Genomic DNA, 288,358 nt, shown 5'->3' with positions numbered 1-288,358 from the left:
GAGACGTCGAAGGCATGACTTAATTTACTAGGACGTAGTTTCCTGTTTGTAATATTGTATATAGTGACACTAAATCAGCTTCCGTGGGGCATTGTGCACATTAAATGAGTATACACATGTACAGACACTTATAGAAGGGGGATACACAGATTTCATACAGTGATATATATATAATATATGTAAACAGTCTCGGGAATGTAGTAATTGTTCCATAAATTTTAACCCTCATTATCCAAATATCTCATGATAATGAGCTTTCTCCTGGGTAACACCCAGAAACAGCTTATGGAACACATTAAAATTTCCTGAGGATCCCATATATTTGAAGGACAAGCCAGAACTTCCAGCTGTCAAATGGACACAGACTATTTTAATTTGAAAATTAAAAGGAAGTAGGCACTTAAAACTTGATGACATCTGAGTTACTCATTCTTTCTTGGCTAACAATACCGATTAATTTATTCCTCCCTTTATCCATCCATTTAACAGCTTCATTAAGCAGTTAGTATAGTACCTGGTGCACAACGATTGCTCAGTATATTAGTCCTTATCAAAAGATCATTTAATTATTACAAACTGTGCTAAGATTATTATGAAGGCCTTTTGCTAAGAGAGTAGGTGACAAGGTTTATATCAGACCTGATCAGGAATATCAAGAAAATGATATTTTTGCTAAGCTTTGAAGCATGGATACCAGTAAGCCAGTCAAAGTTTAGTGGGAAGAATATTCCAAGTAGAAATAAAGGTTATTCAAAGACCTGGATGTGGGAAATAAGGTACCCACAATAACCCATCTGGGGAAGTAGGGAAAGCAGATTGTAATTTTCATAGACTGAAAGGAAGAATCAGGTCATGTAAAGTCTTGTAGGTGTGAAGACTTAGGGATTTTTTGCCAAAGATCAGAAGAAAAAAAAATAAAGAGTGACATTGTCCGGTCTTTGTTTCTAAAAGATCCTTCTAGCTGCTGGGATAGTGATTTGGAGTGACATCTGAATTATAAATATTTAGATGTTAAATATTTTAAATATTTCTCATTCTACTTTTCTTAGCCTGACTTTCAAGAACTTATGTGATGCACTTCTAACTTGTTACCTTCAACAAATCCCCTAACCTATCTGGAATGCCTGTCCCCAAGCTTGATGTGTGTCTATCTGACCTGTGAATTGGAGCAATGCTCAGAGCCACCTTCTCAATTAGCTTCTTAACTACAAGTATTAGCATGCTCTGAGTTCTCAGAAAACAGGTTTTGTGACTTTCTTTAGGCATTGTTTATTTTTTACATATACATGTATCTATTCTTTTTTAAAATTCTTTTCCCATTTAGGTTATTAGAGAATACTGAGCACAGTTGATCCCTGTTGCTTATCTGTTTTAAATATAGCAATGTGTACATGTCAATCTCAACCCCCCCAATCTATCCCTCCCTCCCACTTTTCCTAGCTAGTAAGTTCATTCTTTAAGTCTGTGAGTTTGGTTCTGTTTTGTAAATAAGTTCATTTGTATCATTTTTTAAGACTGTGCACATAAGTGATATTATATGATATTTTTATTTCTCTGTCTGAGTTACTGGGATACCTAGGTGACTCAGTGGTAAAGAATCTGCCTGATGATGAAGGAGACACAGGAGATGTGGGTTATCCCTGGGTCGGGAAGATCCCCTGGAAGAGGGAATGGTAACCCACTCTGGTATTGTTGCCTGAAAAATCCCAAGGACAGAGAAACCTGGTGGGCTACAGTCAATGGGTCACAAAGAGTTGGATACGACTAAGCATGTCTGAGTTACTTCATTTATCATAAGCTCCAGGTCCATCCATGTTGGTGCAGTTCAATTCAGTTCAGTTCAGTCACTCAGTAACATCTGACTCTTTGTGATCCCACAGACTGCATCATGCCAGGCTCCCCTGTCCATCAGTAACTCCTGGAGCTTACTCAAACTCATGTCCATCAAGTCAGTGATGCCATCCAACCATCTCAACCTCTGTTGTCCCCTTCTCCTCAGGCCGTCAATCTTTCCCAGCATCAGGGTCTTTTCCAGTGAGTCAGTTCTTCACATCAGGTGGCCAAAGTATTGGAGTTTCAGCTTGAGCATCAGTCTTTCCAATGAATATTCAGGACTGATTTCCTTTAGGATTAACTAGTTTGATCTCCTTGCAGTCCAAAGGACTTTCAAGAGTCTTCTCCAACACCACAGTTCAAAAGCAGAAATTCCTTGGTGCCCAGGTTTTTTTGTGGTTCAACTCTTACATTCATATATGACTACTGGAAAAACTATAGCTTTGACTAGACAGACCTTTGTTGGCAAAGTAGTGGCTCTGCTTTTTAATATGCTGTCTAGGTTGGTCATAACTTTTCTTCCAAGGAGCAAGCGCCTTTTAATTTCATGGCTGCAGTCACCATCTGCAGTGATTTTGGAGCCCAGAAAAATAAAGTCTGACACTGTTTCTATTGTTTCCCATCTATTTGCCATGAAGTGATGGGACCAGATGCCATGATCTTAGTTTCCTGAATGTTGAGTTTTAAGTCAGCTTTTTCACTCTCCTTTTCCACTTTCATCAAGAGGCTCTTTAGTTCTTCAATTTCTGCCATAAGGGTGGTGTCATCTGCATATCTGAGGTTATTGATATTTCTCCCGGCAATATTGATTCCAGCTTGTGCTTCATTAAGCCCAGCATTTCTCATGATGTACTCTGAATATACGTTAAATAAGTAGGGTGACAATATACAGACTTGACGTACTCCTTTCCCGATTTGAAACCAGTCTGTTGTTCCATGTCCAGTTCTAACTGTTGCTTCTTGACCTGTATACAGATTTCTCAGGAAACAGGTCAGGTGGTCTGGTATTCCCAGCTCTTTCAGAATTTTTCACAGTTTGTTGTGACCCACACAGTCAAAGGCTTTGGCATAGTTAATAAAGCAAAAGTAGATGTTTTTCTGGAACTTTCTTGCTTTTTTGATGAGCCAATGGATGTTGGCAATTTGATCTCTGATTCCTCTGCCTTTTGTAAATCCAGCTTGAATATCTGGAAGTTCACAGTTTATGTACTGTTGAAGCCTGGTTTGGAGAATTTTGAGTATTTCTTTGCTAGTATATGAGATCCATGCAATTGTGCAATAGTTTGAACATTCTTTGGCATTGCCTTTTGGGGATTGGAATGAAAAGTGACCTTTTCCAATACTGTGGCCAATGGTGAGTTTTCCAAATTTGCTGGCATGTTGTGTTTAGCACTTTCACAGCATCATCTCTTAGGATTTGAAATAGCTCAACTGGAATTCCATCACCTCCACTAGATTTGTTAGTAGTAATGCTTCCTAAGGCCCACTCGACTTCACATTCTAGGATGTCTGGCTCTAGGTGAGTGATCACACTATCGTGGTTATCTGGGTCATGAAGATCTTTTTGTATAGCTCTTCTGTGTATTTTTGCCACCTCTTCTTAATATGGTCTGCTTGTGTTAGGTCCATACCATTTCTGTCTTTCATTGAGCCCATCTTTGCATAAAATGTTCCCTTGGTATCTCTCATTTTCTTGAAGAGATCTCTAGTCTTTGCCATTCTTTTGTTTTCCTCTATTTTTTTACATTGATCACTGAGGAAGGCTTTCTTATCTCTCCTTGCTCTTCTTTGGAACTCTGCATTCAAATGAGTATATCTTTTCTTTTCTCCTTTGCCTTTATCTTCTCTTCTTTTCTCAGCTATTTGTAAGGCCTCCTCAGACAACCATTTTGCCTTTTTGCAAGTGATATTATTTCATTCATTTTAATGGCTGAGTAATATTTTATTGTATATATGTACCACATTTTCTTTATTCATTTTTCTGTAGATGGACATTTAGGTTGCTTCTACATCTTGGATTTGTAAACAGTGCTGCAATGAATATTGAGGTGCATATATCCTTTTGAACTATGGCTTCTCTAGATATATGCCCAGGAAGGGGATTGCTGGATCATATGGTAGCTCTATATTCATTTATCAAGACACCTCCTTACGGTTCTCCCCATGAACAGCATGAAAATACAAAAAGATACGACACTGAAAGATGAACCCCCCGAGGTCAGTAGATGTCCAATATTCTACTGGATAAAAGCAGAGAAAGAGCTCCAGAAGAAATGAAGAGGCTGATCCAAGGCAGAAACAATGCCCAGTTGTGGAATTGTCTGGTAGTTAAAGTCCAATGCTGTAAAGAACAATATTGCATAGGAACCCCAAATGTTAGATCCATGAATTGAGGGATATAATTGGCAGTGATCAAACAGGAGATGGCAAGAGTGGACATTGATATTTTAGGAATCAGTGGACTAAAATGGACTGAAATGGGTGAATTTAATTCAGATGACAGTTGTATCTACTGCTGTGGACAAGAATCTCTTAGAAGAAAAAGAGTAGACCTCATAGTCAACAAAAGAGTTTGAAATGCAGTACTTGGGTGCAATCTCAAAAATGACAGATTGATCTCGGTTTGTTTCCAAGGCAAACCATTCAACATCACAGTAATCTAAGTATATTCCTCAACCACTGATGCCAAAGAAGATAAACTTAAATGGCTCTATGATGACCTACAAGATCTTCTAGGGCTAATTCCAAAAAAAAAAAAGATGTCCTTTCCATCATAGGGGACTAGAATGCAAAAGTAGGAAGTCAAGAGATACCTGGAATAACAGGCAAGTTTGGCCCTGAGAACAAAATGAAGCAGGGCAAAGGCTAAGAGTTTTGCCAAGAGAACGCACTGATCATAGCAAACACCCTCTTCCAACAACACAAGAGACGACTGTACACAGGGACATCACCAGATATCAATACTGAAATCAGATTGATTATATTCTTTGTAGCCAAAGATGGAGAAGCTCTATACAGTCAGTAAAAACAAGATGTGCAGCTGACTGTGGCTTAGATCATGAACTCCTTATTGCAAAATTCAGACGTAAATTGAAGAAACTAGGGAAAACCCCTAGACAATTTAGGTATGACCTAAATCAAGTCCCTTATGATTATACAGTGAAAGTGACATATAGATTGAAGGAATTATATTTGATAGAGTGCCTGAATAACTATAGACAGAGGTTTGTAACATTCTACAAGAGCTGGTGACCAAAACCATCCCCAAGAAAAAGAAATGAAACAAGGCAAAATGGTTGTCTGAGGAGGGCTTTCACACTGTGGTGCTGGTGAAGACTCCTGAGAGCCCCTGGGACAGGAAGGAGGTCAAACTAGTCAGACCTAAAGGAAATCAACCCTGAGTATTCACCGGAAGGACTGATATTGAAGCTGAAACTCCAATACTTTGGCCACCTGATGCAAAGAGCAAACTCACTGGGAAAGACCCTAATGTTGGGAAAGACTGAGGGCAGGAGAAGGGGCTGACAGGGGATGAGATGATTGGATGGCATCATAGACTCAATGGGCATGAGTTTGAGCAAGCTCCAGGAGACAGTGAAGGAGAGGGAAGCCTGGTATGCTACAGTCCATGGATCTCAAAGAGTCAGACACCTTGAGGGACAAAACAGCAACAAGAAAAACTGTTCTCCATAGTGGTTTTACCAATTAATATTCTGACCAACAGTGTAGGAGGGTTCCTTTATCTCCACACCCTCTCCAGAAATTATTGCTTGTAGACTTTTTGGTGATGTCCATTCTAACTGGTGTAAGGTGAAATCTGATTCTAGTTTTGATTTGCATTTCTCTAATAATTAGTGATGTTGGGCATCTTTGTTGAGGTCCTTTAATGGACCAGAACCTGATGGTCTGGAGTCGACTGATAAGAAAGTAAAGGAGAGAGAAAGAGGCTGATATACCTTGGTTTATGCAGAAAGCCAATAAAGTCCCTGGCACGGGGCTTGCTTTGTTCACGGAGGCCTCAGGCGCCCTCTCAATGGGGTGAAGTCACAGAGTACCTTCTCTAGAGGGTCTTAGAAGTCCGGGCAGGAAAGTGAACTGAGAGAGCCTCTGTGCTCCAAAGAAATAGCCTCAGAGAGAGAGGAGAGGAGAGAGAGAGAGAGAAAGCAAGACATGGGGACCAAAGCCCTGATGGAGCAAAGGTGTTTTATTCAACATTGTGTAGGTTTTTATACTGTCTTACAATATAGCTATTTTCAGCAGAGATAAAATCAAAACTTACAAGGAAACATGATGTCATCCATATGAAAGAGAGAGAGAGAGGGTTGTAAATAGTCACTACTTATCACCGTATAGAAAAACTAACAAAGGAAATGCCTGGATTCTTCAGCCCCTGGGAGAGGCTTGCCTCTCCTCTTAATTCCGGAATATTCAGGAATTAATAAGGAACAGAGGATTCCTGACAGATCCAAAACATCACACAGGAAGCCTTCTTTTAAATGCTTCCTGACAATTCCCCCTATTTTATTATATTTGCAAAAAAAAAAAAAAAGCCCTGACCAAATGAGTTTGGTTAGTATTAACCAACCTTACAGAAAGGCAATGGTAAACAACAAATATAATTATGAAGACAATCACCAAAGTTACAGTTCCAGACCCGATACTGTGGGTAATACTTTGAAACCATCATTGTGGGTCTAGCCCAGATAATTTGTTCAGCTAAAGTTTCCAGATTAGGGGAAGAGGGCAGGTTTTTGGAGGTTTTTTTAATTAACTTTCTTAGGGTAGTCCCTTTTTATTTTTTTGTTTTTTTAAATTAAATGTATTTATTTTAATTAGAGGCTAATTACTTTACAATATTGTGTTGGTTTTGCCATACATCAGCATGAATCTTCCATGGGTCTACATTTGTTCCCAATCCTGAACCCTCCTCCCACCTCCCTCCCCATACTATCCCTCTGGGTCATCCCAGTGCACCAGCCCCAAGCTTCCTGTATCCTGCATCGAACCTGGACTGGCAATTGTCCCTTTTTAAATGGTTCTTATCTCCACATATAAAGCATCCTTCATTTTCCTTTCTTAAGGCAGCAATCATTGTTTCAGCTAGCATTTTCATCTTTTGAGTTTCTGATCCTAGATTGCGACAAGCCTTCAAATAATCAATAATAGTCCCTGTCTCAAAATTGGAGCTATAGCTTTTTGACATTCCTGATTTGCATTTTCATAAGCAAGTAATTTCTCTTTGCCTTTTTGCTTCTTCTCCAATTACAGTACATGAAATAGCAGTTTGTAATCTACCTAAAAAATCAGCATATGTTACATTGCTGCTAAGTTGCTTCAGTCGTGTCCAACTCTGTGCGACCCCATAGACGGCAGCCCACCAGGCTCCCCCGTCCCTGGGATTCTCTAGGCAAGAACACTGGAGTGGGTTGTCATTGTCTTCTCCAATGCATGGAAGTGAAAAGTGAAAGTGAAGTCGCTCAGCCGTGTCTGACTCTTAGCGACCCCATGGACTGCAGCCTACCAGGCTCTGCCATCCATGGGATTTTCCAGGCAAGAGTGCTGGAGTGGGGTGCCACTGCCTTCTCCATATGTTACATTGGGCCCTTGTAATATTTTAATATAGCTACATGTAGGCTCCCCTTGAGTAATTTGATCCCAAGCTTCAAGGGCCACTGTTTTTAATTGTTCATGAAACAAGGGAGGGCACTGTATCTGAGCTTCTATAGCATCAAATTGTTCTTTTCCAATTAGCATTTCAAAAGTGATTTGATCTTGGGTCGTGCCAGTTTGAGCATTTCTGTCAGTATGTTCTCTGACTGTATCATGAAACCACATCATCCACTGAAGATATTCTCCTGGATTAAAGAGAGCTTTTATTAAAGTTCCCCAATCATGGGGAATAAAAATTTAAATAGAGGATGTTATAGAATTTAGAAGTACTTTAGTAAAAGGTGAATGTAGCCTATACATAGTTATAGCTTTTTTAATTTGTTGCATGTGATAGAAGTTAATACCCTCATATTGAAGCAGTATGTTCCCTTGAATGTCAGGATTTCTTAAAACTGGAAAGGCAGAGAAACCATCAGGTTCAGAGACCTCTGATTGCAAAGCCAGCAATTCAGAAAGCCTCTGTTGTGAAGGAGAGTGAGTAGGTAAATTATTGTTATTCAGAAAGGTGTTGTTGGTTTTAATATCAAAAGGTGTCTTAGGGGAGTAGTTGCCAGAATCATTCGGTTCTAGCAAGGGAGAGACGTTGGGATTTGTGTCCGCTGGCAGGGGAGGAGCGCTTGGAATAACCAGGGAAGGGCTTGTAGGAAAATTCTGAAATATTTTATGTTGTTCTAATTGGGCCTTTGATAAGGTATCATCATCTAATTCATATTCATGTAATAAGAGTTCTGCCTGTTGCTGAGTATTAGGAGGGTTAGAATTACCTTGTAATTGCAAAATCATGGCTTCAATACGAGCCCACAGGGGCCAAAAATCTATCGGGATATTTTTTCCCTGTCTGGTGGCATGTTCAACATTCTCTATGGGCCGGTGCCAAATTTATAAATCAAAACTACCTTCTTCAGGGAACCAAGGGTTGCATTCAACAACTGTCTGAAGGCAAGCCTCTATTCACCGAGGTGAAACTGAAAATCCCTGAACTTTATATAAGTGCTGAAGTAAAGTAGAAAGTGATGGGGCTTTCCAGCCATTTGACCCATGTCTTAGTAATTACTGGCCTCAATAGGCCCTCGAGGTCACTCCTTCTGATCTACTAATTGTACCAGGTCCCTGTTCAGGCGCCACTTTTTGAGGTCCTTTAATGGACCAGAACCTGGTGGTCTGGAGTTGACTGATAGGAAAGTGAAGGAGAGAGAAGGAGGCTGATATTTCTTGGTTTATGCAGAAAGCCAATAAAGTCCCTGACACTGGGCTTACACTGTTCACGGAGGCCTCAGGAGCCCTCTCGATGGGATGAAGGCACAGAATACCTTCTCTAGAGGGTCTTAGAAGCCTGGGCAGGAAAGTGAACTGAGAGAGCCTCTGTGCTCCAAAGAAATAGCCTGAGAGAGAGAGAGGGAGGGAGAGAAAGAGAGAGAGAGAGAGAGAGAGAGAGCAAGACACGGGGACCAAAGCTCTGATGGAGCAAAGACGTTTTATTCAACATTGTGTAGGTATTTATACTGTCTTACAAGATAGCTATTTTCAGCAGAGATAAAATCAAAACTTAGAAGGAAACATGAGATCATCCATATGAAAGAGAGAGAGAGGGTTGTAAATAGTCACTTTTACCATATGGTTCATAAAAAGGAAGACGGTACTTATCACCATATAGAAAAACTAACAAAGGAAATGCCTGGATTCCTCAGCCCCCAGGAGAGGCTTGCCTCTCCTTTGAATTCTGGAATATTCAGGATTTAATAAGGAACAGAGAATTCCTGACAGATCCAAAACAGCACACAGGAAGCCTCCTGTTAAATGCTTCCTGACACATTTTTTCACGTGCCTCTTAGCCATCTGTGTGTTTTCTTTGGAGAAATGTTTATTTAGCTCTCTGGCCCAATTTTTGCTTATGCTGTATTTTTTTTTTTAACCACCTGGACTGTTTTAAATTTTGGTGATTAATCCCTTCTTTTCACATCATTTGCAAATTTCTTTCTTAAAAAGCATTCTAGATTTAAAATCCATTCTTAACTCTTTCACTGGACTGTCAGTTGCTTGAAGGCTATCACTAATGTTCTCTGTCAACTTCCTGAATATGCTACATGCACAGTACAATTGTGTCAGCAAATAAGTCAGTAAATCTCAGTGCCCTCTATTACTGATCATTATTTTAAGTAAGGCTAAGTTTTATTACTTTCAATGTAAAATAATTTGTAATATTCTGAGGCTTTGTGAATAAAAGAACAATTCTTTCCTTTTTAAAAAATTCAAATTTTTATAAAATTTTAAATGTTACTTTCCATTTACAGTTATTACAAAATATTGAATATATTCCCCATATTGTATGATACATCCTTGAGCCTATCTTAAATTTTTTTTCTTAGAGATTGTTTTGTTTTTGCTTGAATGGGACCAATTTATATTCAGAGGTCTATCCATGTGCTTGACTGCACAGGACAAGAGAGTTTTTCCAATCTCTTCCACATATACACAGGTATAATATTTAATATATGAATATATATAATGAATATAATATTCATTGGAACGACTGATGTTGAAGGTGAAATTTCAATACTTTGGCCACCTGAAGTGAAGAGCTGACTCATTTGAAAAGACCCTGATGCTGGAAAGATTGAAGGCGGGAGGAGAAGGGAACCATGGAGGATCAAATGGTTAGATGGCATCACTGACTCAATGCGCATGAGCTTGAGTAAACTCCAGGAGTTGGCGATGGACGGGAGGCCTGGTGTGCTGGAGTCCATGGGGTCGCAAAGAGTAGGACACTATTGTGTGACTGCACTGCACTGAACTGAATCTTTAAAGGTGGCATAAGAATGGAATAGTGTAATGTGTAATTATCTATCCTAGGTTCAAGTTCCAGATAACTACCTATTACGTATGCATTAACTTTTATCAAGTCTTTAGTAAACCACGTCTATAATTCTACAAGAATATAGGTTAGTAAACCAGGTCCATAATTCTATAAGACAGACATTTTTGATATTCATGAGGTTATATGCTGTGTGTCCAAACTCATCCTTCTGTCACACATACATCATCAACATCATCATCATTCATCATCTTTTTCCATAATCCACAGCTCAAGTGAGAGATATTCCCATGCTCAAAACTGTGTAATCCTTTTTGAGTTTATTGTTTTCTTCTGGAGACTACATATTAAAAGATGAAGGAAAGGACGTCAGGATATCCCTCTGGAAGCCTGCACCTGAGTAGTACATTTCCAACTATAAATGTACGATGCCATGAAGAATTTTTCTATTGAATTTTCTTTAAGATTTTTATGACATGAACCATTTATAAAATCTTAATGAATTTGTTACACTGTTGTTTTGATTTGGGGTTTTGGATGTGCTGCATGTAGAATCTTATCTTCTCAATCAGGGATCAAACCTACACCCCCTGCATTGGAATGCAAAGCCTTAATTTCTGGACCACCAGGGAAGTCCTTAGGAAGAATTTTTAAACAACTACTATTTTGCCATACCTCCTTAATAGAAACTGATGGAGAGGGGAGTTAGAAAAGATTATGTGTAACTCTTGTTATCCAGCTGGTTAGTATTTAGTCTTCTTAAGATGTATCGATATCAATAATTTTAATCTGTAATTTATGAAACACAGCTGGGACTTTTGTTGTTCATTTTGTCATCTCTTCCCATGCCCTTTAGAGATGATAGTGTATAAGTTCTCACTCCTAAGTTTGGTCCAGCAGATGGAAATTTTGCGATAGTTTCTCCATGAGATTGCCATAACAAAACATGCATTGAGTTCTCTAAACCAATTTATCAAAGATTTAAAAAAATAACTATCCAAATTTATCAACAAAAATGAAAGTCAGATATAGCATGTCACTTTAACTAGGACTAGCAATTCACAACTGATGTTTCTCTGATATGCCAAAACCATTTTAGCATCTTTGTTGTTGTTCAGTTGCTAAGTACTGTTCAACTTTTGTGACCCCATGAACTGCAATGCAACAGCCTTCCCTGTCCTTCACTATCTCCCAGAGTTTGCTAAATTCATGTACATTGAGTCAGTGATGCTATCTAACCATCTCATCCTCTGCTTCCCTCTTCTCCTTTTGCCCTCAATCTTTCCCAGCATAAGGGTCTTTTCTAATAAGTCCACTCTTTGCATCAGGTGGCTAAAAGTACTGGCGCTTCAGCTTCAGCATCAGTCCTTCCAATGAATATTCAGGGTTGATTTCCTTTAGGATTGACTGATTTGATCTCCTTGGTGTCCAAAGGACTCTCAAGAATCTTCTTAAGCACCACAATTCAAAAGCATCAATTCTTCAGCACTCAGCCTTTTTTATGGTCCAATTCTCGCATCCATGCATGACTACTGGAAAAACGATAGCTCTGTCTATATGGACCTTTGCCAGCAAAGTGATGTCTCTGGTTTTTAATATGCTGTCTAGGTTTATCATAGGTTTTCTTCCAAGGAGGAAATATCTTTTAATTTCATGGCTGCAGTCAACATCCAAGAAAATAAAATCTGTCACCGCTTATATTTTCCTCTTTCTATTTTCCATGATGTGATGAGACTGGTTGTCATGATCTTAGTTTTTTGAATGTTGAGTTTTAAGGCAGCTTTTTCACTCCTCTTTCACTTTCAAGAGGCTCTTTAGTTCCTCTTCACTTTCTGCATTAGAGTGGTATCATCTGCATATCTGAGGTTGTTGATATTTCTCCCAGCCATCTTGATTCCAGTTTGTGCTTCATCCAGCCCAGCATTTCACATGATTAAATAAGCAAGGTGACCATATACAGCCTTGATGTACTCCTTTCCCAATTTGGAATCAGTCCATTGTTCCATGTCTGGTACTAACTATTGGATCTTGGCCCACATACAGGTTGCTCAGGAGACAAGTAAGGTTGTCTGGTACTCCCATCTCTTTAAGAATTTTCCACAGTTTGTTGTGATCCACACAGTCAAAGTCCTTAGATTAGTCAGTGAAGCAGAAGTAGATATTTTTCTGGAATTCCCTGGCTTTCTCTATGATGTAATGAATGTTAGCAATTTGATCTTAGGGTCCTCTGCCTTTTCTAAATTCAGCTTGTACATCTGGAAATTTTCAATTCACATACCACTGAAGCCTATCTTGAAGGATATGGGACATAACCTTACCAGCATGTGAAGTGAGTGCATTGGTAGTTTGAACATTCTTTGGCACTGCGCTTCTTTGGGATTTGAATGAAAAAACTGACCTTTTCCAGTCCTGTGGCCACTGCTGAGTTTTCCAAATTTGCTGACATATTGAGTGCAGCACATTAACAACACCATCTTTTAGGATTTGAAATAGCTCAGCTGGAATTCCATCACCTCCACTAGCTTTGTTGGTAGGAATGCTTCCTAAGACCCACTTGACTTCACACTCCTGGATGTCTGGCTGTAGGTGAGTGACAACACCACAGTGGTTATCCCAGTCATTAAGAACTTTTCTGTATTGTTCCTCTGCATATTTTTGCCACCTCTTCTTACTCTCTTTTGCTTCTGTTAGTTCCATACCATTTCTGTCCTTTACTGTGCCCATCCTTGCAAGAAATGTTCCCTTGATATCTCCAACTTTATGAAGTGATTTTTAGTTTTTTCCCATACTATTGTTTTCTTCTATTTCTCTGCATTGTTCACATAGGAAGGCTTTCTTATCTGTCCTTGCTATTCTCTGGAACTCTTCTTTCAGTTGGGTATATCTTTCCCTCTCTTCCTTGCTTGTCAGTTCTCTTCATTCCTCAGGTATGTGTAAAGCCTTCTCAAAAAACCACTTTGCATTATTTCATTTATTTTTCTTTTCCGTGGTTTTGTCACTGCCTCCTGTAAAATGTTACAAACCTTTGTCCATAGTTCTTTAGATAATCTGTCTACCAGATCTAATCCCTTGAATCTATTCATTACCTCCACTGTATAATCATAAGGGATTTGATTCAGGTCAACCCTGAATGGCCTAGAGCATCTTACACAGATCATAAATAACTTGATGAGTAATATGATATAAAAAGGAAACATAGGGATCATTACTTGGCTGAAAAATTAGCTTCAAGGATAATGTGTCCCAATTTGAAATGAGAATTACTTATTTTCCTCTAAGGTAATATCTGGAGCCTGATTTTATATTTGAATATATAACTCAAAATGACAGCAACAGTTTTCAACCTCTTCTACTGTATGTGAGTTTCATATAGTTGTATAAGATTTAGTAAAATCTACGTGTCATATCTAATAGCATTTTTCAAAATGCCTAAATATTTTTCTGATTCAAGTGTAACTCATTTTCAGTGTTGGGGAATCTATCTACATTCTGTTCATATAATTTGTAGAGGACTCCCCCTCTTCATCCAAGCTGCAATATGTTTAAAAACAAAAAGCATGCCTGGACATCATGTGTTTTACCATCTAATAGACAGTGGATAATTAGACATGAAACATATGATCATAACATCAATAGGACCAGAAATGTAATGTGAGGGAAACAGGTGGTTTTAGGAGATTTTAGCTTAATGTAAAGAGGTTTTCTTCAATTTTAATTTCCCAGATTCTGTTGGGAGAGAGAAGCAGTGAAGGTTTATGATTAGAGGCTCTGCCATATGTAGAATAGGTTACTGGAGAGTTTGGGCAGAGTCATGACTGAGAGCAATGATATAGGATGCCATTTCAAGAACCTACTGGGGGAAAAAGAAAGTAGATCCAACTGCTTGAATATGGCAAGATGAAGTAGGAGGTTCTTAGACATACAAGCAGAAGAAATGCAATAGTCTTACTGGAGACCTTTCAGAATTTCAGCAAATATTGGTATAAACATCTTTTTTTTTTTTTGCCAGTTTACATGGTATTGATTCATATTGACTTATTTAGTGTTCTCAACAACCCCAAGTACTATTATTATAATGATTATATGGGTGGAGAGACCGAGGTGCAGAAAACAGTGTAAGATCATAGCAGGGCTGAAATTCGAACCCAAGCTTATTTTATTCTAATGCTTTCCAGTGCATCATACTGTCTCTCAACACCTATGGTATGTTATTTTGAATATTTTAATAACTATTAATGGTCATGTTTCTTGGTTAAAGGTAATCTGTGATTTGAAAATCAGTTCTAAAAAATAGGATAGATGACAATACAGCTTTTGTTAAACAATAAGAACAAAACAAAGCAAGGTGTCATCAGTAGGTATTAAATACATGTGCATCAAAATATATTTTTTTTTTCAGATTCTTTTCCATTACAGGTTATTGCAAGATATTGAACATCGGACAATAAGGACCTAATGTATACTACAGGAAGCTGTAATGAGGTCTGTAATTTCAGAAGTTAAAACACTTTTGAGCAGAGAATGTGCTTGCACTCTGAAAGTAGACATGTATTAGGACAAGTTTGCTAAAAGAGAAGAACCTGACTCTTTTGCATCCCTTAGTGGTTCCTCAAAGTTTCAAATATAACACATAGGACACTGCACTTTATTCTGTGTTTACACATCTACTTCATTTCAATAGAGCCAAAGTTCTTTGAAAATAGGGACTCTTTTGGATTGCACACCTCACAGAATGTCTGTAACTTCAGAAGAAATAAACAGGTTAAGCAGGTTAGGATTAAACTTGATTCCAAATAGTTTATTCTTTCTAATGTTTGTGAAATTATTTCCATTTGTCCTCATTAAACTTTTGGTTCTTTGGAGATAAAAGCCACAGGTAGTAGACACTAGTTTTAGGTTTTCTAGGTGAATGTTTGTCTTTGTTCCCCACCCTATCCTTAATCTAGAAAATTCACAACATTAAAATGGCTTTCCAAATGTTCTTTGATCTCTGAGAACAATGTGGTTTTATAAAAAAAAAAATACTCTGCATGTGTGCCATGTGGACTCCCCACAGCTGCCTGAGCAGTTGATATAGTCTCACTTTTGTGCCTTAAGTATGGAATAACAGTTCAGTTCAGTTTAGCCACTCAGTCGTGTCCAACTCTTTGTGACCCCATAGACTGCAGCACACCAGGCTTTCCTGTCCATCACCAACTTCCACAGCCTACACAAACTCACGTAGATCAAGTCCGTAATGCCATCCAAGCATCTCATCTTCTTTTGTCCCCTTCTCCTCCTGCCTTCAATCTTTCCCAGCATAAGGGTCTTTTCAAATGAGTCAGTTCTTCGCATCAGATGGCCAAAATATTGGAGTTTCAGCTTCAGCATCAGCCCTTCCAATGAATATTCAGGACTGATTTCCTTTAGGATGGACTGGTTGGATCTCCTTGCAGTCCAAGGGACTCTCAAGAGTTTTCTCCAACATCACAGTTCAAAAGCATCAATTCTTCAGTGCTCAGTTTTCTTTATAGTCCAACTGTCACATCCACACATGATTACTGGAGAAACCATACCTTTGACTAGTCAGACCTGTGTTGGCAAAGTAATGTCTCTGCTTTTTTGCCGGGGTCCAGCCCTGGCTGATCCAGGGAGTTCGAAGGGGAGACGGCATTGGCGAATTCACTGGATACACTGGCTTTAATTAAATATTAATTAGAGATATAAACAGTAATAGAATAAGGATAGCTCAGTAGGAAAATTCAGTGGAGAAAAGAGGCTGAGTAGCTTGGTTTATGAGGGAAACCAATAAAACTTCAAGACAAGAAGCTTGCACCACTTACGTAGGCTGCAGGCGTCCTTCCATTCTCCCGAAGGAGAGGAGACCCTGAGGCCTCCCCGGTCAGATCTTAGAAGCCTAGGCAAAGTTAGTAAGCATGGCGGGCTCCACGCTCCAGATGGAAACTCAGCCAGAGTTTGAGAGAGAGAATGACATAGGGAGACCAGTATTTCGAGGAACTGATCCCAATTCTTTATTTTCCAGGGTCTCTTTTTATACACTGAGGTGTTATACAAAAGTCACGTGGGGACAGCAGTCCTGACTTTTATTAAAGTCAGGTGCTTCATACAAATGTATACAGAGGTCTTAGGGGTGTTACATCATCTTCTGGCCAGGGGGCCTGCTGACAATTTATGACCCTCTCCTTGTGACAGCAGTCAGTCAACCAGAACACTTATTTCTCCAAGGGTGATTATTCTTAAAACAGATGCCACCTTCCGAAGGTACCAGATAAAGTTACATTCCTATAGGTTGAGGGTGTAGTGGGTTTTAATTAAGGAAAGAATTTGCTTAGCCTAAGGTCCAACATGATTAATATCAAAGGTTAATACTTATTTCTTCTATATATTCATTAATGTGTATAAGGGCAGGGGATGTGGAGACTTAGCAGTAAACATTGGCTCAACAAATGAAAAACCCTTCACCAATACAATTTCTAATCAGCCCACTATACTATACTAATAGTTTTCTAACTTCTCTAAAGAACCTGTTTTTAGAAGGTTTAAAGCATCTCATGCCTCTCACGGTTGGGAGGCTGTGAGCAATCACATGTGGCCGGACAAGCCTGTCAGGCAGGCTAGAGAACCTTCAGAGGAGTTTGTAGGTTGAAACATTCCTATCACACCCAGGAATTATTATTAACTGGAGCTGTTAAGTTAACTCTTTTTCCGAAAGAGGTGGTGGGGGACAGCCCCCTGTAAAGTCAGAGGTGTAGGTGAGAGCACAAAGTAGTAAAGTAGGCAGACTCTGGTTTTGGGGGTAGATGCTCGAGAATTTCCAGGGGGACTCCTGAGGCTCGATCCCACCTTTGCGTATGTCGAGCCTCCTTCCTCATGACCTTTGCCATGGGCAGAGGTCCTCATGCCAGCTCCCAGCACTTTTTAATATGCTGTCTTGGTTGATCATAGTTTTTCTTCCAAATAACAAGCCTTCATTAAATTATAGGCCTACAACTTAAAACATGCAACATATTTTTCAATGGTTTCATTTGTGCCACTTGTTTCCCACATGACAATCGCTAATTGAGAAAGTCGAGCAGAATTGAGCCCTGAATTTGATAATTTGGGTCAAATACAGTGTTTTTCTTTACGTTGTTTTATTTATTTTAGTGCTGAAACAAGCATCTTATGGTTTCTAAAGCCTATCCCCAAAGGAATAATTGTTTGGGGGCAGTCATGAATATAGTAAACAAAGCACACTGCTTCTTTTCCACTTCACATTTGTCTCTGATGGTGACACCATATGATTTTTGTTCACAAGCATCTCCCTCTTCGACATGATTAAATAATTCATTACTTAGATAAGTGGTACAACAGACTGACAAAACATTTATTCTGTTAAAGTATAAAAACACACTTAGAAAAATAATACTTAGTTCCAAATGATGTATCACACTTAATATATTTTCCTTGAACTATTATTTACTAGTTTTCACTAAAAGTAGTTATTTGTGAGTTCTCCACAAATGTTAGACATGTATGGTTTAGTTTGGCTAGCAAAATGGATGAAGAGAAGTCAGGTGTTGTATGACCAGGCCACCCAACATGGCTATTGTCTTGCTGTCTGTTCATCACCCTGCTCCACCAGTGCCTGCTTCACCTACATCTACTCACATGACTGACTTTCCTACCTACTTGCCCCCACCTCAGGTGGTGATTGTTCTTATCAAAGGGGAGGTGAGGTACGTGCCCCTCTGCTGTTTTCCCTGTTTGCCAATGAGCCAATCTGAGGTCATTTCCCTTTATAACTGATTATCCCCCCTTTCCTACCCCCTCCCCAGCAGACTGCCACTATGTTCTGCCCCCCATCCATTGCACACAGGGCGGAGGTACTCTGGGAACCTTGCTTCAAACCTTTAAGATCCCCCACCTATTAACACTGATGTCTCTCTCTTGCTCACTCTGGGCTCTTTCTTAGGTTTTGAAGCTGGGAAAGTACAGGGCCTGTAGGCCTGTGGGTTGCAACCCAACAGGTACCTCTTCAGAAGTGATTATTATGTATTTGCAATCCTGTGAGAACATTTAGCAAACTGAGGCTTGTGATGGTCAATAACACTAATCAATCACTCAGTCACACTTAGGTGACTGCTAATTAGTTACAACAGATAAGCAGGCATAAGCACAAAGAGTAGACTCACTTGATTAGCTACAAAGGGGAAACAAAAACAGAAGAAAAACTTCTGAATTCATAGTCCAGACTGATATTGATTAACCACAGAGTAGGAAAAAAGGCTTTCAAAACATAATTGTGAGTACAGATGTGTCTAAGTACATGAGACTGTAGATCCAATATTTAACTAGGATTACACCTGTCCCTGTGCTCTCTCCAAAGATAGCTTTTTTGGATGCCTGGGGAACCTCCATGGGAAAGAGGAACATGATAATCTTTCTGATATTTGCAAGAGGAATGCTTTTTTAAATTATTCAAAATTAAGATAATTTTGGATTTTCTTTTTTTTTTTCCTCTCCCTATGGTTTCTGCATGAAGTAGGTTTAATGTAATATCTCATCATCTTTTCACTTTTTATATCATTCTTGGATTTAAATTTCTGACTAGAAAACAAGCCAAGTCTATTTTCTTTTCTCTGTGCAGTGCTTTGTCTTATATTCTGAGAGAGATGTCAACAAACTATGACCACAGGCCAAACCTGGCCCTGTGGATTTTTTTTTAAATAAAATTTTATTGGAACCAAGTCAGGCCCATTCACTTGTGTATTGTCTATAGCTGCTTTCTTGCTACACCAGCACAGTGGATAAGCTGAGTCAGAGACCACAGGGCCCACAAAGCTGGCAGTATTTAGTGTATGACCCAACTGAAAATAATTGTCAATTTCCTGTTCTAAGAGCAAACAGATAAGCTTAGCTACCAAGAATGAGATTTTTTTTTTCTTTGTAAAGATACCTAAAGTAATCTTTAGTTATTGAAAAGGAAAAATGGTTTAGAAATCAAATCCAATTAACATTTTAGGGCACTGTAACCGGTCATTTTCTCATTTCACTCCTCATAATAACCCTATGTAGTGGGTGTGACTAATTCTTTTATACAAAATTGGAAACTGAAACTCAAAGATCTGAAGGTATTCATTTGCCCAAAGTTGCACAGTTATGCCGTGAATAAGGCTGATATTTGAAACAAGACCTGTCTTACATAAAGTGTAGTGCTATTTAAACCACATTTGAAAATCTAGGAATATAGATGATGAGCAATGGGGTGAATATGAAGCCAAATTTCCTGATTTCTTTAGCTGGAAGGATTTTCTATTTTCTTATTACTCATCAAGAACAAGTAGAAAAGAATGACTGTGTAAGCCCCTGTCAGGAAGGGAGAAAAAAGCAGAGTTGTTGTTAAAGAAGATTTATGGTATCTGATTTATGAATGAAACCTGTAAATGTTGCAATAGGAATAACATGATGGGAACGTTGATCATGAATTCATTAGGAAACCTGTGAAGGAAGGGGTTCCAAAGAGTCTTGATTCCAGGACTGATGCAGGAAAGGGATCAAAGCAAAGAATTTTTGGAAACTCACCTTGGTGAACGTGTAGAGCTCTCACATTCAAGATCAGAGCATGTGGGGGACACTGCTGCAGGAGCTGCTTCTTAGAAATTCCCTAGTGGTCTAGTGATTAGGACCCCACACACTCACTGCCAAGGGCCCGGCTTATGTCTGGCTGAGAAACTAAGATCCCGCAAGCAACACGGCGTGGCCAAAAAAAAAAAAAAAAGAGTGGCTTGTCATTAAGGATGATATCATGTTACTTGTCATCGGTTCAGTCAAGTTACACTAGGTTGCTGCTGCTGCTGCTGCTGCTAAGTCGCTTCAGTCGTGTCCGACTCGGTGCGACCCCATGGACTGCAGCCTACCAGGCTTCTCCGTCCATGGGATTCTCCAGGCAAGAACACTGGAGTGGGTTGCCATTTCCTTCTCCAATGCATGAAAGTGGAAAGTGAAAGTGAAGTCGCTCAGTCGTGTCCAACTCTTAGTGACCCCATGGACTGCAGCCTACCAGGCTCCTCCATCCATGGGATTTTCCAGGCACCAGTACTGGAGTGGGGTGTCATTGCCTTCTCCTACACTAGGTTAGCTCTCCAAATTCCAAGGCTATTTAGGGCTAAAGTGGAGACAGGTGATTCCACTATGCAGCTGATTGAGATCCAGTCTCAAGTAGAAAGCATCATTCTCACGCTTGCATCAGTGATTTTGTACAGGCTGTCTTGAATGCACTCTCCTCTTCCTCAGTCTGTCAAAACCCTCTTATCCTCCAAGACCAAGATCAAATGTTGTCCCTGACCTTTCTAGTAGAGTGGATATATTATACATCAGAGTATGTATGGCCTTTTATCTTATTTTATACAACTGTTGCTCACCCCAGACTGCACTATGAGGGTGGGAACTGATTCTTATTAATCTCTTTTATTTTTTAATGTTAGATTCTAGGATAATGTTATGCTTATAGTAAACATTTTATAAATATTTTTAATGAGTTAATACTTTTGAAATAGAATTACTGTATATGTTTAGGCAGATTAAATATAAAATTCTTTATTAAATTGGAACTTTAGAGTCCCTTGGACTTCAAGGAGATCCAACCAGTCCATCCTAAGTAAATCGGTCCTGAATATTCATTGGAAGAACTGATGCTGAATGTGAAACTCCAATACTTTGGCCACCTGATGTGAAGAACTGACCCATTTGAAAAGACGCTGATGCTGGGAAAGATTGAAGGCAGGAGGAGAAGGGGATGACAGAGGATGAAATGGTTGGATGGCATCACCGACTTGATGGACATGAGTTTGAGCAAAACCCGGGAGTTGGTGATGGACAGGGAAGCCTGGCATGCTGCAGTCCATGGGGTTACAAATAGTCAGACATGCCTGGGTGACTGACTGACTGAATACTTTGAATACCTTTCCCATTCAAATCATGTGAATTTCAGGGGTCCCCCATGCCTAACCCCTCCACATGTGTACAGTGCATAAAGCTTTCTGAAGCTATTAGTTGCTCAGCTGTGTCCAACTCTTTGCGACCCCATGAATTGTAGCCTGTGCAAAAATATTGGAGTGGGTTGCCATTTTCTTCTCCGGGGAATCTTCCCAACCCAGGAATCAAACCTGAGCCTCCTGCATTGTAGGCAGATGTTTTAACATTTGAGCCACCAGGGCCAGAACTATTTGGCCAGGATCAGTTGAGGTTAACTTTTCCTTATATCTTAACACAGTGCCTGAAAAATACTTCAGGTTAAATAAATATTTCATAAGATGTTCTATGGCATCACTGACTCGATGGACGTGAGTTAGAGTAAGCTCCAGGAGTTGATGACGGACAGGAAAGCCTGGCATGCTGCAGTCCATGGGGTAGCAAAGAGTTGGACATGACTGAGCAACTAAACTGAAGATATTCATTGAATAAATGAATAAACAGAAGTAATTTTAAGATAAAAGGCACATACCACTGTCTTTGATGATACATAAAAGCAGAGTTAGGAACCCAAAGAGTGGTTCTTTACTAATCCTCAACATTCGTGAGCAGACTATCTGAAAGGGTGTGGATACAGAGCAGGTTGCTAATCAAAAATCTGGAAGAAGCCAAGTGAAAATAGGTTGCAAAGGTAAATGTTTCTGTCTGGCACAGATGCTAGTAAGGCAGGCAGTGACTATTTGGAGAGTTACTTGACACATTAAGCTTGCATCTCTGGAAAGTGTCTGAGAAATATTTGATTAAAGTTCTAGGAATCATTTTCAATTGAATAAAGTATAACTTAAATTTCCTCATGAATTCTGCTGCCCAGTAATGCCATGATGGCAGTTACTGCTCAGGTAGAATCTATTGGGTCTTACTGGAAAGAAGACAAAGGCATATCTCCTCAGACACTGTTCCAAGAGTAAGAAAGATGTCAACAACATTTATGGAAAATTTGTGTGAGACTCCTTCACCATCAGCCTCATTCAGATAAGGCCATTGATTCTCTATACCTGAAAACATAACCTTTGCACAGTGTCTGAATTAGATTTGAACAGGGCTTATTAAATTGTCACTATACCTGGGATGGGAGTGGTGGTGAATCATTCTGTCCAGTATAAACTGACTACATGGTGGGTCTATAAGCCTGGTTTTAAACCAGAGTTTTGTAGCAGAATGATCTGGAGAACTTTTAAATCAAAACTTATTCTAAAATCTCTCATCTTTAACCACTCCCCCACCATCATCTGCCAAGGGGAAATTCTGATTCACCCTGTTGAAGATGGAAGTGAAATTTTAAAATGGAAACTTTTAAATGCTCCTCAGGCAATTAAGGTGCACTTTCTTTGTCCCTCTATTCCTTGAGAACAATTTGCACAGTATGAGGATTCATTCCTACAGGGCTCCCATAATCTCATCTGTGTCACTCACACCCATACTATTACTCTCATAAGCAGTTTTGTATGGTAGGAAAAAGTATGATCTCCATATTTGAATCCAGGTTGAGGAATCTATTTGTTGAATGACCTTGGGAAATATCTCTCTAATCTTCAATTTCTTCATTTCTCAAATGGAAATAATAACACCAATGTCATAAGCTTAACAGGATGATGCCCAGGAGAGTGTGTATCAGCAAGAATTTAGTTGGGAAAATCACAAGGAAAAGAATGGCTTTTCTTTCTCTTAGTTTAAATCTTACACAAAATCCTCCCATTAGTAGATTCTAAATTAGAACCCTTGTAATAAGAGGATCTGAGAAATGTGTTTTCTAGACTTCCTGCCTCAAAGGTACAGGGAAGAGCATGGAAATGAGTGAAAATAGTATTGAGATGCCAAACATCAATCTAGTATAAAACTCAATAAACTGTGAATAGAAATGATCATTTATACTTATTGGTCTGCCTGTGGATTAGCACTGGGTCCTGTTACTGTACCCGGGATCCAGACCTATTTGACTGAGGTGTGATCACTTCTCAATAGCCTAGGATAGGAGAAAGAACACCAACTATGGAGGCAAATATAATGGGGTTGGAACCCTTACTCCAGCACATGCCAGCTGGATGTCCCTGAACAAGACTGGATTTTTGGTGATTTCTCTAGGACCCAGGATTTTAGCTGAGCCTCTCTCTTTCTCTTGACCACTGTCAGACTTCCTTCTACTATTATCTTCCTGTACTTTCTCCAGCAAATCCCATTCAAGTACAATATCTATAATTTCTTTTTTTAGATTTCATCAAGTGAGGCTCTTGGAGAAACAAACAAACAAAAAAAGATAGAGTGGGAATGAGATATCAGTTGCATCACACAAAATTTATGCAACTTTTAAAGTTTTACTTAATCTTGTACTTCTGTTTCATTATTGGTAAAATGGCCCCAAAAGAAGTTTATTCAAACAATTATGGTATGCTTCATTCACTCTTGTCACTTTGCTAGGGCTATAATTCCCTGCACTATACAGTATATCCTTGTTGTTTATTTATAGTTTGCATCTGTTAATCCTGTACCCCTAATTTGTTTCTCCCACCTTCCTTCTTTCTTTTGGTAATCATAAGTTTGTTTTCCATATCTGTGAGTCTGTTTCTGTTCTATATACACATTCCTGGGTAGCAAAGATCTGCTGGAGAAGGGATAGGCTACCCATTCCAGTATTCTTGGGCTTCCCTTGTACCTCAACTGGTAAAGAATCCATCTGCAATGGAGGAGACCTGGGTTCGATCCCTGAGTTGGGAAGATCCCCTAGAGAAGGGAATGGCTACCCACTCCAGAATTCTGGCCTGGATAATTCCATGGACTCTATAGTCCATGGGATCACAAAGAGTTGGACATGACTTTCACTTTCACTTTTCATAAGTGATATCATACAGTATTTCTCTTTCTCTAATATCACTAACCATAATATTCTCTAGGTCCATCCACATTCCTGCAAATGGCAGTATTTCGTTTTTCATGGCAAAAAAATATTCCATTATATATTTGTGTGTGTCAGTTCAGTTCAGTTCAGTTCAGTCATTCAGTTGTGTCTGACTCTTTGAGACCCCATGAACCTTAGCACGCCAGGCTTTCCTGTCCATCACCAATTCCCGGAGTCCACCCAAACCCATATCCATTGTGTCGGTGATTCCATCCAACCATCTCATCCTCCGTCGTCCCCTTCTCCTCCTGCCCTCAATCTTTCCCAGCATCATGGTCTTTTCAAATGAGTCAGCTCTCTGCATCAGGTGGCCAAAGTATTGGAGTTTCAGCTTCAACATCAGTCCTTCCAATGAACACCCAGGACTGACCTCCTTTAGGATGGACTAGTTGGATCTCCTTGCAGTCCTAGGGACTCTCAAGAGTCCTCTCCAACACCACAGTTCAAAAGCATCAATTCTTCTGCGTTCAGCTTTCTTTATAGTCCAACTCTCACATCCATATATGACTACTGGAAAAACCATAGCTTTGACTAGATGGACCTTTGTTGGCAAAGTAATGTCTCTGCTTTTTAATATGCTGTCTAGGTTGGTCATAACTTTCCTTCCATGGAGCAAGTGTCTTTTAATTTCATGGCTGCAGTCAACATATGCAGTGATTTTGGAGCCCAGAAAAATAAAGTCAGCCACTGTTTCCACTGTTTCCCCATCTATTTGCCATGAAGTGATGGGACTGTATCCATGATCTTAGTTTTCTGAATGTCGAGTTTTAAGCCAACTTTTTTGGTCTCCTCTTTCACTTTCATCAAGAGGCTGTTTAGTTCTTCTTCACTTTCTGCCATAAGGGTGGTATCATCTGCATATCTGAGGTTATTGATATTTCTCTTGGCAATCTTGATTCTAGCCTGTGCTTCCTCTAGCCCAGTGCTTCTCATGATGTACTCTGCATATAAGTTAAATAAGCAGGGTGACAATATACAGCCTTGATGTACTCCTTTTCCTATTTGGAACCAGTCTGTTTTTCCATGTCCAGTTCTAACTGTTGCTTCCTGACCTGTATACAGGTTTCTCTAGAGAATGCATTTGTGTGTATATATAAATATATGTGTACATAATGTATTCACACATGTATATAATATATATACACATACAGACACACACACACAAACACACACACACACATATATATACACACATATCACACATTCTCTTAATCCAATCATTTGTTATTGGGCACTTGGATTGCTTCTGTGTCTTGAAGATTGTAGACAGTGCTGCTATGAAAATTGGGGTGCATGCATTTTTTTGAATTACCGTTTTTAATTTTTCCAGGTATACACCTAAGAACAGAATTGCTGGATCATATGGCAGTCTTATTTTTACTTTTTCAAGGAATTTCCATACTGTTTTTCATAGTAGCTGCGCCAATATGCATTCCCATCAATGGTGTATAAGGGCTCCCTTTTCTCCACACTCTTTCCAACATTTGTTATTTATAGACTTTTTGATGATAGCCATTACAACTGATGTGAGGTGATATCTCATTATAGTGTTGATTTGTACTTCTCTAATAGTGGTGTTGAACATCATTTTTCATGTGCCTGTTAGCTATCTGTATGTATTCTTGAGAAAAATATCAGAGGTATTCTGCCCATTTTCAAATTGGGTTGTTTGTTGATATTGAATTATATGAGCTGTTTGTACATTTTTAATATTAACCCTTTGTCCATTACATCATTTGCACATATTTTCTCCCAGTCAGTAGGTTGTCTTTTTGCTTAGTCAGTAGTTTCCTTTGCTGTGCAGAAGATTTTAAGTTCAATTAGGCCCCATTTGTTTATTTTTCTTTTGTTACTTTTGCCTTAGGAGACCGATCCAAAAAAATATTGGTATTATTTATGTCCAGGTGTGTTCTGCCTATACTCTGTTCAAGGAGTCATGGTCATTTATCTTAAAGATGACTACTCTAAGTTTCTTCCCACTCTATATGTATATGCCCTTCCTCCATCAATAAATGGAGTTCTTCTGTCCAATTTCTTGAATTTGGATTAGCCTGGGTTACTTTGACCAATAGAATATGGCAGAAGTGATGCTCTGTAATTTCTGAGGCTAAATCATAAGTAGCCATGCAGCTACTTCATGTTTTGTTTTGTTTTTCTTTGAACACTCCATTTAGGAAAATCCAATAGCCATGCAAGAAGTCTGATATCTCTGAGACAATTGTACTGCAAAGAAGGCCATGCTAGCCACATGGGCTGCATTATGAAGAAAGAGATTCCAACTAGCCTCCAGCTGTTCCAATTCTCTCAGTCTAGGCACCAAATGTAAAAATGATGAAGCAACTTTTATGAGACACCTCATTGAGAACGACTTAGTTGATTGCATTAAATCGTAGAACTATCAGCAATAAGAATTGATTTTGCATTATGCCGTAGATTTATAAGATAGTTTGTTATGCAATGATAGGTAAATGGAAACAAACTTTTCTTTCCAAGACACATAATTACCCCTAACATACTGATTTAGGAATGATTCAAGTATATCATATACTCTTTTAGGAAGTATTTTCCCCTTCCGATGAAAGTAAAAGATATTATATTGGAGGAGTGAAGTATATTAGTTTATATAATAAGTATATAGAATGTGTTTGTTTAATGGTGATGGCAAATTATAATTATGCAATTACACATGCTCAGAAATATTTTGTTTGATTAGTTCAAACAGAATGTATCAAATTGGTGGATTTAGGAAAATTGGCCTTGATCAGGTAGATAAAAGAAAATACATCCAAGATGAAGAATAGTAAAGTGAGGAAAAAGTCTGTTAACATTTCCAAAGGGAATCCAAGAACTAAAATTTTACTGAATAGAGCAGAAGACCTAGATAATAATAAACTTTCCTCCATACACAGCTGTTTTTGAAACCCCCCTCATAATAATGTTATTGTAATTAGGGGGTAAAAACACATAAATGAAGTAATTAGTAATCCTCGACAGAAGTATATGTGATTTTGTAAACACTAGCTTTCACAGAATATTACATGAATTGTGAGAGGATTAGAAGAGAACATAGAACTCAAAATCATACATAGGTATCTTGGATGGCAAATAAAGTGATACAATAAGCCGATGACCTCCAGATTCTTTTCACTTTAAATGTGGTCCCTGGACCACCATCATCTGAAAGCTTGTTAGAAATACAGAATCTTGGGTCCCACTCCAGACATATTGACTCAGAAGCTGCATGTAACAACCCTAGGTCATTCTTATGACACTAGTACTTGAGAAGCACTTACCTACAGCATTTTAGTATGATATCTACCCACCGTTTTTATTTTCCTACCTCTGTGGTCACAAGAAGTATAAATAAATGAGGTATGCATGGATTCAAGGTGCCCTACCATCTTGTCTGTTGTCATTACTGAATGGGAGGCATTTTGGACTAGGAGCTAACAGAACTCACTCTTGGTTGTTTTTGTGAGTTGGCTTAGGTTTCAAGCTATTGTGGCAGATTGCTATTTGTGTTGGTTTCCTTGACTCTTCCTGCTGACACAAAGTATAGTTGTCCCCGTCCCCAACCCACCCATGTTTATCTGTGGTTTTGCTTCCTTTGGTTTCAGTTACCTGTGTTCAACAATGGTCCAAAAATATTAAATAGATTGCAGAAATAAACCATTCAAAGTTTTAAACTGCATGGTGTTCTGAGTCGGGTGATGAGATTTCATGCCTTCCTGCACTATCCCACCTGGGATGTGAGTTGAATCAACCCTTTGCCCAGTGGATCCCACCACGTAGTCACTCAGTAGCTGACTCAGGTATCAGATCAACTGCCAAAGTATCACAGGCTTATGTCCAACTAACCCTTATTTTACTTAGTAATAGTTCCAAAACACAAGAGTAGTACAGCTGACAATTTGGATATGCCAAAGAGAAGCCATAAAGTGCTTCCTTTAAGTGAAAAGGTAAAGTTCTTAACTTGATGAACAAAGAAAAAATTGCATCCTAAAGTTACTAACATCTACAGTAAGAATGAATCTTTTATTTGTACATTTGTGAAGTAAGAAAAAGAAAAATAAATTTGTGCTAGTTTTTGCTGTTGCACCTCAAACTGCAAAGGGCTAAATTCTTAGTTAAGGTAGAAAAGGCATAAAATTTGTACAATAAGATATTCTGAAGACTTCCCTGGGGTACATGGGTTAAAAGTTTGCTTTCCAATGCAGAGGACACGGATTCAATCCCTGGCTGGGGAACAAGGATCCCACATGTTGCAGGGCAACTAAGCCCACATGTCGAAACTAGAGAGCCTGCATCCTGCAACAACTGAGTCTGAGTGCTCAGGAGTCCACATGCCACAACTAGAGAAGGAGCCAGTATACGGCAATACATGTTATGTGAATGTGGTCTGTATCTCTCAAATTGTCTTATAAAAATATTTAATAAATAAACACTGAATTGCAGAATACTCAAAAAAATTCTATTTTGTTATTAGTTATTACCAGTAATCTCTTACAATGCTTAATTTATACATTAAGCTTTATCATAGGTATACTTGTATAGCCCAAAACAGTATATTTAAGGTTTGATACTATCTGCAGCTTCAGATATCCAATGGGGGGCTTTGGAATGTATCTCCTATGGATAAGGGGATACTAGTACATTCAGTTCAGTTCAGCCACTTAGTCGTGTCCAACTCTTTGGGACCCCATGAACCACAGCATGCCAGACCTCCCTGTCAACAACTTCCAGAGTTTACCCAAACTCATGTCCATTGAGTCGGTGATGCCATCTAACCATCTCATCCTCTGTCGTCCCCTTCTCCTCCTGCCTTCAGTCTTTCCCAACATCAGGGTCTTTTCAAATGAGTCAGCTCTTCGCATCAGGTGGCCAAAATATTGGAGTTTCAGCTTCAGCATCAGCCCTTTCAATGAACACCCAGGACTGATTTCCATTAGGATGGACTGGTTGGATCTCCTTGCAGTCCAAGGGACTCTCAAGAGTCTTCTTCAACATCACAGTTCAAAAGCATCAATTCTTTGGTGCTCAGCTTTCTTTACAGTCCAACACTCACATCCATACATGACTATTGGAAAAACCATAGCCTTCACTAGACAGACCTTTGTTGGCAAAGTAATGTCTCTGCTTTTGAATATGCTGTCTAGGTTGGTCATAACTTTCCTTCCAAGGAGTAAACGTCTTTTAATTTCATGGCTGCAATCACCATCTGCAGTGATTTTGTAGTGCAGAAAAATAAAGTCAGCCACTTTTTTCACTGTTTCGCCATCTATTTGCCATGAAGTTATGGAACCGGATCACTTCATGGATTGGATGCCATGATCTTAGTTTTCTGAATGTTGAGCTTTAAGCCAGCTTTTTCACTGTGCTCTTTCACTTTCATCAAGAGGCTCTTTAGTTCTTCACATTCTGCCATATGGGTGGTGTCATCTGCATATCTGAGGTTATTGATATTTCTCTTGGCAATCTTGATTTTAGCTTGTACTTTTTCCAGCCCAGCATTTCTCATGATGTAGTCTGCATATAAGTTAAATAAGCAAGGTGACAATATACAGCCTTGACATACTCCTTTTCCTATTTGGAACGAGTCTGTTGTTCCATGTCCAGTTCTAACTTTTGCTTCCTGACCTGCATACAGATTTCTCAAGAGGCAGGTCAGGTGGTGTGGTATTTCCATCTCTTTCAGAATTTTCCACAGTTTATTGTGATCCACACAGTCAAAGGCTTTGGCATAGTCCATAAAGCAGAAATAGATGTTTTTCTGGAACTCTCTTGGTTTTTTGATGATCCAGTGAATGTTGGCAATTTGATCTCTGGTTCCTCTGCCTTTTCTAAAACCAGCTTGAACATCTCGAAGTTCACTGTTTACATATTGCTGAATCCTGGCTTGGAGATTTTTGAGCATTACTTTAGTAGTGTGTGAGATGAGTGCAATTGTGCAGTAGTTTGAGCATTCTTTAGCATTGGCTTTCTTTGGGCTTGGAATGAAAACGGACCTTTTCCAGTCCTGTGGTCACTGCTGAGTTTTCCAAATTTGCTGGCATATTGAGTGCAGCACTTTCACAGCATCATCTTTGAGGCTTTAAAATAGCTCAACTGGCATTCCATCACCTCCACTAGCTTTGTTCATAATGATACTTTCTATGGCCCACTTGACTTCACATTCCAGGATTTCTAGCTCTAAGTGAATGATCACACCATCGTGATTATCTGGATCATGAAGATCTTTCTTGTATAGTTCTTCTGTGTATTCTTGCCACCTCTTCTTAATACCTTCTGCTTCTGTCATGGTTATACATTTCTGTCCTTTACTTAGCCCATCTTTGCATGAAATATTCCCTTGGTATCTCTAAATTTCTTGAAGAGATCTCTAGTCTTTCCCATTCTTTTGTTTTCCTCTATTCCTTTCATTGATTGCTGAGGAAGGCTTTCTTATCTCTCCTTGCTATTCTTTGGAACTCTCCATTCAAATGGGTATATCTTTCTGTTTTCTCCTTTGCTTTTCGCTTCTCTTCTTTTCACAGCTATTTGTAAGACCACCTCAGACAGACATTTTGCTTTTTTGCCTTTCTTTTTCTTGGGGATGGTCTTGATCCCTGTCTCCTGTACAATGTCACGAGCCTGTATCCACAGTTCATCAGGCACTCTATCAGATCTAGTCCCTTAAATCTATTTCTCACTTCTACTGTATAATCATAGGATTTGATTTAGGTCATACCTGAATGGTCTAGTGGTTTTCCCTAGTTTCTTCAATTTAAGTCTGAATTTGGCAATAAGGATTTCATGATCTGAGCCACAGTCAGTTCCTGGTCTTGTTTTTGCTGACTGTATAAAGCTTCTCCATCTTCGGCTACAAAGAATATAATCAATCTAATTTTGGTATTGACCATCTGGTGATGTCCCTTTGTAGAGTCTTCTCTTGTGTTGTTGGAAGAGGGTGTTTGCTGTGACCAGTGTGTTCTCTTGGCAAATCTCTATTAGCCTTTTCCCTGCTTCATTCTATACTCCAAGGCCAAATTTGCTGTTACTCCAGGTATTTCTTGACTTCCTACTTTTGCATTCTAGTCTTAATATCGCACAAAGGGAGAAAAGGGAAGGGTCTACATCCATGTTACATCCATGTCTTCCTGCTGAGTGTAGATCACTTCCCAGTGTCCTTCCAAGTAAACTACCAGAAACAAAACAGGGATGACAATAATGAGCAGGCACCCCATGGTAATCAGATCAACAGATGCTGCCTTATGTACCAAGGTCTTGGACAGTGGTTCTTCAGTCATTATTGTTAAATTGCTCTGTTGTATCTGACTCTTTTCGACCCCATGGACTACAACATGCCGGTCTTCCCTGTCCTTCACCATCTCCTGGAGTTTGCTCAAATTCATGTCCATTGATCAGTGATGCCATCCAACCATCTCATCCTCTGTTGCCCCCTTCTTCTCCTAGGATTCCACAAAATGAAATCAACATATGCCTCACTAAGAAGCTAATTGACTTGTATAAATGGATCTTGTCAACAGAGACCAGACTTGAGCCACCACAACAGAGGGATGCGAACTCTGGCTTAGCTTTCAAATCTGAGCTATTATGTAAATCCAGAGTCTCACAAATGAAAAAGTAACCTGGCATTACTAAGGAAAGACACAAGTACATTGTGAGTTTTCTCCTCATTGTCTTCCACAAAGAATGCTTATAGGTATTTATTGGGACAACAGTACACTGGGAAAAGGTGACAATCAGAAATTTCAGGCATAACTGAACATTTAGTTTTTTGGAAGCCAACATAATTATAACACATTTGTAACTGAAATTTATAAGGGTCAGGTGATAAATATAAATCTGGCCAACATCTATATCATGGTAAGTCCAATTAGACTCTGAATGCTCTGTCTATGTGTGTGTACATGTGTACATGTATACATGTCTGTATGCAAGTGCCCTCTGCCTTTATTAAACTTCACATTTGGGGTTCTAGCTTCCTTAACTGTTATTCTATATTTGATCTGTTTTGACATGATTATCACACTGCTTTATCCACTCTAATGTATTCCAGCTGAGCTATTTCAAGTCTTAGAAGATGATGCTCTTAAAGTGCTTCACTCAATATGCCAGCAAATTTGGAAAACTCAGCAGTGGCCATACAACTGGAAAAGGTCAGTTTTCACTCCAGTCCCAAAGAATGCTCAAACTACTGTGCAATTGCAATCATCTCACACTCTAGCAAAGCAGTGCTCAAAATTCTCAAGCCAGGCTTCAACAGTGCATGAACCAAGAACTTCCAGATGTTCAGGTTGGGTTTAGAAAAGGCAGAGGAACCAGAGGTCAAATTCCCAACATCCATTGGATCATAGAAAAAGCAGGAGAGTTCCAAACAAACATCTATCTCTGCTTTATTGACTACTTGAAAGGTTTTGACTGTGTGGATCACAACAAACTGTGGAAAATTCTTAAACAGATGGGAATACCAGAACTCCTTACCTCCCTTCTGAGAAAAGTGTATGCAGGTCAAGGAGCAAAAGTTCGAAGCTGACATGGAACAACAAACTGGTTCCAAATTTGGTAAGGAGTGTGTCCAGGCTGTATATTGTCACCCTGCTTACTTAACTTATATGCAGAGTATATGATGTGAAAAGCCTGGCTGGATGAAACACAAGTTGGAATCAAGATTTCCAGGAGAAATATCAGTAACCTCAGTAGGCAGATGACACTACCCTTAGTGAAAGTGAAAGAAGTAATGAAGAGCTTCTTGATGAAAGTGAAAGAGGAGAGTGAAAAAGCTAGTTTAAAACTCATGATTCAAAAATCAAAGATCGTGGCATCTGGTCCTTCACTTCATGGCAAATAGATGGGGAAACAATGGAAGCAGTGAGAGACTTTATTTTTTTGGGCTCTCAAATCACTGCAAATGGTGACTGCAGCCATGAAACTAAAAGACACTTGCTCCTTGGTAGAAAAGCTATGACCAACCTAGACAGAATATTAAAAAGCAGAGACATTACTTTGCCGGCAAAGGTCTATCTAGTCAAAACCATGTTTTTTGCAGTAGTCATGTAGGCATGCAAGAGTTGGACCATAAAGAAAGCTGAGCACCAAGGAATTAATGCTTTTGAACTGTGGTGTTGGAGAAGACTCTTGAGAGTCCCTTGGATGGCAAGGAGATCCAACCAGTCCATCCTGGTTGGAAATCAGTCCTAAATATTCATTGGAAGGACTGACGCTGAAACTGAAACTCCAATATTTTGGCCACCTGATACGAAGAACTGACTCATTTGAAAAGACCCTGATGCTGGGAAAGATTGAAGGCAGGAGGGGAAGGGGACAACAGAGGATGAGATGGTTTAATGGCATCACTGACTCAATGGACATGCGTTTGAGCAACCTCCAGGAAGTGATGGATAAGGAAGCCTGATGTGCTGGAGTCCATGGGGGTCACAAAGAGTTTGATATGATTGAGTGAAAACTTAACTGATGCACTCTAACTTAATAATTTTAATACCTACTATGCTTAGCCCTTTATATTCAGTTTTGTTCTCCATCTCCACCTCAGTTGCATGTTCACATTTTAATTTTTCCAAAATCAGTTGCAGTTTTTTTAAAAAAAGTCAGATTGTAATTTTGATTAGGTTGAAACTAAATTTATGGCTTAATTTAATAATATTGGCAGTTTTATAATATGGAGTCTTCCTAACAAAATATAAGGTTTTTCTTTCCATTTATTTATCTATAATTTGTGTCCCTCAGAGTTTCAAATTTTTCTTTAAATAAGTTCTGCATATTTCTTGTAAAGTTAATTTCTGGTTATTTTGTTCTCTTACTACTATTGTAAATGTTATTTCTTTGATTTTCTGAAATTTGAATATGACATGACTAGTTGTATTTTTGTTTGTTTATTTGTTCTTCTTGATTGATGTTCTCCAAGCTTCCTGGATCTATGGTTTGTTGTCTGTATTATTTTTGCAAAGTTTTCTTCCAGATTTAATTCAAGTATTTTATTTGTACTGTTCTCTTTTTATTCTCATTCTGATTTTCCATTTATTCATGTTGTACACCTTTTGGAATTTTCTTACAATTCTTCAGTGTTTCAGTTTTTTTTTTAATTCTTTATTTCTTCTCTTAATTTCTTGTTTGTAAGTTTCTACTGACCTATCTTTAAACTCACAGATTCTTTCTTTGGACATGTCAAATCTATTGATGAGCCCTTTAGAGGCATTTCTTATTCTTGTTACAGTGTTTTGATTTCTAGCATTTCCTTTTGATTCTTAGAGTTTCCATTTCTCTGCCTCCATCGCCCATCTGTTCTTGTATGTTGTCCCATTTTTCCATTACAGACCTTTGTGTATTAATCATAGTTACTTAAAATTCCCCATCTGATAATAACAAAATCTGTGCCATATCTTGCTCTGGTAATTTTGTTTGCTCAGACTGCATTTTTATTATTATTTTTTCCTTTTGGCATGCATTTCAATTTTTGTTTAAACATCCCATCTGATATACTGGGTTATAGGGGCTGAAGCAAGTAGGTCTTCTGTGTGAGGTTTTATGTTTATCTGGCTAAAAGTTCAACTTGTGTTTAATATTTGCAGTAGATGTAAGGGATAGGGCCTTCAATTTCCCCTAACATAGTCTTTTTTTCTCCCCTCTTGATGTTGGATTTCCCTGACTATTCCTCTGCAGAGAGTGTGTGTCCTGCAGCTCTTTCAGTTACAATCCACAGCTATTACACTGGAGCCCTGATGATGAGGTGGTAAGACGTCAGGGAGAGGGGCATTCCATAATCTGATTATATCTCAACCAATTGGCCAGCCTGTCTCTGGGTGGTGACCTTCACAAGAATTGCTTCAGGCATACAGATTTTTTTCTCTTCATGTCTTCTCCAAACCCTGGCTTCAGCATTTCCAGTTTATTTCCTTGAAACCCTGACCCTTCTTGACTAAATTTTTTCCTCCCTTAGCTGAGGTAGGGATATTGGAAGGGGCTGAAGTGGGGAGAATTATCTTCTGCCTCTAGGATAAAGCTCTGGCAAAGTGACTTTTCCTAGAAAGTTATTTTTTTAATGGAAAAGATTATGGACATATTTCATAATGACTATTCTTCTTCTCACCAAGACAGAGCCAAGAGAAGATCTTTCTCAGATCCTCATCTTGAGAATTTGGTAGAATTTCTGTGGTGAAAGCCCATATAAAGATAAGAGAACCCCCTAAGCTTTTGACCCCTAGGAATTTCTCACTCCTATTTTAGTCCATACTCAGTTTATAGCAATTTATCAAAGGAACCATTTAAAGGTTCCTACAGCTTTTGGATTTCAGAAGCTGTTTCTCCATGGAACTAAATCTTGGGTCCTGTCTCTCTCTAGATGTTCTTTGTCTTTCTGGGTATTGCAGTAACATATCTTAAGAACACAGTTCTCTGAAAGCCATTGAGTTCATCTTACATATATTTTATTTTCATCTTACATATATTTTATTACAATATATTGTGTACTTCCAGATGCACAAGCTGGATTTAGAAAAGGCAGAGGAATGAGAGATCAAATTGCCAACATCTGCTGGATCATCAGAAAAGCAAGAGAGTTTCAAAAAAAAAAAAAAAAAAACACCTACTTTTGCTTTATTGACTATGCCAAAGCCTTTGACTGTGTGAATCACAACAGACTGTGGAAAATTCTTCAAGAGATGGGAATAGCAGACCACCTGACCTTCCTCCTGAGAAATCTGTATGCAGGTCAAGAGGCAACAGTTAGAACTGGATATGGGAAAACAGACTGATTTTGAATCGGGAAAGGAGTACATTAAGGTTGTATATTGTCACCCTGCTTATTTAACTTCTAGGCAGAGTGCATCATGAGAAATGCCAGGCTGGATGGAGCACAAATTGGAATCAAGATTGCTGGGAGAAATATCAATAACCTCAGATACGCAGGTGATATCACCCTTATGGCAGAAAGTGAAGAGGAACTGAATAGCTTCTTGATGAAAGTGAAAGAGGAGAGTGAAAAAGCTGTCTTAAAACTCAGCATTCAGAAAACTAGGATCATGGCATCCTGTCCCATTACTTCATGGCAAATAGATGGGGAAACAATGGAAACAGTGAGAGACTTTATTTTCTTGGCTCCCAAATCACTGCAGATGGTTACTGCAGCCATGAAATTAAAAGTAGCTTGCTCTGTGGAAGAAAAGTTATGACCAACCTAGACAGCATATTAAAAAGCAGAGACATTACTTTACCAACAAAGGTCCATCTAGTCAAAGTTATTATTTTTCAAGTGGTCATGTATGGATGTGAGAGTTGGACTACAAAGAAAGCTGAGCAACAAAGAATTGATGCTTTTGAATTGTGGTGTTGGAGAAGACTCTTGAGAGTCCCTTGGACTGCAAGGAGATCAAACCAGTCAATCCTGTAGGAAATCAACCCTAAATATTCATTGGAAGGACTGGTGCTGAAGCTGAAACTCCAATACTTTGGCCATCTGATGCGAAGAACTGACTCCATTGGAAAAGACCTTGATGCTGGGAAAGATTGAAGGCAGGAGGGGAAGGGGATGACAGAGAATGAAATGGTTGGATGGGATCACCGACTCGATGGACATGAGTTTGAGTGAGCTCTGGGCGTTGGTGATGGACCAGGAAGGCTGGCATGCTGCAGTCCATGGGGTCACAAAGAGTCAGACATGACTGAGTGACTGAACTAAACTGATTGTATCTTATATGCATTGAATGCATTGAATTTTATCTTATATGTATTTTATAACAATAAAAGCATTACAAAGTTATTATATATGCAACAAGGCAAGAAAATGTGACCATTATCATGGTGGTTGGGATAGCAATCAATTGAAACTTTCCCTGGGGTAGCTTAGAGTTGAATTATAAGATGGAGACTTTAAAATACCTATTATAAATATGTTTAAGTGCTTAAAGGAAAAGATGGGTATAATGAGAGAAGTGCATGTGCAATATCAGCAGAAGAGTGAGAACTATAAAAAAAGAATAAATGAACATTCAAGAACTTAAAAGAAGAATATTTGAAATAAAAATAGAACACTGGATTTATTCAGATTAATAGAAGAATGGAGATGGCAGAAGAAAAGATAAATGGAAAGGAAGATGAATCAATAAATAGATTTTTTTTTAAATCTAAAGAAGAGAGAAATAATTGCAAAATAAAACAAAGAGACCCTCAGTGATTTGTGAGATAATGTCATCTAACATACACATACGTGCACACACACACACATATACACACAATATTTTGCATGCATATACTTCTTCCAATGGAGAAGAGAGAATAGTGAGAAAAAGAAATGGTTAAAGAGAAAATAATGACTAAAAATTTCCCATATTGGTTGGAAAACATCAAACTACATTGTTAAACTGTATAGCATGAATTGTAATTAGAACATTTTCAGAATAGTCAGAGAAAAATTGGAAATTGTATACAGGGGAACAATGATATGAATATCAACAGATTTCACATCATAAATAATGGAAGCCTTAAGACAAACTGATAGAGAAGCCTTCCGTTGTAGCAACGAAAAATGTCTCTAGAGATTGTCACATGTCCCCTCAGGGACAAAGTCACCACCCAATTGAAAATCACCACATTAAATGTTGATGCTATAATATGAAAAGGTTTAAAATCATTCATCCAAACTTTTATCTTAAGAAGTTAGAAAAAGAAAAGCAAATCAAAGCAAAATATATAAAAGGAATTAAATTATTAAGCATAAATAAATGAAATAGAAAACCAAAATCAGTAAAATTAATGCACATTGGTTCTTTGAAAAAGTTAACCAAGAAGTTAATTTCCTAGCAATATTGACCAACAACAGTAAAAACAAACACAGATTAAAAATACCAGGAATGAAGGAAGGAAGTTTGCTGTGAGCCCTATACTGATTAAAATGATGATAAAGAGATTTATGCACAACTTCGGGCTTCCCTGGTGGCTCCGATGGTAAAGCATCTGCCCGCAATGTGGAAGACCTGGGTTCAATCCCTGGGTTGGGAAGATACCCTGGAGAAGGAAATGGCAACCCACTCCAGTACTCTTGCCTAGAAAATCCCATGGACAGAGGACCCTGGTAGGCCACAGTCCATGGGGTTGCAAAGAGTCTGACACAACTGAGCGACTTCACTTTCTTTTTTCATGCACAACTTTACACTAATAAACGTAGTAAGTTAGATGAAATGCAGATAGTCGTTGGGAAACACAATTTACCAAAACTGACTCAAGATGAAAGAGAAAATTCAAATAACATGAATTCATAATTAAAAACCTTCTCAGAAAAACAAACTCCATGTCCAGATAGTTTTAACAGTGAATACTATGAAACATATAATGTAGAAACAACATCAGTCTTACACAACATTTTTGTGAGGATAGAATAAGTAAAACATCTCAACTTGTTTTCTGACAACATAATCTTGAAATCCAAAACTGATAGATTTGTCATGAAACGAAACAAAACAAACAAAAACATCTCTCCTGAACATAGTGCAAGAATCCTAAATATAATACTATCTAATGCTTCATGTCTAAGTGGAATTAGTCCCAGGAATACAGTTTCAATTCAACATAGGAAGAGCAGTCATTGTTACTCCATACACTAAAAGAAGAAAAATCATATTGTTATCTCAAAAGATGGAGGAAAAAAAAAAAAAAATTGAAAAATTCAACAGCAATCTGTGAGAAAAATACTCAACAAACAATGAATATAAAGGGACTTCTTTCCCCTCATTAAAGGCACTTATGAAATTTCTAGCACTAACTAACTTCATACTTAATGAGTACTAGTAAACACATTTCCCTTGAGATCAAGGACAAGACAAAAGTGCATGCTCTCGCCACTTTTGTTCAATATTATTTTAGATATTCTAGCCAATGCAGTATAGCTAGAAACAAAATGTTAAAGATGATAAATTGAAGAGAAGTAAAATTATCTTTATTTTCAAATTTATTGATTGCATGGAAAACCCTAAGAGATTTACAAAAAAATTAAAGCTAGCAATTAAATATATTGCATTTTCAGGATATGAGGTCAATATAAAAATTTCATATATTTTTATTCCAGTGAGGATGAGATGGTTGGATGGCATCACTGACTCAGTGGACAAATTTGAGCAAACTGCAGGAGATAGTGAAGGACAGGGAAGCCTGGAGTGCTGCACTCCATGGGGTCACAGAGTTGGACACAACTGAGTGACTGAAAAACAACAACAAATTCTAACAGAAGATAATTAAAAACTAAAATAACTAGCACTTTTAATAGTATCAAATAATAAAAAGTAAGGTATTTAGAACTAGATCTAGAAGAAGGCACCCAAAACCTTTATGTTGAAAACTGCAAAACATTGCTGAGAAAAAGAAGAATCAAATAAATGGAGAGGCAAATCCTGTACAAGATTTGGAAGATTAAATGTGAGTAAGATGCCTGTTGGAGAAGGCAATGGCACCCCACTCCAGTACTCTTCCTGGAAAATCCCATGAATGGAGGAGCCTGGTGGGCTACAGTCCATGGGGTCACTGAGAGTCAGACACGACTGAGCGACTTCACTTTCACTTTTCACTCTTATGCATTGGAGAAGGAAATGGCAACCCACTCCAGTGTTCTTGCCTTGAGAATCCCAGGGACAGGGGAGCCTGGTGGGCTGCCATCTATGGGGTCGCACAGAGTCGGACACGACTGAAGCGACTTAGCAGCAGCAGCAGCAGCAGCAGCAAGATGCCTGTTATTGTCAAGTTAATCTATATATCTCTCACTATCTTAATCAAAATCCCAGCATGGTTTTTGGTACAAATCGGAAAACTGATTTTAACTGTGTATGGAAATGTAGTGGATCTTGAGTAATGAAAGCAAGTTTTAAAAGATAATTTGAAAATTCACACTCTCTGGTTTCAATACTTACCATAAAGCTATAACAATTAAGACAGGATCACATTGTCCTAAGGATATAGATATAAAACAAGATTAAAGGAACAGTATAGAGTACAGAAATACACTCATATACATGGTGAATTGATTTTGTTAAAATTTTCTAGGCAATTTGGCTAGAACTGTAAAGTATTTTCAACAAATGGTGCTAGAAAATCTAGATATTCATGCAAGGAAGAAAAAAATTTTCAATATTACCTATCATCCTAGACAAAAGTCTTCCCAGGTGGAACAGTGGTAAAGAATTCGTCTACATTGCAGGATATGTGGGTTTGATCCCTGGGTCAGAAAGATACCCTGGAGTAGGATACAGCAACTCACTTCAATATTCTTGCCTGGAGAATCCCACGGACAGAGGAGCCTGGTGGGCTACAGTAGTCCATGGGCTTGCAAAGAGTCAGACATGATGGAGAAACTGAGCACAAGCATTACACAAAAATTAATTTGTGATTAACCATGGACCCAATTATACAAGCTAAAACCATACTTTGTAAAGAAAATGTAGTAAATCATCTTTACAAGTTAAGCAAAGATTTCTTAGGAGAAACACTTTGTATAAAATAAAAAGTAATAATAAAATGAACTATATTAAATCAAGAACTTTTCTTTATCAAATGTCATAATTAAGAAAATTAAGAGATAATCCATGGAGTATGTCAAGATATTGCTTGGGCTTCCCAGGTAGTCCTAGTGGTAAAAAGTCCACTTGCCAATGCAGGAGACGTAAGAGACAGGTTCATTCCCTGGATAGGGAAGATCCCCCGGAAAAGGAAATGGCAAGGCATTCCAGTATTATTGCCTAGAGAATCCCATGGTCAGAGGAGCCTGGTGGGCCACAGTTCATGGGGTCACAAAGAGTCAGGCATGACTGAGCATCTGAGCACGTAACTAATAGAATATTCACAATAATAATACATAAAGTATTCCTCCATTAAATAAGAAAATCCAGACAACTTTTCAACAAAATATATGAATATACCCTTCACCAAAAAAAGACATAAATTGGCAATAAGTTCATGAAAAGTTGCTCAAGTCATCAGGGAATGCAAATTCAAAACATAATGAGATACCACTTCACACCCACTGGAATAGCTAAAATTAAAAAGACTGACAACTCTGAATGTTGGCAAGGATGAGAAGCATCCACCTCTTTAATACACTGATGATGGGAATGCAGAATGTTGTCCTCATTGGGGGAAACAATTTAGCGTTTTCTTATAAAGTTAAGGGCTTCTTCTCTAATGGCTCAGATGGTAAAGAATCTGCCTGCAATGCAGGAGACTTGGGTTCAATTCCTTGGTCAGGAAGACCCCTGAAGAAGGGAATGGGAATCCACTCCAGTATTCTTGCCTAGAGAATTCCATGGACAGAGGTATTCTTACTTGGAGAATTCCATGGGAAGAAGCTGCAGTCCGTGGAGTCACAAAGAGTCAGACATGACTGAGAGACTAACACTGACACTATAAATTTAAAGGGCTTCTCAGGTGGTGCTAAATATGTACTTTATACATGATCCTGAAAATCATCATGATAGTAGCTCTCCTAGAAAAATAAAAGTTATCTGCCCACAAAGAGACTCTTAGAAGTATGATTTGTAGAAGCCTTATTCATCATGCTTGAAAAGTGAAAAAAAAGTCCATCCATAGGAAAATGGATAAATAACTTGTATATTTGTAAAATGAAATGATATAGAAAGAGTTAACTATTGATATGTACAGATGTGTTAATGAACTGAAAATATCTTGTTAGGTAGAGAAGCTGACAATAGAATATATATATATATATATATATATATATATAAATTTATACATTTTATGGACTTCAAGAACAGAGGATTCTAATCTATAATTATAGAAATCAGAACAGAGATTATTTATAGAGGTAGGAATTGGCTACAATGAGGCATTGGGTAATTTTCTAGGTTGATGAAACTATTTCATAAGTGAATTCATATTAGGTTACATGGATGTACTAAGGGTATGCTGGCATCAGCTCTTAACACCTTGAGAAAGCCAATAGTGCACATCTTTTTCCAAATCTGCTTTCAAGGTTATCACATCAGTAGGTTGAAGTAGGCCATTGCTGGGAGTGTTTTCATCCTAGAAATCAGCAAAAGTTGCATATCATGGCTTTGCTATTCAGACAGCTGTGTTTTTCAGCACATCACTGAATTCTATAAAGTTGCAAGCTGTTTATCAAACTGTTCACTTAAGATTTATGATATTGAACATATAGGGACTCTTCACCAACTGAAACATTTCAATATGTCCTAAATTATTTCCACCCTAGAAGGACAAATGATATCTCTGCCCTCAGTTCTTACATATAGTTTATCTTGAGCCAAACATCAAGTTTGTATTCAAACCAGGATTGTGCTTTGTTCAAGGAAAAGAAGTGTAAGACCATATTTTTAAGTTATTTTTTCCACTCCACATACATAGATGTATGTGTCCTGGAGTTTCTGACTCTTTCCTGTTAATCAGGATGTTGACTAAACTCCTTTCTCCTTCAATTATCTTTATTCTTTTCCTTCATATATTCAAAATAAATAAGTGTTTCATCTCAAAACCTATAAGCAAACACTTTCTTTGGAACATATTAAATCACTGTAAGGGGTGAATGTGTCTGTGTGCTTGTATGTGTATGTTCTTTTTTTAATTGCACAAAGAAGGATGATTAGGAAACATTTAACCAAAGTAGTGTTGCTATTTATACACCCACACTTTAAGCAAATAACAAGCATAGCTTTGTTTGTTGATTTTTTTTAAGTCAGATCCCCTATTTTCCAAAGAAGAATTAAAGCCTTTTAAAAATAGTGCCTCTAATTGTACATGAGCCTGGAAAATGCTCGTATGATTTTATTGCTTTGCTAAAATTATGCTTAAAATTAGTTTGAACAGAACATTCTCTGCAAGTGAATTCTTTTACTGTTAACTTCAAGTTCAAAATAAGACAGACTGAAACAAGGAGACCTATGGTCCACAAATGAGATGCTTTCAGAAAATAACTATAGATTGAAATGTGCCAAGATATGTTCTCAGCCTTAATAAAAATAAAAGCATTGGGAAAATATTAAGATTGATAATGGTATTAGAAAAGAATTTCATCTTTTTATTTCAGATGAAGTGAAAGTGTTAGTCACTCAGTCATGTCTGACTCTTTGCAACCCTACAGACTATAAGCCGCCAGGCTCCTCTGTCCATGGGATTCTCCAGGCCAGAATACTGGAGTGAGTAGCCATGCCCTTTCCAGGGGGCTCTTCCTGACCCAGGGATCAAATACGGGTCTACCACATAGCAGGCAGGTTCTTTACCATCTGAGCCACCAAGGAAGCCCCTTACTTCAGGTGAACAGGGTTAATTTACTCCTTTGAATCAGATGATACACATAAATTGTATAGAGATCATTTGCTTCTGTTTCATCCTACAGATGATGCATGTTTGAGACTAATGCCTGTAAGGAATGCTGTTTGAGAACCGGAATTGGTAGACAACGTTACCTTTTGTGACTTTGTACAGGAAAAATCAGTAGAGCCCTCTCGTTAAAGATGTTTTCTTCTAGGGATGCAGTAACTATGGACTCAGTATATAACTTAATGTTTCAGTTCAGTTGCTCAGTCGTGTCTGACTCTTTGTGACCCCATGGACTGCAGCACGCCTAGATTGCCTGTCCATCATCAACTCCTGGATCCTGCTCAAACTCATGTCCATTGAATTGGTGATGCCATCCAACCATCTCATCCTCTGTTGTCCCCTTCTCCTGCCTTCAGTCTTTCCCAGCATCAGGGTCTTTTCAAATGAGTCAGTTCTTCACATCAAGTGGTCAAAGTATTGGAGTTTCAGCATCAGTCCTTCCAATGAGTATTCCGGACTGATCTCCTTTAGGATGGACTGTTTGGATCTCCTTGCTGTCCAAGGGACTCTCAAGAGTCTTCTCCAACACCACAGTTTAAAAGTATCAATTCTTTGGTGCTCAGCTTTCTTTATAGGCCAACTCTCACATCCATACATGACCACTGGAAAAAACCATAGCTTTGACTAGACGGACTTTGTTAACAAAGTAATGTCTCTGCTTTCTAATATGCTGTCTAGGTTGGTCATAACTTTTCTTCCAAGGAGTAAGTCTTTTAATTTAATGGCTGCAGTCACCATCTGGATGATGTAATTGGGAGTTTATAGGACCTCAGCTGGAATCTATGCTCAGTCAGTTTCAAGTTCTATGACATTATTCCAGTCAATGAAGTTCTCTGAGCCTCTGTTAGTCCTGGCACATAATAAGTGATATATAAGTATTTTATAGCTTATTATTGTTTTAATTAAACCCACTAAGTTATTAACATTCACACTAGTATAGTGGCTTCTTCAGCTTTTCCTTAGTGAACAGAATAGGGTCTGAGGTATTTTCAGTGCTCAATAAATGTCGTGTACTCACATACTATAGACTGTGCTTCATTTAGGTTTTGAAATGGCTTTATATTATAGACAATTTTAAACATAAAACTGTAAAAGGAAGAGTACAGTGACTTTGTGTGTGTTGCTGCTGCTACTCTATGTGTGCTTAGTCATCTCTGACTCTTTGGGACCCCATGGACTGTAGCCCATCAGGCTCCTCTGTCCAAGGGATTCTCCAGGCAAGAATACTGGACTGGGTTACCATTTCCTTCTCCAGGGATGGAACCTGCTTCTGTTGCGTCTCCTGCATTGGCAGGTGGATTCTTTACCACTGTGCCACCTGGGAAGCCCCATGTATCAAAAACCCAGCTTTACAATTCTCAACTCACAGTCAGTTTTGTTTCACCAATATCCCTTCCCATCCCATCTTTCTTGAAGCAAATTGAGTTCATTTTGAATCCAATCTGTCATGGACTCCATTGCCTTTCCCCTGCTGGCATGCTCAGGAATACAATGACATTTGAAAAGGTGCATAAACAAAACAAAAAGGTGAACTGATATCTACTGCTATGATCACAGAAAGTGTTTCCCAAGCTTAAGAGAAAATATGGATTTTCTGCTGCTGTTTTTGTCCCTTAAGGCAGATATTCAAGGCTCAATCAGGAAACAAGGGACAGCTGGTTAGAGTTTCGAGTCTTTCTGAAAATGACAGATACAGTACAGTGATTGGTTTTTCTCCCTTGGATTGAAAGGAACTAGCTGCTTTTCTTGTACAAGCACATAGAGAATATGGAATTTGCCCAGCAGTCAAAGGGCTAAATTAATTTATAGGCATTTATAGCAGATAAAGTAGCTATTTACCATACAGCTGTGAGCCAAGAGAAAGGTTAAGGCTGTTCTAGTTGGAACCAGTCATTTAATATAAAATCAATAAAAACATCTCAAATTATCCTTGATGATTATTACCCACCAAGTCCCCTCTTTCTCATGAAATTCAAGTTGCTGTTGTTTATGTGGCTCTATCACTTCTAGCACTGAGGAACAGATTTCATTACTTATATGTAAGAAAGGTGGAGCACAGCAGAAGTCCCAGTAGCAATATTATCCTAATCACAAGCAATATTCTGACTGCTCCATATTTCCTTGCAGAGAGGCAGGCAGCAATGGCAGTAGCAACTATGTAATGGTTTAGGGAGAAATTTGACAATATTTTATTTATCTAATAGCATGTTTTCTTAAAGGTTATTTGAACTTGCCTTGTGTGATACAAGGAAAGGGCAGAGTAATTTTTGTTGTGACAGGATTCATTGATTTGGGGTGGCTATATTGATTTCACGTGCATCTCAGATTATTACAAATAGAAACCTTGCAAGCATATCTTGGTTGTATTGGCAGGCTGTCTAATACGCCAAAGGTATCTCTGAGCAACACAGAAAACAAGCTTATTTTATAACTGAGAAAGATGTTAAAGTGTCTACCTAGTATTCATTCTTTTACACATTGATATCCATATTACTATTCATTTTATCATTCAATTATTTATCCAATACATAGTTATTACCGATTTATGCTATACTTAGTCTTTTGGTAGGCTGTGGGAATGTACATGAATCAAGCACAGTTTCTTCCCTTAACATCACACAGTCTGCTCAAAGAGGCAGATATCTATACAGAAAGCAGTCATAGTCTGACAAATAGAGGACCAAATGAACCTTACATTGAGCTAATTTGGAAATAATTGTATGGTGTCTAATTATTAGTAGAATATTTAATATCCACATTGATTGATTTTGAGAAGAATTGCCTCATAGAATAAGAAAAATTGAAGATTTTGTTCATTAATTCTTGACATTTAACAAAACGTTTTCAGATTGGAGTCTCACAGTAAGCCTATAAAATAAACCTTAGTATACAGATCTCTATTTCTCTGCTGCCTTTTCCAAACAAAACAAAAACAAAAACTCATTTGGTTATCTACATCCACTGATTTCCACTTCACTTTTTTTTTTCTTGATATCATTTCAATCAGGATTTCACCAACACTACTCTGCAAAATATGCTGTTATCATGCCACTGACAACTTCTTTGTCATCCAATACAATGTTCAATTCTTAGTCTTCATCTCACTTTCTCCTCCTTGTTACACTTTCTTTATTTAGCTCTCAGGAACCATTCTTGTGGTCCTCTTCTTACCTTGCTGGTGGTGCCTTCTGTTTCCTTGGCTGGCTTCCCTTCTTTTCTCCAACCTCCTCATAGTGGAGCCTCAGTGTTCAGTCATCAGATTATTTATCTTTTTTATTAACCTTTGATCCCTTCATGACCTAATCCAATTCTATTACTTTAAATGTCATGTATATACTGCTGACAATTCCCTAATAGATATCTATAATAGAGACCTCTCCATTGAAATCCAAATTCATATATTTAACTGTCTACTTGATACTCAATTTAAACTTCTAGTAAATACTTGAAAGTTAACATTATAAGGCAAGAAATCTTAATTTCCAATTCCCCAAGGTATGCAATAACCTTTGTGACCCTCATATTCATAAACGGCAACTTTATTCTTTTGCTTACTCTAGTCAATAACTACAGTTATATTTGACTCTTCACTTTCACATAAAACTCATATTTCATCAATCAGCATGTTAGTTTGGCTCTTCATTCAACTTACATATTTATTGAGTGCTTACTAACTGTCAAGTGCTGTTTGACTCACTGGGGATAAGGCAGTTCCAAAAAGGACAAATTTCTCAACTCTCATGGAGTTCACATTCTAGTGGGTAGCTTACAACTGAGTGTCTCTAACTTCAAAATATATTCAGAAACTGAGTATATATATTCTCACCACTTCTACCACTACCTCCTTAGTGTGATTCACTATCAGTTTTTACTGTAATGACTCTCTACCTGATTTGCCTGCTTCTGCTCTTGACCTTCTACCATCTATTCTCAACAAAGCAGTCAGAATGATTCTATAAAAATGCCAGTCAGATAATTTCATTTCTACATTCAAAATAAAAAGCATTCTTAGGGCCTACTGTATAGCACATGGAACTCTGCTCAGTGTTATGTGGCAACCTGGATGGAAGGGGAGTTTGGGGAAGAATGGATACATGAATTAATACATGTATGGCTGAGTCTCTTCCCTGTTCACCTGAAACTATCATAACACTATTAACCTGTTATGTGTGAACATCTGTTCAGTCGCTTCAGTCATGTCAGACTCTGTGGCCTTATGGACTATAACCCACAAGACTCTTCTGTCCACAGGATTATCCAGGCAAGAATACTGGAGTGAGTTGCCATGCCCTCCTCCATGGGATCCTCCTGACCCAGGGATCAAACCTGAGTCTCCTGCCTCTCCTGCATTTCAGCTGGATTCTTTACCTGAGCTAGTGGTAAAGAATGGGCTGAGCCACTGGGGAAGCCCGTTCATTGGTTATACTGCTGCTGCTGCTAAGTCGCTTCAGTCGTGTCCGACTCTGTGTAACCCCATAGACGGCAGCCCACTAGGCTCCTCTGTCCCTGGGATTCTCCAGGCAAGAATACTGGAGTGGATTGCCATTTCCTTCTCCAATGCATGAAAGTGAAAAGTGAAAGTGAAGTCACTCAGTCGTGTCCGACTCCTAGCGACCTCATGGACTGCAGCCTACCAGGCTCCTCCATCCATGGGATTTTCCAGGCAAGAGTACTGGAGTGGGGTGCCATTGGTTATACTACAAAGCAAAATAAAAAGCTTAAACATTAATAATAAAAATATTCTTCCTCCAGATATTCACATGGCTCACCCCTTCACTTCCTTTTATTTTTCCTGCTCAAATGCCATCTTATTGGAAATGTCTACCTTGACTACACTATAAAAGGAACATATGGTTGTATATATACACACATACACACAGACATCAATTACTCATTGTCCCTTTACCTTGTTTTAATTTACCTATCACAGAGCCGTTTATTTAGTTGTCAAGGTTTTTCTTCCCTTCCTGGAATGTAAGCTTCGTGAAAGTAGGGACCTTTTCTGTTTTGTTTAATCAAGTGTCTACCCTCAAGGAGAAATCCATCTAGTGGAAGAGCTAGTCATATATTTTGTAACACAAGGCAGAGTCAAATTATAGAAGCAAGAATTTTTCATTCTGACTAAGAGGCTCAGTGAAAATGTCATTCACTTACTAGGTGGCATTACATCTTGACTTTGAAGGATACTAATCATTTTGATAGCTGGAGAATGATGGCAGAAGTGGCTGAGGTCAAAGAAATAACAATAGGGTAAGAGAGTATAAGAATTCATTAACACACTGTGCATTCAAGGCTGGTGGATTGGAGAGTCATAAATAAATTTGGAAGAACTTAGGGAAAACAATGCTGAAAGTATAGATGATGTGATAATTAGGAAACACTTTGTGTGATTTTATAAAAATTTGGACATTATTTTGTAGGACACAGAAATCTATTACTGGGCTTTACAGGAAGGGGATAGGCATGGTCTCATTTGTATAATAGGAAGGTTAATCTAACAATAAGACCAAATCTGGATTAAAGAAGCAAGATGCACATATTGAAACTTTGAAATAGTCTAGATGGAAAAAATGAGGATTTCAATTTCTCTGCTCACTGCCAGTGTGACCTTTGCATACAGGTCTTTCTGAACTCAGATGGGGGATGAGGGTTCAGCTTTGTATTTGCATGCTTTACTCCTATTTTGCAATTTTGGGTGGAAAGCAGGTAAAGGGGAGAAAGATGTATTTGGCTTAGAAGAGAGTATATATAATGAAATAATTTAAAAATCCATATGCCAGTGTCAAATACAAATCTAAAACAAAGGAATGATTAGGTAAACTATAGTCACTCCATTTATGGAATTTTATGCAAGTACTAGAAAAAAGATTATGAAGAATTTTTATAGATTGCCAAAATCTGCTGGATCATGGAAAAAGCAAGAGAGTTCCATAAAAACATCTATTTCTGTTTTATTGACTATGCCAAAGCCTTTTACTGTGTGGATCACAATAAACTGTGGAAAATTCTGAAAGAGATGGGCATACCAGACCACCTGACCTGCCTCTTGAGAAACCTGTATGCAGGTCAGGAAGCAACAGTTAGAACTGGACATGAAACAACAGACTGGTTCCAAATGGGAAAAGGAGTATGTCAAGGCTGTATACTGTCACCTTGCTTATTTAACTTATATGCAGAGTGCTATGCTAAGTCGCTTCAGTTGTGTCCGACTCTGTGCGACCCCATAGACGGCAGCCCACCAGGCTCCCCCATCCCTGGGATTCTCCAGGCAAGAACACCGGAATGGATTGCCATTTCCCTCTCCAATGCATGAAAGTGAAAAGTGAAAGTGAAGTCACTCAGTCGTGTCTGACTCTCCGCAACCCCATGGACTGCAGCCAACCAGGCTCCTCCGTCCATGGGACTCTCCAAGCAAGAGTACTGGAGTGGGGTGCCATTGCCCTCTCCAGAGTACATCATGAGAAATGCTGGGCTGGAAGAAGCACAAGCTGGAATCAAGACTGCTGGGAGAAATATCAATAACCTCAGATATGTAGATGACACCACCTTTATGGCAGAAAGCAAAGAAGAACTGAAGAGTCTCTTGATCAAAGTGGAAAAGGAGAGTGAAAAAGCTGGCTTAAAGCTCAACATTCAGAAAAATAAGATACTGGCATCTGGTCCCATCACTTCATGGCAAATAGATGGGAAACAGTGGAAACAGTGTCAGACTATTTTTATGGGCTCCAAAATCACTGCAGATGTTGACTGCAGCCATGAAGTTAAAAGACAGTTACTCCTTGCAAGGCAAGTTATGACCAACATACACAGCATATTAAAAAGCAGAGACACTACTTTGCCAACAAAGGTCTGTCTGGTCAAAGCTATGGTTTTCCCAGTGGTCATGTATGTATGTGAGAGTTGGCCTGTAAAGAAAGCTGAACACCAAAGAATTGATGCTTTTGAACTGTGGTGTTGGAAAAGACTCTTGAGAGTCTCTTGGACTGCAAGGCGATCCAACCAGTCCATTCTGAAGGAGATCAGTCCTGGATGTTCATTGGAAGGACTGATGTTGAAGCTGAAACTTCAATATTTTGGCCACCTGATGCCAAGAGCTGACTCATTTGAAAAGACCGTAATGCTGGGAAAGATTGAGGGCAGGAGAAGGGAACGATGGAGGATGAGATGGTTGGATGACATCACCGACACAATGGACATGGGTTTGGGTGGACTCTGGGAGTTGGTGATGGACAGGGAGGCCTGGCATGCTGTGGTTCATGGGGTTGCCAAGAGTCAGATACGACTGAGAGACTGAACTGAACTGAAAACATGAATTAACTAAACCATTCATTCAACAAATATATACTTAGATGCTACTATGTCTCTGGCACTATTGCATATACTGGGGCTGTACTAATGATTAAAACAAAGTCCCTGCTTTTAAGTAACTCACTTCCAGGGGGTAGAAAGCTTATGTTTTGACTCTCCGTGAGAAATACAGAATGCAAACTTGCAAATGCACTTTCTTAAGATAAACTAGGATAGATATAGACTATGTATAGGAAAGACTCAGAGAAATTGTACTAAAATGTTTAAAATAGTAAGTACTTTCTGCATAGCAGAATTATAAATGATTTTAAAATTATTCTTATGTAAACATTTCTAAATTTTCAACAAATGTTGCTTTTATTGACAGGGCATTAGATTTTAATAATTGTGTAACAAACTGTCCCCGAATCAGTGGCTTAAATACATACATTTGTTATATCACAATTTGTGAGGATCAGGAGTTCAGGTCTGGCATAGCTAGCTCTTCTGCTCAGAGTCTTGCAAGGTTGAAATCAATGTGTCAGATGGACTGTGTTCTTATCTAGGGGCTCAAACACTAAAAAACCTGTTTTTTAGGTCATTTACATTGTTGGAAGAATTAATTTCCTTACATTTGTAATACAGGGTGCCCTTCTTCTTATGTACTGTTGGAGGAAGGCCCCTTAACAATTAGAGGCCACTTTCAGCTCCTAGAGGGCTTCCCTGATTGCTCACTTGATAAAGAATCTGCCTGCAGGAGACCATGGTTCGATTCCTGGGCTGGGAAGATCCCCTGGAGAAGGAGATGGCTTCCCACTCCAGTGTTCTGGCTTAGAGAATTCCATGGACTGTATAGTCCACGGGGTTGCAAAGAGTTGGACACAACGGAGTGACTTTCACTTTCAGCTCCTAGAAGCTGCTTGCAATGTTTGGAAGTTTTCTACTGTCCTTTCTGCATTGGCTTCCCCAAACTGGTCACTTAGTACAGCTAACCAGCAAGCAGGAATCTCTATGGCAAATATTACACAATGGAACCATCATGGGAGAGACCATCTATCATGTTTTCCATATTCTGTTGTTTAAAAGCAGATGACAGATCTTGCCCACAAAGCAGAAGGTATTACATAGGATCAGTGATTATTAGTGGCCATATAATATTTTTTGCCAAAATCAGAAATATTAAGTATTTAAGAAAATTGGATGGCAATTAGAAAATAAGTTTTGTTATTTAGCTTTTTGTATTTTTGCTTAGGTAATCAAAAACTCCAAATCTTAAGGTTTTAAGGAAAGGAATTATTTCTCCTCCTCTTTACATGTTGGGTACAGGTGAAGCTGATTGTTTCATATCTTCCTTTATTCCAGGATCCAGGCTGTAAGAAGCAGGCAGCAACTGAAATATGCCATTCTCCTGCCAAAGGATAAACAAGAGAGCTGTCAGAAACTCAATATGCCTGTTAAAACTTCCGGTCTGAAGTGGCACACATCGTCTTGGCTCACATTTCATTGGCCAAAGCAAGTTTTATGACCAAGTTTGATGGCAAGGGAATGGGAAAGTATACTCCTGCCACAGGTGGACAGTGCCAGTCCTGTGACAAAATGTAAGATGTATAATTGGAAATATCTACTATACTTATTATCTATCTGTTTAAAAAGGGTTATCATTGAATGAATAAAATCAGAATCATAACTTTCCAATAATACAATAAAGTGTAAACACACAAAAAAATAGTCCAACATATAAAATCAATTGTTGATTCAAAAAGCTGAAAGTACTTTGAAGCCTTATTTCATTAAGTAAGAATACCTGGTTCCCCTTTTTCATGAGTAAAACTCAATGTCTTCCTTGATGCCTGAGTTTGCTCTAATGTTACTTTGAGGGATAAATAGTGAAATATTCACTTCATAATAAAGTTTGCAATGATATTCTATGAATTTAATCTGTAGGAAAGATATTCCACACTATTTATTGTTTTTCAAAAGAAGGAAAGAAATGGGAAGCAACATGTGTCTACACAATGGAGTGCCAATTGAATAAACAGTAAGAGTTTTATTGTGTCAGAGACATCATCTAAATTGACTTAGAGAAACCCTTTACAAATGCCCCATTGGGTTTTAGTTCAATCAAGTAAGATAATATTGAGCTTTCCTCATGTGCCCAGGAATGTGCTTAGCATGTGATATAGGTAGGGGTAGGGGATGGAGGTTAAAGTTCCTGCTTACAGGTCATAAGTGGCCTTGTGGTAGAGAGAGGGGAATTGGAATGGTAGTTGATCTAAGGATTTGTATGTTATAAGTCAGAGCTGGCCATTGGGATGACACAAGAGACTCCTGTATTAGACCAGAACTTCCTCAACTTTAATGTATGGATAAACTACCTGAGATCTTGCTCAAATGCAGATTTGATTTGGTAGAACCAGGATAGGGCCTGCTACACGACATTTTTAACAAGCTTCCAGATCATACCAATGTTGCTTGTTCAAAGATTAGACTTTGGGAAAGTTTTAGATAGACCCTTGTCCTCTGCTCACTAGGAGACTGGATTAACGGAAAAGGAGAACAAAGGCACCTATAAACCCAAATTCACAGTCTTTCATCTTTTAGGTGGTCTTTGTAACTTGTGATCATTACTTATCCATTTTGAGAAAACATGTAAATGTTGCTATCAACTACTCCTTAAGTAAGTCTTTCCTAAAGTATGGTTTTGGCCCTGGCTGAGTACTAAATGAGATTAGAAATCTGCAAATACCATGATTCTGCAAGTTTTCTGTTTTAAAAATGGATAAGAAAAGAGATGTTGGAAACTACCAAAGAAAACCAAGTTGAAATAGAAGCAAGGCCAAACAGTCATGACCTGAAAGGGGCAGAGCTCTGTACTGAAGTGGAAAAGCTGTTGTGGAGTGAGGCAAAGACAAATTGAGAAGGAAGTGGGTTAATTAAGGAGATGGGCACAAAGAATCCAAATGTATTCTCATGGTAGTTCTATACTTTTCCTTCAGTCCTTAGAAATGTTCATCATTTTTTGTATTCTTTATATTTTTGTCCTTGCGAATAACAGTACCCTTACATTAAGACTGACTTTCTAAAATGCCCTGACCTCTAGAATTGTTCTCTAAAAGATAATGAAAGTCTAATAGAACATTGTGACAATCATCTAGTGATATATTTGTTTTATAGATGAGGAAACTGAGGCCCATTGGAGAGGCTGGGACCCAGTCATCTGACTCTTTGTTCAGTGCACGTGGCCCAGCACTAATAGAAATGCGTAACTGTTGACCCTAAGGTCCCTGTGATGCTTAGTTTAACTTGTCTATAGAAGTTATAATATTTATAAAAACGCATTAAATATCACGAGACATTTTACTTAAATGCATATTTGTCAGCTCTGAAAATGAAAAATAGTTTGCTGTGACAAGCTAATATGAAAGCTATCATCTTAATATATTCAGTTTGACACATTTCCATAAAAGCAAGCTGTCCATAACTGCAGATTTATTGCTCATGTTTCAATGTTGTGTGTCACTGAAATCTGCAGTTTCAAACTCAAAAATAGGAAAGAAACTGATCATTATTATGTAATGATAATCCAGATTAACTTGGAAATTTTCTTCAGGGACAGGAGGAGAAGGAGGAGATGACTGTATGCTAATTCCAAAACAGCATGTGCCTGTGTTACCAGTGATGTATTGCTTGCTTGCCAAAGGCTCCAGAAAAAGTAGTTCTCCTTACAGCTCAATTGAAAATAATGTATATGTATTTGCAATGAGAATATTCCAAGCTCATAACTTTTTAACTGTGTGCGAAAGGAAGTGTTTTAGTGAATGTCTATACATAATTATGTATCTATGTGCATACATTTTTTTCTTTGCTTTGCCTTTTAAAAATAGAATAAGGAGTATAATCTATCAGACTTGTTATAGAATATATACCTAAGAAAAATTAAGTACTCTTTTCTGGGCATTTATAATAATTGCTCTGATTTTGAATAATCAAATTTTTATAAAGTGAAGTTGTTGTTTGAGGTAATTTTCTGGTTAATTCAGATCAGTTAAAAATAGCATTTGAAGCAAAAGAAAAGTAAGACTGGGATCAAAATTCCTATGATGGCTTCTCTACATTGATTAAAATCATGAAAGTTGTTTAACTTATTTCATACTTGTTTTTAAGTACGGACTGTATTTGCAGCCATCGGTACCACTGTGCTGTTTTGAAGGCTGGTAAGACTATCAGAGTTCTCAACTCTGTATCCTGTGCTGAAGCATCAAAGACTGTTTATGGGATCTGTGAGCAAACTCTGCTGGGGACAGTTTAGTTCAGAGGTTCTCAGTGGAGGAGGGAGTGCTTTGACAAATACTTGAGACCTAATTTTTTGGTTTTCTTCAAAGTAGTGAGTGTGCTACTAACCTTTTACTAGGCAGTAACCATAAGAAAATATTGACTTCAAATATCCTACTGCACCTTATAATTTCCTCCTAATTATCTGAACCTAGAAGCTAACTCGATTTTTCTTCTAAACACTAAGTATTTTTGCACGGATTTAATATATGTGTGCTGAAATTTCCAGGAATGTAACTAGTGTATAAATCAAGGAAAGATAATAGTTTGCTAAAAGTTTTGTGTGTTCTTTAAGAAAATGATGTCCCTGATAACAGTACTGTTCATGGTATTAAGTTAGACTCTCCAGGCCAGAATTAAGTTAGACTCTCCAGAATACTGAAGTAGGTAACTGTTCCCTTCTTCAGGGGAGCTGACCAACCCAAGGATTGAACCCAGTTCTCCTGCATTGCAGGTGGATTCTTTACCAGCTGAGCCACCAGGGAAACCCAAGAATACTGGAGTGGGTAGCCTATATCGCTTCTCCAGGGGATCTTCCTGACCCAGGAATCAACCTGGGGTCTCCTGTATTACAGGCAGATTCTTTACCAGCTGAGCTACCAGGAAAGCCCTTAAATTATTACACAGTCCAATACAACTGCATATGTGCCTGAATGCAAGTCACTCAGTTGTGTCCAATTCTATGCAACACCATGGACTGTAGCCTGCCAGGCTCCTCTGTCCATGGGATTCTCTAGGCAGGAACACTGAAGTGGGTTGCCATGCCCTCCTTGTGGGGATCTTCCTGACCCAGGGATCAAACCTGAGTCTCCTGCAGTGCAGGTGGATTCTTTACTGCTGAGCCACCGGGGAAGCCCAATACAACTGCATTAGTCTGCATTTTAAGCTATCACTTTGTCAGTGTTTCTAGATGTGTGTGCAAATTTACAACCATTTCATCTTCATTGATTTTCTCTACTATAGCTGTGTATAAGCACATGTATGAAAGTATAGATATGTGTTTTAAAATATTTTATTTTCATTTTATCTTACAGTTAGAATAATATGTTACATTAATGTTTATGAAATAATTTATAAATTCAACCAATATTAGTTGAATGGCCACTTTATGCCAGACATTGTCCTACACAGTGGGATATACAATTAAAACCAAAGGTCAGTTTTCATTCCAATCCAAAAGACGAGCAATGCCAAAGAATGATCAAACTACTACACAATTGCACTAATTTTTCATGCTAGTAAAGTAATGCTCAATATCCTTCAAGCTAGTCTTCAAAGTACGTGAACTGAGAAGTTCCAGATCCAAGCTGGATTTAGAAAAGGTAGAGGAACCAGAGATCAACTTTCTAAAATTCGCTGGATCATAGAAAAAGCTAGGGAATTCCAGAAAAATATCTACTTCTGCTTCATTGACTACGCTAAAGCCTTGACTGTGTAGATCACAGCAAACTGTGCAAAATTTGTTAAGAGATGGGAATACCAGATCACTTTACCTGCCTCCTGAGAAACCTGCATGCAGGTCAAGAAGCAAGTATGAAATGAGTCCCAAAGTAATTAGTGGATACAAATAACCGGGATTAGTATTTTGAATATCAGAAGAATTTTTTTTGGCTGGTTGCACACACAAAATTTAAAGAGCTTGTGTCATGTTTTTGACAGTAAAGATTGTATGCTACACTTAAGTAATCGTCTCTGAAGAGATTCTATCATTGTTCCTTCAATTTGCAACTGTATAACCAAAAATAACAGACTTCTTTTTTTCCCAAAATGCATTTTGATCAAATCAATAAAACCCAAAGGAAAAGAGTAGAATGTTGAATAGTTTATAATAATCATGAAGCTGTCTGTCCATTCATCCTCCTCTTTAAATTAATGGGAGATATTTTGTAGGAACAGAAACAGTTGCCTGTTCCCTCCAGCAGTTTTGTATGGCTGACAAGCAAATATCAAGACCATCATCATAGCCAGAGTGACAATTTAAAATCCAGCTCACCCTTCTGAGAGACATACATGTTGTACTGAACCAAACCAATTTAGGAGAAAACAACAGAGCTATTGTGCTATGAGTATGGAAACAGGTGGACAAAAGGTAAGACTTAATGTATAAGTCAAATTACTGGTACCCATGGTGGCATTTAATGAGACCCCAGTGGTATCGAAGTGTTGGCTTGCAACACTATGCTCTCTTCTGTTGAAGGGGCTGATCACTGAAACTACTGGTTGCAATGCCTCATTTCCTCATTAACTATTTCAGATGGCCTTCGGTAATTTATTTAAATTCTTTGAGTCTCAGTTTCTTTATCTGTAAAATGGGGATCATGATTCATCCAGAGCATAAATCAGGAGTTTTTGAAACAACTGGATGAGATGATATCAGGAAGTACTTTAAAAGCTTTGCATTGCTTCATAATTAAGAAGCATTAAATTTATATGAGATTATTCATTCTTAAACATAGGACAGGTAGGACAGTGTTTGTACTGGGTACATTTATTGTCTTGGAGATATCTTTATCATGACTTGGTTATCAGTTGTCAACATTTATATACATGACACCAAGCTTATTGTACTCTTTCCCAGGTGTCTAGCCAATGGCTTTTCATAGAATACTGTCTTTGCCATCATGTACTCCTCCCTCTGTCAAAACTACTAAAATAACCAAACTGTGACACAGGAATTATTGTCATATTTTTGCTATCAGAATAGTTGTTTATTTGACAGGAAATAATGTGAAAAAATCTTAATATTCAGATGGAATTTTATATATCTGCCCCAGGACCCCAATATTGCAGTAAATGGCAGTCAATATACCACAGCTAACAGAGTCAGTGCCTCAAGAGTCAGGTTTCTCAGTTGTCAGATTTACTCTCCATCATTCCAGGATGTCTCTGCTCTCAAGGGCTGTCTTCAACTTTGTACTTGGTACTCTGGCATGTTGTAAGTGCTGTTCACATCTCAGTCTTACATGGGAGAGAAAAAGAGAGTCCCTGCTACCATTCTTCTCACCACTGTGTATTATTGTCTTCCCCTTCTCTTTACTACTTTTCATTAGATGCTGTGATAGGTCCTTCTGGCCTTCCTTGGCAGTGTATATTCCCAATGAATATGTTAACTCCTCTGTTTACTCAAAACCCAACTTGTTTAGTTAACCAATTGTGAATTTGCTTCATTTTGACCACTTATCTTCGAGTTATATACAATTCCACTTGCAGTCACATGCATATTGTAAGCTGTATGGATGGGTACTAAACCAGATAGTTTTCCATTAGTTATTAAGGCTAGCTTTAGAACATGAAACTATCTCAAATCCAGCAAAGAACAGATTTTTGCCTATGGGGCCTGTTAAAATTAACCTTCTTCTGCCATTCAAATGAGGAGAAGCACAGCTATCATTTAATTGGACCAGATGTTCTGAAGCGGCAATAAAGGTTCTAGCTAAACAGAGTGATTTAGATGACAAAAGAAATTTGAGTGTCTCCACTGCAAGCTCAATTAAAAGATGCTAAGTTTCTATTTGAAAAGAGTTTGTCAGCTACACAAAAGGATGATTGCAATTGCTATGACAAATCAAAAGACACTTTTGGCCAGACTTAGATGTGCACGGTACACAGATATATGCTTGTCTGTGTTAGTCTGTAGAGAAACCTCAAACTGTAGGTCATACAAATGACACGGTAAGACTTCAGAGCTTTTCCTGAGCTCATGACTGTGCTCAAAACAGAGAAAGCTTCCTTATTCTCTGGAATACTTTTATTACCCACCTCAGTCAACATGTCACATGATGGATACTATGCATTTTGAAAAGCTTGAGTACAGCAAATAGTCTTGAGGTTGAAATGAAGGCTCTTAGGCTGGCCCCTTTGATCTGAGCCTCACCAAGATAGATAGCGTGAGCTTAGGCTTGGTGAATCGCTGACAACTATTGATTGTCCATTTGAGAGAAGCACAATTAGTGCAATTTGTCAAGCCATGTGTAATCTAAAGTGGAAATCCTAAATAGGAGATGAGGGAGGGGGGAAGGAAGCTAAAGTGAGCCCATTTCCTATTATTTTTTTTTAACTTTAAGTCTAGAAAACACAGGCTTTACAAGGAAAAAACACTCTGTCATCAGTTTCCATCACCAGCTGCAATTATATGGAATGGTGGCTGATCTAGGCAATTTCAGATGTAGTTTATGTTTGTGTTTACCTAGGTTCAGAGTCTCTGCAGTATCTATGCCCATTGTGCTTGAGTGCTGCCTGTGTTTTGCTAATGTGGACTAGACAGTATACTTTTTTTATTAATCTTACTAATCAGATATTTTTAAACAAGTTATTAATACAATCTTCACATGTGAGGATATATAACTGTATTTTCTACATGTAGATTTAGTCAGAAAAGTAATTAGCAACTTGTTACAAATAGATATTCAACATGTAATTCTATTAATAATATGGGCATGTATGTCATTTCTTTATATCAAAAGAATTTGGGATTCAAGTGTAGAAATACAAATATTATCTCCTGAAAGGCACTCATACCATAATTAACTGACAAAATATAAATGGCTTGTGTTTCAAATATTTGTTTATGACCCATCACAGCTAACCTTTGAACAACACTTTAGAAAATGTATTTGCAGAGCACTTTAGAAAGCAGTGGTGCACTTGTAGTCTTATTTTCCACTTATAGGACCTCTCTGAATGATAAATGGTGGATATCATCATACTCATTACAAAAAGGCTCTGCATATCTGACGTCCTGCTTTATTTTTCTATCCCATATTATTTCTGTGAATTCAGATACAATAGAATTGGTATTATAAATTATGATTGGAAACCCAAGGCTATAAAAATTTAGAATCCAAAATTTTTGACAAATTACACATGTACTGACATAAAAAGCAACTGTTTAAAGCTGCCTAACACTTTAGCTATACTATTATTGACTCCTCTGTGGCATTGATTAATGAAGTACGTCATCACATTCCCCAAATAGCCATCATAAATAGTTTGAGTCACAATTCTGACATTGGCAATATGAGCAGTAGCCAGCTTCCAAAATGTCAGCTGCCATTTGGTATAATTTTACCAACCCTATTCATTTCATGTTTCTGAAAGTGGCTGGATTACCCTTCTTCCATGACCACATCCTCTCTTCCTCTCGTCCATCTCTTACCAGGCTCTGATAAACTAGTTCTTGTCGCTTTTCCTTTCCTGTTTACAGGTGCTAAGGTCTTCTTGCTTTTGCTAGTCCCTGAGTACTTCCACATTCATTGTCACTTCCTTTAACCCTGACCTCAACTCTGAATAGTCCATGATTAAATTATCTTTGAATCACAGTTGAGTCCACCTTATGTTTCTCACTGATACTCTGACTAATGTTGTTCCAGGCCATTTATTTAAGCTTCTCTTATACCCCATGGTAAGATTCCATGTTTTTAGATAAAAGATTACATGCTTTATTTTAGATTAAATTTTATGTATTTTTATAATATTGTCTTAATTAATGGAATATTTTTTTTTATTTTGTAACTGGTTATACTGATTTATAGTCCTGAATAGATATAATGACATTGAGAAATGTTCACAATATAATGCAAAGCTGGATAAAAGAGAATTAAAAACTATGTAAACATATATAATATAAAATATCATCCCAAGATTTGGGGTGGTTTTTAAATAGAAGTAACTATTATCTAAAAATTGACCATTGAAGACAGCTATAACTCAAATTTGTAGAAAAATATGCAGGGCATATAATGGCCTATATGTGGAAAATTGTTAAGTTGGAACTTCTACTTTCCTGGCCATACCCAACCACTATAATGTTGACACTAAATCAAGTGAGAGATAGACTCATAAATACCTTGATATCCTACATTTTTTGTCAGTTCTTCCCCTTGGCTAAACACAATCAGAAGCCAGAGGGTAAGGCTGCCCAGCTCATAGTCTCCTGGCAGAAAGCACTATGGAAATGGATAGAGTATGGGATGGGATGTAGCACAAACAAGGGTGAAACAAGACAGATTTAATAATTTTTTAAAAGATCCAATTCTCTACCAATTTAAGTTAGAAATTTAACACTATCCTAATCAAACTCCCAATGGGAAAAAAATTGAGGGAGGGAAGACCTTAACAAAAATGTTTTCTACTAAGGAATGGGAATATTCAAGAAAACACCAAGGGTACAAAAAATAAACAGTAATGACAGGGGAATTTTCTCTCTTACCCAATAAAATATGTTAGAGAGTAGGCTTGTTCGAATGCCTAATGAAACAATAGAAAATTCGCTTATGTATTCTGTTTTATTCAATTAATAATAATGAATGCTTATCCTTTGTCACCACAGAGACAAGTGCTCAGTATGCAATTGGTAACAAAAAGGGCAGGGTCCCTGCCCTCATGGTGTATTCAACCTCACGATTCAAGACAATATTAACCCAAGAGAAGAAATGCAAACTGAAGAAACACTTTGAAGCTGACAGATTACAGAGAATGATAAATTCCAGAAATGGAGGGTCCATGAAAGCATATTCACTTGTAGATCTTTACACGCTGGCCACAGAACAAATTCTCATTGTATAATATAATCTTTTATTTTAAAATATGCATCTCATTTGGCCCAGGAAATACTCTTCTGATAGTGAATATGTATCAGTTAGGGTACATTGATGAAAACAGAGACAGGGGATTCATTAAAAGCATTTTGGATAGCTGAGAAGATAAATGGGAAAATGAGACAATCTAAGAACTTGCAACAGCAAGAAGCTGCTACCAGCCCTAGGACTGGAGGGACACAGGGCAGAAGTGGTGTTGGTACAGCTCAGGCTGCTGATGGGAACTGCAGTCATAAAGGGAGAGATTGTGCAAGCTGGAGCTGGAAAAGTGGAAATGAACTACTCTGCCAGAGAGACCACCTGAAGCAGGCAGAGAGAGGAAGAAATGCCCTGAATTCTCCCCTCTTTCTAGCTTTCATGTTCTTCTAGTGTCACTCATTAGCTAAAACATACTGGAAGGTAGTTGGCAATGGAACCTGGAAAATGCAGTTTTCATGGATTAGCCTCCTCTTCATTCGCCCATCTCCCCATCCTGTACTGGGCACCATACAGAACTGATGGGACAAGAGGAGAAAAGGATATGAGAGCAAACAAATAAGCGACTAGCAGTACCCCTTATGGAGGTAATTGAAGAACATTGTAAACATGTAAAATTAGAAAACTTGTAGCTTTTTTTTAAAATAATGGGGATGAAATGATGCTATAAAATAATATTTTATCTTATTTTAAATGGCTAGAAAAGTATATATAGTAGAAAGGATATGGTTGTTGTTCAGTTGCTAAGTCATGTCCGAATATTTGCCACACCATGGACTGCAACATGCCAGGCTTCCCTGTCCTTCACTATTTCCCAGAGCTTGCTCAGACTCATGTCTATTGAGTCGGTGATGCCACCCAACCATCTTATCATCTGTCACCCCTTTCTCCTCCTGCCCTCAGTCTTTCCCAAGATCAGGAAAGGTGATCCTGAGTCAGCTCTTTGCATCAAGTGGCCAAAGTATTGGGGTTTCAGCTTTAGCATCAGTCCTCCCAATGAATATTCAGAGTTGATTTCCTTTAGAATTGGCTAGTTTGGTGTCCTTGCTGTCCAAGGAACTCTTAAGAGTCTTCTCCAATACCACAGTTTGAAAGCATCAGTTCTTTGGTGCTCAGCCTTCTTTATGGTCCAACTAGCAGATCCTTACATGACTACTGGAAAAATCATAGCTTTGACTATTGACCTTTGTAGGCAAAGTGATGTCTCTGTTTCTCATTACAAATCTAGACATTGTATTAAAAAGAAAGTAAATAAAATCTGTCACTGATTCCACTTTTTCCCCCATCTATTTGCCATGAAGTGATGGGACCAGATGCCATGATCTTAGTTTTTTGAATGTTGAGTTTTAAGCCAGCTTTTTCACTTACCTCTTTCATACTCCTCAGGAGTCTCTTTGCTTTCTGCCATTAGAGTGATGTGCTGTGTGCTAAATCACTTCAGTTGTGTCTGACTTTTTGTGACCCCATGGACTGTAACTTGGCATGCTTCTCTGTCTGTGGGATTCTCCAGGCAAGAATACTGGAGTGGGTTGCCATTTCCTTCTCCAGGGGATCTTCCTGACCCAGGGATTCAACCCACAACTCTATGTCTCCTGCATTGTCAGGTGGGTTCTTTCCCACTAGCACCACCTGGGAAGTCCCATTAGAATGGTATTGTCTGCATATCTGAGGCTGTTGATATTTCCCCTGGCAAACTTGATTCCAGCTTGTGATTCATCCAGTCCAGCATTTCACATGATATACTCTGAAAAGAAGTTAAATAAACAGGGTGAAAATATACAGTCCTGTTATACTCCATTCCCAATTTAGAAACTGTTCTTTGTTCTATGTCCAGTTCTAAGTGCTTCTTGATCTGCATACAGGTTTCTTAGGAGACAGATGATCTGGTTTTCCCATCTCTTTAAGAATTTTCCATGGTTTATTGTGATCCACACAGTCAAAGGCTTTAACAGAAGTAGATATTTTTTCTGGAATTCCCTTGCTTTTTCTATGATCTAATGGATGTTGGCAATTTGATCTCTAGTTCCTCTGTCCTTTCTAAACCCAGGTTATACATCTGGAAGTTCTTGGTTCACATACTATTGAAGCCTGGCTTTAAGGATTTTGAGCATTACCTTGCTAGCATGCGAAATGAAAGCAATTGTCCAGTAGTTTGAGCATTCTTTGGCATTGCCTGTGTTTGGGATGGGAATAAAAACTTACACTTTCTAGTCCTGTGGCCACTGTTGAGTTTTCCAAATTTGTTGGCATACTGAGTGCAGCACTTTCATAGCATCATCTCTTAGGATTTGAAATAGCTCAGCTACAATTCCATCACCTCCACTAGCTTTGTTCGTAGTGATTCTTCCTAAGGCCCACTTGACTTTACACTCCAGAATGTCTGGTTCTAGGTGAGTGACCACACCATCATGGTTATCTGCGTTATTAAGACCTTTTCTTGTATAGTTCTTCTGTGTATTCTTGTCACCTCTTCTTCACCTCTTATGCTTCTGTTAGGTCCTTGATGTTTCTGTCCTTCATTGTGCCTATTTTTGCATGAAATGTTCCCTTGGTATCTCCAAAGGAAAGAAAGGATACACCTTTATTTAATGTTATATAATAATATTTAAATATCATCATCACTGTTACTGTCTTCATCAAGTGGAAAAAATGAAGAAATTAGGATGTATTGTCACCAGATTAACATAAACTGTTGCTCGGTGGAATCTGTGTGACTTTCATTTTCTTCTGTGCACTTTTATATGAAAGTGTTAGTCGCTCAGTCATGTCGGACTCTTTGTGACCCCATGGACTATAGCCCACCAGGCTCCTCTGTCCATGGGATTCTCCAGGCAAGAATACTGGATTGGGCTGCCATTCCCTTCTCCAGAGGATCTTTCCAACCCAGGGATCGAACCCAGGTCTCCCACATTGCAGGCAGATTCTTTACCATTTGAGCCCAATATATAGCCTCCAAATGATTTTCAAAAGAATATGTAGTGACTTTACTATGAGGTAAAAAATCTCTTCTTTGTCTTATAAAACATTTTATTAGCTTTATATTATTCATTTTGATATGTATTTAATTATTTAATTGCTCACTTTTTGTTGGACTTTTCAGCTGATTCCAACACTCTTCTTTTATAAACAATTTTCTTTTACAAAGAGAGGTTAAAGTTACATGAAGGCTTGCGGGTAAATTTCTGTCCCCAGCATCTTCCTAATTAAAGGAGTCCTCATAGAATTTATGAGCTATATTTTCTTCTTATATGACAACACAATCTCATACAATAGTTCTCAACTTTATTTGATTCACCTTGGCACTTTTTAAAAGTACCATTCCTAGGACACACTGCAAACCAATTGAATCATAATCTCCAGGGACTGAATCTGCAAATCAGTATATTTTCAAGATTACCTAGATAACATCAATATGTAGTTGGGATGAGAATCCCCACTTCAGGTTTCAACTAGAACAGAACTGAATGTCTTCTAAACTGCAGGTAAATAGAAGTGCTGAAAGGAACTTGATGCCCCAACAATGGATGTCATTAGCCAAGTTAAGTAGAAGACATGCATTGAAGCAATGGCAATTATCTATTCATAAAGCAGAACAGAGATTTGAAGAAGTACCTACATGTATCAGAGTAGGTTAAAGATACATATTTTTAAACAATTATGGAAGGTCCAAGAAGACCCATGTGTCAGAAAAATCTTGAATTATACATGATTAAGTACTGATTTAATAAGTCCTTCTCCTCTAAACTAAAGAAGAAAAAAAAAAATGACCCATGATTTTTGGTCCAAAGAGTTTATTTGAGTAAAAGCTCAACTGTTTTCAGGTTTTTCAGAGCTTATTTCATTAGTAGTTAACTTATGAATTCCTGCTTGTTAGATTACTCAGACAGTCAAATAACTAAAAAATATTGAATCTTTGGGAAACAAAAAACTTTGCATTCTACTTAGATGTAAATGTTCTAATTACTATGAGAAGCATTTTATAGTCCCCAAAGTGTTTTGAATTGGTCTAACCTTGTATATCCGCCTCCTGGGATCTTTAAATATAGGTAGCTGATATTTGATGGTTATTTGCTTCACAGACAGTTTGAACAATTTCTGAGAATGAATTTGTAATTCCATTAATTTAAATTTACACAATGGATTCCTTTTTTATGAAAAAAATCATAATTTTTTTGTTTTTTAAAACATCATAAATACAAAATAAAAATAGTGGATCCCAGATCACTCTCTGGGATGTGTACATTTAGGTAAGTTATTTAAACCCTGAGCTTAGCTTTCTCATTTGTGAAATGGAGATGATATTAGTATCAGGCTCTTGGGTAGTCAAGTTAAGAATCCACCTTGCAATGCAAGGGACATAGATTTGATCCCTGGTCAGAGAACTAAGATCTCCATGTCCCATGGAGCTACTGAGCCCCAGTGCCAAAACTTGAGAGTCCATGCACCACAGTGAAAAGATTCCATGTGCCTCAACATTCAAAAACTAAGATCATGGCATCTGGTCACATCACTTCAAGGCAAAAAGATGGGGAAAAGTGGAAACAGTGTCAAATTTTATTTTCTTGTGCTCCAAAATCTCTGTGGCTAGTGACTGATCAGTGAAGTTCAGTTCAATGGCTCAGTTGTGTCTGACTGTGATACAACTGGACTGACACTCCTTGGACTGCAGCACACTAGGCTGCCCTGTCCATCACCAATTCCCAGGAGCTTGCTCAGACTCATACCAATTGAGTCAGTGATGTCATCCAGCCATCTCATCCTCTGTCATCCCCTTCTCCTCCTGCCTTCAACTTTTCCCAAATCAGGGTCGATCCCAATAAGTCAGTTCTTTGTATCAGGTGGCCAAAGTATTGGAGCTTCAGCTTCAGCATCAGTCCTTCCAATGAATATTCAGGACTGATTTCCTTTAGAATTGACTGGTTGGATCTCCTTGTAGTCCAAGGGACTCTCAAGAGTCTTCTCCAATACCACAGTTCTAAAGCATCAGTTCTTTGATGCTCAGCTTTCTTTATAGTCCAACTATCACATCCATACATGACTACTGGAAAAAAGCATAGCTTTGACTAGACAGAACTTTGTTGGCAAAGTAATGTCTCTGCTTTTTAATATGCTGTCTATGCTGGTCATAGCTTTTCTTTCAAGGAGCAAGCATCTTTTAATTTCATGGCTGCAATCACCATCTGCAGTGATTTGAGAGCCCAAGAAAATAAAGTCTCTCACTGTTTCCATTGTTTCCTCATCTATTTGCCATGAAGTGATGGGACTAGATGCCATGGTCTTAGTTTTTTGAATGTTGAGTTTTAAGTCAGCTTTTTCACTCTCCTCTTTCACTTTCATCAAGAGGCTCTTTAGCTCCTCTTCACTTTCTGCCATGAGGGTGGTGTCACCTGTGTATCTGAAGTCATTGATATTTCTCTTGAAAATCTTAATTCCAGCTTGTGCGTCATCCAGCCTGGCATTTCACATGATGTAATCTGCATACAAGTTAAATAAGCAGCAGGATATTATACAGTCTTGGCATATTCCTTTCCCAATTTGGAACCAGTCTGTTGTTCCATGCCCAGTTCTAACTGTTGTTTCCTGACCTGCGTACAGATTTCTCAGGAGACAGGTCAGGTGGTCTGGTATTCCCATCTCTTGAAGAATTTTCCACAGTTTGTTATGATCTACACAAAGGCTTTGACATAGTCACTAAAGCAGATGTATATTTTTTTAGAACTTTCTTGTTTTATCTATGATCCAATGGATGTTGGCAATTTGATCTCTGGTTTCTCGGCCTTTTCTAAATCCAGCTTAAACATCTGGAAGTTCAGAGTTCACGTACTGTTGAAGCCTGGCTTGGAGAATTTTGAGCATTAATTTGCTAGCATGTGAGATGAGTTGCAATTGTGTGGTAGTTTGAACATTCTTTGGCATTGCCCTTTGGGACTGAAATGAAAACTAACCCTCTCCAGTCCTGTGGCCACTGCTGAGTTTTCCAAATTTGCTGACATATTGATTTCAGCACTTTCACAGCATCATCTCTTAAGATTTGAAATAGCTCAGCTGGAATTCCACATTACTTCCTCTAGTTTTGTTTGTAGTGATGCTTCCTAAGGCCCACTTGACTTCACATTCCAGGATGTCTGGCTCTAGGTAAGTGATCACACCGTCGTGGTTATCTGGGTCATGAAGATCTTTTTTGTACAGTTCTGTGTATTCTGGCCACCTCTTGTTAATATCTTCTGCTTCTGTTAGGTCCATACCATTTCTGTCCTTTATCGAGCCCATCTTTGCATGTAATGTTCCCTTGGTATCTCTAATTTTCTTGAAGAGATCTCTAGTCTTTCCCATTCTTTTGTTATCCTCTATTTCTTTGCATTGATCACTGAGGTAGGTTTTCTTATGCTATTCTTTGGAACACTCCATTCAAATGGGTATATCTTTCTTTTTCTCCTTTGCCTTTAGCTTCTCTTCTTTTCTCAGCTATTTGTAAGGCCTATTCACACAACCATTTTGCCTTTTTGCATTTCTTTTTTTGGGGGATGGTCTTGATCACTGCCTCCTGTACAATATCAAGAACCTCTGTCCATTGTTCTTCAGGCACTCTATCAGATCTAATCCCTTGAATTCATTTGTCACTTTCACTGTATACTCATAAAGGATTTGATTTAGGTCATATCTGAATGGTCTAGTGGTTTTCCCTACTTTCTTCAGTTAAAGTCTGAATTTGGCAATAAGGAGTTCATGATCTGAGCCATAGTCAGCTCCTGGTCTTGTTTTTGCTGACTGTAGGGAACTTCTTTTTTCTTTGGCTGCAAAGAATATAATCACGCTGATTTTGGTATTGACTACGTGGTGATGCCTATGTGTAGTGTCATATCTTGTGTTGTTGGATGAGAGTGTTTGCCGTGACCAGTGCATTCTCTTGGCAAAACTCTATTAGCCTTTGCCCTGCTTCATTTTGTACTCTGAGGCCAAATTTGCCTATTACTCCAGGTATCTCTTGACTTCCTACTTTTGCATTCCAGTCCCTTATGATGAAAAGGATATCTTTTTGGGGATGTTAATTCTAGAAGGTCTTGTTGGTCTTCATAGAACTATTCAACTTCAGCTTCAGCATTACTGGTTGGAGCATAGACTTGGATTACTGTGGTATTGAATGGTTTGCCTTGGAAATGACAGAGATCATTCTGTCGTTTTTGAGATTGCATCCAAGTGCTGCATTTCAGAATCTCTTGTTGCCTATGTGAGCTATTGCATTTCTTCTAAGGGATTCTTGCCCACAGTAGTGGATATAATGATCATCTGAATTAAGTTCATCCATTCCAGTCCATTTCAGTTCACTGATTCCTAATATGTTGATGTTCACTCTTGCCATCTCCTATCTGACTACTTCTAACTTACCTCAATTCATGGACCTAACATTTCAGGTTCCTTTGCAATATTGTTCTTTACAGCATCACACTTTACTTCCATAACCAGTCATGTCCACAACTGGGCATTGTTTTTGCTTAGGATCCATCTCTTCATTATTTCTGCAGTTATTTCTCCACTTTTCTCCAGTAGCATATTGGCTAGTGACTGTAGCCATGAAATTAAAAGATGCTTGCTCCTTAGAAGAAAAGTTATGACAAACTTAAAAAACGTATTAAAAAGCAGAGACATGACTTTGCTGACAAGATCCACATAGTCGAAGCTGTGGTTTTTCCAGTAGTCATGCATGAATTTGAGAGTTGGACCATAAAGAAGGCTGAGCACTGAAGAACTGATGCTTTCAAACTGTGGTGTTGGAGAAGATTCTTGAGAGTTCTTTAAACAGCAAGGACATCAAACCAGTGTATCCTAAAGGAAATCAACCCTGAATATTCATTGGAAGGACTGATGCTGAAGCTGAATTTTCAATACTTTGGCCAACTGATGCAAACAGCTGACTCATTGGGGAAAAAAAAAAAAACCTGATGCTGGCAAAGACTGAGGGCAGGAGGAGAAGTGGGCAACTGTGAATGAAGTGGTTGGATAGTATCACCAACTCATGTCAATGGACATGAGTTTGAGCAAACTCCAGAAAGTAGTGAAGGTCAGGGAAGCTCAGCATGCTGACGTTTATGGGGTTGCAAAGAGGTGGATACAACTTAGTGACTGAACAACAACAACAAAGTCTATGTGGGCCTCGAGATTCTGTATCTCTAACAAATTCTCAGGTTTGAGAAAAGATGAACTAAAATTATTATTGATTCATTTTTTTTCTCTTCTCTTAAATTCAAACTTGATCCAAGAGGGCATTGTATAATCTGTGTTGCTACACTCTACAAAAAATATAACAGTATATGGAACTAATGTTTCCTTGAAAGCATTTTTCTTTTATTCAAAAGAGTGTTAGTGAGCACCTAATCTGTAGTGTGGGCTTCTCCAGTGGCTCAGCAGTAAAGAATCCACTTGCAATTTAGGAGACACAGTAAACATGGGTTTGATCCCTGGGTCAGGAAGATCCCCTAGAGGAAAAAATGGCAACCCACTCCAATATTCTTGCTGGGAAAATCCCATGAACAGAGTGGCCTGGCAGGCTACAGTTCATAGGTCATAAAGAGTCAGACACAACTGAGCGACTGAACATACAACACACAAATCTGCAGTACATGGTGCTATAGAGGATTTTGAGGTACATAAGACCCAATGCTTGTCCTCAAGGTGGCCCTGTGGCTTCATACAGGAGGAAAAGTCCACTTCTGGGATGGGCTAGGAATGAGTTATGGCTTAAGAAGTGGTGGGTGTGGAAGCTTCAGTACATCTGTAGATGTGTTCCAGAAGTAGTTATATTGATGAGGTTCTGTTAATTGTCAACCAATTCTAATAACTTTGGGCACATATAAGTAACTTCTGAAATTTTAAATATTATTTTTTAATATGATTTTGTATAGTAATAGAACATCTGGGATTCTTTTCTAATTTATTTTTTATCTGAGCTATTATTAATTACAATGATGCTTGAGGCCTGAGGAGATAATTAACAATCTTTGTAAGTGGGGAAAAGCATTCTGTGTGCTGGAATTTCTGCCAGTTCATTTGGCAGAAGTGGAACTAATCCAAACATGGGGAATCCAATAACTAATGCATAAGCAAGTTAATGACTTTAGCAAGGATTCTTTTTTGGCTGTCTTTTAGATATTTGTAACTAGGGTCCATGGACCCATGGGGGTTGTATATATGAGCCTTAAGGTCCTGACTCCCATGAAACTGTATGCAAAAATGCTTGGGTACAATATTGCTTTGTTGTTGTTGCTTTAGAAGGTCTAGTGGTTTTATTAGATTCTCAAAGGAGTTAACCACTCTCCTATGGAGATACCAGGAAAGAAACAAAATAATTGTAGCCCAAAAACTCTGAATTAACTTTTGTTCTTGTATCATACCTATGGCACATCCCACCTAGGATTTTTCCTCTTATATCTTCACCATATGTCATGAGGAGCCTTGTTCCTTACTATTTTCATGGAAAGAAGGGGTAGAGGAATATTCGCAAATAGAAACCATCCCCAGAAGGCAACCCAGATCTTTTTCACCATCTGCATCCTCATCTGGATTAGTTGCTTGTTGATCTCATATGTTCACTTAATCACTATTCATTTGACTGTCATTTAATATAGATAAATATTAACCACAGCAGCCAGAAAACTCCCTGGTCAAAGTAGATGCAGATTTGTGGTTTTGAATGAATATTCCTGGAACAAATATCTATGTGTTCTGTTTCCCTCCTCCCTTCTATCTATCTAAATTGTACCATCTGACAAGACCCAACTCAAATCCCTCTTCCCCAATGAAATCTTCCTCAATAGTTACACCCAGAGCTCTTTTGTACTCTTTCTGATAGTACAGCATTTTTGGGGACTGTATAAGCCATTTTGTTACTCTTTTATACAAGGAGAATGAATGGCTGATATGTACATACTGTGATTCAAGCACAGTGACCTGAACAGAGCAGGCTCTTAAAAATCATTGTTGAATAAATTAAGGAAATGGTCTCAGTTTGTCAACATTATTCTCCATATTTGAGAAATAAAAACCCTGCCATTCTCATTTTGGTTCCTTCATAGCATTTATCAGTAGTTCTAAGCACATTGATGTCCCACAAATTCATGGAAGTAAAACAGAAAGCAAAGAAACTGGAGTGTGGCACAGAATTTGTGAACTCTAGGGAGAATGAGTCAGCAGCTGACATTGTCAATTTCTTCTGTATCCATTGCAGTCCGATAGCTTCTACATTATGGATTCATTCAACAGTTTGAGTGGATAAGAAGCATTTGAATTTTCAGCTTTGCTGCTAGGAGTCATATGGACAGCTTTAATCTCCAAAGAATGTGTTTATGGACATGATATATGTTAAATGTTGAAGATATTTGCTCTCTGAAATCTCATTAATTCAGAAGCATGTAGTTATCATCCACCATTGAAGATGCAGATTCACAGTAAATGACTTAACAGTTGAAGCACAGCAAATACTTTCACCTGCTTTATCTCATTGATCTTTATAAGAGCCCGATGAGACATATGAGTTGCTCAAGGTCATTCAAGGACTTCATGACCTTTCCACTAAACTAGGCTACCATTCGATTCATATATCCTGGCCTATTATATACGAAGTTCAAAAGGAAACTTCTCTTCTGAAAAATCACTGTTCCTTGGCAGCTATATGATATAACTCTACTACCTTAAAACAACAGAGTGAAGATAAAGCACAGACAAAATTAGATTTGACAACCTAAAGGAGCACCCTTCTTTGTTATTTGAAAATAGCATTATTCAAGCATCATCATTCAACAGTCTTGAGTTTCAGCAAGAAAGGGGCATGTTTATTTGACATTTGAAGGAGAGTTGAAACCACCAAATTACACAGTAGAAGGCAACATGGAATTTCACTTAGATTAGTTTTGTTTCCTGCTGGTCCTTGATTTGAAAGGCCTAAGATCTAGTTGCTACTGCTGCTGCTAAGTCTCTTCAGTCATGTCCGACTCTGTGCAACCCCATAGACGGCAGCCCACCAGTCTCCCACATCCCTGGGATTCTCCAGGCAAGAACACTGGAGTGGGTTGCCATTTCCTTCTCCAATGCATGAAAGTGAAAAAATAAAGTGAAGTTGCTCAGTAGTGTCCGACTTCTAGCAACCCCATGGACTGCAGCTCACCAGGCCCCTCCGTCCATGGGATTTTCCTGGCAAGAGTACTGGAGTGGGTTACCATTGCCTTCTCCGAAGATCTAGTAGACAGTACCTTATATATTCTGTTTAATTCTTAGAAACAAAAGCTGTCCAACAGTTCAAATTTATTACATTTAATTAACTGTTTATTATACTTTTCCTTATTTTTTGATACTTCTCATTTTACATAGGCTTGCAAAAGAATTTTCTAGTAAATCCCTTGGCTTGGATGATTTAATGTCTTCTGCCTGAAGATAGCTTATTTGAGTCTTCACTTCAATTCAGTCACTCAGTCGTGTCCGACTCTTTGCAAACCCATGAATTACAGCACTCCAGGCCTCCCTGTCCATCACCAACTCCCGGAGTTCACTCAGACTCATGTCCATCGGGTCGGTGATGCCATCCAGCCATCTCATCCTCTGTCGTCCCCTTCTCCTCCTGCCCCCAATCCCTCCCAGTATCAGAGTCTTTTCCAATGAGTCAACTCTTCACATCAGGTGGCCAAAGTACTGGAGTTTCAGCTTTAGCATCAGTCTTTCCAAAGAACACCCAGGACTGATCTCCTTTAGAATGGACTGGTTGGATCTCCTGGCAGTCCAAGGGATTCTCAAGAGTCTTATCCAACACCAGAGTTCAAAAGCATCAATTCTTCAGTGCTCAGCTTTCTTCACAGTCCAACTCTCACATCCATACATGACCACAGGAAAAACCATAGCCTTGACTAGACAGACCTTTGTTGGCAAAGTAATGTCTCTGCTTTTTAATATGCTATCTAGGTTGGTCATAACTTTCCTTCCAAGGAGTCAGCGTCTTTTAATTTCATGGCTGCAGTCACCATCTGCAGTGATCTTGGAGCCCCCAAAAATAAAGTCTGACACTGTTTCCACTGTTTCCCCATCTATTTCCCATGAAGTGATGGGACCAGATGCCATGATCTTTGTTTTCTGAATGTTGAGCTTTAAGCCAACTTTTTCACTCTCCTCTTTCACCTTCATCAAGAGGCTTTTTAGTTCCTCTTAACTTTCTGCCATAAGGGTGGTGTCATCTGCATATTTGAGGTTATTGATATTTCTCCCGGCAATCTTGATTCCAGCTTGTGCTTCATCCAGCCCAGCGTTTCTCATGATGTACTCTGCATATAAGTTAAATAAGCAGGGTGACAATGTACAGCCTTGACGTACTCCTTTTCCTGTTTGGAACCAGTCTGTTGTTCCATGTCCAGTTCTGACTGTTGCTTCCTGACCTGCATATAGGTTTCTCAAGAAGTAGGTCAGGTGCTCTGGTATGCCCATCTCTTGAAGAATCTTCCACAGTTTATTGTGATCCATGCAGTCAAAGGCTTTGGCTTCGTCAATAAAGCAGAAATAGATGTTTTTCTGGAACTCTCTTGCTTTTTTGATGATCCAGCAGATGTTGGCAATTTGATCTCTGGTTCCTCTGCCTTTTCTAAAACCAGCTTGCACATCTGGAAGTTCATGGTCACATATAGCTGGAGCCTGGCTTGGAGAATTTTGAGCATTACTTTAGTAGTGTGTGAAATGAGAGCAATTGTGCGGTACTTTGAGCATTCTTTGGCATTGTCTTTCTTTGGGATTGGAATGAAAACTGACCTTTTCCAGTCCTGTGGCCACTGCTGAGTTTTCCAAATTTTGCTGGCATATTGAGTGCAGCACTTTCACAGCATCATCTTCCAGGATTTGGAATAGCTCAACTGGAATTCCATCACCTTCCCTTGCTTTGTTCATAGTGATGCTTTCTAAGGCCCACTTGACTTCACATTCCAGAATATTTGAGCCTAAGAGCTCCCAGTGCTTATAGTCTCCTCTGAAGTATAAGATTTTCCTAAAGCTCATGAAGAAAGGAAAAACATAACTTTCATAATCCTATCCTTTTTGTACCTGTTATTTCTGCCAGGAATGTCTTTTCTTTTTACCTAATAATGTCTAAATTATCCTCATGACCCATGCTAGGACCTCAATGAAGTTCCTTGATTCCTGCAAGTAAAACGATCCTTTTCCTGCTCTATGTTCCCATATTGTATTCATTTCTTTATCCTATACTTGCTGAATTCTATTGTGGACAAAAAATGTCACCTGCCATATCAGTAAACAGAAGATGTTGCAGCCAGCAAACCATCAGCCTCTACATCTGCCCCCACCCCCGTGATGCACCCTGAGGGGATTAAGGATGGAGAAAAATGGATACTGGCACTATATTGTTAAGGTGCATATTGAAGGAAGGATTTCAGTGAGCCCAGACACTTGCATCCTCCCATACACAGAAAAGTGGTAAATTCATTAACTTGAGATGTCTGCTTTTTCTTTAATTAACAATAATCTTTTGATGTTTCTACTACTCAATTTTTTTTAGTTTGTTTTGTTTTGTTTTTTGCAGAAACTCCTGGCTCCTCTCTTACCTCTTTGGAACAGACCCTCTGAGCTACCTGAGAGGCTATCTTCTGGGCTTAAGTTCTCAGGAAGTCTGCCAAATAAGGCATAATTGTCAAACTTTATGTTACACATTTTTTTTGTTTTTTGTCCCCAGTGGACACGATCAAAAGTCAATGTTTACTTCTCTGTTACCCCATATTGACCATGAACAACTTGAGGTCAGGGCCCATTTCTGACTTCTTTCTGTTCAACGTATCATCCCTCCTTTCCTCACCCCCGTATAGCATGTAACTATAACCATAGACTTTCAAATATCACGTAAAAGACCTTACGGAAGTTAATCAATGAAACAACAAGTGTTATCCCAATTTATACTGTTAAGGAGGAAGAAATTTTCCTGTATTCTTCTAGGTTCTTCTGGCTGATTTAAGAATGAAATTGACAAGGAACAGACTAACAAGAAAAAAATCAAACAAAGTTAAGAATATGTATACATGAGAGAGACCCAGGAGAACTGAGTAGCTTGCCAAAATGGCTGAAACCCTCACTTTAAACACTATCTTCAGCTAAAGACACAGGAGCATGTTGGGGGTAGTGGTCTGGGTCTTCAAAGCTGAAGAAGGCAATTGATATGGAGATGGAAGAGCAAACATTTGGTAAACAAATATTAGCTGGGCCAGGCAGAGGCAATGGAACACAGAGTAGGTCCTGGTCCTCCCACCACAGCTGGCCTGTGGTGTGCAGATATTTATGGTGATAGCTTTTCCTTTTTGGGGCCTTCATTATTTTCATTCAAAGTATATGTGTACATGTGCTCAGTCTAGTCTGACTCTTTGCAACTCCTTGGACTGTAGCCCACCAGGCTCCTCTCTCCATAAAATTCTTCAGGCAAGAATATTGGAGCAGGTTGCCATTCCCTTCTCCAGGGGATCTCCCTGATCCAGGGATCAAACCTGCATCTCCTACATTGGCAGGTGGGTTCTTTACCACACAGCCACCTGAGATGACCCTGCCTAAAATAATCCACATGGCAAAGAGGTATTAATATTTAGCAGTGGCAAGTTCTGCTCCTACAATTCTCTGAGAAACTGAAAGGTACAAGGAGGCTCATAAAACTTGTCTAAGATCATGCAACTACATAGTTGAGAAGTCTGGATTTTATGGTGGATTCATGTTAATATATGGAAAAACCAATACAATGTTGTACAGTAAAAATAAATAAATAAAATAAAAAAGAAAGAAAAAATTAAAAAAAATAAAATTGAATACTTTTTTTTTTCTGAAATAAGATTAACTTAGCAATAAAGTTAATCATTTTAACATCAAAATTTCAGAGAAATTTAGTTCATTTTCAATCTTGTGCAACCTTCACATCTATCTAGTTTCAAAACATTTTCATCACCACAAAATGAATGCCCATTCCCCTTTCCCACCACTGGCAACAATTAATCTGCTTTCTGTCTCTTGTTGTTGTTCAGTCACTCAGTCATGTCCAACAATTTGCCACTCCATGGACTGCAACATGCCAGAATTCCCTGTCCTTCAACATCCTTCTTGCCCAAAATCATGTTCATTGAGTCAGTAATGCCATCCAACCATCTCTTCCTCTGTTTCCCCCTTCTCCTCCTGCTTTCAGTCTTCCCCACCATCAGGGTCTTTTTCAATGAATCGGCTCTTCCCATCAGGTGGCCAAAATATAGGAGCTTCAACTTCAGCATCAGTCCTTCCAATGAATATTCAGGGTTTTTATTTCCTTTAGGATCGACTGGTTTGATCTCCTTGCAGTCCAAGGGACTCTCAAAAGTCTTCTCCAACACCACAGTTCAAAAGCATCAGTTCTTCAGTGCTCAACTTTATTTATGGTCCAACTCTCACATCCATACATGACTAATGGAGAAACCATAGCTTTGACTATGTGGACCTTTGTTGGCAAAGTGATGACTCTGCTTTTTATTATGCTGTCTAGGTTTGTCATAGCTTTTCTTCCAAGGAGCAAGAGTCTTTTAGTTTCATGTCTGAAGTCACAGTCCACAGTGATTTTGGAGCCCAAGAAAATAAGGTCTGTCTGTTTTCATTGTTTCCCCATCTATTTGCCATGAAGTGATGGGACCAGATGCCATGATCTTAGTTTTTTGATTATTGAGTTTTAAGCCAGCTTTTTCAATCTCGTCTTTCATCCTCATCACTAGGCTCTTTAGTTACTCTTTGCTTTCTGCCATAAAGGTGGTGTCATCTGCATATCTGAGGTTATTAATATTTCTGCCAGCAACTTTTATTCCAGCTTGTGCTTTATCTATCATGGCATTTCCCGTGATGTACTCTGAATATAAGTTAAATAAGTAAAAACTTACTCCTTCCCCAGTTTCAACAATTCTATCTCTAGTGATGTGCCTATTCTGGACATTCATATAAATGGAAACATGCAAGCTATGACCTTTTGTATCTGAAAAGCCTGGCTCTTATTTCAATTCTCCCTAAATTTAGAGTCCATTCCCTTACTTACTACATTTTGTTTGTTTGTTTTACACGATTGTGTTAGCACCAGTTTGTATGCCTGAGGCACAGTGAGGCCGACAAATCAAAATGTTGCCGTTTGGAGCTGAAAAAAAGGTTTATTGCAGGGCCATGCACCAAGATGTGTGGCTCATGCCCTAAAATCCCAAGCTCCCTGAAGATTTTCAGCAAAACATTTTTAAAAGCCAGGTTGGGGGTGGGGAGTGTCACACAGTCTGTGATCAGCTTATGCACAATTCTCTGACTGGCTAATGATGAGAGTACAGAGTGGTGTCACAGAGGTTCTCCAGGAGGCCTGGGGCTGTATGCTTATGGCTATCAAGTAGATAACATCTTTACTATTTTGATCCTGGGTTTTCACACCTGTAAAACAACTCAGGAAATGTGCATCACTGCATCAGATACTATTACTTTCAGTTCAATTTCAGCTCAGTTGTGTCCAACTTTTTGCAACCCCATGGACTGCAGCACACCAGGCTCCCTGTCCATCACCAACTCCCGGAGCCTACTCAAACTCGTGTCCATCACATTGGTGATCCTATCCAGAGATATAAAGGAAGGCATGTCCCAAGATTGCCCCATAGGGTCCTGCTGGGTTACAATAGATGCCCACTGTATATTGGATAGATGAATAAATAAATGAAGGCTTATAGAGAGGACACTGATCAGGCAACTTATTTTCTACAGAACCCAGTTATTTATGATTTGATTTACCTTCATAAAAGGTCCTTTGAAAGTGTAGTCACTCAGTCCTGAATCTTTGCAGTCCCAGGCACTCTAGCCCATCAGGCTTCTCTGTCCATGGGATTCTGTAGGCAAGAATACTGGAGTGGGTTGCCATTCCCTTCTCCAGGGGATCTTCCCCACCAAGGGACTGGGTGAAGCTCGGAGTGAAGCTTGACAGCTGCATTGTATGTGAGTGGATTGTCATGAATTTGGTTGCCGGGACTAGAGGCTCGGCTTCTGCAGGGGAAATGAATAAGGTTTTTCCTCAGTAACTACTTTTCTCCAACATGTGAACTATTGCTTTTGGATAGAAACTGGGCTGAGGAAACTGGTTTCTAAGGGATGCCAAGATTTGAGTAGTGCCTCCTTGCTTGAAGGCAGTCTGATTTGTTAGTGGAGGTGTTAAGAGTTTTTTTTTTTTTTTTTTTTTGGATTCCCAATGTGGGAGGTGACTTTTGATACTACTTGAAAAGTAATTAAAAAAAAAAAAGAAAGAAAAGTAATTAAGTGCATGACATTTAATCTTTAATAACCAAACTGTCTAGTTATAACTAAGGAAATTCTAAATATTTCTTACTTTTTGATGTTTCTGTCCAAATGCACATTATTTTTATATTTCCTGTATGCTGTGTGTCTCAGGAAGGTTTCTTAATGATGTCTTCATTTTTATTGGAAATTTAATTATACCTTCACAGATATGACAACAAAAAATTAGTACACAACTCTTAGACCATCTGCTCTTTGGGGCACTATTTCAAATCTGGCATTTCTTGTTTTGTGATACCAAGGGAAATTCAGTTTTAGTAACATTTATTTCCAGGAAAAAAAGGAAATAAAACCCAGAGTCATAATTTTAAATGGTTTTCTACTGTTTATATAGGGATTTGGGGAAAGGACAATTATCATCACAGTTTTAGGCATGGCTAGTTGTTTGTATATGACTATCTATAGTACTGTATATATAGGAAGGTCTTCCATTTCACTTAAATTCATATTTTTATTTAGAGATAATTGTAAATTCAGGTGCAATCAGAAGAAATAATACAGAGAAACCCAGTCTACTTTTCACATAATTCCCCCCAATGTCTTGCAAAGCTATCATACAATATCCCAACAAGAACACAGGCATTTACCCAGTCAAAATACAGAACAATTCCATCACCACAGGGATCCCTTGTGTTACCCATCTATAACCACACTCACCTTCACTCAATCTCCATCCCTAATCTCTAGCAACCGTTAATCTGTTCTCTCTTATAATTCTGGAATTTCATCTTTGGTATATAAATGCAATCATATAGTATGCAACCTTTAGAAGTTGGCTTTTTTTTTACTGATTATAATTCTTCAGAGATTCATCCAAGTTGTCATGTATGGCATTATCTTTTAATTGGAAACCAAATCACAGATATTTTATAGGCAAAATGAGATAATTGAAAATGTTCAGATCTCAATATTGTTGTTTTTGAGAGTTTCTTCACTATAAACCAATTTTTAAAAGGGAAATTAATCATATTCATTATGAACATGTGTCTACTCCTTGTTTCCATTCTATTTCTCTGTGACACTTATTCCAGCAACATAAACTCTTCAAGGGCAGTGACCATGCTGTGCTTACCCATCAGTATTGATTTTCTGTTGTGGATTGCACTTACCACAAAATCAAGAAACTACAAAGATAACCTGAGGGTTTGAAAAGTGGCAAGTTGTGTTTACTGTCCTGGTTGACACTCAGAGAAATCTGTAAAGGGTCATTTATCATGTGTAGTTTTCCACTGAGACTATAAAAAATAAATCTAAAGGTCTTAGTGTGATATATGAATTAAATAAAGCAGGAGATAAAAATGTAAGTTCCATTCCTTTACTATTTTTAAGTCAATCAAAAAGTTTTGTTGAGATTTTGTGGATAAACCAAATGTGATGCAGAGCTTTCACATTCAGCAAATCCAGTAGTTATTTCCTCTGTTTCTGCTGTTTTCTCAGCTCTGTTTAATAAAGGCACTATATGCCTTGATTATCAATGTAACTGGTTGAAAATTTAAGTTTCCTTTCTAAAATACTATAGTGTGGTGTGGAAGTCACTCAGTCATGTCCAACTCTTTGAGACCTCATGGGCTGTAGCCTGCCAAGCTCCTCTGCCTATGGAATTTCCCAGGCAAGAACACTGGAGTGGGTTGCCATTCTTTTCTCCAGGGGATCTTCCCTACCCAGGGATCAAAGCCAGGTCTCCTGCATTGAAGGCAGTTTCCTTACCATCTGAGCCACCACGGAAGCCTCCTAGAATACTATGTAAAAAGAAATACTTTTATAGAATTAAAATGGCTTTTGTATGTTGAAGGTTAGTTTTTCAGGCTGAACTGTTCACACATACATTGCACCATAGTGTAGTGGAAAGAATGTGATCTGAGATCAGAAAGACCTGGATTTGAGACCCGTATCTTATAGTTTGTTAACAGTCTCACATGGGCAAGATTCTCCAAACCTCAGTTCTACACATAAAATATAGGATATTATTAATATTTATCCTATTCTAGCATTATCCCCATTTCTCTGATTCTTTTTGCAACAACATTTCTTGAAAGAGTTGCCTAGAATTTTTCTTCACTTTCTTATATCTGTTTATCAGCCACTCTGGAAGGTTTCCATATCTGCCATTCTGGTGAGATTTATCTTATCAGGATTATTAGTGATCTCAAAGTTTCAGTTTGGTAGTTGTAGCTGGTCTAGAGGACCAGTAGTGCCATGTCTAAAAAAGGTCTATTTACTTGATAAACTGTGCGGCATCTTGGCAAAGAACTCTTCCATTGGAAGGAGAGCTGTGCGTTGCAAATGCTGTCCAATATTAGCTTGGGAGAGGAAAGGAGAAAATGAAGGAAAGACTGTAAGAACATAATAATGTCTATGACTCAGACTGTTCTCAAACCCAGGTCTGAAAGACCTGAGTCCTGGGGTCTAAAAACATCATAATATGTGATTGAAAAAAATAGAAATATAAAAACTGTATCAATCAAGACTTTGTAGGATATAAAGAGCAGAGATCTCTAGTGTTTGGTATTCTGTGTATGTACTGAAATAAAGCACCTAAGTGCTAGGATGCAGTACTTAGAGGGACAAGATGGGGCACCTTCCTCATTTGGGGTGACTTTGTAGCACAGTGTTGCAGATACTGGAGCACAGAGCAGATACATCGCTGTGAGTCAGAACCATTTGGAGTGCAAACAGGCCATCACTCTTTAGTGCTTGGAAATAAATTTTGTAACCTCAAGGCAGTCTTGATGTTTGTGACATAGTGGTATTATTGTGGTCATTTATGTTATAGGTGAACCTATAGCAGCTGGAGCAGGAAAAGACAGGAAAAAAAAAAAAAAAATGGCAGGTGCTACATTGTAGCCAAGAGGGCTAATTGACAAGAGCACAGGAAATGCATACTTTGACATTGCCTAGAGCTCTCTCTAAGGAATTTGAGAAGGAACAAAGATAGCTTTGCTTTCTATTTAATTGAAAATGAAATCTACACTCCTTCTCTAACTTCCCAGGATCTGCAAAACCTCACCTGTACAGCCCTTACTTCTGTAAGTGCATCTCGTACAACCTTCTTTGTCCCTTGAACATTCCATTCACATTGTCCTTCTTTACATTTCTTGAACACTTTAAGCTTGTTTATACCCTGTGGCCTTAAACTCTCAATTTATGTTTCCGGAATGCTCTTCTGACTGTCCTCTTGACATTTATGTCTCATATCAAATGTCATGTCTACAGAAAGGCCTAAACTAGACACCCTATCTAAAGTCCCTCCCTTCTTACTCTCTCACTCTGAAGTTAAACTCTGTTATATTTCCAGGTTTTGTTTTACTACATAAACATTTTTTAAATGTACCTGCTTTCTTCCCCACAATTGCAAGCTTAATGAGGGCAGGGTTCTCACCTAATCTGTTCAAGAGAGAACACCCAGCACTTAGAACAGTGTTTGACAAGGAGCAGGCATTCAGGGAATGCTTAATAAATGATACTTATAACTAATAGTCATTTTTTAAATATATATTGTATGTCAAATGTGTTTGACATATCAAACTATGTATGATCTGATTACATAGTATAAATATTTAATTATAGATGATCATTTTATGGGTTGTGCTGATAATAATTGTAATTGTTTAATAATTAATTTTTAATGAATGGGGTCAATATTAATGGAATACTATGAATATCATGAATCTCAACATTATGTGCATGCTTTTGATGTCATAGTAACAAAGCACTGCTATCTGGCTTCTGTGTAGCTTTCTGGCCAGACTGAATAATGAGCTCCGCCTTGTGTCTTTCCCATAGGCTGTCCCTCTTCATAGAACACTCTTGCTTCCCTATTCCCATGCCTCCTCTGACTGACTAATTTTAACCAGCTTTCAGCTGAGAGATCACATTTTTTAGGAGACCTGGGTCATACATGCAGAGATAGATTCCCTGCATCCATGTCATACAAATACAGAGCTGACTTGAATATCCAGTCTTCTCAGTGATCCTGCCTAGGGTAAGGTCACTTTTGCATTGCTGTATCTATCCACTCAATGTGTAAAAGGGCAATGTTCTCTTTGCTTCTGACCTGGTTAGCTTTCAGAGTACCACGTGAGCTCCTCTTCTTGTGAGACATTTTAGAATCATTTTTCAGATGTGAGACAAAAAGGACTTTCCCCAAACACAAAAATGACAGATATCAATGCCGTTAATGGCATTACTTTCTCTCTGATGTCGCTGATGTCTTTCATCACTTGTGTTTATGTCTGCACCCTCTTTGTATTGCCAACAGTACTCTTACTGATCAATAGAGATGGCTGTCTCTCCTTTGAATGGAAAAAGGAGAGGTTGTTTATTTACCCTCTAGAGGGATCCCTGTCTTCTTTGGAGGTTGTGCTTCCAGGGGACCCATCTGGAAATTTGAAACAAACATTTTCATGTTTCATTTCTTGGTTTCCTTTCTGTGGGGAAAAGGGGGATCAAAAGGACACTCTGCCCCAGGGACTGCAGCTGTGGCTTAGGGTTCGGTGAAGCAGCTACCTTTTAACTCTTTTCTCCCCCAAGCATTATGATTGCACATGAACCTGTCTACTTTATAATTCTTGGAGCTTGACAGATTTAGTATAATAGCCTTTGATACAGTAAGACCCTGATATGCAATTGAGAGTTGATTGGCCATGAACTGAATTATTCACTGAGCCTGATGACCTACCTTGTAACGCTTCCTTGAAGGGCATCCTTATCTTTGTAGACTCTAAAATCTTTGAACAGTTTCTGGACACTCATCCAGATGATGTTCTTGATAATGATAATGATAGCATAAAGGACTATGCTGATAATGAACATTTCTACTCACTTGGATTCAAGCTTCAGGAGAGCAAGGATTTTTGAGGCTTGGGTTAATTATATACCCCAAATGCCTAAAACAGTGTCCAGTACATGGCAAAAAATCAGAAAATATTTTTGAATGAATGAACGTGCATGTACTACATACCATAACCTGTGCTGAACATCTTAAAAACATTTCCTTTTTAAATCTGCTTAAGAACTTCATGAAGTGCTATTTATGACCTCACTTTACAGATAAGGAAACTAAAGCTTAGACGTGTTAAAGATTGCTTTTCCAAGAACTTAGAGCTAGTAAGTAATGAAAATGCAATTCAAACCCGAGCAATAGAACTTCACACCTCATATCCTTAACCTCTATATTCTATTTGCAGATTGATTGATATATTTTGCATCAATAAAATGCAAATTAAATGGGTAATTCATAAGTAAAGCATTTTGGTTTTAATATAAAATGCTAATGTGTGAATATGTATTCTGCAAACCAGGAAAGGTGAGTAACCTTTGGGACAAATGTAGGGAAAATGCTAGAATCTGTTTTCAGGTTAAATTGGCTGCCTCTAAAGAGAATAAAATATCTTCCTCAAGATATTAAAATTCTCTCCGAATGTTGTGTGTACACATTTTCTATGGAAGCAGTTTGAACTGTGTTTCTAGAGCCTAACTAAAATGAACAGATTGCATTAATAATTAGTTTAGAGTATAAGAGTGCTTAAGGGGCTCTCCTATAGCTAAATACCTATATGTGTTGCAGTTTTGCAGTTAAATATTGCTCACTATGTATGTTTTCCTATACCCTAGACTTTCAGTTATTATGTTTAATCTGTGAATCTTTTAGCTAAATGCTTTAAGTGGAATCTTTACTCTTGAGAAAGGCTCTGTGGTATACTGTTTGAATACATAGATTTGGGGACCAGAATTTGAATTTTGTTTCTGCACCTTACTAGTTGACCTGGGTGAGTCACTGGAGTGGGAAAAACAATAGTATCTACTTGTTAGAGTTATAAGATTAAAATTAAGCAAATAATATGAATCACTTGAAATAGATTTTGATATGTAGTGAGAGTTCAAGAAATTATCCATGTAACTTTTTCTCAACAAATTCCTGTGGAAGACTAATATTTCATACACCATACATTCACATTCATTCTGTTGGACTTAGATCATAAAAGTAAATCAGTAACAACCAAATAGAAAGTGCATTAGCTGAAAGAACAAGATTCAAGTCTTGGCTCCATATCTTTAGATCTCTGTGATCTCATACCTTTGCAAGCTGGGCATGCTTTTCTTAGCAATTACATTTTCCCTGCTATAGGACACATGACCTGTTTGGACATATGCTTTCATTTTTAAGGTCTTCACTTTGTAGGGGAGGAAAAGTTTCTCCTCTACCCTTTTAAGGTCTCTGACTGGACCTAAGAATTAAGCTGACATAAGACAGATAAATAGGAGAAAAGCATAACAAGTTTTAATTATTTTTTTATGTATTTATGGGAGTCTATCTTGAGAAATTTATATGCAGGTCAGGAAGCAACAGTTAGAACTGGACATGGAACAACAGACTGGTTCCAAATAGGAAGAGGAGTACGTCAAGGCTGTATATTGTCACCCTGCTTATTTAACTGATATGCAGAGTACATCATGAGAAACGCTGGGCTGGAAGAAGCACAAGCTGGAATCAAGATTGCCAGGAGAAATATCAAAAACCTCAGATATGCAAATGACAACACCCTTATGGCAAAAAGTAAAGAGGAACTAAAAAGCCTCTTGATGAAAGTGAAAGAGGAGAGTGAAAAAGTTGGCTTAAGGCTCAACATCCAGAAAACGAAGATCAATGCATCTGGTCCCATCACTTCATGGGAAATAGATGGGGAAACAGTGGAAACAGTGTCAGACTTTATTTTTGGGGGCTCCAAGATCACTGCAGATGGTGACTGCAGCCATGAAATTTAAAGACGCTTACTCCTTGGAAGAAAAGTTATGACCAACCTAGATAGCATATTCAAAAGCAGAGACAATACTTTGCCAACAAAGGTCCATCTAGTTAAGGCTATGGTTTTTCCAGTGGTCATGAGAGTTGGACTGTGAAGAAAGCTGAGCACCGAAGAATCGATGCTTTTGAACTGTGGTGTTGGAGAAGACTCTTGAGAGTCCCTTGGACTGCAAGGAGATCCAACCAGTCCATTCTGAAGGAGATCAGCCCTGGGATTTCTTTGGAAGGAATGATGCTAAAGCTGAAACTCCAGGACTTTGGCCACCTCATGCGAAGAGTTGACTCATTGGAAAAGACTCTGATGCTGGGAGGGATTGGGGGCAGGAAGAGAAGGGGACGACAGAGGATGAGATGGCTGGATGGCATCACTGACTCGATGGACGTGAGTCTGAGTGAACTCCAGGAGTTAATGATGGACAGGGAGGCCTGGCATACTGCGATTCATGGGGTCGCAAAGAGTCGGACATGACTGAGTGACTGAACTGAATTGAAAGTAGAGAAATGAAGACCTGAAGAAGCAGTTAGTGTTGAATGCTATATACTGAGCTGGAAAAGGAGAGTAAATTGTGAAAACCTGACAAGGCAAAATGCCTAGGCTAGGGTAGTTGATTTGGTAGAAAAGTAACTAGGAAGATAAAGGTTAGTTCAACAAGGTATGTCAGAGCAGATTTTTTTTTTTAACCTCAACTTCTGATCCGTGGTAATAAAAATATTACATTCTTTCTGTTATAGGTAGGACTTCTTTCACATGGGAGTTTCATCCCCTGCTTTTAAGTAGAAAAGTAAATTCAGAGTATTCTTTTTGCATGTGCTGCTTTTCAAGGGCTTTTAACTCAAAACAGTAAATATACCAAGTGGCATATTTTGGGGTGATATGTTCTGAAGTCTTTTAAAATGTTTCGTTATTCTGAATAACCCATGGAGGAGATAAACATTCTAGGGAACTTGAATCCCACATTCTTGGTGAAAGTGTCTGAAGATGCCTTGCTGAGGCAGAGTACGTTTATTGTAAGAAACATCTTTCAAGAGACTTGTATAAACAAGTACTGGACCATTATGTACCATTATACTTATCTATCTTCTCTCCCAAGATTTTGAGTTGAGTCAGGACAAAATATGTATTTCAGAAGTAGTACTTATTAATGAACTGATAAATCTTACAGAATATCAACTCTATGCTCAACTATTGATTATGGCAAATGAGGTAATTAATTGGCAAAATAAAGGAGCTACATACAGAACACATGTCAAGATATATGATCTTAAAATCATTGCTGCCCAATACACACCAGAAAATTGGTTGAGAGGAGCAGGAGTTAATGAGAACTGTTTTGAGGATATATATTCCCTCTATGGCCCAAGATATACTAAAGAAGGTGCTGTAATTAAATTAAACCAGCGAGGAGCTAATTACCCGGCTCATTTTGTCAGAGCACACCACAGATCTATTTTCACTGAACCTCCCATTGGGGATTTCATTTTATAGGAGGGGCCCCAAAGAAGCAGCCCTTGGAAATTCATGTTTCATGTATTGTGAAGTCGTTTGTTAACTTGCAATGTACGTCCCCATAGGAACTTGGAGTTGCCAGAAAATTTTTATGGTGTTTATGGTGGAAGACTTGAGAGAAATTTTTATCTGATCTCAGTGTCAAATACAGTTGTGGTTCTGAAACAATTGATCTGGGTACTATAAACTTCACTGGCTGAATATTCCTTTTTTACAATGACTTACAGAGAGCTTAGAGTGAAGGTGATGACCTACATAACACAAAATAAGGTCCATTATAACATGCACTTCTTATTATGAACTTTAATCTATTTTACATCTTGATTCTGCATACTCTCTCTTCCTTCATTCATGCTTTTAATCTAGGCACTCTTGTTATATTTTATTTTTTCTTCCTGGCTTAAATTATTTCCCATTTAAGGTGAGATATAGGTAAATGCATGCCTATATTTTAGCCTTGAACAAAACAGTTAACTCAGAGAGAGTTTATCATAATAGCATGAATCAGAAATATCTGAATTCTGAGCCTGGCTCTTCTACTTACCAGCTGTGTGATCTCTCTGGTTAGTTACTCAACCTCTCTCTGTCTCAGCTTTTACATTTTTATTTATTTAGTTTTTACTTTACAATATTGTATTGGTTTTGCCATACATCAACATGAATCCGCCATGGGTGTACACGTGTTCGCCATCCTGAACCCCCCTCCCACCTCCCTCCCCATACCATCCCTCTGGGTCATCCCAGTGTACCAGCCCCAAGCTTCCTGTATCCTGCATCAAACCTGGACTGGCGATTTATTTCTTATATGATATTATACATGTTTAAAAGCCATTCTCCCAAATCATCCTATACATTGAGGAAACCAGAATTGAAAGAGACACGTGTACCTCAATGTTCATCACAGCACTGTATATAATAGCCAGGATATGGAAGCAACCTAGATGTCCATCTAGCAGATGAATGGATAAGAAATCTGTGGTACATATACACAATGGAGTATTACTCAGCCATTAAAAAGAATACGTTTGAATCAGTTCTAATGAGATGGATGAAACTGGAGCGTATTATACAGAGTGAAGTACACCAGAAAGAAAAACACCAATACAGTATACTAAGCTTTTACACTTTAAATGGAAATGATAACTGTAGCTACTCCATGAGGTTATTGTGAGGAACAAATTAATTAATACATATAAAGTGCTTAACACAGTGCCTTATACATAGTAAGTGCTCAATGAAAAGTACTATTATGATCTAAGTACTTTTTCTCATCAGTAAAGTGGTGATAATACCTATTCAATTTTCAGAGTTGTTTTGAATAGTCAATGAGTTAATGTGAATACACTTTTAGAATCTTGACAACTGTACAGCACTCTCCTTATGGTTTATACATGCATATATGTGTGTTATATATGCATGTATGCATGCACACAAGTATGCACATATACACACATGTACATATGCACAAACACTATACATGTGCGTATATATGTAGACATTTTGGCCAAAAAGTTCGTCTGGGGTTCCATAACATCTTAATGGAAAATTCGAAAGAACTTTTTGGCCAATATACACATAGGTAGTGTTTGTAGCTGCAAACTTCATGAAAGTAGAAACCTTGTCTGACTTTTTCAAGGGAATACACCCAGCCCCTAGCACCTAGAACAGTGTTTGGGATAGAGTAGGCAGGCACTCAATAAATATTTAATGAATAATGAATGATCACTGGTCCCCAAATCCAGAGTTTATGATTCTGTAGGTTCCTGATGGTGTTACTGCTTTAAGAGCTAGTGGTTTAGAGGAAACAGTAGAGTTTTTGGAAAGAGACACATCTGGATGCAAATTTGGACTCTGTTGCTTGTCTTTACAAGTTATCTATCCTCTCTGAGATTCAGTTTACACATTTGCAAAATTAAAATGATAGTGATATCTAATTCAAAGGATTCCTGCGAGGTTTGAGTGAGATGGAATATACAAAGTCCCTCATCTAGTGCCTGGGACATATAGAGTACAGTTCAGTTCAGTTCAGTCGCTCAGTCATGTCCAACTATTTGCGACCCCATGAACCTCAGCACGTCAGGCCTCCCTGTCCATCACCAATTGCCGGAGTCCATCCAAACCCATGTCCATTGAGTCAGTGATGCCATCCAACCATCTCATCCTCTATTGTCCCTTTCTCCTCCTGCCCTCAATCTGTCCCAGAATCAGGGTCTTTTCAAAGGAGGCAGCTCTTCGCATCAGGTGGCAAAAGCACTGGAGATTCATCTGCAACATCAGTCCTTCCAATGAACACCCAGGACTGATCTGCTTTAGGATGGACATATAGAGTTTCTGCTAAGCTGCTTCAGTCGTGTCCGACTCTGTGTGACCCCATAGACGGCAGCCCACCAGGCTTCCCCGTCCCTGGGATTCTCCAGGCAAGAACACTGGAGTGGGTTGCCATTTCCTTCTTCAATGCATGAAAGTGAAAAGAGGAAGTGAAGTCGTTCAGTCGTGTCCAACTCTTCGCAACCCCATGGACTGCAGCCCACCAGGCTCCTCCGTCCATGGGATTTTCCAGGCAAGAGTACTGGAGTGGGGTGCCATTGCCTTCTCCACATATAGAGTTGGTGCTCAGTAAATATCAGTTTGGGGCATAGACTTGGATTAGTGTGATATTGAATGGTTTGCCTTGGAAACGAACAGAGATCATTCTGTCATTTTTGAGATTGCATCCAAGTACTGCATTTCGGACTCTTTTGTTGACCATGATGGCTACTCCATTTCTACTGAGGGATTCCTGTCTGCAGTAGTAGATAAAATGGTCATCTGAGTTAAATTTACCCATTTCAGTTCGCTGATTCCTAGAATGTCGACATTCACTCTTGCCATCTCTTGTTTGACCACTTCCAGTTTGCCTTGATTCATGGACCTGACATTCCAGGTTCCTATGCAGTATTGGTCTTTACAGCATCGGACCTTGCTTCTATCACCAGTCACATTCACAGCTGGGTATTCTTTGTGCTTTGGCTCAATCCATTCATTCTTTCTGGAGTTATTTCTCCACTGATCTCCAGTAGCATATTGGGCACCTACTGACCTGGGGAGTTTCTCTTTCAGTATCCTATCATTTTGCCTCTTCATACTGTTCATGGGGTTCTCAAGTCAAGAATACTGAAGTGGTTTGCCATTCCCTTCTCCAGTGGAACACATTATGTCAGATCTCTCCACCATGACCCGCCCATCTTGGGTTGCCCCACGGGCATGGCTTAGTTTCACTGAGTTAGACAAGGCTGTGGTCCTAGTGTGATTAGACTGACTAGTTTTCTGTGAGTATGGTTTCAGTGTGTCTGCCCTCTGATGCCCTCTTGCAACACCTACCGTCTTACTTCGGTTTCTCTTACCTTGGGCATGGGGTATCTCTTTATGGCTGCTCCAGCAAAGAGCAGCCATTGCTACTTACTTTGGACGAGGGGTATCTCCTCACCTTTTAGAACAAGACCTTTTAGAACTAACACCCCAAAAAAGATGTCCTTTTCATTATAGGGGACTGGAATGCAAAAGTAGGAAGTCAAGAAACACCTAGAGTAACACGCAAATTTGGCCTTGGAATACAGAAAGAAGCAGGCAAAGACTAATAGAGTTTTGCCAAGAAAATGCACTGGTCATAGCAAACACCCTCTTCCAACAACACAAGAGAAGACTCTACACATGGACATCACCAGATGGTCAACACCAAAATCAGACTGATTATATTCTTTGCAGCCAAAGATGGAGAGGCTCTATACAGTCAGCAAAAACAAGACCAGGAGCTGACTGAGGTTCAGACCATGAACTCCTTATTGCCAAATTCAGACTTAAATTGAAGAAAGTAGGGAAAACCACTAGACCATACAGGTATAACCTAAATCAAATCCCTTATGATTATATAGTGGAAGTGAGAAAAAGATTTAAGGGCCTAGATCTGATAGATAGAGTGCCTGATGAACTATGGACTGAGGTTCATGACATTGTACAGGAGACAGGGATCAAGACCATCCCCATGGAAAAGAAATGCAAAAAAGCAAAATGGCTGTCTGAGGAGGCTTTACAAATAGCTGTGAAAAGAAGAGAAGTGAAAATCAAAGGAGAAAAGGAAAGATATAAGCATCTGAATGCAGAGTTCCAAAGAATAGCAAAAAGAGATAAGAAAGCCTTCTTCAGCGATCAATGCAAAGAAATAGAGGAAAACAACAGAATGGGAAAGACTAGATATCTCTTCAAGAAAATCAGAGAAACCAAAGGAACATTTCATGCAAAGATGGGCTTGATAAAGGACAGAAATGGTATGGACCTAACAGAAGCAGATGATATTAAGAAGAGATGGCAAGAATACACAGAAGAACTGTACAAAAAAGATCCTCATGACCCAGATAATCACGATGGTGTGATCACTGACCTAGAGCCAGACATCCTGGAATGTGAAGTCAAGTGGGCCTTAGAAAGCATCACTACAAACAAAGCTAGTGGAGGTGATGGAATTTTAGTGGAGCTATTCCAAATCCTGAAAGATGATGCTGTGAAAGTGCTGCACTCAATATGCCAGCAAATTTGGAAAACTCAGCAGTGGCCACAGGACTGGAAAAGGTCAGTTTTCATGCCAATCCCAAAGAAAGACAATGCCAAAGAATGCTCAAACTACTGCACAATTGCACTCATCTCACATGCTAGTAAAGTAATGCTCAAAATTCTCAAAGCCAGGCTCCAGCTATATGTGAACCGTGAACTTCCTGATGTTCAAGCTGGTTTTAGAAAAGGCAGAGGAACCAAAGATTAAATTGCCAACATCCTCTGGATCATCGAAAAAGCAAGACAGTTCCAGAAAAATCATCTATTTCTGCTTTATTGACTATGCCAAAGCCTTTGTCTGTGTGCATCACAATAAACTGTGGAAAATTCTGAAAGAGATGGGGATACCAGACCATCTGATCTGCCTCTTGAGAAATTTGTGTGAAGGTCAGGAAGCAACAGTTTGAACTGGACATGAAACAACAGACTGGTTCCAAATAGGAAAAGGAGTTCGTCAAGGCTGTATATTGTCACCCTGTTTATTTAACTTATATGCAGATTACATCATGAGAAACACTGGACTGGAAGAAACACAAGCTGTAATCAAGATTGCCGGGAGAAATGTCAATAACCTCAGATGTCCTCATGACACCACCCTTATGGCAGAAAGTGAAGAGGAACTAAAAAGCCTCTGGATGAAAGTGAAAGTGGAGAGTGAAAAAGTTGGCTTAAAGCTCAACATTCAGAAAACGAAGATCATGGCATCTGGTCCCATCACTTCATGGGAAATAGATGGGGAAACAGTGGAAACAGTGTCAGACTTTATTTTTCTGGGCTCCAAAATCACTGCAGATGTTGACTGCAGCCATGAAATTAAAAGACGCTGACTCCTTGGAAGGAAAGTTATGACCAACCTAGATAGCATATTCAAAAGCAAAGACATTACTTTGCCAACAAAGGTTCGTCTAGTCAAGGCTATGGTTTTTCCTGTGGTCATGTATGGATGTGAGAGTTGGACTGTGAAGAAGGCTGAGCACTGAAGAACTGATGCTTTTGAACTGTGGTGTTGGAGAAGACTCTTGAGAGTCCCTTGGACTGCAAGGAGATCCAACCAGTCCATTCTGAAGGAGATCAGCCCTGGGATTTCTTTGGAAGGAATGATGCTAAAGCTGAAACTCCAGTACTTTGGCCACCTCATGCGAAGAGTTGACTCATTGGAAAAGACTCTGATGCTGGGAGGGATTGGGGGCAAGAGGAGAAGGGGACGACAGAGGATGAGATGGCTCTTTGGCATCACTGACTCCATGGACGTGAGTCTGAATGAACTCCGGGAGTTGGTGATGGACAGGGAGGCCTGGCGTGCTGAGATTCATGGGGTCGCAAAGAGTCGGACATGACTGAGCAACTGATCTGATCTGAAATATTAGTTTATTCTTATTTTATTTAATAGATGATAATTTTCCCTTTTTATCTTCTTTTGTGTGTTAAAAATATGCCAGGTGGGTTTTTCTCTATAAGCGGGTTAATTGATTTGAGGGTAGAGTGAAAGTAATTGTACTGAAGTTTTCATTAAGCAGTGTTTGTTCACATTTAATGTCTGAGAGTAGATTGCAAATGTATGTGAATAGGTTTTGATAGATAAGAATAAAATATCTTAAAAATACCTCTAGAGAGCTCTTCCAGATGTTGTCTAAGTAATGGCAAAGTGGGGTTACATTAACCACAGTATCCTCAAGCTGTTTATAGATTGAATTGGTGGATTAACTGTGATGGAGTCAGGAGCTCTGTGTCACCTTGGTGAAAGATTTTTAGATTCACTTAAAATACTTTTAAAATTGAAACTGGGTGATTTTCTATTCATAAACTATCTAAGATTTCTGCCTCATGGGAACAAATCTGTGATGGAATTTGGGCTCCAGAATTTCTCCATAGTGTCAGATGAGCCAGTTTCTAGCTGAAACTGCATTCTTGCTGAACTTTCCTTCCTGTTTATAATTCTGCTTCCCTCAAATCCCTTCTTGTGAGAACACCTCAGCCCACAGTAAGTCAGCTAAGCAAGAACAGCCATCTCAAACTCTGCTTCTTGGAAACTTGACTACATACAAAGCTTAAAACAAAATTTGACAGTATCATTTAAAATTTTTTAAATACATTGACAAAAGTTGTATATATTTAAAGTGTACAACATAGTGTTTTAATATAAGTGTACCATGGGTAATAATTATTACTATCAAGGTAATGAACATATCCATCACCTCACATAGTTAGCATCCAGTGTGTGTGTGTTGAGAACACTTAAGGTCTACTCTTTTAGCAAATTTCAAGTATACAGTACATAATTATTAACTACAGTTACCAGGGTTTCCCAGGTGGCTCAGTGGTAAAGAATCCACTTGCCAATGCAGGTGATGCAGGTTTGATTCCTGGGTGAGAAAGATCCCCTGGAGTAGGAAGCATCAACCCACTCCAGTATTCTTGCCTGGTAAACCCGCAGACAAGGGGAGCCTGGTGGGCTACAGTCCATGAAGTCACAAAAGTCAGACAGGACTTCACAAGTAAACAACAACTATAGTTACCATGTTGTGTATTAGATCTCTGCTGCTGCTGCTGCTAAGTCGCTTCAGTCGTGTCTGACTCTGTGCGACCCCACAGGTGGCAGCCCACCAGGCTCCACCGTCCCTGGGATTCTCCAGGCAAGAACACTGGAGTGGGTTGCCATTTCCTTCTCCAATGCATTAAAGTGAAAGTGAAGTCACTCAGTAAGTGTCCGACTCTTCGTGACCCCATGGACTACAGCCTACCAGGCTCCTCCGTCCATGGGATTTTCCAGGCAAGAGTACTGGAGTGGGTTGCCATTGCCTTCTCCGATTAGATCTTTAGAATTTATTTATTTATTTTCTAACTAAAATTTTCTACCCTGTAACCACCATCTCCCCATTTCTTCCACCCCGCCCCCTAGTAACTGGCAACCAGCATTCTACTGTTTTTCTAAATTTGATTTTCTTAAATTTCACATATAAGTAATACCATGAAATAGTTCTCTTTCTGTGTGTCTGGCATACATACGTAGGTAAAGAAATTGTAAATATTGATCTTTCTATCTATATATTTATCTAGATCTGTGTGTGTATATATATAAAATACTATCTTTATCCATTATCTGTCCACTGACACTTAGATTGTTTCCATATCTTGGCTATTGTAACTAACATTGCAATGAATATGGGACTGCAAATATCTTGAGATACAGATTCCACTTCTTTTGGGTGTGTTCTAATAAGTGATATTTCTAGATCATACCCTAGTTCTATTCTTAAATTTTTAAAGAACCTCAATACTGTTTTCCATAGTGGCTGTACCGATTTACATTCCAACCAACAGTGCACAGCAGTTCCCTTTTATCCACATCCTCCCAACACTTGTTATCTCTTGTCATTTTGATAACAGCCATTCTAAAAGATGTGAGATGATATCCCATTGTGGTTTGATTTGCATTTCCCTGATGATCAGTGATATGGAGCACCTTTTCATATGCGTTTTGGCCATTTGTTGATCTCTCTTAGGTAAATGTCTATGCTCTTTCTTTGCTCATTTTATAATTTTGTTTTTTTGTTATTGAGTTGTATGAGTTCCTTACATATTTTGAATAGTAACTCTTTATCAGGTAGATAGTTTGCTGCCATGCTTGTGGTGGCAGTGGCACTGGTGTTTGGGGTGTAGGCATTCATAGTCCCAGGTGAGCCAAGATCTTGGGGCCAGGACTACATGGAACTACCTCAGCACCTGGGGCCTGGGGGACTGGTGCCCCTGTTCTGGCAGTGGCACCAATGTCTGAAGTGTGGGCATGTGCAGATCAGTCATGGAGCCAGGGCCTGAGTAACTCAGGCCCCATGGAAGGTAAGACACAGCAGTAGCACAGAACTAGGGCTGCCAAGTTGCAGCAGTGTCTGAGGCCCTACGGTCAGAGTGGTGAAATTGTCCCAGGAAGAGTATCAAGTGCATCTCAGGCCTCAGGGGTGGAACACAGTCAATAGCAGTTCAGGTCTGGGAAATGGCAAGGCACCCTGGTTACTAGTTCTCAAGAGAGTTGTGTGCAGAAGCAACTCAGTTGCAGCTTTTATACCAAACATTTCTGACATTTGCAAATGGTCTTGGCCATCATTACCAGATTTCTAGGCTGTTATGTTTTGTGGGCTAGTTTTACTTTGGATAACACCCAACTACTTAGAGCCAAATATGGAGAATATGATGTGCATGAAAACTGAGAGTTACTCTTGCTCTAGTGTTAGTAGGAAAATACATTGTCTATGTCTGATTTGGGGAATGGATTTTAAACTGGGAATTGTAGCTTACTCACTGATACTTAAATGCCAGAAATCTGATATATGTTGAAAACCAAGTTCTATTGATTGCTAACATTTCATGTCTCTGCTGTTTCATGATTATTAACTTGCCAGTTCTAAAAGTATGTTCTAAATGGTTATAAAATGATATTAGCCTAGTAGGACATTAAAGTTGCATTTCCTTCCATATTAGGGGGGAATGCATTATGTAGAAAGATGAATGAGAGCCCATTTCTTTACCTATCGATAGAGAAGCTTGTCACTTTGCTTTACACACTTCCAAAGTTCTTCCAATCCTTAAATTTCAAAACATTCCCAAAATAAGAAATTACCATGTTTAAAGACTGTTGATCATTTTTAAATAAATTTCAATTTTTGACAACAGACAAGAAACACTATTTTTTAAAATTAATTTACTTATTTTAGTTGGAGGCTAATTACTTTACAATATTGTGGTGGTTTTTGCCATACATTGACATGAATCAGTCATGGGTTTACCTGTGTCCCCCCATCCCAAAACCCCCTCCCACCTCCTTCCCCGTCGCATCCTTCTGGGTTGTCCCAGTGCACTGGCTTTGAGCGCCCTCTTTCATGCATTGAACCTGGACTGGTCATCTAGCTTACACATGGTAATATACATGTTTCAATACTATTCTCTCAAATCATCCCACCTTCGGCTTTTCCCACAGAGTCCAAAAGTCTATTCTATACATCTGTCTCTTTTGCTGTCTTGCGTGTAGGGTCATTGTTACCATCTTTCTAAATTCCATATATATGCATTAATATATTCTGTTGGTGTTTTTCAAGAAGCACTATTTTTAACATGTTTAAAGGTACTTTAAATTTTTTCACGCTGTACTTGTATTTGTATAATTCTTTAAATTGTTGCTAATATATGATGATCACTTGAGTACACATGTGGTACAAAAATTTCCTAGTCAACAAACCATCATCTTCTTTAGAAATACCACCTGATTCAGTGGAATGGGTCCCCATCCACCAGGTCTGCAGCAAAAGACCCTAACCTCCAGCCATTGCTGCTTATACCAGGAAGAGCCATCTGACTGGTGGACCATCTGAGCCAGCTGGACTAGTCAGATTAAACTAATTTTGAAATTTGATAGAGAAATTCTAATTTGGTCTGGTCTAAAATGGGAAAGATTGAGGGCAGGAGGAGAAGGGGACGACAGAGGATGAGATGATTGGATGGCATCACCGACTCGATGGACATGGGTTTGGGTGAACTCTGGGAGTTGGTGATGGACAGGGAGGCCTGGAGTGCTGCAATTCATGGGGTCGCAAATAGTCAGACACTACTGAGCGACTGAACTGAACTGAACTGAATAAGAGAAAGGTTTGTAAACAACTTGACACTCTGCAATGACCATCTCTGCCACGCAGACCAAGTCCCAGTTCTCCCCAGGTCCTCACTGCATTTTGCTAATAGTTTCCATGAAATTGTTCTAATTCCGTATGAACCAGAATACAGCTGTTCTTAATTTTTTTTGTCTTTGGGAGGATGAAAAAGAGGATCGTAAGTACATAGACTTGTAGTTGAGAGTAAAAATTTGAACTGCACACATCAGCGCATCCTAATCTTGAAAAATGAGAAGTGACTAATGTTCCATTTATATTAGAGTGTTCCCCTCACATTTTCCTTTATTTAATTGCTTTGGAATTTGCTTTTTGGAACCTAAAATTTATAGTTAATATTCAATGGTTCTTGGAATGAAAATTTATTTCAACAACAAAAAGTTGCAGCCAGTGTAGTAAAAACTACAAAATATATTAATATTTTCTTTTTAGTTCACCAACTTTTTTATTTTTTACCTCCCTATTGAAGTATAATTGACATTTAACATTGATTAATAATTTTAAAAAGCACAAAACATCAATTGAAGCAGAGCATCAATATCAACACATTATATAGCATTCCTGATCATTAACCAAACTATCTTTTTGCTTGACCATTACTGATAGAGGAGGGATTGCTTACGAGGCAGCCTATTCTATTTTCAGACAGCTCTAATTGGCAGCAGGTTCTTTGACATTTCCTCTTGCTGAATTTTGCTTTGATGTCTGGAACAACACCTTTTCAGCCTGTTCTGCTCTCAAGATCTAATAGAATTAATATACTTATTGTTGTCTTAAACACTTTTTCAGATATTAGAAGCCAACTGTGGGTACCTGCCAAGTCTTTCCTCTTCTGGTCTGTACATCCCATCTTACTACCACTACTACTCACAGCAGAGCATTTCTGGACTTTTCACTCTCCTCTGTGTATAGCCTTCTATCTATACTTACATATCCGTAAATGTGGTTTTGCTTTAATTTTTTTACCAGTTTTTGGAGGAATTCTGAAACAAAGTGAAAATCCTACACACGTTTACAAGTTAATATATAATATCTCAGCTTTATCTTTTAATAACGGTGTTACTTTGAGATGGAAAAGTCAGTACATTTTTCAAATGATTAACGGAAATGTATAAGATTTTGCTAAATTCTCTAGTAGCTTTTTTTTTTTTTTTTTTGGGCTTCTTTCCCTTTTTTAAAATTTTATTTTATTTTTTAACTTTACAATATTGTATTGGTTTTGCCATATATCAACATGAATCCGCCACAGGTATACACTTGTTCCCCATCCTGAACCCCCCTCCCTCCTCCCTCTCCATACCATCCCTCTGGGTCGCCCCAGTGCACCAGCCCCAAGCATCCAGTATCGTGCATTGAACCTGGACTGGCTACTCATTTCATATATGATATTATACATGTTTCAATGCCATTCTCCCAAATCATCCCACCCTCTCCCTCTGCCACAGAGTCCAAAAGACTGTTCTATACATCACTGTCTCTTTTGCTGTCTCATATACAGGATTATTGTTACCATCTTTCTAAATTCCATATATATGGTTAGTATACTGTACTGGTGTTTTTCTTTCTGGCTTACTTCACTCTGTATAATAGGCTCCAGGTTCATCCACCTCATTAGAACTGATTCAAATGTATTCTTTTTAATGGCTGAGTAATACTCCATTGTGTATATGTACCACAGCTTTCTTATCCATTCATCTGCTGACGGGCATCTAGGTTGCCTCCATGTCCTGGCTATTATAAAGAGCGCTGCGATGAACATTGGGGTACATGTGTCTCTTTCAATTCTGGTTTCCTCAGTGTGTATGCCCAGCAGTGGGATTGCTGGATCATAAGGCAGTTCTATTTCCAGTTTTTTAAGGAATCTCCACACTGTTCTCCATAGTGGCTGTACTAGTTTGCATTCCCACCAACAGTGTAAGAGGGTTCCCTTTTCGCCACACCCTCTCCAGCATTTATTGCTTGTAGACATTTGGATCACAGCCATTCTGACTGGCGTGAAATGGTACCTCATAGTGGTTTTGATTTGCATTTCTCTGATAATGAATGATGTTGAGCATCTTTTTATGTGTTTGTTAGCCATCTGTATGTCTTCTTTGGAGAAATGTCTATTTAGTTCTTTGGCCCATTTTTTGATTGGGTCATTTATTTTTCTGGAATTGAGCTGTAGGAGTTGCGTGTATATTTTTGAGATTAGTTGTTTGTCAGTTGCTTCATTTGCTATTATTTTCTCCCATTCTGAAGGCTGTCTTTTCACCTTGCTTATAGTTTCCTTTGTTGTGCAGAAGCTTTTAAGTTTAATTAGGTCCCATTTGTTTATTTTTGCTTTCTACTATTTATCTTAAATCCACACCACAAATATGTATCTCCATTTTCCTACACATTTCAAAATGCATTCAATCACTGCACTCATTTCAAACACAAAAATTGATAAGTCTCTAAATTGACTAGAGCTATTTGAAAATATGATCCTTCATGTTTACTCTCCTGACAAGGATAAATAATATACTGGATCATCTCTTTATTAGAAGACAAGAACATCTAGATGACATTTCAGTTCCCCTTAAATTATTTCCCTAACCACAGGTATTCATTAAGAAGAATGGTCAGGATGAGGTAGTTTGTGTAGCTTGTTTTTTCCTCCAAAGGGGAGATGAACAAATCAATATATCTATGTGACGGACTGTTGTCTTAACAATTGCCTTTAAAAAAAAAATGAATGATGCCATTGTCAGTTCTCATACTAAAACATCCAAGGACTTTTATTTATAGAAACCACACTATTTTTAATGAGGTCATGTCGTAAAATAATGCTCTTCAATTCAAAGAGCAATTATATTGTCACGTAACACTTTTGATCCTAGAGAACTAAATAAAGGGTCCATTGTTAACTCTCTTTCAAAACAAGGAGGTGAAAAACTTTTAAAGATGTGGCACTTTTTCCATTTATTTATTTTTGTTACAAATATTATTTTTCTCTTTGTCAGCCTACATGGTGAACACTTTGAAGATAGGTTAGACATTGTTTCTCTTTCTAGTAACTGGCACTGTCCATGGTACAGGACAAGTACACAGTCAATATTCTCTGACAGGTACATGGACAAATAAGTACTAGGTTGTTGTCTTTGATGGTAAGAGTAGATAATGCCCTGGATGTTATAGAGGTTGGTGGATGTGAGACTGAGAGTTAAGGTGCCACACAGAAACATTTCCTGTGAGAGTCAATCCAATGCCTGGCATCTGTTAAAAACAAATGCTGTGGAAGTTGTCACCAGTAAAAGTTTACTGGGGTTATTAAAAAGTCTGCTAAAAACAAGTGTTTGCTGTCCTTAAAAGAATAAAAATCAGAAGGGTAGAACCAGCACAGAGCAAAAAGACCATAATGGGTGGGGAGAGTATACTCCCCACCCATATAGACAAAAGTATAGACAAAAGTCATAGATTCTAATATTTGCTAAACAGTAAACTGTGGAAAATTCTGAAAGAGATGGGAATACCAGACCACCTGACCTGCCTCTTGAGAAACCTATATGCAGGTCAAGAAACAACAGTTGGAACTGGACATGGAACAACAGACTGGTTCCAAATAGGAAAAGGTGTATGTCAAGGCTGTATATTGTCACCTTGCTTATTTAACTTCTATGCAGAGTACATCACAAGAAATGCTGGACTGGAAGAAGCACAAGCTAGAATCAAGATTGTCGGGAGAAATATCAATAACCTCAGATATGCAGATGACACCACCCTTATGGCAGAAAGTGAAGAGGAACTAAAAAGCCTCTTGATGAAAGTGAAAGAAGAGAGTGAAAAAGTTGACTTAAGGCTCAACATTCAGAAAACTAAGATCCTGGCATCTGGTCCCATCACTTCATGGCAAATAGATGGGGAAACAGTAAAAACAGTGTCAGATTATTTTTCTGGGCTCCAAAGTCACTGCAGATGATTACAGCCATGAAATTAAGACACTTACTCCTTGGAAGGAAAATTATGACCAACCTAGATGGCATATTCAAAAGCAGAGACATTACTTTGCCAACAAAGGTCCGTCTAGTCAAGGCTATGGTTTTTCCAGTGGTCATGTATGGATGTGAGAGTTGGACTGTGAAGAAAGCTGAGCACCGAAGAATTGATGCTTTTGAACTGTGGCGTTGGAGAAGACTCTTGAGAGTCCCTTGGACCACAAGGAGATCCAACCAGTCCATTCTAAAGGAGATCAGTCCTGGGTGTTCTTTGGAAGGACTGATGCTAAAGCTGAAACTCCAGTACTTTGGCCACCTCATGCAAAGAGTTGACTCATTGGAAAAGACTCTGATGCTGGTAGGGATAGGGATTGGGGGCAGGAGGAGAAGGGGATGACAGAGGATTAGATGGCTGGGTAGTATCACTGACTCTATGGACGTGAGTTTGAGTGAACTCCAGGAGTTGGTGATGGACAGGGAGGCCTGGCATGCTGCAATTCATGGAGTTGCAAAGAGTTGGACACGACTGAGCGACTGAACTGTACTGAACTGAAATCTTGTCCACATGATGCAATCGTTGCTCAGTTAAATCAATTCTAGAAAATATTTTGAGCTTTAGTTCAAATAGAACATAAAACATAAGGAAAAATTCTAATCAAATCCACAGGGGAAGAAATGTAAAGTCTGGGAATTAAAAAGTCCTAATTTTGATCCTGTATCTTGTATTGTATAATTGCTGAAGTATTACTTTTCCTACCATTGGCCTTTGTTTCCTCATCTCTAATGGAGTAAATGGGATTAGTTGATTTTCAGACACCTTGCTGGGTCAGAAATGCTCTGATTTTATATTGACAATTGGCTGGACATGGTTAACTAATCAATTAAATTGTTCCTGAATGAAGGTGCAGCCTAAGAGAGAGAGAGCCACCCGAGAAGCCCAAAGAGAAAGGGCAGGACAGCTGAGAATCCAGTACTAAAGAAAACACAAAATATGACCCTGCATTTCATTAAGAAACATTCTAAGAGAGTAAAAAATGTCCTAATGTGAGTAGACTTAAGATGAAGTTTGGGGCTTACTTATAGCTCAGTTGGTAAAGAATCCACCTGCAATGCAGGTGACCCCAGTTTGACTCCTGGGTCTGGAAGATGTGCTGGAGAAGAGTTAGGCTACCCACTCCCGTATTCTTGGGCTTCCTTGGTGGCTCAGCTGGTAAAGAATCTGCCTGCAATGCGGGTGACCTGGGTTCGATCCCTGGGTCCAGAAGATCCCCCGGAAAAGGGAAAGGCCACCCGCTCCAGTATTCTGGCCTAGAGAATTCCATGGACTGTATAGTCCATGAGGTCGCAAAGAGTCGGACACCATTGAGTGACTTTCACTTTCAAGATGAAGCTTGCATGCCTCCACACTTTCTCCCTGTCTATATACATGGTTCAATATCATTTTCCAAAGAGCAGTGAAAGTTGGATATGGCTCTGGACTTTTTAAAATTTATTTTAATTAATTTATTTACTTGGCTACACTGAATCTTAGTTTTGGTACTCGGGATCTTTAGTTGCAGCAGGCAAGCTTCTAGTTGTGGCCTGTGGGATCTAATTCCCCAACCAGGGATCAAACGGGCCCCCTGCAATGGGAACACAGAGTCTTAGCCACTGGACCACCAGGGAAGTCCTAGATTTTTATTTGATATATTGAACAATTGAAAAATATAATAGTAACTTCTGATTTCCTATATTAGAGATTAATAAAAAGAATTGAAATTAAACAAAAAACAAACACATTTTTATTTTATAACTATTCTAAATAAATTTATATATTTTCTGCTATTCTGAATTGAGTTTTATTTTTTATTTTCTATTAATTTGATTTTTTTTCAGTTTTGTAAATATGGCCTCTAATAAAGTTGATATTTAGCATAAGCTATTAACCTTTCCCTTCCAAATATTTTAACTAATCATGATTGTTCAGTAGCAATTAACTGTTCTTTCCTATTGAATGGATTGATCTAAGTCGTGATTGTAGATAAAGCTTCCAGTAGATTTCTAGTCAAGTCAAAACTTTCCTGTGCTACATTTTATTTAACATAGCTACTAGGATTTTAAGAGAGATTTTTGTTAACCATTGCAGGTCTAGTTATACCCACTAAAGTATCTTAATTAATCATGCAATTAGAGAATAAATAAGCACTGTGTTCTACCTTCAGAAGATGAAATTATTCAGGGAATCTTGAAGTTATTTCAGAAAAGGTAACATAGAGGACTTGTAGGTGAAAATAGTTAAATGATACTGCCTCACAGAAACTTCCTCATTAAAAAACAAAGTAATAAAAATAATTATTATAAATACCTGTGGAAAAACATTGTCAACTGAACACAGAATGTCTACAACCTTAGCCATAAATTTTAAAAACCATTTGCCAAATAAAGAAACTGAAGATTTATAGTTCAATGTGGGAGGGCATAGCTTCCAACATGCCATCACTCACCACTCCTGATTTCTTGATTAGTTGGCAACGTTCTAAAACTTCTCTTCAACGTTTCAAAACTTGGAGGAAAGATTACTGGTAAGATATCCTTATCAATTCACTTCATTGACTAGGATATATTGAGAATAGCTTCTGGAAAGAAACAGGCAAATGTGAAAAGAGAACAACAGCAGACTGATAGGAAAACAAATCTCGGGAAGTGTGGCTTGAACTGAACATATGATTGGAACACCAACTAGCTCTCTGTGAGAATACAATACACCTCACAATGATGTAGAACAAATTCTGTACTAAATGTTGTTGCTTAATTGCTAAGTCATGTTTCACTCTTTTGTCACCTCATGGACTATAGCCTGACAGGCTCCTCTGTCCATGGGATTTCCCAGGCAAGAATCCTGGAGTGGGTTGCCATTTCCTTCTCCAGGTGATCTTCCCAACCCAGGGATTGAACCCGTGTCTCCTGCATTGGCAGGCAGATTCTTTATCACTGAGCCACCAGGGAATATTACACAACAAAAATTGAAAGGAGTGAAAAGCCCAGGGATCACATGAAGGAGCATAGTAATTTTGATTCAGCTGTGTTTCTAACTCTCCTCATGGTCTCATTGTATAGAAAGATAGGTAAAACACCAAAATTCATCCCTCAAACTGGAACTTAAATAGACAATGCAAGCCCAGAAACTGCAGGAAAGCAATCAAAAAGTCTAACCTTAATACTACATGAGAATCAAGCTACAATCCTATATGGAACCACCTATCAATAAACAAGGTGAAAAGAAATCACAGGGCAGCTGTGTCAAGAACCATACTAGGAATTCCTCAAAAAAAGTGGACCTAGCATGTGGAAAACAACCTTCACTCTACATGCAAACAGTGTAAGGGATGGGAGAAAATTTCCCACAAGCATTTCACATTTTAGAACAATTTAATAAGAACATGGATTCAGTAAGAGAACAGTTCAAATATTAGATCAGAGTAGACATGGGTGAAGTAACAGTACTGTCATAGAAGAAAAGCTTGAGATAACTTAGTGACTGCAGATGACAAAGACAAAGTGATCAGACTGCTAAGAAAGGAGCCAGTGGATGTGGAGGGCAGAGAAAATATATCAAAATTATATAGAAATATACTACAAAGAGTTAAATATGAGAGAAAATAGCCAGTTTAACAGAATAAAAAAGGGAGTTCAGAAACTGACCCAAATACAAATGAGGATTGCTGATATTATAAACATAAATGGGAGAAGGAATAATTACATAATAAACGGCTTTGGATTCAATGACTAGCTGTTTGCAAAAAATGCAAATGTGGATCTCTGTTTCACTCTTTATTTCTAATACGTTCTAGATGATGAAAACCTTTAAAAAGTGAAACCAAAAAACATTTGTCTAGAGATCATTAAGTCATAACTGTTCTTATAAATGAACAGCAAACTGGAAATTAAAATTAAGGGGGAAAAGACACATACTTCAAAGAAAGTTATCTGAAATAAGAAAATCATTCATTCAACAAGCATTCAATAAATACGTATTGGTTATCTACAATATGCCAGACCTTATTTTAGAGGCTGAGGAATCAAATTTATGACTAGGTCAACACCTACTGACCTGGGGAGTTCCTCTTTCAGTGTCATATCTTTTTGTCTTTTGATACTGTACATGAGGTTTTCAAGGCAAGAATACTGAAGTGGTTTGCCTTTCCCTTTTCCAGTGGACCATGCTTTTCTAGAACTCTCTACCATAATCTGTCTGTCTTGAGTGGCTCTAAACAGCATGGTTCATAGTTTCATTGAGTAACACAAGGCTGTAATTCATGTGATCATTTTGGTTAGTTTTTTATTATTGTGGTTTTCATTCGGTCTGTCCTCTGATGGATGAGGACAAGAGGTTTGTGCAAACTTTATAATGGTGAAGTAGAGAGACATGCTCTCTTCTCCTGTAAGGGTTTAGGAGTCTCCAGCAGAGGCATGGGTTAACAGTGTATATGCCACTGGTAGCAGCAGTCCTGGAAGGCATAGTGTGCTGGCATAAGTCCAATATGCTACTGGAGAAGAGCAGAGAAATAGCTCCAGAAAGGATGAAGAAGCTGAGTCAAAGCAAAAATGACACCCAGCCGTGGATGTGTCTGGTGTTGAAAATAACTCTAGTGTTGTAAAGAACAATACTGCATTGCATAGGAACCTGGAATGTTAGATCTAAAAATCAAGGTAAATTGGAAGTGGTAAAACAGGAAACAGCAAAAGTGAACATTGACTCTTTTGAAAACAATGAACTAAAATGGACCAGAATGGGCAAATTTAATTCAAATGACAATTGTATCTACTACTGAGGGCAAGAATTCCTTAGAAGAAATGGAGTACCTCTCATAGTCAACAAAAGTCTGAAATGCAGTACTTGGATGCAATCTCAAAAATGATGGAATCATCTCAGTTCATTTCTAAGGCAAACCATTCAGCATCACAGTAATCCAAGTCTGTATTCCAACCAAATAAGATGAACAGTTCTATAAAGACTTATAAGACCTTCGAGAACTAGAATAAAAAAAAAAATGTTCTTGTCATCATAGGAGGCTGGAATGCAAAAGTAGGAAGTCAAGAGATACCTGGAGTAATGGGCAAGTTTGGTCTTGGAAAACAAAAAGAAGCAGGGCAAAGGCTAACATAATTTTACCAAGAGAATGCACTGGTCATAGCAAATACCCTCTTCCAATCACACAAAAGATGACTCACATAACCAGATGGTCAATAATAATATCAGATTGATTATATTTTTTACAATCAAAGATGGAAGAAGCTCTATATAGTCAGCAAAAACAAGACCAGGCTATTGCAAAATTCTGACTTAAATTGAAGAAAGTAGGGAAAACCACTAGACCATTCAGTATGACCTAAATCAAATCCCTTTTGATTATACAGTGGAAGTAACAAATAAATTCAAAGGATTAAATCTGATAGAGTGCCTGAAGAACTATGGATGGAGGTTTGTAACACTGTACAGGAGGCAGTGACCAAAACCATCACCAAGAAAAAGAAATGGAACAAGGCAAAATGGTTGTCTGAGGAGGCCTTACAAATAGCTGAGAAAAGAAGACAAGTGAAAGGCAAAGAAGAAAAGGAAAAATATACTCATCTGAATATAGAGGTCCAAAGAATAGCAAGGAGAGATAAGAAAGCCTTCATAAGTGTACAATGCAAAGAATTATAGGAAAACAATAGAATAGGGAAAGCTAGAGATTTCCTCAAGAAAATTGGAGATAACAAGGGAACATTTCATGCCAAGATGAGCAAAAGAAAGGAAAGAAATGGTATGGACCTAACAGAAGCAAAGGAGATTAAGAAGAGGTGGCATGAATACATATAAGGACTGTACAAAAAAGTTCTTAATGACCTGGATAAGCACGATGTTGTGATCACTCACCTAGAGCCAGACATTTTGGACTGTGAGGTCAAGAGGCCTTAGCAAGCATTACTATGAACAGAGCTAGTGGAGGTGATAAAATTCCAAATGAGCTTTTTCAAATCCTAAAAGATGATGCTGTTAAAGTGCTGGATTCAATATGGCAGCAAACTTGGAAAAGTCAGCAGTGGACACAGGACTGGAAAAGGTTAGTTTTCATTCCAATCCCAAAGAAAGGCAATGCCAAAATATGTTTAAACTATCTCACAATGTGCTCATTTCAAATGTTAGCAAAGTAATGGGAAAATCCTTCAAGCTAGACATTAACAGTACATGAACTGAGAACAACCAGATATACAAGCTGGATTTTGAAAAGGCAGCAGAACCAGAGATCAAATTGCCAACATCCATTGAATCATAGAATAACAAATAGAATTACAGAAAAAAAAAAAAAATCTACCACTCATTCATTGACTTTGCTAAAGCATTTGACAGTGTGAATCACAACAAACTGTGGAAAATTCTTAAAGAGGTGTGAATGCCAGACTGCCTTACCTGCCTCTTGAGAAACCTATATGCAGGTCAAGAAACAACAGTTAGAACGTGGGCATAGAATAATGGACTGGTTCCAAATTGGGAAAGGAGTATGTCAACGTTGTATACTGTCACCCTACTTATTTAACTTATATGTAGAGTACATCATGTGAAATGCCAAGCTGTATGAAGCACAAGCTGGAATCAAGATTGCTGGGAGAAATATCAACAACCTCAGATATGCAGATAACACCACCCTAATGGCAGTAAGGGAAGAGGCACTAAAAACCTCTTCATGAAAGTGAAAGAGGAGAGTAAAATAACTCGCTTAAAACTGAACATTCAGAAAACTAAGATCATGGCATTTGGTCCTATCACTTCATGGCAAATAGAAAGGGAAACAATGGAAACAGTGACAAACTATTTTCTTGGGCTCCAAAATCACTGTGGACAGTGACTACAGCCACAAAATTAAAAGATACTTGCTTCTTGGAAGAAAAGCTATGGCAAACCTTGACAGCATATTAAAAAGTAGAGACATCACTTTGCTGACAAAGATCCATATAGTCAAAGCTATGGTTTTTGCAGTAGTCATGTATGAATGTGAGAGCTGGACCAGGAAGAAGACTGAGCACCAAAGAATTGATGCTCTCGAACTGTGGTGTTGGAGAAGACTCTTGAGAGTCCCTTGGACTGCAAGGAGATCAAACCAGTCAATCTTAAAGGAAAATAATCCTGAATATTGGAAGGACTGGTGCTGAAGGTGATGCTCTAAAACTTTGGCCACCTGATGTGAAGAGCCAACTCATTGGAAAAGACCTTGATGCTGGGAAAGACTGAAGGCAAAAGGAGAAGAAGGCAGCAGGGGATGAGGTGGTTGGATGGCATCACCAACTCAATGGACATGAGTTTGAGCAAGCTTTGGGAGATGATGGTGGACTGGAGAAGCCTGGCATGCTGTAGTCCATGGGACTGCAAAGAGTGGGACTCGACTGAGTGAGCAAACAAAAAAGATCAATATCTTTGGATTCAGGAAGCTTACTTTCTCTCTTGTAAGCAAACACACAAAAAATATAATTTCAGATTTTTAGCCTGAACCATGGACTGTTGCATACAATTTTCATACAGGATGTTTGAAGATTTAGCTTAGTTCAGTTATTGAATTTCTAGAATGAAAAAAGTACTTTTCTAAGTATCTAGGCTAGAAAAGCAAATAACCTATGAGACAAATGCATCTGTGTTTTCCAAAATCATTTTAAAGACAAATGGTCTTGAAAATATACCTCTAAATTCCAAAAGGAAAGGAGATGTAATTCAAGAATATTATTTATATATCCAAAAATATATCATTCAAATAGAAGATAAGTAGGCAGATGTTCTTAAAACTTGAAAGAACTCGCAGAATACAGGATCCAAACCCTTCTTTAAAACAAGCAAGCAAACAAAAACTCTGTTTCACAATGAAATCTGTGGCTAATTAAGAGATAATTCAAAATAAAGACCTTAGAAACAGAAAAGCTATGTGGTGTATGGAGGGTGATGGCACAGGTCAGTTAGATTTGAATCCACTGAAGCATAGAACTAATAATAGAGGAAAATGTGGAAATTATAGTTATGAAACAAGATGTATATGTTAGAAACCTTGACATTATAAAATTAGTGACCTAATTCACAATAATTGGGAGCTGCAGATCTAGGGAAGATGGGGAAAATGTGATAGAGCTAATGCCCTCATCTTTCACAGTGAGCAATCAGTTAATACTGTTCAAAAAGGAAATATTTAATTAAAGCTAATAATGACTTCAATTTCTTCATATTGTTATGATCTACCTTATTACTGTTGGAGGGATATTTTGAGAAATACTATCTATTATCGTAAAGAAGCATGTATCTGAAGTGAAACATTTACTTTCTTCAGTTTATGTTTCTTTTCTTAAATTCAAGAAAAATTATACTTATAAACTAAAACAAAATTTAATTTTATATATACTGTAAAATTTTCTTAGTCCTTGTATTGATATTTCTATCTATATACAGATCCATGGAAAGACATTTGGATAATGTGTTCCTAATTGCTGATGCTAATCACTTTGTTTGGTGAGATTTGGAGGAATTTAATTGTTTGCTAGTAAATAAAAGAATCTGTGCTTTTCATTCTTGATGATGCTACTCTGTTGTTTTTACAGAAACACTAAAGTGATTTTTCTTAAAAACAGTAGTGTGAAATAAGCATAGGTAGAGTCTTCTAGTTGAAGGGCATTGAATGGAAATCGAGAGACCCAGTTCAAGTTTCAGATCTTTCTCTACTGAACGGTGTGGCCTTATACGATGCAACTGAACTCAATATAGTTTTCACATTAGTAAAGTGGTTCATTCTAGCTCTAAGATTACTATAACTTCATAGAATTCACCACTAAATTTTTAGCCTGAGTATTCCCAGAAAAAAAATAAAAAAAGGGGGAGTAAAACAAGACAAAATTTTTATGCAGGCTGCTTATTTGGGGATCTGATCCCAGGGAACAAGAATGGGGATTCAGTGAGGGTGAATTGGGAAAGGAGGGAAAGTAGTACAGGCATATGCCATTGAGCTAGTTGTGGTTGTTGGCAATTGGAGCTTCATCCTACCAGGATCTTCCAAGTTGCTGTGCAGAACATGTCTCAGAATTTTTCACCCATAATGCAGAAAAAAGAATATTGATTCAACATCAGTTTCTGCACTGGGCAGGTGTTAATTCACAGCTAAGATTGGAATATAGCACACTACTATATATAAAATAAGTAAGCAACAAGAATCTATTGTATAGCATAGGAAAATATATTCAATATCTTGTGATAACCTATATTGAAAAAGAATCTAATATGTGTGTGTGTGTGTGTGTGTGTGTGTATGTATAACTGAGTCACTTTGCTGTCCACTCAAAACTAACACAGCACTGAGATTAACTCTACTTATTTTTTTTAATTGGTGTATAAAATTCAGGTTTGTGTATACTTAGTCACTTAACTTATGTCTGACTCTTTGTGACCCTATGGACCCACCAGGCTCCCCTGTCCATGGACAGGAATACTGGCAAGAATACAAATACAAGGCAAGAATACAAATACAAGGCAAGAATACTGACATGGGTTGCCATTCCCTTCTCCAGGGGATCTTCCCAACCCTGGGATAGAATCTGAGTCTTCTGTGTCTCCTGAATTGACAGGCAGATTCTTTACCATTGAGCCACTGAGAAAGCCAGACAATGCAGGATATCAAGTTAAATTTGAATTTCAGGTAAAGAACATTGTTTTTAGTATAAATGTGTCCTAAATATTGCATGGAGCCTATGCTAAGTAACTTCAGTCATGTCTGACTCTTTGTGACACTATGGACTGTATCCCACCAGGCTCCTCTGTCCATGGGGATTCTCCAGGCAAGAATACTGGAGTGGGTTGCCATGCCGTCCTCCAGGGTATCTTCCCAACATAGGAATGATGGATCAAACCTAGGTCTCCGGTATTGCAGGCAGAGTCTTTACCATCTGAGCCACTGGGGAAATCATATGGAGCATCAGTTCAGTTCAGTGGCTCAGTCCTGTCTGACTCTTTGTGACCCCATGAATCGCAGGAGGCCAGGCCTCCCTGTCCATCACCAACTCCCGGAGTTTATCCAAACTCATGTCCATCGAGTCCGTGATGCCATCCAGCCATCTCATCCTCTGTCATCCCCTTTTCCTCCTGCCCCCATTCCCTCCCAGCATTAGGGTCTTTTCCAATGAGTCAACTCTTCACATGAGGTGGCCAAAGTATTGGGAGTTTCAGCTTCAGCATCAGTCCTTCCAATGAACACCCAGAACTGATCTCCTTTAGGATGGACTGGTTGGATCTCCTTTCAGTCCAAGGGACTCTCAAGAGTCTTTTTCAACACCACAGTTCAAAAGCATCAATTCTTCAGCACTCAGCTTTCTTCACAGTCCAACTCTCACATCCATACATGATCACCGGAAAAACCATAGCCTTGACTAGATGGACCTTTGTTGGCAAAGTCATGTCTCTGCTTTTGAATATGCTATCTAGGTTGGTCATAACTTTCCTTCCAAGGAGTAAGTGTCTTTTAATTTCATGGCTGCAATCACCATCTGCAGTGATTTTGGAGCCCCCCAAAATAAAGTCTGACACCGTTTCCACTGTTTCCCCATCTATTTGCCATGAAGTGATGGGACCAGATGCCATGATCTTAGTTTTCTGAATGTTGAGCTTTAAGCCAACTTTTTCACTCTCCTCTTTCACTTTCATCAAGAGTCTTTTTAGTTCCTCTTCACTTTCTGCCATAAGGGTGGTGTCATCTGTATATCTGAGGTTATTGAAATTTCTCCCAGCAATTTTGATTCCAGCTTGTGCTTCTTCCAGCTCAGTGTTTCTCATGATGTACTTATACTAAATATTTATTCCTGGTTTATCTGAAATTCAAATTCACCTGGGCCTCATATAGTTTTATTTGTGAAATCTAGCAATTCCACCCATGAGATGTGAACACTCTCACATTTCTAATTGTGCATGTGTGACTGCAGATGTCTTATATTACAGCATCAGAGAAGCCCCACTACAGAAAGCAAGAAGTAAACAGTACATATTCAGGTGCTGCTGAGGTAAGATGTAGTCAGTTTATATATGTGTGTGTGTGTGTGTGTGTGTACTTGTACAAATTGATTCCCTCAGAAACCTTGTGGGGGGAGGGTGGCAGTGCATCAAGAAGTGACACAGGACACAAAGACATATTGTGAAGATTAGACAAAATAGTCAATATGAATATATTCTGTAATCTACATCATGGAATAAAATATGAGGTTATATCATCATCACATTCTTTATCATCATCAATGCCTTGTAAAATCTGATTGTCTTGTTTAGTTAGGTTGCTCAGTCCTGTCTGACTTTTTGCAACACCATGGACTGCAGCACATCAGCCTTCCCTGTCCATCATCAACTCCCGGAGTTTACCCAAACTCATACCCATTGAGTTGGTGATGCCATCCAACCATCTCATTCTCTATCACCCCTTTCTCCTCTGGCCTTCAATCTGTCCCAGCATCAGGGTCTTTTCAAATGAGTCAGCTCTTCACATCAGGTGGCCAAAGTATTGGAGTTTCAGCTTCAGCATCAGTCCTTCCAATGAATATTCAGGACTGATTTTTTTTATAATTAACTGGTTGGATCTCCTTGCAGTCCAAGGGACTCTCAAGAGTCTTCTCCAAGACCACAGTTCAAAAGCATCAATTCTTTGGTGCTCAGCTTTCTTTATAGTCCAACTCTCACATCCATACATGACTACTGGAAAAACCATACCTTTGACTAGACATACTCTGCTTTTTAATATGTTGTCTAGGTTGGTCATAACTTTCCTTCCAAGGAGTAAGTGTTTTTTAATTTCATGGCTGCAGTCACCATCTACAGTGATTTAGGATGAGCAAAGTTCCATCTAGTCAAAGGTATGGTTTTTCCAGTAGCCATGTATGGATGTGAGAGTTGGACTATAAAGAAAGCTGAGCACTGAAGAATTGATGCTTTTGTACTGTGGTATTGGAGAAGACTCTTGAGAGTCCCTTGGACTGCAAGGAGATCCAACCAGTCCATCCTAAAGGAGATTAGTTCTCAGTGTTCAATTGTTAGGGATCAGATTACTCAAATTGCAGGTTGTCTCTAGATAATCACTGGTTAATTATATTAATAAAGATTAAGAATCAGTTCAGTTAAGTCGCTCAGTCATGTCCAACTCTTTGCAATCCCATGGACTGCAGCACACCAGGCCTACCTGTCCATCACAGGCTCCCAGAGATTGCTCAAACCCATGTCCATCGAGTCAATAATACCATCCATCTATCTCATCCTCTGTCATCCCCTTCTCCTCCAGCCTTCAATCTTTCCCAGCATCAGGGCCTTTTCCAATGAGTCAGCTCTTCACATCAGGTGGCCAAAGTATTGGAGTTTCAGCTTCAGCATCAGTCCTTCCAATGAACACCCAGGACTGATCTCCTTTATAATTAACTGGCTGGATCTCCTTGCAGTCCATGGGACTCTCAAGAGTCTTCTCCAAGACCACAGTTCAAAAGCATCAATTCTTTGGTGCTCAGCTTTCTTTATTGTCCAACTCTCACATCCATACATGACTACTGGAAAAATCATACCTTTGACTAGACAGACCTTTGTCAGCAAAGTAATGTCTCTGCTTTTGAATATGTTGTCTAGGTTGGTCATAGCTTTTCTTCCAAGGAGCGAACGCCTTTTAATTTCATGGGTGCAGTCACCATCTGCAGTGATTTTGGAGCCCAAGAAAATAAAGTCTGTCACAGTTTCCATTGTTTCCCAACCTATTTGCCCTGAAGTGATAGGACCAAGTGCTATGATCTTAGTTTTTTTAATGTGGAGTTCTAAGCCAACTTTTTCACTCTCCTTTTTCACTTTCTTTAGTTCTTCTCTTTCTGCCATGAGGGTGGTATCATCTGCCTATCTGAGGTTATTGATATCTCTCCTGGAAATCTTGATTCCATCTTGTGTTTCATCCAGCCTGGCATTTCACATGATGTACTCTGCATAGAAGTTAAATAAGCATGGTGACAGTATCCAGCCTTAACATACTCCTTTCCCAATTTGGAACCATTCCTTTGTTCCATGTATGGTTCTAACTGTTGCTTCTTGACCTGCATCCAGATTTCTCAGAAGACAGATAAGGTAGTCTGGTATTCCCATCTCTTGAATAATTTCACTAGTTTACTAGTTTAATACTAGTTTTACTAGTTTACTAGTTTAATTGTAAAAGTTTCACTAGTTTACATCTATACCAAAAGTCTTTGGAATTGTGCTTGTATAATCCCATCAATGAAAATCATGTTTTAAAAAGTCAGGAACTTTAGAATAAAACCAGTCTTTTACACAAGACTAAGGCATTACACAAGGCATTTCACTTATTCTAAAAACATTTCCAAGGGTTATCATTGTAATCATCTTAGCTCTGGCTTTCAGGCCCAGATCTGCTAGTGAACCTGTGAAATTCTGTTTAGCATATCTGAACAATCACAGCAAATGCTATCCTAAAGATATTCCCTGATAGGAAAAGAAGATGTTCTCTGTGGTCTTTCCCTTGTTCTATCACCTTAACCTGATGCACCTGAGTAGGGAGACCGCTAGAGCTGTGCTGGGAATTTCCATACCATGAAAAGTTTGAAAAATATTAATTTGTTGATCTTAGAAACATCGACTGACTTTTCATCTTGTTTACAGTTTCCTTTTCAAAAGTTTTTAAGTTTAATTAGGTCTCATTTTTTAATTTTTCTTTTTCTTTTCATTACTCAAGGAGGTGGGTTAAAAAAGACCTTCCTGTGATTCATGTCAATGAATGTTCTGCCTATGTTTTCCTCTAAGAGCTTTTTCTGGCCTTACATTTCAGTCTTTAATCCAGTCTGAGTTTATTTTTCTGTATAGTGTTAGGAGATGTTCTAGTTTCATTCTTTTACACATAGCTGTCCAGTTTTCCAAGCACCACTTACTGAAGAGATTGTCTTTTCTCCATTGTACATTCTTGCCTCCTTTGTTATAGATTAGGTTCCCATAGGTGCAGAGGTTTCTATCCTGGTCTGTTTACCTATATTTCTGTTTTTGTGCTAGTACCACATTGTCTTTGTAGTATAGTCTGAAGTCAGGAAAGTTGATTCCTCCAGCTCCATTTTTCTTCCTCAAGATTGCTTTGATTCTTCGGGGTCTTTTGCATTTCTGTACAAATTGTGAATCTTTCTGTTCCAGTTCATTGCTAACTTGACAGAGACCGCACTGATTCTATAGATTGCTTTGGGTAGTATAGTCATTTTCACAGTATTGATTCTTCCAGTCCAAGAACTTGATATGTATCTCTATCAGTTTGTGCTCTTTTTTTTAATTAGTATCCTTTAATTTTGTGAGTACAGGTCTTTTGTCTTCATAGGTAGGTTTATTCCTAGGTATTTTGTTCTTTTTGTTGCATTGATAATGGAATTGTTTCCTTAATTTCTCTTTGAACTTATTTGCAAAGCAGAAATATAGACACAGACGTAGAGAGCAAATTTATGAATACAAAGAAGGAAAGCAAGTGTGGGATGAACTAGAAGATTGAGATTGACATATATACACTACTATTTATAAAATAAATAACTAATGAAAACTTGGGCTTCCCTTGTGGCTCAGCTGATGTAGAATCTGCCTGCAATGCTGGAGACCTGGGTTTGATCCCTTGCTTGGGAAGATCTGCAGGAGAAGGGAAAGACTACCCACCCCAGTATTCTGGCCTAAAGAATTCCATGGACTGTATAGTCCATGGGGTTGCAAAGAGTTGGACATGACTGAGTGACTTTCACTTTCAATTTCAATGAAAACTTACTGTATAGTACTGAGAACTCTACTCAATGCTCTGTGGTGACCTAGGTACAAGTCAATATGCTTAATTGCTCAGTCATGTCTGACTCTTTGCAACCACAGTACTTTGGACTGTAGCCCACCAGACTCCTCTGTCCATGGGGTTTTTCACGCAGGAATACTGGAGTGGGTTGCCGTTTCCTTCTCCAGGGGATCTTCCCATCTCAGGGATCAAACCCACGGCTCCTGTGTTTCCTGCATTGTAGGTAGATTTTTTTTTACTGCTGAGCCATCCGGGAAGCCCCTGTGGTGACCTAAATGGGAAGAAAATCTAAAAAAGAGTGATTATATGTATATGTATAACTGATTCACTTTGCTGTACAGCAGAAACTAACACTACATTGCAAAGCAACTATGGTCTAATAAAAATTAATTTAAAAATTTAAAGATGAAAAAAGATAAAGAAACATTGACTGAACATCTACTCTGTAATAGGAGATAGAGATACATAAATAGGTTACAGTTGCCACACATAGTTATCCTTAAGGAACTCATGGCCCAGTGAAGAGCACAACCATGCAAATGGGTCATAGGAAGTAGCTAAGGGAATGCGTGTGTGCTAAGTTGCTTCAGTCATGTCCAAATCTGTGTGACCCTATGGACTGTAGATGGACTGTAGCCCACCTCTGCCCATGGGATTCTCCAAGCAAGAATACTGGAGTCAGTTGCCATGCCTTCCTCCAGGGGATCTTCCTGAACCCAGGAATCGAACCCATCAATTCTTTGCATCTCCTACATTGGCAGGTATGTTCTTTACCAGTAGTGCCATCTGGGAAGCCTGGCTAAGAGAACCTGTACTTAAATGATCTGGTGGTGCCAGGAGAGGAGTTGAGGAGACTCATTCCTGGCATTCAATTCCCATGTTGCTCGTTTGTGTCTAAACTCCCTTTACATGGAAAATCAGGCATTTACTGTAACCAGCAGTTTATTTGGAATTTTTTCTAGCCTGGCTTATCTTCCTTTTTCAAGTATATCAAATCATAAATGAACCCACCATGACAAGTTTGTCTTCCCCAAAAGCCACTGACAAGAGGGTCACCACCCTAGTCTGTGCCAAACTACCCATTTATTGTTAAGCGTTGCCATTAATATTGTACATCATCTACCCTAATGAAAAATTCATGCCAGGATTTAGTGTTCATTGTAAAGGTAAGGAGTTTATTCCACTGGGAACTAATCAGTGTGCTTTAGTTATATCATATCGATAACATCAATAAATTCAGCATTCATACTGGCCAAAGAGAAAGTTCTATATTTATGTGTTTTCATTTTGCTTTTAGTTTTCAGAAGCAACAAATATACAGGCAGACTGTATATTTTATTTTACTTGTTGTATTGTACTTCAATGAAATGAAGTTTGTATTTTGTTTTATTGTACTTCACTTTATCATACTTGGCAGATTTTGTGGTTTTTACAAATTGAAAATTTGTGGCAACTTCTTGTGGAATAGTCTATTGGTGACATTTTTCCAACAGCAATTGCTCTCTTCATGTTTCTGTGTCACATTTTGTTAATTCTTGCAATATTTCAAGCTTTTTCATTGCTATAATACTTGTTATGGTAATCTGTGATCAGTGATCTTTGATGTTACCATTGTGATTGTATTTTGTTTTGTAGTTTTTAACTAAGCTATGTGCATTGTTATTTTAGACATAATTCTATTTTGCAATTAATAAACTATAGTGTAATACAAACAGAGCTTTTATATGCACTGGGAAACCAAAAAATTCAAATGACTCACTTTGTTGCAATATTCACTGTATTGTCATTGTTTGAAACTGATCCTGAGATATAACCAAGGTCTGCCTGTACAGTATTAAATAATTTGAGCACTCAGTTAACCTTTCAATCATTCATTTATCAAATATGTACTGAATGACTACTGTGTGCCAGGCAGTGTTTTAGTCACTAGGGAGGCTTTATTAAACAAGATAGATAAGGGCCTTGTTTTCCTGAAGTTTAAATTCCATTTGGAGATATATATGACCTGTGGTGTTGGAGAAGACTTGAGAGTCCCTTGGACTGCAAGGAGATCCAACCTGTCCATTCTGAAGGAGATCAGCCCTGGGATTTCTTTGGAGGGAATGATGCTAAAGCTGAAACTCCAGTACTTTGGCCACCTCATGCAAAGAGTTGACTCATTGGAAAAGACTCTGATGCTGGGAGGGATTGGGGGCAGGAGGAGAAGGGGACGACAGAGGATGAGATGGCTGGATGGCATCACCGACTCGATGGAGGTGAGTTTGAGTGAACTCTAGGAGTTTGTGATGGACAGGGAGGCCTGGCGTGCTGCGATTCATGGGGTCGCAAAGAGTTGGACATGACTGAGCGACTGAACTGAACTGAACTGATGACCAGGAAACTGATAAACTGACTATACAGAGAGACAATTGCCAAATTATATGCAAAAGAAGAATTTTGACCGATATCATGCAACAACTTCTGTAGGACACTAGTTCCTTTCCTATAATAAACACCCCAGGAAGCCAGCTTGCTATGTAAGTCTGACTAGGGGTAAGTCAGGCTGCTATCTCTGGTAACTGGCCCAAAATGTCCAAGACTTGACAAATTAACTGATAACTTTCCTATTTTGTCCCTACTTCCAACTTAGGACCAACCAGAGAAAACCAAATAAAAACCCATCATCAATCATATCATCATCAATCATCATGATGCCCAGATTCAAGTTATCATCCAGCAACTTTCCCATGCTAACAGCTTCCAATCAGGTCATACCAGAAGCCAGTTATTTTTTCCACTACAAAGCTTTCCCACTCCTATCTCTGTCTTTCAGTCTCTGACAAAACATGAGTGATGGTGACTGACTCCCTTGCTTAGAGTAAGTTCTGAATAAATAGCCTCTGCTTTTCTCATTTGGGTGGTCTTCATCTATTTCCATGAAACAAATAAGTGAGCAATATGGTTTCTAACAATAATAACTGCTTTGGAGAAAACACATTTAGATGATATCACAGAAGGTAATGGAATGGGGACAGGAGATAACTTAGAATGAATGGTATAGAATGGTTCATTAAGGTAGAGTTTGAGCTGATTGGGGCTTCCCAGTGGCTTAGCAGTAAAAATTTCACCTGCAATGCAGGAGCCTCAGGAGATGTGGGTTCAATCCCTAGGTCAGGAAGATCCCCTGGAGGAGGGCATGGCAACCCACTCCAGTATTCTTGCCTGGAGAATCCCATGGAGAGAGAAGCCTGGCAGGCTATAGTCTATAGGGTTGCAAAGAGTCGGACATGACTGAAGCAACTTAGCAAACATGCATACACGTTGAGCTTATCTGAATGACAGTCATGAAAGAACTTTGAAAAGATCTTGTTCAGAGACAGCCTGGTACTGGTAACAGCATGTTCAAAGGCAGGAGCAAGTTGGCAGGTTTAAGAAAACAAAAGAAAGCCAGTGTTACTATAACTTGGTTAACGAGGAGAGTAGTTGCAGGTAAGGCCAGATGTACATAGGAACCAGGCCCTGGAGGGCCTTGTTTGTCCCTTAATGACTGTGTTTTATTGTGAGAACCATGGAAAATCATGCAAGGATTATATTCATAAGATTATGAAAACATTTAAACTGTATGTAGGGACAAGATTAGGATCAGGGAAATCATTTGAGAGGATTTTGTAATAATTCAGGAGGGAGATGAAGATGCTAGCTCAGACAAGTGTGCTAGAACTGGACATGAAGGGAAAATGGTAGGCTTTAGGACTTACTGTGGAGGAAAAGCTGACAGACATGAATAGCTGACAAGTTGGATGTGCTAGGTGAGAGACGTGAGAAAAGACAGTTCTAGCTTTTTTGATGCATTTTGTTTGTTCGGCTTGATCCACCAGATGGATGATGATATCGTTTATAGAGATACATAAGACTGGGTCTAAAGTAGGTTTTAGCAATAGAGAGAAGAGTGGCAGGATTAGAAGTTATTTTGGTCATATTAAGTTTAAGACGACTTTAGATATCCAAGTATAGAGAATGTTCAATACAATAGTTTAGAACTCAGTAATGTCTCAAGGTTGAAAAAGGTGGGTTCTGCCATCTAGTGGCTGTGTGACTTTGGGCAAGTTATTTCACCTCTCTGAGCCTCTGTGTACTTTTTAGCAAAAAGGGGATGATGAGACCATCAGTTTATTGGGAGATCGTGGGGTTACCTCATAAGTTTCACAATTATTTTCTTCAGTTTAGTTTATAAATTACTAGAAACATTAGTCCCTTGGACTGCAAGGAGATCCAACCAGTCCATCCTAAAGGAAATCAGTCCTGGGTGTTCATTGGAAGGACTGATATTGAAGCTGAAACTCCAATACTTTGGCCACCTGATGTGAAGAGCTGACTCATTTGAAAATACCCTGATGTTGGGAAAGATTGAAGGCAGGAGGAGAGGGGAATGACAGAGGATGAGATGGTTAGATGGCATCACCAACTCAATGGACATGAGTTTGCATAAACTCCAGGAGTTGGTGATGGACAGGGAGGCCTGGTGTGCTGCAGTTCATGGGGTCTCAAAGAGTCAGACATGACTGAGAGACTGAACTGAACTGAGAAACATTTACTGGACTTTCTCCATATGTTACTGTAATTCCTAGTTTTTAATGATACTGTGAGATTTCATCTTTCATCTATGTCTTTTTTTGTGAGATATTAGAAAAGTTGCATCAAAGGCTGCTGAACAGTTACCATTTTATACCTGAATCCTTCAATATTTCTTTCTAAATCAGGAAAATATCAACCTCTCTCCAAGGGCAGGGTTGCTCTAGGTAAACTGATCAATCAGGTAGCAGAACTGATCTAAGATTTCTTACTAACCCTGACAATTTTATGGTGAGACCTATATCATTTTGACCCTTTAACTCTAAGTTTATGAATTCTGGTATCACTTGAGACCATCAAGGTCCAGAGACGTTCAAGGGTAAAATGCTTATCAAATGTCAGGAGATATGTTATTTAGATAACTGTGCTAAAGCTGGTGTATCAAAAGATTGTCATGGAGTACCAAAAGATTGATTTCCCTAGGGACTAGTTGAAAGAAGACAAGAAATTTTGCAGACAATTTGTGCCAAATTGGGAAGATTTGCTATAGTTATTTCCTTTTGAATATAGTAAAATTCTTATTAAAATATTCCCATTAATATTAATAGAGTATAACAAGACCTAGGGGCTTCCCTGGTGGCTCAGCAGTAAAGAATCGCCTGCCAATACAGGTAGACCTAAAAGACAAGGTTTTGATCCCTGGGCTGGGAAGATCTCCTGGAGAAGGGAATGGCTACCCACTCTAGTATTCTTGCCTGGAGAATCCCATGCACAGAGGAGCCTGATGGGCCACAGTCCATAGGGTTGCAAAGAGTCGGACACAACTGAAGCAACTTAGTACGCACACATGCACTACATTGGTATTGGTCATACATAACTGCCAGCCTCCTTTCTTTTTCTCCCGTACCTCCCTATTCCAGCCAGTCACCATCCTTACTAACGCTTTCTAAGTTCATTTTAGGTCTTGACCACTGTCAACTGAAAAAAAGAGCACAACCTAAAAGTTGAAAACTGCTCCAAAGAGGTAAGGTAAGGGAGGAATCAGGATACAGAGGAATTTTCCCACAAAGCCAGATAGTCAGACCAACATAAGATTACTGTTAATTAAAGAAAACCAGACATCTTAAGTCAATGAATTTAGCACTTGGGCTCATTAAAGTCATTCCTTGGATGTGCACCTTAGCTATCTGGGGCCAATATCCTGTCCTTTCCCATCCTGAGTCCTTCAGTATGCTTTCTCCCTGGGGGTGGCTTCAGTGATAAGACTCAGCCCATTTGTCTCCTTCCTGAGTTCCCTCAGGGCTCACCATAAGGGTGGGGATAGTGACTACAGTTTGATGGCCATAGCATTCCTTTTTGCTCACATGGCAGGTGAGGTTTTTCATCTACATCAGATTTACACACTAAGATCATGGCATCTGGTGCCATCATTTCATGGCAAATAGGTGGGGAGACAATGGAAACAGTGACAGACTTTATTTTCTTGGGCTCCAAAATCACTGCAGATGGTGACAACAGCTATGAAATTAAAAGACACTTACTCCTTGGAAGAAAAGCTTTGATCAACCTAGACAGCATATTAAAAAGCCGAGACATTGCTTTGCCAACAAAGGTCCATCTAGTCAAAGCTATGGTTTTTGCAGTAGTTATATGGATGTGAGAGTTGGACTGTAAAGAAAGCTGAGCACCGAAGAATTGATGCTTTTGAACTCTGGTGTTGGAGGAGACTCCTGAGAGTCCCTTGGACTGCAAGGAGATCCAGTCAGTCCATTCTAAAGGAAATCAGTCCAGAATCTTCATTGGAAGGCCTGATGCTGAAGCTGAACTCCAATACTTTGGCCACCTGATGTGAAGAACTGATTCATTTGAAAAGACCTTGATACTGGGAAAGATTGAAGGTGGGAGGAGAAGGGGACGATGGAGGATGAGATGGTTGGATGACATCACCGACTCAACAGACATGAGTTTGAGTAAATTCTGGGAGTTGGTGATGGACAGGGAGGCCTGGCATGCTGCAGTCCATGGGGTGGCAAAGAGTCAGACATGACTGAGCGACTGAACTGAACTGAGATTTACACACAGTTTACAACATATTTACAAACAGTGGAAGAGAAAACAGGGATTGTTCAATTTCCTGGACTCTTTTTCAAATAAAGAAATTGGTATTCACCAGTGTTGTAAAGATTCAGGATCTGAATCCTAATTTTCTGATTTCAAATGCAATGTCCTTTCCAATATGACATCTCACCTTCAAGAAGTTTACAAATTATAGCCTTTCTCATTCATTTAAAAGATTGTATTTGCTTTTGTTGTCTTACTTGGGAAACTACCCTTCATACAGAATGTTCTTTCCATGGTAGTTTACATTTTGCATCCCCCAAAACCTATTCCATAAACCTACTTTGAGAGAACAGTGGAATGCTATCTGTACGATGAAGCAGCATCTGTCTCATACATACATATGTACGCATGCTTGGGCACATATATGTGCAAAGGTTTTAACCCTTCGGCTTTGTAGATGGCAGTCACTATTCTAAAAAAAATGGATTGTTTTCTATTTAATTCATTTTCAAAGCATAAATTTGAGAAATAAGAATCATGAAATTAAGAGGAATAAAGAATAAGGTTTGCAGCTGGCCTATATGTATATTTTTCTTTCTGCAAAACTGTTCCCTATTCTCCATGCCAGTGAAGTCAGTGTAATGTTCATTGCTTCAGGTATTTTGATCAAGATCCTCCTCTGTTGCAAACAGCTCAAGATTATTTGTTTGTAATTCTCCTTTTAAATGAATGTGATTCTATTCACACGGTTGCTTTGATCATTTCCTAAAGGTTTTTTATATGTTTCCAGCTGAGGCCCTTTCACTGAAGGGATGGAGGCCTCACTGAATGTCTTCTGGATATTTTACCTCTGCCCTGACAAGCTGTCAGTTCTTATGTTGATATCTCTATTTTATATCTTTCTGTTACCCCAAGAAATCTTGACACATTTTAATTTCCTCTTATGAAAGATTTTAAGACAGAGGTGTGGCAGATGTCACTTTAGACTTCAAGGTGGAAAAAATAAAGTTGTTTAGAAAACAGTAACTGAATTTTGGTATTGTGTCAATGACCTTAAAGTAAATGAAAAGTATGAAAGAATTTCTCCACGAAGGCAGTGAAAGAAATCTCAGCAGGGTAGTGGTCACAATTATGGGTTTTAAGATTCAACAATGAACTTTTGTATCTACACCTTTTTTTATGCTTTCATGCTTCTCTGTGTGCATTTGTATGTGATCAGTCATGTCTGATTCTTTGAGACCCCATGGACTATAGCCCACCAGACTCCTCTGTCCATGGGATTTCCCAGGCAAGAATACTGGGGTACATTGTTATTTCCTCTTCCAGAGGATTTTCCTGACCCAGGGAATGAACCCACATTTCTTGTGTCTCTTAGATTGGCAGGCAGATTCTTTAACAATAGCACCACCTCAGGCTTCTCTACCCCTCCTTAAACTGAGACTAGCCCCTATCATGACAGTTAGCACTTAGTAATGTAGTTTCATCTTTGCTTAATTGTTTGAAATTGTGACTAACAGACCCTTAGTTTGACTATAAATTGTTTTTCATGCTTTCCCCTTTTGTGTATTATGAAATATTTCAAACATATTAAACACAGTAATGGCTTCCTAGGTAGCACTAGTGGTAAAGAATCCACCTGCCAAGCAGGAGACTCAGGTTTGATCCCAGTGTATTCCTGAGTTGAACTAATACCATCATTTAAAGGGAACAAATTAGATCTACATCTATTTATTTGGGTAAATCTAGAAAAAAGTATTGACTGTGGAGGGGACTGCAGTAGGATATGTACAATGTGAAAGAATGTGTATAAATTTTGAAAATACATTGTATATTGTTTGTGTGTGTCTGTGTTAGTCACTCAGTTGTGTCCAAATTTTTGTGGCCCCATGGGCTGTAGCCAGCCAGGCCCCTCTGTCCATGGGAGTCTCCAGGCAAGAATACTGGAGTGGGTTTCCATTCCTTTCTCCAGGGGATCTTCCTAACCCAGGGATCAAATCTGGGTCTCCCACATAACAGGCAGATTCTTTACCATGAGCCACCAGGGAAGCCCTGTATGTTGTTTATGAGCAAATAAATATTTGGAAAAATTGGAAAATTATTTATGCTGAGAAGTACACATCAGCTTCTGAACAGTATTTACCTCTAATAAGAGAAGAAAGATACTTGGATAGGAAAGGCATACAGGGGAGACATCAAGTGCTTTGCCAATATTTTGTTATTTTAAGAAAGATTTGGAGCAGATATGGTTTGATGTTACACTGTCTAAAATCTAGGTCTTTATATTTATACTTCTTAAGCAATATAGCATAGAGGTTAAAATCATGGGCTTTGGGACTAGACTGTCAAGAGATTGAATCTGACAGTGGCACCACTTATTATCTGTGTGGTCTTGGGCATATTATTTACTTCCTTATGCCTACTTGTCTCATCTGAACATAGACCTTGTAAGTTTGTTCTGAGAGTTAGACATATGGGTGTAAAATACTAAGAACCTTGCCCAACACAGAGTAAGTAATATATAAATATTGGCTATTATTACTGTGTTTGGCCTGGTGTACTGCTGTCCATGGGCTTGCAAAGAGTTAGACATGACTGAACAACTGAACTGTCTGTGTCTGGTGCTGGTACTCTGTCTAGCTATACCCACGTTGCTTTTGACTTTTCTCTCTTGAAATGAATTACAACAAAAAACCAACTGCATGTCTCCTTGGTCATATATGCAACAATTTGTGCATGTTTTTCTACAGTGGAATTGCTGAGTCATATTCTATGCTAGAAACTGAAAATTATTTTCAAAGGTGATTAAACCAACTTATAGTAATGCTGGCACTCAAAGAAAGTTATTAATCCTCCACAAAATTGGGCATAATTTTTTAATAGCAAATTGTATTTGCCAATTCTCTTCCCAGATAGCCCAGTGGTAAAGAATCCACTTGCCAATGCAGGAGAGGCAAGAGACATGGATTTAATCCCAGAGTCAGGGAGATTCCTCTGGAAGAGGAAATGGCAACCCAATCCAGTATTCTTGCCTGGAAAATCCCATGGACAGAGGAGCTTGGCAGGCTACAGTCTGTGTGTTCCCAAAGTGTCAGACAAGACTGAGAGACTGAGCACACACACACGTGCATGTGTGCACTCTCGCACACACTTGTTTACACATAGGCATTAGAATCCTAACCCTGGCACCTAATACTTAGAGCTTGCATTTGGGACAGAAACTGCTGTGAACATAGCGTCTTTTCCTTAGTGCATACCACCATGGCTTTAATCTCTCTTTGATGTGCAATTTTTACTTGCATTTTGTCAAAATGATCATTCTTCTCCTTTATAGTTTGTATTTTTTGTATCTTATCTAATAAATCATTCTTTATCTTGATGTCCTAGGGATATCATAATATATTCTCTTCTAAGAGTTTCAAAGATTTTTCTTTTCTCTTTACTTCCTTAACACATGTGGAATTTGATTCTTATGTATAGTGTGAATTTAATTTTGTATTTTTCTCATTTGAATAATCAATTTTCCCAGTGAGATTTTTGATGCCCATTTTTTCCCTACTGGTGTTTAATGTGACCCTTCTCTTAAATCAAGCGTTAATATACGTATTCCTAGGACTTCATATCGGAGAAGGCAACGGCACCCCACTCCAGTACTCTTGCCTGGAAAATCCCATGGAAGGAAGAGCCTGGTAGGCTGCAGTCCATGGGGTCGCTTAGAGTTGGACACCACTGAGTGACTTCACTTTCACTTTTCACTTTCATGCTTGGAGAAGGAAATGGCAACCCACTCCAGTGTTTTTGCCTGGAGAATCCCAGGGACAAGGGAGCTTGGTGGGCTGCCATCTATGGGGTTGCACAGAGTCGGACACGGCTGAAGCAACGCAGCAGCAGCAGCAGGACTTCATTTTTTTTTTTTCATTTGTTCATTCACCAAATATAAAAGAAAAACAAAACTACTATATGACAGGACAATTCTTATTTGGGATATGGCACTGAACAAAATAGGCAAAAATCTTTATCTTCTTATAGCTTAAATTCATGGACTGAGAGTGGGACAAGCTATACATATTATATAAGAAAAAAGTATATCACATAGTGTATATTTATTTTTTCAGTCCGTTTTTGTATTTTTAGATACTTTACTTTCCCATATGAATTTTATAAAGAGTTACTTAGTTTCTACAAAATATCTGCTAGAATTTTTATTGTAAATCTATATTGAAATCTATAGGCATTGTAACAATTTAGGAGAATTGACATCCTAACAAAATTGAGTCATGATACAATATCTGAGATAAAGTAGGCAATATATATGTATTATACATATAATATAATTATACTTATAAATACTAGAAATGCATCAGATAATATTGTGATAGCTTAAAAACATGAGAGATTTTGACCCTTTGCTTTTCCAATCAATACATTTCTAATATACAATTAATAAATTCTTATCAAAGAATGTTCAGCTTGAAGTATATAGTACTGAATTTTTGAAACCTCTTGGAGACATGTATAATAATTTAACTATTTTAAAAAGTTATATTTAACCAATCAAAATCTTTTTTATTTTGATGATCATCTGACTATAGTTTATTTGTCAAGTCTAAACTTTTGCCTTAATTTTTGCTGCTCTTTGCCACATTTTAAGAAACAACTTCTACAAACCTTCTTGAAGTTATAACATGAAAAAACTAATTAAAATGCAATAGTAAATTTTTCCAGACTGCATTTTTCTTACCATTTATGGAACATACCATGCACATACACATCAAAAATCCATATTATGAGAAAACATGCATTTGCTGTAGTGATTACTTTTTCAAAAGACAGTTTCTGGCAGCTGCGGGCACTCACACTTTTTACAACATCTTCACAGCAATTTTCCTCTTGTCAGAAATACAAAACTTGTCTGAAAAAAAATGAGATTGGTTATTCAAAGAGCCTACAAGAAATTATGCATATAAAAGACTGTTTCCCCTCAAAGTAGTGTTAATTGTAAAGGCAAGTTTTATTTATTTTCAAGCTTTGTCTTAAAAGCCAATCATGTACCTAACAGAAAACAGCCCATGTTATTCTTTCATTCAACATATTTTAACTCAGTTTTACTAGCACTGTGCTAAATGCCAGGGGTATCTTGGTATATAAATCACAATCCATCCCTGCTTTCATGAGACTTAGCGCAGTCTAGGAGTGGGAGTCAGATGAGTAAGTAATAAGAGATGAGTCAACCTGATAAGTGATTCAATATAGGAAGCACTGGAAACCAGTGAAGGAGAGAGAAGAGAAAAACCATCTCAAATTTAAGGAATCAGGGCAGATTTCCTATAGAAGATGACAACTGATCTGAGATCTGAACAGTGAGAAGGTGTTATAAGCCAAAGAATATTAGAAACAGGAAGTGAAAATGTTTCAGGCATAGTGAAGAGCATGTTCAATGTCACAGAAGTGTAGAACATCAAACAGGCTTGGAGAAATGCAAATAGCACTCTGTAGAAGAGGTGTGTATATTGTGATTGAAATATGATGGAGCATGAAGCTGAAAAATGTCAGTGTCCAAATCATGGCTGATTCCTTATACCACATGAAGGAGTTTGGGGGTTTTGTATAGATAATAGGAAGTTCTATGATTTTTAGAAGAAAGTGTATTGTTGAGAATCATACTTTAGACAGATCATGTCAGAAGCTTTATAAGGCGGATAGATTGTAGTGGGACATGAATGGCATCACTTTTTTTAAGGGCTGAATAGAAATTATAAGGGCTGAATAGAAAAAAAAATGTTAAGAGTGGAGAACATAAGATATATTCAAGATATATTCAGTTAAAGTAATATTATTATATACGTGTGTGTGTGTGTATGTATATGTATGTATAGAAAATGAAAGTGAAAGTTGCTGAGTCATGTCCGACTCTTTGGGACCCCATGGATTGTATGGTTCATGGAATTCTCCAGGCCAGCATACTGGAGTAGGTAGCCTTTCCCTTCTCCAGGGTATCTTCCCAACCCAGGGATGGAACTCAGGTCTCCCACATTGCAGGCAGAATCTTTACCAGCTGAGCCACAAGGGAAGCCCAAGAATACTGGAGTGGGTAGCCTATCCCTTCTCCAGAGGATCTTCCTGACCCAGGAATGAAACCAGGGTCTGCTACATTGTAGGTGGATTCTTTACCAACTGAGCTATCAGGGATATGTATACACACACAAATCATGTTGGAAGTGAGAAGAAAAGAGTATCTACCAGGTTCTTTACATGGGTTACTGGATACATAACCTTGCCACTCATCAATTTTAAGAACACAGGAACAGAATTATATTTATGATAAAGAGATGATGAGCTAGGTTTTAGTCACTTTGAGCTTAAGGTATGCCTTAGACACTCATATGGAGAAGGCGATGGCCTCCCACTCCAGTACTCTTGCCTGGAAAACCCCATAGACAGAGGAGCCTGGTAGGCTGGAGTTCATGCGGTTGCAAAGAATTGGATACGACTGAATGACTTCACTTTCACTTTTCACTTTCATTCATTGGAGAAGGAAATGGCAACCCATTCCAATATCCTTGCCTGGAGAATCCCATGGACAGAGGAGCCTGGCAGCCTACAGTCCATGGGGTCACAAGAATAGCACATGATTTAACAACTAAACCACCACCACTGAAAATTATTTTCTAAAAGGTACAAGTTTATATTCCCAAGATTATCATTTGAAACATTTTCTAACATGTTTCAAAAATTACTGAAGTCCAGTTTTAAAGTTAGCTGAGTGTGAAAGTTTCTCATTTTATATTTTACTTTACATTTACCTAATTATTAGAAGATGGATAATCTTTTGTGTATTAAATGATTTATATTTTCCTCCTGTTTATATATGTTGTAAGTCTATGTTGTTTGTCCCTTTTACAATTCATATGTAATTTTTATGTGTTTCAAATGCTAATAATTTTGTTATATATATTACAAATATCTTTTCCAAGTCTGTGGTCACATTGTTTGTAATGTATTTTGACAGGAATGGTCTTGTTTGAGAACTTGTTTATTGTTTCAAGTACATAAACATGTACTACATGTTTCCTTTATTAAAAAAAAATTTACTACTTTCTTATGTAGCCTTTCATTTCCCTAGAATATATTCTTTTCATAAGGAGTGGTATTCTTTTTTCTTTTTAAAAAATTAATTAATTTATTTTAATTGGAGGCTAATTACTTTACAATATTATAGTGGTTTTTGTCATACATTAACATGAATTAGCTATGGGTGTACATGTGTTCCCCATCCTGAATCCCCCTCCCACCTCCCTTCCCATCCCATCCCTCAGGGTCATCCCAGTGCTCCGGCCCTGAGCACCCTGTCTCATGCATCAGACCTGGACTGACGATCTATTTCACAGATGGTAATATACATGTTTCAATGCTATTCTCTCAAATCATACCACCTTTGCCTTCTCCCACAGAGTCCAAGAGTCTGTTCTTTACATCTGTGTCTCTTTTGCTATCTTGCATATAGGGTAATCAGTACCATCTTTCTAAGTTTCATATATATGTGTTAATATACTCTATTGGTGTTTTTTCCTTCTGATTTACTTCACTCTGTATAATAGGCTCTGGTTTCATCCACCTCATTAGAACTGATTCAAATGCATTCTTTTTAATGGCTGAGTAATATTCTATTATGTATATGTACCAGAGCTTTCCCATCCATTCATCTGCCAATGGACATCTAGGGTGCTTCCATGTCCTAGCTATTGTAAAGACTGCTGCGATGAACATTGGGGTACATGTGTCTCTTTCAATTCTGGCTTTCTAGGTGTGTATGCCCAGCAGTGGGATTGCTGGGTCATATGGCAGTTCTATTTCCAGTTTTTTAAGGAATCTCCACACTGTTCTCCACAGTGGCTGTACTAGTTTGCATCCCCACCAACAATGTAAAAGGGTTCCCTTTTCTCCTCACACTCTCCAGATTTTATTGTTCGTAGATTTTTTGATAGCAGCCATTCTGACTGGCATGAGATGGAACCTCATTGTGGTTTTGATTTGCATTTCTCTGGTAATGAGTGATGTTGAGCATGTTTTGATGTGCTTGTTAGCCATCTGTATATCTTCTTTGGAGAAATGTCTGTTTAGTTCTTTAGACCCATTTTTTGATTGGGTCGTTTATTTTTCTGGAATTGAGCTGCATGAGCTGCTTGTATATTTCTCAGATTAATTCTTTGTCACTTGCTTCGTTTGCTATTATTTTCTCCCATTCTGAAGGCTGTCTTTTCACCTTGCTTATAGTTTCCTTCGTTGTGCAAAGGATTTTAAGCTTAATTATGTCCCATTTGTTTATTTTTGCTTTTACTTCCATTACTCTGGGAGGTGGGTCATAGAGGATCCTGCTGTGATTTATGTCAGAGAGTGTTTCGCCTACGTTTTCCTCTAGGAGTTTTATATTTTCTGGCCTTACATTTATATCTTAATCCATTTTGAGTTTATTTTTTGTATGGTGTTAGAAAGTGTTCTAGTTTCATTCTTTTACAAGTGGTTGACCAGTTTTCCCAGCACCACTTGATAAAGAGATTGCTTTTTCTCCACTGTACATTCTTGCCTCCTTTGTCTAAAATAAGGTGTCCATAAGGGCATGGATTTATCTCTGGGAATAAGAATGCAAGGGATTTCTGTGTGTTGATTTTATATCCTGCAACATTACTATATTCATTAATTAGATCTAGTAATTTTCTGGTGGAGTCTTTAGGGTTTTCTATGTAGAGGATCATGTCATCTGCAAGCAGTGAGAGTTTTACTTCTTCTTTTCCACCCTGGATTCCTTTTATTCCTTTTTCTTCTCAGACTGCTGTGGCTAAAACTTCCAAAACTATGTTGAACAGTAGTGGTGAGAGTGGGCATCCTTGTCTTGTTCCCAACTTTAGGGGAAATGCTTTCAATTTTTCACCATTGAGGATAATGTTTGCTGTGGGTTTGTCATATATAGCTTTTATTATGTTGAGGTATGTTCCTTCTATGCCAGCTTTCTGGAGGGTTTTTTTTTTTAATCATAAATTGATGTTGAATTTTGTCAAAGGCTTTCTCTGCATCAATTGAGATAATCATATGGTTTTTATCTTTCAATTTGTTAATTGATTGATTTGTAGATATTGAGGAATCATTGCATCCCTGGGATAAAGCCCACTTGGTCATGATGTATGATCTTTTTAATATGTTGTTGGATTTTGTTAGCTAGAATTTTGTTAAGGATTTTTGCATCTATGTTCATAAGTGATATTGGCCTGTAGTTTTCTTTTTTTGTGACATCTTTACCTGGTATTAGGGTGATGATGGCCTCATAGAATGAGTTTGGCAGTTAACCTTCCTCTGCAATTTTCTGGAAGAGTTTAAGTAGGATAGGTGTTAGCACTTCTCTATTTTTTTTGGTAGAATTTACCTGTGAAGCCATCTGGTCCTGGGCTTTTGTTTATTGGAAAGCTTTTTATTACAGTTTTGATTTCCATGCTTGTGATGGGTCTGTTAAGATTTTCTATTTCTTCCTGTTCGGTTTTGGAAGGTTATACTTTTCAAATAATTCATCTATTTCTTCCAAGTTGTCCATTTTATTGGCATATAGTTGCTGATAGTAGTCTCTTATGATCCTTTGTATTTCTGTGTTGTCTGTTGTAATTTCTCCGTTTTCATTTCTAATTTTGTTGATTCGATTCTTCCTTTTTTTCCTTCATGAGTCTGGTTAATGGTTTGTCTATTTTATTTATCTTCTCAAAGAACCAGCTTTTAGCTTTGTTGATTTTTGCCATAGTCTCCTTTGTCTTTCATATATTTCTGCCCTAATTTTATTATTTCTTTCCTTCTACTAACCCTGGGTTTCTTCATTTCTTCTTTTTCTAGTTGCTTTAGGTGTACAGTTATGTTATTTCTTTGATTTTTCTCTTGTTTCTTGAGGTAAGCTTGTCTTTCCATGAAACTTCCCCTTAGCACTGCTTTTACTGAATCCCATAGGTTTTGGGTTGTCGTGTTTTCATTGTCATTCGTTTCTCTGCATATTTTTATTTCTTTCTTGATTTCTTCTGTGATTTGTTGGTTATTCAGAAGCGTGTTGTTTAGTCTCCATATGTTTATATTTTTAATATTTTGTTTTTCCTGTAGTTGACATCTCATCTTACTGCATTGTGATCAGAAAAGATGCTTGAAGTGATTTCAATTTTTTTGAATTTACCAAGGCTAGATTTGTGGCCCAGGATGTGATCTATCCTGGAGAAGGTTCCATGTGCACTTGAGAAAAAGGTGAAATTCATTGTTTTGGGGTGAAATGTCCTATAGATATCAATTAGGTCTAACTGGTCCATTGCATCATTTAAAGTTTGTGTTTCCTTGAAAATTTTCTGTTTAGTTGGTCTATCCATAGGTGTGAGTGGGGTATTAAAGTCTCCCACTATTATTGTGTTACAATTAATTTCCCCATTCATACTTGTTAGCATTTGCCTTACATATTGTGGTGCTCCTATGCTGGGTGCATATATATTTATAATTGTTATATCTTTTTCTTGCATTGATTTTTTTATCATTCTGTAGTGTCCTTCTTTGTCTCTTTTCATAGCCTTTATTTTAAAGTCTATTTTATCTGATATGAGTATTGCTACTCCTGCTTTCTTTTAGTCTCCATTTGTGTGAAATATCTTTTTCCAGCCCTTCACTTTCAGTCTGTATGGGTCCCTTGTTTTGAGGTGGGTCTCTTGTAGACATCATATATAGGGGTCTTGTTTTTGTATCCATTCAGATAGTCTTTGTCTTTTGGTTGGGGCTTTCAACCCATCTACATTTAAGGTAATTATTGATAAGTATGATCCCATTGCCATTTACTTTGCTGTTTTGGGTTAGAGTTTATAAACCTTTTCTGTGTTTCCCGTTTAGAGAAGTTCCTTTAGCATTTGTTGAAGAGCTAGTTTGGGTGCTGAAGTCTCTCAGCTTTGTCTTGTCTGTAAAGCTTTTGATTTCTCCTTCATACTTGAATGAGATCCTTACTGTGTATAGTAATCTAGTTTGTAGGCTTTTCTCTTTCATCACTTTAAGTATGTCCTGCAATTCCCTTCTAGCTTGAAGAGTTTCTGTTGAAAGATCAGCTGTTATCCTTATGGGGATCCCCCTGTGGGTTATTTGTTGTTTTTCCCTTTCTGCTTTTAATATTTGCTCTTTGTGTTTGATCTTTTTAATTTGTTTAATATGTGTCTTGTGTTGTTTTGCCTTGGGTTTATCCTGTTTGGGATTTTCTGGATTTCTTGACTTGGGTGGCTATTTCCTTCCCCATTTTAGGGAAATTTTCAACTATTATCTCCTCAAGTATTTTCTCATGGCCTTTCTTTTTGTCTTCTTCTTCTGGTCCTCCTGTGATTTGAATGCTGGGGAGTTTAACTTTGTGCCAGAGGTCTCTGAGCTTTCCTCATTTTTTTTAAAATTCCTTTTTTCTTTTTTTCCTCTCTGCTTCATTTATTTCCACCATTCTATCTTCCACCTCACTTATCCTATCTTCTGCCTCAGGTATTATACTGTTGGTTCCCTACAAAGTGCTTCTGATCTCAGTTATTGCATTATTTAATATTTTTTGACTGTTTTTTTTTTACTTCTTCTATGTCCTTGTTAAAGATTTCTTGCATCTTCTCATTCCTTGTCTCCAGTCTATTTATCTCTCAGTTCAGTTCAGTTCAGTTGCTCAGTCGTGTCCGACTCTTTGTGACCCCATGAATTGTAGCATGCCAAGCCTCCCTGTCCATCACCAACTCCTGGAGTTCACTCAAACTCACGTCCATCGAGTGGATGATGCCATCCAGCCATCTCATCCTCTGTCATCCCCTTTTCCTCATGCCCCCAATGCCTCCCAGCATCAGAGTCTTTTCCAGTGAGTCAACTCTTCACATGAGGTGGCCAAAGTATTGGAGTTTCAGCCTTAGCATCATTCCTTCCAAAGAACACCCAGAGCTGATCTCCTTTAGAATGGACCAGTTGGATGTCCTTGCAGTCCAAGGGACTCTCAGTAGTCTTCTCCAACAGGACTGGAAAAGGTCAGTCTTCATTCCAATCTCAAAGAAAGGCAATGCCAAAGAATGTTTATTCTTACAGTAGCCTCAAGACTTCTCCATCCACACCACACTGATGAGAAAACATCTAGGTTAACAGAGAAAAGATTCTCCACAGTGAGGGACACCCAGAGAGATTCACAGAGTTACATGGAGAAGAGGAGAGGAAGGAGGGAAACAGGTGACCAGGAGGAGAAGAGGCGGAATCAAAAGGGGCAAGAGCAATCTAGCCAGTAATCAATTCCCAATGTGCTCTCCACAGTTTGGAATACCCAGAGAGGTTCACGGAGTTACATAGAGAAGAAACTTGGGTGGGCATGACTTTTGTACCCTTCTCATATCCGAGCAGCTTGGGCGACCAGATGCTTGGTGAGTGCACTGTCCCCGGTGGTCTGTGTGTCTTAATCACCTTCCTGGTCCCAGCCACTAGGTTTCCTGAGTGTGCTGTGAAAGCACCGTCTCAGGTGTGCCATTTGTCTCCTCTGGGGAGCTGATCTTTGGCTGGGACCCTCCTGGTGGATGTCAACCATCCAGGATCCCAGGAAGACTTGGTTAGCAACTGGGAGCCTGCTCACAATTTGGTGGAGGATGCAGTCTCTGGGGTGGAGATTGCCCCTTGCCTTCCAGCTCTGGCTGTTGCCTGCCTCCAGCGGTGGCCAGGGGGTGGGGTGAGGGTGTGGGCTGGTCCGCTGCTGTCTAGCTCTTCTCTGGTATTCACTCAATCCTTTGTTCTGTGAGTAGGCCAGTCTGTGCCTTAGGTTAGAGCTATCAATGGGAAAGTTCTCTCTCTCTCTCTCTCTCTCTCTCTCTCTCTTTTTTCTCTCTCTGGCTATCCTAAGTTTGGGTTGCTATATCGTGTTTATTCCCTCAGATTGTCCTCAGGGCATTCAGTCCAAGTCCTTCTTTTTTTTTCCTCCTGATTATGTTGCCTTCTGAGATTCCAAAACTCCCCACAGACCCCCCAGTGAGAGGGTTTCCTGGTGTTTGGAATCTTCTCCTCCTTCATGACTCCCTGCTCAGGATGGGTCTCCATCCCTGACTCTTTAGTCTCTATTTTGGTCTTTTATGTTTTGTCCTACCTCCTTTCAAAGAGAATAGGCTGCCTTTCTGGGTGGCTGGTGTTTTCCGACGGTGTTCAGAAGTTGTTTTGTGGAAGTTGCTCAGCATTCAAATGATCTTTTGATGAATTGGTGGGGGAGAAAGTGGTGTCTCTGTCCTATTCTTCTGCCATCTTAGGATTGTCTCCACTATTCTTTTTTCAATGTGGAAATTTAATTTTTTTTCCCAACAAGTTTACATATATGTCTGAATCTGACTCTGGTATTTCTACTGTGTTCTGTTTATGTTTTGTCTATCTTTGCTTTGGTTTCACATTGTCTAATTAATGTATGATTAGTCTGCATATATAGTGGGACAAGTCATCTGTTTTTCCTTTCCCATCTCAGAAATGTCTTTGATGACCTTTATATTATGTGTGACATATGTCGTTCATTCCTAAAACTCACAGGTTATTTCCCAGGTTTTTCATCGATAAGTTAAATAATCCATTTAATAGATAAAATGGCACTTTTCAAAGGAATATCAGGTTCAGAAAGGCAAACCTTGCTCACTTGAGATTGATAATGACAGGTAATATCAAGGAGACACTTACTAGGTTCCAGACACTTTGATAAAATCCTTATATACACTAAATCCTTTAACCCACATAATAATCCTGTTTGATGTTATTCTACTTTACAGATTTTTTGAGTCAATTCTAGTCATTTCTGGTCAGTGATACAGCTGTTTATCTGATACATTTTACAGCCTTTAAAGTTATTGTACATACATTACTGCATTTGTAAAATCCCAGCAGATCGTGAGCTGCCCAACTGCTGGTTTTTCATTGTTAGTCTGGAGGTCTTTGTCCCCACTTAGAAAAAACCTTCTCTTTCATCTTTGCCACCTGGTGCCAATTACATTTCCTCAAACCATGTCATTTGTCACTGAAAAGCATAATTACGAATCTACTATGGGTAGTTCAGCATATGGGATAGGTTTACAGCCTCAGAAGAACACTACTTTCAGAAAGTATGACCTCTTCATTTTGATGGAGATGAAGCAGTTTACTCCACTGTATCAGTTTATTCCACAGGACTGGAAAAGGTCAGTTTTCATTCCAATCACTAAGAAAGGCAATACCAAAAAATGCTCAAACTACTGCACAATTGCACTCATCTCACATGCTAGCAAAGGAATGCTCAAAATTCTCCAAGCCAGGCTTCAACAAAATGTGAACAATGAACTTCCAGATGTTCAAGCTGGTTTTAGAAAAGGCAGAGGAACCAGAGACCAAATAGACAACACCCACTGGATCATCAAAAAAGCAAGAGAGTTCCAGAAAAACATCTATTTCTGCTTTACTATGCCAAAGCCTTTGACTGTGTGGATCACAATAAACTGTGGAAAATTCTGAAAGAGATGGAAATACCAGACCATCTGACCTGCCTCTTGAGAAATCTGTATGCAGGCCAGGAAGCAACAGTTAGAACTGGACATGGAACAACAGACTGGTTCCAAATAGGTAAAAAAAAAAAAAGGCTGTATATTGTCACCCTGCTTATTTAACTTATATGCAGAGTACATCATGAGAAACGCTGGGCTGGATGAAGCATAAGCCAGAATCAAGATTGCTGGGAGAAATATCAATAACCTCAGATATGCAGATGACACCACATTTATGGCAGAAATTGAAGAAGAACTAAAAAGCCTCTTGATGAAAGTCAAAGAGGAGAGTGAAAAATTTGGCTTAAAGCCTAACACTCTGAAAACAAAGATCATGGCATCTGGTCTCATTGGTTTGGTTCAGTCGCTCAGTCATGGCCGACTCTTTGTGACCCCATGAATCGCACGCAGCACGCCACGCCTCCCTGTCCATCACAAACTCCCGGAGTTCACCCAAACTCACGTCCACCGAGTCAGTGATGCCATCCAGCCATCTCATCCTCTGTCGTCCCCTTCTCCTCCTGCCCCCATTCCCTCCCAGCATCAGAGTCTTTTCCAATGACTCAGCTCTTCGCATGAAGTGGCCAAAGTACTGGAGTTTCAGCTTTAGCATCATTCCTTCCAAAGAAATCCCAGGCCTGATCTCCTTCAAAAAGGACTGGTTGGATTTCCCTGCAGTCCAAGGGACTCTCAAGAGTCTTCTCCAAAACCACAGTTCAAAAACATCAATTCTTTGGCACTCAGCTTTCTTCACAGTCCAACTCTCACATCTATACATGACCACTGGGAAAAAAATAGCCTTGACTAGACAGACCTTTGTTGGCAAAGTAATGTCTCTGCTTTTCAATATGCTATCTAGGTTGGTCATAACTTTCCTTCCAAGGAGTAAGCGTCTTTTAATTTCATGGCTGCAGTCACCATCTGCAGTGATTTTGGAGCCCCAAAACATAAAGTCTGACACTGTTTCCATTGTTTCCCCATCTATTTCCCATGAAGTGATGGCACCAGATACCATGATCTTCGTTTTCTGAATGTTGAGCTTTAAGCCAACTTTTTCACTCTCCACTTTCACTTTCATCAAGAGGTTTTTTAGTTCTTCTTCACTTTCTGCCATAAGGGTGGGGTCATCTGCATATCTGAGGTTATTGATATTTCTCCTGGCAATCTTGATTCCAGCTTGTGCTTCTTCAGAGAAACAGTGGAAACAGTGTCAGACTTTATGTTTTGGGGCTCCAAAATCACTGCAGATGGGGATTGCAGACATGAAATTAAAAGACACTTACTCCTTGGAAGGAAAGTTATGACCAAACTAGACAACATATTAAAAAGCAGAGACATGACTTTTCCAGCAAAGGTCCAGCTAGTCAAAGCTATTGTTTTTCCAGTAATCATGTATGGATCTAAGAGTTGGACTATAAAGTAAGCTGAGCACCAAAGAACTGTTGCTTTTGAGCTGTGGTGTTGGAGAAGACTCTTGAGAGTCCCTTGGACTACAAGGGGATCCAACCACTCCATCCTAAAGGAAATAATCCTGAATATTCATTGGAAGGACTGATATTGAAGCTGAAACTCCAATACTTTGACCACCTGATGCAAAGAGCTGACTCATTTGAGAAGACACTGATGCTGGGAAAGATTGGGGGCAGGAGGAGAAGGGGGTGACAGAGGGTGAGATGGTTGGATGGCATCACCGACTCAATGGACATGAGTTTGGGTAAACTCCAGGAGTTGGTGATAGACAGGGAGGCCTGGCGTGCTGCAGTCCATGGGATCACAAAGAGTCGGACATGACTGAGCAACTGAACTGAACTGAACTGAACTGTTTCCATTGTAGGCAGACCAGATAGAATCTACAATAGTGATCAAATTTCATTGGCAAATGCATATAAGCATAAACATATACTACCCAGTACATCTCTTTCTGAACAACATCTCTTTCCTTGGCAGTGGTTGTAACCAAAAGCATTTGGAGCATATTGTGTATTTTTTCTTTAATTTCCATTCATATTGCATTTTCCCTGAAAATATAGAAGAATTTGTGATATTGCTCTGAGTTATTTTGTGTGCTTAGTTGCTCAGTTGCTTCTGACTCTCTATGACTCCATGGGCTGTAGCCCTCCAGTTTCCTTTGCCCATGGAGATTTCCAGGCAAGAATACTGCAGTGGGTTTCCATGCTCTCCTCCAAGGGATCTTCCCAACCCAGGGATTGAGCCCAGGTCTTCCACATTGAAGACAGATTCTTTACCATTTGAGCCACCAGGGAAGCCCTTATTTTGAGGTCTAATGACTCTTTGCAACCCCATGGACTGTCACACACCAGGCTTCCCTGTCCTTCACTATCTCCCAGAGTTTGCTCAAAGTCATGTCCATTGAATCAGTGATGCCATCCAACCATTCGGGTATATAGCCAATTAACAAACAATATTGTGATATTTTCAGGTGAACAGCAAAGTGATTCAGCCATACATACACGTGGACCCATTATCCCCAAGACTCCCCTCCCATCCAGGCTGCCACATAATGTTGAGCAGAGTTCTCTGTGTTATATATACAGTAGGTCCTTATTGGTTATACATTTTAAATATAGCAGTGTTGTACCTACATTTCTATTGAAACAATGTAATGTCTAAATTTTGAAAAATAGTCAAAGAATTTTTTCTAAATATCAAATGCCTAAGCCGACAGATATATCAGATTAAATTCACATTCTTGGCAATTGCCAATATATCCTCTATTCCGTGAATCTTCCATGAGACTAAGACTATAACCTTTGGCAAAGCAGGTCTTAATAAGTTTTGCTTTTACTTATTTTCATTGTTATCATTTTATCCTCCTCCACTATAATAAGTGCTTAATGGATGATTTTGATTGGTCTCTTAAAACCTTAGTTTGTTATTGGCAATTTATTTTCAGTATCTGAAAGACTAAGAGTAAGAAAGGGATCAGCACTGACAAAGACAAATCCTCTGTGATAGACACTTTATACATATACACGTACCCTTCACAGCAGTCTAGTTAGGTGGTTTTTACAAAAGGTTAGGTATTTTCCTCAGAGAAGGCATTGGCACCCCACTCCAGTACTCTTGCCTGGAAAATCCCATGGATGGAGGAGCCTGGTAGGCTGCAGTCCATGGGATCGCTAAAAGTCGGACACGACTGAGCGACTTCACTTTCACTTTTCACTTCCATGCATTGGAGAAGGAAATGGCAACCCACTCCAGTGTTCTTGCCTGGAGAATCCCAGGGACGGGGGAGCCTGGTGGGCTGCCGTCTATGGGGTCGCACAGAGTCGGATATGACTGAAGCAACGCAGCAGCAGCAGCAGGTATTTTCCTATTATAGCAGGATTGAAGCAAAAATTAGTTATTTTCCTGTTATAGAAGGACTGAAGCAAAAACAAGAAAATCTTCTTAATTAATGTGAGAAAGAGTTTCCTAAGATTGAATATGGGGACAGTGTGTGTGTATGTTGGGGGGGGGGTGTATGGGTGCACACCTGCATTTATATGAATCTGTATGCTGCATTCAATTGGGTTTTTAATCACTGGCCTCAGTCTGATAGGTCTCAAATATTGCAGATTGTATGATGTACAAAGCATGGGAAAGTCATGTTTAAAGGTATTAGGGAACTCTAGAGGCAAGAACCAGATGTACCACTATTGTGATTGACTATGTTGTTGTTGTTCAGTTGCTAAGTTGTGTCTGAGTCTTTGCAACTACATGGACTGCAACATGTGAGCCCCCTCTGTCCTCCACTATTTCCCGGAGTTTGCTCAGATTCATGTCCGTTAAGTTGGTGATGCTATGTAATCATCTCATCCTTTGCTGCCCTCTTGTCCTCCTGCCTTCAATCTTGCCCTACATCAGGATCTTTTCCAATGACTTGGCTCTTCACATCAGGTGGCCAAAGTATTGGAGTTTCAGCTTCAGCATCAGTCTTTCTAATGAATATTCAGGGTTGATTTCCTTTAGGGTTGACTAGTTAGATCTCCTTGGTGTCAAAGGGGCATGAGTCTTCTCCAGCACCACAATTCAAAGGCATCAATTCCTAGGGGCTCAGCCTTCTTTATGATCCAGCTCTCACGTCCATCCATGACTACTGGGAAAACCATAGCTTTGACTAGATGGACCTTTGTCAGCAAAGTGATGTCTTTGCTTTTTAATATGCTGTCTAATTTTATCATAGCTTTCCTTCCAAGAATCAAGCATCTTTTAATTTCATGGCTGCATCTGCAGTGATTTTGGAGCCCATGAAAATAATATCTGTGACTGCTTATCTATCATCAATTGTCCAAAAACAGCATCCTATGGTAAACATGTGGAAAATCTGAGGACACCATGAACTTATTACTCTGCAGTTGGTGTCACTCAAGCACTACATTCTTGCTCATCTAATTTTATTCATTTTAATTTTTTCTTCTACCCAGCTGTACCTATGGCCCTAGATACCAGTTATTAGTACTACTGCACTAGTGATCAATCTGGTGAGCTGTTTTTCAACTGATCACAAGAAGCCACCAACCAAATATTTCCTAACTTTTCCCTAGATGAACAGATCACCTTGTATCAGTGTCCCCAACTATCAAAAATGCTACATATAACCTTCAATGTTGAAAGTTTCACTTCAGTTTTTATGATGCTGGATTTTCTAGAGTAGTTGGTAGATCTCAGCTGAAACATATAACACCACTCAAATCTATTTCTTCAACTTAAATTGACCTCAGGTGAGAGCATTTTATGGATGCAAAAAGAGACTTGGTATCAGTTTAGTGTCCAGCAACATGATATTATAAATAATTCAGGGCCTTTCCTTAGTCTATCTTTTTAACCTCATCTCTTCTGCTCTTAGCCAAGCAGGTCATATTCAACCTGGCTGGAATTAGGCTGTGTGAGTGCACTGCTCACCCAGGGCTCCTAATTAGAAATCTCCAGAACAAGGGTTTTCCATAGGTAAAAGAAGGCCAAAGAGGATAGAGATCAAAGTAGGAGGTGAGTGCTGAAAGAGAAAAGACTAACAGATAGAATCTAAGGACTTGAGGCTGAGAAAGTGATGAGGGTGAGGTATAGTCTAGGTCATATGGGTCTTGAACAAATGCTGAGAGCTAGACATGAAACTCCACATCCCTGCAACGCAGGCCTCACCAAACTGTATTCAATTCCTGCAAGTAATTATACATTTTGATTCTTAAGATCATACACCTCAGTCTATATGGAGTTCCCTTTCTCATTTCTTTTTTATAATTTGAGAACACTTTCATCCTTCAGAGTCCAACTCAAATACTATCTGCTCACCAAAGATTTCCCTGATGTTGCCATGTAGTTATTCATTGTCTGCTTTGTGTTCTCTGAGAGTTTCCATTTAAAGCTATTTTAACTAAACTGTCAGCTGACTCTATGTTGAGAGCAACTCCAGACATGCCTAGGACCATATGCACCACTTAAATGAGCTATCCTGAATCCAGACTTAGGGTCTTCCTTTAAGTTTTACCTTCTACCACTTCCCTAAAACCAAGCTGTAGCCTCTTTCATTCCTATCTCCCAGCCTTAGTGACCTGCTTGGTTTCTAGTTTTAAGTCTCCATCCTCCTATTTCCATATAGAGATTTGGTAGTCCTCTGCCATGCTGTTTACTTTGACTTGACCTAGAAACACAATGGGATGAAATTCTTCCTAAGCTCCACATCCCACAGTAGTAGAGAAAAGTCGTTATACTTTTTTTCAGGCTTAAGCTCCTAGAATCCAGTGAGCTGAGTCTCATGGGTTGTCCATGAATAAGAAAGGGAGATTAGACATATCATATACTAATTCTCCATAAATATTCACAGGCTGAGTGGAAAATGAATTAAGTTCCAGTTAATTTTTTCTCAAAATCTTCCTCTTTCATAAACATCACAAATGAAAATAATAATAAATTAATACATGTTATAAGATATATTAAGCTAATATATGTGACCATAATCAAATGAATTTTGAACTGTTGTTAAAAACTAAACAAAAATGCAAAGATCTAAATATATGTATATTTAAGTGCATTTTTATTCTAAAACTGCAGCTATAATTGAGTGGCCTTTTGATTTAGCAGCCACAATAGAACAGCTGGTCAGTTGGAGTATTTTCCTGAAGAGTTGTGATCTGAAAAAACCTAAAGAATGACTAAGTGAAGCAGGTGTAATATGTTTTATGAATTTTTATTCTACTCATTAAATATTCATGGAGTCAAAGTCAACATGCCAGCCAAAGTCCTTATTTGTTTCTTTTACATGGCCTCTTCTAACTGTGGGATAGTTTCACTACCTTGGAAACAAATTGCTCTCCTTCTCTGACAAACCCTAAGAGAATTCAGCAAGTGTAAAATACACCTAATACTTTGACAAGAAGGTGTGATGCCTCTCTTGATTAACAAGGTTAAGAAGGTTATGAGTTTATAGACCTTTGCTCAAGAAAAAAAGCAAAAACAAAAACAACTGCAAAATCTTTCTCCATTATACTGTGACTAGACCAGCGAGGAGATGCAGATCCAGCTTCCCAGCAATTAGAAGTCACACTAAAGCAACACCATATAAAGCACATATGAAAATATCACCCTACCTAATTCAGCTATTGAATTAGTAAGAGAAGAAATTACTTTTCATAAATGTTGATTGCTGAAATTGCTATATGACTTTCTGGGAAAAGGCAAGTTGTAATTTTCTGTTGCTTAGAAGACTCAAAAGTATATTTTTCCAAGGTCATTTGACATTGTCATTGTATTAATATGTTTCTTCCCCTCAGCAAAGTGAATAAATCAAATATATACTTTTAGATCCATAGCTACTTTAAAACAAAACAAACAAACAAAAAATACTGCTCTGATTCTGGTCTTTAGATTCTCTTCACTCTTTTCATTTTGCAATGCTTTGACAAACCAACAACTGTGCTGTCAAGTTTAGAATTTAAATAGACTTTCATAAAAAGCTTTCACGAACACCAGCTGTAATGTCAGCAACCAACTCCATCTTTATTTTCTGTCTTCGAACAGAAAGCAGACTCAAGATGGCTCTTGCCAGCCACAGCTTGGGAGGCAGGCTGTAAGGGTGGTTCTTGCCATCTGTGAGAAGCCAAACAGAATCACAGGACAAAATGCGTGGTGGACAAAGTGTCTACATTCCTGTGAAGTTGGATTGATACTACTTCTGGAAAGATAATTTTATTGTTTTTAAATTATCCTTGTTATATAATGCAACTTAAGCTAGATATGACACAAAATTCTGCCAGAGCACAAATGTATATTGCCAATAAGGCCTTACTGATATATCACTTTTTGGAATTTGGAACATTTGTGGAAATTCCAAAAGATAGTGCTACTTCATAGGCCTGGATAAGGCAGAAAAGAAGACAGGAAGCTGAGAAAAGATTGTGAGAGTGACAAGTCAACAATCCTTTGCTGGGTGAAGTTTGCCAGAGGAATGGATACAAAAAGACAAGACTGAAGACAGAATTAAGGGAGGGAAGGAGCTACAACATGGAGAGGAAAGTCAGATTTGGCAGGAGAGGCAAAAGGGTTTTGGAACTATGTAAATAGTTTAAAACATACAGTCAGAGCTGATGGAGAAACTCATCTAGGAGAAAAGAAGAAATGAACAAACTTATGGCACCTCACTCCAGTACTCTTGTCTGGCAAATCCCATGGGCAGAGGAGCCTGGTAGGCTGCAGTCCATGGGGTCGCTAAGAGTCGGACACGACTGAGCGACTTCACTTTCACTTTTCACTTCCATGCATTGGAGAAGGAAATGGCAACCCACTCCAGTGTTCTTGCCTGGAGAATCCCAGGGACAGGGGAACCTGGTGGGCTGCCGTCTATGGAGTCGCGCAGAGTCAGACACGACTGAAGTGACTTAGCAGCAGCAGCAGCATACTTTGTGAGAAGTAAACAAATACTGTGAAATAAAGCATTGAGCAAAATGAAAATGATATAGACTTTTGTACTGAGGGAAGAGAGAGACCAGAAAACATTTAAATGTGTGGAGCATCACCATTTATAGCTATAGAAATATTTTTTAATTGGTGCATTGTACATAACTCTTTGTAAGAATAAAGAAACTGTTTTATTCTCTTAAGATTGTATTTCTGTGTTATTGATTTGAGATTTCTGATTTTTTTCTTATTTTGTTTGTGTCCTATCTTTTTAATGAACTTGGCTAAAAGCTTGTCAATTTTGTTTATCTTTTCAAAAAACAACAACATGTTCCACATGCACTTGAAAAGAATGCATATTCTGTTGTTTTGGGATGGAATGTCCTGTAGATATCGAGTCTAACTTAACTAATATGTCATTTAAGGTCACTGTTTCATTATTGCTTTTCTGTCAGGATGATCTGTTCGTTGATGTAAGTGGAATGTTAAAGTCCACAATTTTATTTTATTATTGTCAATTTCTCCCTTTATGTCTGTTAATATTTGCTTTATATATTTAGGTGTTCCTGTATTAGGTACATGTATATTTATAAATGTTATATATTGTTCTTGTATTGATCCTTTTATCTTTATATAATGTTTCTTTGTCTTTTTTACAGTCTTTGTTTTAAAGTTTCCTTTGTCTGACATGAGTATTACTATCCCAGCTTTCTTTTTGTTTCCATTTACATGGAATATCTTTTTCATCCCCTCACTTTTGGTCTGTGTGTGTTTTTAGCTCTGATGTAAGTCTCTTTATGTGCTGTCCTAAGTCATGGTAAGTCGCTTCAATCCTGTCCAACTCTTTGTGACCCCATGGAGCCTAGCCTGCCAGGCTCTTCTGTCCAGGGGATTCTCCAACAAGACTACTAGAGTGGGTTGTCATTTCCTACTCCAGGGGATCTTCCCAACTCAGGGATTGAACCCAAGTCTCTTACATCTCCTGCATTGGCAGGCTGGTTCTTTACCACCTGGGAAGCATTATAGACAGTGTATGAGACAGTCTTGTTTTTTTAATCCAGTCAGCCACCCTATGTCTTTTGATTTCAGCATTTAGCCCATTAACATTTAAAGTGATTATTAATGGGTATTTACTTATTGACATTTTGCTATTTGTTTCCTGGTTGTTTGTGTAGTTATCTCTGTTTTCTTCTTTTATTCTCTTCCCTTGTGATCTGGTGATTTTCTTTAGTGGTATGCATGTGTTCTTTTCTCTCTAGTTTAAATATTTTAGGTTTTTCAATTGTGGTTACCATGGAGTTTATATATGTTGCTGCTGCTGCTGCTGCTGCTAAGTTGCTTCAGTCATGTCCGACTCTATGCAACCCCATAGATGGCAGCCCATCAGGTTCCACCGGCCCCGGGATTCTCCAGGCAAGAACACTGGAGCAGGCTGCCATTTCCTTCTCCAATGCATGCAAGTGAAAGGTGAAAGTGAAGTTACTCAGGCAAGAGTACTGGAGTGGGGTGCCATGTTACCCTATAACTATTGCTTTAAACTGGTAGTCATTTAAGTTCAAACATATTTTAAGAGTATTTTACTCCCCTACCACATTTTATGTTTTTGATATAACATTTTACATCTTCATGTTTATCCTTTCACTGTTTATCATAGTTATAGTTGATTTTACAATTTTTTCCCTTTTAACCTTCATACTAGCTTTGTTGAGTGGCTGAACCATAGCCTTTACTAAATATTTGCCTTTACTGGTGGACTTCCAATTCCTATAATTTCTTGTTTCTTGTTGTTTTTTTTTTTTCACTTAAAGTAGCCCCTTAAACATCTCTTGTAAAGTTCATTTAGTATTGATATTGTCTCATTCAATTCTAAATGTAAACTATGAGAGGTAGAGTATCCTAAGTTGTAGGATTTTTCCCTTTCAACACTTTAAATATACAATGTCATTCTTTTCTGGCCTGCAATGTTTCTGCTAAAAATTGGCTGATAGCCTTATGAGGAAGGGTTTTATGTGACTCTGTTTTTCTCTTGTTGCTTTTAAATTTCACTCTTTAACTTTTGCCATTTTAGTTATGATGTTGGTGTTGATCTTTGAGTTCATCTTGTTTGGTACTATCTATAGTTTCCCTGGTGGCTCAGCAGTAAAAATCCACCTGCAATGCAGGAGAACACAGTTTTGATCACTGAGTTGGGAAGATCCACTGGAGAAGGAAATGGCAACCCACTGCAGTATTCTTGCTTAGGAAATCCCATGGACAGAGGAGCCTGGAGGGCTACAGTCCATGGGGGTGCAAAAGAGTTAGTCATGACTTAGCTACTAAACCACAACACCAACAACATGTTTCTTGTACCTTGATATCTGTTTCCTTTTTCAGATTCAGAGAGCTTCCCTTGTAGCTCATCTGCTAAAGAACCCACCTGCAATGAAGGGTTGGGAAGATCCGCTAGAGAAGGGATAGGCTGCCCAGTCCAGTATTCTTGGGCTTCCCTTGTGGCTCAGCTGGTAAAGAATCCACCTGCATCATGGGAGACCTGGGTTTAATCCCTGAGTTGGAAAGATCCCCTGGAGAAAGGAACAGCTACCAACTCCAGTATTCTGGCCTGAAGAATTCCATAGACTATATAGTCCATGGGGTTGTAAAGAGTCAGACACAACCGAGCAACTTTCACTTTCAGATTCAGAAAGTTTTTAACCATAATTTTATCAAACATATGTTTTAACCCTTTTCTCTTCCCTCTCATACTTCTGGACACCTATAATGCAAATGTTAGTACACTTGATGTTGTCACAGGTTCCTCATTATTTAATTTCTTTTTCTTTTTGCTGTTCATATTCAGTGATTTCCATTATTGTATATTCCAGATTGCTTAGGCATTCTTCTGTATCACCTAATCTTCTGTTAATTCCTTCTAGTGTATTTTTCATTTCAGTTATTTTATTCTTCAACTCTGACATATTTTTAATATTTTCTAATTTTTTGTTAAAATTCTCATTGTGTTCATATTTTTCTCAATCAGCATTTTATTATATTACTTTGAACTCTTTATAAGAAACGTTATCTCCATTTCATTAGGGTGTTTTCCAATTTTTTATTGTTCTTTCATTTGAAATATATTCCTATGTTTCCTTATTTTGTTTAACTTACTCTGCCTCTGTGAAATTAGGTAAAATAGTTCCCTATCCCCATTTTGAAGGCATTTCTTTGTGTGTGAGTGTCCCTATGCAGGCTGCATGTACTTGGAAGCTTTGGTGGGAGAGCTGGATCTGAAGTGAACAAAAGCAGTGTCTTTCCCCAGAATATGATGATAGCAACAGCCTTGGTATAAGGTAGTGCTGGAGTTGGAAGGACTAGAGCTACAATCAAGTGTGAGCTGGAGCTTCTTTTATGCTCTGCGGTATTCACGACCCTATCAGGGTTAGGGTCGAGGCCTTAGGGGCTGGAGCAGGAGTCCTGAGGGAATTGGGTTTCTCCCACATGTGATGACAGACTCCCCATTGTTTGGGGCTTGGCCAAGGCATGAGGATTTGTCTGGACTTCTAGGCTGGTTTCACTTTTTCCCTGGTATGTACCTTGGTTAGGGGCTGGGTTGGACCTGAGAAGTTATAGCCACACTACTGAGCTGGTTTTACTTCCTCCCAAGTGTGTGCACAGACATGTGTCTTCAATTGTCTCCACTCTGAAGCTGATTTCATTCCCTCTGAAATGTGTGTACCTACCCTGGAAATGGTTGCCTCCACATTGGTCAGAGGCAGGACTGGGACCAAGAGGGACTCCATTTCCTCTAAGTATGCACACTTTCATTGGCAATGGCAGCCTCTGCCTTAGTTGGGGGCAGCACCAGAGCTACAGGTGGTAGAGCAGAAGCCTGGGGGAGATTCTGTGACAGTCCTAGCAAGCTGCCCAGAGCAGCAGGAAATTCTCAATCTGCTGCCTTCACACTGTGACTGGGAGTAAGCAAGTCTGTGTGTGTGCTCTTCAGGATGGAGGCTCAGTTTCTTAACAACGTTCTGGTAAGCCCCACTGTTTTTCAAACCAACTGAAGGGGCTCATCTTACCTGTGTTAAATTGCAAGGCTGCAGTCCCTAATATGTGATTCAAACCCCTTACTCCTCACAGACGATCCCAAACACTGTGATATCCCTTCATTGTCTGTGTACCCCACTAGGGGTACAGGACCTAACTAGATTGCTTCTCCTCCCTTCCTGCCAGACTATGAGTGAATCTTTCTTTATAGTTTTCTTATAGGAGTTGAATCAAATCTCTTACAATTGTACAGTAGAAGTGACAAATAGATTCAAGGGATTAGATCTGATAGGGTGCTTAAAGAATGATGGATGGAGGTTTGTAACATTGTACAGGGGGCAGTGATCAGAACCATCCTCAAAAAGAGATGCAACAAGACAAAATGGTTGTCTAAGGAGGCCTTACAAATAGCTGAGAAAAGAAGAGCAGTGAAAGGCAAAGAAGAAAAGGAAAGATAAACCCATCTGAATGTATAATTCCAAAGAATAGCAAGGAGAGATAAGAAAGCCTTTCTAAGTGAATAATGAAAAGAGAATGGGAAAGACTAGAGATGTCTTCAAGAAAATTAAAGATACCAAGGGGACATTTCATGCAAAGATGGGCACCATAAAGGACAGAAATTATATGCACCTAACAAAAGTAGAAGATATTAAGAAAAGGGGGCAAGAATGCACAAAAGAACTGAACAAAAAAGATCGTCATGACCCAGATAACCATGATGGTGTGATCACTCACCTAGAGACAGATATTCCTGGAATGCAAAGTCAAGTGGGCCTTAGGAAGCATCGCTATGAACACAGCTAGTGGAGGTGATGGAATTCCAGGTGAGCTATTTCGAGTCCTAAAAGATGATGCTGTTAAAGTGCTGCACTCAATATGCCAGCAAATTTGGAAAACTCAGCAGTGGCCACAGGACTGGAAAAGGTCAGTTTTCATTCCAGTCCCAAAGAAAGGCAATGCCAAAGAATGTTCCAACTACCACAGAATTGTGATCATTTCACAGGCTATCAAGGTAATGCTCAAAATCCTTCAAGCTAGAGTTCAATAGTATGTAAACTGAGAACTTGCAGATGCTCAAGTTGGGTTTAGAAAAGGCAGAGGAACCAGAGATCAAATGCCAACACCTGCTGGATCACAGAAAAAGCAAGAGAATTCTAGAAAAACATCTACTTCTGCTTCATTGACTACATGAAATCCTTTACTGGATCACAACAAGTTGTGGAAAATTATTAAAGACATGCAAATACCAGACCACTTTATCTGCCAACAGGTCAAGAATCATCAGTTAGAACCAGACATGGAACAATGAACTGGTTCAAATTTGGAAAAGGAGTACATGAAGGCTGTATATCGTCACCTTGCTCATTTAACTTATATGCAGTGTACATCATGCAAAATGCCGGTGTGGATAAAGCACAAGCTATAATTAAGATTGCCAGGAGAAATATCAAAAACCTCAGATATGCAGATGACACCACCTTTATGGCAGAAAGTGAAAAGAAACTAAAGAGCCTCTTGATGAAAGTGGAAGAGGAGAGTGAAAAAGCTGGCTTAAAGCTCAACATTCAAAAAACAAAGGTCATGGCATCCAGTCCCATCACTTCATGAAAATAGATAGGGAAACAGTGGAAACAGTGACAGACTTTCTTTTCTTTGGCTCCAAAATCACTGCAGATGGTGACTGCAGCCATGAAATTAAAAGACGCTTGCTCCTTGGAAGAAAAGCTATGATCAACCTAGACAGTGTATTAAAAAGCAGAGAAATTACTTTACTTACAAAGGTCCATCTTGTTAAAGCTATGGTTTTTCCAGTAGTCATGGATGGATGTGAGAGTTGGACCATAAAGAAGGCTCAGCTCCAAAGATTGATGCTTTTGAACTGTGGTGTTGGAGAAGACTCTTGAGAGTCCCTTGGTCATCAAGGAGATCAAACCATTCAGTCCTAAAGGAAACTAACTCTGAATATCTTTGGAAGGACTGATGCTCAAGCTGAAGCTCCAATACTTAGGCCACCTGATGCAAACAGCCAACTCATTGGAAAAAACCCTGATGCTGGGAAAGATTGAAGGCAGGAGGAGAAGGAGACTACAGAGGACAAGATGGCTGGATGGCATCACCGACTCAATGGACATGAGTTTGAGCAAACTCTAAGAGATAGTGAAGGACAGGGAAGCCTGATGTGCTGCAGTCCATGGCATTACTAAGAGTCAGACGCTACTGAGTGACTGAACAACAACAACAACATAGAGGAGTTGTCTTTGTAGTCTTCAGGTTGATTTCAGCAAGAATTGTTCTATATGTAGTTGTAGTTGTGACGTTTTCATGAAGGTGGGGGATCTTAGAGTCCTCCTACCTTCCATCTTAATCATACCTCTTAGAGAGTTGAAAATTGTACCAGTGGCTCACATTTGTGGCATGCATGATGGTAATTTTTTAAAAAAACAATGTTGGATTAGAAGGTAAGGTAAGGATGAAAATTCTACCTCTCTCTATACCATGAATCCTATTCCCATGCAGATGTTATACTATAAGTGTAAAATATAGCATGCTCTATATTGACATGGATTTACTGAGGGATATGTACATTAGAAAGTGGTCTTTTTGTGAAGTTAATGGCAGTCATTTTTGTAGAGAGAAGACCTTGTATTTAAGGAAGTTTCATGATTCAAGGGTATGTTATAAGTGAATCAAAGAGACAGGAGCTAAAAATAAAGCATTTCATTTGATTATTCAGTAACAAGTTTATCTTGACATCTTCATTGTGAATTTGGCCTTTCAATTTAATCTTTTATTTTTTCTTTCTAGCTGCCAATATCTGCTGAAAGGGGCATAGCAATAATCATCAAGCTTGAATTAAAATGTGGGACTGAATGCACAGGGAACTTTGCATTTTAAAGCCATCCCAGTTTTCCCTAAATAATACAGCCAAAAAGGTCTGAAGGGTTTGTTGAAAAATCTGTTCAGGAATTGGTTTATAGGCATTATCTTACTTTAGCTGTGTGCATCTGTATTCATTGATAGGATTCCCGAGTGTTGCTAGGATAAAACTGGAAGAATAACATTACCTTTATAGTGATACCCTAGTGTATCATGTACTTTTTAAGTTATAATGAACCAAGAACTATGCTTGGTCTCAATGATATGGAAAACCCAGAGCTTTTTTAGTTTGCACATGCAAGAAAATTATTTCCTTTTAAAGCTGACAATACTCATTAAAATGCCTTTGCATTCAAAGTGAGATCTTCTAATGCACAATGCATCTTCTAACTATATATAAATTTTCATTATAATAGAGACTTGCAGACACAAAAGTAAATAAATACATAAAATGTTTTTATCCAACTAATATTTAATTTGACTTCACTATTTGAGGGTCCATTGTGGGACCGCAAGAAAGTAAATCTTCATGAAGATTATAATCTAATTGGAGAGATCTACTTCCTACTAAAGCAAAGCTAACTATTAGTATAATTATAAATTCTCAGGGGGAAATGGGCAGTTCAGATGAGAAGCATTGCTAGGGTTCACAGGAAGGACAATTCTCTAACAAGAGGTGTAGTAGTTAAAAAGAATGAAGAATTTTGAGTCTAGAGATCTGGAGTTAAGTTAGGACTCTATTACTTCAAAATCTGAATAGATGGCCTGATGTCCCTGAACCTAGGTGCCTAGGGTTGTTGGTCTTTGGGGTTCCCACTCCAGTATTCTTACCTGGAGAATTCCATGGACAGAGGGGTTGCAAGAGTTGAAGACAACTGAGTGACTAACACAATGCTACTGTAATAGACAGTATTCAGATTCTTTTACTTTTTCAGATATCACTAAGTAACAGCTATGTGCATGGCAGAATTTATTTAAACTTGGGACAGTAAAAAGAATGTAAGTGCCAGAGGAAAATGATATAATATATGCAATTTTAAATTAGCATCTTCTACTCATAGAAGTCTTCTGATCATTTCCTTCAATGGAGAATTTCCAAAGGTTCTTTGTATTTATTTTTAGAATACAGCCTCTGATCATATTACCAGCCTTTCCTCTATCTTATCCTCAACCTTTTCCTTCCCTCCCCTACATGGTTTCCCATTCCCAAAGTCTTCTTCATTCCTATCTTAGGCAAAGCAATTTAGTTCTAATTTTGACTCATCCTTAGATCAGTAAACATTTAGACAGAGCATTGAAAGGCCTCCTACCTACTCACACTTAGAGATGGCAAATTCTTGTGTAATTCTGCCATACAGATTTCTAATTAAAACTCCATCCTGGAACACTCACCAAATGTGCAAAATGGTGTTGCCCATGTCCCATCCTACCTATCTGTATTGCTTTGTTGTGAGTGTCAGAAGTTAGATCTCAAAATTTCCTTGTCTAGTCAATTTGAATACTGAATGTAGTATATATTTAGAGTACATTTACCAAATATTTATACCTTTCTGAAGTAATGCATTTAATTCTCACAACAATCCTATAAGACAGGATCCTCAGTTAGTCACATATTACTAATAAAGAAATTAAGGATCAGAGTAGTTGTCATCTGTTTCAGTGTCACACAATGGGCAGGTAGCAGGGCCAGAATTCAAAATTAGGTGTGTCTGAGTGCAAAGCCCGTTCTCATTATTCAATTCTACCTCTCACTGGATGGGCTGCAAGAGGCTACATATAGAAGATGACATTTGAGCTGGGTTTTGAATAATAATGAGCAAGATTCATGCAGGTGGATTCTTTACTGTCTGAGCCACCAAGGAAGCCCAAGATTTCAGTAGATGGAGACATGCATACAAAGATGGAAGCTCAGAGAGAATATTCCAAATTGAGAGGACCACAGGAAAAAAAGTATCTTCAGGACTTGATGCATCATATAAGTTTGTGGTAACACTTTCAGGAAATTAGTTAGCAACAAGATATTTTTCAGTCATGAACCTAAGATTATTGGCAAACTATATTTAACTAGCCCCTGTCAATCCCAGGCTACACTTCAGATATTGTCATACCAAATAACTTCAAGATAGCATATGAGGTTTATAGCTATTTCTTTCTTCATAAAAGATAACACTTTGAGTCATGAAGTGAAATTTAAAAGTAGGATCAGGTAAAATCAGAGAAATCTAGAGAACACTAAAATTTAAAAAAAATTGAATTTTACCTTTTACAATAGAGAACAGGCTAAGAATGCTAACACTTTTCATGAACATCAACAAATTTCCTTATATTAATGTAAACGTGTGTTTTATATGAGATTTCTTTTTTCACATCATCATCAACTCCAAGTTCTAATTAGCTGTCATTGTTGGTGGAAATGTATTGACTTGTTGAACAAAATTGATAGAACTCAAACATTTTATTAATGACTGTGGATTATCATTATAAACTTCTATCACTTTTCTAGGTTATTATAAAATGATGCTTTATCTCTGCACTAAGTAGCCTCAGAAAATATTTTCACTTCTTTTGCATGACATATTTATGGTTTTCCTGTATTATTAATTCTAGTCAGACTGTCAGAATCCTCTTTTTTAAACCCCCTTCTACTTTCGATCTGCTGCAACTTATTAGAGCTTATTATAATTCTGTCTAAAGTTAAACTACCTCTGAGTGAGAGGCTGGAATGTTCCCTCATGAATAAACTTGTGATATCTATTTTGGCTGCTGAAGACGTTTGTTTATGTTTTAATTTTTATATATTTTGTGATTACATAAGGAAGCTATGGACATGAGAGTTGGGTAAGGAATGATGGATATAGACATTTAAAAGTAGAATCATTAAAGGTACATTTTAGAAGAGCTAAAGCAGAGAATCCTTTCAAAGCACAGAAAATGAAGAGAATTCATATTTTATTTATGTGTGTTCCATATTAAATCAACTTTGAAGAATCATAAAGTTACATTTTAAAATTGTAAATTTTAAAAGTTTAAAAAGCATAAAATAAATATGTAAAATACATTGTATGAAAATAGGAAAACATTTCATCATGTTTCTGAGGTAGTCTAGAACAGTCACTCAAATCTCTATGCTTTAGTTTCCACATCTGTAAAATGTAGATAATTTAATACCACCTTACACTTAGGGTTGTTAAGAAGATAAAATGAGTTAACATGCATAAAAAAGAAGTAGAATATCATTTGGTCTATAATAAATGCAATTTAAACGAGTCTTTTTTTTATCACTTGTCAGCCTTTTGGCTAAGATCACTTGTAAACTAGTCATTTTATTAACACAAGGATTGTTTTACATTTTCCTTTGTTTTTATTTTTAATGTTCAAAAGACTCCATTCTATCTATTATGAATACTGAATGTAGTATATACTTAGAGTACTTTTACCAAATATTTGTACATTTGAAGTAATGTCATTAAATCTCACAACAATCCTATAAGGTAGAATCTTCAATTAGTCACATATTACCAATAAGGAAATTGAGGATCAGAGTAGTTGTCATTTGTTTAAGTGTCACACAATGGATAGGTAGCAGAGTCAGAATTCAATACAATTACAGAATTGTAAAACACTGTAAGATGTGTAAGACTTTGCCTTTCTTATTTGATTCAGTGCCTAGGATTATTGCTGAATGACGGGATGGGTCATGGTGGAGAAATTATGACTTTAGATGTATTATAGGCAATGTTGCTATAGATTGTGGACTGAAATTATGTCTGTTTTATCAAAGACTTAAATGTCAGTGTTGGCAAGGCTAGATTAAATTATGATGAGTTTTGTGATAAATACCTTGTTCTTTAGAAGACTATTCCTCAGTACTTAACTTAACATGATGATGTGCTAATGCCAAGAATGATGAGCTAGCAGCCATGTTACAATTAGATTGTTCATTTTATCATTAGAAAAATGTAATAAATAGATGGCAATACAAATATATCATCTAGGTGCTTTTTTGACTTATACTATACAGAGAAGTGAAAAGCAAAGGAGAAAAGGAAAGATATAAGCATCTGAATGCAGAATTCCAAAGAATAGCAAGGAGAGATAAGAAAACCTTCCTCAGGGATCAATGCAAAGAAATAGAGGAAAACAACAGAATGGGAAAGACTAGAGATCTCTGCAAGAAAATTAGAGATACCAAGGGAACATTTCATGCAAAGATGGGCTCGATAAAGGACAGAAATGGTATGGACCTAACAGAAGCAGAAGATATTAAGAAGAGGTGGCAAGAATACACAGAAGAACTGTACAAAAAAGATCTTCATGACCCAGATAATCACGATGGTGTGATCACTCACCTAGAGCCAGACCTCCTGGAAAGTGAAGTCAAGTGGGCCTTAGAAAGCATCACTACGAACAAAGCTAGTGGAGGTGAGGGAATTCCAGTTGAGCTATTTCAAATCCTGAAAGATGATGCTGTGAAAGTGCTGCACTCAATATGCCAGCAAATTTGGAAAACTCAGCAGTGGCCACAGGACTGGAAAAGGTCAGTTTTCATGCCAATCCCAAAGAAAGACAATGCCAAAGAATGCTCAAACTACCGCACAGTTGGACTCATCTCACACACTAGTAAAGTAATGCTCAAAATTCTCAAAGCCAGGCTTCAGCAATATGTGAACCGTGAACTTCCAGATGTTCAAGCTGGTTTTAGAAAAGGCAGAGGAACCAGAGACCAAATTGCCAACATCTGCTGGATCATCGAAAAAGCAAGAGAGTTCCAGAAAAACATCTAGTTCTGCTTTATTGACTATGCCAAAGCCTTTGACTGTGTGGATCACAATAAACTGTGGAAAATTCTGAAAGAGATGGGAATACCAGACCACCTGATCTGCCTCTTGAGAAACCTATATGCAGGTCAGGAAGCAACAGTTAGAACTGGACATGGAACAACAGACTAGTTCCAAATAGGAAAAGGAGTACGTCAAGGCTGTATAGTGTCACCCTGCTTACTTAACTTATATGCAGAGTACATCATGAGAAACGCTGGACTAGAAGAAGCACAAGCTGGAATCAAGATTGCCGCGAGAAATATCAGTGACCTCAGATATGCAGATGACACCACCCTTATGGCAGAAAGTGAAGAGGAACTAAAAAGTCTCTTGATGAAAATGAAAGAGGAGAGTGAAAAAGTTGGCTTAAAACTCAACATCCAGAAAATGAAGATCATGGCATCAGTGTCAGACTTTATATTTTGGGGTTCCAAAATCACTGCAGATGGTGACTGCAGCCATGAAATTAAAAGATGCTTACTCCTTGGAAGGAAAGTTATGACCAACCTAGATAGCATATTCAAAAGCAGAGACATCACTTTGCCAACAAAGGTCCGTCTAGACAAGGCTATGGTTTTTCCTGTGGTCATGTATGGATGTGAGAGTTGGACTGTGAAGAAAGCTGAGCACCAAAGAACTGATGCTTTTGAACTGTGGCATTGGAGAAGACTCTTGAGAGTCCCTTGGACTGCAAGGAGATCCAACCAGTCCATTCTGAAGGAGATCAGCCCTGGGATTTCTTTGGAAGGAATGATACTAAAGCTGAAACTCCAGTACTTTGGCCACCTCATGCGAAGAGTTGACTCATTGGAAAAGACTCTGATGCTGGGAGGGATTGGGGGCAGGAGGAGAAGGGGACGACAGAGGATGAGATGGCTGGATGGCATCATGGACTTGATGGACATGAGTCTGAGTGAACTCCGGGAGTTGGGGGATGGACAGGGAGGCCTGGCGTGCTGCGATTCATGGGGTCACAAAGAGTCGGACACAACTGAGTGACTGAACTGACTGAACTGATTCCCAGTATAGAGAGGAAAATTTTGTAGGCAATATTGAAAATTACAGTAAATAGAAATCCTTAGACCATTTCTTTCTGATATCAATACAATTATCTGAAGAGTTTTTAAAATTCACACATACGTATTAATATATCTGTCCATGAAAAACGCCACCATAACAAGTAAAACGGCAAGTTTAGAGAAAGTTTGTCATATGTTTAAAATTTACAGTATATTTAATGTCAAAGACATGCAACCTTAATACACAGAAAACATGTGTAGGGGAGAAAAAGCACATATAAAGAGAAAAATGAGCAAAAATCTATCTGGTAGATACAAAACGAAAAACACAAATGGTTAATAAATCTCTTTAGCAATAAAAATGCAAATTAAAATGAGATAAATTAGCCCCCAGTGGAATTGGCAGGGTTTTTAAATGACAAGTGTTCAGTGCTGACAACATCATGGGAAATAAGCACTCTCACACCCTGCTGGTGGTAGTGTAAATTGCTTGGCCCAGTCTGCAGAGCAATTTAGCAAACAGAATGTCTTGAAAATGTTCATACCCTTTGACTCAGCAAGTTTGCTTCTAATAATATATCTTACAAAAATAATTGGACAAATGGGCACCTATAAATGAGCAAGGACATTCATCATATAATTTTCTTCTAATATTGAGAAAATAAAGTCATTTAATGTTGGTTTGGTTGGCTTTGCACTAGTTATGTAAGTTAAGATATGTTATATACAGAGAAGGCAATGGCAGCCCACTGCAGTACTCTTGCCTGGAAAATCCCATGGACAGAGGAGCCTGATAGGCTGCAGTCCATGGGGTCGCGAAGAGTCGGACACGTCGGAGCAACTTCACTTTCACTTTTCACTTTCATGCTTTGGAGAAGGAGATGGCAACCTACTCCAGTATTCTTGCCTGGAGAATCCCAGGGACGGGGGAGCCTGGTGGGCTGCCGTCTATGAGGTCGCACAGAGTCGGACACGACTGAAGCAACTTAGCAGCAGCAGCATACCAAGAAATACTGCCAAATTTGCTGATTACTTATTATTTGCTACTTGTCTTATTTGCATTATTTCATTTCCCCCTTACCACAACACTAGGGACTAATTATTTCCCCATGTTGTACATGAGAATATTGGTCATCAGACTAAATAACTTATCCAAAAACTGAAAACTAGGTCCATCAAATGCCAAGACTCAGTCTCTCAACAATATGCCATATTGTAATATTTGGTAACTTGGAAAGAAATGAAAAAACAGAATGCCAAATAATACCTAAGTATGATTCCATTTTTCATGTAGTTTTAGGTGGTAGTGTTGCAGGGGATTTTACGACCTACTTTTGCACATATGTTTTCAATAGGTGTATTTGTTCATGTAATATTTAAAGTTATATTTTCAAATGAATTGACTTCAACTTAATTGCTAAGTCACTAGAGTCATATTCAGGAACTCAACTAAAATCAAAGATATTCTACACAAGAGAGAAGTGCTTGTGTGTGTACTTGCATTTGTGTCTACTTCAAGCCCTGGGAATGGAAAAGAATGGAAACTTGTTAACTGACTTTACTATTTATTCTCTGTCTCTTTAGATGCTAAGTTGTGTCTGACTCTTGCAACCTCATGGACTGTAGCCTACCAGGTTCTTCCATCCACGGAATTTTTCAGGCAAGAGTACTGGAGCAGGTTGCCATTTCCTTCTCCAGGGGATCTTCCTTACCCAAGAATCGAACCCAGGTCTCCTGCATTGCAGGCAGATTATTTACCAACTGAGATATGAGGGATAGTACCTAATATGTTCCACTAAGTTTATTTCAATAGTTAAAACAATTCACTTCTTACATAGAACATGACTCATAAAGTTCCATCCAAAGTGAATACAGTTAATTGCAGCATGATTTTACATAGCGAACTCTGTACTCAATATCAAATTTTCCTTTTGTGTATTACCATAACCAAAATGAAAGATTTCATAATAATGATAATAGTGAAATCACTGTCTCTTTTGTTATCATTTCATACCAAAGAGATAAACATAATATTTAATTCATAAATTTAATTCAGTTCATATTTACAAAGTGTATGGTCTATGCCAGTTAAGGGGGAAATAAAGACATGGTCCTTGCTTCTGTGAAGAACACTGTCTGGTTATGGAAAGAGTTATGCCATGCAAATTGATCATGTAGTAAAAAATATATTTTTTGGAAACCTGAAAAGTGGTCAAACAAATGACATTCATTCTTTTATGCAGTTCCACTTACTGGGTGCCAGAAAGTGTCCTACATACGGCAGATACAACAACAAATAAACATAGTTCTTGGTCCCAAGTGGCTCACAGTCTGGCAGGGTACTCACAAAATCATTAACAAAATCAAATAATTTTTATGAAAAGTGTAGTGGAGCCTTAACTAATTGAAATTATAGGAGAAGAGCTCAAAAACTGTTTCATCTATGGCAAGCAGAATGTAATGGAGTGAGGAAACCATCCTCTTCAAAATGTTTGAATGAGCCAGTACATCTAATATTATGACTTGACATATTTCTGCACAATTTTTATGCATTATTACTTAGATCTGGTCGACATTCTCCTTTTCACAGGCCAAGGCTGCCAACTAAGCATATCATAACATCACAGTTCTGTATTCCGAAATGTTTTCTTCTGTCTTGAAATTATGTATCGTGTTTCCTTGGTGTCAGAAAGTGAAACACAAAAGATCCATGTCAGTGTAAGTCAGAAAGCAACCATGAAAATGTGTTTGCCTTAGTGATGAAACATCCAGACTTTTAAACCAGAGCTTGCAGACTCTCCAAGAAACTCTTTGAGAAAAACTTTAGCCTTGATACTGCCATTCTGGGGCCTGAAAATCAATCTTATTGAAGACTGAATCATCACAATTAAATAAAAGATTATCTAAATAAAGCAAAACTCAACATGGTCCCCATTACTGACTATTCTGGCCTTGCAGGCCTCGTGTATCATTTCTAAAGAATGAAATAGTCCTAACAATAGATGAGAAATAGATAAAAAGGATCATTTATGTCAGCAACACCTATGCCTGACTATTGCAAGAGCAACAACCTCATTCCCTCTAGTCTTGCTCTACCTCCTCCATCTCATCTGATGATGAACTTTCTTGCTTTCAAATCTGTTTATCAGACTGGTAAAATTTTCAGACAACTTAATCCATTTTTTTCTGGGCTAAAACATCAAAATTCATTATTATGGCACACAAATTCTTTATGTCAACCTCTCTAGTCATAACTCTCACCATCTCTTTCCTTGAACCATAGGCTCCACCTCATTCTGTCCTCTTCGGACAATTTATCTATCTTTCATTACAAGCAGGTCTTAGAGGTAATGTGGGTTTGTTTCCAGATCGCTGCAATAAAGTTAAGGTTGCAACAAAGCAAGTCACACAAATTTTGTGATTTTGAAGTGCATATAAAAGCTATGTTTTTGTAAAGCAATTTTCCCCCAATTAAAAATAAATTTTAAAAATTTATGTTTACATGATACTGTTGTCTATTGTGTGTCATAACTTTAAGTCTAAAAATCAATGTACATACTTTATTTTTAAAAATGCTTTGTTGCTAAAAATGCTAACAATCATCTGACAGTGCAGGGTTGCTATGAATACTCAACCTGTAAAAAATGCAGTATCTTTGAAGTACAATAAAATGAAGTGCAATAAAACAAGGTCTGCCTGTACTTAGTTTGATAGTTAGCTGATGCAGCTCCCAAAATAAAGGTGATCTTTTACTCCTTTATAACTCTACCGTCTGCCTACATTTATTGATAAAATGTTTGACTCTATATGTTGAACTAATAGCTCCATAAAAGGATGGTTTTTTCCTTAAATGTCTAAAAAATTGTTCCTAGCTTTATACCTACAACATAGTTGGTACTCAGTAGATTTTTTTTTATTGAATGAATTAATGAAAACCCTGAGCAGGTATTGATTGAATCTAAAGATTTGATATAAAAAGATGTCCAAGCAGGGAAAGAAGAAAAAGAACTCTGGACCTGTCTGTGTAAGCAAATTTCTCACAGAAAATATATAAAGGTCATACCAGAATACCCTAAGGCAAAATGTGGATCTTTGAGAAAAATTTAAAAATGTAGTATGATAACCAGAGAAGAAAAATCATAATAGGCCTATTTTTTATTTTTGTATGTGAATCTTCACATGTGGAAAGAACAGATAAAATTAAAGGGATAATGTTTTGGGAGAATAGTAAAAATGATTGCTTCTTATTACTAAGATAGTAGCAAGAAATGATCATCTGGCAACTGGAACACAGCTCCAGGCTTATTACTTCACACAATGCAAGTATTTCCAATGCAATTATAGTAGAACTCCTGTAATTGATGCTCTTTCCAGTAAAGACCCTACATGTATAACATAGAAATCCAAATCACTTCATAAATACTTCAGTGTAATGGGACTGGCTGTGGCTTCCCTGGTGGGTCAGACAGTAAAGAATCCACCTGCAATGCAGGAGACTCGGGTTTGATCTCTGGGTTGGTAAGATCCCCTGGAGGAGGGCATGGCAACCCACTCCAATATTCTTTCCAGGAAAATCCCCATGCACAGAGGAGCCTGACTGTCTACAGTCCACGGGGTTGCAAAGAGTTGGACATGACTGAGCAACTAAGCACAAGCACATTGCATGCAGGAGGTAATTCCTTGTGAATAGAAAGAAAACAGGTATTTGGAACTCAAATCTTGGTGAATAGAGCCCTGGTGGCATGTGCTATATAAGTTTCAACAAAATAAGCTCCCTGCTTCTGTGGCCCCTGATTCTAAAACTGAAAGGAATGGTCGAGTTTAAAAGTTGAGACCTTAAAATTTTTATTGTGCACTTTTTTTTTTACTGTTGTTGGTACTATTTGTGCATCCACAATTGACTGTAAATTAAACTGGAGTATCTAATGGAGAGGGCTTCCCAGGTGGCTTAGTGGTAAAGAATCCACCTGCCAATGGAGGGGACACAGGAAACATGGGCTTGATCTCTGGGTTGAGAAGATCCCCTGGAAAAGAAAATGACAACTTGCTTTAGTATTCTTGCCTGGGAAATCCCATGGACCGAGGAGCCTGGTAGGCTACAGTCCATGGGGTCACAAAAGTCAGACATGACTGAGCGACTAAACAACAAAAACAATTTAATGGAAAGTGTGTGTTAGTCGCTCAGTCATGTCTGACTCCTTGCAGTCCCATGGACTGTAGCCCACCAGGCTCCTCTATCTGTGAAATTCTCCAGGCAAGAATACTGGAGTGGGTTGCTATTCCTTTCTCCAGGGGGTTTTCCCAACCCAGGGATCAAACCTGAGTCTCGCATTGCAGGCAGATTCTTTACCATCTGAGCCACCAGAGAAGCAGAATTTAATGGAGGACATAGGCTGAAAAACCTTGCCCTCATCTAGTGGACAGAGCTAAGCAGATAAATGAGTAAAATACATAATGTATTTCACCAACACATCACTTGGTGACATAGGAGCGAAATAAAGTGGGGAGGAGCCGAGGTGAGGGCAGGGGGAGGGTTTCCTCAGTATTCCACAGCCATACATACATTACAGTCCTAAGAAGCCTGGGTAATTATTGTAAGTCAAGAAAATGGACATAATATCATTGGTCTTGAGATCTCAAGGTAAATAAGAGATATGAGGCTATGAATGCTGAGGAGGAATGGAGAGGTGAGGAGGTTTAAGACTCCAAGGTCTTAATCAGATTTAGGGCATCTTCTGCACTTCTGCTATGGAGCCAGGAAGACCCTTGGGAGGAATGTTCTTATTCAAATCCCACTGAGATCAGGGCCTCTCCCTTGATCAAGTTCAAAAAGTCTAGAATATAAAGTATGGGAAGAAAAGATACTGCTAAAACTTTGCAAATGCTCATGATATTATTCAATTCCAAATTTTCAAACTTCAAACAAAGGTCTTTCAATTCAAAAATGATCTTTAATGGAGACAAAAGCTGAGTCACAGAAATAAGAAATCAACTTGGGGAGCAGAGCCTGGGGGCAGGCTATATTTCTTTTTCTGTTAGAGAAGTCTATTACTAAAGTTGTATCAACAAAACCCATATGTATGCTTTTGATCTAGTCTCTGTACACTCTAAGCCCATAATTTTGGAAATAAGCCTCAGGAATTAGGTAGGAAAAAGAAGAAATTATATTCTCTATCAAAGCTCACCTAGAGTCGACAGTTTAGGAAATGAAATGAGACATGTAGCCAAATAACTAAAAAGCCAGCTGTTGCCAGCGTCAGAATACCTTTTTGAACAGCTATAGCTCTTTGGGGCTCTTGAGAAGCTTCAAGACAGTCAAATACCAGTGTGGTTTTCTTTAACTTGGGAGATTTTATTATTCTCATGAAGCTGTATGTGAAATGAAGCTGTCATTCATGAAGCTGTCACAAGGAAGATAAAGCAGGCAACAACTCATGACTGCTCAACGATGTAGATTTTTGACCAAGATTTATGAAGTTCCAAGAAATCATTTTTCCTACATTTGACAATCCTTTCCCACTTTCAGCTTCCATATCACACACCACTGTAATCCCTCCCATCGTCAGGAGAGATTGGGTGAAATTATGTACCACTGCAACATCAAAAGCCCTTGAGGAATGTTTGTTGTTGGCTCATGGCACCTGACCTCTGGCTGTCCTCTATGAATCAGCACTGCAGCTTTCTGCACCTTTCTAGACGTCTTGACACTCACATCTCTCTTGCATATACAGAATGAAATCAGAGATATCATACATATAAATTCAGAAAACGTGAAAACGATTGTAAGCAAAAGGAAGGTAGGTTATCAGGAAAAGGCTTGTTTTATTCTATAAGGAAGTACAGGCTAGACGGCTATGGTATTGCCTTATCCAAGAGCAAATGATTTCACAGCTATGCTTAGTGAAGCATTCAGACTTCTCTTCCTGTTAAGATTGAAATGAAACTAACATTAGTCAGTTTTGTCTCCTGTGAAATGAAAGACTCACGTCTCCTTTCCGGGGAGGATATGGCAGTAACAACCCCTTTGAGGAGCTTTAGACTTTTATCTCGTAGAAGCCAATGGCACCCCACTCTAGTACTCTTGCCTGGAAAATCCCATGGGCGGAGGAGCCTGGTGGGCTGCAGTCCACAGGGCTGCGAAGAGTTGGACACAACTGAGCGACTTCACTTTCACTTTTCATTTTCATGCATTGGAGAAGGAAATGGCAACCCACTCCAGTGTTCTTGCCTGGAGAGTCCCAGGGAGAGCAGGGCCTGGTTAGCTGCTGTCTATGGGGTCGCACAGAGTCGGACACGACTGAAGTGACTTAGCAGCAGCAGCAGCAGGTTTTTATCTGGAAAAAACAGGAGGGCCAGAGTGGAAGTAGGGGCAAGATTTGGGGTGCAGGGGTCACAAGGACATGCCAGAAAGGAGTGTTCTGAACAAAGGTATAGTGTTGGAAATGTATAGATCGTGTCAGGAGACAGTGATTTGATCACTATGTCTAGAGTGAAAGTTTCAAACAGGGTAACAGTTAAAAAGAAAACTGGAAAAGTAAATGAGGGATAGATTGTATGAGTCTTTGAATGCCAGAGGTAGTAAACTAGATTTACGATTTTTCAGTTATAAGTGATCAGTGACAGACCTGATTCTCGTGCCTTATTTATCATTACACAATGAATAGCACATTTTTTCCTAAGCAAAAGCTACCTCTAAAAATCACTTTGGATAGTAGAAAGCACTGATGTTAGAAAGTCCTAGGCCTTTTCTAATGTGTTTAAATACTTTCAGGTATAGCATATATTGTCTATATTAGCCAACTATGCTATATCTTTCTATGTGTCATTACTACTGGAGATTTCAGAATATTTTCCATCATTTGAATGTCCTCCTACTTCAAGCCTATAAGAATGTCCATCAAAACTACACCTATAGATGTATTAGAGTGAGACAACGAAAACTAACTTCTTATTTCAAAAGAGTAACAAGGCCATTCCACCATTAATTCTTCCCCTGAAAACTGAAATAATTTAACTCTCAGCAGTACCATTAATTGACAAGCACACAGTGACAGAATGCATTATCTGCTCTTTCAGTTGATTTGTATTGATCCCCCCCAAATGTCATTGGAAACTGCTGTTGCAACATCATCTCCCTCAAACTGCTGATGAATTTTCTGTCAAGATATCTGAAGATGATAATCTGAAGAATGAAACATGAAATCTGGCAAATTTTAAATGGAAAGTTTCTCTTGTGATACCTCATGGGTATCAGAATGGCTTTAAATGATCCAAGTATGTATTCATACTTCATAAACTTTAAGTCAGAAAAAGAGGAACTCTGGTTTGTTTGTGTGTATTAGAGAAGGACTGTAAATGTTTTATATGAAAAACTATTCTAGGCTAGGATTTGAACTTCTAGGTTTTGCACAAGTGGCAAACTCCAAGGACATCTTCCCTATAAAAAGAAATTGGAGATAATAATTGATAGTGGACCTGTATATGTCACAAGACTTAAAAATAATATGTATATCATTATTTTGTAACTATTAAAGTTTTACATATATAACGTTATTATTATGAATTGCCATATCCACAAATCTATCCAAATTGCAATATATAATGATTAATTATGGAACTTGCTTATTTTTTGATGAACAATGTTGATTGCTTGTCTCTTTTTCATGAATGTTCATTAGGAGAGGGGTCTAAGTCTGTTTTTAAACTATGTATCCTAAGTATCAAAAACATTTGCCTTTTATATAAGTGCTCAAATAATAAATATTCATTGAACAAAATAAAACATTATAATTTACCATCTTGTGATGATATTCTTATACACCTACCTGATTTCTTAAACACAAGATATATTATATACTTTAGGTTTCCTCCCCTTTAAAAATCCCATTAATGCTTTTATATACATTTATCCTACTGTTGGTATTTACTGACTTATCTAGCCACATACCACATTGTGTCCTTCCTCAACCCTGTAAAAATTTTAACAACTTTCAAATACACAATATAGGATTATTAACTATAGTCACCATGCTCTACATTATATCCCATGGCTTATTAAATTTTGATCCCCTTCACCATTTTGCTTACTTCCTACTCCCGCATCTGGCAATCACCAGCTCGTGCTCTGTTTCTATAATCTCAGATTTTTAGATTCCGTATATAGGTAAGATCATAAGGTATTTGTCTTTGTTTGGTTTATTGCATTCAGAATAATTCCTTCAAGGTCCATCCACATTGTCAAAAATTGGCAGGATTTCTTTAGTTTTTATGACTAACATTCCATTTTTTAAGTTTATATACCATATCTTCTTTATCCTTTCATCCACTGATAGTCACTTAGGTTGAGCCCATGTCTTACCTGTTGTAAACAATGCTGCAATGAACATTGGAGTGCATATAATCTTTTCACTTTAGTATTTTCATTTCCTTTGGATAAATGCCAAAAGTAGAATTGCTGGATTATATGGCAGTTCTATTTTTAATTTTTAATCTTTTTTTCCTTAGGCGCTGCATCAATTTACATTAAGAATGCACTCAAGTGTTCCCTTTTTTCCATATTCTTGCCAACACTTGTTATTTCTTATCTTTTTGATAATAGCCATTCTGACAGGTATGAGATATATCACATTGTCATTTTGACTTATAAATCAGTGCTTCTTTTTGGCTTAAAATATTCAGTTGGGCTTCCCTTGTGGCTCAGCTGGTAAATAATCTATCTGCCTGCAATGCGGGAGACCTGGGTTCTATCCCTGGGTTGGGAAGATCCCCTGGAGATGGGAAAGGCTACCCACTCCAGTATTCTGGCCTGGAGAATTCCATAGACTGTATAATCCATGGGGTTGCAAAGAGTTGGACACAATTGAGTGACTTTCACTCACTCATTTATTTTTTTAATTATGAGATACTTCATACAAAGAAAGTTAAAAATACAAAAGACACTATAGGGTTACAATAATAATAAAGAAAATGCTGCCATAGCCATCAGTCTCTCTAAAAATCAATGATATTCTCTTATGAAGTTTATAATTATTAGTATTGAAACCCCACTGTGTGCCCCTCTACAATCACCACCCTCTGCCCTCACCCCTCTGTTAAGGTTAACCATTTTGCACTTCTCCTCAGCTTGCTTATTATATTTTGACTGTAGATATATATATATATATATATATATATATATATATATACACACACACACACACATTCATTTCTAAAGCACTTTAAAACTATATATAAATATTATACTATACTACATACATTCTCTTGTTATGCTTTTATCTACTCATTCTCTTGTGAAATATATACATGCATATAGATATATATGTATTTACTATCTATATAGCAATATTTGTCTATCGATCTACAAATGGATGGATGGAATCTATATATGCCTGTAACCTCAGCGTTTTCATTTTTACTTTTTTTAAATATATATATTTTATTGAAGTATAGTTGACTTCAATGTTTCAAGTGCATGGCAAGGTGATCCAGTTATACATATACACATATATTATTTTTCAGATTATTTCCATTATAGGTTATTACAAGATATTGATGATAGTTCCCTGTACGAAAACCTTTGCTGCTTGTTGCATATCTTTTTTAAAATTAGAAATCTAGCATTCTATTTATGCTAAGTAAATCAAGTGGAATCAAAATGTCATAAATTTTTTAGTTCAGCAAAAATTCATAAGTTTTCTAAAATATATATATTATGCACACTATTTATATATATGTATATAAGAGCTTTTTTACTACACTTGATAAAGGCTTGAAAAAATACCAGAAAAAAAGAAGAGATGGAGAAATTGTAAAACATAAACTAAATGAAATGGGACCACTGAATATGAAATAGAGAAAGAGAAACAAACTAGTTAAAAGTAAAAGATCATTATATAGTCCAGTTGTTTTTAAACATGGCTGCTTATTACAAACATATCTGGAGCTTTGGAGGAAAAAAGTATTTGTATTTTTCAAAATATTCCAACATAATTCTGATATGCCTCTGGATTTTAAAAAATGATTAAGGTATAAAAAACAGAGAAATGTTGTGATATGCAATATGAATTCAGATAGTCAATTCTTTACTACAAAATGAATTCCAGAGAGAATATGAAGGGAAAGAGGGAGAGCAAAGAACACCTCACAAAGTTAAATAAAAATTCAAGTCTTCAGAATGAAATGGCCCACCCAGGGTCAAGTAGAATGAATAAAGACCCACATTTTAGTGAAACCTCTGAATTCGGAAGATTGAGAAAGTTCTGAAAGCTTAAAAAAACAAAAGTAACACTAACTGTTTATAAAGGGACTAGAAATCAGATTGGTATCAGATACATTATTTGTTAGCATTTGGTCCTAGAGGAAAGTGCAGATATACCTACAAAGTCTGAGCAAAATGACATTAAACCAAAATATGTATCAGTCAAAGTACCATACAAAAGCAAGTTTAAATAAAAATATATTTGCACAAACAAGAATTTAAAAGATCTACTAGCTACAGACTCTTTCTGAAATAATTAGTGCAGCAAAATAAAAAATATTTCCAAGAGGAAAATGTAGGATACAAAAAAACAACTACCACTCAACAATAAGGAGAAACAAATCACTAATATGCATGACATATGCATTAATCTAAAATCATTATTCTAAATGAAAGAAGCTAGACCCAAAGGCTACATATTGTATGGTCCCACTTATATGACCTTATAAAAGGTACATACTATAGATACAGAAAAGAAATCAGTGGTTGCCAGTGACTGCAGTAGGAGAAAGGGTTAACGACACCAGGGGACAAGAGGAATATCTGGATAATGGAACTATTCTATATGTTGATTGTGGCACTGATTATACAACCATATTCTTTTGTCAAAATTCAAAGGACTGTACACCAAAAGGGGGAAAAATAGAGAGCTATGTAAATTATGCCTCATAAATAAATAAATACATGCATATAAAAATGATTATAGGCTTTCCTATTAAATGGTAGTTTTAGTGATATAGAATTCCTATTATTTTTCTGTTGACCAATCATGGAACAATGGTATTAAGTGAGTAGTTACATAATCACAATAATAAAAGATGCTTAACAGTTTTCACAATCAATAGCCAGACAACAAAATAAAAGACATTTATAATTGCAAGCCATTATGGGAACATGATTAACCTAAAAATATAAAATAATTACATACAATTTGGGGGAGTCAAGCAGAGTGATGCAAGTGGAAGTGCGTACATGCACCTGCTTTCATCTGCCCAGCCATTCTATGTCTTTTGGTTGGTGCATTTAATCCATTTACATTTAAGGTAATTATAGATATGTATGATCCTATTACCATTGTCTTAATTGTCTTGGGTTTATCAGGAAGATCCCCTGGAGAAGGAAATGGTAACCCACTCCAGCATTCTTGCCTAGAGAATCCCATGGATGGAGAAGCCTGGTAGGCTACAGTCCACAGGGTCGCAAAGAGTCAGACACGACTAAGCGATTTCACTTCACTATCTTCTGTAGGTCTTTTCCTTCTCTTGTGTTTCCTGCTTTGAGAAGTTCCTTTAGCATTTGTTGTAAAGCTGGTTTAGTGATGCTGAATTCTCTTGACTTTTGTTTTTCTGGAAAGCTTTTGATTTCTCCATCAAATCTGAATGAGAGTTTATTCTTGGTTGTAGGTTCTTTTTCATTACTTTAAATATATTGTGCCATTCCCTTCTGTCTTGTAGAGTTTCTGTTGAGAAATCAGCTGGTAATCGGATGAGAGTTCCCTTGTATATATTTGTCATTCCCCCCTTGTTGCTTTTAATATTTTATCTTTGTTTTTATTTTTTGTCAGTTTGATTACTATGTGTCTTGTGTCTTGGTGTATTCCTCCTTGGGTTTATACTGCCTGGGACTCTGTGCTTCCTGGACATGATTGACTATTCTCTTTCCCATGTTAGGGAAATTTTCAGCTATTATCTCTTCAAATATTTTCTTAGGTCTTTTCTCTCTTTTTTCTCCTTCTGGGACCTCTATAATGAGAATGTTGGTGCATTTAATGTAGCCCCAGAGATCTCCTAGTCTGTATTAATTTTTTTTCATTCTTTCTTCTATATTAAGTTCTGTGGCAGTGATTTCCACCATTCTGTCATCCAAGTCATTTATCTGCTCTGCCTCAGTTATTCTAGCTCAGTTGGTAAAGAATCCACCTACAATGCAGGAGACCCCAGTTTGATTCCTGGGTCAGGAAGATTCACTGGAGAAGGGATTGGCTACCCACTCCAGTATTCTTGGGCTTCCCTTGTGGTTCACCTGGTAAATAATCCACCTGCAATGCAAGAGACCTGGGTTTTATCCCTGGGTTGGGAAGATACCCTGGGGAAGGGAAGGACTACCCACTCTAGTATTCTGGACTAGATAATTCCATGGACTGTATAGTCCATGGGTTCACAAAGAGTCAGATGTGGCTGAGCAACTTTCAGTGTATTATTCATCTCTGTTTTTTTAGTTTTTCTAGGTCTTTGGTTAGAGAAGGCTATGGCATCCCATTCCAGTAGTCTTGCCTGGAAAATCCCATAGACAGAGGAGCCTGGTGGGCTGCCATCTATGGGGTTGCACAGAGTCGGACACAACTGAAGTGACTTAGCAGCAGCAGCAGCAGCAGCAGGTCTTTGGTAAACATTTCTTGCATCTTCTCCATTGTTTTCCAGAGATCCTGGATCATCTTCACTATCATTAATCTGATTTCTTTTTCTGGAAGGTTGTGTATCTGCACTTTATTTAGTTGTTTTTCTGGGGTTTTATCTTGTCCCTTCATCTGGGACATAACTTTCTGTTTTTTTCATCCTGATTACCTTTCTGTGATGTGGTTTTTGTTCTAGCTGCTGTGGGAATTGTAGTTTTCTTGCTTATTTTCTTTGCCCTCTGATAGAGGAGGCTAAGAGGCTTGTGTAATTTTCCTGATGGGAGGGACTGGCGCTGAGAAAAACCATGTCTTGCTCTGGTGGGCAGGGCTTTGCTCAGTAAAGCTTTAATCCAATTATCTGCTGATGGGTGGGGTTTCACTCCCTCCCTGTTAGTTGTTTGCCCTGAGGCAACCCAGCCCTGGGGCCTAGGGACCCTATGTTAGGATTAATGGCAACCTCCAAGAGGGTTTATGCCAAGGGAAACATTTCAAATCACTGCTGCCAGTGCTCCCATCCCTGTCGTGAGCCTATGCTGACCCATGCCTCCACAGGAGGCCCTCCAACACCAGCAAGTAGTTTTGGTTCAGTTTCCTGTGGGGGTCACTGCTCCTTTCCTTTGGGTCTTGGTGCACACAAGATTTTGTTTATGCCCTCCAAAACTAGAGTCTCTGTTACCCCCAATTCTGGGGAAGTCCTACACTCAAATCCCACTGGCCTTCAGGATCTGATTTCCTGGGGATTCCCAGTCACTTTGTCAAATCCCCAGGCTGGGAAGCCTGACATGGGGTTCAGAATCTTCACAATGGTGGGAAAATTCTTTTGTATTATTGTTCCCCAGTTTGTAGGTCACCCACCTGGAAGGTATGGGATTTGATTTTATCTGGATTGTGCCCCTCCTACCATCTCACTGCAGCTTCTTCTTTGTCTTTGGACATGGAACATCTTTTTTTTTTTTTTTTGGTGGGTTCCAGATCCAACCCGTCTATTCTAAAGGAAATCAGTCCTGAATATTCATTGGAAAGACTAATGCTGAAGTTGAAGCTCCAATACTTTGGCTGCCTCATGGGAAGAACTGACTGATTAGAAAAGACCCTGATTCTGGGAAAGATTGTAGGCAGGAGGAAAAGAGAACAACAGAGAATGAGATGGTTGGATGGCAAAATTGACTAGATGGACATGACTTTGAGCAAGCTCCAGGAGTTGATGATGGACAGGGAAGCCTGGCATGCTGCAGTCCATGGGATCCCAAAGAGTCCTACATGACTGAGTGACTGAACTGAACTGAGCATCCTCCTGTCAATGGTTGTTCAACGTTTAGTTGTGTTTTTGGTGCTCTCACAGGAGGAGATGAATGCACATCTTTTTACTTTGCCTTATTTTTACTTTTATACAGAAATTCAGTGATGAAGGTAGTTATTTCATTTTTTTAAAATTGCCACCGCAAATGATGCTACTATAAACGTTATTCTCCATGTGCAATAGTATTTCTAATGCAGTATTTCTTAAATGGGGGTGATTTTTTCCTTAACGGTGCATTTCACTATATTTGAAGACTATTTTGGTTAACATGAGTGGAGGTGGGTTACTACTATGCTGCTGGTATCTATTAAGCAGATATCCAGTGTATTCTATAATGCAAAAGAGAACCCACACAACATAGGCTTTTCTGCTCAAAAACATCAGCAATGCACAGGTTGAGAAACTCTGCTCTAGGTTAAATACCAGTGAGTGGAAATTTTGGGTTTTAAGGTATATGTATATTAAACTTTACAATATAATGCCAAATTGTATCCTAAATCAATTATCCCAATATGCACAATTTATAAGCGTTCATTCTTCTGAGACAATTTTGCTTATAATTATTACAAAATTTTATTTATATGGCAGTTGTAAAGTGGTATATCATTGTGATTTAAATTTACATTTCCTAATTACAGATGACATTGTTATAATTTTACATGCTTATTGGACATTTGGATTTTTTGCTTGTGCAATTCCTATTCCTTTTTTAACCATTTCCCACTACATATATGTATATTTTTTCTTATTAATATATAATGAACTCAATGTATTATGTGTACTTATGTTCTAATGTCAATAAATTGTAATTTATCAATCTCTTTCATGGTTTGTCCTTTGGGTGCCCTGCTTAAGAAATCCTTGATATTGTACTTAGTATTAAAAAGTATTCTTCTATATTTTATTCTAGAACTATTAAAATTCTGCTTTTAATATGTAGCTTTTTAGTATGTCTGGAATTGATTTTTGAGTGTGGTGTTAAGAGAGATTCAATTTCAGCTATTTTTTGTAAGTGGTAGCCAATAGTCTGAGGATTATTTACCGAATAGTCAATGTTTTTCCCATTGATGAACAATGCTAGTTCTATCATAAATCATATGCCTTTGTAAACGTGACCTGATTTCTGGGCTCTTTATTTAGTTATCTTAGTCTGCTATCCATGTACCAAATTGCAATTGCAAATGTCTTCATTACTCTACTGTATAATAATTCTTGATGTCAGATTGGGCAACCCTTCTCCCTTGTTTTTTTTTTTTTAATGATCATCTCTGTTATTATGCTAATTTGTTCATCTATATGTACCTGAAATCCAGCTTGTCTAACTCTTTGAAAAACTTTGTTGGGATTTTGGTCAGCTTGAGAACTGAAGTCCTGAAAAAAAGTAATCTCCAGTAGAGATACTATCAATATATCAGCAGATAGACTATATATCTCTGTTTATCTAAGTCTTGTTTTGTATCTTTAATAAAAGTAATTTTTCCAACATATTTTACAAATCTTTATTAAATTTATTTTACTTTTTTGTTTTACTTTATTTACTTTTTATTTACATTTATTTTGTTGTTATTTTTATAATGCCTTAAGAAATACATTTAGCTCATTGAATTTAAGGTTTCATCTTTTCTAATTTAAAGATAAAGATTTCTTTTTTTCCTTGTATATTTTATCAAATTTTTATTTGAAAATTGTTAGTTAGTATCTAATATAACTCTTGCCTGGAGAATCCCATGGAGGGAGAAGCCTAGTAGGCTACAGTCCATGGGGTCCCAAAGAGTTGGACACGACTGAGTGACTTCACTTTAATTACACAAACTTCAAAAATTGTTCATTAATTTCAAAATACATTGTATTTTTCAGATATATTTTGTCATTAATTTATAGTAGTTGAGTTTTAGGAAATTTTATCTATATAATACTGATTTTTTTAAAAAAATTATTAGATTTAGTTTATGGATTAGCATACAGCCTATTTTGGTAAAAACTGTATGTGTTTTCGAGAAAAATGAGTTTTCTTTCATTGCTAGGTGCAGAGTTCTATACACATTCAGAACTTCCTGTTTGCAAATTGTGCTGTTCACAAAATTCTAAGTATTCTAGCTAGGTTGTTCTTTTGTTTGCTTTCTGCTTAACATTTGAAATATTGAGGGAAATGCAGTAGAACTCCCCAAATCATGATGTGTTTTCCAATTTCTCCTTGGAATTCTGTCAGTTTCTTCTGTATTTGGAATCTACATTTAACTTGCATTTACTTGCCTCTGATTTATGTCTTTTATATCTATGTAGTTAACACTTTTTGAGACCTTATCATATTCAGGACTCTATTCTAAAATATGTGTACAGATTTAGTCTTCAAGACAGCCCCATGAAGCAAGTACTACTTGCACTGCAATTTTACTGATGAAGAAATAATCAGAACAAGCAACTTGTCCACAGTCACAGAGCTGGTATGGGCCTGAACAGTATGACATAAATAGTCCATGTTCATAATAGATTACATTTTCTCTGCTTATATTGATGCTTTATGCTTAATATTTGCCCTAAATTTCTATCTACAGTAATATAATTACCTCAATTGTTTCTTAGTATATCCCTGATATACTTTTTTACTATCAATTTATCTGTTCAATTATGTTTTCAGTATCTCTATTATAAACAACACACTGTTATGTTTTGTTCCACTACCCAATTTTAAAGTATTTCTGCCTTACAGTGAGTAAATATGAAGGGTTTCTCTGTGTAGGTGTGTGTGTCAGTGTGAGTTTGTATGTGTTGTGTGTGTGTGTGTGTGTGTGTGTGTGTGTGTGTGAGTACAGGGAATATAGATTATATAGAGATGAGGTAACTAAGAACTATTTTAATTTCTTGTAAGTGGTGGCAAAGTAGGTGATGATATGGCATTTTTCAATATAGATTTATATAATTTATTTATTAAAAAATTCTTATCATGAGCTTACTATGTTCCAAGTGCTAACTTACAGGCCAGTGCCATGTAGATGAATTATGTGGTCTTGGAGCCCAAAGAATTACTGTGTAAGGGAGAAATAGCTAAAGTGTTGACCTCCAATGCACAAAGAGCTATAATAAAGTGATACTTGATTTAATATATTTAATCCTCACAACAACCATAAGGAGAAGGTGTAATTATTACTCCTGTTTTCCAGATGGGGAAACTGAGGGTCAAGAAAGCTGAGTAAATCTATCAAGCTCATAATGCTAGTAAATCATAAAACCAGGTTGTGAATATCAGTCTTTTTAAAAGCAAAGTTTCAATTTTATTTTTTTAAATTATTATGCCTCAGTGTCATCTACTTTTGAGAAAAGTCAAGCCATAAAATTTCATGTGGTCACATAGTACTAGCACTGAAAGTATGGCTTAAGCCCCTGTATTTGTATCTTGGCTCTAGGTGCTTTGCCACAGTGATGAATAAAATGGATGTTTTTGTAGCTATAAGACCTTTCCTGTCTCATCTATTGGAGCATAAGACCTGGAGTGGTTATGAAAACTGGGAGTGTCATATTTCATACTTTTCCTTACACATCACCCAAACTTCCTTCAAATGACCTATTCTTGATCCATATACAAAACCAAAAGAAGACACCTAAGTAGATTATAACAATTATGTCTGAGTGCAAATCAAGCAAAGATTTATTATTCACTTTAGGGTTTCTGGTGCTTCTAGGATGAAATCCTAATTTCCTATTTGATTTCTAAGGCTCATCATTTATGTGGTCCTTGACAGTCTCTCTGGTCTCAATTACCATCAGGCTCCTAGTTGTACTTCATTCTCTAACATAACATTCCCAAATCTACATGATTATATAGACATATATTTTCACATGTGCGAGATTTTGTACACTCCAGCACCCTGCCTGTGTTATCTCCCTTGGCTTTTCCTGTGAAATTTCCTTTCTCAAGCTCAGCCTAAACAACATGGTGTCCTCAAGAGAAATGCAGTGTACCTGTCTCTATGGTCCCACAGCCCATGGTCCATTTCTTGAGGCATATTTTATTGCAAAGAAGACAAGCTATGAAATTTGCAAAGCCAAGTGAAAAATGACACTATGAAGTCCCTTTTTAAAAAATTATTAAGGATTTGAAGACAGCAGCAGCAGAGCATTCAATTAAATGCAAGATCCTTCAAAGCCTGAGCTCCAGGCCCATGAGATTGACACTGATTGTAAATTGGTTTGTTTCTTCCTTTTTCTCTTAGATGTGTGGGGCTTAAGACTTTATTAATCCTTGCATTTCACCCCAAACATGTAGCAAGTTCTCAATAAATATTTGCTAAAACTCATGGAATAGGTTAAGTTTGGCTCTTTCAAGTGGGTGAGCATTTATACTATCATGTTTTTAGCACATTTTCCTTGTGCTAGCATTTTTTATTAGATATACAAATTGGCATAATTTTCAGCACTTGGATAGGCTGCAGAGAAAAAATATAGTTTGCTCCTTTTGTTAAACAAAATATGGTGCTGTCAGAGCCATTGTAGCCTCCAAGATAAAATGCAAGCTTTTTGTTTTATTTTGACTTATTTTTTTCTTTCATCAATCTGTGTCTAGGAATCTCATAGAGAGCAACCCTTTGCTATGTCATGATACCCAAGAAACTTGAATTTAATACCTGTAATATGGAAAGCTAAAGTCATTGTTTATAAGGCCTGTGAAGTACAGCAATAGCTATATAAAAACAATCCAACAAGGGAAAAATCATGAAGGATATTGTAGTGGCTTAAGGATTTTAGAAACATGAAAAATATAATGGTATTAGAACTAAGCTATAGCAACTGTTTTATTATGGTAAGGCTATCTAGAGAAAGTAGAGGAAAGCACACTATTAATTGGGAAAGGATATAGACATGTAACAGGAAGTGATGCTGTTTACATGCCAAGTGCATACTGTTGGCTCATTGATGAGCTATATAGATGCAGAAAACAATGAGATTCATGATGACTAGATAGCTGAGGTTTATTTCAATTCTGCCATGGTATGAAAAGTTACCTCAGAGGCATATATGGGAGAAGGATGCTCAAACATGGGATTTTTTTTCCATTATCAGAAACAAACTCTTCAGTTCTTTTAACAAAATATATCACCAAATGGGCACAATAAAAGCCAGAAACAGTAAAGATTTAACACAAGAAGAAAAGATTAAGAAGAGTTGGCAATAATACACAGATTAACTTAAAAAAATGGTCTTTGTGACCAAGATAACCACTTTGGTATGGTCACTCACCTAGAGCCAGACATCCTGGAGAATGAAGTCAAGTGAGCCTTAGGGTGCATTGCTAGCCACGTGGCAGAAGCGTGGCCGAGAGGAGCTACCCCACGTCCGAGGTCAGAGGCGGCAGCAGAGAGTGCCAGGCTGCGACAGCGCAGGAGTGGCCGAGAGGAGCTACCCCATATCCAAGGAGCGGTGGATGCACCGGTGCAGGCGGGTCTAGAGGAGCTACTCCACGTTCAAGGTCAGAAGGGGCGGCCCTGAGGAGATACCCCTCATCCAAGGTAAGGAGCAGTGGCTGAGCTTTGCTGGAGCAGCCGTGAAGACATACCCCACGTCCAAGGTAAGAGAAACCCAAGTATGACAGTAGGTGCTGCAAGAAGACATCAGAGGGCAGACACACTGAAACCATATTCACAGAAAACTAGACAATCTAACAACATGGACACAGTTCAGTTCAGTTCACTTCAGTCGCTCAGTCGTGTCTGACTCTTTGCAACCCCATAAATCGCAGCACGCCAGGCCTCCCTGTCCATCACCAACTCCCAGAGTTCACTCAGACTCACGCCCATTGAGTCGGTGATGCCATCCAGCCATCTCATCCTCTGCCGTCCCTTTCTCCTCCGGCCCCCAATCCCTCCCAGCATCAGAGTCTTTTCCAATGAGTCAACTCTTTGCATGAGGTGGCCAAAGTACTGGAGTTTCAGCTTTAACATCATTCCTTCCAAAGAAATGCCAGGGCTGATCTCCTTCAGAATGGACTGGTTGGATCTCCTTGCAGTCCAAGGGACTCTCAAGAGTCTTCTCCAACACCACAGTTCAAAAGCATCAATTCTTCGGTGCTCAGTCTTCCTCACAGTCCAACTCTCACATCCACACATGACCACAGGAAAAACCATAGTCTTGACTAGATGGACCTTTGTTGGCAAAGTGATGTCTCTGCTTTTGAATATGCTATCTAGGTTGGTCATAACTTTCCTTCCAAGGAGTAAGCATCTTTTAATTTCATGGCTGCAGTCACCATCTGCAGTGATTTTGGAGCCCAAAAAATAAAGTCTGACACTGTTTCCCCATCTATTTCCCATGAAGTGATGGGACCAGATGCCATGATCTTCGTTTTCTGGATGTTGAGCTTTAAGTCAACTTTTTCACTCTCCTCTTTCACTTTCATCAAGAGGCTTTTTAGTTCCTCTTCACTTTCTGCCATAAGGGTGGTGTCATATGTATATCTGAGGTTATTGATATTTCTCCCGGCAATCTTGATTCCAGCTTGTGTTTCTTTCAGTCAAGCGTTTCTCATGATGTACTCTGCATATAAGTTAAATAAGCAGGGTGACAATATACAGCCTTGACGTACTCCTTTTCCTATTTGGAACCAGTCTGTTGTTCCATGTTCAGTTCTAACTGTTGCTTCCTGACCTGCATACAAATTTCTCAAGAGGCAGATCAGGTGGTCTGGTATTCCCATCTCTTTCAGAATTTTCCACAGTTTATTATGATCCATACAGTCAAAGGCTTTGGCATAGTCAATAAAGCAGAAATAGATGTTTTTCTGGAACTCTCTTGATTCTTCCATGATCCAGCGGATGTTGGCAATTTGGTCTCTGGTTGCTCTGCCTTTTCTAAAACAAGCTTGAACATCAGGAAGTTCACAGTTCACATATTGCTGAAGCGTGGCTTGGAGAATTTTGAGCATTACTTTACTAGCGTGTGAGATGAGTGAAATTGTGTGGTAGTTTGAGCATTCTTTGGTATTGCATTTCTTTGGGATTAGAATGAAAACTGACCTTTTCCAGTCCTGTGGCCACTGCTGTTTTTCAAATTTGCTAGCATATTGAGTGCAGCAGTTTCACAGCATCATCTTTCAGGATTTGAAATAGCTCAACTGGAATTCCATCACCTCCACTAGCTTTGTTCGTAGTGATGCTATGTAAGGCCCACTTGACTTCACATCAGGATGTCTGGCTCTAGCTGAGTGATCACACCATTGTGATTATCTGGGTCATGAAGATCTTTTTTGTACAGTTCTTCTGTGTATTCTTGCCACCTCTTCTTAATATCTTCTGCTTCTGTTAGGTCCATACAATTTCTGTCCTTTATCAAGCCCATCTTTGCATGAAATGTTCCCCTGGTATTTCTAATTTTCTTGAAGAGATCTCTAGTCTTTCCCATTCTGTTGTTTTCCTCTATTTCTTTGCAATGATTGCTGAAGAAGGCTTTCTTATCTCTTCTTGCTATTCTTTGGAACTCTGCATTCAGATGCTTATATCTTTCCTTTTCTCCTTTGATTTTTGCTTCTCTTCTTTTCACAGCTATTTGTAAGGCCTCCCCAGACAGCCATTTTGCTTTTTTGCATTTCTTTTCCATGGGGATGGTCTTGATCCCTGTCTCCTGTACAATGTCACGAACCTCCATCCATAGTTCATCAGGCACTCTATCTATCAGATCTAGGCCCTTAAATCTATTTCTCACTTCAACTGTATAATCATAAGGGATTTCATTTAGGTCATACCTGAATGGTCTAGTGGTTTTCCCTACTTTCTTCAATTTAAGTCTGAATTTGGCAATAAGGAGTTCATGGTCTGAGCCACAGTCAGCTCCTGGTCTTGTTTTTGCTAACTGTATAGAGCTTCTCCATCTTTTGCTGCAAAGAATATAATCAATCTGATTTCGGTGTTGACCATCTGGTAATGTCCATGTATAGAGTCTTCTCTTGTGTTGTTGGAAGAGGGTGTTTGCTATGACCAGTGTGTTCTCTTGGCAAAACTCTATTCGTCTTTGCCCTGCTTCATTCCATATTCCAAGGCAAAATTTGCCTGTTACTCCAGGTGTTTCTTGACTTTCTACTTTTGCATTCCAGTCCCCTATAATGAAAAGGACATATTTTTTGGGTGTTAGTTCTAAAAGGTCTTGTAGGTCTTCATAGAACTGTTCAACTTCAGCTTCTTCATTGTTACTTGTTGTGGCGTAGACTTGGATTACTGTGATATTGAGTGGTTTGCCTTGGAAACGAATAGAGATCATTCTGTTTTTTTGAGATTGCATCCAAGTCCTGCATTTCAGACTCTTTTGTTGACCATGATGCTACTCCATTTCTTCTGAGGGATTCCTGTCCGCAGTAGTAGATATAATGGTCATCTGAGTTAAATTCACCCATTCCAGTCCGTTTTAGTTCGCTGATTCCTAGAATGTTGATGTTCACTCTTGCCATCTCCTGTTTGACCACTTCCAATTTGCCTTGATTCATGGACCTGATATTCCAGGTTCCTATGCAATATTGCTCTTTACAGCATCGGACCTTGCTTCTATCACCAGTCACATCCACAGCTGGGTATTCTTTTTGCTTTGGCTCCATCCCTTCATTCTTTCTGGAGTTATTTCTCCACTGATCTCCAGTAGCATATTGGGCACCTACTGACCTGGGGAATTCCTCTTTCAGTATCCTATCATTTTGCCTTTTCATACTGTTCGTGGGGTTCTCAAGGCAAGAATACTGAAGTGGTTTGCCATTCCCTTCTCCAGTGGACCACATTCTGTCAGATCTCCACCATGACCCGCCCGTCTTGGGTTGCCCCACGGGCATGGCTTAGTTTCATTGAGTTAGAAAAGCCTGTGGTCGCCCGAGGCCAGGGGCAGCAGCCAGGAAGACCAACCCCATGTCCAAGGAGCCTTGGCTGCACGGGCACAGGAGGGCCTAGAGGAGGTATCCCACGTTGAAGGTCAGGTAGGGCAGCGGTGAGGAGATACCCCTCAACCAAGGTAAGGAGCAGTGGCTGCGCTTTGCTGGAGCAGCCCGGAAGAGATACCCCACGCCCAAGGTAAGAGTAAGCCAAGTAAGACGGTAGGTGTTGCAAGAGGGCATCAGAGGGCAGGCACACTGAAACCATACTCACAGAAAACTAGTCAGTCTAATCACATGGACACAACCTTGTCTAACTCAATGAAACAAAGCCATGCCATGTGGGGCCACCCAAGATGGGCGGGTCATGGTATAGAGGTCTCACAGAATGTAGTCCACTGGAGAAGGGAATGGCAAACCACTTCAATATTCTTGCCTTGAAAACACCATGAACAGTATGAAGAGGCAAAATGATAGGATACTGAAAGAGAAACTCCCCAGGTCAGTAGGTGCCCAATATGCTACTGGAGATCAGTGGAGAAATAACTCCAGAAAGAATGAAGGGATGGAGCCAAAACAAAAAGAATACCCAGCTGTGGATGTGACTGGTGATAGAAGTAAGGTCCGATGCTGTAAAGAGTAACATTGCATAGGAACCTGGAATGTCAGGTCCATGAATCAAGGCAAACTGGAAGTGGTCAAACAGGAAATGGCAAGAGTGAATGTCGACATTCTAGGAATCAGTGAACTAAAATGGACTAGAATGGGTGAATTTAACTCAGATGACCATTATATCTACTACTGTGGGAAGGAATCCCTTATAAGAAATGGAGTAGCCATCATGGTCAACAAGAGTCTGAAATGCAGTACTTGGATGCAATCTCAAAAACGACAGAATGATCTCTATTCGTTTCCAAGGCAAACCATTCAATGTCACAGTAATCCAAATCTATGCCCCAACTAGTAATGCTGAAGAAGCTGAAGTTGAAGGGTTCTATGAAGACCTACAAGACCTTTTAGAACTAACACCCCAAAAAGATGTCCTTTTCATTATAGGGGACTGGAATGCAAAAGAAGGAAGTCAAGAAACACCTGGAGTAACAGGCAAATTTGGCCTTGGAGTACAGAATGAATCAGGGCAAGGCTCATAGAGTTTTGCCAAGAAAATGCACTGGTCATAGCAAACACCCTCTTCCAAAAACACAAGAGAAGACTCTACACACAGACATCACTAGATGGTCAACACCTAAATCAGATTGATTATATTCTTTGCAGCCAAAGATGAGGAAGCTCTATACAGTCAACAAAAACAAGACCAGGAGCTGACTGGGGCTCAGACCACGAACTCCTTATTGCCAAATTCAGACTTAAATTGAAGAAAGTAGGGAAAACCACTAGACCATTCAGGTATGACCTAAATGAAATCCCTTATGATTAAACAGTTGAAGTGAGAAATAGATTTAAGGGCCTAGATCTGATAGATAGAGTGCCTGATGAACTATGGATGGAGGTCCATGACATTGTACAGGAGACAGGGATCAAGACCATCCCCATGGAAAAGAAATGCAAAAAAGCAAAATGGCTGTCTGGGGAAGCTTTACAAATAGCTGTGAAAAGTAGAGAAGTGAAAAGCAAATGAGAAAAGGAAAGATATAAGAATCTGAAAGCAGACTTCCAAAGAATAGCAAGGAGAGATAAGAAACCCTTCCTCAGCGATCAATGCAAAGAAATAGAGGAAAACAACAGAATGGGAAAGACTAGAGATCTCTGCAAGAAAATTAGAAATACCAGGGGAACATTTCATGCAAAGATGGGCTCGATAAAGGACAGAAATTGTATGGACCTAACAGAACCAGACGATATTAAGAAGAGGTGGCAAGAATACACAGGAGAACTATACAAAAAAGATCTTCATGACCAAGATAATCACGATAGTGTAATCACTCACCTAGAGCCAGACATCCTGGAATGTGAAGTCAAGTGGGCCTTAGAAAGCATCACTATGAACAAAGCTAGTGGAGATGATGGAATTTCAGTTGAGCTATTTCAAATCCTGAAAAATGATGCTGTGAGAGTGCTGTACTCAATATGCCAGCAAATTTGGAAAACTCATCAGTGGCCACAGGACTGGAAAAAGTCCGTTTTCATTCCAATCCCAAAGAAAGGCATTGCCAAAGAATGCTCAAACTACAGCACAATTGCACTCATTTCACGTGCTAGTAAAGTAGTGCTCAAAATTCTCCAAACCAGGCTTCAGCAATACCTGAACTGTGAACTTCCAAATGTTCAAGCTGGTTTTAGAAAAGACAGAGGAACCAGGGACCAAATTGCCAACATCTGCTGGGTCATCAAAAATGCAAGAGAGTTCCAGAAAAAACAACTGTTTCTGCTTTACTGACTATGCCAACGCCTTTGGCTATGTGTATCACAATAAACTGTGGAAGATTCTTTAAGAGATGGGAATACCAGACCAGCTGACCTGCCTCATGAGAAACCTATATGCAGGTCAGGAAGCAACAGTTAGAACTGAACATGGAACAACAGACTGGTTCCAAATAGGAAAAGGAGTACGTCAAGGCTGTATATTGTCACCCTGCTTATTTAACTTATATGCAGAGTACATCATGAGAATCGCTGGGCTGGAAGAAGAACAAGCTGGAATCAAAATTGCCAGGACAAATATCAATAACCTCAGATATGCATATGACCCCACCCTTATGGCAGAAAGTGAAGAAGAACTAAAAAGCCTCTTGATGAAAGTGAAAGAGGAGAGTGAAAAAGTTGGCTTAAAGCTCAACATCCAGAAAACGAAGATCATGGCATCTGGTCCCATCACTTCATGGGAAATAGATGGGGAAACAGTGTCAGACTTTATTTTTGGGGCTCCAAAATCACTGCAGATGTTGACTGCAGCCATGAAATTAAAAGACACTTACTCCTTGGAAGGAAAGTTATGACCAACCTAGACAGCATATTAGAAAACAGAGACATCACTTTGCCAACAAAGGTCCATGTAGTCCTGGCTATGGTTTTTCCAGTAGTCATGTATGGATTTGAGAGTTAGACTATAAAGAAAACTGAGCGCTGAAGAATTGATGCTTTTGAACTGTGGTGTTGGAGAAGACTCTTGAGAGTCCCTTGGACTGCAGGGAGATCACACCAGTCCATTCTAAAGGAGATCAGTCCTGGGTGTTCTTTTGAAGGAAGGATGCTAAAGCTGAAACTCCAATACTTTGGCCACCTCTTGCAAAGAGTTGACTCATGGAAAAGACTTTGATTCTGGGAGGTATTTGGGGCAGGAGGAGAAGGGGACGACAGAGGATGAGATGACTGGATGGTCTCATCGACTTGATGGACGTGAGTTTGTGTAAACTCCGGGAGTTGGCCATGGAGAGGGAGGCCTAGCATGCTGCAATTCATGGGGTCACAAAGAGTCAGACACAATGAATGACTGATCTGAACATCTGATCTGAACTAGGAACAAAATTAGTGGAGGTGATGGAATTACAGCTGAGATATTTCAAATCCTAAAACATGATGCTGTTAAAGTGCTGGACTCAATATGCCATCAAATTTGGAAATCTCAGCAATGGCCATAGGACAAGAAAAGGTCAGTTTTCATTTCAATCCCAAAGACAGGCAATGCCAAAGAATGTTCAAACACATGCTAGTAAATTTATGCTCAAAGTCCTTCAAGCTAGGCTTCAGGATTACATGAGCTAAGAACTTCCAGATGTACAAGCTGGATTTAGAAAAGGCAGAGGAACCAGAGGTCAAATTGCCAACATCCATTGGATCACAGAAAAAGGAAGGGAATTCCAGAAATATATCTAGTTCTGCTTAACTGACTGTGGTAAAGCCTTTGACTGTGTGGATCACAACAAACTCTGGAAAATTCTTCAAGAGATGGGAATACCAAACCACCTGACCTGCCTCCTGAGAAACCACTATGCAGGTCAAAAAGCAACAGTTAGCACTGGACATTGGACAACAGACTGGTTCAATATTGGGAAAGGAGTACGTCAAGGCTGTATATTGTCACCCTGCTTATTTATCTTATATGCAGAGTATATCATGTGAAATGCCAGGCTAGATAAATCACAAGCTGGAATCAAGATTGTTGGGAGAAATATCAACAGTCTCATGTATGCACATGACACCACCTTCATGGCCAATAGCGAAGAGAAACTGAAGAGCCTCTTGATGTTGGTGAAACAGGAGAGTGAAAAAGCTGGCTTAAAATTCAGCATTCAAAAAACTAAAATCATGGCAACTAGTCTCATCATTTCATGCAAGTAGAAAGGGAATAAAGTGAAAACTGTGACAGGTTTTATTTTCTTGGGCTCCAAAATCACTGCAGACAATGACTGCAGACTTGAAATTAAAAGGCATTTGCTCCTTGGAAGAAAAGCTATGACAAAACTAGACAGTGTATGAAAGAGTGGAGATATCACTTTGCTGATGAAGGTCCATATAGTCAACATTCCAGTAGTCATTCATGTACTATTGAATATGAGAGTTGAACCACAAAGAAGGCTGAGCATTGAAGAATTGATGCTTTCAAATCGTGGTGCTGGAGAAGACTCTTAAGAGTCCCTTGGACTGCAAGGAGATCTAACGAGTCAATTTTAAAAGAAATCAACCCTGAATATACATTCGAAGGACTAATGCTGAAGTTGAAGCTCCAATACTTTGGCCACCTGATAGGAAGAGCTGACTCATTGGAAAATACCTTGATGCTGGGAAAGATTGAAGTCAGGAGAAGGGGACTAGAGAGGATGAGATGATTGGATGGCATCACCAGCTCAATAGACATGAGTTTGAGTAATCCCGGGAAATAGTGAAGGACAGGGAATCCTGGCTTGCTGCACTTCATGGAGTCACAAAGAGTCCAACACGACTGAATGACTGAACAACAACAAAATATACTGAGGTAAAATTCGTATGATTGACATAAAACTCAGACTTTTAACTGTTTTAAAGTGTAAAATTCATTGTACTCTGTACTTTTACATGTTACACAACCATAGCAACTATCTAGTTCCAAAACAGTTTTGCCACCCCCAAATGGAACTCTTTACTCATGGAGCACTGTTCTCTCATTCTCTTAGGCCATGGAAACCATCAATCTTCTTTCTGTCTCTATAATTTTTTTTTTATTTTCTTGAATTTTGTTATTCAAATTTTTTTTAATTTTCTTATTTTCAGAATTTATTTATTTATTTTGGCCTCACTGCACCGCTTGTGGGATCTATGGATTCTCTTATTTTAGGTATTTCACATAAATGAAATCAACCAATGTGTCTTCCAACTTTGTTCCTTTTCAAGATCTGCCTTCTTGCCCTTTAGAATTTCATAAAAATATTCAGATCAACTTTTCAATTACTGCAACAAAGATCAAGATATTGATAAGGATGGCATTGAATCTGTAGATCAGTTTGGAGAATATTACCATTTTAACTCTGTTAAGTCTTCCAATTCACATAAAAATCAATGTCTTTCCATATATTTAGTTATTTTATTTAGTTTGTCAATTGCAGTTTTCATTGTGTAAGTTTTGTACCTCTTAAATACATTTTTTTAATTTTATTTTTATTTATTTTTTTAAATTTTATTTTATTTTTAAACTTTACATAATTGTATTAGTTTTGCCAAATATCAAAATGAATCCGCCACAGGTATACATGTGTTCCCCATCCTGAACCCTCCTCCCTCCTCCCTCCCCATACCATCCCTCTGGGTCGTCCCAGTTCACTAGCCCCAAGCATCCAGTATGGTGCATCGAACCTGGACTGGCATCTCATTTCATACATGATATTTTACATGTTTCAATGCCATTCTCCCAAATCTTCCCACCCTCTCCCTCTCCCACAGAGTCCATAAGACTGTTCTATACATCAGTGTCTCTTAAATTTATTTTAAGTATATTATTCTTTTTGATGATACTGTAAATGAGTTAATTTCTTTTTAGAGTGTTCATCTGCAATGTATAAAAATAAAACTAAATTTTAAATGCTGATTTATATCCTGCAACTTTGCTGAATTTATTAGCTGTGATGTTTTTTAGTTTATGCATATATGTGGATTCTTTATGGTATTCTGCAAATAGAGATAGTTTTACTTCTTCCTTTCCAATTTGGATGATTTTTATTTATTTTTTCTTGTCTATATTCTTAGCGCAATATTAAATAACAGTGGTCAAAGAAGCAGGCATCCATCATGGTCTTTTTTCTAATCTTGAGTATTTTTATGAATACTTTTATTTATACTGACAAAATATTCCTATTTTGTTGAATATTTTTATGATTAAAAGATTGAATTTTGTCCAATGCTTTTATGCATCAGTTGAAGTTATTTTCCTCTTAATTCCATTAATTTGCTATGTTACATAGATTAATTTTTGTATATGGAACTACCCTTGCATTCTTGAGATAAACTCCAATTGATTACGGTAGATAACCTTTTTAATATTCCACAAGATTCTGTTTGCTTGTACTTTTATTGAGGATTTGCAAAATGATATTCATAAGGGATATTGTTTTGTAGTTTACTCATTTTGTGATGTCTTTGGTTTTGATATGAAACCTCATAGAATGAGTTAAGAATAATTTCACTTCTAATATTTGGAAGAGTTTGAGAAGGATTTGTGCTAAATCTTCTTTAAATATTCAGTAGAATTCACCAGTGAGGCCATCTGGCCCTGGGATTTTTTTGGTAGGGAGTTTTTTTTTATTACTGACTCAAATCTCTTTACTCATTGTTGATCTGTTCAAATTTTCTATTTCTTCATGGATCAGTTTTAGTAGTTTGTGTGATTCTAGAATTTTCTTGTATTTTATGTAAGTTATCTAATTTGTGTACAGTTGTTTGTAGTATTCTTTTATGCTGCCCTGTCACTTCAATTGTTATGTCTGATGTTTTGCAACCTCATGGACAGTAGCCCACCAGATTTCTCTGTCCATGAGATTTTCCCAGCAAGAATACTGGAGTGGGTTGCCATGCCCTGTTCCAGGGATCTTCTCAACCCAGGGATTGAACCTGCATCTCTTGCATCACAGGCAGATTCTTTAACACTGAGCCACTCAGGAAGCCCAGTATTGTCTTATAATACCTATTGTTTCTGTTAGGTTGATAATAATGTCCCCATTTTCATTTCTGATTTTAATAATAATTTTAATATTTTCTCCTTATAAGTCTAGGTAAATGTTAGTCAATTTTGATGATCATTAAAAGCACCAACTTCTGATTCTTTTCTGTAACTTTTAATCTCTCAAAGTTTTATTTTTCCCTACTTTTGCTAGCTTTAGGTTTAATTTGCTCTTATTTTTCTAGTTTCTTCAGGTGTAAAGTTGGGCTATTAATTTGGAATCTTTCTTCTTTTTAATGTAGATGCTTATGGCTATAAATTTCTGACTGCTTTTTTTTTCCTTTGTATCCTATAATTTTGTTATGTTATATTTTCATTTTCACTTGTCTCAAATTATTTTCTAAATTCTCCTGTAATTTATTCTTTATTCCATTGATTGGTTAAGAATGTATTGTGTACTTATCCACATATTTGTGAATTTTCAAAATTTCCTTTCATTATTCACAAATCTCTGCCTTAGCCTTCACTTCTTGGTTTCACAGAGCCTGAAGGTCAGCCAGTGGTGAGAACTTAGAGTCTGCTCAGGTCATTTTGTGGATATATTCTTCCCTTGTCATTTGTTCAGATTTCTAGAGTCTCCAGAATTTGTGGGAGCTTTGCAAAGTCTTTATTTTCCAAGTATTTCCTTCCCAAGTCTCTTCTTTCCTAGGCTTTTTGTTATATTTCTTACCCCAACTTTTTGTGCCAAGCAGAAACATCTAATATATTTGCTATAAAAATTTTTTTGACAGACAATGTCCTAGGAGCTACAGCAGTCCTAGGGAAGTTATGAGACAGGCAAAACAAAAGCAAACACTTAAGCCAATCCTTCAGGGAGCCATAAGTAAGGTTAAAACATACAATGACAATTCTTTGAGAAGAAAATCCACATTGCTTCCTCTAGTATCAGCAAACCTGCACTTGGAAGTTGTCCAGCCGTTTAAAGCACAGTCACCCTGGTGTGTGGAAGATGGTATCAGGGTAAATTAAAATGTCACAGAGCTCTTCCAACAAAATGCAGCAGTCCATTTTTTTCACTAGGCAGTTCCTTGGTTATTGTAAGTTTAGATTAGATTCCTGAGTTCCAGAAAAGTTGAATCTGACAGTTTTTGTCAGTTTTTCTATTGCTCTTGTGAAGGGTTGGCATTTTAGCCTTCCTTTCTTCAGATATCACTTTTATTACTTTCAATATTTGTCTCTGTACATTGGAAAACAACATAGACAGCTATGATCTGAAACTGTTTCAAATTCTGAATATTTACTGATTATCTTCTCTTCTGTGTTTCAGTCTCTGGTAAAAGGAATGGAGATACACTAATGAGGTTATCCAATCTTTATTGAGGGCTTACTACAGGTCAGGCATTGTTGTGTGTCTTCACCCAGTCAATATACACAACAATCTTGGAAAATGGCAGCTTTATGCAAATTTCAAAGATTATAAAAATGAAGTGCAGTGGTGTTGAGTGATTTGCTGCTAGTAAAGATGTGGCATCAAGATATTAATTCAAAAACACTGGCTCCAGAGCTTGCACTCTGGACTACTACACTCTACTACCAAAGCTATAGAGAAATGGTTATCAGTGAAGAATAATAATGAGAGTAATAACAATAAGCAATTTATTTTCTGTGTCATAGACATTCAGTAGAATAAATAGTTCAGGTCTCAAGGAAGAGAATTTATTTATCTGAATCCTCCTTCTTTGTCAGTCTTCATATATTATCTTGGTGACGTTTAATTACTTTTTGCTTTGCTTTTTCCCTTGTCAATACTTTTGAGATGTACCTAAGGCTAGCACATATTTTTATCTATATTAACTTATTTTGATACATTTCCATTTGGTGGCAATAATTGCTTTGTTTAGGTGGCCTTTTGAAATCACATTTCTTCCTAATTGGCCCATAATTCTAGGTTATGACATTTGTGAGTATTGATTTGGTTTTTTTTTCCTTGTGCTAATGTCTGGGATAACTTTTACAAAATTAAATAATAATACCCCAAATTAAAGCAAATTTGTTGCCACTCTACTGCCATATATAAGAGTAGATTTGAAATTTCTTTGACAGCAGCTGAAATGAACCCTTAAACTCAGCTGCATTAATGTCACAAGTCTGGAGAAGAACATTAAAACTGCTAAGTGGAAGATTAACTAAAGAATATAACAAATGTCACAGAAAATGAAAGAGGATTTGTGGATTTGGAGAGTTTGATACCATAAGCACAACATTAGAAAATGACATGGTGCTTGAATTGCAAGGCTCTGGGACACAACTGATTTTTTTTTTTTTTTTTTTATCCCTTGAAATGAATTGAAGTTGATAGACAAGTTCATGAAAAAAATAACATTCATGAAATACACATGCCAAGTTTCCTTCTGAGATAATAGCACTGCCATGGGGTTTTTTCCCTGATAAGCAATTTGCTACAGATCATTTGGACAACCCTCTAAAATATTTTGTAATGTAAACCTTAATTGGGTAAGTCTGAGATATTGTTATTGTTGTTTTTTTTTTTTTTTTTTTTTTTTTTTACTACAGTTATGTCTCCAAATTCTACTGAAAAAATGTTAGGCTAGGTAAATGCTTAATTGCTAAACAAAATTTAAATTCCAACCAAAATAATTCTGCATTAAATTACTCTACAAATGAGGAAAGTCTAAACCCTGTTTTCTCAAGACCTGACATGAGATAAGAGGAAGGTCATTAGCACCTATAAGCCAAGAGTACATTTGTCTTACTCCATTTGGCCTACTGTAAAAAAAAAAAAAAAAAAAAAAAAGAATTCCAGAGACTGGATAACTTATAAACAAAATAAATTATTTCTCAGAGTTCTACAGTCTAGGAAGTCCAAGATTCAGTTCAGTTCAGTTCAGTCGCTCAGTCATGTCCGACTTTTATGACCCCATAAATCACAGCATACCAGGCCTCTCTGTCCATCACAAACCACTGGAGTTCACCCAAACTCATGTGCATCGAGTCTGTGATGCCATCCAACCATCTCATCCTCTGTCATCCCCATCTCCTCCTGCCCCCAATTCCTCCCAGCATCAGGGTCTTTTCCAATGAGTCAACTCTTTGCATGAGGTGGCCAAAGTATTGGAGTTTCAGCTTTAGCATCAGTCCTTCCAATGAACACCCAGGACTGATCTCCTTTAGGATGGATTGGTGTGATCTCCTTGCAGTCCAAGGGACTCTCAAGAGTCTTCTCCAACACCACAGTTCGAAAGCATCAATTCTTCGGTGATCAGCTTCCTTCACAGTCCAACTCTCACATCCATACCTGACTACTGTAAAAACCATAGCCTTGACTAGACAGGCCTTTGTTGGCAACGTAATGTCTCTGCTTTTGAATATGCTATCAAGGTTGGTCATAACTTTCCATTCAAGGAGTAAGCGTCTTTTAATTTCATGGCTGCAATCACAATCTGCAGTGATCTTGGAACCCCAAAAAATAAAATCTGACACTGTTTCCACTGTTTCCCCATCTATTTCCCATGAAGTGATGGGACCAGATGCCATGATCTTAGTTTCCTGAATGTTGAGCTTTAAGCCCACTTTTCCACTCTCCTCTTTCACTTTCATCAAGAGGCTTTTGAGTTCCTCTTCACTTTCTGCCATAAGGGTGGTGTCATCTGCCTATCTGAGGTTATTGATAATTCTCCTGGAAATCTTGATTCCAGCTTGTGTTTCTTCCAGCCCAGCATTTCTCATGATGTACTCTGCATATAAGTTAAGTAAGCAGGGTGAAAATATAAAGCTTTGCCATACTCCTTTTCCTATTTGGAACCAGTCTGTTGTTCCATGTCCAGTTCTAACTGTTGCTTCCTGACCTGCCTACAGGTTTCTCAAGAGTCAGGTCGGGTGGTCTGGTATTCCCATCTCTTGAAGAATCTTCCACAATTTATTGTGATCCACACAGTCAAAGGCTTTGGCATAGTCAATAAAGCAGAAATAGATGTTTTTCTGGAACTCTCTTGCTTGTTCCATGGTCCAGTGGATGTTGGCAATTTGATCTCTGCCTTTTCTAAAACCAGTTTGAACATCTGGAAGTTCACGGTTCACGTATTGCTGAAGCCTGGCTAGGAGAATTTTGAGCATTACTTTACTAGCATGTGAGATAAGTGCAATTCTGTGGTAGTTTGAGCATTCTTTGGTATTGCCTTTCTTTGAGATTGGAATGAAAATGGACCTTTTCCAGTCCTGTGGCCACAGATGAGTTTTTCAAATTTGCTGGTATATTAAGTGCAGCACTTTCACAGCATCATATTTCAGAATTTGAAAGAGCTCAACTGGAATTCCATCCCCTCCACTAGCTTTGTTCTTAGTGATGCTTTCTAAGGCCCACTTAACTTCATATTCCAGGATGTCTGGTTCTAGGTGAGTGATCACACCATCGTGATTATCTGAGTCATGAAGCTCGTTTTTGTACAGTTCTCTTGTGTATTCTTGCCACCTCTTCTTAATATCTTCTGCTTCTGTTAGGTCCATACAATTTCTGTCCTTTATCGAGCCCATCTTTGCATGAAATGTTCCCTTGGTATCTCTAATTTTCTTGCAGAGATCTCTAGTCTTTCCCATTCTGTTGTTTTTCTCTATTTCTTTGCATTGATTGCTGAGGAAGGGTTTCTTATCTCTCCTTGCTATTCTTTGGAATTCTGCATTCAGATGCTTATATCTTTCCTTTTCTCCTCTGCTTTTTGCTTCTCTTTTTTTCACAGCTATTTGTAAGGCAGTCTGGGAAGTCCAAGATTAGGATCTTGCAAATTTGTGTGGTGTCTCTTGAGGGCCACCTTCATGACTCACAACTGGTGCCTTCTTACAGTACACTCAGATGGTGAAAGAAACTGAGGAGCACTGTGAGATCTATTTTATAAGGCCATTAATTCTATTCATGAAGACATTCCCCACAATGTAATTATTCCCTAAAGGCCCCAGCTCTTAGTACAACATCTTTGGGAGTTAGGATTTCAACAAGTGAAATTTGAGAAAACACAGACATCCAGAACATGGTAATATCTATGAAGATCATGGCATCCGGTCACATCACTTCATGGGAAATAGATGGGGAAACAGTGTCAGACTTTATTTTTTTGGGCTCCAAAATCACTGCAGATGGTGACTGCAGCCATGAAATTAAAAGATGCTTACTCCTTGGAAGGAAAGTTATGACCAACTTAGATAGCATATTCAGAAGCAGAGACATTACTTTGCCAAAAAAGGTCCATCTAGTCAAGGCTATGGTTTTTCCTGTGGTCATGTATGGATGTGAGTTGGACTGTGAAGAAGGCTGAGAGTTGAAGAATTGATGCCTTTGAACTGTGGTGTTGGAGAAGACTCTTGAGAGTCCTTTGGACTGCAAGGAGATCCAGCCAGTCCATTCTGAAGGAGATCAGCCCTGGGATTTCTTTGGAAGGAATGATGCTAAAGCTGAAACTCCAGTACTTTGGTTACCTCATGCGAAGAGTTGACTCATTGGAAAAGACTCTGATGCTGGGAGGGATTGGGGGCAGGAGGAGAAGGGGACGACAGAGGATGAGATGGCTGGATGGCATCACTGACTCTATGGACATGAGTTTGGGTGAACTCCGGGAGTTGGTGATGGACAGGGAGGCCTGGAGTGCTGTGATTCATGGGGTCGCAAAGAGTCGGACACAACTGAGCGACTGAACTGAACTAATGAAGTCTTTTAAATATTTTTTCTCATCCCAGGTCTTCCTACAAAGCCCTATCCTAAGGCACAGTCATGGGAGCACTCAAACATATACATACATATTTCCCAAGCCCATTTGCCCTCAAGGGGCTAACTGATAAAATCAGTCTGTGAGTTAGTAAGAGATTGTCAAGGCATTAGATATCAATTTAAAAGAATATGTTCTCTGATTTTATGTTCCCAGTGTTTGCATTTTATTTGGATATGTCAAATAAACATCAGATGCTTATTTAAAGAATAATTGTAATAAGGTTAGGTTTACTCTTACAATAAGGGGAGGTGGGCTATTGCAAATGTCTCAGAGATCAGGCAGAAGTTTTCATTTATAGAGAGGGATAAACATGGTTAGACAAATATAGTATGGTAGAATGAGAGAAGAGGGTGGCACAGTAATAGAATTAAGCAGGAAATGTCTTTCTTTTGGTTTAAGGTTAGCTTATGCTTGGGTGGGGCACATAGGGAAGTGTTGTCTTGAATTCCACTGCTGGTTGAGGGTAAATAAAAATTCATGGGCCTGGGAGAAATCTGATCTAGTCAAGTTATCAGGTATTTTGTCCAGATTTGTCAGTGGCTGCAAAGAGTTCAGCTAATCATTTATAAGACAACAAATGGAAATTTAGTAGGTCTGTGAATGGCCTGGCCCTATGTAAAACAAATGGGTCATATGTGACTCTTATTAAGTCATGGAAGGAAAGCTGGTTCTTTTCAGTAACTTCTGGGAACACAAAAGGATCACTCGATTTCTTAATCTTGATGTTTTCCAGGAGAAAAATAAACTTTACTGGGCTCAACTAGAGTTCAACATTGTCAGATATAAGTGAAAAGATAACAAACCTAGCAGTGTGTTGGATAATCAGCCAGTGGGAATACCCCTTGTACCTTATGTACACAGATTCTATATCAAGTCTTCTGATCCCACTACCACTTTCACAGTTTCCCCTTGAGTTAAGTCACTTAACTTCAGAGGTCACTGCCTTGGGACTCCCTGTTTCACTAAAAGCAAGTTGTGTTTATCCTCCCATTTCACTTTTCGACCACTGTAATAATCAAGATTGATACCTGGATCCAACTCATGTTTGATAAATAGCTTTCACATACATTTCTCCTTAGAGACCTAATATTAAGGGAAGAGTGAGAAACCATTTGGTAAGACAATTCAGCAATCAGTAACACTTAACAAATGTTCATGCTGTGAAGAGCAAGTTATTAACTGAGACCATCTGGGGGTCAGATGTTCAGCCTTCAGTCAGGATTCAAAACTGACAAATTTGTTTAGTGCCTTTGACCACTCAGGCATTATCTTTATATTCTTTAAGCAATACCCCACAACTCCACTTCCCCTTCTTACATCAATTCTATTAAAATTAACCCCCAGTGACTCAAAGCCCCCCAGAACATATCTTCAGGAAATGTGCTGACAAAGTATATAAAATAACTGGCAGAGCTTAATATGTGAGCCTCCTGAGATAATTTTTTGTCTCCTGTTTTTGTTATTTTGTTTGTTCCTCACCCCTTCCCACTTCGAGGGACAGGATAACATGTTTTATGTTACTTACTGGAAAAAATGTAAATCTTTAGCTGGTCTGACCATTTTTGGTGTTTCACACACTACTGAAAGACACCAAGCTGATGAAGACCCATTCTGAAAACTTAAAGTGTTTATATCAAAGCAATTCTATGAACTTCTGTCCAGGCAGAAGTCCTTCAACTAGATCACGCCAGGGTGTACAAAGGGCAAACTTTTCAGTAGTCTCTCTGTGTTTGAGTTTGGTGGTTACCAGAAGTCAGTGCCCTGGGAAGTCCTTCCTTCCCATTTTCCTGCAGCTTCCTGTTATTCTGACTTCAATTTTTAATGTTCTCTCACTCAGTAGACATGAATTTGAGCAGACTCTGGGGCATAGTGAAGGACAGGAAAGCCTGCATGCTGCAGTCCATGGGGTTGCAAAATAGTCGGACACGACTTAGCGACTAAACAACAACAATACTCATACATTTCACTCTGCATCCCTGAGTATTCGAAGCATTCTCCTGTCATAAGGTATTTTATTAGTGCTATCCTCTGTCTTGCATGTTCCTTCATCAGATAGACACTCAACTATTCCATCATCTCCTTGATGTCTTTGTTCAAATGTCTTTTTCTTGGTTAGAACTACCCTGAACACCTTAATTAAAATTGCAACCTGTATCTCTCTGCTCCTACTGCTACCTTCCCAATGTTGTCCAAAAACTGGGTTTACTTATTGGTGGGTGTTCAGCCAAAAGACCTAACCAAGCCAATGAGCTGGAGAAGGAAGAAGGTATTGCTTGCAGCCAGTAAGGAGAACATCGGGGTTTTTTCCCAAAGCAGTGTCGCGTCCACCAGAACAGTAAAATGCAGTGCAGACATGTACATGAAGGGGCTTGAGTAAAGAACTCAGCATAGAATTGGAGCAAAGGTTGACAGTCCAGGTTCCAGTTGACTGAAGTCTTAAGGGTCAGAAAAGGTCAGAATAAACATTTCTTAGGTTCAAGTTAATCTGATGATTGAGTGATCCTGGAGTGTTGACTTTTCAAAACACCTCAAGAACTTGCTTCAAGCTAATCTCTACCTTTGAAGTGGAACTGGGAGTCTTTGCAAATGGTATACCATTTCAGATATGGTGAAGTTATCTCACTGGCTTGGTAATAGCTGTTTGTTTTTATAATTTCTTTTGTTCCTTTAAACTCATTAACTGCCAAGACCTATTGTGACTAGGATTAGATCACAAAATGGCCTAGGCCAAGCATGTATTCTTTTATGTCAAGAAAGCCATGCCTGGCTCTTTTTCAAGGGGCCTCCTTACCCTGTATGCTTGCACTCATCTTCCTTACCCTGTTCTACTTGCTGTTGCACAGCAGTTATCGTATTCAAACATCCCATCCCAAATAAGCATTTTATTAAGTTCGCTGTCTTTCTCCACTGGAAAAAGTGGGATTTTGACAATTTTTCTATTGGTATATCTTGGCACCTGAAATCTTGCTCTGCACATATAGTAGGTAATCAATAAATGTGTGCTAAATTGGCTCTATATTAATTTAAAAAGATTTTTGCCTATGTAAGCAAAACACTCTCTGACATAGGCAAAACACTCTCTGACATACATCACAGCAGGATCCTCTATGACCCACCTCCCAGAATATTGGAAATAAAAGCAAAAATAAACAAATGGGACCTAATTAAAATTAAAAGCTTCTGCACATCAAAGGAAACTATTAGCAAGGTGAAAAGACAGCCTTCAGAATGGGAGAAAATAATAGCAATTGAAGCAACTGACAAACAACTAATCTCAAAAATATACAAGCAACTCCTACAGCTCAACTCCAGAAAAATAAATGATCCAATCAAAAAATGGGCCAAAGAACTAAATAGACATTTCTCCAAAGAAGACATACAGATGGCTAACAAACACATGAAAAGATGCTCAACATCACTCATTATCAGAGAAATGCAAATCAAAACCACTATGAGGTACCATTTCACACCAGTCAGAATGGCTGCAATCCAAAAGTCTACAAGTAATAAATGCTGGAGAGGGTGTGGAGAAAAGGGAACCCTCTTACACTGTTGGTGGGAATGCAAACTAGTACAGCCACTATGGAGAACAGTGTGGAGATTCCTTAAAAAACTGGAAATAGAACTGCCTTATGATCCAGCAATCCCACTGCTGGGCATACACACTGAGGAAACCAGAAGGGAAAGAGACACGTGTACCCCAATGTTCATCGCAGCACTGTTTATAATAGCCAGGACATGGAAGCAACCTAGATGTCCATCAGCAGATGAATGGATAAGAAAGCTGTGGCACATATACACAATGGAGTATTACTCAGCCATTAAAAAGAATACATTTGAATCAGTTCTAATGAGGTGGATGAAACTGGAGCCTATTATACAGAGTGAAGTAAGCCAGAAGGAAAAACATCAATACAGTATACTAATACATATATATGGAATTTAGAAAGATGGTAACAATAACCCTGTATACGAGACAGCAAAAGAGACACTGATGTATAGAACAGTCTTATGGACTCTGTGGGAGAGGGAGAGGGTGGGAAGATTTGGGAGAATGACATTGAAACACGTAAAATATCATGTAAGAAACGAGATGCCAGTCCAGGTTCGATGCACGATACTGGATGCTTGGGGCTAGTGCACTGGGACGACCCAGAGGGATGGTATGGGGAGGGAGGAGGGAGGAGGGTTTAGGATGGGGAACACATGTATACCTGTGGCGGATTCATTTTGATATTTGGCAAAACTAATACAATTATATAAAGTTTAAAAATAAAAAAAATAAAAAATAAAAAAATAAAAAGATTTTTATCGGTAGATAATAAAATGGCATGTAATATAATTAAACAGTGTTTTATGATATAAAACTATTCCTAATATATATGTTCACCCTGAGTATGATCTATTTTCAAATTAACAGGCAATATTACTGTTGTTCTTTTGGTATGAAATAATAATTGAATGTGGTCAGATGAAGAACCTTGCCAGGATTTTGTTTATCCTGAAGGTGGAAACATTTCCTCATGTATTACAAATCATTATTCCATCATTACCAGTTGTCACAAATATTATGTAATTTTCTATTTTAGATGTCTTTCCTGATGATAGGAAAGGTTAAAACACAGATTTTAATAAAATCTCCAATATCCTTATAAACAAAAATATGAAAAATGTTTTCTCCCCTTCCACTAGTCAGATATACTTAGTCATGACTCTTATCCCATAAATATATTTTTCTCTTCTTGCTCAAGGCAGTCCTTTCTTATAATATCTTGCTATCATTGAAAACAGCCGACCTAAGTCAGAGGACAAACTGTGAAGGAGAGGAGACTTGCAACTGTAGAGTTAAGTGGCATGCAAACTCCCACTTTGTTTTCACTACCTTGTAGAGAAGACTGATATATTTGAAGAAAGGTAGTAAATGATTGCCAGAAGGAAAAGGAAAAAAAAAATCAATTCCAACCGTCTCTAAGGAGCTGAGTAAATCTGAAAAACAAATGTTTATTCAGGGTTCCCATTCTCAAGACAGCACATGAGGAGAGTCACAGTCTGTTAATCCCAGAGATACCAATCCTACAGAGTGAAAGATTCAGGAGAACTGTATTTTTAAGAACCTAAAGAAATAACATTCAGAGCAAACAGTAAAAATGGATGCTGGCTGTGAACTGTTCATTTGAAAGGAGACTTGGAAGTGTAAATGCTACAAATCCAAGGAAGCCCAAAGATGAGGCTAAAAGGAGCAGGGCCTGCACCCACACAGACTGATAGTAACTACACTGTGTCCTTGCTCCCTCATTCCAAAGTCCCAACATAAAAATCAATAGAGAAGCCACCACAATGATTACAGAATTACTCAAAATGAAATGTAAGAAAGAAGAGTTAGTGGAACTCATTCAGGCTCGAGGGGAAAACAGTCAGTTTTCCGCAATGGATAGGAACTATTTCACGGACAATTAAAAGAAAGATGGTGACTTACTGTTCTTCACTGAACAGAAACAGAAGTAAGCTGAAGGATAAAGTGGAAACGTTAGCAAGAAGGATATTTTGTCTTTTAGAGATTAGTAAATCCTCAGGTTTTCTGATTTAGCAACCATTGTGTACCTCTTTCCTTGGAAAGTAACTTGAACAGTTCCCCCCATGTCCCTGGAATTGAGTGTGAAACCATGAAAATACTCTTTATATAACAGAGGCATTTGTGTTACACAGCACTCCCATCTCCTCCTGCTCTGTTTCTTTCATTGCTTCTAGTAAATGCTGCTGTCTGGCAGCAAGAAATTTCCCTCTACCCTTCTAGCTTTTTCTGCCTGGCCTAAGAATTAAATTGACATGAGACAGATTAATAGGAGAAAACCACACAAAAGTTTAATAACATAAATACATGGGAGAGACCCAAGAGAACAGAGCAACTTGAAAAAATGGTTGAAATACTCACCTTGAATACTAACTTCAGCTAAAGACAAAAGAAGATATTGGGAGTATTAGTTTTGAAATCAAGAAAGATCCGGTGGGGCCCTCTGGTATAGAAATTCTTTCCTGTTTGTAGAAAAAGGCTTCATTCAGCCTCCTTGTGGAGAAGGCAATGGCACCCCACTCCAGTACTCTTGCCTGAAAAATCCCATGGATGAAGGAGCCTGGTAGGCTGCAGTCCATGGCGTTCCTAAGAGTCAGACATGACTGAGCGACTTCACTTTCACTTTTCATTTTCACACATTGGAGAAGGAAATGGCAACCCACTCCAGTGTTCTTGCCTGGAGAATCCCAGGGACGGGGGAGCCTGGTGGGCCGCCGTCTATGGGGTCACACAGAGTCGGACACGACTGAAGCGACGCAGCAGCAGCAGCAGCAGCCTCCTTGACATTCCCTGAGTTCCAAAGGGCAGATTCAAATAGTTGCTAATCAGAAAAATGAGGGAATGCATAAGAAAAGGAAGGGCAATCAAGAAACAATAGGGCAATCATAGGCCAGAGTCCTGGTTCCTCCTCAAGGGATATACAAAGCAATGTCTTTGAGTTCTTCTGAAGGAACTAAGGCCTAGCTACCCCTGTTACCTCACCACCAACCAATCAGAAAAAGTGTGCACACAGTGAAAGATAACAATAATGGAGATTCTGACACCCTCCCCAAAAGATTAATTGTGATTACTTCCTCTTTTTCCCTTTAAGAGAGTTCATGGTCAGTAGAATCTTCATAGTTTGCAGTTGAATATGAGTCTACCTTCTTGCCAATTTGCTGGCCTCATGAATAAAGCAATCTTACGTTTCAACCAAAATTTCTCTCTCAGGAAATTGGCTTTTGAGTGGCAAGCAGCCCAACCTGATTGGAAGGCAATTCACCTGTGAATGGAAAAGCAAAGGTTTGCTGGGCCAGGCATAACAATGGAGCTCAGACTGGACTCTGATCTCTAAGACTTGTCCGAACCACACCTAGCCTGTATTCTTTGCCCATGTCTCTACTGATAGTTCTGTTCCTATAATAGTCCCTCTATCTCAATTCTTCAGGCAATTAGTTGGAAAGTCAAAACTTTTTTTCTGAATCTTTTGGGTCTTGATTCTCTTCAGCTTGAAATAATACACTTTCAAAGAGACATTTTGGGATGGCAAATGTTGCTCCCCTGCCTTGCTTTAATTTTTTAATTAATTTTTTTCTGTGCTGGGTCTTCATTGCTGCATGTGGGATTTCTCTAGTTGTGGTGAGCAGTGTTTAGGCTTCTCACTGTGGTGGTTTCTCTTGTTGCAGAGCACAGGCTCTCAGGCACGTAGGCTTCTGTAGTTGTGGCGCATGGGCTCGGTTGCCCCACAGCATATGGAATCCTCCTGGACCAGGGATGATCAAACCCATGTCCTCTGCATTGGTGGGAAGATTCCTATCCACTGGATCACCAAGGCAGTCCCAGCATTACTTTGTGATATGCTACTCTCTAGTTATTTTATTCTATTTTTAAAAAACCTGTTTCCTGAGTACCATTCATGTGCCTAGATGAATAGTGAATATATAGAAGTGAGTAAAAACAAACAGAACTCTGTCATCATGAGGTTTATATAAGGAGAAGAGGGAATAGAAAAGGAAATAAACATGATTTCTTCTAGTAAGCAGTGCTATGAAGAAGACCAGGGTACTGATTTAGCCAGTGATTGTGTGTGTGTGTGTGTGTGTGTGTGTGAAATAGGGACTTAGGAAATGCCTCTCTGAGGAAGTCACTGGTGAGCTGAGACCTGAAGGACAGAACAAACAGGAATAAACTTTATAAAGATATAAAGGACAGAGGAAACTGCATACTCAAAGGCCTGGATGTGACACATTGGCCTGCGATACTGGGCCTCTTCAACACCAGTGCCTGTTGGCTTACTCTTAAAAAAAAAAAAAAAAAAAAAAACTACATTAATCTTCCAATAAGGAGCATATAAGGCTTTGACATTTTCTCAAATGGCAACCAGTCACCCCAAAGAAAAGTTCAGATTAGGTGGTATAAATAAATATTTTATCAAGTCAAACATTCAGAGGTCTTTGCTAATCGTATCACACCAGGCCTCACTGGTAGGAAGAGCTGGGGCAGAGATTTGAAGATTTCACTTTTTCATTCTGATTTGAACATAGGATGATAGTTGAATACAATATCAGATGTGTCTAACAGTGGTTAAGAGTCAGCAGTCTGGAGCCAGATTGCCTGAATTTGGATCCTGGCTCTTTCATTTACCATCTCTGTGACTCTGAGTGGATTACTTAAAACCACTCTGAGTTTTAATGCCCTCATCTGTAAATTATAGATAATGAGTACTCACTTCAGAGAATAGTTATAATGATTAATTGCATTCACATTTGTAAAGCACATAGAACAATACCTGACACCTTCTATTAAATAAATGTTGGCTAAATAAAATTAAATAATTACTATGGATAACCTGAGCTAAATGCTGACCTAAACTGTAAGAATTTTTTCGTAATACTTACTGAAGAAGAATCATTCTATACATTGTGGATATGCATCAATACAAATTTACAATTCCTTATGAGTTGAATGAAAATTTCGTTTTTGGATTATCCAAAAAGGGTGCATGCATGCTAAGTCGCTCAGTGGTGTCTGACTCTTTGGGACACTATGGGCTATAGCCCATCAGGCTCCACTGTCCATGGAATTTTCCAGACAAGAACACAAGAGTAGGTTGCCATTTCCTCCTCCAGAGAATCTTTCCAACCTATGGATTGAACCCGAGTCTCCTGCATCTCCTACATTGCAGGTGGATTCTTTACCTGCTGAGCCATTGGGGAATCTCATCCAAGAAGGGTATGCTAAGTAAATTGTTAATATAAAAAACTTTGTCATGTATGTTTAAGATTCTTAGGGATTACATTTTTTCTTCAAGCATTTTAAAAGTATCTCTTTGTAAATGAACATTTAAAGTACTAATCATTACTCTCAATTTTTCATTTAATAATTTCATTTAATTAGATAATAATCTATAAAATGTTACTTTATAATAATTCATACCTGGAAATATGCAAATATACTTAAAACATGCATATAATTTAATAAGTCAGTCTACTTGATTTCCTCCAGTGTTTATTCCCTTCTCTTTTCTTGTCTTACATGTAATAAAATGGTAGGCAAGATATACCTCAGGTAGGCAATTTCAAAAATGGTATGTTTTCTAAATAAAAATTAGACCTTCAAATTCTCTTTTTCCTTCCAACTCAACCCTACACAAAACATAAGGATTATAGAATAAGCAAGTACTGAGAAGTACTGTACCTAACCTATGCTTCATGCAACTCTCAAACTTTGTGTTGTTGTGCAACATTCATGCTCTGGTATCAGTGCCATGTTTTAGAGTACATCCAAATATCTTGCCATGTGTTGCATCCCATATCCCACCTAGTTGCTTCAGTCATGTCGAACTCTTTGTGACCCCATAGACTGTAGCCGGCCAGGCTCCTCTATCCATGGGATTCTCCAGGCAAGAATACTAGAGTGCATTGCCATTTCCTTCTCCAGGGGATCTTCCCAACCCAGGGATTGAACCTGGGTCTCCTGCATTTGTAGGTGGGTTCTTTACCACTAGTGCCACTTGGAAGTCCTTTTTTTTTTTCCTCCAGAAATAAGAAGCTGACACCTAGCAGCACTGGTATGCAGAGTGGCCACACTTCCTTGGGCTTCCCCAGTGGTTCAGATGGTAAAGAATCTGTGTGCAGTGCAGGAGACCTGGGTTCAGTCCCTGGGTTGGGAAGATCCCTTGGAGAAGGGATAGGCTACCCACTCTAGTATGCTTGCCTGGAGAATCCCACAGACAGAGGAGCCTGGTGAGGAGGGGCTACAGTCCATGGGGTTGCAAGAGCTGGACATGACTTAGTGACTAAACCACCACTACTCTGTTCTTTATCTAGTATCATTAACAAATGATTTGCAGATATTTGTACAATTACTTTTCTTTCTCTGTTTCTCAAATGATATCTCTACAAAGCAATACCATGGGAATTCAGCAGGTCTCAAATTATAATCCCTAATATTTGCTTTTGTAAGCAATCCATTGTATATCACTTACTATGAAGTCAGTACCAAACTGTGCATGTAAATTTTGCTCATGTGCCCTATGTAATAATATGCTGACACTTCTGTTCCTGTTTATTCACTCTATTATGGTTGCAATCTATCCTGCATCTTATATCAAATCCCCCACCATGTGTGGGCCTCCAGGGCTGGTGACATGTGTCACCACTTAAGTGTTTGCAACTCCTCAAAGAAGCGTCTTCACACTGAGTCATCTGCCTACTTCAAACCCTCAAAATACATCCAGATTTTCCCCCCAATTCTTGTTAAATTAAAACAAAACAAAAAACTGCTTGTCAATACGTTTTAATGACATACACCTAAAGACACTACCTTGGGAGTGTCTTTAGGGAACCATGGATATAGACACTGTGATCTGAGTAATTTCTCATGCAGAATAATTCCCACTGGCATTATCTATAGGGAACTAATGCTTCAGCTCTTGACTCTCATCTGTGAAGTTCCCTACACACCCATTTTGTCTGGCAGACCTGGAACCAGATTGGTGCATAGCTGAAAAACCTGTCTAGTCCATGTTGTAATTTTTGCACAGGTTTGTTTTCAGTGCCAGTCAATTCATACTAACACCATTTAACTTCAAACATATTTATTGGGTCTCTGTTACATTTCAAGCATTTAGCTGTGCATAATGAGCAAGTCATGGTACCTGCATTCCACAAGTTCCATGGATAGCAGAGATGATAAGTGGGTAGATAGTCATTCACAGTACAGAGCAGCATTTGCTAAGTTATAGAAGCTTAGAAAGCAAATAACTTCCTCAAGGCAAAGTCAGAGAGGGTGGGGGAGGAGATAGGAGGGGTCACAATGGCATTTTCTCAAAACATGAGGCTAAATTAGTCTAAAAGTTTCTTCCCAGTTCGGTTTCTATGATGTTTCTCACTCCAGATGTGAACTGTAATCACTGTTGACTCCCCAGTCAACAGTTTTCATATATTAATACTGGAAGTCTAGTATTAAAGCCCTAGGAGAATAGTAGTGGTTAACAGTAATTGAGAAGTGGGATGAGCGTGAGACTTCAGAACAAGTGTGCAACAGTTAGCCTCTGTCCCATTAAACCTCAGCTACATTGGAAAGAAGAGAAAAGAGAAAGGTAATTAAGAAATTCCAACTTGATAAGCTTTGGGGAGGTCAGAATAAAGGAGATCATTTGGAAGCCAAAGAGGTATGAGATAACGAGATGTAGATTAGAAGACAGTTATGCTGTTCAGTAATGGAAGAATGACAAGGGAAGGGGAAAGGAATGCAGCATGAGGAATCATCATAAGAAAGAGGAGAGTGGAGCAATGCATCTCCAAAGCAGCTGATAAGCCACCATTTATGTGAATCCTTAGGAAGCACACTTACTATTCTGCCACATTATATCGAGGCATAATGAAAAATCCCAGGTTGTTTCTAAAACAGACTCCATAATATTTTAAACATACCAGATGGCATGTGTTTCAGCATCCCCAAATTATTGATATTTATAGAAGGCAACGGCACCCCACTCCAGTACTCTTGCCTGGAAAATCCCATGGATGGAGGAGCTTGGTGGACTGCAGTCCAAGGGGTCGCGAAGAGTTGGACACGACTGAATGACTTCCCTTTCACTTTTCACTTTCATGCATTGGAGGAGGAAATGGCAATCCACTCCAGTGTTCTTGCCTGGAGAATCCCAGGGACAGGGGAGCCTGGGGGGCTGCCGTCTATGGGGTCGCACAGAGTCGGACACGACTGAAGCGACTTAGAAGCAGCAGCATAATCCACAGGTATGTTCTTATTAATTTGATAAAACTCTTTCAATGTGATGAAAAATAAAGTGTCCCTCAGTAATTTACTTCAGATGCAATATTTACTCATGCATTGGACTGATGTATTCTGCTATCCCACATTAGAGACATCCCCAATTAGGTGTTCCTTTCTGCCTCATAACTTGCCTCAGTCCTCTGGGCCTGCATTAACACCACCCTTCCGCTGTATTATGCAGCCCTAACTCATAGTCACTTCTTAGGTTCTAAATCGAATGCCATTTCCTCTGATAGGCCTTCTCTGGCCCTAAAATGTAGGTCAGACACTCCTCTAATAGGCTATCCTAACACTATAATTTTCTTTTATAACACTACAAGTGTAATTATAAAATCATTTGTTATTGTTTAATGTCTGTTCCTTCCACCCCTTTCCTAATTAGAAGGTAGCATCTATAATAGTGGGAGTCACCTTATTCCTAGGCATTGTCAGAAATTATAACACATAGTATGTAGTTATTAAATCTTTGCTAAGTGAATAGGTATTCAATTTAAATGAAATGATTAAGCTCGGGGGAAAATGGAATATCTTGCATTTGGCATCTTGGAGACTTCAGACAGCCAGGTAGGCTGGGCCTTACAAACATAGGAGGAGCGGGAAAGCCAGGAATCAGATTGTCTATGCTTCCACCGCGAGAAGGCATGATGCCTCTGGGAAGCAGTGTCTCGGGCGCAACAGTTGAAGGGTTGGCTTATGATCTACAAGACATTCTAGAACTAACACCTGAAAAAAATGTCCTTTTTATCATAGGGAACTGGAATGCTAAAGTAGGAAGTCAAGAGATACCTGGAGTAACAGGCAAGTTTGGCCTGTTTGGAGTACAAAATGAAGCAGGCAAAGGCTAATAGAGTTTTGCCGAGTGAATGAACTGGTCATAGCAAACACCCTCTTCCAACAACACAAGAGAAGGCTCTACACATGGACATCACCAGATAGTCAATACCAAAATCAGATTGATTATTTCCTTTGCAGCCAAAGATGGAAAAAAGTTCTATATAGTCAGCAAAAACAAGACCTGGAGCTGACTGTGGTATAGATCATGAACTCCTTGTTGCCAACTTCAGACTTAAATTGAAGAAAGAAGGGAAAAACCACTTGAACATTCAGGTATGACCTAAATCAAATCCCTTATGATTATACAGGGGAAGTGACAAATAGATTCATAGGATTAGATCTGATAGAGAGAGTCTGAAGAGCTATGGACAAAGGTTCATAAAAATGTACAGGAGGCAGTGATCAAAATCATCCCCAAGAAAAAGAAATGCAAAAAGGCAAAATGGTTGCCTGAGGAGTCCTTACAAATAGCTTGGAAATGAAGAGAAGAAAAAGGAAAAGGAAAAAAGGAAAGATATATCCATCTGAATGCAGAGTTCCAAAGAATAGCAAGGAGAGGTAAGACAGCCTTCCTAAGTGATCAATGCAAAAAAATAGAGGAAAATAACAGAATGGGAAAAACTAGAGATCTCTCCAAGAAAATCAGAGATACCAAGGGAACATTCCATGCAAAGATGGGCACAATAAAGGACATAAATGGTTTGGACCTAACAAAAGCAGAAGATATTAAGAAGAGGTGGCAAGAATACACAGAAGAACTGTACCAAAAAAAAATCTTAATGAAAACCATAATGGTGTGATCACTCACCTAGAGCCAGATGTCCTGGAGTGTGACGTCAAGTGGGCCTCAGGAAATATCACTATGAACAAAGCATAGAATTCCAGCTGAGATATTTCAAATCATAAAAATTGATGCTATTAAAATGCTACACTCAATATGCCAGAAAATTTAGAAAACTCAAGAGTAGCCACAGGACTGGAAAAAGTCAGTTTTCATTCCAATCCAAAGGAAAGGTAATGTCAAAGAATGTTCAAATTACCACACAATTGCACTCATCTCACACGTTAGCAAAGTAATGCTCAAAGTTCCCCAAGCTATGCTTCAACAGTAGGTAAGCTAAGAAATTCCAGATGTTCAAGCTGGATATAGAAAAGGCAGAGGAACCAGAGACCAAATTGCCAACATCTGTTGGATCAAAGTAAAAGTAAGAGAATTCCAGAAAAACATCTGTTTTATTGACTACACTAAAGCCTTTGACTCTGTGGATATCAACAAACTGTGGAAAATTCTTAAAGAGATATGAATATCAGACCACCTTACCTGCCTCCTAAGGAATCTGTATGCAGGTCAAGAAGCAGTAGTTAGAACTGGACATGGAACAATGGAGTGGTTCCAAATTGAGAAAGGAGTACATCAAAGTTGTATACTGTCATCCTGCTATTTAACTTATATTCAGAGTACATCATGTGAAATGCCAGGCTGGATGAAGCACAAGATGGAATGAAGATTTCTGGGAAAAATATCAATAACCTCAGATATTCAAATGATACCCATCTCTATAGAAGAACTTGATAAAGTGAAAGATGATAGTGAAAAAGCTGGCTTAAAGCTCAACATTCAAAAAACAAAGATCATGGCTTCCAGTTCCATCACTTCATGGCAAATAGATGGGGGAAACAATGGAAAGAGTGACAGCCTTTATTTTCTTGGGCTCCAAATCACTGCGGGTGGTGACTGCAGTCATGAAATTAGAAAACACTTGCTCCTTGGAAGAAAAGCTATGACAAACCTAGACAGCACATTAAAAAGCAGAGACATCACTTTGCCGACAAAGGTCTGTCTAGTCAAAGTTACGGTTTTTCCAATAGTTATGTATGGATGTGAGAGTTGGACTATAAAGAAAGCTGAGCACCAAAGAATTGATGCTTTTGAACTGGGGTGTTGGAGAAAACTCTTGAGAGTCCCTCTGACTGCGAGGAGATCCAACCAGTCAATCCTAAAGGAAATTAGTCCCGAACACCAATTGGAAGGACTGATGCTGAAGTTGAAGCTCCAATACTTTGGCTACCTCATGCGAAGAACTGACTTATTAGAAAAGACCCTGATGCTGGGAAAGATTGAAGGTGGGAGGAGAAGAGGACAACAGAGGATGAGATGGTTGGATGGCAAAACCGACTAGATGGACATGAGTTTGAGCAAGCTCCAGGAATTGATGATGGACAGGGAAGGCTGGTGTGCTGCAGTCTATGGTGTTGCAAAGAGTCAGACATGACTGAGCGACTGAACTGAACTGATACATGGAGTTACCCAAAGATCCTGATACACAGTTGCTTGATGATATATGCTTTCATTTAGGACAAACTCCTTTTTGATATTGCCAAGATTCACTTCTGATTATTTATTTGTTTATTCCACACTGCACAACCTGTAGGATCTCAATTCCCCAACCAATAATTAAACCCATGCCATAGCAGTGAGAATACCAAATCCTAACCACTAGACCACTGGTCAAATGCCACTCATACCAATACTTGGCATTTCCCTTTTGCTTCAGTGAAGATGAAATCAAATTTCCTAACACATTTTGTGCATATTTGGTGTAACTGATACTATTACATTGAACATAATATGCATTGGCTCATTAAATTTTCTATCTACTAAGAGTTAAACTGAAAATTACTTTTGTCTCACTCCCTTTACATTTTTTAAAAAATGTTATATGATATCAGAAAACTTAGATCCCCAATTCAGACTGTAAATCAACATGGATTTCATATAAAGTAAAAAGTTAAAATTAAGAAAAGAATAAGTAATGGAATATACTAGTTAAAGATGACTTTCTAAGTATGAAAATTCATTATGCACAAAACATCATGACAGTATAAATTTCAAATCATTTCAAAAGTAAGAATGTATTTTCTATCAAAAGGAGATAAATAGTTACATATGATTGGAAATAGTTGATTTATTTATTATAGAAAAATTCTTAAAAACAATAATTAACACTAACATAAGAGGAAGAAGTGACAGACGATGGAATTAATTTACAATGAATGTAAATAAATGACTTGAACATGAAATCATGTGTAACTCACTTGAATGCATCATGTGTAATCAAATGAATGCAAATTAAGGCAACAGAGTAATATTTTTGCTGTAAAATTATTGTTAAAATAAATTCTATTATAAACATCTACTATTTAAGGGTGATCAGAGAAACAATAATTATATTACCTACTGATGTGGTAGATTCATACCAATACAACTCTTTTATTCAGAAAAATTAAGTATTCCATGTAAGAACTACTAGACTAAAATCTCACATACTGCTGGTGGGAACATAAAATGTGCAGTTACCTTGAAAAGCAGTATGGCAGTTCCTCAAAAGGTTAAATGTAAAATGTTACCATATAACCAGGTAAGTCCAATCCTAATTTTATACCTAAGAGAAATGGAAAAATCATGTCCATTCCAAATCTTGTTACATGAATGTTCATAGCAATATTAGTCATAGTAACCAAAAAGTGGAAGCAACTTAAATGTCCATAAATTGATTAATGGATAAATAAGAAATGGTATATTCCTACAATGGAATGTATGTCTAATTGTGGCATATCATTGATCCAAGGTCAAGACTCTCAGTTTTTAACCTAAAAGGTTAATGCTATTTTAGCTTCTTAATGACTTTATAATAAAATATATCAATAAAAGCAAATGAAGTACTGAAACATACACAAGGATGATCCTTGAAACATGCTTAAGAAAGAAGCCAGTCACAAAAGACCATATATTGTATGACCATTTATATTAAATGTTCACTTTGTGTGTGTTCTCAATCGCTTCAGTCTGGTCTGACTCTTTGTGACCCCACGAACTGCAGTCCACCAGGTTCTTCTGTGCATGGAATTCTTCAGGCAAGAATACTGGAGTGAGTTGCCATGCCCTCCTCCAGGGGATCTTCCTGACCTACCACTAGGGTTTGTTCTCCTGCATCGCAGGTGGATTCTTTTATCTACTGAGCCACCTGGGAAGGCCTTTAGGCAAATGTATAGAGACACAAAATACTGGCTTCCCAGTACTGACCTAGGACTTCCCTGCTGGCTCAGTGGTAAAGAATCTGCCTGCCATTGCAGATGTGAGTTCAATCCCTGGGTCAGGAAGATCTCCTGGAGTAGGATATGGCAACCCACCCCAGTATTCTTGCCTGGAGAATTCCATGAACAGAGGAGCCTGGTGGGCTACAGTCCATGGGGTCGCAAAAGAGTCAGACATAACTTAGTGATTAAACAGCAACAACAGTACTGGGATGGTGGGTAGTGTTGAAAGGAATTGTGGGGAGGGTGACTATTAAAAGGTATGTGCTTTATTTGGGGGACAATGGACATTTTCTAAAGTTGATTATGGTTTTCAATGCACAACTCTGAGTACTAAACTATTAAATTATATAATTTAAATGGTAGAGTTTTATTGTACTTAGTTCAGTCACTCAGTCATGTCCGACTTTTTGCAATTGCATAGACTGCAGCATGGCAGGCTTCCCTGTCCATCACCAACTCTCAGAGCTTGCTCAAACTCATTTCTATCAAGCAAGTGATGAAATCCAATCATCTCATCCTCTGCCGTTCCCTTTACCTCCTGCCTTCAGTCTTTCCCAGCATCAGGGTCTTTTCTAATGATTCAGTTCCTCGCATAAGTTGGCAAAAGTATCGGAGCTTCAACTTCAACAGCAGTCCTTCCAATGAATATTCAGGACTGATTTCCTTTAGGATTGACTGGTTGGATCTCTTTGCAGTCCAAGAGACTCTCAAGAGTCTTCTCCAACAACACAGTTCAAAAACATCAATTCTTCGGTGCTCAGCTTTATGGTCCAACCCTCACATCCATACATGACTACTGGAAAAACCATAGCTTTGACTAGATGGACTTTTGTTGGCAAAGTACTGTCTCTGCTTTTTAATATGCTATCTAGGTTTATCATAGCTTTTCTTCCAAGGAGAAAGTGTCTTTTAATTTCATGTCTGCTCTGCAGTGATTTTGGAGCCCAAGATAATAAGTCTGTCACTGTTTTCATTGTTTCCCCATCTATTTGCCATGAAGTGATGGGACTTGATGCCATGATCTTAGTTTTTTGAATGTTGAGTTTTAAGGCAACTTTTTCACTCTCCTCTTTCATTTTCATCAAGGAGGTTCTGCCACACGGGTGGGTGTCATATACGTATCTGAGGTTACTGATATTTTTCCTGGCAATCTTGATTCCAGCTTGTGCCTGGCATTTCACATGATGTAACAAATGTCCCTCTAGTCAAGGCCATGGTTTTTCCAGTAGTCATGTATGGATGTGAGAGTTGGACTATAAAGAAAGCTGAGCACCAAAAAATTGATACTTTTGAACTGTGATGTTGGAGAAGACTTTTGAGAGTCCCTTGGACTGCAAAGAGATCCAACCAGTCCATCCTAAAGGAGATCAATCCTGAGTGTTCATTGGAAGGACTGATGTTGAAGCTGAAACTCCAATACTTTGGCCACCTGATGTGAAGAACTGACTCATTTGAAAAGACCCCGATGCTGGGAAAGATTGAAGGCCAGAGGAGAAGGGGACAACAGAGGATGAGATAGTTGCATGGCATCACTGACTCAATGGACATGAGTTTAAGTAAACTCTGGGATTTCATGATGGATAGGGAGGCCTGGTGTGCTGCAGTTCATGGGGTTGCAAAGAGTCAGACACAACTGACTGACTGAACTGAATTCTACATATAAATTAAATAATCAGGGTGACAATATATATTGTATGTTAATCATATATAAATATGTTATAAAATAAATAATACAAAATTATAATGATAACTATAAATCCTCAAATTTAAAAAGCTAAACAAACCCCAAGCAGAATGAACATAAGAAAAAACACATTAATTTACCTCATGATCAAAATCAATGCAAGAAACAGGAGAAAGGGAAAAAAGGAAGAGATTCATGGATTGAATAATAAAGCAAGATTCACCTATATGATATCTATAAGAAACTAAAGTTAAATAAAATAAACAACATTAACTCCTCCCCCTAAAAATTAATAATGCAAAATTAAAAAAAAAAAAAAAAACTCTCCCAAGGCAGGAAGGAAAAAAAGCTGCTAGACCAAAGGTGTCAGTTTGAATGAAGCTTAAAGCCAGTATATTTTATAATATAGAAATATTTGCTCATTCACTCAACAAATATATGTTGAAGGGCTACACAGAGCCCATATTTTATCAAGGAAGCTAGACATTCACTATAGGTGTAAAATGATTGAAGACTGTAAATGTGATATTTATTTATATAAAGTAAGCATGATATTATTTGAACATGATCATTTAATATTGGTGCTGGGCATATAACAGTGATCAAAATAAACAGTCTATGCCATCATGAAATTACAGGCTAGTGGAAAAAAAATAATACAATAAATAAATTAGTAAAATGTATAGTATATGTCATTGCATACTTCTATTTTGAAAAACAAAGTGGGATAAGAAATACTGATCTTTGTTTAAAATACAAAGGGGCTTTCCTGAGGTGCAAAACTTTAAGGAAAGTGAAGCAGCTAGCCATAAAGATATCTAGTGACAGCGTTCCAGGTAGTATTCCAATAGAAGAAAGTGCTAGTGCAAAGGTCCTGAGAAAGAAGTATGGCAGATCAATTAGGAAAATCCCAAGAACGTCAGTGGAGCTGGACCAGAAAGTATGAGGGGAGATTGTATTAGAATTTTGAGGTCAGAGAGCTAACAAGTAAAGAGGGAGCAGATTTTGCAGTGTCTAGACCACTACAATAATTTAATTTTACCCTAATTGAGGTGGGAAGCTATTGGTTCACTGGATTGTTTTCAGCAGAGGGACATGAACTGTATTACGATCATTCTGGTTACCCTGTTGAGAACAGAGTTTTTGGGGGGAGTACAGGGAACAACGAGGAAGATCTGTTAGGAGACTGTTGCAGCAACTCAGTAGGGAGATGGTGGTGGCTTGTATTATAGTAGCAATTTATGTGGATTAAGTATATAGTTTGAAGATGGAGCCAACATCATATACTAGGTTGTGATAAAAAAAAAAAAGGCAAGAATTAATCTAAATTTGGGCTGAGGCAACTAGAAAAATGAAGTTGACAATTACTGATATAGAGAAATCTGTGGCAGTCGTGTGTTTTATTGGAAGGGCAGGAGTTTGGTTTGGGACATGTTGATTTTCAATTGCTTGTGAGACTTATAAGTGATAAGGTGTAGCAGGAAGCAGTGAAGAATATAATTCTGGAGGACGCTGGGAGTTCTGAGCTGAGTATATGTGTCTGGGAATTATCAGTGTATAATGCCCTGTGCTTAGTTGCTCAGTTATGTCTGACTCTTTGTGACCCCATGGACTGCAGCCCACCAGGCTCCTTTGTTGATGGGGATTCTCCAGGCAAGAATACTGGAGTGGGTTACCATGCCCTGCTCCAGGGGATCTTCCCAACCCAGGGATCCAACCCAGGTCTCCCACATTGCAGGCGGATTCTTTACTGTCTGAGCCACCAGGGATTCCCAAGAATACTGGAGTGGGTAGAAATGATACTTAAATCCATACAATCCAATGATTTTTCACCAAGGGAAACAAAAAGTTTTGAGGACTATGCTGCTTGGCTAACAGATTAGAAAAATCAGGAGGAACAGCTGAAAAAAATAAGAAAGAATCAGAGAACATTCAGAAGAGTGTTTGGACTAATAGGGCAGATTTAATTATATAATTTAATTTATTTGCTTTGTTATAGTCAAGAAAACTTTGAAGCAATCAAGATGTCCAACAACAGCAAATTCTGGTGGATCGATATACTAGAATACAATGCAATTATAAAATGCTAATGGTGACATGTTTTGCTAACATGTGTAAAGGCTTATTGCATACTATTGAAAGGGGGAAAATTATTTAGGGTAATTAGATTATGAGCTATGTGGAGTGATGTAGTTCTGAGGAAATGATGGACCATCTTGAATATTAGGTTGAAGAGTTTAGGTAAGATAACATTTAATACAACAGCCATTCAAGGTAAATACTATTATCATTTTTTATGATAACCCACTTGAGGTTTGGAGATCTCCTAAAGTATCCTCACTAATTCTTTAGCCTTGTTGACAAGTTCAGAGGTGTTCAGAGTGTTAAAAGTAAGAATGTGACCTCAGGTTGAACTTATGGCTGATAGATCGCCTCTCAAGCCCTATATCATAGTTCTTGGCAAATATCACATACACAGATTATTTTATCACAGCCCCCATCCAAGTTAAGACTGCCACCAGCAAGACAGGGTCAATCATTACACCACTTGACCCTGACTCAATTCTTGAACTCTTGGAGAATAGTGAGTGGGAAGGAGTTTCATCCTTGGGGATTCTAGCTCATGTCAAGGTTCAGAAGAAGTAGCTGATGACTGAGGGAGCATGAAGAGAGTTCTCATTTTCTCCTGGATAGCTCAAGGAGCTCTGAGATAACTGACACTGGACTGGTTTTACTGTCTTCCACCAGACCTAAAACAGAACAAAAGATCCTTACTAGAGTTTAAGCTCCATGATGGTAGTAGGTTTGTTATTTTGCCCATAATTCTATCCCCTTATCTAAAACAGTATCTATAACCCAGAAAACTCTTAGTAACTATTTGGTGAATGCATTCATATCTGTGGGAATCTGAAACAAGACCAAGGACCACACAGTGTTGGTTCTTCTAGGTCAGTAGTTCTCAGTTCTAGCTGAATAATAAAATTGGAGACCATTTTAAAAACACAGCTGCCTTGGGAACATCCTCCAGAGACTCCAATGTAGTTACAAAAGGGTAGGCTCCATGCCTCAGGAAGACTTCAATATATATTCAGAATTGAGAACAAATGCTTTAAGCAGCCACAGTGCACTCGGGTTGTTCAAAGGACTGAGATGCCAATTTTAGTCCTTAGGACTTGGGTGGCCTTTTTATGGAATTGGAGTCTGTCACCTCCTCTTCAAGGTTCTGGTCTGGGGCAGCTGTTAGGGTTTTTGTCTCAGAAGTCTAGGTAAGGCTCATCCCAAAGGGCTAAAAGAAAACAATAATTCCAGTTGGGAATTTAGGTACTTGAGCAGATTTGAGGGGCTTTGAGAGTACAGTGATGTGAACTTGAGACTGGCATCGCCACAATAGGGTCAATCAAAACACTAGTTGACCCCAATTCAGTGAAGATCAGCATGACGACCAATGAAGACCAGCATGATAATGTAATCTGCCTCCCTCGTGGGGAGAGAAGGGATTCAGAAAAAGAGAGGCAACAGGGTCTGATATCTCTGTTGTTTAAGCATTGACATTTCCTTTGCTGAAAATAGGAAAAGTATGCATTCTTTTCATACCACACAATTTATTATGATTATAGGATTCAGTAATAGTACATATAATCACAAATCTCTTCTGATTTAAAAATGCTCCAGAATGTTACACACATAAATTATGTTACAATTTAAAGGGATGTAAGTCACATTCCTACTTATACATTTCAGAGAAGATATATTATCTGACAAAATTAAGATCAATTCTGAAAGGAAATCTTGCAAAAATCATTGCTAAAAATGACTGATTTTCCCCCTTTAATTCCTCAAAAAAATATCATAGACTCAGTCTACCCATAAACAATATAGCAGTTTATTTTGCTTTTTCCAACTTTAGGAATTGGAAAGAAAATGCCTCTGGGTTCTTTGATTATGGATTATTCCTTTAGAATGCCCTCTCTAGAAGTATTCATGACAAGAAGGTTATTGTGAAATGACATTTTTTGTCCTTTGAAGTAAGGCTATAACAGTGAAAATAACTTATGAAACCTTATGGGAATCTTACTCATGGTGACAACAGATGAGTATATTCAGAGGTAGAAAAACAATTGAGCTATCCTTTTTAAACAAACAAACAAGATAAAACAAACTTCTATGTTGAGGTAAGACAGACATATGCTGTTTGTTTTGCTCAATTGGGCATCTCTAACTACAGTTTTTAAAAATGAGATCTTCAGGCACTTCTATATATATGCAACTTGAAGTCAGTAGGCCTGCTTTTTCTAAATACAATTTGAGACAGTTTTAGCCAATATCAGCTAATTAAATTTGCCCAATAACATTGACCTGAAAGACTTCAGGTTAAAGATGATTATTTAATCCAAAGATGCAGCAGGAAGATGCCATTTATTTGAATTTCACTTGTGGTCTGCAATACATTATATAAAATGAGAACAACTGTTCTTAATGATATTAATTAGACCAGCAAAGATCAAAATATTACTTGAATAAATATAGAAGAGATCTATGCATCTGTCTCATGCTGTATCTGCATGAAAAATTACATAAGAAGTTGGGTAATTTGTATCAGAAAGCATTGGTGACTTTCATTCTTGGCTACTTAAGGAACTGGCAGATATCCTAGGCAAATGACAAGCTGTTATTTTTAGGAAACTGTGACTTCCCAGAGCATTAGTATGAGGCAAATTTAGAGCTTTCATATGCCTAAGGAAAAAATAAGTCCCATGTAATAAAAACTGATCAGGTTCATATTATCACATGGAAAGATGTGATCTGTATTGATTTCAGTAGGGCTCTCAATTATATTTCACATAGCATTGTAACTAACAAAAATTATGGCAATGATTACATTACTTTGAGTAAAAACAAGAAACATGTTATTGTGGATGTTGGATCCAATTTTGGTGATTATGCAGTATAGTAACCCCTGAAGAACGGTCTTGATAGCATTCAGCGCCCTATTGACCCTTACAATAAAGAACTTGAAGTTATATCCAGCAGACAAAATTAAGGTATTTATAATTTCCAACATTCTATAAGATATAAATGCAATTTTGAGTAATCATGATGAGTTGGAAAAAGTTGGTCCAAATAAGAAAAAAAGTTTGGTTAAGATATGTACCAAATGGCCTACAACTGAGGTAGAAGAAATTTCAAGCTTGAACTGAATGCCTCCAAACAAAATTTCTACTCTGAACCAAAAGTCATTGTGACACTGAGTATAGCAAAAGGTAAATACAATAAATGAGAAAGAATGTTTTGTTGTAGTTTGAAGAGTAGCAGATTATTAGATTAGTTTGAGCCCTGACCTTTGTACAGGAGATAGGATGTTAGAGTGGATCCAGAGAAGAATAAGGTTGATTTAAAAATACGTAAACTAGGTCTGATGACTAATGGTAAAAGATATGTGATTTTCAAGAAAAGTTTAAGGGAGGATTTAATGGTTTTTAATATATGAAAAATATATTATGATAAAGATAGTAATTACTCAATTTCCATGTTCTCTAAATTATTTAATATGATGTATGTTCAAACTTAGTCAATACCTATATTTTTATTTCTAGCATACATTGCTAGTTGATGATTAATAACGCTAACAAGCTGTTATCTGTTTGGTATTAAAAATAGAAAAATGCACATTCTTATGCAAAATCAATGTCCACACCCCTTGACATTTCCCTTGTGCCCTCAAACTTATTTGGGGTTTCCTATCTTTATAAAAAAAAGAGAGAGAGAGTGAGAGAGAAGCTTTTACATAGTTCTCATTATGAATTATTTCCTTTTCAAATTCCTTTAGTGACCACTACCTAAATTTCAAATTAATACATTATATTTTGTTTTGTTTTTCTGCCTGACATTGATAATTTAATGGTTTTTTTATATCATCTTGTAGCACTATTGTTCACAAAAACTTTCTTATTTACTTCCTCATCCACCAAGATTTTATCCAGCTCTTATTATGTGCAGAGTACCGTGCTGGCACTGGGGATACAGACAAGAACAAGAAAGACACAGCCCCTATATAATCTTGGACAGAGAGACACAGACATTTACAGAGGAGTGGAGTAAATAGCCAGTACTCAAAGGATATAAAACATATACAAATAGACAGATTCAAAGTACTATGAGATTCTGTTGTTGTTGTTTAGTCACTAATTCCTGTCTGACTCTTTGCAAAACTATGAACTGCAGCATTCAGGGCTTCCCTGTCCTTCACTATCTCCTGGAGTTTGCTCAAACTCATGTCCACTCAGTCAGTGATGCCATTCCAAACATCTCATCCTCTGTTGCCCCCTTCTCTTCTTGCCCTCAATCTTTCCCAGGATCAGGATATTTTCTAATGAGCCGGCTCTTCATGTCAGGTGGTCAAAGTATAGGAGAGCTTCAGCTTCAGCATCAGTCCTTTCAATGAATATTCAGGGTTGATTTCCTTTAGGATTGACTGGTTTGACCTCTTTGCAGTCCAAGGGACTCTCAAGAGTCTTCTCCAGCACCAGAGTTTGAAAGCATAGGTTCTTCAGCGCTCAACTTTCTTTATAGTCCAACTCTCACATCCGTACATGACTACTGGAAAAACCATAGTTTTGACTATATGGACTTTTGTTTGCAAAATGATGTCTGTGCTTTTTAATACATGTCCAGGTTTGTCATAGCTTTTCTTCCAAGGAGCAAGGGTCTTTTAATTTCATGGCTGCAGTCATTGTTTGCAGTGAATTTGGAGCCCAAGGAAGTATAATCTGTCACAGTTTCAACTTCTTTCCCATCTATTTTCCATGAAGTGATGGAACCAGATATCATGATCTTAGTTCTCTGAATGCTGAATTTGAAGCCAGGGTTTTAGTCTCCTCTTTCACTTTCATCGAAATGCTCTTTAGTTTCTCTTCACTTTCTGCCATAAGGGTGGTGTCATCTGCATATCTGAGGTTATTGATATTTTTCCTGGAAATCTTGATTCAAGCTTGTGCTTCATCTAGCCCAGCATTTCACATGATGTACTCTGCATATAAGTTAAATAAGCAGGGTGACAATATATAGCCTTGACATACTTCTTTCCCAATTCTGAACCAACCACTTGTTCCATGACTGGTTCTAACTGTTGCTTCTTGACCTGCATATACACTTCTCAGGAGGCAGGTAAGGTGGTCTGGTATTCCCATTTTTATAAGAATTTACTGCAGTTTGTTGTGATCCACACATTCAAATGCTTTACTATAGTCAATGAAGCAGAAGTAGATGTTTTTCTGGAATTTTTGTGTTGTTTCTGTAATTCAATGGATGTAGGCAAATTGATCTCTGGTTCCTCTGCCTTCCTAAATCCAACTTGTTCATCTGAAAGCTCCAGGTTCAAGTACTGTTGGAGCCTAGCTTGAAGGATTTTGAGCACCTTGCTAGTGTGTGAAATGAGTGCAATTATGCAGTAGTTTTGAACATTCTTTGGCATTGCCCTTCTTTGAGATTGGAATGAAAACTGACCTATTCCAGTCCTGTGCCCACTGCTGAGTTTTCCAAATTTGCTGGAATATTGAGTGCAGCACTTGAACAGCACCCTCATTTAGGATTTGAAGTAGCTCAGCTGAAAGTCTGTCACATCCACTAGCTTTGTTCGTAGTGATGCTTCCTAAGGCCCACTCTATTCCAGGATGTCTGGCTCTAGGTCAGTGATCACACCATCATGGTTATCTGGGTCATGAAGATCATTTTTGTTCAGTTCTTCTGTGTATTCTTGCCACCTCTTCTTATTATCTTCTGCCTCTGCTAGGTCCATACCACTAATGTGCTTTATTGTGCTCATGTTTGTATGAAATGTTCCGTTGGTATATCTAATTTTCTTGAAGAGATCTCTAGTCTTTCCCATTCTATTGTTTTCCTCTATTTCTTTGCATTGTTCACTTAAGAAGGCTTTGTTATCTCTCCTTGTTATTCTTTGGAACTCTACATTCAGATAGTTATGTCTTTTCTCCTTTTCTCTTTCCTTTTTTTTTTTTTTTCTTTTCACAGCTATTTGTACGACTTTCTCAGGCAACCATTTTGCCTTGTTTCATTTCTTTTTCTTCGGGATGATTTTGGTCACTGCTTTCTATACAATGTTAGGAACCACTGTCCAAAGTTCTTCAGACCTAATCCCTTGAATCTATTTGGCACGTTCACTGTATCAGTCAGTGATGTCATCTAATCATCTCATCCTCTGTCGTCCCCTTCTCCTCCTGCCTTCAATCTTTCTCAGAATCAGGATCATTTCCAGTGAGTCAGTTCTTTGCATGAGGCGGCCAAAGAACTGGAGCTTCAGCTTCAGCATTAGTTCTTCCAATGAATATTCAGGATTTATTTCTTTTAGGATTGAAAGGTTTGATCTTGCAGTCCAAGGGACTCTCAAGAGTCTTCTCCAACACCACAGTTCAAAAGCATCAAATTCTTCTATGCTCAGCTTTCTTATATCCATCCATACATGACTACTGGAAAAACCATAGCTTTGACTAGACGGGCTATTGTCAGCAAAGTAATGTGTCTGCTTTCTAATGTTCTGTATACGTTGGTCATAGCTTTTCTTCCAAGGAGCAAGCGTCTTAATTTCATGACTGCAGTCACCATCTGCAGTGATTTTGGAGCGGTATTTGATTCAAGACATACCTGAATAACCTAGTAGTTTTCCCTACTTTCTTCAATTTAAATCTGAATTTTTGAATAATCAGCTCATGATCTGAGCCACAGTCAGTTCCTGGTCTTACTTTTGCTGAGTGTATAGAGCTTCTCCATTTTCACCTGCAAAGAATATAATCAATCTGATTTAAGTATTGACCCTCTGGTGATGTCCATGTGTACAGACATCTCTTGTGTTGTTGGAAGACGGTGTTTGATATGACCAATGCATCATCTTGGACAAACTTTTTTAGCCTTTTCCCTGCTTCATTTTGTACTCCATGGGCAAAATTGTCTGATACTTCATGCATCTCTTGACTTCCTACTTTAGCATTCCAGTCCCCTATGATGAAAGGATATTTCTTTTGGTGTTAGTTCTAGAAGGTCTTGTAGGTTTTCATAGAGCCGTTCAACTTCATCTGCCTCAGCATTAGTGGTTGGGGCATAGATTTGGATTACTATGATATTGAATGGTTTGCCTTGGAAATGAACAGAGATCATTCTGTTGTTTTTGAAATTGCACCCAAGTACTGCATTTTGGACTCTTCTGTTGACTATGAGGGATACTCGATTTCTTATAAGGGATTCTTGACCACATAGTAGATATAATGATCAACTGGATTATATTTAAGGGCTTCCTTGATAGCTTAGTTGGTAAAGAGTCCGTCTGCAATGCAGGAGACCCCGGTTTGATTCCTGAGTCAGGAAGATCCGCTGGAGAAGGGATAAGCTATCCACTCCAGTATGCTTGGGTTTCCCTTGTGGCTCAGCTGGTTAAGAATCTCCCTATAATGTGGGATACCTGGGTTTGATCCCTGGGTTGGGAAGATCCCCTGGATTAGGGAGAGGCTACCCACTCCAGTTTTCTGGTCCATGGGCTTTTTACAGTCCATGGGGTTGCAAAGAGTTAAATTTGCCCACTCCCATCCATTTTAGTTCTCTGATTCCTAAAATGTTGATGTTCACTTTTCCCATCTCCTGTTTGACCACTTCTAATTTACCTTGATTCATGGACCCACCATTCCAGTTTCATATGCAGTACTGTTCTTTACAGCACTGGACTTCACTTTCACCACCAGGGACATCCACAACTGGGCCTCCTTTCCACTGTGACCCAGCCTCTTCATTCTTTCTGGAGCTTTTTCTCAGCTCTTCCCCAGTAGCATATAAGACACCTATCAACCTGGAGAGGCTCATTTTCTGGTGTCATATCTTTTTGCCTTTTCAGACTGCTCATGGGGTTTTCAAGGCAAGAATGCTGAAGTGGTTTGTCATTCCCTTCTCCAGTGGACCACGTTTTGTTAGAACTCATGACATGTCTGTCTTGGGTGGCCCTACATAGTATTGCTCATAGTTTCATTGTTTTGCACATGGCTGTGATGCATGTGATCATTTGGTTAACTTTCTGTGATTGTGATTTCATTCTGGAGGCTGTGAGATTGTAGTTCTTGCTTCTTTTGTCTGCACTCTGATGGATGAGGGATGGGAGGGACTGGCTGTGGGCAAACCTGGATCTTGCTCTGGTGTGCACAGCCATGCTCAGTAAATCTTTAATCCAAATTTTTGCTGATGCATGGGACTTTGCCCCCTACCTGAGATTCTGTAGACTTATCCAACTAATGACCTAACCTTTTGAGAGGGTAAACTTAATATTTTCTGTATGTAGCAAGTCTATATCAACTAAATAGATAAGTTTGTAGGAGAAAAAAAATCCAAGCTTGTTTTAGGGAAGTTATATTAATAGTAAGCCCAGTTATAAATATATAGTTATACGATAAATACTGATTTACAAAACTAATCAAATACTGGTCATGAGACATCAAAATGAAAATCACATGGGACATCCAGGTTCTGGTCCAGCAGGTAAGAAATTCTGAATTTGCCTCTCTATACTAAAATGTAAAAAGCTGAGGGAACTGAAAAGTGAAAAATCCTTATTATTAATACATCCATATAAGAAATGAGGTCATAGTACCACTTGCTGGCCCTCAAATTGGAGAGACTGCTAAGTAAAAACACAGAATTACAATTTACCACAGCAGAAACCAACAAGAAAAAACTGAGGAAATAAGTGCTATAAATGTCAAATCCAGCTACTAATATAAAATTATGACAAGCATTAAAAGGCAAAAGACATTTTGAAGAGAGACAGTAAGCATTAGAATCCCACTCAGATATGACAGATATGTTAGAATTGTCAGACAAGGAATATGAAGTTATGATTATTATCTAAGGGCTCTAATGGGTAAAGTTGACAGCATACAAAAACTGGGCAATGAAGCAAAGAGATGGAAATTCTAAGAAAGAGCCAAAGAGAAATGCTAGAAATCATCAACACTGTAAACAAAGGATAAATGTGATTGGCTTATTAGTAGACTTAACATGATTAAGGGAAAAAATCTTTGAGCTTGAGGATATCTCAATAGAAACTTCAAAAAACTGAAAAGCAAGACAACAAAGACTGAAAAAATGTCCAAGATCATAGGACTACTACAAAAATGTAACAAAAGTAATGGGAATACCAGAAGAAAAAAGAGAGAATGGACAAAAAGAAAAACAACTGAAACAATGTCAAACTAATGTTTGACACTGAACCACAGATTCAGAAATCTCAGACAAGAGGAAGCAGGCTAAATTCCCCAAAACCCTCAGAACCAGGCATATCATTTCTGAATTATATAAAATTAAAGAAAAATTGTCCTGAAAGAAGTAAGAGAGGGTGAGGTGGGAAACCTTACCTACAGAGAAGCAATGATAAAGAATTACATCCTATTTCTCCTTAGAAATCACATGAAATGAAACAGGACACTATGTGGCACTCCCAGGTACAAAAGCCTTTTTGTGTTCCTGTTTCTTCTTTGTATGAAAAAGGCTTCAGCCTCCTATATTTTCCCTCAATTCCAAAGGACAGATTCAAACAGTTGTTATGCCAGCAAATTTGGAAAATTTGGCAATGGCCACAGGACTGGAAAAAAGTCAGTTTTTATTCCAATCCCAAAGAATGGCAATGCCAAAGAATGTTCAAACTGCCATACAATTGCACTGATTTCACATGCTAGCTAGGTAATGCTCAAAATCCTTCAAGCTAAGCTTCAGCAGTATGTGAACTGAGAACCTCCTGATGTATAACCTGGATTTAGAAAGGTAGAGGAACCAGACATCAAGTTGCCAATATCCTTTAGATAACAGAAAGAGTAAGTAAATTCCAGAAAACATCTAGCTTTGCTTCATTGACTATGGTAAATCCTTTCACTGTGGATCACAACAAACTGTGGAAAATTCTTAAAGAGATGAGAATACCAGACCACCCTACTCACCTCCTGAGAAACCTGTATGGAGGTAAAGAAGCAACAGTTAGAACTGGACATGGAACAGCAAACTGGTTCAAAATTGGGAAAGGAGTACATCAAGGCTGTATATCATCACCCTGCTTATTTAGCTTATATGCAGAGTACGCCATGTGAAATGCTGGGCTAGATGAGTCACAAGATGGAATCAGGATTACTGGGACAAATATCAATAACTTCAGATATACAGATGGTACCACCCTAATAGCAGAAAGTGAAAAGGAACTAAAGAGCCTCTTGTAAAATTGAAATCGGAGAGTGAAAAAGCTATCCTAAAGCTCAACATTCAAAACACTAAGATCATGGCATATAGTCCCATTACTTCATGGCAAATAGATGGGGAAAAAGAGGAAACAGTGGCAGATTTTATTTCCTTGGGCTCCAAAATCTCTGCAGATGGTGACTATAGCCATGAAATTAAAAGATGCTTGTTCCTTGGAAGAAAAGCTCTGACAAACCTAGACAGTATATTAAAAAGGAGAGCCAACACTTTTCTGACAAAGGTCTGTATAGTCAAATGACTATACAAATGACTATGTTTTTTCCAGTAGTCATGTATGGATGTAAGAGTTGGACTATAAAGAAGGCTGAGTGCTGAAGAATTGATGCTTTCAAATAGTGATGCTGGAAAAGACTCTTGAGAGTCCCCTGGACTGCAAGGAGAACAAAACCAGTGAATCTGAAAGGAAATCAACCCTGAATAGTCATTGGAAGGATTGACGCTGAAGCTGAAGCTCTCTTATACTTTCGGCACCTGATGTGAAGAGCCAACTCATTGGAAAAGACACTGATACTGGCAAAGACTGAGGGCAGGAGGAGAAGGGGAAGACAGAAGATGAGATGGTTGGATGGCATCACTGACTAAATAGACATAAGTTTGAACAAACTCTGTGAGATAGTGATGGACAGGGAGTGCTGCAGTCCATGGTTAGAACAAGGAGGCTGATGATTGAGATTCCTGGATGGCCACCTTGTTATCAATCCACCAACTAATCAAAGGAGAGTCACACACTCTGCAGATCTCCGCATGCAAATTTTGCCTCTAAAAATTCTTCCCCCAAAACCATTGGGGTATTCAGTTTTTTAACATGGGCAAACTCATTGCATTACACTAGCAATAAAATTTTCTCTGCTCCTAAGAGTTCTCATCACAAAGAAAAATACTATTTTCTATTTCTTGTATCTATTTGCAGTGATGGATGTTCACAAAAACAACTGTAGTAGTTTAATGATGCATGTGTGTCAAATCATTATATGCTACATCTTAATCTTATATAGTCCTGTATGAAATTATATCTCAATAAAACTGGAAGTAAATAATCCAAACTAAGTGAGAAAAAAGATATAATAAAAATTAGAGCAGAAATAAATGAAAATTAAAAATGGGAAATCAATGGAAATTGACATCAAAACCAAAGAATGATTGTTTTAAAACATCTGTAAACTCAGTAAATCTCTAGTTGCACTAAGAAATAAGGGGTTGTTCGTCAGTTGCTAAGTCGTGTCTGACTCTGCGAACCCATGAACTGCAGCACACCATATTTCCCTATCCTTCACTGTCTCCTGGAGTTTGCTCAAACTCATGTCCATTGAGTCAGTGATCCCATTCAACCATCTCATCCTCTGTTGCCCCCTTCTCCTCTTGCTCTCCATCACTCCCCTCATCAGGGTCTTTTCCAATGAGTCTGTTCTTCACATCAGGTGGCCAAATATAGGAGAACTTCAGTTTCAGCATCAATCCTTCCAATGAATATTCCAGGTTGATTTCCTTTAGGATTCACTGGTTTGATCTCCTTGCTGTCCAAAGGACTCTCAAGAGTCTTCTCCAGTACCACAATTTGAAAGCATAAATCCTTCAGCAGTCAACCTTCTTTATGGTCCAACTCTCACATCCATACATGATGACTGGGAAAACCATAGGTTTGGTTATATAGATCTTTGTCAGCAAAGTGATGTCTCTGCTTTTTAACATGCTGTCTAGGTTTGTGATAGTTTTTCTTCCAAGGAGAAAGTGCCATTTAATTTCATGGCTACAGTCAATGCCCACTGTGATTTTGGAGCCCAAGAAAATAAAATCTGTCACTGTTTCCACTTTTCTCCAATCTACTTGCCATGAAGTGATACCATGAAGAAAAAAAGGAGAGAACACAAATTATGAGAAAGTAAAGACAACACTAAAGATCTAATGGACATTAAAATAATATTCCAGGAATATTAAGAACATTAATATTGATGTCTTCAAACTGATGCTAGAGAAGACTACTGAGAGTCCCTTGGACACCAAGGAGATCAAATCAGTCAGTTTTGAGGAAAATCAATCCTCAATACTTGTTGGAAGGACTGACACTGAAGCTGATGTGAAAGTGAAAGTCGTTTAGTCATGTCCGACCCTTTGCAACCCCATGGACTATACATTCCATGGAATTCTCCAGGCCAGAATACTGGAGTGGGTAGCTGTTCCATTTTCCAGGGGATCTTTCCAACCCAGGGATAGAACCCAAGTCTCCCACACTGCAGGCTGATTCTTTACCAGCTGAGCCACCAGGAAAACCCGGTATTTTGGCAATCTGATGTGAACAGCTGACTCATTGGAAAGTACCTGATGCGGGGAAAGACTGTGGGCAGAAGGAGAAGAGGGCATCAGAGAATGAGATGGATGGATCACTGATGCCATCTACATGAACTTGGGCAAACTTCAAGAGATAGTGAGAGGCAGGGAGGTCTGGTGTGCTGCAGTCCATGGGGTCACAAAGAGGCAGACTCGACTGGGCAACTGAACAACCATTTTATGAACAATACTACCACCAAATTTGATAACCTAGATGAAATTGATAAATTTCTTGAAAGATGCCTTATTTAAAACTCACAAAAGGAGAAATAGGCAATCTATATAGACCTATATCTAGTAAATAAATTAAAAGAAGAATTGAATAGAAAGCATCAGGTCCAGATGGCATTACTAGTGAATTCTACCAAGCACTTAAGAAAGAAATTATACTAATTATTGCAAAACTACTTTGTGTGTACTGCATGCTAAGTTGCTTTAGTCGTGTCTGACTCTGTGCAACCCTAGGGATGGTAACCTGCCAGCCTCCTTGTCAATGGGATTCGACAGAGAAGTACACCAGAGTGAGTTTCCATCCCCTCCTCCAAGGGATCTTTCCAACCCTGGGATGGAATCTGCTTCTCTCATATCTCCTGCATTGGCAGGCAGGTTCTTTACCACTAGTGCCACCTGGGAAGCCCCCCAAAAACTATATGATACTGTAAAGAAGGATATATGACATTATACATTTGCTCAAACCTGTAGAATGGAAAACACCAAAACAGAATCCTTATGTAAATTGTGACCATTGAGTTGATAATAATGTGTCAATATATGTCCATCGATTCTAACAAATTTACCACTCTGGTGGGGGATGCTGATAATGGTACAGGCTATGCATATAGTGGGATAGGAGGTATCTGGGAAATATCTGTACCTTCTGTTCAATTTCTGTGAACCTACAACTGCTCTATGAACAGTCTACAAATAAATAAAAATGAAAAAATATATGTGTTAGATCCTTAATATCCATGGATACCACATTTATGATTTTGACTATGTATTAGCACCTTGTTAATCTTTGGGGTTTCATATTTACTGTGGGTAATGTATGCAAGAGCCAATCTCTTAATAAACAAGCTTAGTGGCCAGTTAAGGTATATATTCCCAAGTAGTGTTACTATTCTCTTCTCATTATCCATATGATTAATCATTCTCATCAAGTAGTCTAAAGTAAAACTTACCATTATTTGTGTAAATCAAATGGCTGCCATACCTTTGGTAAGATCAATGCCACATTAAATTTTCTCACAAATTCTTATGGCTGGTTCTAATTTCATAGTACTTTGACTGTGATTTCCCTGCTTCTATGTGTGTGCTGTGTGTGTTATGTGTGCTTAGTTGCTCAGTTGTGTCCAATTCTTTGAAACCCCATGGACTGTAGCCTGCCAGGTTCCTCTGTCCAAGGCAATTCTCCAGGCAGGAATACTGGAGTGGGTTGCCATGCCCTACTCTAGGGGAATCTTCCCAACCCAGGGATCAAACCCAAGTCTCCCACATAGCAGGCAAATTCTTTACCATGTGAGCCACCAGGGAAGCCCAAGAACACTGGAGTGGGTTGCCTATCCCTTCTCCAAGGGATCTTCCATACCCAGGAATGGAACCAGGATCTCTTGCATTGCAGGCAGATTCTTTGATAGCTGAGCTACCAGGGAAGCCCTCCCTGCTTCTACCTATTTCTTATTTTCTTCACTGAATCTTTCAGCCTTTATCTTCAAACTAGTATTGGTTCAAACATGAGTTTTAAGCTATTCTTTTTGCTCACCCCTTTCAAATGAGCAAGGGGCTTCTCTGGTAGCTCAGACAGTGAAGAATCTGCCTGCAATGTTGGACACACTGTTTTGATTCCTGGGTTGGGTAGATCCTCTGGAGAAGGAAATGGCAACACACTCCAGTATTCTTGACTGGAGAATTCCATGGTCAGAGGAGCCTGGTGGGCAAAGTCCATGGGGTCACAAAGAGTCAAACATGACTGAGTGACTAACACTTTAGCTTTTCACTTTTTTAAAAGCAAACTCTAACACAAGATGCTTCTGTGTATAGAACAATTAATGACTATTCATATGTAATAAATTGTTACATTGTTTGATTAAATTACAAACAACTTGGTATTTCACATTAGCAATTATCATCAGACATTTAGCTATTGAGTATTCCTCACAGACCATACTACCTTCTGTGGCATTCTGACCTCTCACCAGTTTATTGATCCCACTCTGCGTCTCTCATCCCTTAATTTTATTCTCCGCAAGGCTGAACAATTATTTTCTCTTAATTCTAAAACCAAACTGTTCTTGGCTACATTCATATATACAAATCTATCAATGTGCTTAACAAAGGGCCATCCTTAGTTTAGAGACATTACTTTAACAAGACCTAGTGTCTTTAAAAAGTAGCTGTGATTTTTAAATAGTGAATTTTTCTCCTTTATATTTATGTGGAGGAGGGATTAAAGAGTTTTGAAGAGAAAGCCAAATAGCAGTACTAGAGAATAAAGTAGAAGCTAGGCAAAGAGATCTCACATTATTGTGATTCTTAACCTGAACATAGAATAATTTAAATTACGGAATAAAATGTCCATATTTTTAGTCATTGAGATCTGTCACATTGTGTCCATCATGCACACTAGACAGAATAAAGAAAAACGTTCATGAAACCATTACACTGAATGTTCAGTTCAGTGCAAAAATAGACTTTAGTCTTATAAATATTAAATCTTTCATGGTCTGAAGTGATCATATACAGTTTTCTTTCATTTACTATCACATTTTTATGAATATTACATTATATTGGAATTTATAAGTTTTGTGAATCAAAAATATATATCCCTGAGGGGGCAGTCTTAAGATGGCAGAGGAATAGGACAGGGAGGCCACTTTCTCCCCCACAAATTCATTGAAAGATCATTTGAACACTGAGCAAATTCCATAAAACAACTTCTGAACACTGGCAGAGGACACCAGGCACCCAGAAAGGCAGCCCATTGTCTTTAAAAGGAGGTAGGACAAAATATAAAAGATAAAACGAGAGACAAAGAGTTAGGGATGGAGACCCTTCCACAGGGGAGAGAGTCCTGAAGGAGGAGAAGTTTGCAAACACCAGGAAACCCTCTCACTGGCAGGTCTGTGGGGAATTTTGGAATCTCAGAAGGCAACATAACAGGGAGGAAAAAACAAAAAAACACAGATTACATGCCTAACCACAACTCCTGGTGGAGAAGTAGCCCAGACGCTCGCATCCGCCACCAGCAAGCGGAGGCTGAACAGGGAGGCACGGGCTGCATTACTTAGGGTAAAGACCGGACCTGAATGCCCTGAGGATAATCTGAGGGAGCTAACGTGACATAGAAACCCGAACTATGGGATAGCCAGATAGAGAGGGAAAAAAAGAGAAAGCGAGAGAGAGAACTTTCCTCTGAGAAGCTCTAACCTAAGGAACTGCCAGACCTGCTCACAGAACAAAGGACTGAGCGAATACCAGAGAAGAGCTAGATGGCTGCTGACCTTCCCATTCCCCGCCAGAGGCAGAGAGGCAGGCGGGCAACAGCCAGAGTCAGAAGGCGAGGGACAATCTGGGCCCCAGAGACTGCATCCTCTACCAAACTGCGAGCAGGCTCCCAGTTGCTAACCAAGTCTTCCTTGGATGCTGGACATTTGACATCTGCCAGGAGGGTCGCAGCTAGACATCAGCACCCCAGAGGAGACACATGCCACACCTGAGACAGCGCTCCCGCTGCACACCTAGGAAACCAAGCGGCTGGGACCGGAGAGGAGATAAGATGCACTACACACCTGGGGAGAGTGTGCTTGCAAAGCACCTGGTCACCTGAGCTGCTCAGACCTGCGAAGGGCACAAAACTCAGGCCCAGCTGAGTCTGTGCCTTTGTGGAGTACCCAAGAACCTGAACCTCAGTGGCTTAGACCTGGGAAGTGTACGCACCCCAGGGCCTGCTTTAGACAGTTCCCCTGCAGAGCCACCTGGAGCCTGAGCAGTGTAGACCGGGAAAGCACACAGGCTGTGAGTGGGGGCAAACCCACTGTGGCCCAGACACAGCGTGCACTCCCCACACACGCCAGTGATATTTGTTTGCAGTGTTCCTCCCTCCCCACAGCACAATTAAACAAGTGAGCCTAAATAAGAGACCAGCTTTGCCCCCTTGTGTCAGGGCGGAAATTAGACACTGAAGAAACCAGCAAACAGAAGAAGCCAAAATAAACAGAGGGAACCACTTTGGAAGTGACTGGTGCAACAGATTAAAACCCTGTAGTTAGCACTGACTACATTGGAAGGGGGCTATAGACCTTGAGAAGAAGTATAATCTGGAACAAGGAACTATCTGAAACTGAACTGACCCCACACCCCTACACTACTCACAACAGCTCCAGAGAAATTCCTAGATATATTTTACTATTATCATTTTTTAATTTTAATTTTTAAGTCCTTTATGACTCCTTTAATTTTCATTTTTATAACCTACTATTCCAAAATCACTGCAGATGGTGACTGCAGCTATGAAATTAAAAGATGCTTACTCCTTGGAAGGAAAGTTATGACCAACCTAGATAGCATATTCAAAAGCAGAGACATTATTTTGCCAACAAAGGTCCGTCTAGTCAAGGCTATGGTTTTTCCTGTGGTCATGTATGGATGTGAGAATTGGACTCTGAAGAAGGCTGAGCACTGAAGAATTTATGCTTTTGAACTGTGGTATTGGAGAAGACTCTTGAGAGTCCCTTGGACTGCAAGGAGATCCAAACAGTCCATTCTGAAAGAGATCAGCCCTGGGATTTCTTTGGAGGGAATGATGCTAAAGCTGAAACTCCAGGACTTTGGCCACCTCATGTGAAGAGCTGACTCATTGGAAAAGACTCTGATGCTGGGAGGGATTGGGGGCAGGAGGAGAAGGGGACGACAGAGGATGAGATGGCTGGATGGCATCACTGACTTGATGGACGTGAGTCTCAGTGAACTCTGGGAGTTGGTGATGGACAGGGGAGGCCTGGCGTGTTGCGATTCATTGGCTTGCAAAGAGTCGGACACGACTGAGCAACTCAACTGAACTGATTACCTTGCAAAAAACAAGACCCCATTTTTAAAGCAAATTTCGTATATATTTTTTATAATTTTTCTGACTTTTTTTAATATTGTATTTTTGAGAGTCTAACATCTGCTCTAGATTTTTAACATTTGCTTTTTGGTATTTGTTATCAATTTTTTACCTTTAAGAATCAAATCTTGAGTACTCCTTTTTACTTAGGAGTGTGATTACTGGCTTGATTGCTGTCTCCCCCTTTTGACTCTCCTTTTTCTCCCCCAAGTCACCTCTATCTATTCCCTCCCCCTTCTCTGTTCTACCCAACTCTATGAATCTCTTTGGGTACTGCAGGCCATGCATAACACTTAGGGAAATGATTACTGGCTAGATCTGTTTCAATCCTTTTGATTCCCCCTCTTCTCCTCCTGGTCACCTCTATCTCCTTCCTCCCTCTTCTCTTCTCTATGTAACTCTGTGAATCAATCACATGATCTCTATGTAACTCTGGGTCAATCAATAATGGATAATGCAATAACTAAGATCAAAAACACTCTGGAGAAAACCAACAGTAGAATAACTGAGGCAGAAGATAGGATGAGTGATGTGGAAGATAGAATGGTGAAAATAAATTAATCAGAGAGGAAAAAAGAAAAAAAGAATTAAAAGAAATGAGGACAACCTCAGAGACCTCTGGGACAATGTCAAAGGCCCCAACAATTGAGTCATAGGAGTCCCAGAAGAATAAGACAAAAAGAAAGGGCATGAGAAAATACTTGAGGAGATAATAGTTGAAAACTTCCCTAAAATGGGGAAGGAAATAGCCACCCAAGCCCAAGAAACCAAGAGTCTCAAACAGGATAAACTGAAGGTGATACACCTCAAGACACATATTAATCAAATTAATGAAGATCAAATATAAAAAACAAATATTAAAAGCAGCAATTGAAAAATGACAAATAACATACAAGGAGATTCCCATAAGGATAACAGCTGATCTTGCAATAGAAACTCTTCAGGCCAGAAGGGAATGGCAGGACATACTTAAAGTGATGAAAGATAAAAACCTAAACCCAGATTACTGTACCCAGCAAGGATCTCATTCAAATATGAAAGAGAAATCAAAAGCTTTACAGACAAGCAAAAGCTGAGAGAATTCAGCACCACCAAACCAGCTCTTCAACATATGCTAAAAGCTCTTCTCTAGACAGGAAATGGAAAAAGTGTATAAACTTGAACCCAAAACAACAAAGTAAATGGCAACAGGATCATACTTATCAATAATTACCTCAAATGTAAATGGGTTGAATGCCCCAAGCAAAGGACAAACACTGGCTGAATGGATACCAAAAAAGACCCCTATATATGCTGTCTTCAAGAGACCACCTCAAAACAAGGGACACATACAGACTGAAGGTGAAGGGCTGGAAAAAGATATTTCATGCAAATGTAGACCAAAACAAATCAGGAGTAGCAATACTCATATCAGATAAAATAGACTGAAATAAAGGCTGTGAAAAGAGACAAAGAACGATACTACATAATGACCAAATGATCAATCCAAGAAGAAGCTATAACAATTATAAATATATATGCACCAATATAGGGGCACTGGAGAAGGCAATGGCACCCCACTCCAGTACTCTTGCCTGGAAAATCCCATGGATGGAGGGCCTGGTGGGCTGTAGTCCATGGGGTCGCTAAGAGTCGGACACGACTGAGCGACTTCACTTTCACTTTTCACTTTCATGCATTGGAGGAGGAAATGGCAACCCACTCCAGTGTTCTTGCCTGGAGAATCCCAGGGACGGTGGAGCCTCGTGGGCTGCTGTCTATGGGGTTGCACAGAGTCAGACATGACTGAAGCGACTTAGCAGCAACATAGGGGCACTACAATATGTAAGGCAAATGCTAACAAGTATGAAAGGGGAAAATAACAGTAACACAATAATAGTGGGTGACTTTAAAACCTCATTCAAACCTATGGATAGATCAGCCAAACAAAAAGTTAGCAAGGAAACATAAACTTTAAATGATATAATGGACCAGTTAGACTTTATTTATATCTATAGGACAATTCACCCCAAAACAATGAATTTCACCTTTTTCTCAAGTGCACACGGAACCTTCTCCAAGATAAATCATATCCTGGGCCATAAATCTAGCCTTGTTAAATTAAAAAAAAAATTGAAATCATTCCAAGAATCTTTTCCCATCACAATGTGGTAAGATTAGATGTCAACTACAGCAAAAAAATATTAAAAATACAAACATATGGAGCCTAAACAACACACTTCTGAATAGCCAACAGATCACAGAAGAAATCAAGAAAGAAATCAAAATATGCATAGAAACGAATGACAATGAAAATACAACAAACCAATACCTATGGGATTCAGTAAAACCAGTGCTAAGGGAAAGGCTCATAGCAATACAAGCTTACCTCAAGAAACAAGAGAAAAAACAAATAAATAACCTAACTCTACACCTAAAGCAACTAGAAAAAGAAGAAATGAAGAACCTCAGAGTTAGTAGAAGGAAAGAAATCATAAAAATTAGGGCAGAAATAAATGAAAAATAAACAAAGGACACCATATCAAAAATCAACAAAGCTAAAAGCTAGTTCTTTGAGAACATAAATAAAATAGACAAACCATTAGCCAGACTCATCAAGAAAAATAAGGGAGAAAAATGAAATCAACAAACTTAGAAATGAAAATGGAGAGATCACAATAGACAACACAGAAATACAAAGGATCATAAAAGACTACTATCAGCAACTATATGCCAATAAAACGGACAATTTGGAAGGAATGGACAAATTCTTAGAAAGGTATAACTTTCCAAAACTGAACCAGGAAGAAACAGACACATCACAAGCATGGTAATCAAAACTGTAATCAGAAATCTTCCAGCAAACAAAAGTCCAGTACCAGACGGCTTCACAGCTGAATTCTACCAAAAATTTAGAGAAGAGCTAACACGTATTCTACTTAAACTCTTCCAGAAAATTGCAGAGGAATGTAAACTTCCAAACTCATTCTATGACGCCACCATCACCCTAATACCAAAACCAGACAAAGATGCCACAAAAAAGAGAAAACAGACAGGCCATTATCACTGATGAACATAAATACAAAAATCCTTAACAAAATTCTAGCAAACAGAATCCAACAACACATGAAAAAGATTATACATCATGACCAAGTGGGCTTGATACCAGGGATGCAAGGATTCTTCAATATTCACAAATCAGTCAATGTGATACACCACAGTAACAAATTGAAAGATAAAAACATATGATTATCTCAATAGATGCAGAGAAAGCCTTTGACAAAATTCACATCCATTTATGATAAAAAAAAAAAAAACCTCCAGAAAGCAGGCATAGAAGGAACATACCTCAACATAATAAATGCCATATATGATAAACCCACAGCAAACATTATCCTCAGTGGTGAAAAATTGAAAGCATTTCCCCTGACATCAGGAACAAGACAAGGATGCCCACTGTCACCACTACTATTCAACATAGTTTTGGAAGTTTTGGCCACAGCAATCAGAGCAGAAAAAGAAATAAAAGGAATCCAAATTGGAAAAGAAGATGTAAAAACTCTCACTGTTTGCAGATGACGTGATCCTCTACACAGAAAACCCTAAAGACTTCACCAGATAATTACTAGAGCTAATCAATGAATATAGTAAAGTTGCAGGATATAAAATTAACACACAGAAATCCCTTGCATTCTTATACACTAACAATGAGAAAACAGAAAGAGAAATTAAGAAAACAATTCCATTCACCATTGCAACAAAAAGAATAAAATACTTAGGAATATATCTACCTAAAGAAACAAAAGACCTATATATAGAAAACTATAAAACACTGATGAAAGAAATCAAAGAGGACACAAATAGATGGAGAAATATACCATGTTCATGGATTGGAAGAATCAATATAGTGAAAACAAATATACTACCCAAAGGAATCTATAAATTCAATGCAATCCCTATCTAGCTACCAATGGTATTTTTCAGAGAACTAGAACAAATAATGTCACAATTTGTATGGAAATACAGAAAACCTCGAATAGCCAAAGTAATCTTGAGAAAGAAGAATGGAATTGCCTGACTTCAGGCTCTACTACAAAGCTACAGTCATCAAGATAGTATGGTACTGGCACAAAGACAGAAATATAGATCAATGGAACAAAATAGAAAGCCCAGAGAAAAGTCCACACACCTATGGACACCTTATGTTTGACAAAGGAGGCAAGAATATACAGTGGAGAAAAGACAATCTCTTTAACAAGTAGTGCTGGGAAAACTGGTCAACCACTTGTAAAAGAATGAAACTGGAACATTTTCTAACACCATACACAAAAATAAACTCAAAATGAATTAAAGATCTAAATGCAAGGTCAGAAAGTATAAAACTCCTAGAAGAAATAGGTAAAACACTCTCTAACATAAATCACAGCAGGATCCTCTATGAACCACCTCCTAATGTAAGTAAAAGCAAAAATAAACAAATGGGACCTAATTAAACTTAAAAGCTTTTGCACAATGAAGGAAACTATAAGCAAGGCGAAAAGACAGCCTTCAGAATGGGAGAAAATAATAGCAAACAAAGAAACTGACAAAGAATTAACCTCAAAAATATAAAGCATGTATCCTTTATGTGTGACAAAGGTTTATTGCAACATATTTTTTATCTTCAAACACCTGAGGTTTAATTCATTAAAAAACCTTTATTGGATGTTTGCTATTTGCCAAGTACCTTGATATAGTTAACAGTTTTTACTGGAATCAGAAAAATATGTGTTGTAGTCCTATATTTACTAATTGCTTACTATGCGACCTTTATAGAATTATGTAATTCTTCTGGGTCCCAGTTTTCTCACTTCCAAAGCTTTAGTTGTTATGATCACTGTGCCTGATTTTAAAAAATAAATAATTTTACAAAAATGAAAGTATTTTAAGCAGAGTTAATTACCACCACTTATATAACTATACAAGCCAAAGGAATTTTGCTTGAATGAAAAAGAAAGAACGAATAGGCCGAATATCACTAATTTTTACAAAATGTAAGTTTCATAATATAAGCTCTTTAAATGTTTAAGTATTAATGAATTTTATCAGTGATATTTGAAAGCATCTGGAACTTCTAGTTCTAATTTATGAGCTTTAAGTGATAAACAGTATCATTTTTTTCTCTTTCAACTATTTGACCCCATTATATATATAGCAACATCATGTAGTGAAAAGTACGTGAACTTTAGAGACTAAGAATCTTATAGGGGTCGCGATTCAAATTTCTAACCCGAGGATAGAAATGTAAACTTCCTTTTTTTTTTAGTTCTTTCATCTGTGAAATGATGACAATGTCTATGTTACAGTGTTGCTGAGATGATTAAGTTTCTTTGTTATTGATTGCATTCTAATCTGGCCCAATGTCAATTTTCTGGTTTCTATAAACGTAAAATATGTAAACATTATGAGAAACTGGGTGAAGGGTATATGGGAACTCTCTGTACAATTATTTTCTGTCTAAAGGTATTTCAAAAGTTAAAAGGAAATGATAAGATACTTGGAGAAAAAATTAATAGATCAGAATATAGAATAGGCATTAAATGATATTAAAGAAGTAGCATTAATTTTGTTTTTAGAAAATGTCATATTTTGTGATGTAGGAGTATATATTACATTTAGAATTTGTGTGCTGAAATAAGTGGGGCTTAAGTATCAAAAGTACATCTGCAATTCATTTTGATGCATCAGTAAAATATATAGTACATGCGTATACATGTAATGTACACACATATAATGTTCAGCAAACTAACAATAATCATGGAATTTAAGTGATGGGAATATGAATACTCATTGTATAAATCTTATTACATTTTAATGTGTTTGAAAAATTTAAAAACTAAATGTTTAAAAGTCTACGTGCTTCTCTGAAACACTAATTCTATATTTATTTAGATACTCATTATATCTTACTGCCAGAATATCCAAGTTCTCTGGCTTGACTACAATGACCAGACTATGATTGATTCCTTTATTTTACCCTCTTATTCTGAATTTTGTCTGCCATTTTGACTGATTCCTTAATGATCAATTTACCAGGACTTAATCAAGTCAACCATGTGGAATTGGCTCAGTTTAGAGCAATTCCATGACAGAGCATCTTGATTATTTCTATTATGCTCATATTCCCAGTTGGTAATTTTTCTTGGATTCTGGCTCTGCATGGCTGGATTTATTCAGATTAATTACCTTGAGGAATTTCATAATGGAATTCCCTAGAAGATAGGTAGAAAAAATTTAAATAATTTTCAATTCATTGTTAAAAATAGTGAAGGAATCGCTCATGTCGAGTCTGTTCCATTCAGAAAGTTCATCATTCTTTTAAGTCTCTCTTATCTCTTTTCATTTTACCTTTGATGTAATACAGAAAAAAAGATTTTTTTCTTCTTGATAATAATTCAGAATATATGGAAGGACCATTATGAAATCTTCCCTTCTATTATCATTTTTGCTTAAGAATCCCACTTCTTTACTCTTCGATGGAAGCTATTATTTTCCAGATCTTTAATACATTTTATCATAAATCTTTCTAGCTCCAGCATGCTTTTCTGCTATTTGCAGAATATATTAATAGACTTGATTTTTTTTTGTATGTGTCAAAATAATCTTAAAATCTGATACTTTAGAGGAAAGCCACATAAGGTTAAAACTTTGAATCAAACTCTAGGCCGTCAACCCCTCCAACAATCAAATGCAGTTACTTGTGCTAAACTCATACAAAAGTCAGAGATTTGCTCTAAGTCTTCCACCTTGTTTCAATGTTCTCACTTCAAATTATGGCTAAATAATATAATAAATAAAGAACTGCCTTAGAAGTAAGAAATCAGAGGGTTGAGTTATATCATTGAGTTTTATGCCTATTACCACATGCAAATTTGTGCACCCAACACACTGTGAGACCAAACAAACTGAAACATTGCCGTTTGGAACAGGTAAAAGTTTATTGCAGGGCTGTGCAAAGAGACAGGTGGCTTGTGCCCTAAAATCCCAAACTCCTTGAAAGGTTTCAGAAAAACACCTTTAAAGACAAGGTGAGGGAGGGGTGTGGTTAGTTTTTGCAGACTTCTTGATGTTAGACTCCTTTGTTCTTGTACCTGTCTACATAGGTCAGGTCATGATCTTCTTGTAAACCTCCAAAAAAACAAATGTTACTCTCTCTTCTGCAACTTCTTATCTTTATATGAATGGACTTTTAAAGATCAGAGCTCTGAGAATATGCTATCTTGTATATTTCAGGCTGTAGGCACTATTCTTTTACAAAAGGTGCAGAACCACCGTGACTCAGCACAGGAAAAGAAAGAGAGCTGATACGGAGTTAGATTTGTTTTCCCCTATTACATGCCTAGAAATTGTAGCTTTTTACCCAACTTCTCCTCCTCAGTTTCTGCATTTGTGAAATAGGGTTCTTGACACTTTCTAAGCAGACCTCACAATATTATCTTGAGGATCAAATTCTAGGATCAGTGAAATAGTGTTTTAAATTTAAATATGATTTACTCTGTAACAAAACAATGAAACGTGACTTATGAACGTCTGCCTAATATATGGATTAACCTGCCTATTTACGTTTTAATGCTTTATTGTGCAGTTAATTTGCTAGGTATTAAAGCTCCAATGGTCATATGCTTATTTCTCTTTAACTTTTGTAGTCTAATGTAAGTGATTTTTTTTTTGTTGGTTATTGTTCTTTTTTTTTTTTTGAAGGACCATGCTAATGATATCTTTAAAGGATGAGAGCAAAATGATCAATATCCAGTTCAGTTCAGTTGCTCATTCGTGTCCAACTCATTTGTGTCCATTGCCACACCATGAACTGTTGCACGCCAGGCTTCCCTGTCCTTCACCAACTCCCAGAGCTTGCTCAAACTCATGTCCATCAAGTCGGTGATACCATCTAACTGTTTCATCCTCTGTTGTCCCCTTATCCTCCCACCTTCAATATTTCTCAGCATCGGGGTCTTTTCCAAAGAGTCTGTTCTTCACATCAGGTGGACAAAGTATTGGAGTTTCAGCTTCAGCCTCAGTCCTTCCAATGAATATTCAGGACCTACTTCTTTTAGAAATTAAGACTGGTTTGATCTCCTCGCAGTCCAACAGACTCTCAAGAGTCTTCTCCGACACCACTGTCCAAAAACATCAATTCTTCAGTACTCAGCTTTCTTTATAGTCCAACTCTCACATGCATACATGACTACTGCAAAAACCATAGCTCTGACTAGACGGACCTCTGTTGGCAAAGTAATGTCTCTGCTTTTTAATATGCTATCTAGGTTGGTCATAACTTTTCTTCCAAGGAGTAAGCATCTTTTAATTTCATGACTGCAGTCAGCATCTGCAGTGATTTTGGAACCCCCCAAAATAAAGTCTATCACTGTTTCCATTGTGTCCCCATCTATTTGCCATGAAGTGATGTGACTGGATGCCATGATCTTAGTTTTCTGAATGTTGAGTTTTAAGCCAACTTTTCCCCTCTCCTCTTTCAGTTTCATCAAGAGGCTCTTTAGTTCTCCACTTTATGCCATGAGGCTGGTGTCATCTGTGTATCTGAGGTTATTGATACTTGAACCAGCAATCTTGATTCCAGCTTGTGCTTCATCCAGCTCGACATTTCCATGATGTATTCTCATATAAGTTAAATAATCAGAGTGACAATATACAGCCTTGACGTACTCCTTTATAGATTTGGAGCCAGTCCGTTGTTCCATGTCCAGTTCTAACTGTTGCTTCTTGACCTGCATATAGATTTCACAGGAGGCAGGTAAGGTGGTCTGGTATTCCCATCACTTTCAGAATTTTCCACAGTTTATTGTGATCCACACAGTCAAAGGGTTTGGCATAATCAATAAAGCAGAAGTAGATGTTTTTCTGGAGCTCTCTTGTTCTCTTAATGATCCAAGGGATGATTGGCAATTGGATCTCTGGTTCCTCTGCCTTTTCTAAATCCAACTTAAATATCTGGAAGTTCACTCATTCTCTTTACACCAGGTTCTTTGCCTTTTTAATTCACTGTGCATGTCTGTGTATGTGTAAACATAAACATATTCAATCTAAATCTGGCTATCTCTGAGGAGTAGTGCTGCAGGTAAATATTTCATGCTATGTTCTTTTACATATTTTTCAATCATGGATGTCACCTTAAAAACGAATTTCTAAATAACCTGCCAGTTTGCCTGTGTTACTTTTAAAATCAGAGCAAAATACAAAAAGTATACTTTAAATAAAAAGAAGCTTATAGTGTAATTGAAAAAAAATAAGACACGTAGAGTACAATCATTTAAAAATTAAATACTAAGTGCCATCATGTTGTTCACAAGGGGTGAGCAAGAGACAGTTTGGGGAGAACTTTTCAGGGGAGATGATTGGTGAACTTACCTAAAAGAAAGTAGAGAAAATGCTTAGCCAAACTCCATGCATCGAGCATATCATGTACAATGCACAGAATTCTGAAATCAAGTCATGAGGACTATGTGTAACTTATTGGGACTAGAGGGTATACTATGTGGTAGATAAAGAACATCATGGGAAATGCAGATGGGAAGATATAACCTCATGAAGTTTTACTTTACCCTGCAAAGAAATGGAAGCCACACAATATTCATAAACAGGAACTCAGATGACCAGATCAGGGTTTGAAAACGGTAACTCTGACAGGAGTGTGGAGATTGGCATGGCTCTAGGAGAGAAGGAAATTGCAGAACTAGGTACATGTTTCCTTGCCATCTGCTTCTGACTTCATCCTTTGACAGCCCATATTGCTATTGAGCTCAGGACCCCCCGGGAACCCCAGTCCTGGGAGTGCTTACTGGGCTGTGAATGTGCAGGTGCGCTCTGTGCCTGGAGCCAGCCTCAGGTAGGTGGAGCTTCTGTCACTCAGAGCCAGATATAATTGGCCCCTGTGGGACCTTGATGGCAGCCACTTGGGGGCAGATGTGGAAGGGGGGAAAGAACTAAGAGTAGAAAACCCAAGGGATGGATGATTACTTTATGCATATTTATTCTACATGACAAAAGGAACAAAGTTCAGAAAGCAGCACAATGAACACACTTACTACAGTTCCTCAAGTCTTTTGCTTCCTACCATCAGGGAAAAACCCTGAATTATCTGTCAGGCCTCACAAGTGCGCCTTCATCTGGGAACCAAGTCAGTTTTTCTAGCACATCAACCACTGACAAACTTTGCTTCTTTCTCCCCTGGGATAAGAATGCCCATCTCAAAGAATGGATAGGTACATTTAATAAGATAACTGCTGTTCAATTCCTAGGGCAATAATTAGGTCACAATAAATGGTACTGATAATAATGTGAATGCCAATAGTAATACTATCTCCTTAAACTAACTTGTATTGATACATATCTTCAGGCATTACAATAGCTGCTTTACATAAAATTATCCATTTAGTATTCACATTTTGAAGGAAAGAATTTGAACAGATTCATTTGCCTGAAGTCATAAATCTAAGCTCAGAGCCCTGAGCCCCAAACTATGTGGTGCCAGAGTCTGTAAGTTTAACCATTCTCTGACACTGCCACAATAACAGACAGGCACCTTTAAAAAAAAAAAAAATGTCATATTTTGTTCTTTTCTCTCTCTTCAGGAGATAGAAGTGATGCTTACCATTTTGCAGCTTTGATTAGTGCTTTTACTAAAACTTAGCTTCCTGGATTTGTACAATCATGGATGTCACCTTAAAAATGAATTTCTAAATAACCTGCCAGTATCTCTGTTTTGGGAAAAAAAATAGATTACACTTACAGTCACTGACAGAAATGAAAATTTGCAGGAATATTTAACTTTCTATTACTCTTCAGCAGCAGTTACTAAAGCCTGATCACACTCTTTCATAACTAATATATTATTGGAAAGTGGGGGGGAAAGATTAAGTCTTTTTTTGCCAGTTGGAAAATAATTTTTATTTTAATAGCACAGGTATTGTGCTATGGAAAAGAAGTGTTCTACTAGTTTTCTGAGATTTTCTTTTTTCCTTCTGACTCACAGCCTGTCAGTTTCCTGCTCTGACACTTGAAGCACTGCTGGCCAAAACTATCCCTTGAGGGTTCTTTACCCAAGTGAGACTTTTATGATCCTAAGTTACTTTGAAAACCATTTATTAAGAATCCACTGAGTACCCAGTACTGTGTTATGTTGTTCTGATATCATATGTATTAAACCATGTCAGAGACACTCCCAGCTCAGCTAGCTAGACTGCATGCAGACTCAAGGCAAAGTTTTGTAGTGGAGAAAGCTTCTAATTTGGAGGTGAATGTAGAAGACACTTGCAGTCATTTCTCACTCAGCTTAGAAGCCTTTCTTTAATGGCAGGAGTTTATAACTCTTCCTTATCCCTTCTCAGGGCTTCCCTGGTAGCTCAGCTGGTAAATAATCTTTTCTACAATGCGGGAGACCTGGGTTCAATCCCTAGGTTGGGAAGATCCCCTGGAAGAGGACATGGCAATCCACTCCAGTATTCTTGCCTGGAGAATCCCCATGAACAGAGGAGACTGGTGGGCTACAGTCCATGGGGTCCCACAGAGTTGGACACGACTGAGAGACTCAGCATAAAACAGCATCTTCCTCCTCAACAGGAGAGAAGATAGCTTCTTGTTAATGTATCCCTGTTAGAAGAAGACCAATACCACTGCAGTTTCTGCCTTCCAAAAGTTTATTCAGTCCCAATTAGCCATATTATCTTTAATTTTTCAAACAAAGTTTTTAAGTTTGAGTGTCCCCATCAGAATGAAGGAAAACAAGTGACATAGATGTGACAGTAAAAGATGATCATACATTATATGGCTAGTCAACAAAGTCCATGGTTCAGAGAGTACATTAATAATCCCTTACATTGGCTTTTGGAAAGGTTTTATAAATATCTTGCCCTTGCACTGCCCTGTGAGTTGTATAAGACAGTGTATTCCCATTGGACAGATGCAGAAATTGAAGCTTGCAGAGGTTGAGGAACTTGGGGAAGGTTACATAGCTAGTATTAGTGGAGTGGGGACTAATCTCTGGGTGTTGATTCACATTGCCTTTGGTGGGGGAAGGTCCCTCCATCTAATGATCCAACCTAGAACAATGGAAGTCATTCGCATCTCCATCTGTCCCTCCTATTCTTTCTGAACACCTTTGCCAGCTGTTTCCTTGGTTAATCCACTGCCAGCCTGGTCTAGATGATCCTAAATTCATAAAGCAGCTTCCAACTATTGGTCTCTCTGCTTCCAGTCTTCCTCTCTAATCTATTATTTGTAAACACTTAAATTAGACTTAATCACTCATTTGTTTGAAACCCTTAAATGGCTCTTAACTTCATGTCTTGGTACCCAAGGCCCCTGGTAACCTCACTATTTTCCATTCTACTCCTCCCGTGTAATTTTCTACCATTGCATCCACAAGATGAAACTAAATGCAGTACCTCTCTTATTTCTAGACCATTTTGTATGATGTCTACCTGGCTTTATAGAAATCCTATTTTTTCCTTCTACAGGCTAATTTCCATCTGGTTTGCATCTATTTGTTCTTTAGGTCTCTAAGCACTTACTGTCTCTTCCTAGAAGACTTCCCTGATGCTCCAAGCTCAGCATAGGTGTCCTTTATCTATGGTGCAATAGCCTTTTATGCCCATTCTTCTAGCATTTATCACACAGCAGTGTGAGTATCATATTGCATTTCCTATTAGATTGTAACTGTATTCAGATCAGCAGGACGAGAAAGCATGGTTCTTTTAGGCTCTTTGGGAAACTGGAAGGTGTATGGCTAGAGCACAGCTAAGAGAGGTTTTGGAAAGACATTAGCATCTGGGCTGCTGAAGGATAAGCAATGCTATGGACCTGACCACTAGTCTAGCCAGGACATGCTTGACTTACATCTGTAGTAAATGAAATTTTGACTCCTGAGTAACAACTAGACAAGAACTCCTTCTTTAAAATGTTCACTCTAAATTGGAATAAAATTAACTAATGGAAAAAGAGGACTGGCTTTATTTAACAAAAATTTCATCCTGTCCCCTAACCATAAATGTTCTGAAATACTACATCAATTATATAAAAAATTTACTATTTCAGTGTTTTTTTTCAGAATTCAGAATTACTCATAAACAGTCATGACCATTGAGACAGTACAGACATGCAATTATTTGATACAATTTGTTAAACTGGCATCATGCTCTGTAGTTTTTTAATGGGCATTGTAGGCTGCTCTTGGGTAAGAACCACTATTTCATGCATGATATCTAGTACAGAGTGTAACATACACCATTAGTCTAGTCAATCTTTAGATGTGTTAGGTAATGCTTTTATATATATATATATATATATAAAGTTGTTTGATTCTAAGCACAGCTCTGGCTGTCAGGATTGATATTTTCCAGATCCAATGCAAGAAAACAAACAAAAATGACAAACAAAAAACTCTCAACACTTAGAGATGTCACAAACTGGATAAAATTTCACTTTTCAGAGCACCTCTCAGCAGTAACACTCCTTTTTGGACTCCCTGGGAGTATGCATTTCCTTCAAAGGTTGGGCCTTATTATATTTAAGATTCTTGTTTGTTGGTATACAGATTTGAGCACACAGTTGAATTCCTCAGAAAGATAGTGAAGAGGAAGATGGTGGAGGGGTGCAGAGACTGAGTGCTACATAACGAAAAAGTAGAAGCAGTGCTCCCAGTTAGGCAAAATGAGTGCAGAGACTGTGGAGAAAGGAAGTCAAATGGCAACACACTCTTTTTCTCTCCTATGAATTCTTCAGTAAAATCTACATCTTTCCTCAATACTTTTATTATAAATTCGTTCTTTCTGTAGAATATGATGAAGTGCTGAGTGTTTCAGACATCCAACTTGAATTTTCAGACACTTCCACTACCTAGATATTAAGTAAAATTTTCAGTCATTTGGACAATGGGTGGTGTTGGAAATGAGTTTATTTATTATGTGATTATTTACTGAGTATCTTCTAAATGGAAAGCACAAGGAATATAGTCACGAACCAGATTCTTAAGGATTCTTTACTTGTGGAACTCACCCTCTAGTAAGAGAGCCAAAAAATTTGGTACAGATACAATAAAGCCTGTGATAAGTACTTTGAAGGGAAAAAATTTTATATGATAACAAAATATAATTGGGGGGAGTTTTAATAAGATGGTTAGAGAAGATCTATCTGAGGGGTGATGTTGTAAGTGAGATCTTAAAAAGAGAAGACCAACCTTGGTTAAAAGAGGGAGTAAGAGAATTCCAGGTCTACCAAAATATATTGAGGCAAGAAAGATACTTGTGTGTTCAAGAAATTATCAGAGGACCACTGTGATTGGAAAAGTAGTAAGGTGGCAAGAGATGAGACAAAAATAGTATTTACAATAGATAAAATTCCTAGTTTAACATTTGTGTTATTCTATTTGGGCTGCTATATAAAAATACTGAGTGGCTTGTAAACAACAGACATTTATTTCTCACAGTTCTGGAGGCTAGTAAGTCCAAGATCAAGGTGGTGGCAGATTCTATGTCTGGTGAGGTCCTGCTTCCTGGTTCATACACAGTTGTTTTCTCACTGTTATTTCACATGGCATAAAGTGGGAAGGAATTCTCTGGGTCTCTTTTGTAAGGGCACTAATCTCTTTCAAGAAGGCTCCACCCTCAGGACCTAATCATCTCCCAAAGCCCTCATCTCTGAATACTATTATGTATGGGGCTAACTTTCAATGCAAACATTTCATTTATAGCAACATTTTACTTTACTTTTATATCTCACAATGATGATAAGATGATAATATTATTTATATTGGACTGTCCACTTGGAGTGGTAGTAAGCAATGTTGATTCTGAAATGCTACATATTTTAGCGCAAAATTTTAATAAGAAAGCTTTCTCTTTCTCACTGTTGAAGGAATTATCTTTATCTAGTGACGCTGGCTGATGCCTTATCTCTCTACCAATGTCAATTTTATCTTGTTGCCTTTTCCAAGAGGATGGAAAAAGTTTTATGTCTTAACTATAAATGACAGTAGAGCATTAACGTGATGAATAGCTTTAATTTCAATAAGTGTGTTCAAACCTGAAGAAGGCCAGGACTTAAGCATTCTGCTGATACATTCCAAAAGCAATGTCATTATCTATCAATAGTTATTTAATCAATCTATCTGAAAACCCCCAAAGCAAAATTGGAAATGCAGAAATAAATGGATTTATAAAAAAGAAAGCAAGTTTTTTTATAAGAGTCTTTGCTTTGCATATGACAAAGAAATAAATGATATTGTTCCACCTATGAACTAAGCCAGGAGAGAAGGTTAGTTACTGACAGCATCTGGCAATTTTCATGATGTTGAAAAGGAGTAAATCTACCACCACCTTGAAGCAGATTTCTCACTTTCAGGAGCTTAAGGCAATTATGAAGCCCTTAGGGCTCCTTATTTTTGGTTTTTAACCATTATTAATAATGGAAGTGCTTAGAAAGTTGTAAACATGGGGAGAAATTAAATGCCCCAATGACATGGACTTGCACTGGAGTCAACTAAAGAATAATATTTCTCCTATATAACTCTTAACCTGGCACATTTCCATAAGAACTTCCAAAATTAGTCTTTATAAACATTAATGAGAATAGCATGCTGCTGCTTCTGCTAGTCTTTATAAACATTAATGAGAATAGCATAGTCATTGTTAATAGTATAGGTTCTGGATTTAAATCCTAGTTCTACCCTTTATTAGCCTTGTGACTTTGAGCAAGCTGCTTAACCACAGAATGCCTTGGTTTCCTCATGGGTCAAATAATGATAACAATATCTTATAAGGTTGTGAAGATTGAGTTAATACATATAAAGGGCATAGAACTGCTTGTTGGGGTTGAATAAGCCCCCAGTAAATGTTAGCAATTTTTGTTATTATACTTCACTGTTTTATATTTTAGGATATTCACTTACACGGTACAAGGAATCTCCTTGCAAGAAAGAGCCTCCTTGCAAATTATAGCATAATACTGTATGCTATGTCTCCATTAAAGCCATATTACTAATAATTGAACAGAAAACACATACAGACAGAGCATTAAAATAGCTGACTATATAATCCTGAAAAAATATCTTGTAGGCATCTTCAGATGACTTAGAAATGTAGAAAACAATTTTTTGAAAAAGTATACTTTTTTAAAGTGGTCTCAGAATATTAAGATTCTCAAAAAATTAAAACCTTTGAAAATATGGTGATGACTTCTTATTTCACATGACGATTGCTTACTCATGTTATCAATTACTTTCTCTAGAAAAGTAAAGCATGTTTGTGTAACAAGGAAATTATAAATCAGTTCAGTGAGGATTTATCCTTTCTCAGTCTGTTTGAAAGTATGAGATTATTTTAATTTGTGAAGACTAAGACATAAATAAAAATATAGAAATGCAAGAGCAGAGAAAGAGTGGATGCTAAGAGAATGTAAGTAGGATAACAAAATAGCTTGAGAAGGAAAAATAGATTTAGAAGCAGGTCAGCTCTTAGGATAATACTGTAGGGAATTTCTGAACCAAATCAGGTGAAGAAGAGATTGCCAGTCAATGGATAAGTGTAATAGAAGGCCCAGCAAAACTTTTCAGGTTTGCTTTACCTGAGAACCTGGTTGGTCATATTGGTGGACCAGTTGCATTTCACATACTTCATCCACGTTTTACATGGATACAACTGTGCCTTATTGCAGAGAGAAATTTTGGAAGCTGGAACCAATATTCTCTGTTCAATCATAGTGCTTCCAATAATCTTAAAAGTGCCATCCTTGATGCCAAGCATTTGGCAAGCTGCATTATGTGTTAATGATTCACTGATCCTTGTGGAGACAGAGTGTACAAAGGGGAGCAGTGAACGTGCATACATAATTAGCTTTTCTAATACTCATTCTAATATTCCCCAAAGCACCAGTAGAAAAGATTCATTTAATTTTTATAAAATAATCTGTGATTCCAACTGAGATGTGATTCTTTATCATTCAGAAATGCGACATTGATACATCACATTCTCCAAATACTCATTCAAACTATTAGAATGATACAATTCAGTCTTTGCCTTTGCAAATATGAAATGCATTTTGTAATCAACAAGAGTGGGTACATCCTTGCATATGATCCAGCTTTCATCACTTTGGTTCCCTTTCTCTTGGAGACAATGATTACAGAGAATAAAGTAACTGAAAATCATGTAAGTAGTCTATTTTTCTAGATAGAGAGATATTCTATACCTAGCCTTTGATTTTACTTGAATATTTATATAGTTTATACTTTGTAAAACACACAAAAGTAATCTTAGAACACATGGAAAATGTTTAAAAGTCTTAAAAATTATATAATAATCCTAAGAAAACATGACTTTGGAGGAGGTAACCTTGGTTTACAACATTATGTGCTTCAGGCACACAAGATTGTATTTTGATTTCTGTATACACTAGTGTGCCTAATATCCAAAATGTATAAACACGACTTTTTAAAACTGAGTATCATATAAAATGTGCTCACTTTGGCAGCACATATGCTAAAATCGGAATGATACAGAGAAGATTAGCCTGGCCCCTGCACAAAGATGACATGGAAATTCTTGAAGTATCCCATATTTTGGGGGGTCTTCCCAGGTGACACAGTGTTAAAGAATCTGTCTGCCAATGCAAGAGATGCAGGCTCAATCCCTGGGTTGGGAAGATACCCTAGAGAAGGTAATGCCAACCCACTCCAGTATTTTTGACTGGGAAATCCCATGGACAGAGGAGTCTGTCAGTCTACAGTGTATGGGGTCTCAAAGAGTTGGACATGACCGAATGGCTTAGCACTTTGCCAACGAGTGTCCTTACAGTCAAAGCTATCGTTTTTCCAGTAATCATGTATGGATGTGAGAGTTGGACCATAAAGAAGGCTGAGAACCAAAGAATTGATGCTTTTGAATTGTGGGGCTGGAGAAGACTCTTGAGAGTCCCTTGGACTGCAAGGAGATCAAACCAGTCAATCCTAAGGAAAATCAACCCTGAATATTCATTGGAAGGACAGATGTTGAGGCTGAAGCTCCAATATTTTGGCCACCTGATGTGAAGAATTGACTCATTGAAAAAGACCCTGATGCTGGGGAAGATTGAAGGCATGAGGAGAAGGGGACAACAGAGGACAAGATGGTTGGAGGGCATCATCAATTCAAGGGAAATGAGTTTGAGCAAGCTCCAGGAGTTGGTGATGGACAGGAAGCCTGGCACACTGCTTTCCATGGAGTCACAAAGACTCTGACATGAGTGAAGAACAACATTCTTAATACACATCATGATATACTGCTGTTGCTGCTGCTGCTAAGTCACTTCAGTCGTGTCTGACTCTGTGTGATCCCATGGATGGCAGCCTACCAGGCTCCTCCATCCATGGGATTTTCCAGGCAAGAATACTGGAGTGGGTTGCCATTGCCTTCTCCATATGATATACTACTTCCAAATAATTTATTACCTAATAGAAAAAGAGAAGCCAGTGGCCTGAACTATGTGACTCAATAATTTTGCCTGCCTATAAAAGACTTCTTGGCATTTTCTAAATCTGTATCTTCAGATTTTGAGAAATCTTTCAAAAAAATGTTTGTATTTGTTTTATGTTTTGCTTTTATTGAAGTAGAGTTGACTTACAATATTATATAAGTTTCAGGGGTACAACATAGTGATTCAACATTTTTATACATTACAGAGTGATCACCAGAATGTGTATAGTTACCATCTGTCATCATATAAGGTTTTTATAATATTGACCATATTCCCTAAACTGTACATTATATCCCTGTGACTTACATATTTTATAACTGAAAGTTTGTACCTCTTAATTATCTTCACCTATTTCGCTCATGCCCAGGGCTGGAATGCCCAAGGTGGGGCTTGAACCCCTCACTCCTTAGGGGAGAACCTAAAAGTTTGTGATATCCCTCCCACTTGTGGGTCACCACACTAGGGTGTACATGCTGCCCCTCCTACCTGCTTTGATGTGGTTTTATTTCCTTTCTTTTCATAATTGTCAAAGAGCTTTTCTGCTAGTCTTCAGAGACTCAGAGAATATAGCTGTAATTTTGGTGTGCTAGTGCGGGGGGAAGCTCAGGATCTTCCTATGCCCCCATCTTGATCCCACATACCAGATTTTGAGAAAACTTATGCAAAGCCATTTGTGGGACATGTGATTCTGTGTAAATTCATCTTTGTATTTCAGTATTGTAATCAATGCCATTTTCATTTTAATAAATTTCTCATGATGCTCTTTCCATATGAATACATTTTCCATGGTGCTAAAATTTTACCATCAAGGCATCCACATTTTCAATGGGGTCTTTTGATGAATAATTCAATAAATATACAAATAAATAATATATTTGTATTATAGTAATGTGGTTTTCAAATTTAGGCCAAGTCCATATTCCAGACCTATTGAGTTGTGAAGGAAATCTTTTTTTTTTTTTTAATTGGTTCACCATCTCTAACTAGACAGTGAAAGACAGTAGAGTTGCTGAAAATGGTTATTTCTTGCATTGGACCTAAAAATACACTATATTAAAATATTCATGCATTGAAAATTTGTATGTATAAGTAAAAAATACCTTGTAATACTTGAAAGTCTGACAGAAAGTAATTTAAAATTAATTGTCAGTTCCCTCGAAGTGACACAGATGGCGTGATCACCCTCCTACCTTTATTTTTTGAGAGATCACATTTTGCAGCAGATGTCATTTTGCAAAATCACATCATGGTACCATATTACTTGGCCATAGCATCCTGGTTTTGTAAAAATATATACTGGTTTGTAGTTAAGGTTAGGGTCAGTTGCTGCTGCTGCTGCTAAGTCACTTCAGTCATGCCCGACTCTGTGCAACCCCATAGATGGCAGCCCACCAGGCTCCCCTGTCCCTGGGATTCTCCAGTCAAGGACACTGGAGTGGGTGTTAGGGTAGTAATAGAGACCAAATGTAGAAATAAAAGGGTGAGCAACTTTTTTTTTTATAATCACCTCTGCAGAGTCAGTCTTTATATCTTTCAGAACCATGTACTCTATGGAACTAACAGTGTATAAATTAATCACTTTAAATTCTTTCTCTTCATTTTATTCTTTTCCAGATTATTTTTATTCCTGCTTAGTTTGGGACTATGCCTATATATCCCAACGTGGTAAATGATTTAAAAAGCCAATAACCCTGTGTACGAGACAGCAAAAGAGACACTGATGTATAGAACAGTCTTATGGACTCTGTGGGAGAGGGAGAGGGTGGGAAGATTTGGGAGAATGACATTGTAACATGTAAAATATCATGTAAGAAACGAGTTGCCAGTCCAGGTTCGATCCACGATACTGGATGCTTGGGGCTGGTGCACTGGGACGACCCAGAGGGATGGTATGGGGAGGGAGGAGGGAGGAGGGTTCAGGATGGGGAACACATGTATACCTGTGGTGGATTCATTTTGATATTTGTCAAAACTAATACAATTATGTAAAGTTTAAAAATAAAATAAAATTAAAAAAAAAAAAAAAAAAAAGCCAATACATAGTTTTTCCTTTTTTTCAAAGGCAAACTTGAAATAATACCCATATATTCAGGCTCAGCTTCAAGTACTCATTTTTATTCTATTATCACCAGTAATTATCCTACCTTTAGACATAGCCGTGCTTATTAGTGTATGATTGAACTCACACATGTCTCTATTCAGACATGCATACGCACCTTCATACAAGGAATAAAAGTCCTGTCTCTTTATTAATTATCATGCCTTAAAGCATACTGAGAGTTGTGTGCAACAAATAGCCATGGCCATATTCAATTCCAAAATCCATATATATCCCCCTAGACTCACTCATTGGAGAAGGCAATGGCACCCCACTCCAGTACTCTTGCCTGGAAAATCCCATGGATGGAGGGGCCTGGTGGGCTGCAGTCCATGGGGTCGCTAGGAGTCGGACACGACTGAGCAACTTCACTTTCACTTTTCACTTTCATGCATTGGAGAAGGAAATGGAAACCCACTCCAGTGTTCTTGCCTGGAGAATCCCAGGGACGGGGGAGCCTGGTGGGCTGCCGTCTATGGGGTTGCACAGAGTCGGACATGACTGAAGCGACTTAGCAGCAGCAGCAGCAGACTCACTCATTCATATCCCTATATCCTATAGTCTAATTTATGGTCAAAATATAGGACCACACAGAAATGTACTCCCTTTTCTGATATAATGCTAGCATATACTGTGGTAGGTGAAGCTTGCAGACAATGAGTGATTGAGTTAGAGGTCCTTGTGTAATTTCTTCACCTTGAATGCAGTTACAATTTGTGACTTGGTTCTAATCAATAGAATATGTCAAAGAGATGGCATAGATTCCTGTTATTGCATTATGGTATATATGAATCTGTTTTAGCAGACTGAATAAGAGATTTTCCTGCTGGCTTTGAAGAAGCAAGCTGCGTGTTGTATGAAGTTCACATGACTAGGACCTGAATGCAGTTTCTATGAGTTGACAGTGATCCCCAACCAATAGCCAGTAGGAAAGTGGGTACTCATTTCTAAATCTCAAAAAAACGAATTCTGCCACAACCACATGAGATTTGAGGAGGACCTGGAGCTCCAGAAACAAATGCAGCCTCATTGACACCTAGAAGGTTAGTGTATAAGTGAGTTGGAGATGTTTACTGTGCTTATCTAGGTGGTTGTGTCCAGACACATGTTGGACATTGCCAACATATATCTCGTATATGGTACTAGGTTTGAACATGGGCACATCTAAGCTTTTATGTGGATTAAGGCATGGATAAAGTAAAAAGCAGAGATATTACTTTGCCAACAAAGGTCCGTCTAGTCAAGGCTATGGTTTTTCCAGTGGTCATGTATGGATGTGAGAGTTGGACTGTGAAGGAAGCTGAGCACCGAAGAATTGATGCTTTTGAACTGTGGTGTTGAAGAAGACTCTTGAGAGTCCCTTGGACTGCAAGGAGATCCAACCAGTCCAGTCTAAAGGAGACCACTCCTGGGTGTTCATTGGAAGGACTGATGTTGAAGCTGAAACTCCAATACTTTGGCCACCTGATGAGAACAGCTGACTCATTTGAAAAGACCCTGATGCTGGGAAAGATTGAGAGCAGGAGGAGACGGGGATGACAGAGGATAAGGTGGTTGCATGGCATCACCGACTCAATGGACATGGGTTTGGGTGGACTCCAGGAGCTGGTGATGGACAGGGAGGCCTGGTGTGCTGCAGTTCATGGGGTTGCAAAGAGTAGGACACGACTGAGCGACTAAACTGAACTGAACTGAACTGAAAGTAAAGTTGTGTGCCTTTTTCTTACAGTTTTATTGAGATAATAATTGACATATAACTGTATAAATGTAAAGTGTATACCGTATTGATTTGATATATGTATATATTATGAAATGATTATCACAATAAATTTAGTTAACATCCAATGTATATGTCTTGATATATGTCTTTTAAGATGTTTTATATTATACTCAAATTTCATGTTTTTTAAAACCACTGACTAGACAATATTATTGCATTATTATTATTTTTATACTGCAACTAGTAGCTTTTGTTTATTGAATACCTTTTAAGATCTAGGAACTCTGACACTTTAGATAGTCATCATCTTTGATTTTTGAAACCAACTTGATGAGTTACTATTATGGTCTTGATTATATGATGAGCAATCTCACATATTGCAAGATTAAGTAGTTTTTCGTAGATGACATGGGTGTGATCATGGTGGTAGAGGTGGAGTTTAAAATCTTTGACTCTGGGTGGTGGAGTCAAGCTTCTTATTCCACTTCCATACTGTTTCTCTCATATCTGCCAAACTTCCTCTCCTCCTCAAACCCACCTCTGTCCTTCAAATGAGTTTTCAGTCTTCATTATATTGCTATGCTCAGGGTCAAGCTCAGTATCTGGCACATACTAGATATTTTATACATATTTTAGTGTAAAGTAATTGTTTCATTTTTATTTATAAATTATGAAATATTGCAGATTGTATCTTTTCTTTTTATTTTGAGATAATTTCAAGCAGAGAGTTGATCGAACAGTATAAAAAATCCAGAGTCCCTATTCAGGTTTCACCAACCCTACCAGTAATGCCCTCTGTAGCGAAACAATCCAATAAAAGCTCATGCATTGCATCCAGTTGTCATATCTCTTCAGTCTCTTTCAATCCAGAACAGTTCTCAAGTTCTTCCTTGACCTTAAGACCATAAGACTTGTAGATTATCTGCCAGCTATTTTTTAAACTGTCTCTCAATTGACATTTGCATGATGTTTTCTCACAATTAGATTCATGTGTTTGGCAGGAACATCACAGAAGCAATACTGAAGTGCACAATATATGTTTATCTCATCTTGTACATTTATTCCATCATTGATGATAATTTGGATCACATGAATAAGGTGCTGTCTGCAGGATTCTTGGTATAAAGTACCTTTATCTTGTCATTAGTATGCAATTTATAGGAAGATACTTTGAGACTGCTTAAATATTATTTTTCTGTTCCTACTTTCACCCACTGATTTTCACATGTATTTGCTCCTGACTGAACTATTTACTACCATGATGATTACCAAGTACTGATTTTCTAATTCCATCATTGCTTCAATATTTGTTTGTTTTCCACTCTAAGGAAGAACTTTCCCATCTCTCCTATTTATTCATTTATTTATTACAGTGGGGACTCATGAATTTCTACTTTATACCGCAGGATAAACTTTTGCAATCTGTCACTAACATTATTTTTTTAAGTTTAAATTTTCTAAGATTTGACCAGTAGGAGTACCTCTGATATTCTAAGAACATGTTCTTTTGACATTTTTCTATTAAAGCAATCCCTTTCTTCCTGGCACAATGGGATATTGTTGTTTAGTCGCTGTCATACCTGACTCTTTTGGTAACCCTATGGACTGTAGCCTGTCAGGCTCCTCTGTCCATGGGATTCTCCAGACAAGAATACTGGAGTAGGTTGCCATTTCGTTCTCCATGGGATCTTCCCAACCCAGGGATTTACGTGCTTACCTTCCTCAGCTCAACTCTGGAATCAGCTATTACTTCAAGAAGCCCTGGTTCCTTTTAGTGATGAGAGGGGTAATTAGAAGCAAAGATTTGGATGCTAAGTGTACTCTATGCATTTACAATCTTAGAGAGATATGTATTTCTAATTCTTTCTATATATTAAAAACCATAACTTCACACCTCTGATTCTAGTCTAATACTATACCACAGAGTTCATTCTAATTTTTCTCCCTTACCATAAAGTTAAATCCTTTCAGTGAAAAGCATGGATCCCATTAGGTTAATATATTTACTTCTTTACTTAATCCCCTTGAATGTGACTAATCCCCAGAACCTCTCATTCTGCTATCCCACTTGCCACCTTCTTTCCTATGGCATGCCTAAAGGCTTTTTGAGTGAAATATTCAGCAAGGAAAGAATGAGAGCAGGAATAAAGGAAGAAAGAAATATATATATTATATATATATATATATATATATATATATATATATATCCTTTTCTAGAAGATTTCTTCATTTTAGGCAACAGGGCCACATTTTAAAAGATCTTTCTTCAGGACTAATGCAGTATATTTTGTATTAACTCATGCACTCAAATACCTTAAGACTGTGGAAACACATGACAAGGATGAAATGAAAACCTTTATCTTCATACTCCTTTTTTTGGTATAGTCCTATGGGTCCCCACACTTAGATCCCCTAGAGCCCCTTAGGTACTTTAAAGTTGTATTCCATACCAAGGCTTTGCAAAGAACAAAATATTTCTCCAAAACTTAAGTGTCCAAAGAGCCAGTTGTAATTTTATTTTTGTTCTACCCAATAATATTCAGGAGAGAGCATCCAATGGGTTAAATCAGTTAGAGTTTTGACATTCTATCTTCTTTGACACACAGGTGCTATAATAAGAATGTGACTAATTGATCAATAAGAAAATAATGTCAATATTGTTTTGTACTAAAGCTCTACTTTGTTTCATTTGATTTTGTTTTCTTTTAAGTTCAAGTCATTTAACAGTTTAACCTTATAATTCAGTGAGAGAATGTACACAGCAAACAATGGTTCTGATTAGAATTGTGTCTTGTAAATTTTATGGTGGTTGACATTTGTTGTTTCAAAAAGCGAGATGTTTTAGTTGCAGATAGGACTATGGGACAGAACAGGCCTGGGTAATAACTTGGAACTCACAGGGCATATTCTGTTCTCTTGGGCCACCTGAGGAACAATATATGTTTTTGTTAGTTTAATAAAAAGGATCCTGGAGAAGGAAATGGTGACCCACTCCCGTATACTTGCCTGAGGAATTCCATGGACAGAGTAGCCTGGTGGGCTACAGTCCATGGAGTTGCAAAGAGTCAGACACAACTGAGCAACTTTCACTCACTCAGTCACTCACTAATAGAAAGGATAACCCCTGTTTTCCCACAAGACCTCTATCAGTTGACAATGCATGTTTCAAATGTACATACATGTCTGATAAAGCTTCTCCATATAGTGAAGTGATTAGCTTGCTAACATTTCAATCTTGATTATACAACATATTGTGAGTAACCATATACAAGTGAGTAACCATATACAAGTTCCCCCCTTCATGGATCACAACCTTGTCATGGAGAAGGAGCTTTTGTAACTCACTGAAGCTATGAGCCATGCCATGCAGGGCCACCCAAGGCAGATGGGTCATAGTGGAGAGTTCTGATAAAACTTGGTCCACTGAAGGAGTGTTAAATCAGCCCAGTATTCCTGGCATGGGAACCCCATGAACAGGATGAAAAGGCCAAAGATAAGACACTAGAAGATGAGCCCGCCCCGCCCCACCCCATGTTGGGAAGTGTCCAATAGGCTACTGAAGAAGTGCAGAGAATGAAGTGGCTGGGCCAAAGCAGAAACAATGCTCAATTGTGTATATGTCTGGTAGTGAAAGTAAAACTTGATTCTGTAAAGAACAATACTGTATAGGATCCTAGAATGTTAGATCCATGAATCAAGGTAAATTGGACATGGTCAAGCAGGAGATGGCTAGACTGACCATTGACATCTTCAGAATCAGTGAACTAAAATGGACAGGAATGGGTGAATTTCATTCATATGACCATTATATCTACTACTCTGGGCAAGAATCCATTAGCATAAATGGAGTAGCCCTCATAGTCAACAAAAAAGTCTGAAATGTGGTATTTTGGTGCAATCTAAGAAATGATAGAATGATCTCAGTTTGTTTCCAGGACAAACCATTCAACATCCCAGTAATCCAAGTATATGCCCCAACCACTAATGCCAAAGAAAATGAAGTTGAATGATTCTATGAATACCTATAAGATCTTCTAGAACTAACACCAAAAAATATGTCCTTTTCATCATAGGAGATTATAATGCAAAATTAGGAAGTCAAGAGATACCTGGAGTAACAGGAAAGTTTGGCCTTGGAATACAAAATGAAGTAGGTCAAAAGCTAACAGAGTTTTGCCAAGAGAACTCACTGGTCATAGCAAACACCTGTTTCCAATAACACAAGAGTTGTCTCTACACATGGACATCACCAATTGGTCAATACCAAAATCAGACTGATTATATTTTTTGCAGTCAAAGATGGAGAAGCTCTATACAGTCAGCAAAAACAAGACCTGGAGCTGACTGCAGCTCAGATCATGAACTCATTGCAAACTTCAGGCTTAAATTGAAGAAAGTAGGGAAAACCACTAAGCCATTCAGGTATGACTGAAATCAAATTCTTTATGATTATACAGTGGAAGTTACTAAAAGATTAGATTGGTAGACAGAGTGCCTGAAGAACTATGGGCAGAGGTTCATAACATTGTACAAGAGGTAGTGATCAAAACCATCCCAAAGGAAAAGAAATGCAAGAAGGCAAAGTGGTTTTCTGAGGAGGATTTACACATAGCGGAAGAAAGAGAGAAGTGAAAAGCAAGGGAGAAAGGGAAAGATATACTCAAGTGAATGCAGAGATTCAAAGACTAGCAAGGAGAGAGAAGAAAGCCTTCTTAAGTGAACAGTGCAGAGAATTAGAGGAAAACAATAGAATTGGAAAGACTAGAGATCTCCTCAAGAAAATTGAAAATATCAAGGGAACATTTCATGCAAAAATGGGAATGATAAAGGACAAAAAGAGTAAGGACCTAACAGAGGCAGACGAGTTTAAGAAGAGGTGCCTTAGTATACTGTATTGATGTTTTTCCTTCTGGCTTACTTCACTCTGTATAATAGGTTCCAGTTTCATCCATATGGAATTTAGAAAGATGGTAACAATAACCCGGTGTACGAGACAGCAAAAGAGACGCTGATGTATAGAACAGTCTTATGGACTCTATGGGAGAGGGAGAGGGTGGGAAGATTTGGGAGAATGACATTGAAACATGTAAAATATCATGTAAGAAATGAGATGCCAGTCCAGGTTCGATGCACGATACTGGATGCTTGGGGCTAGTGCACTGGGATGACCCAGAGGGATGGTATGGGGAGGGAGGAAGAAGGAGGGTTCAGGATGGGGAACACATGTATACCTGTGGCGGATTCATTTTGATATTTGGCAAAACTAATACAATTATGTAAAGTTTAAAAATAAAATTAAATTAAAAAAAAAAAAAAGAAGAGGTGCCAAGAATACACAGAAGAAATATACACAAAGATCTTAATGACTAGGATAGCCACAATGGTGTGGTCACTCACTAAGAGTCAGACATCCTGGAGTGTGAAGGCAAGTGGGCCTTAGGAAGCATCACTAAAAACAAAGCTAGTGGAGGTGATGGAATTCCGGTTGAGCTATTTCAAATCCTAAAGGATGATGCTGTGAAACTCAATATTCCAACAAATTTGGAAAACTCAGCAGTGGCCACAGGACTGGAAATGGTCATTTTTCATTTCAATCCCAAAGAAGGGCAATGCCAAAGAATATTCAAATTACCATACAATTGCACTCATTTCACATGCTAACAAGGTAATGCTCAAAATCCTTCAAGCCAGGCTTCAGCTGTACTCGAACTGAGAACTTCCTGATGTATGAGGTGGGTTTAGAAAACGCATAGGAACCAGAGATCAAATTGCCAACATTCATTGGATCACAAGAATTCAAGAAAAATATCTACTTCTGCTTCATTGACTATGGTAAAGCCTTTGACTGTGTGGATCACAACAAACTGTGGAAAATTCTTAAAGAGATGGAAATACCAGACCAATTTACCTGTCTCTTGAGAAACCTGTATGTGGGTCAGGAAGCAATTGTTAGAACCTTATATAGAATAACTGACTGGTTCAAAAATTGAAAAGGAGTATGTCAAGTCTGTATACTGTCATCCTGCTTATTTAACATATGCAGAATAAATTATGTGAAATTCCAGGCTGGATGAAGCACAAGTTGGAATCATTGATGGGAGAAATATCAATAACTTCAGATATGCAGATGATGCCACTCTAATGGCAGAAAGTGAAGAGGAACTTAAGAACCTCTTGATAAAGGTGAAAGAGGAATGGAAAAGCTGGCCTAAAACTCAACATTCAAAAAAGTAAGATTGTGGGATCCAGTCCCATCACTTTATGGTAAATAGAAGGGAAAAAAGTGCAAGAGTGACAGACTTTGTTTCTTGGGCTCCAAAACCACTGCAGACAGTAACTGCAGCCATGAAATTAAAAGATACTTGGTCCTTGGAAGAAAAGCTATGACAAACCTAGAAGGTGTATTAAAAAGCAGAGGCATCACTGCAGGCAAAGGTCCACACAGTCAAAGCTATGGTTTTTCCAGTAGTCATGTATGGATGTGAAAATTGGACCATAAAGAAGGCTGAATGCTGAAGAATTTAAGTTTTCTAATTGTAGTACTAGAGTAGACTCTTGAGAGTCCTTTTGGCAGCAAGGAGATCAAACCAGTCAATCCTAAAGGAAATCAACCCTTGAATATTCATCGGAAGGACTGATGTTGATGCTGAAGCACCAATACTTTGGCACACCTGATGCAAAGAGCTGACTCATTGGAAAAGACCCTGATGCTGGGAAAGATTGGAGGCAGGAGGAGAAGGGGATGACAGATGATGAGATGGTTAGATAATATCACCAATTCAATGGACATAAATTTGAGCAAGCTCCGGGAAATGGTGATGGACAAGAAGTCTGGTGTGCTGTAGTCCATGGGATTGCAAAGAGTTGGACACAGCTGAGTGACTGAACAACAACAATATTTGAGTTCAATAAATTATCTGAGCCTCAGTTTCCTCATCTGTAAAACAGAGGCAATATTAATACCTTGTTCACAGAGTGAGCAAGATGATTAATTGAGTTAAAAGACAGAAAGTACTTTAGAAACAGCATGCAACAATTATAATCCCTTTGGAAGCACACGGGAAGGAAACACTAACTGGGTGTATTTTTGTGCATATATGTGTGCACATACACATGTGGTGAGAAGTAGGGATAAGATTGGGTGGGAGTAGTCAGAGGTGGTTTGTGAGTATAAATGATTCTTGAGAAATCTTGAAAAATAAGCAGTTTTGTAGGCAGACAAGATGAGAAGGATAACGAGCATCTCAAGCAGGGGCCACTGTGTATAAAAGTATGCTGCTCTCTGTGAACTACGAGTAATTCCGTAGAGCTGGAGGCAATGTGTTTGGAGAGAAGCAGGAGGTGTCTGTTTGGCTAAGGCATTTAATGAGTAGGAGGTTGAGAATGAATCTAAGTTATGCCTAATTTCCCATGCACGTTTGGGGAAGCCTAGAGACTGTAGGCTTGAGCTCAATAGCATTATTTTGGTGGTGGGGTCTGAGTGGGGAGTTTCTTAAAACAGAATTTATTATAAGAGAAGAATAATCTAGGCATAGTGAGTTTTATATATCTAGCTGGGTCTTAATTAAAGGGAGGCAGTAATTTGAAGGTCAGCGTGATGATCTATGGGATCTAATTAGTGACCTTGATTCTCTGGGCCCCTTGTCTGGCCATAATGCCAAAGCCATGAGTTTTCTGCCTGGTTGCAAAGGTGTGAATAAAGAGCTGCACACCTCTTTAGTGAGGCCTCTATCAGGTGATCACGGTTTTCAGAGGGAATCATTTATGACCTGACATTACAGATCGATGAAGGAATTCCATGCAGACCATTTGGCTGGCCACCTTCCATGCACAGCATAGAGGGCTTTTGCCATCAATGCCAAGGTTTCCGATTGGCATTTTCATAAAAACATGCAAAGCAGTCCATTATCTAATTGATGTCCATAAATTATGGTGGCTGAAGGGGTCGATGTCAGAACACATGGTGTAAAGCTGTTTTTTGGAAGGCACTCAATTCTAGGCTTAGAATTTTCTTGTACAAAGAGAGGGCTAGATTCTTTTACAAAAAAAAAGAACTGGAACTTTGTCCTTTGAACAGCTTTCACATACACAATCTCTAGAAGCAAACATTAGGACTCTTTACCAAGTTCTTTATGCAATTTATTGTAAGTGAAGGAAATGTATCATGGCCTTTTATGATGAATTACAGGTGACACAAAATATAGCTGTACATGTCTCTTAGCACAAACAAGCTTTCTGCCTAACTAGAGTTGTTTCTGTTTGTTTGGGTTTAATTACTCAAGTAAGTGATCAGTCAGCTTCATCTTAAGCTCCTCACACTTCAATAATGCCAACTATCGTTGACTGTTACCAGAAGAGACTTAGCATCACAACCATTGCACATGGTGTGCCACTTAGAGGAGCAGAAGTGAGGACTGAGACAAATTTTTAAACTGGAGATTGTGTTTTCACCAGCCAAAGCAGGACTATTAGGGAGTAAAAGGAATCAAATGAAATTAAAGTGAAAGTCACTCAGTCATGTCCAACTCTGTGTGAGGCCCCTATGGATTATTTAGTCCAGTGAATTCTCCAGGCCAGAATACTGGAGTGGGTAGCCTTCCTCTTCTCCAGGGGATCTTCCCAACTCAGGGATCGAACCCAGGTGTCCCACATTGCAGGTGGATTCTTTACAAGCTGAGCCACAAGGGAAACCCTTCAAATGAAATAGAAGCATATGATTCAGCCTTCTGAGCCCTGTCCAACTGAGATTGCTTGAGCTGGCCCTGGAGGGTGGCTCAGGCAAGTTCAGAGCTCTGCCTCTGTGTCCAGATTCCCTCAAATCATGTAATATATTCAACTTCTCCCATGCAGCCTCTAAAACAAATATGAAATGTATCTTGAAATTGAAAGTCGCTCAGTTGTGTCTGACTCTTTACAACCTCATAGACTATACAGTTCATGGAATTCTCCAGGCCAGAATACTGGAGTGGGTAGCCATTCCCTTCTCCAGAGGATCGTCCCAACCCAGGGATTGAAGCCATGTCTCCCACATTACAGGAGGATTCTTTACTGTCTGAGCCACCAGGGAATCCCTGGTAGATATGTATCCTACTCACATCAAATTTCACTGAGTGCCTGCCATGTGCCAAATACTGTGCTAGCTATTGGGAATAAGAGCTAATATGTATGGATTGTTGACATGTGCCAGGTACCAGTCCAACAACTTTCTGTGGATTAACTTGTAAATCTTAACCACCACCCTGGGAATTATGGACTATCATTATCTCCATTTGCGGGAGGCATGGATGATAATTTGCTGATAGTCACATAGATAAGAAATGGAAGAATACAAATTTGAAACCATAAAAATGTATCATTATGCTCAACACTTTCTATGATGGCTCAGGATAGGTCATTCTACCATGAAGGAATTCAGAGTCTAGGTAGAAAATTAGATATTAAAATTGGATGAGTTATCATACCATGTCATATAAATTCAAGCCAACCTTGAAAGTACAGAAGCCAGAGTATAAACATGTTCAGTTGTCAAGTATTGTATTGACATTATTTTATTTAGTTTCTATACTACTAGTATTCTCTCTCTAAGCATTTGAGGTAACCTTAGGCTCATTGGAATGATATAGACAATGTAGCCTTTCAAAAGTATACCTTAGTTTTCATCATTTAGTATGAGTAGGAAATGACTTATTTTTGTAATAATTTTATTGGGTATAAATCATATAAAATTAAATTCACTCTTTTAAAGTGTGTAATCCAGTAGTTTGTAGTATATGCACAGAGTTTTGCAGCCATCACCACAGTCTAACTCGAGAACATTGTCATCATCCTAAAAGAAATCCTTTGCATCCTTAGCTGTCACTCTCCAGTTCCCATTCATAGAGATGCTGGGAAACAGTGCTTCCTTTTTTAAAATAACACTTTTAAACAGATATAATTCACATACTATACAACTGACACATTTAAAGTGTACAATGCATTGTTTGTTAATATATTTATAGTACTGTGCAATCAATCACTGCCATCAAATTCCAGAATTTCAGGGAACCACAGAGCTGAGAGGGAAATGAAGAGTGCAAGTAATATATAGTCACAAAGCCCTGTTCTTATAAAGAATCAGGCATTTTTATTGAATAAAAGCTCCTTCAATTGCTACAAGAACTTGGTTAATTTTCAGAGTTGTGAAAAGTTAATTTTGACAATCATGCCCACATTCCTATTATTTTAATGGAGGAGTGGATTTTCCAATTTCCTTACTCTTATTTCTTTGGAAATAGTATCTTTTACACAATTAAATATACGATAGCTCTCAGATGCTTTCAGATCAGATCAGATCAGTCACTCAGTTGTGTCTGACTCTTTGCGACTCCGTGAATCACAGCACACCAGGCCTCCCTGCCTATCACCAACTCCCGGAGTTCACCCAGACTCATGTCCATCGAGTCAGTGATGCCATCCAGCCATCTCATCCTCTGTCGCCCCCTTCTCCTCCTGCCCCCAATCCCTCCCAGCATCAGACTCTTTTCCAATGAGTCAACTCTTCGCATGAGGTGGCCAAAGTCCTGGAGTTTCAGCTTTAGCATCATTCCTTCCAAAGAAATCCCAGGGCTGATCTCCTTCAGAATGGACTGGTTGGATCTCCTTACAGTCCAAAGGACTCTGAAGAGTCTTCTCCAACACCACAGTTCCAAAGCGTCAATTCTTCGGTGCTCAGCCTTCTTCACAGTCCAACTCTCACATCCATACATGACCACAGGAAAAACCATAGCCTTGACTAGACGGACCTTTGTTGGCAAAGTAATGTCTCTGCTTTTCAATATGCTATCTAGGTTGGTCATAACTTTGCTTCCAAGGAGTAAGCGTCTTTTAATTTCATGGCTGCAGTCACCATCTACAGTGATTTTGGAGCTCAGAAAAATAAAGTCTGACAGATGCTTTAGGTCAATTTATTTTTTTTTTTGAAGATATTTACATTTATTTTATTTTATTTAATTTTAATTTTATTTTATTTTAAACTTTACATAATTGTATTAGTTTTGCCAAATATGTCAATTTAAAAACTACAAACTTAATCTTTCTTTGTTATTCTCCCTGGAAATGGCTAAGATTTTTAAAATTAATTAATTAATTTTTGTCAATGTATAGTTGATTTACAGTATTGCATTAGTTTCACATGTACAGAATTGTGATTCAATATTTTATAGAATATATATCATTAAAAGCTATTACAAGATAATGGATATAATTTTCTGTGCTGGGGAATTATAGCAGGATATATTATATCCTGTTGCTTAATTATTTTGTAAATAGTAGTGTGTGTCTCTTAATAATATACCTCTACCTTGCCCCTACTATGTTCCTTCTCCTCTCTGGTAACCATTAGTTTGTTTTCTGTAACTGTAAGACTGTTTCTATTTTGCTATATACACTTATTTGTATTATTTTTTAGATTCTACATATAACTCCTATCATACCGTATCTGTCTTTCTCTTATTTCACTAAGCTTAATATTCTTTAGGTCTATCCATGTTGATGCAAATGGCACTATTTTATTCTTTTTTATGACTAATATTCCACTGTATTTGTAAATACTGCATTTTCTTTAACCATTCTTCTGTTCATGAGCACTTAGGTTGCTTCCATATTTTGGTTATTAGAAATAGTGCTGCTACAGACATTTAGGTGCATGTATCTTTTTTAATTAGTGTTTCTAATAGCTGAATTACTAGATCATATGACAGTTCTATTTTAAGTTTTTTGAGGAATCTCTGTACTGTTTTCCATAGTGGTTGTACCAATTCATATTCTCACCAATAGTGTAGGAGGGTTACCTTCCCTCCACATCCTCTCCATCATTAGTTATTTGTAGACTTTTTGATGATAGCCATTCTGCCAGATGTGAGGTAGTATCTCATTGTTGTTTTGATAGCATTTATCTAATTGGACTTCCCAGGTGGCACTAATGTAAAGAATCCACCAGCCAATGCAGGACATGTAAGAGACGTGGGTTTGATCCCTGGGTTGGGAAGATCCCATGGAGGAGGAAATGGCAACCCACTCCAGTACTCTTACCTGGGAAATTCTATGGAAAGAGGAGCCTGGCAGGCTACAGTCCATGGGGCCACAAAGAGTTGGAGACAACTGAACACACACATATATACACACACAGCTAATACTTAGTGATGCTGAGCTTCTTTTCAAGTGCTTGTTGACCATCTGTATATCTTCTTTGGAAAAACATCTATTCAGGTGTTTTACCTATTTTTTTTTTAAACTGGGTTGTTTGCTTTTTGATATTGAATTGTATGACCTGTTTAAGTATTTTGGATAATAACTCCTTGTAAGTCATAGATTTACAAGTATTTTCTCCCATTCTACAGGTTGTCTTTTCATTATATAAATGATTTCCTTTGCTGTGTAAAACGTTTTAAGTTTAATTAGGTACATTCTTTAATTTTTACTTTTATTTCCTTTACTTTAGGAGATGGATCCAAAAAAAAATTTGCTGATTTTTACCCTCAAATCACAAAATTTGTGATTTATGTCAAAGAGTGTTCTGCCTATGTATTCCTCTAAGAGTTTTATAGTGCTTGGTCTTACATTTAGGTCTTTAATCCGATTTGAGTTTATTTTTCTATATGGTGTTAGAGAATGTTCTAATTTCATTCTTTTACACGTAGCTGTCCATTTGTCCCCAAACCACTTGTTGAAGAGACTATCTTTTTTTTTTTTTCCCATTGTATATTCTTGCCTCCTTTGTCATAGATTAATTGACCATAGGTGTGTGGGTTTATTTCTGGGCACTCTATACTGTTACATTGATCCATATGTCTATTTTTTTGCCAATATCAAGCTGTTTTGACTATAGTAGCTTTGTAGTAGAGTCTGAAGTCTGGGATCATGATGCCACCATTTCCATTCTTCTTTCTGAAGATTGCTTTTGCTATCTGGGTTCTTTTGTGGCTCCATATGAATTTTAGGAGTATTCATTCTAGTTCTGTGAAAAATGTCATTATTATTTTGATAGGAATTTCATTGTATCTATAGATTGTTTTCGGTAGTATCAAACTTTATCTTTCTTAGTGTAACCAGGTTTCCCTTGACTTACCTCCATGAACTTAATACCATTTGCATCATATAGTTATATATTTAAAAGGTGTTTTACTTACTTATACATTTCTTCTTTCCATAAATATTTACTGAGCATCTACTATGTTTTAGGATCAGAACTAGATGCTGACGGTAAAAAACTAAATAAAATAGAGTTTATGTATTCATAGATTTTAGTATTGTGGTACAGACAGACAATAAACATATCCAAGGATACCTAGGGCAGATATTAAGTATATGTATATATTTTGTTTACTTAGAATCAGTGTTCACAGGGCAGGGGGAACTGGTGCCTATTATTATCTCCTTACACTGAAGCTTTGGTGAAGAACAGAATTCTATAATTCATTCATTCAACAATCTATCATGTGTCATGCACTGGGCAGAATGCTTAGAATGTGTCAGTGAACAAATGAGACATGGTCACTGACTTCCTGGAGCTTGTAGTCAAAGGGGCAATTTATGGAAGTCCACAGTTCACCTGATTCTAGGCACTGTATCCATTCACTATGGAGTTTAGAAAAGTTTACAGTAGTTCCCATATGTCTAATAATCCAAAAACAAAATAAAGGCTGGGAACACATGGGAATCATAGAAAGAGACTTGTTATTGAACGTGAATTCTGACTAAGCCTTGTTACAGAGTGACCAGCCATTCCAGTTTGCCTGAAATTTTCCTGGATTTAGTGCTGGAAGTCTCACCTCTTGTTTTATCCAGGACGGTTGAACAATTGATCATACTACTTGTTAATTATTATAGTATTGGTATTGGTAATAGCAGGCCAATTTTACATATATAATAGGATTAAGTTATATATATATGTATATACATATATATGTATGTATGTATGTGTGTGTGTGTGTGTATATATATATATATAAAATATTGAGGCTTCCCAGGTGGCTCTAGTGGAAAGGAACCTACTTGCCAATGCAGGAGGTATAAGAGATATGGGTTTGATTCCTGGGTCAGGAAGATCTCCTGGAGGAGGGAACGGCAACCCACTCCAATATTTTTGGCTGGAGAATCCCCATGGACAGAGGAGCCTAGAAGACTACAGTCCATAGGGTCACAAGGAGTCAGACACTAGTGTCTTAGCACACAAGCATAATGTTATATGTATTATATATATAACAGTATTAAAAACACCTTTTATTAAGGAAAACCACCAAAGTGTATGTGTGATTATATTGAGGCAGACAATGTACATAGAATCAGTATTACAAGTTATAACCCATTATCCTAACAACAACAGGTGAAAATACTAACCTAGAAACTGTGCTGAACTGTTATTTTCAAATTTGTTACAGTAGGAGCTGTATTTCTCAGAACCCCCTTCCTTATATGACTCAAGGTTAGAATTAGCCAAAAGTGCAGTTGTGAGAGATTTGAGATGCAGAAGTGAAGTGACAGCTATTGTGGAGCTGCAGTAAGACACAGACTCAGAGGTGCTGGCAGCTCTTGGTTTGCTTTCTACCCTCCCCACGCTATCACCAGCTCTCTTTTCAGATGACCAGTCCTGCTGGCAGAGGTGACCCAGGCCCACCACCAGAGCATCCCTGAGAATGTGTAGAGCTGTTTAGACAAAGAATCAACATTATTGAACAGACTTCTATAATAGCTTCTTTCATGAGATCAATCCAGATTTCTCTGTAAGCTCTGATTGTTCTGTGCCAGGGTAGGTGAGCAACTTTCGTCTGATCGAACTCACCTTTCCAAACTTTTACATCCCAAGCTCCTTCACATGATCTGTTTCCTATGATTAAATCCTTATTCTAACATAGACTGATATATGGAATTGCAAAAAAAATTCTCATCTAAATTTTCTTTCTTGTGGGAAAAGATGTTTGGATTAAACCAAAAAATGTAGTTCCTTCTATCTTGAGTAACTGTCAGTAGTTAAATGTTAACAGTGTATTTTGTGAATTTTGCTTTATGATGTCATAATTCAATCCTTTGACATAAGCAGCTCCACTCCTGACTCACGTATTTTTTTGGCTTCTAACTAATAATCATAATAATGATTATACAATTTCCAAGAACACTGCTAAGCACTTTACATTCATGACTATTTTCTTCTTTTTTTATTGGAATATAATTGCTTTACAATGTTGTGTTAATTTCTTCTGTACAGCAAATGAATCAGCCATATGTATACATATATCCCCTCCCTCTTGAGCCTCCCTCCCACCCACCACTCTATGTCATCACAGAGCACTGAGCTGAGCTCTGTGTGCTGTATAGCAGCTTCCCACTTGCTATCTGTTTTACAGATGGCAGTGTACATATTAACACGTCAATGCTACTCTCTCAATTCATCCCACCCTCCTCTTCTGCTGCTGCATCCACATGTCCATCCTCTACATCTGCATTTCTATTCCTGCAAATAGGCTACTCAATACCATTTTTCTACATATACAATGGAATGATAGACATAAAAAGGAACGACGTTGAATCATTTGTAATGACATGCACGTATAACTTTTTAATTCTTTACAACAACCTAATGAGATAGGTTCATTTAACAGCCCAGTTTTATAGAGGAGGTAATTTAAACTTTCAGAAACATTTGATAACTGGAAAAAGTCACCAAATTCATAAGTGGTAGGACAATAATTAAGATTGATTTAGCTCTGCAGTTTCCAAAAGCTAATTGTGGGGATTTCTGTGGTGGTCCAGTAATTAATATTCCATATTTCCAGTGCAGGGGGTGTGGGTTCAATCTCTGGTCAAGTAACTAAGATCCCCACATGCTGAATGGCATCCCATAAAGTAAAAAATAGAAGCTAATTGTGAAAGTATGCTTATGTTTTCAAGAGGCTTTTTCTTTCTCCAATATAAATACAATGCAAGTATTTTTGAGGGCTGTGGATTACATTTGAGTTACACAACTAACTGTATCTATCTGTCCATACTTGATAATTCCTTCAGGTTATTATGAGTTAGGTGTTATTATTCCTGTTTTGGGCTCCCTTGATGGCTCAGATGGTAAAGAATCTGTCTGCAGTACAGGAGACCCATGTTTCATCCTCTGGGGAAAGGAATGGCAACCCTCTCCTATTCATATTTTATAGATGAGGAAACAGAGGCTCAGAGAGGTTCAAACGTCCGCCAATAACAAAAGAGTCAGAAAGAAGCAGCAACTGCATTCACACTCAATTCTTAAAGGAAAGACCATTCTTGATCTGAGATACATGTGTAAAGAGCATGTTTGAAAGGAAAATATGGAATGCAGCTGTGAGGAGAAGAGACTGTGGCTGTGGCGAGGCTGACTTCCAGACTGGGGAGTGGTCAAGTAAGTTGGAGTAGAAGAGACTCGAAATGTAGGCTGGGGGCAAACCACGAAGGGCCCAGCATGATCTGTTAAGGAATTAGGACTTTGCCTTGACAGCAATGACTTGTCTGCTGCTGAGGCTAAGTCGCTTCAGTCGTGTCCGACTCTCTGCGACCCCATAGATGGCAGCCAACCAGGCTCCCCGTCCCTGGGATTCTCCAGGCAAGAACACTGGAGGGGGTTGCTAGTTCCTTCTCCAATGCATGAAAATGAAAAGTGAAAGTGAAGTCACTCAGTCGTGTCCAACTCCTAGCGACCCCATTATTTCTTTCAATCCTCACATTCAACCCTATAAATGTTACTTTTAACTCGATTTAAATATAAATAAATTTATACTTGCTAATAATACTTATATAAATCTACAGATATGCAGTTAGAATGTGGCAGATCCCACAATGAATCCCCAGGAATCTCACACAAATCGTCATGCTTTTTCACATCCAATTTCCTACTGGATAATTTGTAAATCATTCCTTTAAACACAAAATGCAAACACATCATTTTCTCACCAAGGCCTACTTCTCCTGTCATCTACTTATGGGTAAATGCACTGCTCTCTAGCAAGTTATTCAAGCCAAAAATCCTGAAGATATCTCAAAAAAAAACTGAACATCTGAAGAATTCCACCTTCATCAGCATTTAAAAATAACATCTATAGATTAAGTCACAAAAATGTCTATCAAAGGCCTTATTTTTTTAATCTGTAATATACCATGTTCATAACTTGATTACTTCCCCTCTGGTTCCCTGTAGTGATTACTAACAAAAGCTTGCTAACTGATAGAGCCTTGGAGGTGGAGTATGATAAGGCCTATTCAGGCCATGGAACTCTATTCTACAATCTTAATGAAAGGCTGGATAGCAATATTGCTAACAACATTATTGAGGCATGATTGACATGCAATAAACTGCATATCTTTCAAAGGTACAAGTTGGTAACTTTTGACATTATATACACACACCACACACACACACAGAGACACCCATGATCACAGTCAAGATAGAGAACATAGCCATTATACTTCCCAAATTCTTTCCTATCCTTTCCTAGTTCTCCATACATCCTCCCACACACTCAATGAGCAACTAACCTGCCTCTGCTTAGAACTTCTATACATTTTTGTAAGTGAAATCCTGTTTCCAACCAAGAATCCCATACCGTCCAAACTTTCAGTCAGGTATGACAATAACATACAGACATTTTAAGACAGTACAAGTTCTCAAAAAATTATTTCCCATTCATTCTTTCTCAACCAGTTGCTAAAAGATACTTTTAACCAAAAAATTGAAGGCAAAAACTAAGAAAAAATATAATAATAAATAAATAGGACTCAGTACAAGAAAGAGGTGAAGTAAATTTATAGAATGATTATAAAAAGGCATTTTATAATGACAGCTGTGTGCCAGTACCAGAGATTAACCCAGTCCATTGGAGCCAGAGGACAGAAAACCATTTGAGAAATGACTTAGAAAAGAAATTTAACTGGTTTGTACAGAGAAGGATATATCTATATCTCTATATCTATATCCATTGCTCTAGGAGTATCAGGGGCATTCCTGATACTTTGATGACTAAGCAAAGAAACACACAAGAAATATAAGAATTAACTCCCTGAAGAAAAAGGAAATTGTGTATGAGAAAGAAAGTATAATCAAAGCGGTACAAGTGCAAAAATATTTATATATTAGTCATAATAAAATGAAAACTGAATATCTAACCAAAAATGGTTGTATACCTTTATCCAAATGATGGTGATTAAAAGAATGTTGGGTGGGTGATGGGTAAGTGTAGTGATAAAAGACTGATAGACTTTCTGTGCATAGTAGGGAGTCAAAAGAATATGTTTATTTATATCTATAAAAACTCAAAAATGTATGATTACTATTTTAAATATGGATAAATATACTGGAAGAATTTTTTTTTAACTTATTAGGTGATAGAAGTTAGCTGTAGATGGTGGGAGTCAGGGGTGGGCAAGAATATGCCTGGGGACTGAGATTGCTGTTTCAGTTAAAATAGTTTGACTTTAAAATTAAGCACCTATATTAATTTAGGGTTGACTTTAAAATTAAGCACCTATATTAATTTAGGGCTTCCCTGATAGCTCAGATGGTAAAGAATGTGCATTCAATGAAGGAGACCCCGGTTTGACTTCTGAGTCAGAAAGTTCCCCTGGAGAAGGGATAGGCTACCCACTCCAGTATTCTTGGGCTTTCCTGGTAGCTCAGATCGTAAAGAATCCACCTGCAATGCAGGAGATGTGGGTTCAATCCGGGGTTGGGAATATCCCTTAGAGGAGGGCATGGCAACCCACTCCAGTATTCTTACCTGGAGAAACCCCATGGACATAGGAGCCTTGTGGACTTACAGTCCATGGGGTCGCAGAGTCAAACACAACTGAGTGATTAAGCACAGCACAGCACATATTAATTTAATAATAATACAATTAAATAGAACATATGAAAAACACTAATAATTTAGTGTAAGTATTTAACCATCAATCCTTACAAAATATCAGCTCAGTTCAGTATTCCTAGTATGATATGTTAGCACAAACTGTCAATAAGTGTTAGAGTTATTATAATTGGTTTACTATCTGTTTTTGGCTTGAATAATTTGGACAATCTTCTGGCTGAATAAGAGCCATTTTAGTAGTTGAGTCTGAGAATGCTAATCTCAAACCAATAGTGGTTCCTCAGTGTTTTGATTTTTTAAAAACATTTTCTCACCTTAGTCACCATGACTTTTACAAGTTTACTCTTAGAAACCATGAGGGAATGAGTCCATGAAAGTCACTGCTGACAATATTATAATAGAATCTATGGCATAAAACTGATGTCAATTATCAATAGCACATAGAGTTCACTGAGTTTCTGCAGCTGTTGGCTCGATATGAGAATATTACAGTGGCAGTGTTATTCTTCATTTTTAATATTCATTTATTTCCCTTTCTAAGCATTTTATGCCCATTTTCTCTATGGCAACCACATCATCTTAACCTTTAAAATTTACATAGATCTTGCATAAAAGTACTGTGTATTCAATTCTACACAGTATAAACATGAGGGCCAACTCTAATAGAAGATGCCCCTCTTGGAAATGGTCTGCTTCATTCATAAGAGACTTGGTTGGATTACAGACGTTTAGAGTAAAGACACTATTCATATGGCTAAGTCTCTGAATTTTCTGAAGTAGCTAACTCTCTTGGGTAGCAAAGATATACAGAAGGACTTCAAGATGTCAAGAAAATCAAATCTGTTTATCGGAGTTGATACAATTGGGAAATGTGAACTTAGTACCATTAAAACCATGGGTATCTCATAAAAGAAAACATGGCTATTTAATATTATTCCAACCATGTATATTTAACAACTAGTACTTGAAGTACAAGGTGCTAATTGCCACTGGAATGCAAAAGTGATCAAGTGTGTTCCCACTTCGCTGGAACTTGACATGGAGTTGGTAAAATAGCTGTGCATGTGCATGTGGGTATGCTCAGTCGTGTCTGACTCTTTTGCAGGTCCATGGACTGTAGCTCGCAGGGCTCCTCTGTCTGTGGGGTTTCCCAGGCAAGAATACTGGATTGGGTTGCTGTTTCCTACTCCAGGGGATCTTCCCCACCCAGAGATCGAACCTGTGTCTCCTGCATTGGCAGGTGAATTCTTTAGCACTTAGCTACCTGAGAAGTCTAAAATAGCTTTACTAAGATATAAATATGATGTAAGCCCAAAGTGCTATAATTTATATAATAAACACAAAAAGTGCTTTAAGGGTGCAGATTAGGGGAGTATTCTAAGTTACAGAGGGTATTTAGAGAGGTGGTCACAGAGAAATTAGTATGTGATTTGAAAATTGAAGGGAGAAGGCAGAAAAATTGGAAGATGTTAGAACAGTCCCAGTGATGACACAGAATTAGTACAGTTCAGGAACTGAAGAAGTCTATGATGTGGTAGACCACACCAAACATACTGTGGTTGATATGTGTATGTGTGTGTGTGTGTGTGTGTGTGTGTGTGTGTGTTTGATAGGACACATGAAGAAAATATACTTGAAATATTGAAATAAAGTATCTTTTTTCCCCCCACAAAAGGACAAGCTGAGATTCCATTTGTACTGGATTGGTTAAAAAAATAACAATAACTGAAAAAGAAAAACTTATATTTTGATACTTCTAGGTGTTAGATGCTATCATGTTTATCCTCAGCTATTGCCAATAAGACTACACAAGAATGAAGAATAGAATCAGATTTTAGTTACTCCTGTCCAGTACACTTGAGTCCAAGTGTCTTGATTGCATCTGAATGAAACTCTTTCAGATGATAAAGAAGCACTTGATATTTATCCTTGTAATAAAAGGGCTTATTTCTTGTTTTTCATTCAGCTCAGTGGATGGGTGTTACACAATTTGTGTGCCTCAGCTCAAAATCATGGGGACCCGGTATAGGTCTTAGGTATCCTAATCATCACATGCTAAAATTAGCTAGACCAGGAAACTTTCACCTTACTTTCCATTTTTTATCCTTGTTAACTTTTAGGTTAACCTAATGTTAGTTCCTCATTTGACTGGTTAGCCCAGGAATTAGATAAGCATAATGGAGTGGAAACCTTCAATAAGTTGTAAAACAAGAGCCTTGAGCGGGGTACGAGAAATGAGAAGAAATGAAAGCAACTACAATTGATTTTTAGTTCTCACACTTCCTCCAACCCCAAGATATCTTAGGATGCCTCAAACTTCATTTAGGGTACATTTATAAAATTTTATTTAAATTACTGTAGCAGTTCACCACTGTTGTGTGGAGAAGTATTAGCATCCTTTAGATAACTTATTAGGACCCTATGTTTTACTTTATTGAACATGACTCAATAATACTTTTTGCAGCATCTATTATGTGCCAAACACTAGGAATATACAGATGAGCTGATATTATGATATATAGACATTATAAGATAATAGCAAGAACTATAATACTGGTCAGATGTTGGCAAATGCAGTTAGAGGCACAGCATGTTATGGGAGCACCTGGGTATGAATTAGAGACAGAGAATGATTGAAGTGTCATGTCATAGATTGGAGGATGACTTGTCATCTCTGTTGCTTTATTTCTCAGAGGTCTTATGTAATGAAAAAAATAATGAGGTAAGTGGCAAGATATGGCTCTCATTTACTCTAGCAAAGTCTGAGCAGAATTAAAAGATCTATTTCATAGAAAGAAGCCTTCAAAAAAAAAGAAAAAAGACTTACCACCATCTTGATTCCCACCAAGGGGTCACAACCACTGATGGGTGCAGTTTGTAAGGCAGCACCTGTAAGAAGACATCTGTATGAAAGGAACTTTCACTCTTCAATTCCCTGCGAACCTAGAGGTAGGTTAGATATTTTTGGAACATGCTACAGGCAGCCAGACAGGTTGGGGATTTCATTTCAGCCCATCTCTGTTCTGAAATAATGAAAGAAGCTCCAAGAAATTGTACCTGTCAAATCTGTCAGGGACTAAAAGCAAGAGGAGATCATTTTGACAGTTTTTAGCAGCCATTCTGCTGATCACCATGTTACTATCGCACTGTGTTCCTGGGGAAGCGATGTGTGTTTCAGAATTAACTCAAAAGATCTCTCAAATGTATTGTTGCATTTCAACAAGTTTGGAAAAGCTGATTTTATATCCTAGCAAGGCGTGTATTTAGAGATAGAGCGAGAGAGAGACTGACTTAATATATGTTGGATATGTATGCTGCTGCTGCTTCTGCTGCTGCTAAGTTGCTTCAGTTATGTCCGACTCTGTGCGCCCCATAGACGGCCTCCTATCAGACTCCTCTGTCCCTGGGATTCTCCAGGCAAGAACACTGGAGTGGGTTGCCATGTCGTACTCCAGTGTATGAAAGTGAAAAGTAAAAGTGAAGTTGCTCAGTCGTGTCCGACATTTAGCGACCCTATGGACTGCAGCCTACCAGGCTCCTCCGTCCATGGGATTTTCCAGGCAAGAGTACTGGAGTGGGGTGCCATTGCCTTCTCCGTGGATATCTATAGAGCAGACAATATGATCATATTCTCGTCTCGTTTCTCAGTTCTTGTTTTCTTGCTGTGGTTTTGACTCCTAAATAGAAATGAGCTTCCAGACACCCATGTGCAGCTGGGATGCATTGCATCTCTCATTTCCAACTTCACTGCAGGAAAAACAAACAAGGAAATAAAATGAAGCACATATCACTGGTTAAAAAAAAACAAAAAAACAAGACTCTGTCCAGATGAGGGAGGTAGTATTGGCAATAAAAGAAGATGTTGGCTATGTTTCAAAATTGGTTTACTGGGGAATTTACTGGATTATTCTGAGTGTTAAATCATACATTCATTAGGCAGAAAGTTGTCTATTATCTAATCCAGCTCTTTTTCTTGTGATAGGATTGACTCATTATACTCTTCCAAATATTTTTTTGAAAAGGAGAAATTTTAATAATTTTTCACCAATATGTAATTGTTCACAGTTAGAACCAAGATAATGACTTGAATTTGCACAATGAATATGAATAGATTTCTATAGAATTTAAACAATTTAAGAACTTAATCTAGTAGAAGTATCACAAAGGTTATTGTTGTTATTTAGTGGCTCAGTCATGTCCCACTGTTTTGTGAGCCCAGCCAGGTTCCTCTGCCCATGGGATTTCCCAGGCAAGAATACAGAGTGGGTTGCCATTTCCTTCTCCAGGGGATCTTCCCAACCCAGGGATTGAACCTGTGTCTCCTGCATTGGCAGGAGGATTCTTTTTTTTTTTTTTTTCTTTTTTCCAGTTCGTATTTATTTTATGCCTTTCTTATTGAAATAATTAGCACCTCTAAAACAATGTTGAATAGAATTTATAAGAGCAAATATTTTTGCCTTGATCCTGATTCTTGGGAGAGATAACTTTGGCATTGGCTGTGGGTTTTTGGAGATGCCCCTTATACCTTCTTTTTGTAGTTGGATAAGAGTTTTCAATCATGAATAGTTGTTCACTTTTACCAAATGCTTTTTATTCATCCTATTTTTTTTTCTTTTTTTATTTTTTTCGGTTTACTTCTTTTTTTAATTTTATTTTATTTTTAAACTTTACATAATTGTATTAGTTTTGTCAAATATCAAAATGAATCCGCCACAGGTATACATGTGTTCCCCATCCTGAACCCTCCTCCCTCCTCCCTCCCCATACCATCCCTCTGGGTCATCCCAGTGCACTAGCCCCAAGCATCCAGTATCGTGCATCGAACCTGGACTGGCAACTCGTTTCTTACATGATATTTTACATGTTTCAATGCCATTCTCCCAAATCTTCCCACCCTCTCCCTCTCCCACAGAGTCCATAAGACTGTTCTATACATCAGTGTCTCTTTTGCTGTCTCATACACCGGGCAGGAGGATTCTTTACCACTGAGTCACCAGGGAAGACCCATTATAAAATATATACATATTATAGAATATAGCTACAGGTTTATCTTTAAATAAAAATTATTGCTGAAGTGTGCTTACCAACAGCTGGCCTTCAGTGAGCTGCAATCTTTTGATATATATATTTATATATATGCTTTTACATAATAAATTTATATATAATTTTATATACAAAAATATACAAAATTTTATATATATATATATATATATATATATATAGAGAGAGAGAGAGAGAGAGAGAGAGTAATACCAAAGACACCATAAGAAGTGTCATCATGATGAAAACCTTAAAACATTGTGGGGATTCCCAATATGTGACCCAGAAACATGAATTTAGCAAATGCTATTGGAAAAGGTGCCAGTAGACTTGCTCAATGTAGGGGTGCCAGAAACAGTCATTTTGTAAAAACCACAGTGTCTGTGAAGCCCCATAAAGAAAGATGCCATAAAACAAGGTGTGCCTGTAATTAAGGGCCCTACGTGTTTTGGGGGGTTTTGTGTCTTACACTTGTGTTCATAGTTAAAAACAAAATTCTTTCTCAATGTTCTTGTGCAACAGATACCATTAGACTGCCAAGCTATGTTTCTTAAGTTTGTTTATCCCCTTTGGGAAGAGCTCTTCACAAGCAAGGGTACCAAATGGCAGTACTTTTTGGTGAGTTTCTCCAAAATATTATACATCTTGAGAGAATTTTCAAACATATATTCTGAGTTGCACTCATGATGTTTCTCATTATCAGCATCAAACATCATTGTCCTACACATGATTCCTCAACATTGATAAAACTCTACCATGGAATATCATTGCCTGCTTTGTTGATCACTGAGCATTTTTTATTTATTACTATTATACATAATCTCTACTGGGTTTTCTTCTTACTATAAATAGGCTTTGTTCTTGACTAGCTCTTTGAAAGAACCATTAATTATCAAGGTCGCTGATAATGACTGTCCTTTGCCACAGCTGGCCTTGTCTCTCCACCATACTCCCCATAGACTCTACTGCAGTGAGCCTGCATCAGGATCACCTGGAGGGCTTCTAGAAACACAGGCTGCAGGTGTCTCCGCACAGCTTGATTGGTAGGTTTGGAGCGAATGGGGCTGAGAATTTTGGAGAAGGCAATGACACCCCACTCCAGTACCCTTGCCTGGAAAATCCCATGGATGGAGGAGCCTGGTAGGCTGCAGTCCATGGGGTCGCTAAAAGTCCGACACGACTGAGCGACTTCACTTTCACTTTTCACTTTCATGCATTGGAGAAAGAAATGGCAACCCACTCCAGTGTTCTTGCCTGGAGAATCCCAGAGACGGGGGAGCCAGGGGCTGCCGTCTATGGGGTCGCACAGAGTCGGACACGACTGAAGCGACTTAGCAGCAGCAGCAGCAACAGGATCCCTGGAGAAGGCAATGGCACCCCCACTCCAGTACTCTTGCCTGGAAAATCCCATGGATGGAAGAGCCTGGTAGGCTACAGTCCATGAGGTCGCTAAGAGTCTGACACGACTGAGTGCCTTCACTTTCACTTTTCACTTTCATGCATTGGAGAAGGACATGGCAACCCAGTCCAGTGTTCTTGCCTGGAGAATCCCAGGGACAGAGGAGCCTGGTAGGAGGCCGTCTGTGGGGTGGCACAGAATCGGACACAACTGAAGTGACTTAGCAGCAGCAGCAGCAGCAACAGGATCCCAGGTGATGCTGGTACTGCTGATCTGGGTCCTCACTTGGAGATTTGGGCCTTTACCAGCAGGCTTCATGCCAGTTGTCACAGCTGGAGCCACTCAATTCACACCTGTTGATTCTGTGCCACGCCCATTGGGAGGAATACAGGCCTTTCATTGATTCAGTAGGGTGGCATAACTTTACAGCAGATTTGATGTGGGTAGCAGAGCTGAGCCCTTGATGAGTTTTCCAGCTCCCATAGGTCCCTCATCCCTTCCTGGATTCCTTGCTGGACATGCTGTTTCCTCTGGGAGTAGGACACTTGGATTTTCCCTCCTCGGATCTTTCTGGAAGCTGAAGACGAGCAGGTAAGTTCACTTTCCACATCTGGGAATCCATCTGTTTATCTTCTGGACGTGTGTGACCCTGTGCTCACTCTGGCATTTTTGGTTTGCCTGTGCTCATTTCATTCCATGGCTTGTTAAGACTTGCAGTTTGTGTTTTCTGTGCCAATGAGTCTAGTGTCCTGAGACAGGCATTCCAGAGCCAGTCCTCAGATACCCCAGGCTACCTTCTCTGCTTTTCAAACATGGGTTATTTACTCAGCTGAACAACATTGTTGCTGTTTCTATTACTGCTGGCCACTCTCTCTTTCTTGACTTCTATACAAGTTTCCAGACCCCTCAACCCCAACTCTGTCTCCATCAGCACTCTAAGAGTCTGTGCTACTTGGTGTTTTTCATCTATAAATGAATAATTTTCTGATAAGATCGTGCATCTCAGCTGGAAGGTTCTAATGCCACCTACATGCATGACTTGGGTCCAGGTAAGTCAACTATATATTTCCTGTTTAAACCTGTGTCAGAAAGTCTACGGACTTGCTATGCAAGTGTAGCCAGAGGACCAGTGCCTTCAGCATGTTGGGGGAGCTTGTCGGAAATGTAGAGCCTCAGCCCCACATCAGAGGCACTGAGTTAGAATCCTTGTTGTAATAAGAGCTCTGTTAGATGGTGAGTAGGAGGGACTTGAGCTCATCTCCTCTCCCAGGAGAACACCAAAATCACGACTAACTGCTGAACAACCATTGATTTAAAAAAAAAAAAAAAAAAAAGACTGGAACCTACCAAAATGGATATTATATTTAAAAGGATATTGTACATGTCAAGGACAAAAAGGAGCAACCACCTCAAGATGATAGAAGGGTGCATACTTACAATATGATCAAATCCCATACCACAAAAGATATCACAAGAAACAACCAATGTGAGTGAACACAGAGGTTCTGGGATCCTGCAGAATTGTGGGTTGTTGGCCATAGTTTACATTGTTAGCTGAAAATTCACCCAACACAGTTCTATAAAATTACATCAATGGCAATAAGAAAACTGAAAAAAATAGTGATTGATAAGGTTGAGTCACCATTATTCTCAGATAGAAGCAACTCATCCTGTAAGTGTTAAGCTATATATCAGTTCTTTACAATGTACATGAAAAACACCTGGGGCTCTTCTTACAAATTTGGGAAACTAATTCTTCTGGGGCCTCTGCAAAGGGCTTAAATTGGAAATACACAAAGTGTCCTTCAACATACAACAACCTGGTAGAATCTCAATGCAAACACATAGAGTGAAAGATGCAAACAAAGTGCCATTCAGTTTATTTATAGAATTACTGAAAATGGAAACTAGTTGGCAAACTCAGATCAGTGATTGCCCGGAAATAGGGGGAAAGAAAGGGGGAGATGACATTTACAGAGGGGTGTGAGGGAACTTTTGGCGGTGATGGTTCTGTTCATTATCTTGGTTCTGATGATGGTTCACGTGTATACATATCTTAAAACCATCAAATGATACAACTCCCGGAGTTCACTCAGACTCACGTCCATCGAGTCAGTGATGCCATCCAGCCATCTCATCCTCTGTTGTCCCCTTCTCCTCCTGCCCCCAATCCCTCCCAGCATCAGACTCTTTTCCAATGAGTCAACTCTTTGCATGAGGTGGCCAAAGTCCTGGAGTTTCAGCTTTAGCATCATTCCTTCCAAAGAAATCCCAGGCCTGATCTTCAGAATGGACTGGTTGGATCTCCTTACAGTCCAAGGGACTCTCAAGAGTCTTCTCCAACACCACAGTTCAAAAGCATCAGTTCTTTGGTGCTCAGCCTTCTTCACAGTCCAACTCTCACATCCATACATGACCACAGGAAAAACCATAGCCTTGACTAGACGGACCTTTGTTGGCAAAGTAATGTCTCTGTTTTTGAATATGCTATCTAGGTTGGTCACAACTTTCCTTCCAAGGAGTAAGCGTCTTTTAATTTCATGACTGCAGTCACCACCTGCAGTGATTTTGGAGCCCCCCAAAATAAAGTTTGACACTGTTTCCACTGTTTCCCCATCTATTTCCCATGAAGTGATGGGACCAGATGCCATGATCTTCGTTTTCTGAATGTTGAGCTTTAAGCCAACTTTTTCACTCTGCACTTTCACTTCCATCAAGAGGCTTTTTAGTTCCTCTTCACTTTCTGCCATAAAGGTGGTGTCATCTCCATATCTGAGGTTATTGATATTTCTCCCAGCAATCTTGATTCTAGCTTGTGTTTCTTCCAGACCAGCGTTTCTCATGATGTACTCTGCATATAAGTTAAATAAGCAGGGCAACAATATACAGCCTTGACGTACTCCTTTTCCTATTTGGAACCAGTCTGTTGTTCCATGTTCAGTTCTAACTGTTGCTTCCTGACCTGCATACAGATTTCTCAAGAGGCAGATCAGGTGGTCTGGTATTCCCATCTCTTGAAGAATTTTCCACAGTTTATTGTGATCCACACAGTCAAAGGCTTTGGCATAGTCAATAAAGCAGATATAAATGTTTTTTTCTGGAACTCTCTTGCTTTTTCCATGATCCAGCGGATGTTGGCAATTTGATCTCTGGTTCCTCTGCCTTTTCTAAAACCAGCTTGAACATCAGGAAGTTCACGGTTCATGTATTGCTGAAGCGTGGCTTGGAGAATTTTGAGCATTACTTTACTAGCATGTGAGATGAGTGCAATTGTGTGGTAGTTTGAGCATTCTTTGGCATTGCCTTTCTTTGGGATTGGAATGAAAAGTGACCTTTTCCAGTCCTGTGGCCACTGCTGTCCAAATTTGTCCAAATTTGCTGGCATATTGAGTGCAGCAGTTTCACAGCATCATCTTTCAGGATTTGAAATAGCTCAACTGGAATTTCATCACCTCCACTAGCTTTGTTCATAGTGATGCTTTCTAAGGCCCACTTGACTTCACATTCCAGGATGTCTGGCTCTAGGTGAGTGATCACACCATCGTGATTATCTGGGTCATGCAGATCTTTTTTGTACAGTTCTTCTGTGTATTCTTGCCACCTCTTCTTAATATCTTCTGCTTCTGTTAGGTCCATACCATTTCTGTCCTTTATTGAGCCCATCTTTGCATGAAATGTTCCCTTGGTATCTCTAATTTTCTTGCAGAGATCTCTAGTCTTTCCCATTCTGTTATTTTCCTCTATTTCTTTGCATTGATCGCTGAGGAACATGTGAAGTTTATTGTATCTCAATTATAACTCCATAAATCTGTGAGAATTAAATTAAAAATATCACTTCTATTTGATGAGCTTCCAAATTACCTAGTAAATAGGCTTTCATTGTTCTGCTTAAGTGATTAATAATTGCAGTTGACACTGAAAATGCCAATGAACTAATGTAGTTGGGCTTGAACTTTTGTAGACATGTTACAAAGTGAGTTTATATCCCAGAGAAGAATAAGCCATCGCCTTTAAAAATGGCCTATTCTTAATTTTGCCAAAGGATAACAGTGACATACATAAAAGCACTGTCCTTATTCTGCAAACTAAATGTAAAATTTTACCTTCTTCCCTGAATTCTGTATCCAATTTTTAAAAGGTAATGCAAGATAGCCTTCTAAGTTCTGATTACTGCAATTACAACAGCCTAACTAATTACATGCTACCCTACTTTTTACCACCATGCCCTTGGGAGGATGCTAGCTGAAATTGGTTTCCGATTGCTCAAGCTGCAACTCAGGAAATGAAAGGTTTTCATATTTATCATTAGAAATCAGCTTTTTGGGGCCTAAGGTAGCAATGATTTAATCTTTGTTTCACTCCTTTTGGCAGTCAGCAGGTACACAAGCCATGTTTCTTGGAAATGAGCTTTCTCTTTTATTCAAATCAATGAACCAGGTTGGCCCCATGAGTAGAACTACATTTGGCACCTTAACCTAAGAAAGTCATAAAAACATGTCAAATGCCATCAAAGAGGGCTAGCACCTATAAATGAAAGCCTATATGTAGAATAAAAGTAAATGTGAAGTTGGTGTCCCAAAGAACATTGCTCCTGCTCCTTTTGGTCAGTTTTCATTGAAAGTGATCAGCCCTGATTTCCTATCAATCAAGGCAGATTTTCATTGAGAATTTTTCTTTAGTGTTTTGATTTAAATATGCATAAGTGCTATAATGATGTTCTGAGAAAGGTAATATGGTAGCACAGAGGAGAAAGCAAAAAGTATTTCATGGGAAATATGATGAGCATTGTTATGCTTAATGGCAGCTGAATTCCTTGAAGAAATGTCATTTGATCTCTATGTTAAAATGTGGGTAGATTTCAACAAGTAGAAATGGGAAGATTATGGGAGTGATGATGAGAAGACAGGATGGAGAGGACATTCAATCATCATATAAGTGTGTTTTTAAAGTTATTTTGGACTCAGGCATTCATAAAACTCCAAAAAGTTTAGTTGTGTTGCTTGTGAGGAAGGGTTGAGAGAGAAAGAATCTTTACTTCTTAGCTAGGTATAAGACTTATACATGTCCTTTTCCTGGAATACCTGTCTTTTCTTCTGTCTCTCTGACACTTGTGAATACATCATGCCTATAGGATACAGACAAAAAATAGGTATTATAAGCATTGCATAATAGACATTTTCTTTCCATATACTATTTACGCAAATCTGAAATCTATCATGATGACTGTTTTCAGAATGACATATCCCTATACATTTTGTCATATTCAATCCACCTTATTAAAATTCCATAGTATCTGCACATATGAATATATATTTGAGAATGTGTATCTAAAGAAGCAATGAGAACATTGTTAAACCATGGTTTCACTAATCTTCAAGCATAAGTCTCATTGCTGATTAATATAAATAATACTCTCAGATTTAAAATCATGTGTTAGACAATGAGTGAAAGAATAACAAAATCAGACCTCAGGGGACTTTTTCACAAAAGCCGCACTTTTCCCAGTAGAGACCACCTGGAAAAGTAACTTTCTTCAATTATCGAGAGAATAGTTTACAGTATATCTGGGGGCTTAGAGATTTTGTGATGAACTTCCATGTACATGGCCTTTGAGCATATTAGAGGTCTCTTCCCTTCTGTGGTCCTGCCCTGGGGCAGACAAACCTCTGTGTTTTGGGAGTCCCTGGTATTGGTCCATAGGTTAGTAGGGATGTTTGAGTTCTAATATTGGAATTATTTTTGTCTCATCCTATAGCTTGAGTGAGTCGTTTATGATTTCTTTCATTTCCATATGAAAGAAAACTGAGAAGGTTAGGGTTAGTATGATGGCACTCTGAGTGTCAATGTATATTTACACCCACTCTTCAACAAGAAACCAAATAAAGGTAATGACACTTAGACGTTCATCCATAATTGATCACTCAAAGATACTTTTGATTAAAATATCAGTTACTTTTAAGATTCAAGTTGGAAACTACAAAGACAAAACAGTAAAGGAGTTATGTGTTACAGACTACATCCAGGATGCTTGAATTCAAATCTCCGTTCCATCACTTGCTAGCTATGTGACTTCACAAAAGGCAGTACATCCTCCTTAGTTCAGATTCCTCAGCTGTCCAAAGTGCTAATAACAGAATTTCTTTCACAGTGTTTTGCTGAGGAGTATATATGAATATGTATGTATTTACCTCTCTCTGGGTCTGTGTGTCTTCATCTACAAAATGGATGAAGGTGTGAACCAGATATTTCCTTATTTTATTTTCATAGGTTACTTATATTGTCTATGAGATATAAAAGTTGTCATTAGTTCATATGCTCCTTAATATTTCATATACCAAGCTATTTTTAAATCCCAGAGCTCCAGTTTACACTATTTTTTTTTAACTAAAAGGATAAATCATAGAAAAATGTTATTTTCTGGAAACTCACTTCTCTTCTGTGGTTTAACATTGAAAAAGATGCCTGTGTCTGCTGAGATAGGAGTTATCAAAGATCACCGAGTATGATTGACCTAGTTCTCATTTAACACTGTGGTGAATTCATAAAGTAAATTTACAGCTCATGGCCTTCCACCATCCTTGTATGATGGCTTTTTCTTAGGCTCACCTTACATTCATGAACATTTCAACTTAGTACTTCTTTCAGGCATTTTTTAAACCATCAGTGGAAATCGGGTTGTTTTGTTCTTTTTTCCCCTTCAACTTCCATCATTTTCTGAATTCCATCTTCAATTTATTTATGAGAACCACAGTACCAATGAAAGAAAAGAAACTTGAATTGGATGGAAATTATGTAGTTGTCCAAAAGACATCTTCTAGTCTTACTACTTTGTGTTTTTTGTGATTTTAAAGGCTTCTTGGACATCATGTTCAGTTCAGTCAGTCGTGTCCAACTCTTTACAACGCCAGAGACTGCAGCACACCAGGCTTCCCTGTCCATCACCAACTCCCAGAGCTTACTCAAACTCATGTCCATTGAGTTGCAGATGTCATCCAACTATCTCATCATCTGTTGCCCCCTTCTCCTTCTGCCTTCAACCTTTCCCATCATCAGGGTATTTTCCAATGAGTCAGTACTTCACATAGGTAGCCAAAGTATTGGAGTTTCAGCTTCAGCATCAGTCCTTCCAATGAATATTCAGGACTGATTTCCTTTAGGATGGACTGGTTGGATCTCCTTGCAGTCCAAGGGACTCTCAAGAGTCTTCTCCAACACCACAATTCAAAAGCATCAATTCTTTGGCACTCAGCTTTCTTTATGGTCCAACTCTCACATCTATACGTGACTACAGGAAAAACCATAACTTTAACTACATGGACCTTTGTTGGCAAAGTAATGCCTCTGCTTTTTAATTTGCTGTCTAGGTTACTCATATCTTTTATTCCACGGAGCAAGTGTCTTTTAATTTCATGGCTGCAGTCACCATCTACAGTGACTCTGGAGCCCAAGAAAATAAAGTCTGTCACTGTTTCCATTGTGTCCCCATCTATTTGCCATGAAGTGATGGTACCAGATGCCATGATCTTAGTTTTTTGAATGTTGAGTTTTAAGCCAGCTTTTTCACTTTCCTCTTTCACTTTCATCAAGAGGTTCTTTAGTTCCTCTTTGCTTTCTGCCATAAGGGTGGTGTCATCTACATATCTGAGATTATTGATATTTTTTCCCAGAAATCTTGATTCCAGCTTATTCATCCAGCCCA

General features: G+C 38.3%; 1 non-coding gene across 1 annotated transcript; it reads left to right on the top strand.

The window, feature by feature from the left end:
* Positions 1-250,548: 250,548 nt before the first annotated feature.
* Positions 250,549-250,655, top strand: LOC113888332. Its single transcript, XR_003509958.1, has one exon. It is a non-coding gene; the product is annotated as a U6 spliceosomal RNA (small nuclear RNA).
* The last annotated feature ends 37,703 nt before the right edge of the window (positions 250,656-288,358 follow it).

The sequence above is a fragment of the Bos indicus x Bos taurus genome, chromosome X (assembly GCF_003369695.1).
Source record: "Bos indicus x Bos taurus breed Angus x Brahman F1 hybrid chromosome X, Bos_hybrid_MaternalHap_v2.0, whole genome shotgun sequence".
Lineage (NCBI taxonomy): Eukaryota > Metazoa > Chordata > Mammalia > Artiodactyla > Bovidae > Bos > Bos indicus x Bos taurus.
The sequence above is the reverse complement of the archived record's forward strand: the minus strand, read 5'-3'. Positions and strand labels throughout refer to the sequence as shown.